The 288,358-nt window shown below is 41.3% G+C and overlaps 5 protein-coding genes and 2 long non-coding RNA genes across 12 annotated transcripts; 5 read left to right on the plus strand and 2 right to left on the minus strand.

Moving 5' to 3' along the window:
* Positions 1–785: 785 nt before the first annotated feature.
* Positions 786–39,505, minus strand: NAA15 (N-alpha-acetyltransferase 15, NatA auxiliary subunit). Of its 2 annotated transcripts, XM_061442286.1 has the most exons (20): positions 39,087–39,505; positions 25,744–25,828; positions 24,727–24,831; positions 23,853–24,010; positions 21,583–21,717; positions 21,263–21,416; positions 18,822–18,941; positions 18,078–18,173; positions 17,840–17,946; positions 17,354–17,426; positions 15,420–15,589; positions 14,644–14,796; positions 13,175–13,303; positions 10,526–10,739; positions 9,192–9,385; positions 6,976–7,084; positions 6,274–6,372; positions 5,383–5,526; positions 4,264–4,361; positions 786–2,240 (listed from the first exon to the last, which is right to left on the minus strand). In XM_061442286.1, the coding sequence occupies exons 1-20, from the start codon at positions 39,486–39,488 to the stop codon at positions 2,040–2,042; spliced, it is 2,946 nt and encodes a 981-aa protein (XP_061298270.1). In that variant the 5' UTR covers positions 39,489–39,505; the 3' UTR covers positions 786–2,039. The 2 variants fall into 2 exon arrangements, with proteins under 2 accessions (XP_061298270.1, XP_061298278.1); XM_061442294.1 differs by lacking the exons at positions 786–2,240; positions 4,264–4,361; positions 5,383–5,526; ... (1 more) ...; positions 6,976–7,084; positions 10,526–10,739 and having other exon boundaries at positions 9,220–9,385.
* A 296-nt stretch (positions 39,506–39,801) lies between these two features.
* Positions 39,802–42,513, plus strand: NDUFC1 (NADH:ubiquinone oxidoreductase subunit C1). Of its 2 annotated transcripts, XM_061442302.1 has the most exons (4): positions 39,802–39,948; positions 40,670–40,773; positions 41,540–41,622; positions 42,362–42,513. In XM_061442302.1, coding segments are annotated over exons 1-4 (249 nt in total). In that variant the 5' UTR covers positions 39,802–39,887; the 3' UTR covers positions 42,363–42,513. The 2 variants fall into 2 exon arrangements, with proteins under 2 accessions (XP_061298286.1, XP_061298291.1); XM_061442307.1 differs by lacking the exon at positions 42,362–42,513 and having other exon boundaries at positions 41,540–41,623.
* Positions 42,514–44,207: 1,694 nt separating this feature from the next.
* On the plus strand, positions 44,208–69,676 carry MGARP (mitochondria localized glutamic acid rich protein). The gene is made up of 7 exons (XM_061442377.1): positions 44,208–44,391; positions 45,989–46,092; positions 47,145–47,232; positions 51,745–51,978; positions 65,232–65,390; positions 66,093–66,141; positions 68,438–69,676. Exons 1-6 carry the CDS (start codon positions 44,307–44,309, stop codon positions 66,137–66,139), a joined length of 717 nt encoding a protein of 238 aa, XP_061298361.1. The 5' UTR covers positions 44,208–44,306; the 3' UTR covers positions 66,140–66,141; positions 68,438–69,676.
* A 7,638-nt stretch (positions 69,677–77,314) lies between these two features.
* On the plus strand, positions 77,315–113,439 carry ELF2 (E74 like ETS transcription factor 2). 3 transcript variants are annotated; one of them, XM_061442347.1, is made up of 9 exons: positions 77,315–77,469; positions 84,375–84,570; positions 85,568–85,733; positions 104,381–104,494; positions 105,555–105,692; positions 107,696–107,776; positions 110,346–110,538; positions 110,929–111,282; positions 111,698–113,439. In XM_061442347.1, the coding sequence occupies exons 2-9, from the start codon at positions 84,499–84,501 to the stop codon at positions 112,323–112,325; spliced, it is 1,746 nt and encodes a 581-aa protein (XP_061298331.1). In that variant the 5' UTR covers positions 77,315–77,469; positions 84,375–84,498; the 3' UTR covers positions 112,326–113,439. The 3 variants fall into 3 exon arrangements, with proteins under 3 accessions (XP_061298331.1, XP_061298348.1, XP_061298341.1); XM_061442364.1 differs by lacking the exons at positions 77,315–77,469; positions 84,375–84,570; positions 85,568–85,733 and adding an exon at positions 96,917–97,052; XM_061442357.1 differs by lacking the exons at positions 77,315–77,469; positions 84,375–84,570; positions 85,568–85,733 and adding an exon at positions 103,374–103,566.
* Positions 113,440–120,201: 6,762 nt separating this feature from the next.
* NOCT (nocturnin) lies at positions 120,202–128,259 on the minus strand. The gene is made up of 3 exons (XM_061442315.1): positions 128,008–128,259; positions 122,518–122,784; positions 120,202–121,464 (listed from the first exon to the last, which is right to left on the minus strand). Exons 1-3 carry the CDS (start codon positions 128,204–128,206, stop codon positions 120,629–120,631), a joined length of 1,302 nt encoding a protein of 433 aa, XP_061298299.1. The 5' UTR covers positions 128,207–128,259; the 3' UTR covers positions 120,202–120,628.
* A 10,843-nt stretch (positions 128,260–139,102) lies between these two features.
* LOC133275700 (uncharacterized) lies at positions 139,103–143,274 on the plus strand. Its single transcript, XR_009745660.1, has 3 exons — positions 139,103–139,515; positions 142,214–142,736; positions 142,840–143,274. It is a non-coding gene; the product is annotated as an uncharacterized LOC133275700 (long non-coding RNA).
* Positions 143,275–186,719: 43,445 nt separating this feature from the next.
* On the plus strand, positions 186,720–231,442 carry LOC133262884 (uncharacterized). Of its 2 annotated transcripts, none has more exons than XR_009741412.1 (3): positions 186,720–186,999; positions 200,312–200,423; positions 231,221–231,442. It is a non-coding gene; the product is annotated as an uncharacterized LOC133262884 (long non-coding RNA). The 2 variants fall into 2 exon arrangements; XR_009741413.1 differs by lacking the exon at positions 231,221–231,442 and adding an exon at positions 200,640–200,735.
* The last annotated feature ends 56,916 nt before the right edge of the window (positions 231,443–288,358 follow it).

The raw sequence follows: 288,358 nt of genomic DNA on the forward strand, positions 1-288,358 counted from the left end.
ACCATCTTCAGTAGTTGCAGAAGACATGCAGTCCAGGTATCTCATCAGGCTGCAGAAAAGACTGAGATCTAGAAATAAATACCAGAGTCAATTAAAGGCTCTATAGGTATTCTAGTCCCTAAAAGCCCAGCAGATTAAATACACAAATATAGCAACACAACTTACATTTCCAACATGAACTACACTGCAAAACATATACAAGGATAGTCTAACCGTGAAAAGATAGTGGTGCTGAATATACAAGAAACAAAAACCTGTTCTTCTGCCAGTCAGAAAACTACAAACCCCAGTAAGTCTTCCTGGATTTCTTAACTGTTCATGTCAACCACTGAATTTCAGTCATGTGGAAGAGGAAGGCTGTGTATTCACACTACGCATACTCTGTAACTGAACTCCTGCGGCAAAGAAGGCACTCACTTTATAAGCTGTAGTTTGTTTTCTGCTCTGTTTTATATGTTGAGCCTATAAAAAGACAACAATATTTGAGCACTTATCTATATTATTAACACAGTAGACTTAATAGACTGAAGCTTGACTTGGAAAATAAAATTCAACGTAACAGTGGTGGAACTTAAAAGCCAAGTAGTAAAGCATTCTATGTTATTAGAACTTCCCAGACATTCAGTATTTACATATAATGCATTTGCACTTAGGCTCAACAACCACCCATCAGCAGTGACATTATTAGCATAACTGGACAGCACAGTAAGCCAACCCTGAGCTGCACTCTAGTGAACCCATTCATTTTCAAAGTACAACAGAGATCGGTTTAAATATTCACACAATTGTTTTTCAAAACGTTTTATTGCATTATATTTGGTACCTTATGTTTGACAAAGGAAATTACATCTGTAACTGCAGGAATAAGAAGCTGGTCTGTTATTGAAAAAAAATCTTGGGCCCCTTAAAAGTTACAAAGTCTTGGGCTTGCCTGAAACAACTGAGCAAGAAATATATTCTTAGAAATGTAGGGCTTCAAGTATTACAAACCTGTGACACTGTGGAAAAGTTCCAGAGGTATCTAAACTGCAGCACTTTTTATTTGTTTTCTGCATAACGTGAACAAGGCCTGCTGAGGTTTTAAACTATTAGTCTCTTGATCTGTCAAAACGGTAGTCAGGAGTTCTCCTCTTTGCAACTTCAAGCCATAGTATGTTCTCATTTCGTTTTCACTCTAAGTGAAAAAATGCATGCGATCTTTCTAATTAGTTGGTGCCACATCACAGTGCATAATTTTATTTGGTTCTTGCATTACAGTTTTAAAAAGTTTGGCCAACCTAAGCCGCCACGTTCATCTCACAAACAGCAATGTTGATTCTGCCCACCCCAACCCCTCCCAGTTTAACTTAAAGAGAGAGAGTGTTTTAACTGGTTCCTTCCATTAAAAACTGTGGTGCAAGAACACCGAACTGATCGTGTACAGTGAATTTCAGAGACACAACAAGCTTATTGAACACACTATGTTTCTTAATTCTGCTTGATATCCGTATGTCCCAGCATCCGCAACATAACGTGTATGTTGAGGGTTTCTCTATATTCTGATTCACATTGCATACTTCCTATGGACAGAATCATCCCCGTATCAAAATCAGTCAGATGCTAAAGCCCCATCAACTCTTTGTGCTCAGTGAAAGAATCCAGTGCTAAAACAGCATTTTTGCTGTCTGAGATAACAGTAATCTCACAAGACAAATTTAAAGTAATATTTCTGCCACACACCTGCTCAGAGGGCTATGTGCTGCCACATTTCACTCATATAAATTAGTTTAAAAACATGGGTAGGTAAGGAGAAGGGTTTTTTTTCTTCAATTTTAGCAGCTCTTAATTTTTAAGAAACCAAACAACCTATATCCAGTAATATGTTAGATATCTCATATATAATACTTTGTCAGCAGGATAAAAAAAAAAGTAAAACTATTTGAAGGCAACCTTTTTTTTTCCTTCTGTTCTCTGTGTAAGTTAGAACAATTCAGCAGGTGCGTGACAAAAATATTATACACCAGATATGGTCCAATGTCATTTTTTTCCAATAAAGTTGTTCATATTTCATTGGCCAGTTCTTCAGGTTCTGCAGAACTATCTCCATTAACTGTGATCTTCATATCCTCTTCATATCCAGGGGGCATGAAAGCCAAAGCATAAGGGAAAAGCTTATGACAATTTGCTCTGTAAGTTTCAGATGCTTCTTTACAGTCTCCAAGGCTACCGTCACATAAAGCTTCTAATACCTCCATACAAGTCTAATTAAAGAGAAAAATAAGGAAGTGTTATGGTTTCTTGAACATTAATCTGAATGCTCACAAACCACAAATGCAAATACTGCAAAGAAAACAAACTTCAATTCAGTTACAGGTTTCTATCAATAACCAATTACTTTAAGTAGATACAGCATGAAATACCAGTGCAGTCCAATTCAAAATAAAGCCTCCCAGTAAGAAAAGCGTAGTCTGCCTGAGCATTAGCTGTAATACAGGCTAAAGAGATTGACATTTTTGTTTTACTATTTTCATAAGTTTCTTATAAAGAATTAATAAACATTCCCCCCCCCCCTCCGCCCCATGACTGCACAATGGCAGAACATTACCTGAGAAAGCAGAGAAGGAATAAAATTGCCTTTCTCTTTTTTCTAGTCTTTTCTAAATTATTTCTGTATCCCAGTCAAACAGTTTCCTTTGGCATCGCTGTGTCCAGCACATTTAATTAAGTATTAGAGAGATTCCTTGGCAGGCTTGAGCAAACTCTGGGATGTTTTGTTTCTCTTCGTTCCCCTGGCACTTCATTTCTTTATTGTGTTTTTTATGTCTGGCGACTCAAGAATTTTTTTAGCTCTATTGCAAGTAAAATTGCTGGACTTTGTTGCAGTATTTTTGGGGAAAACCACAGCATTTTCCAAAAAAAATCCCTTTGGAAATATGCTGTCTTCAACAGAACTTTAATTGTGAGGGATTTTAAGTTCACAATAGGATTTTTGGACAAAACAGAGTGGGAAAAGAGAAAAGGAAATAATTTGTCATAATTTATGAACTTGCTAGTATGTTAAAGAGTCAAATCCTTTCTCTAGCTGGTTTCTTTTCTCTGCTATTTATTTATTTTATCTGGTTATAGGACACAAATTCATGTCTTATAATCTGAGTACATATTCAGTACTCTTTTCTCATTTGTGGGGTATTTTTGTGTAACTGTTTAAGCAGTCTCAAAAAGCTTCAGACAGATTATTAACAGATTAAGAAAACAAATTAAATTGCCTTAAGCAGCCTTTTTTTTTTGCCTCACAGTTGTGTTGTTTGCCTGAAACTCAGATTCTGGGACTTGGACTGGGGAAACATGAAAATGTAATAAAAAACGCTTGGTTGTTTTACAGGTGTTACCTTAGAAGGACTAAAGCAAGCAGTGTATAAGGATTATATATGCAACATTAAAAAGTTCAGTTAAAGCATTCTTGGTGCCAACATGGAGTAAGAGTTGGAGGTCTACTGAACTTTTACGTGAGGAAACTCAAAATGCCCTGAAAACCAGAAACTCTGAAGGAGTCCAGGCAGCTGCTGAAAGGCATTCTTGTGTGCAAAGAGATCAAATTTATCATGTTTCATTTTAGCAAAGACCAGCTGTCTCGGGGCATATCACAGGCATAAATCTAGATATAGTTGACCTTCTGTGGATGCCAGCATTTTGCAAAGAGCAAATGTGAGCAAAAGTTGCTGTTGAAGAGAACTTCATATAACCCCATAGTAGGGGGACAGAACAGTTAATACACAGAACAAATAAAAGCTATAGTAAATGTCAGAGGATTGGAAAAAGACTGGCTTACTATGCTAATGCTAGCATACACGACATGGATGGATGCTAAATGCTGCCAGGCTTTAGTGAAGCTCAGTAGGTTGGTTTCTCATGTCTGGAATGCAAGTTGAAAAAAACCCAGGAAATCTCCTTTTTCTCTTCTAAATCATGAACAAAAATGGGTATGAGTCAGATATGAATTCACATCTTTCCAAGTGAATCATCTTGTGTTTAATAAGCTTTCCCATTACTTTTGGCAATAACACGGTTTCTGCTGCTACCTATCTATTTTCATATTATGACAAAACTAAATTAAGACATTACACGTTTCAGTTTGGATGAACTTGATACCCTTTTCTCTCATGCCAACCCAACCTCCTTACCATAATGCACAGCCATCATCCCAGCTTCCTCTTACCTCTGTAATTTGCATAAAGCTTCCACAGATATACCAGATTTTTTTTATGATTTATGAATATCCATTACCTGAAGATTTCTGTTAATGAGGGATTCATCCAGGGTCATTGCCAGCTCCACTGCCCTTTTCTGACTGGAAGGATCTAAATAGTACATCATTTTGGCAGCTACAAGAGGAAAAATAAGCTTCATCACCCAGGGGATGACCAAAAACTTAAGTACAAACATCACCAGAGATACTATGACCAAGAGGAGATACTGAACTCCACAGCAGTACTTCAAACTGGAACCACATTGGAGTGTATTAAATGTTGACACCTGAGCAAGCAGGAGGATACCTTTAAGTCTACTATTCAATGCTAGACAAAGCGTTAAAACAGTCATTGTCTACACTGCATGGTAGAAGCATTTTGCAGTGTACTGTGGAGTCTCACGCAGTGAAGACATCAGACCTTCCGCAACACATCACAGCTCCCTCCCAGCACCATTGCTCATATCTCCTTCACAAAGATGCGCGCACAGAGCTCTTTCTAATATGGTATCGGGACACAACCAAGACACAGTTCCACGGCACAGATGTAGTTGAAGGGATTTAATGCCAGACGATGCAAGAGTAAACTTGCTGCTTTTCACAACCAGGTCTGAGCCACAACAGTAATGCTGCTCGGCTCCCCTGGGTGGTTTACATTCTGTTTCTCCTATGGTACCCACTGTAATATGTGGTCACTATTGACAGACAGTCTTTCATAACAGGCAACCAGCACTATCTAAGCTCCTCTTGTTAGGCACACCAACAGGTCTGGGCATTACCTGGCTTGCTGATCACTCAGCACATTTCTCTTGCAGTCAGCCTATACAAATATATCAAAACTTCGCAACTCGCAAAATACTACTTCACATAGCTCCAACAATTCCACAGATGCATTAAATACAGTTACAGTCTTATACACTCAGCATTATTCAGAAATGAAAACAGGACAGAGGTCCAAAAATCTGTATTTTAACAGCATACAGAAAAAAAAAATGAAAGAAAACCACAGACAACGCGAAGGTCATGTCACAAAAATGCAAACTAAGAGAAGAAAGGTGTTCCTGATGGAAAGAGTAATTTTTACATCACTGGTGCTGAGATTCCACTGCTAGATAAGCACAGAAAATACACAATCAGGACAGAAAAAGACAAAATACCTGATAACCTATGTGGTAGTGAGTCATAGTTCTTTTTAAGGAAAGCTTCATTGAAGTTCTTTGGATTAGTTGCTCCAAAAAGCCGATTCATTTCTTGGTTTAACACCGTTCTAACTGCATCAGGAAGGTCCTTACTTTCAGATACTATTGAATTGGAAAAAAGCAGTTAACTAAGGTGAGCACAGGTAATCACACTAAAATTGACTTTATGCATTATGCATTATTTCAATATTTGTCACGCTTACATTATCAATAGAAAAAAAAAGTCAAAGGAAGATGCATGAAACTTGAAAAGGTAAATAGCTGGATCTGGTTGGAAAAAGCTTAATTGTGACAGTTTTCTGATACTAAGAAAAAGCCACAGCCTTTTTATTCCAATACACCTTCCCCCTTACTGATTAAAATCTATAGGCTCAAAGACTGAGGTCACAGAATCCTGTTCTTAAATGTACCTAGTCTGTAGCCACCAACTGGAAGGGTGACCTTTGGGGCAAGGGAAGGGAAGGGGTAGGAAAGAATCCTTCCAGCTTTCTAACACATAGGAGAGAATACTAGGCCTTATCCTTGCACGCTGACACAGGCTGCCAGCAGAAAAGCCAGATTCCTCACTCTGCAGTTTCGTTTCTTCAGTCCCTCTTTCAGGTTCACCATACTACTCACAGTCTCAAAAACACTTACTAATACTTGTTGGAATAACTAAATCCAGCTACAATCATAATAAACAAACTTAATTTTAGCATGAATCAGTTATTAAAAAACTTTCCACTATGTATATTAAATATTTTTAATTAATTGCGCTAACAGTCTATAAGCTAAGTAACAATGTCTGTACGCAGGTTAGGTATCATTTGGAAATGTGTACAGATGAAGTTGTATCAAACAGATACATACCACTGCTGAAGAGATGAATCATACACTCATGAAGCCAAGGATGACTAGAATCAATAGCAAAGGCTCTTTTCACAGACTGAAGCATCAGAAGGAACTTCTCTGGAAAAGAAAGTGTTGGCAAATGTTCAAACACCTGTGGCTGGAACTCGCTGCATTATGCTGCAGGAGCATTTAGTGTTTGAAATTTGAATGATCAGAATAAATTAAAAGCCAAGTGTCCTGCAACAGCTATTATTAATAAACTCATTAACCAGTGAGTTAGGCCTCTTAAACTAGTAAGTAAATTTGAACATACTAAGTTCTTATAGCATAATACAAGAATTCAGAAGTCCAGTGTTTCAAAAGACCAGTACTCATAAGGAGGACAACTGGACAACTGTACACCGCTTCTTTACAGCATGTAGTTCTAACTACAGATACAGAGCAAATAACCAGGGCAAATGCAAGAGGGGAGAACTAACTACAATCTTGTTGCTTATACATTTAAACACAGCAAAGAAAGTGGCTAATCACCAAATGTTCAAACTTTGCTGTTTGGTTTTTTTTTCCCCTCAGACTGCTCATGGCTGGGTGCTGGTCCAATGAAAAGCTGTGTGTGTTCCGACAGGCGCTGACTGCTCATGCCTCATCAGTAATTTTTGCTTGAATTCTATTATACATCTTCATGAACATCAACCTGCTTTCTTTCGTTTTCTCACCTACCTTTTCGAAAATAAATCTCGAAGGCAAAAAGATGTGTCTCTATTTTGTTCTTCACTAAATTCTTCAGGGGTGTTAAAAATTTAATGGCTTCTTCCAAAGGTGCTTCAACCTACAGATTCCAAGAAGTGACACACAACTAAGTCACAAAGTTTAAATCTAGTAACTGCAACAAGAGAATTGGCTATTTCTGAGTCGCATCAGAAAGTTACTCTCATAAGGCAATGCATAAGGTGCTTAGAACCTCCTGTGTTCCAGATTTTGCATCTTTCACTCAGTTTTAGCGTCTAAATACAGACTGTCAAGTCCATAAAGTTTCTTTGTGATGGTTACAAAACACATTTTCCTACAGAGATGCAAGTCTTTGCCTTTTATCATACATCAGTAGTAACCAAAGCTACAGTTGAACCTGTGCTGTAATGGGCAGTCTGGCTCCCCATGTAAATCTACACGCATGGGTCTGAGATGTTGGTATATGACTATTTTATAGTCATGACAATGTTCATGAGTTCAGAGAGGTTCCCAAAAGCTGTCAGGTCATGGCAACATTCCCAGCTAAGATACTAACAGCAAGCTTGAAGTAACTAGATATTGATCATGGTCTTCTGGTCTTAGCTACTGTAATCCAGTAAATGGACAGCTTTAACACAAATTCATTCTGTGCAAAGATTCTTTCAGACAGGTCTATTGCATCTAGAGGTTAGGGATAATTTGAACGAGAACTGTCCATTGATCTTCATTTTAACATTTTTATGAACATAGGCTACTCTCAGAAATGGATATAAAATTGAATGTTGTCTGTCAACAACGTAGTAATGCTGAAGCAATACACTTCACTGCAAGCAACTGAGTTGAAGACAATGATGAACACCTTATGGAGATCCTGCTAAGCACATACTACAGCAATTTCAATTAAACATGTATCATTTACATGTGCTGTTATGAGTTTGCATGCATCAGTCACAACTGCACTTAGACTATTTGGAACCTATAATAACACAGATTTCAAACGTGTGCCTTTAATGCCAAAGAAGTCTAGGGGCAACTGGTTCAGGTGCAAGTGACCAGTGATACCAGAAACAGTCTTCTGGCACTGGGAAACAACTGAATTTTGAAGTGTCTATATCATGATTCTGGTATTATTTTTGGAATATCATTAAGGAAGACTTCCCAAAGGAATGCATTACAGAGCTGCAACCATTCCCTATAATCTTGGAAATTGCCTAGTTTTCCCTGGGAAACCCAGGAAAATTCAATTTTCATACGTGACATTGAGACCATTTCAGTCTTAACTGGCACTGCCATTAGAACGCTGCTTCTTACAACCACCGAGCTAAACAATGGAAATATTGACGATATTCTGAAATGACTAGTCAAGTTGTTTTAAGTCATTTGCTTCCTGGCTACAGAATGAAGTTCACTGTCTCAGCTTTCAAATATCATACCCTCAAGAGTCAATAATATTCATTATATGTATGAAGTGAAAATACTGCACCTATCAGTACTTGGATACTATACTACTATTACTGTAAATTAATTTCTATACTACTATTACAATAAATTATTTTTTTGAGTCTATACGTAATTTTTTCATTAGCTTCCCCCACATTTTCAAGGTGTTTTCCTGCTCCTTACAGGTAAAACTTTAAGCACAGGAATAGCCTTCTGGGTCATCTCCCCTTTATGTATCTCTAGAGGTCTTAATCCAGATCTCAACATCCATCTCAGTCTAGCCTACTGGTATTTCCAAACAGCTTCTATAATGCTTTTTTAAATGCAAACAAATACTCCTAAAGCATTCAGTCTTTCGAGGACTTCTTTTTCACAGGTTGTCTATGATTAATAAAAAATATTATGGGACATAAAGAGTGAATGATAATCACCTTACATTCAGAATAGAAAGACTTCCATCCGATCAACTAGAAATAGGGCATAATCAACAAGTTAGTGCAATACACACATGAAGTTAATTCCACCTGCAGCAAACGTCTACATATTCAACTGCTGCCTTTGAGAACCACGCACAAAAGCAGTGATTTCATCACATAACTGATAGTATATCCAACAAACTATTCCTAGAAAAGAATTCTGTCTAAAATGCCACCTGTGAAGAGAAGCCATACAAAAAGGAAGTTATCTGAATGGCTTTCAAATTGTACGTGTGGTCACTGGAACTTTTCTAGACATTCCTATGACTTGACTATCACATTAGTAAGTACCTTTGCCAATTTCTCAGGGATAAGTTCTTCTTTCGGTCCTCCAATTTCTTCATCGTCATCATCTTTCTTCTTTTTCTGATTCCTCTGTTGCTTCTCTTTCTCAGCATTCTTCTTCTCTTCCTCCAGCTGTGCTTTCTTTTGCGCTCTTCTCTGCTTATTTCGTAGCTTCTTTAGCTCCTTGTCTGACATATTTGCTGTATACATGCAAAGGGCAAAACCAGACACCGTTGATGTCTAATATTAAACAGTAACAATCAGTTGCAAGAAACTATCATCATCTTTAAACCATATGTACAAATTAGTAATGCTGACATTTGTAAAAGCATATTTACTATTGATACATTATATTGCAGTCTATGCTCCTGCTTCATAATGCACAAATTCCTTTGTGAAATCAGGGCAGTAGGAATTAGAACCATAATCTAACAAGCTAAAGGTGGGGCAAACTAATTATTGCATGACTTCAACAAATCCAGGGCGAGGAGTAAAAGTGCACACCAATACACACTGATTTTTTTCCTTGGGCATTACACAACTTATGTTTAATACATTAATTGAATGGTCAGACAAAATAGTTGTATTTTGTTATAGACAGTTCCAGTTTTGCTTTTAATGCCCTACAGATATCTTACATTTGATTCATATTTAGATTTTCTCCTTCCTCCAATTAAAACCATGGAGAATTGATTTAAAACACATAAAAAAAAAAAGTGGCTACAAGAAATTCTGTTACACATCTACTTGCTTTAATTTGAACCTTAAACCACACAAATGAACTCAGATGAGAAATACTAAAACCTGTCAAATTCCTCTTGAAGGATTCAACAGCCTCTATTCATACCCCTCGAGGTGCCCCAAAGCATAATCATGTAAGTTGCTCTCCAGAGATAGATTTAAACATTTTTACATCAGAAACAAGAGATGATAAAATTTAAGTTCCTACTCAAATTTTTGCGTTCTGATAAAATGCAATACTCAACACTTAGTATTGAGAAAGAGCTACCACTAAAGCACACCTGCTTTAATCTGTTATTTCACAGACCAACAACCCCAAGAATTCCATGTTTTCTTGGCCATTTCATAACAGAAACATGTTTTTCCTTAAGAATTACAACTGCCGCTACAAACCCCATCACTGTTTTATAAGAACCAAAATAAAACCATGTACAACTTTCAATACAATATATCCTTTTATATGCAGGCCAAGTTACAGTCTGCCTACTTAACAGTTGTTTTTGGCTACTGCAGTTGACAATTATACGAATGCTGGATCTTAGTAAAGTATCTACTAATTAGTGAAACTGCATATTTAATAAATCCTGAGGGTTGAATACCTGTATCAGCCTCGTGTTCTTTATTTTCATCTGTTAAGGGATTATCATGGAGTTTCAAATATATCTCTATGGCAATTCGTGCTGCTCTGAAGTAGAACGGATGTTGCCGAAGTATATCTTCTAGTTTTAACAAGTCCACATAAGACCTAAGAGTAATCTTCCTCATACAGTAAGTGTGAAAGTCAAACTGGTCATCCGTGATTTCTACAAAATGCTAACACAACGTAACATAATATTATTTAGCAAGTATTACCAATTAAATACTAACTTTGACTTTTTTAATACACTCTCCCCAAAGGAATAATGTAGTAAAGGTCTGCTGTTTGACAAATACACCCTAACTTTCAGAAATGTGAGTGAAAAAAACATCCCAAATTAAAGTCATGGGAAAAAGAACAGAAGGCATCATAGGTCAGAAACAAAATTCACCCATTTCACAATCTCTCAACAGTAAGCACCCTCTGACAATATGTGGTTCAAAGAACAAAAGTTCTACATTTGTTGTATTTAAACAGCACTTGAAGGATTTTTCTTCTATGAACTCCTCTAATTTTTTCAGTCAGAAGTATAATTTTGACTTCCATTAAAGGCTGTGGCAGTGATCTGTGGCACTTAGATCACATGTGGTGCGAGCAAGTACTTCCTTTTCTAAGATCTGCTTTCCTCATTGTCACCTGATGTCTCCTTGTTTTGATTTAAGCAGCAGTGAAAAGTCATTCCCCTCTCCAATTTCTCCATGTACTTATGATCTCACACAACTTCATCCTAAACTCAGCTGATGCTTGTCAGAGCTGAGGCTAAAATAGTAAGCATGACAAGCTAACTGCAATCTCTTCATGTTGATGTTACTCCATAGCACGTATTTTACTGGCACGTTTTTAAGGAGGTGTGATATTCAGATGTAAACAGTATGACAGATATATATAATGGAAGGAAAGTACTACTACTCCACTCAGTTAACCCCCAACACTGTTGTTTGACTGCTCCTCCATACCAATACAGACCTTTTTGCAACACTGTCTATAATAGTTCCAGGATTTCTTTCCTGAGCAGCAATAATTAATATAAAATCTTTTACTACTTACACATAGGCAAAGAATTCTTTCTGTCCCTCCCGCCAATTACACTGTTGAACATTGTTTCTTGCACCATTTTGTCACTTAGTATTGAGACAGTGCAAGTGTTGCCCTTGCACTACTTACTTTCTGTGATCATTCACTGATCTATCAAACAATGGAGACCCTAGAGAGATGTCTTAGTCATCTCTATGATAAACTCCCTTTCTTGTAAAAGCTGATGATTTGCTCCTACTCTATTTCCCAGTCACAAACCAGCTATTAAACCCATGAAATCAACATCCTTTCTTTTTCTGAGGTAGTTTACATCCTTCAAGACGCAAAGGATGACATCAAAAGTGTTTCTGAAATCCAGAACACATTTTATCACCTAGACTGCCTTAAGCATAACTGGCACCTTTAAAAGATTTAAGAGACACTGCTTTTCCTTACAAAAGCATTGTTGATGTGTTGTGAATACAACATATCTTACTTCTGATCTTTACTACATCCCCAATCAATTAATCCAATAAATAAATTAAATATGGTGACTTAATTCCTTAGAAATGTTTTTTAGGGTGACTATGTTAGCTCTTCATTTGCTGAGCTCTTCTGGTACCTAAGACAATTTACAAGACCAGCGGTTTTCTTATACTATTTCTTTTAACGGAATTTTACACAAATTTATTTAAGACTTAAAGATTTAAAGAACATGATTCTGGCAAATCATTTTGTTGACTTGTTCTAATCTGTGAATATTCCACAGACTAGCTTCCCCTGCAGAAAAGCAGTAGTGCTGAAATCTCCTTAAGCCTATTTGCAAATGGGTGTAGCTTCCTACTAAGATCTCAACTTAGAGCATTTCATTTACAACCTCAACTGTCTGCTCTTTTTTCTAGACCATACTGTCCTTAATATGAAACAAAACACCCCCCCCGCCAAAAAAACAAAACAACCAACAAAACACACCCCACCCCCAACCAAAACCCCAAACCCGTACTTTAGAAGATGCGCATTAAAATTCTTTTGTTTTCCTTAGTATGGATCTGTATTTAATGTGCAAGCAGACCCCCATTTTGAATACATTTTCTGCTCCAAAAAGTCTTATTTCTAGTAGCTTCTTCTAAACTATAGCCTAGTACTTTTTACTGGTGAAGATACCTAATATTTCCTATAGCTTTTTACATTTACTCTCTCCCTCTAAAATACAGGGGCTTAACAATAACCAAGGCGATATCCTTTCTTTAAGGCTGGGCTTGTGAGCTCAGCCATGTTCCTTTTGGACTTAAAGTACACATGCGCTCTGTACCCCAAATACACACTTTTGTGTACCCTGGCAAAAGTAAGATTATTTCTGAGAGTTTTCTCTTCTTTCCTGGATCTTTATGTGACTTCATAGAATCTCTTTATAATACACAGTTTACAATGGCATTTTAGGAGGAAATGTAATTTAATCAACTCACCAGTGGCCAACATGAAATGAAATCTCTCCTTAAGCTACCTAAAGTACACTCTTACTGCTCAGAAAGGAAACATATTAGCACAGTCAACTTAAGCTAGTGTTTCAACCCAGACAGTTCAACCAGATACATACTCTCTCAATTTCATGGCATTTTTTAAGTGCTTCTCCAAATTTGTTCATTGCTTTGTAAGCTTGCGCACATTCTGTCTGAAACCACATGCACTGCATCTCATTCAAGTTCTCTACTGCTGAGGTTCCTTCCTAAAAGCAAAAACAGCATTATGAAGAAAAGTCTCATTCAATATGTTAACGGTCATTTCTTTTATCTTGCTCTAATTAAAAGCACAAATAAAGAAGCTATTAAAAGAATGCTAGACTTCAAAACTGGAATCCCAAAAGTCAAGAAATGCCACAGTTAACATGGACTTGTTTTGTTCATTAAAAAAAGGAAAAACATTTCATCTATGTTCCGCTTATTAGAATACACATTGAATAACCATTTAACTGCGACAGTTCCTCACTTTTACGACAGAAGACATTAATTTAGTGATTTTAACATTGTGTACACAAATAACACATTGCGGCATGAAGAAAAATGGCAGAGAAGTTCTCGTATGTTGCATGACACTGACACCTGCAGAGATTTTTTTTTTCCTAAAACTACCATCTGTGTCTTCTAGAGACCTGCTGACTGAGCTAAGCGTAGCGACAGAGTAGTTAATAGGTTATTTCTTATGCCATCAGGACTAGAGAGCAGTGGCAAAGCAAATGGCATACTGGTAGCTCTGATACATACCGACGCTAAAAAAAAACCAGGAGATTACAGTTGTCTTTCAAATCTGGTATTTATATATACTTGCAGAGATCTGTAGAACTTATCCTATGCCTTTCAAACTTAATGTCAAAGGCAGCTACTTGGGATGGATGCAGCCATTCTGACTTCACTTTGATCTTGCAAAAAACATCCAATTCAAGAATCAGCCAAGAGCTAAAGCTGGGAAATGCCAGATAATATTCAAAAGATGCCCCAAATGAAACAGAAAGGCAGGCTTCAAACCAGTCTCATTTAGGCAGCTAAAAATCAGAGGAAATAATTAGTTTAATTTTCATTATGCTTAATTTAGGTTTTCTATAATTATTGCTTTTTAATTAGGAAGCTTGTATTTCAGCGCTACACCTAAGATCAAAAGAAGATAAAAAAGATTACATTGAGCAACACCATCAAATTTTGTCCCAAGTCTGAATTCTCAAGCTTACTAGGAAAAATAAAAAGAAATAGAAAAAAGAAAAAGTCAGAGACATGGGCAACTGAATCAGATCTTCCATGTTTCTTATAGGATCAACATTATATCCAAAGACTACTTTGAAAAAATCATCAGGTTGAAGTTTCAGCGATTTCACTAAATAGTATGGAATCATGCTTATGCAAGATCCTAATAATGACTTAATACTGACCACCACTAGTGAAGCAAGTAAACACAGTTGCTCTGAAACTACTTAAAATATTATACTAAAGGTGAGTGGAAAGTTAACACACAAAGTTATTCCACAATGGGTTAGGTCCATGTTATTCAAAAGAGCTATAGTTAAATGCAACAAACCCTTGTAAACTTAGAACACATTTCCTCTGCTTCTTTAATGGAGTTTGCTTTCAACATATATTTTGCACATTTGGAGTTGATAAATCTGTCTGCTGTGTCCAAAGCCTGAGCCTCATCCATCCACCTTGCGGCTTCTTTAATATTTCCAGCATGCTTAAAGAGACAGAAGTTCAAGTCAGATTCAGTAATTCTAAAACATTTATGTTTTACCATTCACTGTTTAATATAGTTATTTTTTTTTCACACTTTTAAATAAGCGGCTTTCTTCAGGAAAGCAGCAGGTCTTTAAGGAAAAAAGTAAAAAGGCAGAAAAACTACTTTCCCTCATTATGATAATATAGGTCTTTCCTGAAAATGCTTAAAGAACACTTTGGATAATCCCATTCTGATACAATACCATAGTGTAGTTAAGAACTCTTTTTAAGTAGTTAGAAAAACAGGCAGTAAGAATAGGTGGAAGACACTTAAGCCATCAACTAAATTTATTAGTGGGATTTTTAACATGAAACAATTTTAAACTGAGAATTCATGTTTTGCAGTATATTTGTCCTTTAATGACTTAAAAACCTTCCTAGGGACTTATGCAGTAAAAAACCTAAGTAGCCAAACAATACCTCTTATCTAGAAACTCACTACAACTCATGAAGTTATTTTCCACGGATTTCTCCATGCATCTTGCTTAATATGCTTCAATGTTCACATGAAAAACATTATGTAAAAGTCTTCCATCCTAAGAAACTAATAACCTCTGGTCACTAAGAGTAAGACAAACTTACCTTATAGATCTTTGCCTTCACAAGGAAGAGTTCTATCAAAGTGGGAGTACTTTCTATAGCAGCATTTATATATTCTAGAGCCAGGGATGGCTGTCCAATTTTATCATAATGTTGAGCCAAATAATACTGGACCCAGAGTAAAGTGGTTGGAGGTTCTTCTTTACCATCATCTGGAGGAGAAAAACAGAGGGAGGTTATGTCCAGTTTATTAAAACAACATGCCAAAAGCAGAATGGTAAATATGTAACACCTCTGAAGTTAATTCTATCTCTATAGCAGGCTGTCATACCACACCTGGATCTGCATCCAAATACCTGGGTCCAGGTAAGTTCATTAACTTCTAAGGCTATGGTGTGACAAGACCTGAGCATATACTGCTCTCTTCTCATACTACGGTGTCAAGGGAATGGAAAAGCAAGTTAGTGGGTCAGAAGAGAGCTCCACTTTGTTCCAACTAGTCCGGTAATCAGGGCAGCCATATGTGCAAGTCTGCAGTTCATGCAGAAATCTTATTTAAAACTGATTAAGTGTACAGCAGCATCCTGCTAAACACAGGTGTTGCACAGTAGCAATGTAAAGGATTTCAGTAAATTCAGTGTTTGCATATTTTCAGCCCACATACTTGAATATTTTTAAACAAAACAGGCTGTCTGTTGCAAAACCTAGCTCTAAAAAGATGTACTGTCTCCACCTTTGACAAACTTACCATCACTGTTTGCCTGAATGTATCCTAGAAAACTTTCCTATACACAAACCAGGCTTGAAAGCTGGGGAGCTCTGCTGGAAATCAAAAAATACTATGGAAGTCTCAGAAGTTCACGACTCAATTTTCACTAGGAGGTATAGCACCTTGCAGGGCGTGTGGGCTCTATTCCTGCCAGAAGGTTCTGGTTCTTCCGTTTGTAACATAACCACGCACTTGTTCATTTTAAGGGACCAGAAAACTGTTTATTTGAATGAATTTTAATATGAATGAAATTTAATATCAAAGCAACTACTGAACTGAAATAACAGTAAACCATTTCCTTAAACCAGAAAAGCACAAATGTGCTTGAAAGGGTTGGACAAATTTCAACAGGTATTAAGTAGCTGCATTGTAGCCTATAGCATTGAATTCAAGGGAAAAGTATAACAGGCAACTTAGGTGAGAATTTCGTAAGAAAGTATTGCAGGAAATTAACTAGTTTTAACTTCAATAAAGATTGTCTCGTAAACTTTTCACATATATTGTCATTCATGCTATCTTGATTATCACACCACTATAATCCATCTACCAAAATCTCAAGACCATCAACTATGTTGATATTCTACGCAGAAAAGCTTTTTCTTAGAGATTTTCTGTTACAAAGCAGTTGGGGAAAAGACTACACATCACAAAGCTATCGGAGAGGAAAATATGAAACCTGGATTCAATACACGTAGAACCGTATCTCACAAGAAAGCAGCTGCCAGTCAAAACCTGGAAAACATTTTTTAACTCACAAACAAAACACCCAAGAATACAAACCCCAGCCCTCATGAAAAGCTCCAAAACTCCCTCCCCTGAGGACTGTGCTATCACAATATCTGTTCCTTTTTGTTTGATGGTTTTGGAATTAAAGATTTAATAGAGCTTTCAAATTTCCATTTCCTGGACAATGATAAAGTCTTGAAAAGAGAATACCTGAACTCAAAACTGCAAAGAGATGACCAAACTTGTGGATCCAGGAGAAACTTTTAGAACGAGTGACTAGATTTTAAATACAGACTATATCTGACAGCTCAAATCCATTCTAAGGGTAACTATGATTCAGTTCTATGCTAGGGGAAAAAAAATGGGAAAAAACCCCATCATCTCAAATTCTTTATTCCCCACTGATTCCCCCACCTCTGGATGGTTACATATGCTTATACCAGGCACTACTTCCATTAAATATGACAGTCTTAGCACTCACCATTTGGGTTAAATAACCTGCAACTTCTTAAAGAGGTTTCATAACCTATCACGAGCTCTTCTATGATTGCCACCTACACACACAAGGGAAAAAAATAAACAAAAATCTGTGGGCAAGATGGTATTTTATTTCAACTTGACCTACTTGGTGTTATCCGAACCAGTTATTTTTTTGTAAGAAAATTCTATAATAACCTGAATTACAACACATACGGGAACGCACTCAATCTCAGCAATCTGTAACAAATTACAACCAACCCCTCCTTGGGTAACACTTATGCAGCTTCTAATTAGTAAACCTTAGCTTTCTATATTTACCAACTTGGCATAAGGTTATCTATGCTTGTAAGTTATTTTTTTTTCAAGCCATAAAGTACAAAAGTGCTGATGGAGCGAGAACTACACAAACAAAAAAGTTTCTTTCATCTTTTTAATGCATCACAGCTATTAGGAAGAACATGTTAAAACTGGGGGGAAAAAAACCTACCTTCTCCTTGTCTTTATACAACGACCTCAATGTATTGAAGACTGGTGGGCAACCTTTGCTGAAATTCATCCTTAGAAACTTGTCCAGACATTCCTTAAACTTTTCACCTTGAGAGGAAAAAGACCTGTTGATTTTGTTTTACCAAACATTACTCATCAATTGCAGACTGTTTATGCTGTTAAAACATTAGTATCTAAGAAACACAAGTGTTGACCACTACCTGCAAAAACGCACTTACCCGACAAAAAATTTAATGGTAATCTTCTTGGAACTAGTCCCTTTGGGTATTTAGTCCAGGCCTCTTCATAGATCTTTAGTCTCTCCATCATATTAGCTGGAACAAAATTTTAAAGTTTACTTTTTCCTTCCTTCTTGGCAAGAAGGGAGCGGGGGAGGAAGGGTGATTTATATCCAGTTAAAAAAGAATCAGAATATACAGCAACTAATGGCTCTATACTTCCTAAAGAACATTAATTTCCATTTTACTCTTTTTTGAACTGCTGTACTAAATGATTTCAGGTATGCAGTATCTGTAAATTCCTCTTCCAGTAGTGGAAGACTAATTGCATCTCTCTATCTTAAAAAAAAAAGTTCCTGTCTTATCACTGTGCTAAAATCTTCAATAAATAAACCATTCAGGAGAAACGTGCCTGTTTTTCCAAAATGCGTATTAACTACAATAGAAGATTAATAACAGACAGCAAAAGAAAAATTCTAAATTAAAACTATAACCTAAGAAATAACTCTATTCTTTCAACCATGCACAAAGACTACTGCATTTTTGTTGTTCTTGCTTTGGTGATAAGCCAGGGTAACAATACAATACTTCCATCCTTTCTTACAAAACCCCCCCAAAACATTATGACTATACACTACGACTAAAGACTAAAACTTAAAATAGGGATGTTTTTAAATAATAGATTTATTTATTTCTACTAAATTCCACATTCCAAATGTGCAGAAACACTTATCAAATAATTACCTGGTTTAAGTGCCTTTTCTAGGCCTTTGTAGTAGGCCCAGTTTTCAGGATTTCTTTCTTGAAGCCCTTTGTAGACTTCAACTGCTTCATCAAGTCTACCAAGCTGAAGCAGGAGTTCTCCTGTGTGAAATCCCAGAAGTTTTAAATTAAGGTAACAAGGCACTGAAGCAGTGCAATATTAACCATTCTACAGTAAAAGATCAGACAATCCTTAACTCCATGCAGATTCTAATTTCTTAGAAAAAATTATCACAGTTCCGTCATAAACTAGCTGACAGATATGCTTTTACTTTGACATTAGCTGTAATTACAGTAAGATTCTACAATTAGCCAGTAACTACTGAAATTTACTTGAAAATTTACTGTTAAAAGCAAGATGCACAAGATTTTTTTCTCACTTACTGAAGTGACTGGTTATTTTAAGTGCAGTTTTTACTACAGAAGGCAATTAAAAGCAGCACATGGCACTTGAAAAACAACCTGAAATTGCAGAGCTGCAAATAAAAGAATGGTTCTTCAGTGTCGAATTTCATAAAACTAAATTCCATATCTTAAATCAAACCAGTGATCTGATTAATGAATTTTCAAGATTCTGCAAACAAGTTTCCTTTTAATGATACTCCATTTCAAGATATGACTGTTAAAAGTCCCCATCTAACAACTGTATGGAGCATCTTTGTTGATGCTGGAGTTGCAATAGAAGCCAATTCCCCATTTCACAATGAAAAATCATGTTTTAAGAGAGCTTTGCTATTGGCAAATGTTAGGATTACACACCAGAGGTGATAAGAGTGTTTTTCTAGATTAAGGTAAGATTTTATCATGCAGTTTCATGAGGAAAATGTGAGTCAGCACTACCTCTTCCCTATGTCACACAACTGACACTATTTTAGATGTGATTTAGATTTACATTAGATGCTGCTTCCCACAGAGAGGATAACTTGCAGACTACATGCAGCATCTAATGCTGGGGAAAAACATCAATATGTTCACTGAGAATAAGAGAATCTGGCAAATAGACCTGAATACCTTCTCCGAGGTAAAAGTTATATATTTTTTATCCAACAGTGGCAAATGCTAATACTATTTTCAGTGTTTCTCAATTGTATTTCATCCACAATGGCTTTTGTGCACATATTTAGAATTCACAGACAACACTCATTTATTAGGAGGCTTTTCTGTAGTATGCACAGCAGTTAAGTTACAACTAATCAGGCAACAGGAGCTGTGCCCCCCCCAAATTAGTCAGTTTACCCAACTGAAAGCTCATTCACTGCAAAGATTATTGCCATCTTTTTTTTTATGGTAACTTGCTAGCAAGCTTTGTGTGTGTTTGGGCTTTTTGTTTCTTTGGGTTGGGTTGCTTTGTATGAAGTCATATTTGAAAATCCTATTTCAGTTTCAGCCTTGGACTTCTATCAAAAAGTTAGGAACACATAGTATGTCAGATAAAAGGTAAGTCATAAACCAACATCCCTGCCCAAACCAGGACTTCCACTACTATGTCTGAAATATAATCTAGTGATAGCATAATGTCTGCATCCATTTCCATTTATATGCAACCCAAATAACATATCTGGCAACTGCAGAGAGTCACCTGCAATCATTTTCCTTAAGGAGGTACCACACACCTTCCATAATACTCGGTTCCTAGGGTTTTTTTGCGAGACAGTGAGATTAACCGTTAGCAGGAACAGGCAGCTAGTCACAAGATCTACATGAATAATATTATAAAGTAAAAGGATTTCTTCTCTTTGCTTCAAACAATCATTCAAACAGATTCCAATGTGGGCCATGAACAAACAGTACCTTCAACAGATTGGAAGTTTCACAGAAGGACTGTACGAACATCAGGCAGAAGAGGAACAAAGCATGCTTTGATAAAGTGCACATGATAACAGAGCTGTAAGAATGAACTTCTATCATACTGCAATTCCAGCTATGGAATATAAGATACAGTCTTACATTGCTCTGTTATAATAGTATACACTAGGACTATAATAGTACAGTAACAGAAGCCTATGTTGGGTTCCAGCTAAAGAGCCTGTTTCCATATACTGCAAGATTGAAAGAGTATGATTAAAAGCCTTCTACTTTGCTAAAGACTGTCTCCCTGTCAGGATAACTATCAAAGCTGTAATGCGATGGGTACACTACCCAAACAGAATTTCAGGACATCGATTCGGGGTCATCTGCCTGAAATGCTTGGCAGCTCAGTAAGTTTCAGAACAGTATCTCTACTCTATTGATGTCTTACGAACCTGGGAGGAGAGTATGGTAAGGACTGAGCAGCTGCAAGACAGAGTCCTTTATCACAGCAGAATTAAATAAATTAGTCTAAACCCAAATCACAGATGACATTCCAAAAGATGGGAAAAGCTGACAGTACAGGCATTCCATTGTATACTAAGCATTTAAATATATCTTTAAAAAGTAATTACCTTTAGTTTCTTCAACAGCCAGTTTATCACAGATCTGCTTTTCATAGGTACAAAGATGCTCCAGGGCTTCTTTATGTAGTCCTGCCTCCCGGAGCACTTGATTTTGATACAGCAGCAGTTCACTGTACTCATAGTCCACTTTATCAGGTGATGTCTACATAAGAAAGGAAGACACATGAAAAAGTTCAGTCTTCTAGAACACATTTGGATTTAATTCATTTCACTACAGAAACTGCATAAAGTTTTCACATCATTGAAAAAACAGTTTTATTTTTGGCTTAAGCAGCAATCCATATAGAAATTTCATGTTTTCCTCTTACCTGCTGTGTCTTCCTGAATTCCTCTAGAATTTTTGCTGCCATTTCATAGTCTTCCAGCAGATGGTAAGCAATAGCATAACCAATCCATGATGCTCGCTGTGCAGGTCGGAGCTGAAGCAACTGGTACCTTGTTTCCTGCAAAAAAGGAGCTACTAATATTCCTGACTTTATTCTGATGCTCTGTAGAATCCATTAGGCCATACTCTGTCTTCGGTATTCTAATATTTAAGGAATGACACTAAAAATTAGTTTTCTATCTGAAAATATATTTTTTTTTAACCAAAAGAAAGGATAAGCTTTAAAACACTATGATGGTCTTGACTGAGTAAAAACCCTCCCTCACACACAACACATCACATCCAATTGAGTACTGTTGAGTCAGACTAACTTTGTCAATGTATGACACACGTGCTTTTCCTGTCTCATCGCCTATATACAGAACGCAACTAAGTATACTTTGAGTTGCAGAAAGATTTACTAAATACTGGTGTTCCAACTTCACCCTGGAACTACATGTGTATTAACAATTTCAAGTGTTATTAGGCAAAATAGGTCACGCAAGTGTATGCCTACTCTTTGGCAAGAAGATAATTACAGCTGGCAGATGCAACAGATAGATTTGCTTGGTATTGTGCTGTTTTAATCTGAGGAAGAAGTTATTACTTATTTTGTTGCAGACTCCTGAAAGACATCTTTAAGTAATTTAAAACAAAGGAAAAAAGTTACTAACTAGTAAAAAGCCCAGTCAGAAGTAGGGCTTAATAAAGAAATAAAACCAGTTACAGCAGTTTGACTAGAATGATGATCACTCAAAACAGCATAATGCAGGACAAGGTGAAAGTTAAAGTGAAGGAAAACAAACAAATAAAACCTACTCACAACCTTACTTTCAGTTTTGAGAGCAAATTCACACTCTTCAGGAACTAGCATATGATCTGTCAAGAATCAAGGCTTCAAAGCATGTTAACATTTAATCCTTAATGCATTCTAGAATCACGTGTTCCTTGTTTGTTTAGCACTTATGCATTTGTATTCACTTTTATCTAGAGGCTAAGACAACACACATTTGTAAATGTATTCTGGCACCTATGCTAAGTGTTGGCTATCTTCTCTCAGCAAGAAGGGTGGCGAATTTCTAAATTACTCATGCGAAAAAACCATCCTAACTCAGGAATACATTCACTGAGAACCTGTTTTAGCTGACGGTACCACACAGCTCTGAGAACAAAACTTGCTCTTTCCATATTAACATTACCCTAACTTGAACAGGAAATAATCTATGAAGAGACCAACTTACGTGTTTTTAACAACCACAACTTTAAGTGTACAAGGAAAAACTGGAAAGATGAAAACCTGACAAAACAAAACATCTCTGCTGTATGCATGCTAAACAGAAGCTGTTACTTTTTAAGAAATAAAAGGTATTTGCAAGCTAGACATCAGCTCACAATTCAGGAAGACAGAAAAACAAAGACCTAACTCCAGTAGAAATAGCATTTATAGAGAAGACAATAGAAAGTTTACTTCTTTACAGAAGCATCACAGCCATTACGAGGTTGTAGTGTCATGGCTGTGATGCTTCTGTAAAGAAGTAAACATGAAAGAACATCTCACATGGCAAATACAAACAACTGAGGCAAGGCAGCAAATAGCTCGGTGCTGCAGTAACAGGAAGAAAGAGGGTTCTAAACTAAGTTAGCCAAACTGCGTTCAGCTTTACTATAAAATAAGCATTAAACAATACAGTAATCTAAACATTTTGGGTATTAGTAAAGAAGAGGAATATTCAAGAGTTCTGATCCACAGTCTTACAGCTCACAGAAAACGTAAGGAAGTACCTGGACCCAAAGGAGCCGTCACTAATGTCTAGCATGGGCATGTTTCATGCAGCATCCTTGCTTTGTTATTTTTACCTACTGTCAAAAGCAAATCAGTGGCAACTGGCTTTAATGGGGGGATATACGGTAGTATGTTATTAAAAAACAGAAACTCCTTTGCCTGAGTAACAGTCATCATCTGAATACATTGGCTTCTACCTGCAGGAATCCTTCCAAGAAAAGACCAGGAATGTCTACAGCTGGATTATACAGCATTAAAAAGAGCAAACAATTCTGCACTGAGCTGAAAAGACTCATTTAACATGCCACTAAATCTGCATACTTTAGAGAAACCGCCCAGTAGCACATCTGCTTTTACTTTCACAAAGTATTGAGGAGCACATAGTTTTAACAATCTGGATCCAACAGTTTATATGCAGTATGTATACTTACCCTGTAACCTTCAAGATCCCTCATTTGAATCTGTAGCAGAGAAAGATCTCTCAAGATCTGAAGATTGTCTTTGTCCCATTTCAGTGCATTCCTATAGCATTTGATAGCTTCATCGTACTTCTTGTCTGACCTTTGAAGAAGGCCATAGACGTGCCAACCTGGAAAACTCTTGTTAAGGATTCTACTGAATTTGAGCAGGGAGAACACAGATCCAACATGCCAGTGACAGAACAGTTGGTAAAAAGCTGTAAGCTTTTTATAAACAGACACTAGTGTAATCACAATCATTACAATTCTTTTCTTTAGCTGTATGAAGAAAACTGCTTGCTACTTGAAGACAAAGAACTGTTTGCCAATAATATGTACAGGGTGCACATAATACGCTAGAAACTGTACTTTTTGCATGAGGGGGGAGGAAATAAAGCCACAGGATCTCTGAAAAGATTATCAGGCTTACTCAAACACATTTTTGAGTGAGGGCTTACATTAGAGCACTGAAGTGCTTGCACTTCTCGCACTTGAAGTATATGACAAGTCCTTATCAATGTAATGGCGACTGCTAATGTTTTTAAAGCAAATCACATGCTTAAATGCATGGTTCAGCCCACCGTAAATTTAGACTTGCAGCTTAACGATTAAAAACCCCCAAACAAACTACATAATGCAAGCCAGAATAATATTTCAGCTAGCTGCAAAGCATCTGCCCTTTTGATAGCTTAGACAAAACACTGCATGTTGGAAGCAAACCTTAAATCCTTAACTTCCCGTTAGAAGCCTAATAGTACTGGTGTTTGTTGCCACTCTATAAATCAAGTAGCTGTAGAAATTAACCCCGTTCCATTCATAAGTGAATGCCCTGTTTCAAAAAGGATGCAGACATGACTCTTCAAGTCATTCCTTAGGCCTCTACGCACAAGTTCATAAGCTTCCTCCTTCTTCCCTAGACAGTTTAATGTTAGACCTTTCATCGCCAAAGTTTCTAAAAAAAACCCAAAACAACAGAAATAATTAAATAGGTATAAGTTATTCATTTTCATAGGTTTTAAAGCCTAATACAGCAACTCTAAACATAGCATGAACGCAAATTTAAACTCAGTTATCAGCATCAAGGTTTTGCATTCTTTTTTCTCATGGAAAACTACACTGGCAGTTATCCACTAAAGTGTATCAGACATGACAATAAACTGCATGCACTACTTCCACCAAAAGTGAAGCAGCATTTTATTTCAAGGCACTAAAAACTGTTCTACAGACATTTTGGAGAAAGATGAGATTTTTTTTTTTTTTACTGTAAAGTAGCATTATAACTACTCAGTATTTATCAGCAACATAGACTTCTACACATCCACCAATGCCAAGCTAGTCAGCAAAGAAAAAAAAACCCACCACATTTCTAGACAGTGAGAAGAAGCTCTTCACTCAGTCTTAAGAGCTGACTGAAAATACAGCAAGGGACAAACACCTTTTCCTTCTTTTTACAATAAAAATATTCCTTCAGAAAAAGCAGCAAACCGCAGACAGTGTTGAACATTCAATCTCTTGCTTCTGTCTTTCACTTCTACATGAGTGACTAACAATTTCCCCTGTAAAGTGACTTAAGCAATACATACTTGTATTAAGAAACTTGCACCATGCTAAAATGAATATTAAACTTGCAGAATAATGACAAAGAATAGTAAAGCTATGAATACTGACTGCTGGCAAGACCAGAGTTCAAAATTACAAATCTTACCAACAGTAAGTGCTTACCATGGTGAAGGTTTCTGGACACTCTTTCTGCTTTATGGGCAAAAGGTTAATAATAAAACTGCCATAAACACAAAGCTTACAAATTACCACTCTATCTTAAAGTACGGGGAAAAGAGACAGCACATGCCATTCGAAAACTTACCTCCATGTTCTGCAAACTTTGGGTTAGAAAGTATCTGTTTACAGAACTTCAGCCCATTTCTATACTGCTTATGTTCATAACACCTCTGTTGAAGAAGAGCAGAGAACATTTATTAAAAACAGAGCTAACGTACTTCCATACTCCCAACATAAAGCATCAATGCAGTTAGGGCTTTTAGAAAATGTACTGATATTTTAATGGATCCTGTTTAATGACCTTCCTGTGATTATTTTTTTCTGGTGATGGAAAGAATTTCTAGTATATTTTAGTAAGAACACAAGATTAAATATATAACTGAAGATCACATAATTATACAGCAGTTTCTCAGATAAGATACCAGAGGAAACAGAAGTACCTACAGAGATTCAACTTCCTTTTAACATAAAAGCAAACTTTATGTCATAAGGTATCTTTGTAAGCATTCAACTCACTTTGGCTTAATTATCTTTCACAGAAACACACGACACAACCTCCAACAAGCATACAGGCAGGAAAGAAAATTAAGTCATTGGAATCTGGATTAAACTGTCTCTGAAAGCAACCTCTTACCATCAGTGTGAATACCACATATATTTCACATACACCCAAACTTTTCAAACTGGTATATACTAATGTTATCTTGCCATCCTGGAAATTAAAACATTCTTCTGCAGTTTTTTTAAATCCATCTCCAGCAATTTGCTTGTGTTTGAGTTTCATTTCATTATGCAAGGCAACTGCAATGTAAAATGGCATACAGCATGAATGTTTAAAACCAGTTTTAGGTATTTCACTTCAATTAAACCACTCCCTGTGCTAATCTTTTAAATAGAAGCCAAAGGAGGAAGAAACAATGCTGCAAACAACAATTCATACACTAAATCACTTAAGTAAATGATAGGAATTACTGTAACACCAATGTTCCGACTTGAATGTAAGAGTACAGAAACATGGTGCCTGAGCAGACCCAAATCCTTTAATAACTAGGAAATCATTCATAACAGGATCTCACTGACTCCAGCTGACCAGTTCTGGTGACAGGATGGCTGAAAGGAGTGTAAAATTGTTTACAGCCAGCAGTTTTCAAGTCCTCCTAAACAAGTTTTGTTCAGGATTCTCCATTTCCTTGTGCTGCTCCAAATCAACTATGCAAGACCATTCGTAAGCACGTATGGACACCATCTGTCTTCTAAGCACTCCCATAAAAAAAAAAAACAAACAACTCTGAGAAGGCAGACCCAACAGGTCTTCCCATCAAGCAGAAAGTTCTAAAAATAAAACTTTGAAAAGTTACAAGAATGGTACGGAAATGCTTACAAAGAAAATGGTGTATCTACCTCAACATCCCTGCTTTGCATTGCTTTTGCATCACAGAAAGTGCTGTTTAGTGTCCAGCTTTCTCTTTCAAAACACAGATGGAAACACTACCAATAAATTCAGAGGTGTAAAAAGCTGGTATACTCCTAAGCGGATGTATTATTTTCCAGGTAAATACAGCTGAAACATCAAGGCTGAAGACCAAAAGGCATCACAAACTAAGGATCTTTCTCCCCTTACCCTGTTGCCACCCTTTACAGAAAGGGAATCATGGAGAAAAAGAGGAGGAAGATGCTCAGAGAGAGCCTTCAAAGCAAAATGGACTGAAAGAGGAGTGTATCAACAAAAGAATGACAGAATGGTTTGGACTGGAATGGACCTTCAAAGATCACCTAGTCCAATGTCTCTGCCATGGGCAGAGGCATCTTTCAATACCTCAAGTTGCTCAAAGCCCTGTCCAACCCTGACTTTGAACACTTCCGAAAGACAACTCCCTGTATCACCAAGGACAGGAAAAGTAAGCACGGCACCCGCCTAGCAAAGGAAGATTAAGGGTTAGGTAAGAGGAAATCATAAGAGGCCTTTTTTTTTTTTAATTATGCATGCCTGGTTGTTATTATTCACACCTTTCAGTCATTACCTGCCTTCAAGTAGCTGGTTGAGTAATCAGCCACTGGTCAGAGCTGAAAGCGAGCTTACAGGTGACAACACAAGATCAAGCCTCTTTTGTGTGTGTGTGTGTAGACCGAAATCACCAGTCACAGAGGTTACCACCCAGGCCTCCTCCCTTAAAGCAGAAGGGCCATTTGCTCCCACCTAGGTAGTTGTGGAAGCAGCAAAACCTGCCACAAAAGTTGTGCAGCCACAAGAACTTAAGAACACATCTCCAGTGTAACTAAGCCACTGTCACAAGCAGAAGGGGTACTTTGGGGTTTTGCAATTTGCTTTTAAGTACAGCTTCTCAGATGCTGGCTATGAACATGAAGTCTTATCTTTAAAGAGTTCCATTTTACATACTCTAACAACCAGTCTTTCACCTTGAAGTTTTAAGGAAAGTCAACCACGATGGTATACATGCTAGAGACAGGAAACATTTGCACATAAATTTTTCCCAGTGTAATCAGAACTTATGATGCAGGATACTTTATAACAGAGTAAATTCACTGAGAATTACAACAAATCCTCCCTTTAGGCTGCAGGAAGGAAAAATTTACCAGTTTATATCCGTTTACATCTATTGAAAGGTTCTCATCAGCCCAGAGAACACTGGACAGGACCAATACACTATCAAGAACTGATCACGTACTTTTATAATCTGAAGTACCACATGAAGAACTGTTTTTTTTTTTCCCCAGTAAAGCATCATAGATCTCAATTTTCAGTTGTTTCTAGATCAAGACAAGTTGAAGTAACTTCCTATATACAATTTCTCCAACCTTTCAAATTAATACTTTGAGCCTATTTCATTCTGTTAATGGAAACATTTCAAATTTTATCACTTTATGAGTTTCCTTATTCTGTGTATGCATTCCATGCACACGTTGTATGTTCTGGCAGTGGAAGAAAGGAAACAAATGAAATCGAGGTCATGTTTCATCCTTCTTCAGATAAGAGGTGACTGTTTCATCAAAGTCAGTCCAACAGCATCACTGAGATTCCACTACTTGAAGCCATACATATACTTACGTACTTCTTAAATTATGGACTAACCAGCTTAAATAAAGGTGTCAATGAGAAAGAAAGCAGTCACAAATTCAGCATATGCCACCATGGCTGGTACAAACCTTGGTGATTCTGGGGCTTCAAGGAACAGAAATATGAAAGAAAAGTCTTTTAAGAAAAAGGAGACGGCAAATATTCCAAAGGGGAAAGGAAGAATAGAAAGACTAACACAAGGAAAGATGAGTATGAGTAAGACATAGCCCGGGAAAGAAAAGAAAATCCTAAGGGACTGAGTAGTTTCTTAGCAAGAGGAGAAAAAAGGTTAGCAATAAAAGAAAAAAAAAAAATAAAATCAGAGAAGCAGGAATGCTGACATCTCAAGTATTCTTGGCACATAAAGATGCAGGCTTGCTGGAAGAAGAAGTGGTTTTCATCTGGGTAGGTTTTTCCCTCCCAGATGAATAGCTTGTAGTAGTCACTCCCAGGCCTCCAACCTTTACTTTGGGACAGCTGTTCTGCAGAAGTAACATATTTCTCTGTCTCAGATTATTATAAGAGTTCCCTCCTCTAAGCTAAACTCCTGCATATATACATTTCCAGTTGGAGCCTGCTTGTGAAGCTTGACAGACAAGTGCTCCAGCTATGGCTTGTGACATCACACAATGAGAAAACATGAAAGCTAGACTTCTAAAAAGTAAGGTTAAGGCTAATGCTTTAAAAGAAACGAATCTGACTCTCAATCAGCCTTGAATCTCTACTATGCATCTGCTGCCCTTCAAAGCTTTTCCTTTAATAAGTCACCAGATCTTTTAAGATATCAAACAAGCTTTTCTATACATGCTGTGGCCAGAACTACAGCCTACTCCAAACACATCAAGATTCTTCATATACCTTTTAACCCATTTTCCGTATTTATGGCAAGGAAATGGCACCTGCTTTAATACAATTCTACAAAGAATTAATAAGATGAGGCAGACAGAGTATGACTTCTTCAAAATCATGCAAGAGCGCAGCAGGTAGAAGAGAATTTGCATTTGCACTGCTCCCCACCCCCAAGTATTTATTCAATGGATCAGAATGCATGGCAATTACTAGACAGAGACTGACAGTCTCTGAAATTATAAGGAACAGAGCTAGCCCATATTCTCAAGAATCCCAAGTCTGAGGTGGAAGGAGAGCTCATGCTATGGTGTCTGCATCCCTAAACTGTTTTTCAGCATCTGTGCAGAATCAGTCTTTGGCCAGCAGATGTCTTACAGATGCTTCAGCATGCCAAGTGTGAATGCTCTGCATCTCTTCTTTGACGTCTGCCATAAGGTGGAAAGACTTCACTATTTACAGCTTACCTACATGTAGACATCTAAATGCTGGATGGAGTTTGGTCCACCCTCGTTCCAGTTTTGAATCTTCCCTCTCTAGTGCATCTACTTTCTAAACCTCATCAGCAAACCTACAGCTAGTGATTAAGACTGACTTGGATTCTTAAGCAACTACCCATATGGTAGTTACTTTAGAAGGGTCATGCTACTGATTACAGTTGCACTCCTAAGGGCTACTGACAACAGCAGAGAGATGACTTCTATGCAGACTTAATTCAGCATTGTTCTTTTTATCTGTTGTATATACAAACACATTTTCTTAGAAATTTTACAGCTGTAGGTTTGAAATGTAGTGAACTAGGTTTTCAAATTGTTTGCTACCTGTAAAAAGCAGCACATTTTACCTTCAACATATTCCCTCCCTCTCAAAATAGAGACTTTAATGGTCAATTACATACGTTTCCAACTAAAAAGCAAGGATAATAAAGTGCAGCATTTTAATATGCAGGTTAAGTATCCCAGCATCAAATACACAGCACATGGCAGACCAGATTCTGCCATTACATATGACATATTTTGCACATATTCACAGATGTGCAAATCCTCTTTATCAAAAAGCAGTCTTTGTGTTCTACAAGTATTTAATAACTAGGCAATTTAATAGCCAATTAAACTCGCTCTTTCTAAGACATTTTGTAATGACTACACCACAGATTAAACTGTCCTGTAGGTTCAGTAACATCAACGATTAACAACAGCTCAGCATATAAGTCAGTATAATGCCAGGATTTACCATGGGTCTCATTTAGAAGCTTCATAGCACAGTAAATTTACACTGGCATGACTCAATCTAAGCAAAGAATTACCTAGATCACAATACAGAAAGTGGAAAGCAGCCTTTCTAGCAGGGGCACTTGAGAAGATCCAACCCAGCTGATTCAAGAGCATTTTAAAACCACTTTACACTAGTTAAAAACAAAAAGAATCCATCCAGGCTGGATTTTGCAGCTGATTAAACAGGTGAGAAGCAGACCAGAAAGTATCTCATGGTGAAGTTGAAGATAGTCATAACATAAAAAAGCTGTCTTCTGTCTTCTCACCTGGAAACATGAAAAACTAGAGGATTTTCCTCAAGAATAAATATCAAAGCAAAGAAGGTATGTACCGTTTAACTCCTCAAACTCACAAATGGGAGCACACTGGGGTGTTATTATTTGCTTTCTTTTTATTCTTACTTGGACCAGCACAGCTGGTTCTAAGAAGCAGCGGGATGAGAGTAAAAAGGATAGCAGACCCAGACATGTGGGATAGGACCACATTCCCAAACATTCTGCCCTTTGAACTAGAATTGTAAGAAAGCAATAGCATGCAATTTCCATTAAAAAGAATTTTGCAAAAAAAGTCATGAAGAACTTTACATCATCTTCTAAGATTATGTATTTTCCAAGGTCACATTTTTAACTCAAACTTAAGGCCAATTTTTTAAACCTGCAAATTAACTGAATTAAAATGAATGCAAACTCAAGTACTTAAACATAAAAAAAACCCACCAAACAACAGCAAAACAAAGCAACCAACCCAAAACCACCACAAACAACCCCACAGGAAACCACTTTGAACTGATGGTAACTCCATTAAAGCAAGCACCCTAATCCAGCCAATGATGGACTAGCCAAAGAATGTCATTTTCTTTACTGAATGAGTACCAAAATTGGATTCAGCCCCAAGAGACAACAGATGAAAACCTAAGTTCTCATTGTTAGCCTACTGTACTCAGCCTCTCTTCCTCAGGAGATCACATAGCCTGTGTCACCATAAGAGGCAATATTGCAGACTATTCCCTATCATATACAAGAGTTAACAAACAGGACAACTGATCTACACTTGAGCAAAGGCAAGTGGTTTTTTACTTCCATCTGGAAGTCCTCAGGAGAAAGTCCAGTGCAGACCGTGCTGTTCTGCCAGAACAATTCAGGGATTCGCACCCTGTTATTCTCTTCCCTGAGGGTTTGTGAGGCTTGAGCAGAATCCAGCTGGACAAATCCTTTCAGATATAGCATGTGCTCTTGAAGGGACTCCGCAGTTTCTCCCAGTAGCAACCATGAATACATATACTTGCAGCATCACATAGCAATGTTGGCAATGACAATGTGGTAAGACCTTCAGCAGCAGGAAGTGTTAGCATACTTGGCCCTAGCTTTTGCTAAGGTGTGCACTTACAATGCATGACATGCATGTCTGCCATTCAGATGCTATCTATTTCTTCCAGCACAGTTCAGATGTAGCACTCAGAAGATAGTAAGTCCAGGCGCTGTGTGGCTCAAAGCTGTTTTCCAGTACAGTTAGTCTCCCCCTACAGCTAGATCAGCTCAAGTCACTAAGGTGCACTAATTCAAGCTAAACGTAGTAAAGAAGATTCTGAAAGCTCGAAGCATTAGGAGCAACTACTCACCATGAATTAATGGATCTTTTGAGCACTAACCATATCAAACAGCTCAAGAGCTCCAGGCAAAAGCTTCCACCACACTGACTTTGGTTTCATGACAAATATGAGACATATGAACATGACAACTGAAAAATAAAACCCACACAAACTTTACAGATACATTAATGCTGAAAAACTCTGGGGCAAACTTGCATATTTTCTGTCAAATCGAAAACAATCATCCTCTTCCATTGTTCTGCAGTGTTAACGAATGGAACTGTTCTGTGTAAGAAACAGCTTCAGCAGTTGACTAATTTAAGGAACTAAGAAATCCTCCTCTAGCACTGACCAATACCTTTGTAACTAGCACTACCTGGCAGAATACAACCACAGGAACAGAACAAGTTCAAACCAAAATTAGTTAGGAAGAAGGTAAGAAATATGTGTACATTTTCATTTAATATTAAGGCAGAGAAAAAAAATCTGTATTATGTATATGCTTCTGAATTGGCCTCATTCCAATACTGGACAAAAACCCTCTGGAAACAACTGCTGATGAATAGCTACAGCTCTTCTAGAAGTAAAACCAGAAATCTCCACACACCAGAGCAAGACTCTTGCAGAAAAAATCCATTATTCAACATTAGTTCAGTTGGCCAGTACTTGCTTACTTTAACCTCTCCTTGGGGAGAATTACTGTGAATTTGCCCATGTTAACTAAGATCACTGTCCCTTGGCCTGCTCAGGTTTCACCTGTGAATTTAGTATGAAACTAACTGCACCTCCTAATGACCATCTGAAAAAACTTAATTCAAATTCCAAGATATGATACGAAAGGGGCTAAAAAACTCCACACAATAGGTTCTTTGGGACTTACACAGATACTTTCACTCAGCTGTAACTCACAATACAGCCCAAGACACATGATGAGGATACTGGCACTTTCTACTTTTGTAGTAGTCTTTACCCTTAACTCTGAGGTACGCAAAATGTTGTCCTGTAGCACTGACTGACTGCAAAACAGTTAAACATGGCTAGTAAGATCGGTTGTTCTTCAGCATTACAAGGTTTGCTAACTGTATCACAGTGTGGTATCACAGAAGCAAACATAAATCCTTGTGGCAAGTCTCACTGATTTCAGTTTTAAGAGTGGCAAGGAGTAATTGCTCATTTTCTCTAAATCCCCTATCAGCAAAATCATAAGAGACGCAACTCCTTATCACCACTCTTGCTGCACTGATGCAGTGCAGCTGTGGACAGGAGATTTAAACTTGAGATGCCCGCAAAGTGCAATCAGCAAAAAACTCATTAAGAAAACCTTTGAAGAACAGGAATGAACACAACTTAATCAAATTCTAACCAATATAAAGGGTGGTACCATGTAAGCCAGATTTAAACTACTGCTCCAAATAAGATCAGTTTCAGATTACTACAAAAACCACTTTGGGTTCAGCTAAGAGTATTTGTAGGCATAACAACTTAAAAGAATGGCTATGATCTCACAACTGTGAAGAAATTATGTCTTTCTATTAACAAGTCTTTTATTCTTGTAACTGAAACAAATAAGGAACAAAATTACACTGCTCCTCAAAAATTTATAGCAGGGAATCCTGTTTCTACAATTTCTGACAGCCCCAATGTCAACAAATGGTCTGATTTGGTGAACAGGCTTTAGTAACAGCAGCATTGCTCAAGTGATTCCTTAATGACATCCTAGTCTCAAACAGTAATTAATTTCTTTAGCAAGTTTGAGAAAGATTTCTGAAAAACAAGTAGCAGGTCTGTTCTTTACCTCCATTCCAACGTTTGAAGCAAGACACAATTTCTCCTATTACCTTTGGCAAAGGCAATATTAAGTGATTGGCATCGAAACAGCCAAGATATAGGAAAAACCTTGTTAGCAATTCCATGTTTCAGATGAGACATTATGTGGTGAAACTCCAGGGGTGAGCATACTTGGTTACTGTATAGTAATGCAAATGCAGGAGTGACTGCATACAAAATGTGCTACTTTACTTGGTTACTGATAAAAGTGAAATTCTGGAAATTGGTCTTTAATCTTGAATCAAGATTACTTAAATTGAGATTTCCAAGACTGCCACCTCAGCAACCTTAAAGTCAGCACATGAACTTCTCTGAGACAGAACATTACTTTTAATGGACTGGTGCTGGGCAAAGTATTAGCGAAGAAGAAGCACAGGTCTGTCTAGTTTGAAAGTGGAGGGACAGGGAGCAGGCTCTGGAATGAAGAAACAGGAAGATGTCCCAGCAGGAGGGACTTGGCATATTTACAGCAGAGACACTGAAGAGATGCTGTTCAACAGGCTTTTTTGTTGTTAGGAAGGTCCTGCACCTTTTAGTGGAACACCTGTCAAAGCCAGCATGGAAAGGAAGAAGACAACCAGCTCAAATAGCCTCAAGTACTGCAGTGTTACTGTAGAAATGACCAAATAAAAGTGAAATTCAAACATGCACACACACCCCCACCCCATCCCCCTGCAACAGAAACCTTGGTTATTGTAATGCCCGACTGGAAGAGAGAGGTTCTGGCCACACCTAATCAAGCCTGCTTAGCACATAAGGTAACTGAGATAGAGATAAAAAAATGTATGGCTCTACAGATATCATGAAGACCACAGATAATCACCACTCTTGAATAAACTGAGGAACTCTGATCTGCATACAGCATAATATACACAAGCCCAGAACAGCATGGCACCTTACATCTCCAGTACGCTACTTCTACAGTATGTGAGTTATAAATCAGTAAAACTATTTAAACAAGGCCTGAACACATTTAGTTCTTACTTGTCTGTTTGCATCATAAAACACAAGTGTTTCACTTAAATATTTGGGCATTTTTCTCCCTGCTCAAATCATATTCAACTAGAGGACAGCTATAGTAAGAAGTATTTGCACCATCTTACTCTGCCAGAACTTCATGACTCCAACAACTTTCTTCTCTGCTGCTTTAAGGAACTGAAAATCTCTTCCACATAATACATGGCAACTCTAAAAGCTTTGTATTTAGTATTTCTTCAATGCATTTTTAATATATTTAACTTCCATGTCCAAACAAATGTTAACTGAATATTGCCTTTGGGATATGTGAAATAAAACTGAACATATCTGATGAACTGTACCCAACCAGATACAGTGGACAAATAACGTCACAAAATGCCAGGAACATTCATCAGTTATGTTTAATAAAAGAAAAATAGAAAATTAAAATAAAATAAATCAGCCAACCCTGTTTCCTACAACTAGTTCCATACTTGCTGGCAAGAAGAGTAAAAAATGGAGTAAACTGCTTCTTCCTTTACTTCAGAGTTCATCCAGCCTCCTGGGCACCAAAAGTCAATTTCCCTACTCCTTAGACTCCTCTGTTTGCTAGTCTACCCTTTCCTCTGCCTCCACCTGAACTCTTGAGCTATCTCTGGACTGCCTGGAGAGTATGTGTGTCCAAAAGAATGATACAGGCTCAATTAATTTTAAATATTCAAATGGATCAAAAACAAGAAGGGGAAAAATGTAGAGATCCACTTTTCTTCTAGCACCTTTGAGCAGAACAGGACTATCTACCTGAAGAACAAACAGTTAAAACTATAAAACCAGTATTAGCTAGAAACTTTCTTTTTAATGGAAGTGCGAGTTTAAGCAGAACAGTGAGTGATCAATAACCCTGTGGGTGTCTCTTTTCTTTTAATCCAAATTATTATGCAGACCCCTTTCCCTCTGTACTACAGGAACACTGCAAAATGCTTTCCAAATGGAAAAATGTTTCTGTAAGAACTTCCACATACCTGTGAAGTGACTAGGTTAGTCTAGTTAGTGTTGCAACACACAAAGGCAAAGTGCACACGTTTCTGAACTCAGAATTTGTTAGTTAAGTGGAAATGCTGGCTTGCAAGCACAACTTTATGCAAAAGAAATTTACTCATCTTGTAAGACGTTTACTACAAAACAAACAAACAAAAAACCCCTAAACTCTGAAGGCTAATTAATCCCTTTCACTATGGAAAGCTGGGCAGCTTGGTGTAGACCTTAACATTTGACTGTGCTACAGGTATACTTCTTAAAAATAGCAAAGAAATGAGGCCTCAGGAACTTAAAACACACACAATCAGCTTGTTTTTTCCATTTTATGCTTCACTTACAAAAACAAAAGGCTGTTACCTACTTAATTCCTGTGTTTACTACTACCTACATGAAAATCAAAATGTGAATGGCTTTATATTTCTGTTAACAGTCTATGTAGCAGTAATTATCTGTTTCAAGGGTAATGCATCCTTTCAGCAGCACTTGGCCAGCTTACCAAAGCATATACTGGGAAAAAAAAGTAAATCACACTCAAGCCTGCTCAAACAGAATGACTCCAGGGTCTGACAAAGCCAGGAGACAGCATGGGTTGACCCAGGGCGAGATAATCAGACTCCCCTGTTAGCTGGTCCAGGGCTCAGAGGTCCTACCAGGGAGCCAGCTGCCCGGCAAGACTCAAGCTCCTGTTGCTGCTGTTGCTGTTGTTCAGCTACCAGTGGGTCAGAGGAAGAGGCAGCAGACGATATGGCATAATGACGGGTTACAGTCTCCTGAAAAGAAGGAGTAGACAGAGGAAAGACTGTAGGAAGAGAAAGGTGGAGTGAAGGCACAGGAGTATGGCAACAATGTTTCTCTGGACTTGCACTGATAAATGGGACTTCCTAAAAGATGTCTCAAGTCAAACAGGTAATCAAAACTTCATAAAGTAGGGTCATTATCCATGACAAGGCAGACAAGTAGTTTATTACACAAATTTTCAGTGTGATGAAAACCAGCTTCAAGCTTTTCCTATTCACCACGTGTTACAAAGGTGCCTGATCACAAGGCAGTCTTAATACTAGGCTACATGTCACAGGCTCATCCCTGCAAGATAGGGGAAAAAAAAATGCAGAACGCCAGAATAAAGTTTAGCCTACCCAGTACCTGAAACTTCTGTATTTTTGTTAAAGATTTTCAGCTTAAAAAAAAAAAAAAAAAAGAAAGCCAGCATTAAAATAGCTTTAGTCTACAGAAATCTGCCTGGAGTGGAGTGCACCTTTCTCTTTTCTGACCTGAAACAAATTGAGAAGCTTCATTCAACTCGCATGTGCTGAGCCAGCATTTTCTCCAAACAAACTCTTACTCTTCCTCTTCCCTTTTTCCTGCTCTTCACACAAATAATCAGACAGACGTGCACCAAGCTCATTAAGAAACCCCAAACCAGTCAGTTTTAAACACAGGCAGGCTCCTTGATTCAGTTAGACTTGTAACCACATAAGCCATCCTCACTACAAAGATGGGTGAGCGAGCAACAAGGCTATTACTTCTCCAGCTCATAACACACCAAAAATTACACTTAGTACAAAGCCATATCAACTGCCAAGCAGGACTGGATCTTGCAAAGTAGTAATACGCTTTACAGTTCATTGCACCTACTTTTTAACCCTAATTGAAGCCGCATGTCTCGTGATGAGATGCTTGTACCTAAGGATTTCTACTTTTACAGATTTATTTTATTTTCACAAAAAGATTTTGAAATGAAGAAGCAATAGAAGATTACAGACATCCCCCCAAAAAAGTTTACAGAGCTTTAAGAGTGCTGCTACTCCTAGAAGGCTAAAGTAGTCATGTTACTTCTGATCTCTGGAAGGATCCAAAAGAGTAGCCTAAGCCTCTCTGAAAGAAAACGTGAGATTTTTAGATAAAACTGATTCTTTTTCTGAGAGAAAACAATGCAGCGCTTGACCCAGATAACAGAATCTTATAGATAAATCCACTGAAGTTACTCACATAACTGTCATTTTCAACTCACCCCAAGCTCTCAGAAACACAAGGTCCATGCAACACTGCATCAAAACTGAAACAAGTTCCTTAAGATCTAACTCAATTGTGCATGCTTTGGTGGTGTTTGGACTGTACACTATCTTAATCTCATCTAAAACCGCGATTTATTGCCTAATTTCCACTGCAGCTTCTTTCATCCGTATGCTGGTTGCCGCCCAGAAAAAAACAAATGACAAACTTCTAATAGGAGTTAGCTATAAACTAGACTTCAGAAAGACTTCAAAATCTCCATCCTTCTCCACTTCCTCCTCTGAAAGCCATCTTCCCCACTGACCAACAAATCTGGTTACTGTCTACGGAAAAAAAAAATGAATCGCAAAAACAAAGAAGAAAGAATCGCCGGGGAAAAGGGCTCGGCCGAGCGTCCGTAAACAGCGAGCGCCTGAATGAAGCACCCGCGAGGGTGGTTTTACCTCTCCGCGGACACCGCTGGGGCCCGGGGCAGGCCCTCGGGTTAAGCCCCGCGGCTCTGCGCGGCTACGAGCACAGGCTCGAGGGGGCGAGCGGCGAGGCCCGGCCACCCCCGGTGCTCCTCGGACCCCGCGGGGGCCGCGCCCGGGCGGGACGTGCCGCGGGTGACAGGCGCCCCTCGGCCCAGCCTGCCCCGGCAGGAAGAAGCTATTGGCCTGGGTGCCGCCAGCGCTGGGGCGGCGGCACCGGGGCTCCGCTCCCCACCAGCCCAGGGGAAAAAGCCGGGGCAGGGGCCGCCACCGCTTCCCCTCCATCAGCCCCACGGGGCCCGCCGTGGCCGAGCGCGGGCCTCCCGCCCCACCACTCACCAGGATGCGCTTGAAGAGCGCGTTCTCCTTGGGCGGCAAGCTCACCGACGGCATTCTCCCCGCCGCTGGCTCGGGCGCCGCCGAAGGGCTCCGGGGAGGGGGGGTGGGCGACCGGGCTGCGTCCCGTCCCCGCTGCTCGCTCGCCGCTGCCGGGAGCCTCCCCGCCGAAGTCTGTCTGCTACTACCGCCGCCTCCCCACCCCCCCGCCCTCCCTCCCACAAACCACGGCGCTCTCGCCGGCCGCGGGCCCGGCCTCTCCCGGCCGCCGTCTGCGCGCCGGGCTGCCCCGCGCCGAGCCCCGGGCGGCGGCTCACGTGGTAACTGAACAGGCCGGAGAGAGGCGCCGCCAAAATGGCCACCGCCGAGGGCTTCCCCAGCCGGGTCACGGCAGACCACGCGCATGCGCCGCGACCCCGCGCCGCCGCAGGGCCCGCCCTCGCCCCCGCCAGGTGGGACAGGATGGGACGGGCGGTGACGGGCGTACCCCGGCCCGCCCGCTGAGTCAGTGCCTGCGCGCCGCGCGGTGCTGGTACTTGAAGCCGTCACCGGTTAGCCCCGAGGGGGTCTCGCACGGGGCCGGGCTGGCGGAGCCGGTTTCCCGCGCGGAGCTGACGAGCAGCGTATCCTCGCTGCCGTCAGCAAGTGCGGTTACGGGTGGGGGAAGAGGGCGGGATTGCGCAGCGGGCCTCGTGCGGAGAAGCGCGTCCGCCCGCCGCGCCCGGGAGAGAGGCGAGGCGAGGCGAGGCGAGGCGAGGAAGGGCAGTCCCTCCCCCGTGGGCGGGGCGGAGCCGAGCCGACAAGATGGCGGTGGCACTGAGAGCGGAGAGGGCTTTGAGGTTGGCGGCCAGAACGCCAACTCTCGGTGAGCCGCCCTAGGGCACAAGCGGGGCTATTGTCGCGACTCGGAGTAGTGGGGAACCCGCTTTGGTTTAGGCGGATAGGAGCTTGTTCTGTGTTCCGGGAGCGTGGTGCGTGAGGGGACTGCACCGATGCTCCGCGGCCTGCTCGCTGACCCGGGTGCTGTGGGAGCTTGGTTGCCTGCGGGGTGCCAGCGGCGTGCCCGTTAGCTGGAGCGCTCTTCGTTTTGTACCTGGAGTTACAGCAAGCTGCTGTGTCAGTTTTCCTCGCTGTATTTTTATCTAAACTAACTAGTCGTATATAGGTTGTTTTTTTTTCCAATGTGGAGCTGGAGCTGGTTATGGTCAGGGTTGACCCGCTCTTCTCCGCTGTGGTGCTGGCGGTGCCCTCGTGGAGTGCGGGGAGCGTGGGGTGGGCAGTCATGGAAGCTTTGGGGTCAGCAAGAGGTGACCTAGCAAAAGGGTGGGGTAGGAAAGGGAGGAAGGCACTGCTCTGAACTGTTAGTAGAGCCTCATCTCTTCATAGTTCAGGGAGTACATGCTGCAGTTTATCCACACATGGGTGAGTTGTAATGCTGTTATGGTGACCAACTTTATGTAATAATTGCATTTATTTCAGCTTTTTGTAGTCTGTGTTTTTTTCCCGGATTGCTTGAGTGTCAGTAATTGACTTGGTAGTCTAAGCCTGAGAAATGCTAATGTGTTTGTAATCTTCTGCCATTTTAGCTTTTTTTCGTTCCGCATTTGTTGCAAGAAAACGTAATTATAACCAACCAAACTGGCTTGGAGTTGGCTTGGCTTTTGGCACCAGTGCTGCCTTGTGGGCTTATGTAAGTGGTTTTGTTTGGTTTTATTGAACTTTATGTGGGTTTGAACTATTCCCAAACCGTACAGATCTGAAGGTAATGACTGCAACCTAGTCAGCTGATTGGGGTAATGGGTGTTTATAGCAGGTGTCAAGATTGAAGCATTATTAATTATGTTTTCCCAAACTATGTTGTGCTTTTCTTTATGACAGTGAACATATTATTAAGCTTTTCTCTGTTACAAACTTAAAACATCTGAAGCAGAAGAATTTATTCCTCAGGTCTATTGGTTTAAGGCTTTAACATTATTTTCCCCAATGGATCTTAAAGAAAAACAAGGGAGGAAAAAAACCTAGGGGTGTGCCTAAATGAAGTTGTGTTTCTGAGCAAAAGGTAGATGTAAGATGTTCCCAGTTTCAGAGAACTCATAGGCTCGATGTTGATAAAGCAAGCAGGGCATGGTAGGTTTTGTGAAGAAATGTTCAGGATAAGCAGCACTCCCATGTTGACCATCCTTTTCAGGGCGCGTGTGGGGTCCCTTTGGGTTTTTTTCCCATTTTTGTGGTGGTGGATTGATTGACAATAGGAACCTTCCCCCTACTTTCAGTTGGCCAGCAGAAAATGTTTGAGAAAGCTGCAGAAAAAAATGCCTTGTTGGATAGTTTACAGATCATTTATTCTGTATTGTTCTAGTTACATATTGGTTTGTATTTTGATAATAGCAATTTTATGTGCTGTAGAAATATTTTTCTGTTGTCCCAGATGTTTATCATATACTGCTGTTTTATAGCTTTTCAAGCAACATAATGATGATGTAATGGAATATGAAAGAAGAAAACAAGAGAGACAACATAAGTGTACAGATTGCTCCTAGTAAGTGTATACCTACAGATGCTTTTGACTTAGCTGAATGTAAATTATGCAGACCTTTGACTTGGGTTTGCAATCAGATACTGGACTGGCTTGTCTTCCTCCCTTATTTTCCTTAATATTTTGCATCTTGGCTATTGCTATTCATCTAACTCATTCCCAGTTTTAAAGTGATAAGGTGACTGATCCGTATTTTCATATATCCATTTGTGTGCATATTCACTGCCAGCTGTCTTGGATATGCAGGCTTTGGAAAAATAACATATCTCTTACAGTGTCTATAATAAAGTTAGGTTGCAAGGAGAATACCTTACAAGTGCTTTAGTGGCAAGGTGATCAAGTGCACTAAGAATACCTTATCTTTGTCTCCTTTGTTATTTTAACAGGTCTACAGTGGGAAACATTTTTCTGTTTCACTTCTATATTGTGCATAAGAATGATATAAAGTCAAGGCTGCAGACTTGTGCTACAGTGCAAGTTGTGTGTGGTCACTGCCCTTTTGATATAAAAAAGTTGTATTTCTGCCAGCTAAAATGTCTGTTGGGGATTGTGGCCTCAGGGCAATTAATATGCCACAATGGGATTGCTAATAGTAAGTATAGGAAAACTTGTAGTGGTGTGGTTATTTTTCCCATAATCATTCCTCTCCAGCTAAAAATGCAGTATGCTGTGAGGTGTTTCTGACAATATCCATTGTGTCTATTTTTCTTGTTAAGATTTTTTTTCCCTCCCTCTTTCTTAGGTTGACAGTATGATCAGCAAGAAGCAACATGCTCGCCACTTGTCCTGCAAATAAGTGCAAGCAGCAGAAGTACAAAGTGTCTAAATACTTACATGTTCATACATTTCATGTGCAGAATTATGAAATAAATTATGAAGTATGAAAGAAAATTATGAAGACTTTTCTTGCCATTTATATTTCATTCTGCTGGTCTTGAAATGGTTTTATGTGGCATTTCTCTTCCATAGTTTATCATTGTTCTTTTCAAAACTCTTTGGAAGGTGTTCTGCAACATTAGACATTGGCTCAGAAGGAAGCTCAGCAAGTATTCAAGAAGCTAAGTATACCCTTGTCCTGCAGCATTTTCATTGCTAAATTTATAAAGTAAGAGATAAGCAAATACAAGAATGGCATTTATGGGAAACCTGATAAAATGATCTGTACAAAAGCCAAAATGTGCATTTGTTACTTTGTCCATCAGAGAAGCAGCTTTCAACTCAAATCTTGACCAGGTAGGCTTTCAAAGCTTGACCTAGTGACTTACAGATGCCATAACCAACATTATACATCTGTTTGCAAGCTTGGTCTGGTTCCTTGAGTGCTGCTGCTTTTCAGTCCTTTGTTGTCCGAATTGATTTTAATTATTTTTAATTCTCTTCCCCTAGAGCAGAGATGAAGCTGTGTCAGAGAACAAAAATTGGAGGTGCCCAGCCTTTGAATTCTATGTATCTTCATCCTTTTTAGGAAGTTTGCTTTGTTTTTGCGACTGCTTGCAAAGCTGAAATGTATTTTCAGAAAGTGAGGACAAAAGTGCAGTCTTGAATCTCGGAGGCTGTTTATTTGACTCCTCAGTCTGTCCCTTCCTCAGGGGCTGTTGCACACATTCTCTTGGGCACAGCAGCTTTTCTGTCTTGCTGCTTTCAGGCTTATTGCAGATGGAGCTGTATCCTTCTAGTCTCCAAAGACCTGCTCCTTGGAGATGTGGTAGTCGGAAGTTAAGAGGGTGCTGTTCTGTGCAGTGCCTTATCCAGGGTTCATGCCCTGTGTGGCAGAGGCTGGTGTTTCCTGCTCTTTCTGGAGTTGCTCATGGCCTGAAAGGTGCTCAGAGCCTCTGTGGTGAGACTACAGAGCTGCTGTCGGTTTCCAGTGTGAGTGCTGCCTTCTGAATGCTTGAGCTGTCTCTTCATGCATCAAGGTCAGTCAAGGACAAAGGACAAAAAAGGGGATAATGACAAGCGGCAGGATATGGCATCAGGAAATCATTGAGGGACCATCAAAGTAGTTTGTAGAGGAGAAATGCGTAACGGCACAGCCGTTTAACGATGTGGGGAGGAAGAGGACAGCTGGGTGGCTCTGACCTAGAGGCACCCGTGATTGTAACAGCTGATGTGACTTGTAGCGGGATTTACTTATGCAAGCATTTTTCTAGTGACCTTGAGCCCCTCTGTACTGGCACCGTCCCCGAATGCCTTTTGCCGTCGGTTTAGCTTGAGTTCTTCAGAAATTGTTGGTGGAAGACCGCTCGTGGAGAGCCTTCTATTCTAGTTAAAGCACTAGCCTCGCTCCTCACAACCTCCCCCCTTTCACCTTTCCGCACGCTCTGGGCCTGTGCAGCTCTCGGTGATTCTCGCTGTCGCAGCCCGCTGGCGTGTGGCGCGCCAGTGTCTCTGTTTAGCCCTCCCCTTCCGCGGCGGCGCTCTCTGTCCCGCGTCCCGGCAGCGGCGGTCCGGACGTTGCGGCACCGGCCCGGCTCGGCTCCCACGCGACCCCGGGACAGGCGCCCAGGTGCGGCTGCACGCGGCTCGGGGCGGGGCTGCCGCTGGCCCCGCCCTCCCCCACGGTGGCCCCGCCCCGCAGTGATGGGAGGGGTGGGCGGATCGGTGTCTTCTGCCGCGGCTGTAGACCTGAGCTGTCCGGCAGCTCGAGGTGCCCTCTCCGCCGCACGGTTCCCGCTGCTGCCGCCGCCATGTATCTCTGCAGGGCCGCCTCGCAGGCGCTGGCCTCTCGCCTGAGCAGGGCTCCCTCTGCTGCGAGCCGCCTCAAGCAGCGTGGTACGCGGGGGGCCGCCTCAGATCCCGAGCCGGGGCCCGGTAGAGGTCAACGGGACAGCGGGGGGTGGTGGACGCGCGGGGCGGGGCGGGACGTGACGCGCCCCCGCCGGTCCGCGGTGTGGGGACGCGCCAAGGTCGCGGGCCGGGGGTCGCAGGTGCGGCGGGCGCGCTGCGCGGCCGTTAGCCATCCCCGCCGTGTGAGGGGACGGGCGGGAAGGAGGAAGCCGGGTGCGGCTGCTCCGTTATCGCGCTGCTGGGAACCGGCTGCCTTGGCATCTCCGCAGCGTTTCGGCTGGGCGGCACCGCGCTCCTCGCCCGTGGGAGAACCGGCTAGGCCTTCCCCCCCACCCCGCTTCCCCCCACATCCGTGAAGCAGGCTCGGTGTCGGGCAGGTGTAATCCCCCTCCCTCCGCGGGGCGGGCGCCATTATCCTCACTTCCATCCTCCGCAGAATCCCCTCAGGTGTATGTCCAAAGCGATGGTTTCCTCAGCGCTCTGCAAGCCCCCGGGGGAGCGGGAATCAGCCTGCGGGGCTGCAGCCGTGGCTTTTGGCGTATCAGGAGTTGTGTAACCAGCATATAAAAAAATAAATCGTCCTGCCGGGCTGGGTGATTGCAGGGTGGCTGAGCACTCTCCTACCTATAGCATGCAGCCTTTGGGAAGATGGTATTCCCAGCGCACTGCTACAGATCGTATATAAACGTAAGAAGATCCATTAGACTACCTGACTATCCAAGAGGAGTCTGAAAAGTGTGTCATGAGGCGGATGACGCTAAACATAATCTGGCACGCGATGGCAGTGGTTTGAGATGGAGACTTTTTGCAGCTACTGATTGCAGTGCTCAGAGCTGTTTTATGTTTAACAAGTGCCTTTTCAGTGAGGTGTTTCTCCTCTGGGATAGAGTCACAAAATTTGGCTGAAAGCGTTATTGACAAACAGAATTGTGTTTTTCCTAGGTCTCATTTTTAGATGTACAGAAGAACTCAAGGCTAGAGCAAGCATCAAAGCTGCAGAACTGGTGAATGCAAATAAACAGCTAACGTTGCTGTTACAGTGAATATGTACTCAACTAAGGGTAAAATTGTGTAATGCTGCCTTTCAGCCCTGTTGGCAGATATTTGAGGTTATGGGGTATGGGCATGTCTCTTAATGTCCACAGTCTGTTTGAGGGTGAGGGAATGAGCATTCAAAGGAAAACGCCTTTTCTTAAAGTGCTTTGTTACTAAAGGGAAGAGGGTTTCATCATTGCAGCAAGGCTGAATAAGGACAGATTAATTCTTCTATGTACCTTAGGCAGAAATGTTTTTGCATTTCTCAGGTCATTCTGTAGCCTCTATAGATTGCATCCAGTACTTGGAAGCTGATAGACAACGTAGTTCGTGTAAAATCTGATGAAGAGCTCAGCCCGGTATCGTGTTCAGTTATGCACCATGCCCTGCATTACTCAGTTGTACTAAACACAAAGCTGTACCTCTTTGTTTTGTTACATCATTTTTAAATCATCCTTTCCCATATGGAATTCAGATCCTGGCGTTCTGTTTTGGGGTCATATTTTAGCTGCATGTTTACACTGATTTCAGTAATGTTTTTTTATAGCACCTCTTCGCCAGATGTCATCTGGGAGTGTTCCTGGCTCATCTGGAGAGTCCATGTTTTACTATCTTCTTACTGGTGTTGCTGCTTTTGGTGGTTTATTTTATGTAAGTGTTTGGGAATGGAACTGTTGTGCTTTTTGAGTTGGCATGGTGTAAGGTTAAAAATTGTCTTCAAACCATCAGTAGAGTGTGGATGTCATAGCATATAATTCAAGACAATCTAACTTAAAAACAAGTTCAGGAGAACTGGTGAAACTGAATGCCTACTGCTTGCCTGTTTTACTGTTACCTTTGATATCTAGTGCTGTTGTCATTCTTAGCGAAAAACGTATTTAAAGCCATGTGAAATATACCCAAAGGCATAGTAAGGCATCTGCCTGTAACCCCTTGCTTCTTCTTGTCAACCACAAACATTAAGAGTATCTCAAAGTAGGCAAGATGTATGTGAAATCAGCTGTCTGAAGCTACGGGGGGGAGATTATGAACCTCGTTAATTGGGGCACAGAGGAAGATAAGAATATTAGTTACTTAGAAAAATCATGTTAAAGTTTTGTGAACAACTACTTTTGTCAGGCTTTTCAATAATCATGGTCTTCCCTGCAACTAAATACATCAGACTTTGTGCTTCACATGCCTAAAACCTCCATTTCGTAGCCACCCCCAAGATTTGAGACAATGAGGTAGTGACTAGCACCCAGAGAGGTGCATGTTTCCCTTTCCCACAAAACAATCCTCTTGAATGGTAAGTAGCTTCTACTTCTTTGAAATACAAAACTCGTGTGATTGCATATCTGGAGGAACAGTGAATTCTCTTGCTGTCACCTTTTTACCATAGTTATTTTTTCATTAAATAAATAATCCAATTGTAATTGTCTTTTCAAATACTGTGTTCTATTCCTGAACTGCTGCAGCACTTTGAAAGCTGCGTGGTATATTGTGTTTGTTTTCTAACAACAGAGAAATATGAAATGTATAAATATGTTAGTATAGCAAAATAGATTTTTAATTTATTTTCCTAACGTTGCTCAGCAGAATTTGATATGCCTTCTAATATGGGCAGTAGCACTTGCTTCAAAACCCTTTTCTTCCTCTCCCCTCTTTTTGTTTGGTAATTTTGTAGGGATGTAGCAATAAGTTTAGATATAATTTCCTTTCAGGCTTACAGAATAGTCAGTTCATCCCGCAGCAACTACATTGAACATGTGAATATTCTTCATGAGAGATCTCAGGGGCGGAAAGACAAACGTGAGTTGAGCTCTTCTCTCTTGTTCCCTGGGTGCGCGAGGATCTGGAACAGATTTCTAGATTGTCTCATCAGGCTTTAACCCTGCCCAGGTGCTTTTCCGAGTTCTCTAAGTGGGAGTAAAGACAAAGGTGGTCATGCAGTGATCTGTTACAAAGCTACTTCTGCACAAACTGTGGGAATAGACTTAATGTTTAGGCAGTGAATCTGGCCTGTGATCAACTTTCGGAAGTACCTTTGGAGGGAAAATGTTGAAGTGTGAACCATTAGTTGTACCTTGGGTATTTGCATTGGATTTACTGGAAGCTTAATGAAACCTGACTAAATGCATAATGCTGTCAAAATCAGTTTTATGCTTTTGTTTGCTGAGGGGGAAGGGGATAATATCTGTTCCTCAGCCAACAGTTTGGCTCCAGGCCACATGCCATCAAGGAATACAGTTCAAAGGAAAAAACCTAAGGTTTTGATTTTTTTAAATACTGTAAGTCGGACCCTATTCTTGTCCCACAATTTGCATTTTGTCCTTTTAAATTCAGGATTAAATGAAAAGTAGATACCACCTAAGTGTATGGCAAATTCTAACTTAGCTCTTCATGCTTAAATAATTAGACCATGTTAGTTCAAATACTTGTAATGGAATGTTGTCTCTGTCTACATCAATTAGTGTTATGGCAGCATTAATATAAAGGGAGAACTTTGGCAGGCATGGCCTTGCTAGGAAAAACAGAAAAAAATGGCTTCTTCAGCATCTTTATATTTTCATTTTTAAAATAAATTAATGCTGTATCACTTTCTTCCTTTTTTTTCTGATGCTGTCATCTAGAGAATTGATTTCTGCATGCACACAAAGAATAGATTTGCATAGAGTATGCTGAGGTTAAATTTTGTTTTCAATGTGAGAACGTGCTCTAAATTCTGTGCCGCTAAAATAATTTCTTTTGAAGTTGTTAGTCTTAAAGTTACATGACACATTCTTTAGTTCTGGAACTTTACAGTTACAGATTTTAAGATTTAAAATGGCAAAACACCTTAATTTCTCTTAAGCAGCTGGAAGCACTACAGCTTTTAAACTTAATTCTTTAAATGCTGGAAATTTGGCCACAATTTTAATGCAATCCTTCCTTGTCCCTAAAATTAGAAATTCTAGACAGGACCAAAGTACTAGGTATTTCCTCATAGTGATCTAGTCATCTGCTGTTGAGGGAAGAAATGAGGGTCACACTTACGTTCTGACTAACGTACTCAGATGGACATTGTAGATGTGAGGGCATTAAACATACCTTCCAGGGCATTCAAAATGATGCCAGTATGTTCCCTCTTTTCTCTTAAGGTTCACTTCTGCAAGGTACTGAGTTATAACCCTAGTCTTCCAAAAGATTTGAGTGGGATACCAGAGGTCAGTGGTGCGTGTGACCCACTGAAGGCTATACCTGTGTAGCCCAAGACTAGCGCAGGAGTACTCACTGCTCTGCAACTTAATTCTGACTTTGGGTACTCTCCAGACATCCCATAATTTGATGCCTTGCACTGCTTAGTGATGGCAGATGATTGCTGCCTCCCTTATTATTGGTAGTATTGCCAATAAGAAGTCCAAAGCATTTCTAAGACCATACAGTGAACACAGTTGAAACTTGTTTCCTGTATTATTTTTCATATTGGACTTCTGAATAAACACTCAACTAAGAGTTTTTAATTGGACTTCTGAGTGGCTAATTCCAATTCACAATACAAAGCTACTGTTGAATCAGCTCTTACAAAAATCCTTCTTCATTCCCAACTGTATCCTCCCAAAAGAGGTTTCTTTTGTTACTTTTCCTATGAAATCCTCTGTGTGCTTTCTCAAAGGAATTAGTGTCTCTTCCTTCCCTTTTCCTCCTGTTCCCTGTTTTTGTGTGCATTGTGACACAGATTGTTACCGTAGTATTGCTTTTCCCAGAAGTGCCCCTGCAGCTTCTTTCCCCACTGTTTAGACTCAGTCCTTACACTTTTTCACAGTGAGCATTGCTGATAAGAGCAATTAAAAATTCTGTTCTCAAAGTAATCAAATATTTTTAGGGTCATGTAGAATCAAGCTTAAAATAAGCTGTAAAACAGTTTTGGTAACAGTATGAAGTGGTGGATAGAAAAGCAGCTTGCCAAACACCACTTTCATGGAATATTTGCTGCATGTCCTATCGTAAGTGAAGAGCTTTCTACCTGAAAGAACTTTATACTAGGGAGCAGCTGATCAGAGACTCTCCTGATATGAATTATTTTTGTGTTTTCTCATCCTGAGGAAAATTTTCCACTTGTCCTCAAACCCAAAATGTCTATTCTAAAGGATGTAGTAATGCATGTAGTGAGCAAGGCTATCACTATAAAGGAAATAATCAAATGCTATTCTAGGTTTGTTTGTTTATTAGAGGGTTGAAATGATATTTAATGGTATTTTAATTAAGGATATCAGACATTAAAAAATATTATCTTACTAGCAAATTTTCTAGAGCTGCTCTTAACTGAAAGCTGCTCACAAATTTAGAGAGGGGTTTAAAAAAGCTCCTGGCAGAAGCCTGACTCCAAGTAGCAGTAGGAAATCTGGGACATCATTTGAACTGTAAAATGATGTTTTCCTTGCAGAACATTCTACTTGTTTATTTAGCAAATAACTGATTTTTCTCTTCCATGTGCATGTGTCTCCTTGAAACTTGTTCCTGATTTCCTTCTTTCTTAGCAATGACTTCTTTTTAACTTAATGCAAGCTGATTCAATCTTTCTAATCTATACTCTGCTTTTACACTTTCCAGACTAAAATACAAGGGAAATCTCTTTCCAAACCCGAGGAAGTTAAATACAAACAAAGGACAGTCGTTCACCATTGCGTACCTTGCAGCCTACCTTGGGATGACTTTATACCTTCTATTGTAAAACTCCGTACTTGTGAGACTAAAAGAACTACCTATGTTTGCAAGGCCAAACCATATTGAGCTTATTACTGAATCTGCTTTGCAGAAGGCAGTTCGGAGATTGAGAAGCTGGCTGTTTTGAATGAATGCACTCTATACTTGACTGTCCAATAAAGTGTACTGAATGCTGAGCTTGGCTGTTAGTCTGTTCTTTGTGTAATTGATTTAGGGTGTTTTTGGAATACAGCATTCTCTTAAAGGGACATGATCAGGTTGTATAACACAAAGCTTTGATTTCTTTGCTGAGCAACTAATAGGCTTGTGTTTAAACCCGAGCACAAAAAGATAGGCTTGCACTAGCCTAAAAAAAAAACAGAATTAAAATTGATCTGTTTAGTTTTTAAACAGATAGAAAAGAATAAAATAAATTCTGACTATGTCTCTTTAAGCACTTTCCTGTCTATTCTCACTTAGTTTACACTATATTACAAACTTTATTTCCAGTTCTGTGTTTTCACATGGTGAGTTGGTTCTAGTGGTAAACTTGCAGTGAATACTTGGTACATAACTTTTCTTTTGTTAACTTGATCTTAGTGCATGTTTGCATGGTGGTTGTGCATCTTTGTTGCATTGTGCCATTAGTTTCTAATGACTTGTCTCAGTTGAGTTTGAAGTAATGCATGACTAGGAAACACTGTTTTTTTGTTTCTAGCAATTTTGACCCACAGAAATGTAGTCAAGTCTTTAAAGACAGATAGAAGTTGTAAAAAGAAAATTATTTGTCATAAGCAGTCATATCTCCAGTAAAGTGAATGCTGACCACTTCAAATTAGCCAGTTATTTTCTTACTGATATACACCTAGTTTCAGTAAGGGTCCCCTGTTTTATTCTGCCCCACAGACCTGACCTTTCTTGTTTGAGTGCTATGGCTCTTGCAGGGGTTACACTGCCTTAAATCTAAAGAAAGCAGGGCAAATAAGGATAGTGGAGTACTTGTGGCAGTACAGGGCTAAGAAATGTCACAAAACCGATGGCTGTTGGCCTCAGCATTATTATAGCTATTGCCAGCCAAGTTAGCCACCTTAAAAATAGCCCTGTGAAGACTGAAAGCATATCTCAGCTTGCAGTGGTTCTGAGCCTGATGGATAATGAGCTCCATAACAGCTTCTAATTATGGTAGCAGATGTCTTACTCTTAGTGTGGTAATTCCACTGCTGGGTGCAAACAGGGCAAGAATCCTGCTCCCTCTGACACCCTTGAGTGCATTATCACTGGCCCTTTCAGTACAGGGTGCTGGAGCAACGCTTGGTGAGGTCCTTCTTTATCCTTCCCTGCACTTCCACCTCTTCCAGATACTTGCTTTAAGCCACAATTTCTTTTCTTACTACACTGAAGCAATTATGAAAATCAGTAATTAAGAATATGGTTTCCTCATCTTGTAAACATCTTTTTCAGTGCCACATTAGACAATATGGGGGGATTAATTATTGATTTCTTGACTTTGTAAATGCTGATCCCAAAGCTTAGCTTCCCATTTTAAATTTAAAGGAGAATGGTGGTAAAAAGCAGTGTGTGAATTTGTTGCATGCATGCACTTTACTCTCTTTATTGTATTAAATAAATCCTTAAAAGGTGATGAAGAAGAGACGGCTGAAGTCACTGAAGCAGAGACAGCCATGGAAGAGGCTGATGCAGTAGCTGCTGCTGGACCTGCAGCACAGGATGAGAATGCTGGGGTATCCCCAGAAACTGGAGGGGAGAATGACCTACCAGCTCCAGAACCATCCCCGGCTGTGGAGAAAGCACAGCAGGAAGCTGCTGCTGACTTGGAAGTTGCTGCTAATTCAGAAGCTGCTGCAGTGCAAGGTTAACTTAAGAACAGAGTCTTTGTGCGTGTGTTTTGTGAGTCCTAAAACTCTGCCTCTTACTACAGAACATTAAGAACAAACGTCAGTGTTCCTAATGGAGTTTGTCCTGCAGTAATTGAGGAGTTAATTTGACATATGATGTGCTTAAGGTAATTAAGTTAGTAATTAAATCAGTGTCTCTCAAAGCATGCTGCCTCTGGCACCACAGTCACTGTCTAAAACTAGTGGAATTAGAAAATTTCTCATTTTTCCATTCTATTTCTCTTCTTTAAGAAGGTGAGCATGTAATATGATCAGCTAAGGAGTTGTTTCGGTGACCTGATTGTTAAGGGTTTGTTTAGGAATCTAAATGCCTTATTTCACTGGCCATTCCCAAGATATTCACACTAAATAATAATAGCTGTGCTGTTAATGCAACTTGAACAGAATCTTTCATAGCAACCAAAATATTGTCATGATCTCAGTTTTAAGGTTATAGTGGGTTAAAAATGTCAAAATTCAATAAAACATCAAGTTGGCATTAAACACTTATGTTGATAAGTGGCTACATAGCTAGTATTTTGAACTGTCAGGGCATTTGAAATATTCTGGTTTACTGGGCTTTTCAAAAAATCACAATATAAATGCAAACCTATCCATAAGTTGCACAAAGTACAGGATTATAGTGTAGCTTGAGTTTTTAGCACTTTTTTTTTTTTTTTTTTTTAAATTTAGTTTTATACTACTAACTTCTAAGGACAGAGCACCTCTTGACCTCTTCAGCTGAAGTTGGAAGGGACATGCATAAAAGAATTGCAATTTCTCAGTCTATGGGAAAGCATCAGTCATTTGCATCTGGTGTCTTCAGTTCAAAACCAAACCAACCAAAATCTTGCCAGCCTATTATGAGAGAGAAACTTTGCTCTGCTTCTTGCTTTGGAAGGGAAGACTTCAGTGTGGCTGTAGCAAGTATAAAAAACACTGGCATGGCTTTCAGCTTGCCTTAAGCATGGAATCTTGACTGCACACCCATCTTTGACTGAGTGAGGAAAACGAGCATCTACTTAAAAGGGTATATCTAAAACAAGCCAAACTGAGATGAAAAGTATTCTAAATGCTAGTCTGTGGGATGTTATCATAGTACCTTGAGAGTTATTACCAGATTCTGGAACTGATTTTGCCTTTTTCCTTGATAACTCCAGCAAGGAATGGATGCATCTCAACTGCCTTTTTAACAAATGAACTTGAGAAATGGTGCAGCATGTTGAATAGCTGGCTCTTGTGAAGGGTCTAGGTATGAATGGGGTTTAATTTGTGTGTGAACATCTCCTGTGCTTCTCTGAAAACCAGCCTATAAATAAACCAGCCTATATATAAAACTATAAATGTTTTAAAACAATATTTGGACCAATCTGCTAAAAATAATTTCCATTTCTATGGAATATTTAGACCATTTCATTTATAGAAGAAGTAGTCTAATATATGTTAAGGTTAGTGAATTAGAGCTGTTAAAGAATGTTTTTAAAAGTCTTGCAGCGTTCACCTCTTGTTCTACAGAGCAATTGCAAAATTTCACTTTAAGGAATGGGCACTTGCTTGTATCTAGAGTTGGTTGAATATTCCTTTCACAATGTTTATCGAGGGATATTTGTTTATTCTTGGATAGGGCAGGGTCTTCCATACAGTAAGTATTCCTGCTGCTCTATTGAAGAGGAAGCAGTTAAGATCCCATATAAGCTAAAGCATTTCATATCAAGCAGCAGAAGCTGTACTTCCTCTCAGTAATTACTAGCTTCTAAGTCAAGAGAGCATTCTCCCTGGTGTAGCATTGCTCAACCTCTATGATGTTTCTGGGCTGTTAGAACTTGCTCCTGAGAGCGGTGTTCTCATGCTGCTGGTCACCAGTGCACTGTTGGCAGTGACTGTTGGTAACAGGTGTGCCTGAGTCAGGCGTGAACCCTATGGGTCTCATAAGGAGTTCACCTGAGGTTCCTCACTGGGACTGAGCCCCTGTGGTGGCTGCATAACCCAAGTCCTGCCCTGGGAGGCTGCAGAGGCTCCAGTCAGGTCACCTCAGTGTTCGGCTGCTCCTCTCCTCCTGGCCACGTCTATGGGAGGACAGCGTGACTGCTGAAGAGCTTCTTCCCTTGGATTTCCTGGGAACTGCCAGGGGCCTCTGGCTCCTGACTGTGTGAAGGGCTTAACAAGCAGCATGTGGTCTTACATGCACAGGCTTAAACTGGTATCCCTTTCCTTCAAACTATGTATAAGCTAGTTGCTATTGGCATAACACTTAAAATAGAAGAAGACGGTGTTTTGATTCAAAAAATCTCTGCTCTCTATGTACCACTTTGTTCAGTAGTTACTTGCAGTCATCAGCTATTTCTGTTTCTAAAAAAAAGAACATTTTTATCATTAAAATCAGTCTGGAAATACTGGGGGTTGGAACTAGATGATCTTTAAGTTACAACCCAAACCATTTATGGTTCTATGAAATACCTTTCAGTTTTGTATTAAACTATCTTAATCATTTGTGTTCTCTCCATTTAGGGAAAAAAAAAAGTATATTAATTTTTACTGAGGTAGAGAAGGATTTTTCTTTCAGAACTGCCCAGGGAAATACATTCAAAAATGCAAAGCCTTTGCACTTTGAACAAGAATACTTCTTTAAATAACTTTTAGGTTTTTTGGTAGCTTGGTGTTACTTCTTGAAGGTGCAAGTATTTTTGTCATTAGCAGTAAAATCCTGCTTTTTCAAATGCAGTTTTAATCTCTAAGGCTTTCTGTAATATATTTGGAAGTGAAAGGTGCTAGTGAATGTTTATCTGCCTCACCAGAACACATACATGTGTATGTATACAGATAACATGAACGTGTGATTATGCATAGATGTACCAAAAAAGCCCAAACCAACCAACCAAAAAACAACGTTGGAGGTAGGTACTTAATCGTGGTAATTTCAGTTTTAGACAGATAATTACAATTGTACCTGGGTGGAATTTTCTCCTTGCCTCAATTTAAACAATTTAAAACCTTAAATTTTTTTTTTAAGTAACTGGAATTCTGTGAAGTCCTATGCTGTGTTACTCTGTTCCCAAAGCGTTAGCTTCCTCTAAATTCTAGTTTTTGGTACCTTTTTACTATTTGAGCAGTTGGGCTGTCACTCTTGGTTACTACCTGATGCTGGTAAGTTTCCTGCTGTTCTCCTTCTAGTGTACTTTGTGTGTGGGGTCCATGAAATACGGTTATTTTTTCTCCAGGTAGAACAAATGCTATAAAATGCACAGTTTGGCAAGCTGCTAGGCTGCTATTTGGATTAGGCAGAGTTGTTCCATCTGTGATTTTTAATTCTTATATTGCTGCTATAAACTTTTCTCCAATTCTAGTATTGAGGCTTAATGTTTTGGCATTATCAACTGGCATAGCAAAATCTGTGAGCCCCCAAACATGATTTCTGGGACTTCTGACTTTAATAGCATAGGTTCTTTCCTGATTTTGCAAGTATTGAAGGACATGGTCTCTTCTCTGCTATTTCAAACGCCACTGGAGTGAGCAACTGGGCTTGGGGAGGATTAGCGTGTGAATGTGCCAGTATTTTCCATGTTATGCTTTGAATGGCATTACAGTGCCAGTTGTCTGCTGCCTAGAGAAACAAATACAGGCCACACTGGACAGGAGTTAGTTACTGCTTTCTGGACAGGACTTCTGCTAACTCCACCATACAACAGTGCCAGGCAAATAAAAATGCCCAACGTGATCAGCGTACACTGATTTTGGTTGGGAAGTTCCCAAACCCTGGGTGTGTATTCAAATGCTCTAACACTGGGGGTATTTTGAAAATACCTGAGAAGTCCTCAAAGTAATTTGCAAATGCTCATATTTACTCAGAAGCTTTCAGAATGATGTTGCATGGTAGAACAAACACATCTTTCTAGATGTTTTGTTGTGTGAGATGGAGAAAGGAGGAAAAGCCGTGCAACCTGCAGTTGTTTACAACCTGAGGTACTGGGGTAAGATGCAGCATGGACAAACCTTATCCTTTACTGTTAAACCTCTTGTTCACAGTTAGACCTGGTGAAGATAATTACACTTCCTCTCAGCCTTGCTTGTATAGATCACAAGCATCTCGTAACAGGTCTGTTAGTGGCCATTTTCATATATATAATGTCATGGCATGAAATGGGTCTTTAGGTGTAGATTGGTTTCCCTGATTTCCCAGATGGAATCAGGGAAAGTATCTGTATTATCTGACAAAATCTGTGCTTAATTACCAACTGTAATAAAGGTTTTCTATTCTGAATCTCTTTTTAGAGGATATTTTTCCCTCCTTTTCAGTAACTGTGGTAGACTAAGCTAGCCAAATTAGGCTCACAATTATGTGAATAATATCCTACTGGGGAGGTATATCTATGTGGAAGTTCTGTTTGGTATCTCTGCTTCACATTTATCACTTTTTCTGGCCCTTGGGCTGCTGTATTTATCTTGTATCTCTCTGATTACCACGAACTGGCTGCTATCCTCTTCTCTTTTCCCGTCATAAAACTGAGCTTGTAGATGAGTTGTCACAGCACAAATGGAGAATCTCTGTAGAAAGAATGTGAACAATGTTTAGAAAATACTTCTGTAAAAGTTGTGAGCATCTGAAGACACAGGTTGGTAAATGGAGAGGCTGTTTGGTTTAGATCAGCATAGATGAAAAGAGAATTCTACAGCATGCACTGGGTTGGGGAAGAAGATTTCAATAAAATGGAAAAAAACCCTAGAACTTTACAGCTAACAGTGCAAACAAATAAGTGGGGGAGAACTATGTAAGGTAACTGTCTTCCTGTTCATCTGCTGTAGCACAAGGGGACAAGTAGCTTCTCAAAACCGGGTTAAAACTAGTTAAAGGACATAAAGTGAATAATGCGTAAATGATTGTTACTATTAAGGAGAAAATGGATTTACTGCTTTTCACTAATAAAACACATGCAGCCCATAGTCAAGGCTTAAAAAGAATCCTAAAATAATTTTATTTCTTTAAACTGGAAAGCAAGAACTTGCTTTGTTCAGTGGAAACTGTTAGCATTTACTTGACCTTAAGTAGTAGTACCTGTGCTATTTGAAAATTTTCTGTAAATACAGCGTGTAGAGGAATACTGTTGGTGCCCTACTTTAGAGAAAATGTCAATGGGGACTCCTGTTCTCCAGTGGTTGAGAATGGCTCAAACCAGAATGGTAACAGCAGGGATTTTCATATTGGTTTTGGGGCAGTGTTTCATATTAAAGAGAAACAGCCTTTTCAAAAACCAACATGCTGAACTTCAGTAGCTCCCTTGAAAACAACGTAAATGGGTAAAACTTTGTATGAAGACTGTTAGAGAAAATACCTAACTTCAACTAAATGGGGTTCTTTTTAGAACTTCTGAAGGATTTCATACATCAGATTATTAGCGCATTTTCATATATGCTGTTTATGTTAACTTGCATTAGTTTTCCTCATGCTCCATTCCAATCAGTGGCTAGAGGTTTAAAACAACCAACCACAATGTGAATTGCCTCTCATTGCTACAAATCCTTGTTACAGAATATAAAATCATATACTTGAAATTATACGAGGTATTATAAACTATTCTAGATTAATGTGGTATGCACTGCTACACTTTTATTCTGACCATTCAGGCATCTCTGAATCTTTTTTTTTTTTAGTCATCCACTGTAGAATAAGCTCTCTTGAAGTGACTCTTCTGGTCATTAGTATGAACTAATGAGGCTTTTCATAGGAACTAGTGACCTGCATTAGACACGACCAACCTGTGAAATGTTTGGTTGAATGAAGTTGTTTCTTTTCTTGCTGTATGGAGTGAAGAACATTTTTGTTTTGGTTTGGTTTTTTTGTTCTTAAAAATGTGCTTCGCAACACCATGGGTTAGGCTCTTGGCTGGATCTCATGGATTTTTAACTGGATTGTTTCTGGATGGCATGCAAAAAGAAAGAGGTGTCATTTTTATAGTGGCAGGATTATTAGGAATTCCAGCTTTCCTTTGTTTGTCAGTTTCTCAGAGACCTTGCCCTCTGAGCCACTAGTTCAGGTTTAATTTATGGCGTACCTGAAATGCCAAAGAGAGAGAACTCTTGATGCCAGTGGGCTCTAGCAAGGTATTGCTGAGTAGGGAATGCTGAGGCTGCCTTCATGCTATATCCAAACAACAGGGTGGTTAGGCCAGGGCAGTTCTGCAAACAATCCATTGAGAGCAATGTGGGCTTTGGCAGTTCCCAGCCACTAGTTCCTGTCCTATGCATTCAAGGAACTGATCAGCCTGAAAAAATAATTAGGACTTTTCTAAATTGTTAGTTCCCTGATTCAGTTTACTGCATAGAGCTGAAACGTTTATTTTTTCCTATCTGAAGCTCAAGTACTGAATTCGCAGTGTCAGAGGGAGGCGTTGGTTTGTGGTTAACCATCTGTAGATATTTTCCTTTTTAAGCCCAATGTTTAACTGTTAAGTGTTTGGGGTTTTGTGTTTTTTTTCCTTTCTGAAGAGATGAATAACTTACTGTAGCTGATTATAAGCTTAAGTGGTCACTGAATAAAATGGCAGTGAGCAGAGAGAGAGCATTTCAGGGAGATCCAAGTGACATATGCACGGTTTTGCCTGTTTTGTCCCAAACTGCCTTGGTGATTATTATTGCTAATGTGGCTGATGGTAGTTTGAGCCCTGTAGGCAGAGCGGGGAGGTGCTGAACCCAAGTCACCTGTACCTGGACTGGCAGGTGGCTTCTGATGGAAGAAAGGGAGGAAGGAAGGGGGCCTTAGCTGTCACCATCACCACCTCAGGATTTAGAACAGAAGCCATTGCTGAGCAAACTTGTTTTCCATTTTCCTTAAAGCTGATGATGGAACCAAAAGATGTTAAGGTGGTCTTAAAGAGAATCAGTTTCTTGCTGCTGCTACTGCTGTGGTCTTCCCTGGATTAGAACTGAGGGAACCAGGTACCCCCACCTCTTGTGCTCTATTTTGCTGTCTCTCTCAAATACATTCCTGAATTACCTTTCAAAAATGGCAGAATTCGACTCTTTAAGAGTGAATTCTACTCCACTGTTGGTTTTCCATTATCAGGTCTTTAAACTACAAAAAGGAATGGAGAATGTTTCGCTCTGCCTCTCCTGATGTTTCAGGGGACATCTCAAGGCTCTCAGAGGACCTTACTGAGGAGAGGTTTTAGGTAAACCAAAGCATTACATAATCGTGAGTGGTTCTCTGAAAGGCTGTAAATGTAATATTGAATATTGTGTCTGTTCTCATAAATTTTACTCTGTTTTTTTTTTTTTTTTCCCCTTTGGAATTAGTGTGCGGCATTGGTTATGTTATAGGCAGCTTGACATATCAAAGCCTTGTTTTGTACTCCAGCTTTGGTTTGTGCGCTCCAGGCAGATTCCATTTGTATTATGCTGGCTAACTTGCATTATTTTGGATTTATAAAGCCAAATTCTTCCGCAAAGAGTATTTTTTAAAGTAACTCAACCCGATGGTCTGCATTACAGATACAAGCTTCATCTTGACTGCTTAAAAAGAAAATTCATGACATGAAGGATGCCGCTTTAAGTGAAATGCTTCACTCATAAAAACGTATTTTTAAATATCTCTTAACCAGTGCCTGTTCAGATTTTGTCGTTTTTTCTAACTGGAAATGTCACTTGTAAAATGAATCAAAGGATTTGAATCAAAATGTTACAGTTTTATATATACTAGAAGGGAAATGCAAAACTGGAGGAAAAAAATATAGGCTGTACTGCACAATCTTGTTATGAAACTTCCTCCTGGGGAGGGGGGATCCCCACCTCTCCCTGAGCAAGGAAAAGATTGAATATAGTTTTAATTTTAAAATCTGGAACAGGTCTCTTCACCATATGTATTGTAAAAAGGAAAACAAACTTACAGAGCCACTTACAACCACAGGCTTAAATCCAGAAAGATTTAAAAATACAACGTACGAGTTAGTTTACGCCTACAGGCTATTTGGATCAGTCATCTGTAAACTGGTATCAATAGATATTAAAAATACTAATAATGAAGTTTCAACACAAAAGGACTCTGAACAGGGGGAGCGTTTGCAGCAGTGCTGAGCTGGCTGGCCAAAGCTGGCAAAGGTGTTTTTTTTTCTGTCGGAGGGAAATTCTGAGTTCCAAGAGTGTCCCTCAGCTTTTAAAAAATTTGTACTTTCCCTTCTCTAAATTCTGCTCTATGAGAGGCAGCTTCCTCTGGTTTTACCTGATGACAAAGAGGTATTTCCTTCACAAGGTGAAGTGCTCCACCTGCATGAGAAAAGCAGTTCTTTCCTCTTCGGAAAAATTTATTTCTATATGCAATATAAGGACTTTTTGTTTGTTTGTTTGTTTTCCTAAGAATTAGTTGCTAATGAACTGCTGCTTCAGTGGCAGTGTGCAGACCCAACCCTTGCGTTAACATGGTTGAGTTTTTTGAAGGGCTGTTCTAAGACATTAAGATCTGGGTACTGAAAGTCAGTCCATGTGCATGGGGTTTGTGTTGTTTGGGGTTTTTTATTGACTGGCAGCAGAAAGTCAGTCTATGTTTGGGGGGGAGGTATTTTTTATTGTTAGCTGGAGCAAAGATGCGTCAGTGACGGGTCATGCAGGTCCCTGCTGACTGCGCCTCAGTCCTGCTGGGGGCATGCTGAGGTCGCTGCTGTTCAGTCAGTTGACCATCATGAGGATGCAGAATCAGCCTGGGTTTGGGCTGTTTTCTGTTCTACTGTGAATGCACTGCAATGCAGAGTCCTGCGCTCTCAGTGCTGCAACTGTAGCACTCCTGAGAGTAAAAATGTGTCTTTAAAGACTGCAGGAATAGCGACTTTACAAAGGAAGCAGCTTTGTTGGGGTTTTTTGTTTGGTTTGGGTTGTTTTTTTCCCTGAAATAATAAGGATAGGTTCCTAAAAATTATATTTCTAGGTGGAACAGATGTTGTACATTGTGCTGGTAAGCTACTGGAGCTGCCTAATGCTGCTTACTGGAAAAAAAAAACAAAAACCAACCCCAAACCCAACAAAGTTCTAAACAAAAACCCTAATTTCCTTTTGTCTGTAAAATCAATTTCCTTTTCTGTATTTACTCAACTCAAACCAGATGTGTTTTCATAACATAAATGGTTTGTTATTGTATTTGGTGCACACGTAACGTGCTGCTGGTGCTCGCCCCGTCATGTTCTGTTCCTGCATGTGCAATGTGGAAGGACATCTTCTCAGATTGGTTCTCTCATAAAGCAGAGGAGATGAAGACAACTTGGGAGTGTATATCACTACCATGAGATGGAGCAGGTGATATTTTTGTTAGGGTTCAGTGTTCCATGTAAGGATTGGATATTACAAAGGTGTTGATTTCTGTAGTGATGGTTGTGTCCACCTAGCCTGGGGATGCTTGTCCTCAGAATCTTTGGTATGTTAAAATCCCTTTGAATGCTTTCAGAACAGCTGTGGATGCATATGCAAAGCCTAACCACTTGCCTGCAGTCAGTAAATGTGATTAGTTTGATTTCTCTGAGGCTTGAAGTTCTTTTGTAAGATCTTTTGTTGAAACTACAAAAGTTAAGCTCCTAACACAGATCTGTAAGCTCAGTGGTATAAACAAATGCCTAGCAAAATTGAAGAAACCTGTAGCCACTGATACTGGGATGTATCTGCTTATCTCAGGGGAAAACTTAAAAATTACAAATGTCTGGTGAAGAAGCATAAAAGATTTTTTTTTTCCTTCAGAAAAAATAGCTAATATTATACAAAAAGACTGAGATTTTGCTACCAGTATAATGCCTTGTATGAAACTGTGAAGTGTACGGCTTCTGTAGAGGAATACATCCTACTAAGAAGAGGAGGGACACAACACACCAAACAGTGAAACAGTAAAATTGTGAAACCATTTAGATCCAATGCTATGGATGAATGAAGGGGTAGGGCTGGTTCCTCCTTTACAGAACTAAGAAAAAAACCCAACCAACTATTTTTGTGGCTATAAGAGGAAACTAAAAAATATTAAGAACATTTCCATTTCCGGCAGATTTTAAATTGTGTGGGTCAGGGTGAATCATCATTTGACAGAGACCAGTTTGACTGTAATGTTGCAGGTGGGTGTTGTGTTAAAGATGCTAGGGAGCTGCAGCAGCGCTGTGTGGTAGTGATAATACAGCAGCTGGGCATTCGGTGGAAAACAACACAAACAGCACTTGAATACTGCATGTCTTCACTGCAGAGAAGCAGTTGCACAATGCATATTGTTTTGCTCAGTTAAATCCTGTAGAAGCTGTAAGAAAGCTGGCATAAATAGACAACATGGGTCATAGTCATCGCTGCGCAAGGAAGTACAGGGACTTCAGAACTTCAAACTGGTCATCATTCAGAAAACAACATGGAACCAGTTAAAATGTTGTAACTCCTCTACATCTCTCTTCTGAGAAAAATGAAGAAGCTTAAGTTATTTAATATTTGACAAAAGTTAGAAGTGATTTCAGTTACATCCATTAACTGCTGTAGAGTTTTACAACAGGCTTATGAACAACTTTGCAATAATTGAATAGACAGAGAAGTAAAATCCTTCTTCCAAGGATTATGTAAAATGAGTCATCATTGTACCAGGCATAGATTAAAATCTCTTTACGTAAAAGGGTGTTACTGCAGGACTGTACATGGAACAACTGTGAGAGATTAAGATGGGCTGGTAATTAAAAAATATGAAATGTACGTAGATTAAGGGGAAAAAATCCAACCAACCAAAAAAAAACCCACAAACCACAACCCAAAGCCAAAATGTGTGGGAGAAAATAGCACCTAGATTAAATTTAACATCCAGGGAGACAAAAAGGAGAAGTTCCTAAACTTTGTAATGCTTTGTGCTACCAGCTGAGGATGTGAGGCACTCGGGCAATGTGTCTGATGTTCCTCACAGAGAAGGGGCTATATGACAGACCCAGTTCTAAAAGGGACTTGTTCTCAGCTTGCCAGGTCATCATTCATTACCTGCTATTGCCCTGGGATCACAGCCATTCCCTAAGACTAAAACATGTTGACCTCCTGAGTGGGATACAGAGCATTTGGTCCAAGACTGAGCTGTGTACAAACCACCAGAAAATACACCGAGATTTGTTTTGGTGCATCAGATTAATGCCTAAAATATATGGTCTGGTTCTTATTTTCACGGTGCTCAAAGCACCAAACCCCACTTAAATAGCTTTCTGTCCTTGCAGCAGGCCGAAGAAACTGTGCCAAAATGATCTTGGTGAGCCAGTCTGAGTCTTTGCTGGGAATAACACCCAGTGGAAGCTGCTATGTCTGGTGCTGCTGTGTGCAAGTGTGCTTGGACTGCCAGCTGGTGCCGGCTTTCTCTTCTTGGAAAGAAGCCTTCAGCTGAGGCACCGGGAAGGTGGCTCCCAGGAAACTGTAGCCACGTGTGCTCAAGTAAGGGATGTGAAAGCCATGTGAGTACAAGCACCAGCTGGCGTTTTCTGCAGTGACCGAGGACAGTCACTCACATGTACAGACAGAGGTTTTAAAGAATGCAGTGCTTGTTGCAACAAAGCCCTTTGTATTTAGCTGCTCTTCAGGGACCTGAACGGACACATTAAGAGGCATCCATCTCTTGGTGCAGTAGACTGCCTTTCTGATAGCCTTAAAATAATACTTAAGACCAGACAAAAATCGTTCAGTACAAGTGGTGTAGGTGTTAATGTTTATTTCAAGGCAGGTATTCCTGTAGGTGGTGATAAACACAGTTCCCATTCAAAGGAAATGAGGTTTTATTAAAAAGCAGGAAAGTCCATGTTGTTCCCTCTAGTTGCTTACTGATTTACTCTTACTAATGCAAAAGAAATTAAAACACTGAAACATCACCAGAAATAAAAATTAGGAAGATTAAATAATATAATCCAGAGAGAAAATTTTTGGTAATATAAACTGAATGATGTTACAAACTCAAAACCAGCAACTTGTTACTGCAGCAGATATATTGCATTACATCAAGTGATGCTAGCTATGAAATAACTAACGTTCTGAATTTAAAATGCACTATCTTCATTGCATAGCTCCTCCCTATAAAGACAAAGGTAGAAATTCCTGATTATTTTTTTCTGTTGCTTCTTTAAAATTCAGTCCATATTCTACAAAATAAAGTGAAATAGTTGATGTTCAGAACTAGCTGTATTAAATAGCTGCAAGCTGATACTTGGAAAAAGGCATGGGATGCTAGCTCTACAAAACTCCTATTTATTGCATTTATCGAACTTCTAATGGAGCTGTTCAGCTGACTGTATTTCACATACATGTAGCTTAGCACAGGGGACAGTTTATAACTACAGAGTTCCTTGGTAGAGGAACAGAGAATTTGGTAAGAGAGAATTTACTCGAGTAAAATTTGACATGTAACTGCTGGATGATGTGTTCAGTCTCCCTGTAGTGTATCTGTATATAGACATATTAACTATTACATACTTTTTATACATAGATTGCTTTATCTGTAAGGAGTATTGAAAAATGGATTCTTGGCAGTCATGCTACACTGGAATCACAGCCTGAACTTTCAGGCTGATATTAGGATATTTCTACACTAAAACTACCCTCTGCAAGGTTATGTGGAGTGTTTGTGTGTGTTTGTCCCTATGGCGTGGATCAGACCAGGATAATTTCCATGGAAACATTACCATTAGTATCTTGCACGTCATTAATAGTTTGGCAGAAATTGGAAAATAGAATGAGGATATCTGCAAGAGAGTGTATGTGTCTTTAAGCTGAAAGAGGAGACATTTAGATTCAATATAAGGAAGAAGTTCTTCCCTGTGAGGGTGGCGAGACACTGTCACAGGTTGCCCAGAGAAGCTGTGGCTGCCCCATCCCTGGCAGCGTTCAAGGCCAGGTTGGACGGGACTTGGAGCAACCTGGTCTAGTGGAAGGTGTCCCTGCCCATGACAGGGGGTTGGAACTGAATGAACTTTAAGGTCCCTTCCAACCCAAACCATCCTGTGGTGTTAGAGAATATTTACCTTTGTCTAAAGACAAGAAAACAGTTCATGTTTATAGTTTTCTGCCCCAGGGTTGGGAAGTCAGATTTTCCCTGGAATTCCACTTGCAAACTTTTACTTGCGTGATAAAATTTAATCATCTGATAGATTCTGTTGTCTTCAGTTATTTCAAACATGCGTGTTCACTTCATATTTTGTGAGCCTTGACTGCTCGCCCTCCTTTATGCCGGTGAATGGAAAGAGAAGACAATTATCTCTCTAATTTGATTCATAGAAACTGTGAGTGAAGTCTTGGATGTTTCAGCTTCTTCTGCCCATGAGGAAAACTTAGACAGTGTCAAGGAAGGAGTAGCCTCAGCAGCTCAAGAGATTTCTGACACATCCTCCAAGAGCCAGGATGCTGATGCTGAGGAGTCGGGGCAGACTTCAGAAGGTGCAAGAGTACAGATGGGTCTGAAATATTTTGTCTCTGAAAGCACTAATGGCTGTTTGCACTGAACTAGATGCAAGTGCATGTGTAGCTCAGGAGTGGCTGCTTGTGGTGACTGTGTTCAGCACTGTAGTCATAGCAGAAAGCTGAATTTTGACATTATATGCCATGCAGTAGAAATATATATTGTGTATGTGTATTGCCACAGTGTTTTGAGCTCAGTGTCCTGCTAAGTGGCTAGATGTAAAGTTCAAGAACAAGAAATTCTCCCTTGTGCTGGACGGGATGTAACATACTATTTTGAAGTCTGACTTAATTTGAAAGATGGAACTTTCTTAAATTACATTGCTGTAAAGAAAAATATAGAGCATTCGATATTTATAAACATTGCAGTGTTTCAATGCAGCTGTAAACACTCCTGTATTGCTATTGAAGTTGAACAATGTAACTGAATGCAAAAGAAAATGCGTGTTAAAATCCTCACTGGGGAGATTTTCAAAGGAGTTTAGAAATTTGGCCTCTAAACTCTTTTACGATTAGAATTTAAAAGCTAAAAGGAGAAATATTTGTATACCTAGTATGGCTTTGTAAATTGTATCCTTTTAGGCCAAAGGATAATTTAGACTGCAGGGAAAGAACTTGACTATTTGTCATCAAATAAGTGGATTCCAACATTTCTCATTGGTGTTTTGTCTCCCTTTTCAGTTTCTGTGGAGGAGAAGACACCTGAAGAAGTTGCTAAGGAACCCTAAAGGTACAGAGTACAATTGCAGCATGTGGTTTCCTGCTCCTCACCTTTCTTTTTTTCTCAGATAGTGGCGATTGCAGCATGTGGTAAGTCTGCACATGCACTCTGATGGTGAATTTGAATTTCTATCCCCAACGAGTACACTGCAAAAAAAGAACTGAAGTATTTCTTATTGCCTGGGAACCATTGCTGGCATCTCAGAAGCTAGGGAGCAAAACTTTTCTACATCACACTGGGTGTCTACTTACGGCTTTATCTTAGGCCCTTGCAAACTTGATAAAGACCCAAAAGCTGTACCTTTCCTCCAGGCAAAAAGTATTCTTTAGACATTAGTTTAAATTATGTAGATATTGGACTTCCGGGTAATTGGCCTATACAAGTGAACTCTTGCTATCCTCAGTGTAAACATGGTGAAGTTGTAACCTTCCAGACTCACTTCTTTAAAAACAATTTTTCACAATTAGTCTCTTGGCACTTTTAGTTTGTGCTAATGAAAAATATTGACTATAATATTCTTACTAGTTTACTAGTATCTTGCTCAGTTGGCTTTATTAACTTACAGAATAAGATACTTTCCCCCCAATATTCTTACTATTTTGCTATTCCCTGTGACTCCCGTTTCCAAAAGTGGACTGTAAGATGGTGATAGAAACCTGAGGAAATAAAAAGTTTGGCTGAAATATGAACAGGAATCTTGGTAAAAAAGATATTAACTAAAATAGAAACAACTGAAAGCTGAGCAAATAGACCTCCCAGGCCAGGAATTCTCAAAATTAATTGTGCTGCTGGTTAGCAAGTCATGCAGTAATTCTTGGAGTACAGTGCAGGAGGAGAAGGAAACAGCAAAGAAAGTGATTTTTCACTGCAGTCTCAAAACGTATCCTCTAAATCCACTTATGGAAACGTATCATTATGTTCTGAGTCCTTTGCAAATGCGTGTTTGCTTATTCCATCATCCACTGCAATATAAAACAAGGTAATGCCTTTTATCCGCTTGTGATGAAAGGTAAATATTCTTAAACTTCCTAGTCTTTTTCCATGTTGTTTTAGCATTTAAAACTAAGAAAAAAACCCTGAAATCACAAAGGGGAACAGATATTTAATGAATGTAGGTGAGATGTGCAGAAAAGTTGCAAGTGTGGGTCTCAGAGCTGTTGTTTTTGCTGAAAGTAAAAGCTAAGGGCACCTGAGGATATTGCATCAGAAAAATAAATTACCAAGAAATTTTGTCCACTCTGGGACACATAAATGCAGTGACGCAGGGAAAGCAATAGAGTTAGGAATCTTTTTTTCCTTCTGTAAACATCTTGCAACCCTGTAAATTATTGCATTGTTATTCCAGAATTTGATTTAGACAACAAATACCCAATATAGCTAATTTGACTAATGAAGGCAGAGACGGTAACTGAAAGGGGCAGGAGTGGGAGGGAAGGGAAGCTGTAGGAAGCAATTTTGATAAAACAAATTGAAAATAGTTGAAAAGTAGATAAATCTGCTACCATAATACAGGTCCACTGAATGCTGCTCAAACTGCTTGGGCTCTTTTTGATTAAAAAAAATTATTTTTTAGGACAACAGCATCACAAGGTTACAAAACGAATTTTGTTCTGAGGTCCGCTTTGACCTTGTTGGGAGAAAAACAGTGTATAAAACAGTTTACTACTTAGGGCTAGAAGTAGGCTGACTGACTTTTTCCAGTTAATAGGTTAAGAGCTACAATGCATTCCCAATCAGGAAAAGCATATTTATTCATTTATTTTGTGTATGCAAAAGGATAGAATAGTAGTAATAGGTAAAATCTTCACATAAAGCCTTGAACTGATGCTGTGTAAGAACATACTATTATTCCGCTTTCTTTTCTGAGTACAGCAACTCTACAGTGTGTGGCTCTTGGCCTCAGATTCACACTGGTACGAAGCTACTTATATCAGTAATCTCAGCAAACGCGATTGGTTTACCTTGTCCTTCAAGTTAAGCAAGCAGCTATTTGTAGAAGTAAGGTTTAGTGGAATATATCCAGCATGCAGAGGAATTCAGTTATACCTGAGCAACATGGCTGAAGATGAGGGATTTGTTGAAATTGGCCTTTGCTGGTGGTAGCAGAGCAAGTTTTCACAAGCCATCAGATAAACATGATTTACACAGCAGTGGTGTTTATATGCTGTAATTCACTGATAACCTGCAGCCAAATTCACAATGTGTTTAAATGTTTGCAAAGAAAAAGACCTGCTGAATCAAGTCTGTTGCTAAACATTGGTTATTGTTGCTTCCTCTAAATCAGATTCTTTCTTCTTTTTCTCAGTAAGCAGTGCTGAAGCCTTTGAAAAGATTTAACGGAAATATTTGTGCAATCAACCAGCTGATTCCTGTGTGAAATCCCATACTCTTCCTTGGAGACAAAAGAATTTGTGCAGTTTCTCATACCACGTGCTGCTCATTAGGACCAGTATTCAGTGCTGCAACAGACAACCTAATACGATTTAAGTTGGTTAGAGAGATGCTTCTGTGATTAACATCTCTGCTTTAAAGTAGCATCCAGTAATAACTTCCAAAGCACAGCCCAGCATGTAACAAATACACGTGCTAAGAGAAGCAGTAGAATTAATTGAAACCATGTCAGGTGAACTCATTCTAGGTCTGTGTTGTCTTGTTACGTACATTAATGTCTTACTTTTGGTCCAAACTGTGGTGCATAGTTATACCATTTTAACATTCCATGCTAAAATGTAAGTAAAAGGTTTTAACTAATTTAAAAGCTTATAAAAAATACTTATTTTTTTTTAAATTGGGTCATGGTGAAAATAATAACCTTTCTTTCTCCCAAGTTAGGATTTGCAATTGTAAGCACAGGACATTTGGCTGTATACGGTCTGATTTTCCCCTTATGTAAACATTTTAGATACTACTCTTCCTTGTACAATAGTATCCAGGAGTAAACATTTTTAAGGCTCCTCCTTTGAGAACAAAACCTGTTTACAAGTAGTAGCAACAGGTACTTTATAGCATGAAAATTCAAAATAGCCATGTTTGAAGTTACTGTCATTGGTTGAAGTGGTGGCTCCAACCTTGGGTGAGCTGGGCCTTGTTCCTACCAAACCTTGCTGTAGTCTTTCTGTGTTGTTATGTCTTAACAGTGGCGTAACAACATGGAGGTTTTCAGAGAACACTTGTACAAATCACAAGCAATTCAGGCTATGGTAAAGCTCCTCTCTGAGTGCTGGCAGATGGCCAGCAAAATCCCTGTGGAAGGTTATGTCACATGTGTTCAAATGGACAAGGACTCTTAGGGACTAAGAACAAACAGAATAGATATATAATCTTGTTAGTATTATCTTAATAATGAAAAATTCTGTAACGAATTATGGGTTTGTATGACACTGTTCTTCTCAACCTCCATTGTGCTTTGTGCATGTGCATGAGTGTGCATCTACTACAGAATCTTTACTGAGACCCATTCCAGCCTTCAGAATGGCAATCATTCTAAACTGGGATCAAATTAAGGTATATTAGACACACTTTACGTAGAAAGTGTGAATTACAAGCAGAACTTTGGAAAGATGTTGAAAGGGAAATTGCAGCATTTTGACATTCCTGCCCATGGCACAAAGCAACACATGCTCCTGCCATCATGAAGCAAATTATAATAAAGTTCCAACAAAAATACAGCCTATTGCCACTGTATCTGCTTAGGAATAACTGGAATAACGCAGAGGCAAAATCAGGCTCCTGAGCTTCAAGAAGCCATTCCACAGCCTTCTGCTTAAAGGATAAACCCACTGTGATTAAAAGCAATCTTTGTCAAAGCTACTGGAATAAAAGCCTTGGACTGATATTTTGTTGGATGAGAGTCTATCTTTATTTATCTTGTAGATTAAGCATCCTGTGATGGATGCATACTCTTAAATGTTCTATTTCTTCATTTTACTAATTCCTTGTGAAATAAGCTGTTTCTAATTTCTGCAGCTGGCAGTAGGATTTCTGAAATTGTTGGCTTTGCTGAATGTCACTTTATCTCTGGAACTGCTCTGGTATGTGGCAAAACGTATCAGCCTTGGAAGAGAGGTGTTTGAAGAACTGAAGCACAACCTATGGTGTGTTTTCCAGAGCTTTTCACCCTTTCAAGTTCAAAAATGTAAATCCTAGATTAACAACAGAGAGCTTTTGCAATCTGCAGAGGGCTGCTCTGAAAAATAGCCACTAACCGCATGCAGGATGCCTTGTTGCTTCACCAGAAATTCTTTGTCTGACTGGTTTAGGTGGTCCTTGATCACTTTCAGCAGTTATGCTAGTATGGACTCTAATTACCACACAGAGTAATATTTTTCTGTGCCCCACCTCCAGAAAACTGAATTTTTGACTTGCTACCCAAAGGCTGTGATGAACTGTAGAAAATGGTGCTTTGGCTCACTAAGGAGAACACAACCACAGCAGAGAGCAGACCTAATGCAGGACTACAGGAGATGGGCCAAAAGGTTTGTTCTTGACAAAACATTTCAAAGCTCAGAGTAAAACTTGAGATTCCTGAATTTGTACAAACTGGAAATTGCTCCTTTGTGGTCAGCAAGTATCTATGAGACCCATTAGCAAAGCATTTCACCTCCCTCTAGTGCTAGTTCATGTGAAGGATATCAGCCTGCAAGCTGCTAGCAGCAGTTCATTTTGCTGAAATGCTGAAGACAGATGGAGTCCATCTAGCAATTTCAGTTTTACTCTTTGCCTCGTTGATGTCAATATAGAATTTAATTTTTATTTTAATTTCCTTTTTCAAAAGACAATTGCTTAAAAAGATCATTTCAAACTGCAAGTTGGTACCCAAAATTTGGGGAATCTGAGAAATACTTCAACCAAGATTTCTTGTCCCTGTGCAGCAAGCTTTGATGATGTGATGTTATTTTTTATCTGTATTTCTGAGGAATAAAAAAAAACACAGAACCCCACACAATTCCAATGAACCCAAACCACGCCAAGAACTGAGGCTGTGCTGTTTTCCCACCTGTTGGTCTTTCTCCTTTCCTCTCTCTCCCTCAAAAATTTTGACCCAACTAGCCAACCTCAACTTCTGTTTTAAGAGAGAGATGTGAAGGGGACAAAGTTCCTACCATCTGTGTGATGACTGAGGAGATCAGTGACTTATTTGTTGTTTGCCAGCAGATGAGCAAGTGCATGTATATAGAATCAGAGAATGGTTTGGGTTGGAAGGGATCTTAAAGCTCATTCAGTTCCGTCCCCCTGGCATGGGCAGGGACACCTTCCACTAGACCAGGTTGCTCCAAGCTCCATCCAACCTGGCCTTGAACACTGCCAGGGATGGGACAGCCACAGCTTCTCTGGGCAACCTGTGCCAGTGTCTCGCCACCCTCACAGGGAAGAATTTCTTCCTAATATCTAATCTAAACCTACCCTCTTTCAGTTTAAAGCCATTCCCCCTTGTCCTGTCACATGCGTGGTGCAGCTGAGTAGCACTTTGGTGTCCATAATCAGCTGCTGCCAGGTTAGGGGGTGAAAAACTAAGCCAGCAGAGCATTGCAAGAGGATAGCTCAGAGGGCATGAGGTGTGTATGGGACAGGGGAAGATAAGGAGGGACAGAAAATGTTCTGTGTGAAAAGACACAAAAGCTATTGTAGCTTGATTTGCTGTCCATGGATTAGCTCATTTCTGCAGAGTGCTGTCCCCCTTATCACACAGACAATTCTGCTCTTGAAAAAGGTATTTCTTGGTTGTATGCTTTGCTCTTGCTCTGCTTATCTGCTGCACAAGTTGGAAGATGTGCAGGATGATGTAAATAAAGCTCACTCTAGAGCAACAGGCATTGGACATCATTGTAACTGGATTCTCCTGTATTCTGGTCTTTGCTCCTTTGGGATGCTGCAGGAGAACATCAGCGTCACTAGAATGGGAAGCAGGGCTAAAACTGGAGGTTTCTGTGCTGGAGTTTTTCCTGCCATTTGCTTGAATTACAGGTTGTTGAAACAGCATGATTTGCTTAGTGGTTTAGCTATCTACAAATGTTCTTCACTTCATCTGTGCATTTTACCAAACTCAAGTGATGGCTTTAGTAAGCTCTAAAGGGCTGTTTGCGACTGATATTCAAAAGCTCCTGACAGCAAATGGGAAGCTTCTGTGAAACAGAAGTATCTTCTTCATGTGGTCTGTTAATTATTTGTATCGGCTTCACATGGAGATCCAGTGCCTCTTAACTACATAAAAATCTTGTATGTTCAGTGATAAATAACTTTCCTTATTTTAAACCTTCATGACATAGTGATCTTTCAAGAGATACATGCATGAGCTCTGCTTGTGCCCTAGGAAAATGTTGTACATTGCTATAGTTGCCATGCCTCATCTCGGGAAGTTTTGCTGCCTGTGCTCTTAGTTCAGCATTGACTGCAGTATGTAAGCTAATTAAGTTAAAGGGGAAAACAGAGAATAAGTGGAAGAGGAGAGACAGCAATATGTATCAACATCATATTTCCTCTTTCTCTCTCTGTAATTAAATTACTGATGTGTGTGGAGACTCATGGACTGCCTTCCCATAATGTGATTTTATTTTTCACTCCCCAGCTTATTTCTTCCTGCATAAGGCTATTTTCTTTCTCAGTAGTTATTGGGAGATGTTATTTCCCAGCGAGGGGTAACAGAGACTAATTAACCACTGGTCAACATGCACTCTCATTATCAAGCAGAAGAGGGCGCTAAATCAAAAGCAGCCTGATGACAAAAACCCAGAACAGAAGAAGGATCCCCTATCCTCAAAACAAACCTGGAGCTGAACAATACAGGAAGAAATGAATAATGTATGCTTTTTCTGTGGACAAAATTGACTTGATTTTTTCTTTTTTCTTTTTTTTTTTAAGTTTAATTGTGGTTTGGAGAAAGTCCAAATCATGCAGATCCTTTTAATTCCACTGTTGTAGTAAGTGACTAATTTCCAATGCAAAGTATTTGGTGCTGAGGCTATTATAATATGAGAGGAGCCAGACCTGGAGTAACTGTGCAAGCTTAATGGCTCTTGCAAATGAAAACAGAATAAGGCTGGGTGTGAATGTCTTTGTTTTCATTTAATTGATTAATGAAGTTCCATAAAATCAAAATCACTGCAGCCTTGACCCTTCTAACTTATTACAAGTATCAGCAGTAGAAGGAGGTAACACAAAGTATTCAGTCCTGGTTATGAACAAAGACAGAAGGACTCTGAAGTGTTTGAAGTTGTTAAAATAAACCTTAGTGGTTTGATTTCCACACCCTGTCCATTTGCTTTCAGCACGTACCTTTGCAGAACCTTGTCTTCTATGCCAGTTCTGAGATCCTCACTTGGGCACTGTCCCCATGAGAATGTTTACTGTTGGCAGAGCTTGGATGTTACTAAGTGAAAAGTAGCTTCCAATGCTGAAATATTTTGCTATGAAAAGATAAATCTACCTTTGAGGTAATTCTTTTTTCAATTTTTCTTTAAAGCAAAACAGTTAAAAAGAAACTAGATGGTCTCTGTAAGAAACTTCACGCAAACCATGTTTCTAAAGGGTTTTTCTGTATCAGAAGGGTTCCTTGTGAGCATTCTGTTTTCTGCTGTGTCTAAACTAAGAAAATCAACATGTCATGTATATACCATGTATGTATTTTTTTTTGAGAGAAAATGAGGTAAAGTCCTCTTTCACACTTATCCTAACTTTGATTCTTTCTTCTAAAATATTGCAATTGCTGTATCTTAAAGTATATCTAGCATACAGCAACAAAGTGCTATGGACTTTCCTCCTTTATATCTATGCAATTCCTTCTTTCTTAAAAGCAACACATATTTATTCAAGGGTAAAATCCTGCCTGAAATGGGCTTGTTTCAGCACTGCACTGCTCCCCTGCTTTAATTGCACAACCCCCATGTAATTAGCGGCGTTACAGCCCCTGCAGTGCTGAGGATCAGAAGCTTCTTGTGCTTTCCTACTTGACAAGCAAAGCAGTGTTGTAGTTTTAAGGAAGGGAGGGGGTGTGTTTGTTTTTTTTTGGTGGAGGTTTTTTTTTATTTTATTCTAAATTTTAGGCCATTAAGGGGAAACTATAAAGGAGATAGAATGAATTCAGAGATTAGGATTAGATGTGCAATTTAAAGGATTTTGCTGTATAACATAAGATGTTTTAGTAGCCTAAAGCATGAAGAAAATCAAGGGGTAGATAGGAAGTTTAAGCTTGAGTTAAGCTGACACTAGCCATGTGTCTTTACAGCACAGAAAATTTGCTTTTTTTTTGGGCAATAAGGAGTCTGAAATTTCGTCTTAAAGCTGTCAGATCTGGAATTCTTCACAGATGGAACCTTTATTTATCTGGTATTTATCCTTGGCAATAGAAACATGCAAATCATCAGATCTATAGACCTCAAATTAGGTCCCATATCCCTGCAAAAATAACTCCAAAAGCTGGTGAGCCATGCTTGTGTATGCCAAGTTAACCTGATCACCAGTCTGGGTGAGGTGTGCTCCTCCCTGCTCCACAGGCAGGAATGGCTTCAGGAGATGGAATGCCCGCCCCTGCAAAGTGTGAGTACCAATTTGCTTACTAGGATCAATTGGTAGTTTGATCAGCACCTTGCAGTGACATGGATTTAAAACACGGGTGCTTTAAATACTTTCTTTTCCTATGAATGTGGGGTAGAGTCACAGACAACATCTTATATAAAAGCAAGAACATTCAAATGTTTGAGTTCTGATAGTGAAGTGATTGCTTCTGGGACAAATACATACAAGAAAATATCCATCCCAAACAGTCCACTGGGAATTTCCTTCCTTATTGCCAAGATGGCTTCAGTAGTATGTAAAGCAGCAGCTAGTAATGTCTCGTAGCAGGCTGACAATGAATATCCTAGAATCCTAGCTGGTACACAGCTATATGCCTATCAACACATCAACTGGCTGCTGTGGGTCAGCATAAAAAAATAACTGTTTTCTAGTGGGTACACATATTGGTGTTGGTGTCCTCTGCTCCAATACTTGTATTCTTGAAACTTGTAGGGACTTTGAGATCTGTACCTTTTAATAAAACTGAGCTGTAATTGGCAAATAATGTTGAAGGGAAAGGAATTGCAGAGATGGATGGACACACAGTTAGCTAGGTCTCAATAAAGCTTGTTTCCTTAGGGTAAAATATAGCTTAATTTAGTGATGTTGGAACACTTCACAGCAAAAGTGGCATGCTGCTCTATGATTCTATAAGCACAATATAAAATCTATTAAAATTTCGTTTAAAAAAGAAAAAAAAAGACATTTTTGGTTTAGAAATGTAGCAGAGATGAGCTTTTGCACACTGATGAAGGTGAAGTGTGTTTGTGACTGTACCTGCTGCTCAGTGCCGAGAGGGCTCCTGCTAAAAAGAATGTCAGAGTTTTACAGTGTACAGGCACAAGGGGGCCCAAATCAGTTTGAACAGAAAACCTTCAGTCTTAAGTTTTCCTTCAGAGCAAGTGGCTTTGCAATGTTGAAAGTCTCCTTGGCAATGTGGTGGGTTTGGTTTTTTTTTTCTCGTCTATAATTAACATGAAATGCCTCCTATTCAGCTAAGGCTCTTCTGTATATTTCTGTGAAATGCAAGGAAGGGTAGAATTGTTAAATCCCAGTATTTGTAAAGAAGATCATTTCTGAGAGAGGTTTCTCAGATCGGGTTAGATCAAGACAGCCTCAGCATGTGCTCAGTTCTTGATCGGACTCTGACAATGTATCCCATATTGACAAGGAAGTAATGGATGCTGCATTACGAATTTGGCTAATTTCAAAACTGATGTGCTCCAGCAGAGATGGCTGATTCAAGAAACCTTGACGCTTATGTTCCAGCACTGCTCCTACAAGTCACTGGCTGACTCAGGCTTGTATGCCTGGGGCTCTACAGCTGCTCATATGCACGGACAGCTCATTCACCTACCTACCAAAATCAAGTGCTAGAAACTAATTACACCTCTAGGGCTGGATATAGTCATTGGGAGGGATTTTTGAAAGCAGGCACCTGTTTGCCCCTTACAAAGCCGAGCCGAGGGTTACCAAGACCCTGTCTGCTGTGGGATTTCCCTTATCTTTGCTTTCTACATCCTGTACATCAACGTTTATCAATGACCTGGAAGAAGGGCTGGTGCGTACCCTCAGCAAGCGTGCTGGTAATACAGAGCTGAGGGAAATGACTGATACACATTAAGGCTGAGCTGCCATTCAGCAGGACCTTGATAGGCTGGAGAATTTGGCTGAGAGAAACCTAATGAGGTTCAACAAGCACAAGCATAGGGTCCTGTACCTGGGGAGGAAGAACCCCAAGTACCAGTACAGGCTGGGGCTGACCTGCAAGAGAGCAGCTCAGCTGAGAAGGACTTAAGGGTGTTGGTGGATGATAAATTGGTTATGAGCCAACAGTGTCAGGAGGGGAGACTATCCTGGAGTGCATCGGGGGGAGTGTGGCCAACAGGTTGCCAGAGGTGATCCCCTCCTGCTCAACCCTGGTGAGGCCACATTTGGAGTACTGTGTACTCAGTAGAAGGTAAGAGAAGGAGATACTGGAAAGGGTCCAGCAGAGGGCCACAAGGATGATCAGGGGTCATATGAGGAGAGGCTGCAGGAGCTGGGCCTGTTTCGTCTAAAGAGCAGGCTGGGAAGGGATCTCATTAACACATAAATATCTCAAAGGCGGGTGCCAGGAGGATGGTGCTGAAACTCTCTTCAGTGGTGCCCAGCAATAGGATGAGGAGCAATGACCATCAACTAAAACACCAGAAGTTTCATCTCAACATGAGGAAAAACTTCTTTAAGCTGAGGGTGCCAGAGCATTGGAAGAGGCTGCCTAGGGGGGTCGTGGAGTCTCCCTTTCTGGAGACATTCATAACGTGCCTGGACATGCTCCTGTGTAACCTGCTTCAGGTGGCCCTGCCTGGATGCTCTTCAGAGGTCCCTTCCAACCCTACCGACTGCGGCTCCCGTCAGCTCTGAACACGAAGGCCCGAACCATCCCTGGGGCCAGGCGGCCGTGAGGCACATCCCACCGCCGCGCCAACGGCCTCTCCCTCGCGGCAGCCTCTCGCCCTGACCAGCCAAGCGCCCCTCCGCGGGCCCCTGCGCAGGCGCGCAGAGGCCGCGCATGCCCACAGCGCCCCCGCGCGCCGAGCGGCTTGAGCATGTGCAGAGGCCGTGGCTCGGCTCGGCTCTGCGCGGAGGGGGGGGGGCCGGGGCCGGGCAGGTTGCGCCGCTGCGCCCGCCCCTCCAGCAGCGGGGTGGCCCCGGCCCCGGCTCTGCCCCTGCGCGGCGGTACCCACCGCCGTCTGCTCCCGGACCGGACCGGCTACGGACGCGGCCTCCGGGCGCACGGGCACGGTAAGGGTGCGGCACCGGCTCCTGCCTCAGCGGCGGGCGAGATGGGCGCTGACAGGCGGCCCTGGGAGGGAGAGAGCGAGGGAGGGAGGCAAAGAGGGAGCGAGCGGGCGGCCGCCCCGGGAGGGGGCCGCGGGATCGGCTTGTCCCGTTTCGGGGGCTGTCGCCGAGCTGTGTCGGGCGGGCTCGGCGTGGCGGGGTCGGGGGTTGCTCCGGCCGCAGCTTCCCTCCTCTTCTTCCTCAGCTGCACTTTCGGTTTCGCGTGGGAAGCGGAGCTGGGCGCGGCGGAGCGACCGTGGGGCCGGGGCCGCCCCTCATCACCTCTCCCCCGGCCGGCCCGCGGGTGTCCGCACCCTGCCCCGCCGGCTGAGGGGGCGCTGGGGGCGGCGGGTGGTTCCTGGCGGCTGTCAGCGTAAACAGAGTCCCGAGGCGGCCGCGGCCTGCCGCGCCGGACCACGCTGGGCCACGCTGCCCCTGCCGCGGCGAGAGCGGGAGCGGGGCGGTGGCCGGGGCAGCGCGGCGGGGGCAGCGCCTTGTTTACACAGGGCGTCGGGAGAACATGGCAGCCCGGGAGTGCTGGCCAGCTGCTGTCATGCGTGCTGGCGGCGGGGGAGCCCTGCCGGGCCTGCCGCCTCCCGCCCGGCCACCACACGCCCCGCGGTCACTGCTCCGGCTGCGCCCTGACCAAAGAGCTCAAGTCCGGCGTATTCCTAATTACACCTCGCCGCGCCTGTAAAACGTGGTATCGGTCAGCTCAGCTCAGCTGTTCATGCTTATCTGTTGCCTTTTGGGATGTGTTCTCTCACAGTGGTTGTTTATTTTTTTTCCCCCACTTAAATAATTCAGTTCTTCGTTCTGCGTGTTCCCTCCCTTATGGCTGGTCACTGTCATGGTCCTTGTGAGCTTTTTAACCATTTAACTTCTCCAGCAAAGGCGGCTAAACCTTCCAGGCTGCCAGGTTAAAACTAGTTAGTTTGTGAGGAGGATTCTGGGAGCAGGATAGTTCTTTTCTGTAGTCCCTTCAGTGACATACTCTTTGCATCTTTCAGGTTTCAGTAATACCTGGTTCAGAAGGTCCCTAAGCTTCAGACTCTATGTGCATCTTTGTGTTTATAGTTGTGTAAGCCCTTCAGGAGCTTTGCTTCCATAAAGCTGTCTACCTTAAAACTTACTCCTTTGCCATCTAGAATATCCTATGAAAAGGAATTACATAGCTTGTGTGTGCTGCTTCCTTTTATCTGCATGTGTGTGCTGTGATTTTTTGGTTTTGTTTTTTTATTTAAACCCCCATCCTCACCATTTAATTTCGTCCTCTCTGCTCTTTTATTATGTAAAACGATGCATAATTGCTCCCTACTCTGGCTTGTGGGGGAGTGGAAATGGATGTTAAGGACCTACAACCGAGCCGATGGAAAGAGAAATGCTGGCATAAAGTGAGGGTACAAAGTGTGTGAGTCCTGTCAGAAGGAAGAGAAGGTTTGAAGGATCTTTAAATAGAGAGCAGTGGGAAGAGAGCCTGCTAATAGGATGAAATACAGGAAGGTCCAGGAGAAGCCTGCTGGAGCCACAAAGCTTTGTGCAGAACGTTAATAGTTTTTAAGTGATTATAAGCTTATGTTTTGGGGCTCATCAGCTTTAGCTGTTGAGGTTTCTGAGCAAACTCTGGATGGGCAGATTATCAAATTAAATATGTAAGGAAGGAGTTCCTCAAGGTTCTTACTGGATTTGGTACATCATTCATTTGATCCAATGTAATAATTTATGTGTGTTCAGCAATAAAGTTATTGCCTTGTTGTATGGGAAATTCTGAAGTATAATGTGGTCAGAACTACTTGCTTTGATGATTCTTCATTTTCATCTCCTTTGCTATAACTTCTAGAGATTTATGTAACGTATAAAGTGCTGTAAATTGTATGGATTGTTCCCGTGACCTTGTGAATGCAAAGATATACTTTGTATCATCCTTTTGAGTATAGCCCCCAGTGCTTTAGCTATTTACAAGTTGTTGTTTGTTTTTGTTTTTTTTTATTTTTTTTTTTTTTTTTACTTTCTTAGCTTTTTTGGTAACTTTTTTTTCCCCCATGTTTTGGACTTTTCTGAGTTTCGAAAAAAAAAAGCAGTTAATTCACCATTTCTTCTGCACACCTATGTGAATCAGTTAGCTGGAGACATAAAAATTATCTAGGAAAATACATAAAAAAGACCTTTTGGTTGACACAGTTTTTTATAGTGTGTGCCATGGTTTATGTGTATCAAAGCAATAGCGACATTTACATGTGTATTTGAGGTGCTGCCTATGAAAGACCACCTTTGTACCCATAGGAAGCCTTGTCACAGCTAGTGGGATCCTGTATTTCTGTATAACTAATTTCATTTTCAAGCCAACTTCTTTAACTTTTTTTTTTTGAAGGAAGGCCTTTATGAAAAAAAAAATTGTGTGAGATGCTACTGCTGGCTGCAGTCCTGCCCTTGTGGTTGCTTCTGTGTAGGTATCCGCATAAATCTCTTCTCAGGATTTGGGATGCCAGAGGAATAAAAGGGGGACATTGTTCCAAGTACTCTTACGTTTCTTCTGAGTGCTGCGGGAGCAGCTGCCTCTAGTCACTGCTGCCCAGGCTTCTGCATGTTTGTCTTGTTTTCCTCTGTGTGTACGAGTTGTGTCCATCTTTTTTTCAAGCATTGATTTTGTTTGTTTGTTTGTTTGTTTGCTTGTTTTATAATTTAAAACTGTTTGCAGATTTCTATTTAGAGTTTTGTTATGAAGCCGGTCTTGAATAGCTTCACTCTGAGCCTGGCCTAGTTGAATTGACATTCTGCCATCCTTTCCATGCTGTTTTTTCAATTATTATTATTTTTAATTCTGTTGAGTTGCGTGTTTGCCTTTCTGTTAACTCGACACGTGGTTGTGCACAGGGGGATCGACTTAAGATTCTGGTTTTTGTGGGACTACTATTAATTTGTCACAGTTGTGATTAGTGTTTTAAGCTTCTCTGGTAGCTGCTGAAAACACGAGAACTGCATGGATCTATTGTAGGCAGACGCTTGGATATGTAATGTAGGCTGTGCAAATGTGCTATTAAATATGTGAGTAAACTGTTTGGTATTTTGCAGTCTTTATGGCAAGTGCTCTCTAGCCTCTGAAGATGTACATGCTGTAATCGGTTGTCTTGACCAAGGAAAATGATTAAAATTTTGGGTCTTGTGTTTTTCGTAGTGGTAAACAGTTAGAAACCTCTTGCTGTTGAGGCAAAGAATGTGACTTCAAGACTCAGATCTTTGGTTTTGTTTTTTTCTCTTTCTTGAGGGTGGGAGCACTTGGACTTACTTTTCTTTTCCTATGACATATGTATAAAAATAAAGGATGATGAAACAAAGCTGATGTCCCTGTTGTAAGGGATGTTCCAAATGTTTCAGAACTAGTTTCTCTCTGCTTTTTCTGTGAATGGATGTCAGATCTCTAACAAAATGATTTGGTCATGTCTTTTGGAAATGTCAGATTTGTTTTTTTTCCTCTGATGTCATCCCATATTTTGCTTTGTTGCAAGCACCTGTCCGGGAATTCAGTTTGTGGTGTGTGTGTGGTTTTTTATTTTAAAATCTTTCTGCTGCTGTTTTGTACTTCAGAAGTAGTCACACTTTGAACCAGCTTTTCTGCTGGCTAATTTTATCACTGTTAATAACCTGGTCTTCTTACAAGTCTTAATCATCTCTTTCTTTAAGAATCTAATTATCTTTGGTGGTTTTGTCTCAGTCAGCCTTGGGAAATGTGAATTTTAGAACTGATTTCTGCAAGTGGCTGGGCAGTCTTTTGTTTTTACAGAAGTTGAGTTAGTCATGAGTTGCTGGGCAGAAGATGAGGAGTAGAGTCAGTATCCTACTGGAACTTCAGGGAGAAGTGAAGATTCCACAAGGCCATACTGCTTAGGAAGAAGGAAGAGGGCGAACGCTTAGCTGGTTCGTTTTAAAAGGAGTCTGCAGGAATCTGATGTGCATTTAGGTGTGTGGGGTGTGTTTGGGTGTTTGCTTTAACTTAGAACTTGTAAACCAGACCTGACTGAAACCCTTTTAACATCCCACGTGCTTGCCAGGGGGCTTGCCTTTTTCCCCACCCTGTCAGGTTTTTGAAGAGGTTGCTGAATAGCGTGACTCTTAGTATGAAGTTCAAATCATGTTGTATAACAGCTCTGGGCCAGTAATTTATTCCTTGCCTTGTCTGTTCTGTGCATTCAGTCTAAAGACACTGTCCTTTTAATGAATGCTAAGGTTTAACATCTCTCTGATTCTTCTGTGTATTCTCCCATGTAAGGTTCTTACTATGAATTTCTGCTGGAACTGATAAATGCGGATTATAATTTACGTTCCTGCATTGCTCTGTCTTCACTTCTGTAGGTAATTGGCAATTTATGTAGAGAGAAATCAGTGCAAGGGTCATCTAAACCTCTTGTAACCTAGGAGACAGAAATAGTGGGGTTTTGACATGACCTGATCTAGTACACGGTATTAAGTGTTTTCAGTTGCTACAGTTTGGCAGCTGTTTAGCCACCTGTGTGGGATTATAGTAGATAAAATACGAATATACAGTAGATGTGGTCTTGTTTATGATTGTTTATTTGCGTTAATATACTGTGTGAGAACTAAATTAGCTTTGTGACATGCTTAAGCTATGCAAAGGTACTACATGAAGTGCTGTGTTTTCTTTATACATAGATGCAAGTCTGAATTGCAGGAATAATGCTGATGTTTGAAAATGCTTGGAAGCTATACTTCCAAATTAAAATGTAATTTCCATTCCTTGGACTTCTCTTTTAGGTTATGATTGCTTGGCAGGATTTCTCATGTGGATGTAGGTAGAAAACTGTAGAAAAGGAAAAAAGTCTTTTTACAGTAAAAGTATTTTTTGTTTTGTTTTGTTTTTTTTCCATTTAATTTTGCATAGTTGTGAATGTTAAGACTTCTGAAATAATGTGGTAATTGAAAGGCAGGTAAGGGCTAGCTTTTTGAGTTAAAAACCTGGAGGGGGACATGTGTATGAGGCTCCAGGAATGCTTGCTAAAGGCTTTCTGGCTTGAGACTTGTGTGGGGAGTGAAGGAGGAGTTTGCTTTCTTTTTCATCAAGGAGAATACTGATAATCAAAAAGTGGTGCTGGCTTTACAAATGAAACAATGGAAGATAAAGTATTACGCTGGTGGTGTTGTGGTTTTTTTTTGGTGTGTGCGCTGTTACAAATAAGGTATTTTTAGGTTTGAATCATACTTTCTCATGTCAAGTTGACTGCCTATATAAGCAAAAAATGCCTTATTCTTTTTCTTCTAAATGGTGTATATTCCAAGAGGAACGATAAAATATATCTTGTGATTATTCTGCTGCTAGTATAACAGCTGTTTTGTTTATTTTTGTAGTAACCTGCCATCCACAGTAGCTAGACGGCTACTGGCTTTTTGTGCTAAGTTGATATGGCAACGGAATTGGTGCCTTTCTGAGCATATTTTTATGGTGTGCTGGAGGATCCTCAATACCTTTGATGAACTAAAGCTTTTAAACAGTTTTTGCATAGTTGTGTTTTTGATTTTTATTTTTTTTTTACTTTCTTGCTTAGTTGACATCCAGTTGGGGAGATCAGTAATTATCAGTTCTACTAGTACACCTAAACTATTGTGTCTGGAAAGATTTCCATGCCCATAGGAAACCCAGTTACTGTGCATGAATCTGAGCGAGCTTTTCCCTGTATGTGCAAGGATAATTTAGTTTAAGCTGGCTGTGTGCTATTGGAAGCAGGCTTTTGAGTTTACCCATTGGAGTATTAATTATATTTTTTCTTTCTTCATTATATGGAAGAACCTGTTTTCTTGCAGATCTTGGTGCTTCTGCTAGCTTTAGAAATGGATAAGTTTTACTAAAAGTGAGGGCCTAAATTCTGGCTTCTGTTATACAGCATTGATCTCAGTGGAGTTACTCACAAGGGTAATTGATAACAGACTGGGTTTTTATGTCTCATGTGGAATATGTGCTTTCTGTTGTAAGAAGCCAAACTTCTTAGTTTACATCTTGAAGTAGTAAACTGCTCCTCACGGCCCAAGGTTTATGAAGACACATTATTTGTCTCTTCCAAAGACAGGATATGAGTAATAATACTTATTCAGAATAAATAAATAGCAGTTGTTTAGAAACAAAGCACTGCTGTTAAGCTAGTTTTAAAGAAATTCACAAAGATGGAGGTTATATGTCTTTGTAAGTTCAGTGAGTCCATGGCATACCCAAATTGAAGCATTATGATATGGAACAACTCCTTTTGGATGCGTAAGAATTTTTTCTACAGGGAAAAAAATAAAATACAATACTTCTTATTTTTCAAATAAAACTCTAGATTAGAAATCAGACATGTGTTTGTGAGATGTGTATTATGTATGCATTACTTTAAAAAAGCAGTAGTTTGAAAGCTGCATAAAACTAGTTATGAAACTTAGGAGACTGTAGCTTTATGGAATTACTATGAAACTAGTAAAACAAAAAAAATCCATCTCTGAATTTAAAAGGAAAACAGTAACTTTAGAAAAGCTGCACTAACTCAAAATGTATGTATGTCTCAAAATGAGTTGATATTTGACCTCAGTGAGAAATTAATGATTTTGGCCATGGAGGGCCAAAGTAATACCTATTACTTGTTTTTAAAATTGCATGCAATTTAGCAAATGGCAAAGAACCAAACTGAAATTATCTTATCTTAGTATTAAAAGTCAGTGTGAAACTTGTGTTGTATGGCACTACTCACTCAGCACATTGTCACATCTGTTGTGTTCAGTGATGCCCTCTTTTGATGTTGAGATGTAGCATGCAATAGGTTTCATAAATGTTGGAAGGCTTTTGAATATAACCTGTGCTACTAACTTCAAATCATTTTGTGTTTCAGACACCTCTGCCTCGCTCTTCAACAGAAGTGGATTGTGAATTTAAGCCTTTGATAACTGCAGGCTGTCAGCATTACTGTCTTCGAGATAGATAACAACTCTCAAAGCATCTTCAGGGGATGCACCATGACATCAGCAGTGATTGACACGGGAGACCCGGGTCTGGAGTTTGACAGCAATGAAATAAAAAATCAAGAGGTTAGGAAAACAAATATTATTTATTTACTAGCAAACTTCACAACTTTGATCTTAATGTGAAAGAAAAATTCACCTTAAACTTGCTGTGAAAACAAGTGAAATGGATTACAGATTGTTGTATAAGGAGGAAGACAGCAGCCCATATTTTGTATATCTTTTATTTTCACAGAGAAGTGGGAGCAGTAAGTTTTGAAGTCTGCTATACACCTGTAGAATAGGTTGACAAAATTATCTCTTTAAAGATCTTGAATGTGTCTTGAGGTGTAGAACAGGAGGAGCAGAACAACAGAAGGACCTTTTTCAGAGTTAGCCAATGTGATGTATTTGCTCATATTTTGCATTCTTATAAACAAATAATAAATATGTTCTACTCTCCTGTAGCTTGTAGTAAATTGAATCTGACAGGGCTCCAGTTCTGCAACACTGTAACAGATTAAATATGCTGTTACAGATGTTTTGGTCCTTAAATAAGTAGATATAGGCGTATGGGCTTTGAAGTAGACAGTTCTTTTTTGATAGCTTACGTACTTAATCCAGAACATGAGCGTTCATAAGGTACCGATCAGATGTAGGTATGTTGCAGAACATATGCAAAGGCTTGATTAAATTTCATGGAGCTGAGGGACAAGGAACACTTCCACAGCTGGATGTCTTAATTATAAAACTTGCTTTTTTCCCATATCTTGAAGCCATCTGATGCTTTAAATTTTACGTGTGTTAAGCCAGGCAAATATCTTTGAGATTGAGGAAGATCCCTTTGGAGGATGATAAGCTGTCTTTTTATTGGTTTGATTTTGTTTTCTTTTTTAAATGTCTTGCTGTAGAAGACAATTTCCTTTAAAAATCTTTATTATCAGTATTCCATGAAATATGTAAGAGGATAAGAGGAAAATACTGATGTAGAGTTCAACTCAGCAGTTCAATATCTAGAGCACGGTTTTTTTCCTTGTTTTCTTTTTTTTTTTAATTTTATTTTATTTTTCCCCTCTTTCTATAGGAAAATGAGCCAGTCTCTGAATTCCCAGCAGTGATTGTGGAGCCAGTTCCTAGTGCGAGACTAGAACAGGGATATGCTGCACAGGTCCTGGTTTATGATGACGAGACTTACCTGATGCAAGATGTAGCAGAGGAACAAGAAGTTGAGAGTGAAACTGTGGAAACAGGTAGATTTAATTTTTTTCACCCATGAGATTTTTGTACTTTTAGAGGCTCCTGAGGATTGTGACTTTGTGTTTACCCACAGGATGAGATCCTGACCTGGGTTCACATCTCTTCCCTCTAAGCTTAGTTTTTTCTGTAGCATCAGTGGTGACTGGATTAGGGCTTGGCAGGTAAAAATGTCACCCTAAATTCAGGTGACATTGTAACACCATGTACCCTTATGGGCAGGTTTTTTTTTTTTGTTACTTACTTACACAGGGAACTATCTAGACAACTAAACTTTGAGTTTTTAAAAAAGTCAGCTAAGCCATGAAGCTGATTAGAGTTTAGTTTTACAATGCATCTGAGCCAAATAGCTGCAGGGAAGTTGACGTTATGGATTGTGTGGTTCTACCCTATCTTCCAAATGCTCTCCTTCTCACAAACTCTGTCCTTTGCTATCGTGCCTTTTTGGTCCAAGAGTGACTTTACTGCTGGTTTAGCGGCAGGAGTACATGGCTGGGGAGGATGAAGTTGGACTGTCCTTTTATGGGGAAAAAAAGCCTAATAGATTGAAAATTAACCCATCGATATTGTAAAATAACAAGTTACGAATGGAGAAAGGAGGAGAGCTTTGGCATTAAAGCAGCTGACCTGTGTGATGATAAGCATGGCTCTTTCTGTACACCTCTGTTCAAAGAACATGTTCAGGAGCTTTGAACTTTGAGGGTGACCAAAGTCTGTTTAAACTGTGTGAAGAAACAAAAGTTATGCTCCTATGGGAGCCTAATTATACCTGACTGCCCTGCTGCTGCTGTGCTGTTGTCCCTCCCTGTTGCTTTCTTGTGCTACTTCTTATATTCGTTGAACGTTTTTTAGCCATTTCAGTATGCTACTTTTGCAAGAAAAAATAGCACGGAAACCCTTAACTGTTGTGTATTTTTGCTCGATTATCTTTTTGCTGGTTGAGCATGTTGACATGGCTCAGACAAGGGCCTGATGAGTGCTGGGGTAGGGAATGCATACAACTGCAACCAAAGGAGGAGCAGGTCTTCTTGAGCACTCTGTACTGAACTGATGAGACCACTTGACTAGAAAATGGTTAGCATATGTTTCTATCCTTGAGCTGCTTGATTTAGAGTTGGAATTAGGCAAGTACAACAAAGCTGAGAGACTCTTGGCAGCCCAGTAAATATATGTGCATTCCCATCAGATTAGGTAGGTTTCAGTGCAGATTTCTCTGTAAACAGTGGATGCAGTTTTTCATACATCTTTCTGAATCTGGATGCTCATCTCATGCAGCACTGCATCAAAAAGTCACATGCATCAACTTCAGAAGATGTGTGTGAATGGATGGTTCAGTTTTTTGGAGACTACTTAGTTTACTCAAAGGTATTTTGAATTAAATATGCTAATTACAAGTTCAACAAATTCAAGTAAAGATAAACTAGGAGATTTTTAAAAAATTATTATATGACTATGGTAATAAGACCTTTTAAACTTAAGGTGAGAAGTGAGGGTGATTTTTCCCAAGAAGCTGGGTCTTAAAAATTAAACTTCTATTTAAAAATCTTCGAGTTTTTATAAACTGTTAATGAATAGTATCACTTGCAATTTCAAAAGGTCTTTAGGAAGAGGTAATCTCTCCTTGTGCACCTGTTCCCATACTCTGACTTTTCATTGTTACTTGTATAGTATATAAACCATTAATCCAGTGCAGTTTTCATGGTGTTATTATAATATGACAGCAAGTAATGCTTCTTGCACAGAGCTTGTATCTAATGTTGATGAAAGAAGTGTTTGGTTTAGACTGTTCTAAGGGAGGTAGTCGTGTGGGACATGTGTTTTGACTGATGTTTTGGTACACCCAAGAGTCTTATTGAATTAACTGCTAATATAGAGAGGTAAAATGGGCAATGGAAGAGATACCGGGCTGCCGGTAGGAAGCAGTTTGGTGTTGGAAAGATGATAAAGAGGCACCGTAGTAAATGGTAATGAGAAAGCAGGCTGAGGCAGGAACCGGTGATCAAGGTATAATAATGTTTATCTAAAGAGCATTTTTAAGATGTTGATTTTCTCAAGTACATACCTTTATTATGCTAATGATCCTGATTTAGATAGGTGCAACAGTTTGAATTCAGCGTGTCTTAGAAGAAAAATCCACCGCTGCTAAATTACAAATGTCAATTGGCTGCTACAAAAAAAGTCACGTCATTTGATAAATGAATAGTTGTTGCACCCAGAATGAGTAGACTTAATACCTTTTGTGGCTCTAGATTCTATAGACAGCATCATAAACGCTAAAACCCCATCTTAAAGAAGTCTTGGTAGTATTTGGAGTAATACATGCCCACATAACCTGATACACTCCCTGTTGTCAGTATCTCTGCTGTTGGCCATGGACCAGAGTTGTTTCTTTTCCCTTCTTGTGACATTCCATTGGCAATTCCAGTGACTACTGATATACATGCTTTATAATGTTACAGCATAACGTATTTCAAGAGCCTTGAGCTACTTCGCAGTTAATCTAAAGCTGCATAATTTAGTAAAATGTAGAATTATTCTAGCCTTCAGAGATAGGGATCAATGCTATTGTAAAGGTAGTCTGGTAGCTGATTTGGTAAAATTTATTTATGACACTGATTTGTGCTATGTCCTGAATAGATCTGTTTGTGTTTTGCTATTCTGTGATTGGATTTGAGACTGTGTGGACTGTAAGGACTGTCGGTGCTGATCCAAGGAAAGAACTGGGACTTGTAATGTTATTTTGCATTAAAATTCTCACCTTTTTGAAACTGCAATTCAAATAAAATATGCTATATAATCATTATAAATAGCTATATCTCTAAACACTGATGAATTTTTAGTTAATTCTAGTGGAGTACAGGGTTTCTTTGCCTGTCAGACTCCTTTCAGCATCTTTCCCACTAATGTATTTTGTTTCATTAATCAAGGATGATTATTGATAATTAATCCCTTAGCTAAAAAATGAACCCATTAACTATAAAAGTAAAACCCAAGAGTGTTTTAACAAACAAGAAAGACTTAATGGTTCAAGTTATTTTTTTTTGTCCTGTTCCAGAAAAAAAAGTCTATCTGCTTGTAATAGAAAAAAATGTTGACAAAGGAGTTTTCTAGGAAAAATAAAATGTAGGAATTTTCATCTTTTCAAGTGACCTTATGACTTTCTTAGTGGAAGTATTGAGTGCCTTCTGTAATGTCTGAAAGAGAAAGTATAAGCTTTAGATTGATAGTGTTTCAATTTCTTTCCTGTGCGTACGCTGTCATTTTTACGAGCAATACCTCTAGGCTATAGTGGACAGAGATACATTCTTAAGATTTAGTTTACTGCACCAGTGGAAGTGTTCATATTATAAACACTGCATTCTCCTTAACAATTTTTAATTATATCCAAATTTTGTTGGTTCCCATTTCCTGAGTAGTTTTTTGTCCTTAAAGTAATTAGCCCTTCAATTTTAGGCTTTATTCAGCAAAACCTTTGTAGTTTACATAACAGCAGAAGCTGCTGTCATCAAAGAAGCAGTCAGTCTGAAATTGCCAGTTGCTGTAGTTCTGTTTGTCACGACACAGAACCCATAACGTGGGTGTGTAGGTGTTGTGATGGGGTAATCTAATCTTTGAGCTTTCCATATGTGCAGTGCTGAAGGGTACCATAGTCATGAGCTGCAAATCTTGTACATGGAAGTTGTGTAGCCTTTTAACCAAATAAGGCATTAATTGAATATTTAAGTATGATAATGCTGTTTTGAAAATGCCAAGTTATCTACAACATTGTCATTAAAATTGATTAGTACTTTCTGAAGTCCCTTTGTACTGATTTTATGCCTGCATTAGTATTACTTTTCTTCTGGGTTACCTAATGATGAATTTAAAAAAAAACAGTAGTGGTGTTTGTTGTTTACAGGTTGTATTGAACAGTAGGCAGCTATTGAACAAATGTTATAAGTACAGTAAAGCTTGATCCCTGTGAGAGGTATACCAAAATCATATTGCCAGTATAGACCCTGATTTAATCAATTCACTTAATCTGACTTCTCATATCAGTAGTGTTTTTCCCCTTATTTTTTAGCAATCATCAAAGCAGCAAGTACGGGTTTGGGATTTTTTTTTTTCTCACCACTTTAAAGAGGAAACAAAATTAGTGCTTTGGAGAAGTTGAATTATCATTTGATGTGTGAACTATCACCACATTATTCAATTCAATGTTCCATCAGAAATCCTCCCTGTGGTGCGAGTTGAAAGTCTGTTTTAACTCTGAAAATGTTATTGCCACAGGGGGGTAGAAGATCTGCATGAAAAAATGGGGATCTGAAAATAAGCCCCTCCAGGATTACGATCTGGTGGAAAAATACTGAGCTACAAAGGCAACGATGGTATGTTTGTCTATATATCTTAAATTATTTTTTTTCCCACTGGGAAATTAAGTTGAAACTATCCTGTAAATTGATGGCCATCCTCTAAGGAGGGAGGGGGTTGAATAAACAGTGAGTTTAGGCTTAACTCCTCCCTTAATTTAAACAAATGCATGAATAGAGTACATACTCTAAGGCAAAATCTTCTTTTACAGAGGAAATACCAGGTTACTACTTGCACTGATACCACTGTGGAGAGCCAGCTTTGTATATCTATGTAAAAGTCTGTAGTTACTACCTGTTGTTCTTCCTGCCTCTATATGTTGTCTTTCATTATGATTTAAACTGCTTCCTTCTGACTTCTTTTATGTGAATTTGAGGCTATGAACTCTTGTGTTTATCTGAGATAAGTTTCCATCATTTGTTAAATACCATATACAAAGAAGTCAGTATTAGATCTGGGTAGAATCTCACCTTTGATTGTGGTATGTGCACTGAAGGGATAAACAAACCAACATTTTCATCCATTCTGTCCAGACATTATTTGATTAAACTGCCTCTTACTAAACCTGAGACAACACAAACATCTGGTGTATGTTTTGGTAGTGCTGGCATATCCTATTGATTGAATTTAATTTTCTTACACAGCTTTGATGAGAATTTTGAAAGTGGGGAGCAGTTTGCTTTGGAATACTGAAAGCAAATGAGTTGGGACATTCTAACCGCTTAAGTTGGTACTACCTTCATCAAAGAGCTAAAATGAAGCCCATTAGCTAGATAAAAGCATAAAAGCGAGATAAAACTGCATGCAATACTCGCTCTACTGCTCTGCTGCAAGAGTTGGATGTCTCCAACACATTCATGAATTAAGAATTTATTCTTTGAATGTGAGCTAATGTTATTTCTGACACCATGCTGCTGCCACATTGGTTCTCACTTTGCCAAGAAATTGATTGTATTTTTGCTAGTTAAATGTTGATGACAGTGAAACGAAATGATCCCCCTCCCACTGTATGTGCTATTTTATAGCACTTGGAGCAGTTAGACCAAAGGCGGCGTATACTTCTGTTCTCAGTTACATTCTCAATTCAGAAACAGGATTCAACTGTAATTAAATTTTATGTCATTCTTGCTGGTGTTTCTTTCTCTGAGAAACCAATGAAAGGAGCTGTGCAGCTGCTCTGTGGATGATAATATTATAATGTAACAGCAGCAGCCTGGCTGTGGTGTCCAGTTCTTTGTAGATTTCAGGTTTCTGCCTTGCTGCATTCAGTGCTTCATTCATACTGAAAGAACACTGCAAGACCAAGTGTTTTGTAATAAAGCATAATTTAACTACACATTTCAGGTATAATTTGTATTTTCTGAGGCTGATACGAGGCTAATTGAATGGCTTTGTAGTGTGTTACAGGTTGAACTTCACATGTATGGATGCACTCTCAGCACCCAGCTTCAGTTGCAGCTGGGGGTTGGAAATTGTAGGATGCTCCTATGAAGGCTCAGCCACAGCATTTTCCTAATGTAGGCAGAAAAAAATCTGTGGTTTGTATCTTGAAATTAGAATGCAATGTGGCATGCTTATTGTGGTAGGAGTGTGTAAGTTAATGGTCTTTATTCATCAAAAATAGAGTAACACACTTGAAAGTAATTTTTAAAGATGATCTGCATAATAAAAGGGAGATTGTACTTGACAACAAATTCTAGGATCACATAGCAAAGGCATATGTGTTTGAGCAGGACGTTCAGTCCTTATAAATATTCAGTGGGCTTATAGAATAGACATTTGTTGTTACCAGAGAAGTCTTCAGGAATTGTAAATGCTAGGTCTTGAATAGAGAAATTGCTCAACAGTGGCATAGCTCATATGCCAGCCTATCGCAAATCTCAAATACTGTCAATTTTGTACATTCAGGTGGTGTGCTGTGGGGATACCTTGTTCATAATTGTCTGCTAGACTGGCCTGAAATTGAAGAATTGAAGTTATAAGGAAGTTAAGTGCATATATGATTTCAGGTTGTTTTTGGTTTGTTTTTTTTTGAGACAGCCAAGTTTTTCTTACCCTGTATGCACAAGTAATAATGCTGGAATGTAGACACTTACTGTTTGGAGTAACTCCTTTTCTGTTTGTCAAAGGTGGTATCAAACCCTGAGAATACATTTGCTTTTCTATGAGGAATCACTAATTGCTATAGGAGTGATACCAGGATCCTGAGACCACTTAAAGGTGCAGGTTGTGACAGACTCTTGGCTTTGGTATGATGACATTTCATATGGTGTAGTCAAGCAGATGGGCATGGTTACGGTCACTGACCTCTTTTCCTCAGTCTTTGCCTGGTTCTTCGGGGGACACTGTGGTTATTTTGCAATTACTTTTGCAGTTTTTTTTATTGTGGAATTCACAGTGTATGGTAATGATTGAGCTGATGAGCTGATGGAGATTGCTATATCTTTCTGCACGTTTCTGGAATCTAACTGTTAAAAATGTTTCTCTGTGTCGTTACCCTTGCAATGCTGTCATAACTATGAGTAGTTTGACAGCCCGCTGTTGAGGACAGCAACTAGTTCTGTCTAATCTAATTAGATGTGATTTCTTCAGGATCCTGGGTAAAGCTGACCTTTCTGTAACTATTCAGAATTTGTAGGTTGTTTCAGCACTTGCATCAGAACATGCCTGGACTCCTGAAGTTACGAGAAGCGTTTTAGCTTGGTTGGCATTTCACTATTTTCCCTCTGTTACCATTTGCAATTACTCGCGTACACTGCAAATTAAATACACAGGATTTTTTCTTTCTGGTTCAACATTTGCTGTCAGTGAAGGGAAAAGGTGCCATTGGCAGGTTGTACTTTTAGCATTTCAAGTTATGAAGCTTGTGAAATAGTTTTCCAAGTGAAACTACAGTCTGTTACTGGAGAATGTTTTCAACATAGTTGTCAGAACTGTGGGGAAGGCAGCTTTGCGCAGGAGACCGTGGGAGAGGAGACTGGCAGTTCCTCTGTAGCCGCTGAATGCAGTATTAGCTTTGAGACTGTTCAAGGAATGCTTAAGATAGTTGATGATCACACACCCATCCAATTCTGCAGGTCTGCTGAAACCTTCTGGTTTTTCATATTTTGAATTTGTACATCTGCTGTCTTACTTGCAATTAATCACATCCAGCTCCTTCTCTTGAGTTGTCTTTCACTTTTTTAGAATAACCAGAATGAAGTTTAACTGGTTTATATTGCAGAGAAGTGAATCTTATTTCCTTTAATGTGAACGAAGTTGTCTGTATCCCTTGACAAGAAAGCAGGAGTTGATACGTGTTTCATCCTGTGTCTGGATACTCTGAAGTACACAGGGATGGAGGTGCTGTCAGCTAGAAATGCGAATACTCTTTGTTGTCTTGAAATTACTTAAGGTTTACATTTACTGCACTCTTGTATGACATAAGTATAGTTTTGAATGGCAGTTTTCCTGCGTATTAGAACATGTTGACTTTCCTTTTATTTTTTGTGGCAGTTGGTAGATATATTATGTGAGGAAGCATGTACATCTGCCTGGCTATCTTGACAGCTGAGCTTGTGGTTTAAAAAATTAGAGTAAAGCTTATATATTGTATACTCTTAACAGAAAGAAAAAAAAAAGTAGCTGATAAATATATTTGTCTGACAAAGAGTGATGCTGATTGGGGATTTCTTTGTATGTATTCTGTTTTTTTCCTGCCAGAAAAACAAGTTACTCTATAATTTCATATGGTCCTCTTACATGACAGTAAATATTTCTTGCCTCATTGGGCCACCCACCACTCTTCGAGTAGAGTTTGTAGCCCTCTTTGTTGGCCTTCTGCCTAGAAAGGCAGACTGGACAGGGCTTTGAACAGCCTAGTCTAGTGGAAGGTGTCCCTGCCTGTGGCAGGGGGTTTGGGACTAGATGAGCTTTAAAGGTCCCTTCCAACCCAAACCATTCTATGATTCTATGAAAGGAGGCCTTAGAATAGATTAAAAAGTTACATGCATGTTTTCTTTTTTTCCCTATTGACTGTGGTGCTTTCCCCCCCGAAACAGTAGGATTTTATTAGCATGGCAAATCAGTTAGTGTTCAGCATAAAATACTGGAAGTCATAAAATTTAAACAGATGCAACTGCAGGATTTTCAAGGAAAATCACATTCCTCCTTAAAGATGGTGTTATGCTTTAATACTATGCTTACACAAATAAGTTGGACACAAGTCAAAATGATCACTTCGTAGATTTATTGTAGTTGCTTACAATATAATCTTGACAGTGCATGGGCTTGGAGTATTTTCAGTCGCCTAGAATCCCCTGGGCAGCCTGTGTACCATCAGGGAGAGCAAACGATCAGAATAATGTGGACAGCTGCTCGAGTCCATTTCATGTGAATTGGCACACACTGTGCTAAGTCTGTGATTGAGTAGTAAATAAATGCTGCTTAGAACACTGGTATTAAACCAAGAGCTTGATGTTTATACTCTGTTTTAAAAGAAATTCATTTCGGACACAGGTGTTTGTGAAAAATTATACACGCAGATTACTTGAATGCACTTACTCAAGGAGTGCGCATATCTTAGGCAAAACTTCCTTCTGCCCATAACAGAGAGAGGGAACAACCTGGCTGTGAGTCAAACACTTCAGTTTGTGGCTGGAAGTTGCAATTAGTGAACAATCCTCACTGAACTGTATAGTGAACAGTAAGGCAACAAACTACAAAGGCATCTTTTCTAACATGTGTGAGGTCCTGTTGACACAGGTCTGGATCTTCAGAGGTATTTAGTGTCTCAGTTTTGATTTGGATCTAAACTGACAAGCAAATTTTTAACCGTATTTTAGCGCTGTGGAGGTAACAGCTTGAAGAGAAGTGTGGGTAAATTATGGTTTTTAACAATAGTATGTCAGACTAAGTGACTGGAGTATACAGTTATTTCAGCACTCAGTATGTAAGCTGAATCCGTGGTGTTGCTAAACAACAGTGCATGAGGCTTCCATTTCAATTTGAGAACGTTTTAATGACGTTTCATTGCGCATTTAAGCATGTGCCTACTTTAAATGCCTTCACTTGTCCTTGGGCTCGCCTCTGCTAGAAACATTTTCTGCTGGAGAATACAGCAGAGTCCCCTAGTGGAAATACGCTAATGGAAGGAATTGTTAACACTGCTGTTCCACCTCTCTGAATAACATAAGCTGACAGGAGCACTCTGCAGTTGGCAAAGCTGTATCTGCATAGGAGCTTTTTGCCGTCACAGCAGGCTGGCGAGTTGCCTTTTTTGTCCATGCTCCTGCCTAGTTAAAGCTCAGCTAGCAAAGCTTGAGCATGGACCTACCCTTAGGTATTGTGGCTTGAATGTGAGAATGAATGAGCTTGCTTTTGTAGGTCTTGTTTGTTATATGACAAGGTGATGAATACATTTTATTCCTTACAGCCAGGAGTAGATAAGTGAGATGTATAAAATGCATGTATTTTCATTTGTGTATGTAAATATGTTCATTAAGTTATCCCTAAAAGGCCTTGAGAGTTGTAGTAGGAGTATGTGCTGTCAGAAGTTTGAGGTACTGGATTTACCAGGTGACTTACATTGGATATTATTTTGTGATTCCGGTGCCAGGGGAAAATGCTGCTAAACCCTTGCTTGTGGTCTAGATCCCAGGAGTACTAACACTTGAGAGGAAAAGATAGATTCTTTATTGTCAGCTGGGATGCATCTGGTGCCCTTGTCCTGTTTTTAATGGAGCGCTGAAGCTGTGATGTACAGGGAAGTCTCTGTGCAGTAAGTGGTTGCTTGACCCTTTCAATGCCTTAAAGGCCTCCTCAAGCTTGTGTGGCATTAATAAGGGAGTTTCTATGCGGGATCTCCTTGTGTAGCTCCCTGTAGGACATAAGTTGCTTTCCTTGGCGTAGCTGCTCTTTGCATGCCGGTCTCAAGTTTTACCCTCAGAGTTAGGCAGCACAGGGACTCAGCCAGGAACTCGGAGAACATCTTGTGGCTGTTGCTGTGTGCCAGGAGCCTGGCAGGAAAGTCTGTGGTGTTACTGAGGCATGTTGTTCTTCATATGGGATAGGGCACAATCCTAAAAAGTGGTGGGGGTGGCTTTTTTCTAATTAAGAAAGAAATGTATTCTCACCCCCCCCCCCCCAGTCTGCTCAGAAGCGGCCAGATCTGAAGAAAGATCGAGCTGGAAAAAGCATCTGAGGTTTTTTGGAGTCAGCCCTACTCCTGTCAGGGAGAGAAGGTGGACTGCAGTCTGGAAAGACTGAGGTTTTCTGGCGAAACATTATTAGAGTAAGTAGCTTAGGAGTTTGCCGAGATTTCCTGGTGTTAGGGGTTGCCTCGATGAGGGCCATCAGATGTGTCCCGAGAGAAACGCTCCCCCAAAAAGTTTTGGTTATGAACGGGCTGTCGCAGGTGCAGCCGTCAAGGAGTGTCGTGGGTGCAAGTGGCTGGGGACAGCGAGCAGACGGAGCGACCGGCTGCGGGCCGGGACTGCGCTCTCATCTGTGCCAGTCCTTGCCAGTGTCCGCGCCACCTCTGCTGCGAGAAGCCTGTGTTGCGGGGCGGGGAGGCGAGGCGCTGCCCGCGCCCGCCGCTCCCCGAACCACCTGCGCCGCGGGGCGCGGGCGGCCGGCTGGGCCCCGGCGGTGTTTCCCCCGCCCGCGGGCGGCCCCGCGCTGCGGCGGCGGCGAGTGCCGGCGCGGCACTTCCTGTCTGAGCCGGCGGCGGAAGGATCGCGTGCGCCGCGCCGCCCCGCAGGAAGCGCTGCCGCCGCCGCCGCGCCGTGGCGGTACCCGCGCCGCCCGCTCCTCCCGCCGCGCCGTCCCGCGGGAGCGCGCCCCGCCGCTCCTGCCGCCGGTACCCCTCGCGCGTGCCCAGCGCGCGCCCGCACGCCGGTCAATGTGAAGCCGCTCCGGCAGCGTAAACATGGCGACGTCCCTGCATGAGGGGCCCACGAACCAGCTCGACCTCCTTATCCGGGCCGGTAAGCTGCACTGTGCCTGCGCTGGCGGGAGCGCGGTGGAAGCGGGGGAGCAGAAGCGAGGAAGCAGCGGAGCACGCCGCGCTCCGGCGGCGGGCGGCGAAGCAATGGAGGGCAGTCAGGAAGTGATCACCTTGGTAGCGGCCGGCCCGGCGTGCGGCCGCCGGCAGTGGCGGCCCGCGGCACCTGCCCGCGGCGCGGCGGCGCCGGTACCCCCGCCACCGCGGCGGAAGTTGTGGCGGGGCGGGCGGGGGAGTTTTGCGGGGTTTGCGCGGCCGGGACGAGAACCAGGAAGTGTGCGAGATTGTTGTCCTCCCGCCTCCCCCGGCCCGGCCCTCCGCTCCGAGCGCCTCCGCCACGCCGTCTGAGCAGGCAGGCCGAGCACCGCAGAGCTGCGGGCCGTGCGCTGCTCACCCGTGTGTGTGCTCGCCACCCCCCCTCCACCTGTGTCCTTTTAAACTTTGCGGTGGCGGCGGGGCGGGAGGAGGCGCGGCCCACGTGTGCGGTGCGGAAGCGGGGCGCGCACACACACACACACACACACACACACACACGCACAGGGAACACGACGGGCGCTTGAGCTGGGCGGGGGGGGGGTGGTGGCGCCCCCTCCCCCACGCGCGCTGCGTAGCGGAAGCTGCGCGTTCCCCCGGGGCCCCCTAAGCGCGAGGGGCGTGGCGGCGCCACGCGCCAATGGGGGCCGCCGCCGTTGGCGGCCGGAGGGCGGTGGGGCGGGGCGGGGCGCGGCGGCCGCCAATGGGAGCGCGACGTGAGCCGGAGTGGCGGCTCCCCGCGGCGCTGACGGGGTGCGCACGGAATTGGAGGGAAGCGGAGTGTAAACACGGAAGTGGGGGGCGCCGCCGCCGGGGAGTACGTGGCCGCCCCTCATTTACCTACCCCTCTTCAGCTCCCCTCGCCGACGGGGCTAAGGGCGGCGGGCGCGCCAGCCCGCCCCGACACCGCAAGGGGGGTCGGGCAGGTGCCCCCACGGTGAGGAGACTCTGCCGGAGCAGGGCCTTCAGGCAGCCCCGCGGCGGGAGGAGGTGCGAGGCCGCGGGAGTACGGCTCGCTGCCACCGGTCCCAGCAGGTGCCCACACCTCCTGGCTGCTCTGGGACGCACAGTCAGATAGGGAATATCCCTGCCCACTGGACAGTCGTGGCAAGGGGTACTTACCTGAGCTCTGTTACCCTGTTGGACACACACACTTTGAGAACCAGGCAGTTGGGTTTTGTTGCGTCCGCCACTTCTGATGGTAGCGTACTAAGGTGGTGCTGGGTTTTGTCATTAAGTGTGGTGCAGCCCTGGAGAAAACATGAGTGAGGTTGCACTGCTCACAAACACAAATACGATGTCAGACCTCCAGTTCTCCTTGGAAGTTGGACCAGCTCTGATTTTATTGTCTTTACATCATGGAGCTCCACTTTTTAAATTAGTCCTTGGAAGTTGTGCACTGCAGTACAGAGAATAGTAGTATATGTAATGTGTTGAGCAGTTAGAGCCTAGGCACAAGCTGGTCAGCAGTATACCTTCATACTGGCTTGCCATTGACATGGCAGTACGAGCATAAACATGTGCTAAAGGTCAGGCTCTGCCATTTAACTGTGTGTTATGGTACCCTTTTAAAAAAGGGGGGCGAGTTGCCTGATCTTCAGAATGGCTTATTTTATTTAGTACGGAAAATCAGGGCTTGTTGGAGGGGAAGAAAAAACCCCAGAAATGCCCAAAAGACCCCCATGACAAAGCAGTTCTGGTGCAGAGCAGAAACAGCAGAGCCACGCTGCAAGTGTTTGGGCCTTCTCTTGTGTGCGGTGGAGGAAATAGCTTCTCTTTGCCAGCAGAACAGCCTCTACAGGGCTTGCTACTTCAGGAAATTCCACTTATTTGTCTTTTACTTTTGAGTGTTGATTAATAAAGAATGTTTAAAGTAGTTGATTATTGTGTCAGCGGCTTCTTAAGTCACAGTAACTAGATTGCTTATAAGCCAACCCTTAGGTAAATAACCAGTGACCTTTGTATTGCTCTTTCTGCTGTCCTTAGCCCAGCCAACTTAATTCTCTTTTTTTCTTCGTATTTGCATTGCAGTGGGGGACACAGATACCTGCGCACATCTAGTATTCCCATCGTCATACTGTTAGGATACCGTGTCTGTTTACTTATTTATGTATGTAGATGGTATCACGTGGATTTAAGAGAGGAATCCTATACCCTAAGGGATTATAGTAATTATGCCTTGCATTTTTCTGTGGCTGCTGGCCTTGGTGTTGACAAAACTTCAGAGCATTTGTTAACTGTGGGAAGAAAGCTGGACCAAAATTATTACTGCTTAAGGTTATCTTAATTGCTGGTTGTAAGAGCAGCTCTGAGATGACTTTGCAAAGATGTGTTTTGGCTTTGTAGCTAATATTTCTGTCACCGTGCTAACACACTGTTCACAGTGAAACAAGTGTTCTGAGATGCTTGCCCTCGTCTTCATTATTGCTTGCCAGTGTGCAGTGGATCACATCATCCTTATCATCCTTAAATTGTGAACAGCTGGAAGTCTTCTGAAGGAACAGAGTCAGCTTTAGGGAAATGCCGGAAAACCCAAGGAGTTGTTCTTCAGTTTCTGAACAAATGCCTGCCATAAAACAAGCAGTAAACTGAAAACGCTTTCTTTTCCAGTCAAGTATTGCATACAGAAAGATTTCTGGGTGTTACCTGTACAGGCAATTCAACTGTTTTTAATTAAAATGTGGCTTCGGCGCCGTTACTACCTTACACTGCTATTTACTGTGGTCTTTTAAATGCTGAGATAAAACAAGCATGTGAACACCAATAAACTTTAATGAGGTCTGTTAGAGTGTGTGTGTAGTCACTCTTGACTGAGTTCCATGCTTGGAATTCTGAATTCTTCATTAAAGTGTTCCTCTAGTTGCCTGATAGTATTAAAGGATAAGCTATTGTTAATCAGGTGCTGCAGTTAAGTGTTGACCTTGTAACTGCAGACATTGATAACTCTTCAGATAAAGAGCTGTATCACAGTTTCAGAAAGTACAATTTTGAAAATTTCAGTCCCATTTTTTTCCCTCCCATCACTTGCTTTAATTCACTTTGTTGCTCTTGTTTTATGTTAAAACTTGGGGCTTTGTTACAAAATGGGTATGTTGCCAGTATTCTCTTCTGTAAAGCTTAAAGTACAGCCCTGTCAGACTTAATTACCAAGTTTGGTATTTTGTAACAGCTGTTGAGAGCCTTGAATTATCTACTGTACAAGCTAGTGGTTTAGAGAGTGGAGCTAGAAGACATTAGGTCAACAGTGAAGATAGACATCAAATAGCCTAGTTAACTGTTTTAAAAATCAAAATAACTTTCTCTTCTAAGAGGATTTTTTTTTCCCCTCTTGAAAACAGGCCAGAAACTTTTTTAAGGAATTATTTTAAAATAAAGTGCCAAGGAGTCGGATTTCTTCATAAAAGCAGTAGGATGAGATTTGATTTAAAAGAACGAAAGAGAAATTTGTAGTGGTAGCTGTAATGCATTCTGGTTCGGTAAACGTCAGTTCTCATGTTATTCATTTACTGAAGTTTGGAAAATGTACTTCCACCCATGTATTTTACTTCATTTGGGCAAGCGATATCCCTCTTGAAATGAGTATATAAGGTGACAGAGTTACATATGAAGTTGGATACTCAAGCAATGCAGGCTATTGTAGCTTTGGGAGTCTTGTATATGTACACAGTGGTACCGTAGTTAACAGTATAAATATAATGGAAAATTTATGAATCTGGCATTTTTAAAGAAATGGATGATACACATCATTCTTTGGTTAGAGATTTTTCTGCCTGCTGCCATACTGCTCTTGTGCATCACAAGCTTGAAGGTACTCAGAGAAGATTAAGGTTGCTGTGATGAGGTATGTTTGCATGGCACAAGCTGTACGAGCCTGGAAGGTTCTGCTTAGTAAATAACTGCCAGTGATTTTCTGTTGTGAGGGCTTCCGACTGAAGTTGGCGGGTTTTTTTTCACTGCAGAATCCTAGTCTTTGGTTTGCTTTCCCCCTCCTCTTTGTTGTGAGAAGTGATACCAAATGTGATACAAGTGGCATTTAGTTGGTGACACTGGATATAGCTACCTCTCCGAGGGAGCCTGTTCCCCCGTGTCATCTTTTGGGGTATCTTGTCTAGCTGTATTTTTCATCAGTATCATCTCTCCTGCCTGAGCACTATGACACTTTTATAGTCTAACAGAGGACGTCTTCCATTAGGATTATTTAGCCTGGCAAAAAGACATTTCAAGTACAAATTTGTGCTGAGATGCAGATTTACATTTTTCCAGATGTATTGGTGCAGTAACATTGCCCAAGCACAACTGAAAACTAATGCACACTGGGTAGAAGAACACTTCTGAGGCTAAAACTGTGGAGAATGTAGCTAGCTGATAAGACGTCAAACTTGGTAATAGTGCTCATTTTAGTAAGTATTTTAATAGATGTGGTTTTGGCAATGTTAAGTTAGTTTGTTAATTGTCATGATAGACAGACAGCATATGTTTTGTTACAGTCAGAGCCAGAAGTGTTACTATTTTTTGCCTTATGTTTTTTATATGACAATTTTAGTGGAGTTCTAGGTAAGTCATGTTGGAAAAAAGTTTGTGAAGTGTGTATTTCCAAATGCCAGAAGCTTTTGAGGAGTAGATGGTGCCAGTTTTATTGGAAATGGAGGGGTTACTTAGGGCAGAGGTTGGGTGGCTCCTTTGCCCCTCTGCTTTGCTGATAGGGTTTTGCAGCCTTAGTCTCTAATGCTGGGGTTAGGGGGGTTCATCTCCTTTCCCTGCACTCCAGCCCCTCAGCAGAATGCCAGAGTGCTGTAAAAGTACAGGCATGGCTCTTGGCTATCGTTTTTGCCTTGTTCCTGCCCTCTGTTCAGTACCTCTTGCATGTGGTGCAGCATCTAAACTGTTCCCTAAAGGAAATACTTTGGATACACACAAAAATTTTGTATGCTTTTAAGCATTTAGGGGATGACAACTTCAATATTTGAATTCAGTACTTTCCTGCAACTGAAATTTGGCAACTGCTGTTTGAGTTTCATTATAGAATTGCTTTATAGACTGAACCTGATACCTGCACAGAACCTAGCGAGCTAGTTGGTCCCCAAAACTGTTAACTAGCAGAAACAGAAGTGAGAATGGTACAGCTCTTTGCTGCAGGGGAGGCAGAGGAGTTGGTGAGAAGGCTTTGCTGACCTACTTTAAATCTTTTTTTCTAGAATAATAATACATTAAATGTTGATTTGGACTTTCCGGTTTCTAATTTCAGTATTGGTGTACAGTTGATACATTCCCCATTCCTGGCAATGTCCCTATCTCTGCAAGTGTTGAAGGCCAGGCTGGATGGAGTTTTGAACCACCTGGTCCTAGTGGAAGGTGTCCCTGCCCGTGGCGGGGGGTGGTTGGAACTAGGTGATCCTTAAGGTCCCTTGCAACCCAAACCATTCTATGATTCTGTGCTTTATAATGACTATCTAAATATTGTTCCTGTATTCTGATGATCAGGGAAGGTTTTATCTGGTAGATGCAGGGAAACTTTTAAGTCATCAATTTCTGTGCAGCTGAAGCTTTTCTTTAGAAAGAAGAATGTTTAGGTGGAGAGCTTCCTGCAGGGCCACTCAGTTTCAGTGCAGTCATTCAGCCTCTGGCTTGGGACACCTCCAGACTGCTTGGGAAAGAAACAGCAGCTTCCCCAGGCATGGGGAGCACCTAGGACCTGCAGCTGGGGAAAGGGCTCGGAGTGCAAAACTGCTGTTGATTGCCACTGGTTATCCCAGGGACAGAGTGTGTATAGAGACCCTTTCCTTTAGCCTGAGTTTCCTACACGCTCAGATAGGTTTTCGTTGTTCCCAGCCTGGGGTGAAGCAAGTGGTGGTGGAATGTCAGCTTTATCGGCACCTTCTGTTCCAAAAGATAAAGCCCCCTAAACAGCATTGCTGCAGAGGGCTGCAGTGGGAATCCCCGCAGCCAGCTAGTGGGTGGGCATCCGGCCTGGGTCAGCCAGATGTTTCAGTCCTCCAGAATTTTCCATTTGTGATACTTCCAGATTTCGTTCACTTGCAGCTTCTGGTTTATATGTTTAGTCCTTGTGTTTAGGTCAGCTGCAGTATGCTGGAAGGCTTTCCCCCATGTGTGCTGGCATTAATTTGTTTCTTAGGCCAGAAGCAACACTAGTAGCGTTTTCCCTTCTTTATCTAAATAAACATCAAGTTGGTCCTTAGACTGTCTCAGTAACAGGATAGGTGCCCTGAAGTTCTTGTAGAACATGATTGCAGAATCCTCTTTAGCTCTCTGACGCTGGAGATAGGTGACCCTGCCTGTGCTAAAGATAGATTTCCTGGGCTGCCGGAGCAGTTGGGCTTTGAGCAGATGGCCATACATGGAAAGAGCAACAGGGAGAGTGCTGGCGTTACCTCTGCGAGACAGAGGGTCATGGGCAACAGGTGCTGCCACTGCCACCACCACCGCCTGTAAAAACCTTTGCGAGGGTGAGCAACATAGGCTGGGCCGTGAGCAGGACCCTGGGTTTAATTGATAAATGGGGGGTTTCCTAGTGTCGCTGCTGCAGTCTGTGCTGTATCAAACTTTAAAATGTGATCTTTTCAAGTTACTTTAATTACGTAGTGTTTGTAGACTTTCTGAACTTGGAAAAAAAGAGATCATTTCACCTTCTTCCTTTAGTTGTTGCTTAAAAAAACCTCAGCCCCTGCATACTGTTTATGCTTTGTGTTTTGTTTTTTAGTAACTAAGCCTGCTAAACCCAACTCTCATAGAATTTACATGTCAGAAAATGAAACTGGATATATGTTTTGCAAACCAATCTTGTATTTTTATCTATGTATATATAATGTTTATATAACCTTGTATTTTTTATATATATATGTTTATCTAAACAGAAAATACGAAGAGAGGTGACCTTTAGATTTTAATGGGGTAATAGTTGGAGATGGTACTAGTTCCCTGCTCTGCTGTGTCAGTTTGTAACCATACTCACTACAGTCTGGTTTGTTGTGGTTAGCTTAAAGGCAGAAGACAAATCCTAGAAGTCTGCTTTTGTCAGCTCGTGATCACCTCATAGAAAGGAGGAGCATGGTTGTGAACCAGAAATCTATTTGGGAGAAGTGACAGTGTTGGTTCTGCTTGTCTTGTGTTGTCCCTACACATTTCTGTTGACAGGAAGATACAAAAGGTGTGAAGACACCTGACAGTTTTGGGATTATCATGCTTAAGGCTGAATATTGCAGTCGTACAGCAATAAGCAATTTTCTAACTAATCTGGTCTCAAATTTTATGCTTCTGTAGTGGAGGCATCGGTTCATGGAAGTAATGTGCACTGCAGGGATAAGACAATTGAAGCTGCAGAGGCCTTGCTTCATATGGAGTCTCCTACCTGCCTGAGAGATTCCAGGAGTCCTGGTATGTGAGCTTTAGTTTCTGCTCTGTGAGCCTTTTCTCCTTCCACTAATTAGTAAAATGAGCAAATTGGGAAAGCTGCTTCTGTGGAGGATTGCTGCTTAAAACACTTTTTTCCTTATTTTTCTTTCATATGGTTTTCTTACTGCAAAATTATGGATTTATTTGAGTTCCTACAGGATTTCTCTACCTGTAACAAGCATACTTACAGATAAATCGTTTGTCTGAAAAAGGTTGTTTGGTAGAGATCTATGAGTAGTTACACATTTAAAATGAACTTCTCCGTCTGAACATCGGGAAATACTTTTTCACTGTTCAGGTGACCAAGCACTGGCACAGGCTGCCCAGAGAGGTTGAGGAGTCTTCATCCTTGGAGATACTCAAAAGGTGTCTGGACACTGTCCTGCACAACCATTTCTAGGTGGCCCTGCTTAAGCAGGGGCTGGACCAGGTGCCCTTCAGAGGTCACTTCTAACCTTACCGTTCTGTGGTTCTGTGAATTTGACATTTTAAATTGCTAAAATAAAGAGTTACATTAAGGGAAAGATATTTTTATTTGTGTTCCTATTTTAGAATTAATATCTGAATACACTGTGCTGCAAAGTATTACCAGTTAAAAAACCCAAAACTTAATTTGATGATTTCTTCAACTTGATGTTCTTTTTGAAGTTACTTAGTATATGTTGGGTGAAGTAATGGTTAAACTGAAACCCAAAAGCTACAAAATAAGAAATGGAGATCAGAGTAAGGATCAAAGGTTAAGCTTTAATTTGTTTCATTTGAAGTTGAGTTTCGAAAAATATTGGTGTCATACTTGTTCTATGCCTAACAATACTGGCAGGCGTGCATATTTTAGGGAATTGGTTTGATTTTCTAGGTGACAAGTTGTTGGAGCAGAATTTTGCTATACTACTGCATATTCTTTGATTAAAATAATTTCATAATAATTTCATACTTTCAAGATAGACTAAAATAATAGAAACTTCATCAGGTACTTCCCCTCCACCCTTCCTTCCTTTGCTCATAGTGAAAACTTTTGTCTCTCTTTGTGTGTCAAACCCAGAATTTATCCATGCAGCCATGAGACCTGATGTGATCACAGAAACGGTAGTGGAGGTATCAACGGAGGAATCTGAACCGATGGATGCATCTTCTGTTCCAACTTCTCCTGATATCCATGAACCAATGAAAAAGAAAAAAGGTATGTATAGCTCTTTGCAGGAGCAATCTCAGAGTTTATTTATCATGTGCACTGCTGCAGACTGGGTGATTGACACTGGTGGAGATAGGTTAGATGATCTGATTTCTCTGCTCATATTATCAGACTGACTAGAGGCTGAAATGTGGGTTCCTAGAAAATGGGTCTCCAGCAAGAAAAAAGGCAAGAGAATGGGGTTTGCCAAGCCATAAAGGAAAATATGAGTTCCTTGTTGTCTTCTTTAAGCACAGTTTACAAAGTGGAGGAAGGGTAGAGAAGAATTCAAAGAGAACTTGTGTGGGTAAGCATTGGTGTCTGAAACATGGAAATATTTGGGGAATGGGTAGACTCAGGATTCTTCCAATGAAACAGCAGGGTAAATAGTAAGCTACAAAACCATAAATTAGTTTACAGAATCAGTACAAGATCTTTCTTGTGAGAGAGAGCTATCTTCTTTGTCTGATTGGCATGTCTTGAAGGAGAAACTATTCAGAATAGTGTTGGAGTTCACAGTTACCAGTGAGAGATTGGCACCTGGTGAAGTTTCTCTCTGGTCTAGCAGTTTTCTTACAGGCATCAATACAATTCATATAACTGAAGGAATGTTGTTGTATTAGAGCTTCCAGGCATGCTAAGATGGAATATTTACTTGTAATTTAGAGGAAAATGCAATGTAGTTATAAAGTGATATAAATACAAGATCTGTGAATTTTAGATTTAATAAAAACACACATAACTGTAACTCTACAGTAAATTACATAAGCAAGAAAATGATGATTAAAGGTTTTCTGTAGATTTAATCAGTAGTCATACACTGGATTTAAACTATTTCTTTGTATTCAACTGCGTGTTTGAATAGTCATTACTGGGTACATTGTGTTACAGGGCTGTGCTTAGGAACTTTGGAAATTTTATGAAGGTTATTTTGTAAATATTTTTTTCCTATTAAAATCCCTGCTCTTAATTGTTTAAGGTTATTCAGCCCTAGTTACAGAGCCATTAACTTTGGTCTGCATAATTAATGCCTGTTGAAATTCAGTGTTTAATAAAGAGCATTGTTCATCAGAAAAATTAATGCTGTTGTGCCTGAGGTAGGCGCTTTAATTGTTGCTGCTTGCCTTTAAGTGAAGGTAGAAGCATGGAATGTTTACAGCCTGCTGCTGCCGTGGGGTATGATCCTCTTCCCTGCCTGTTTACCTTGAGTAAAAAGGTCAGCGGAAGTGTGAAATGATGAGGAAGCCTCAGGTCTTGCTGGGAGAGGATTTCTATGGCATGGGCAGGTAGGCAGCTCTAAGCTTGCTTCTGACAGAGTCCTTCCCTCTGGAGCCTGCTTGGAGGTGCAGGCAGAGGGTAGGAGGAGGTGTGTGGGAGCCCTGCCAGCCCACAGTGAGACCGGGCAGGGCACCCCACTTGTGGGCAGCTGAGGTTGTGGCACAGGTAGGCTGCCAGCAGCACCTTGAGCTGTCCTGCATCCCTGAGGCTGTGGGTGCTGCTTGGAGGTGTCTTAATGCCCTGCCTGCCATATGCGAGTCCTGTGCGGCACCACTCAATGTTGAGTGAAAGCTTTTGTCTGTAGCTTTTAATGGACAGGTGCAAGGTGGAAACGAATGTTTACTGTTTCAGTAGTAAAATTTCTTAGGAAGACTGATGCTTTGGTCAACACCCATGCTAGGATGCAAAAAACATAGCAGAAGAAGAAATAAGACATTTCAGAGAAAACTGGACACTACAAAGTTTTACTTCATGCATGTGGTGCTTACCTCACCTGCCATTAACTTGTCTGAAATTGAGTTAAATCTGATTCTGAAACAAGCAATGAAATGATGAGTTAAACTGGATGGGCAGTAGTCGTAATAATTGAAGAATTTTAAGTTTATCCATACCTGTAGCAAGGAAATGGCAGGGGAAAATATGCACAAGCTACTTCTTTCAGCAGAGGCAAACTGTAAAATACTTTTATTCTGTGGATGATTAATACTCTTTTTCCCTCCCATGTTTATGTGCAGCTGGCCGTAAACCGAAGACCCAACAAATACCTGATGGGTCTCCAGATCTGGGTATAAAGAAGAAACCTCGAGAAGGCAAAGGTATGTTTTTCCATTTATTGAGTCTTTAAAATCATGCAGTGTGTATGTATTATATCTGTCCCAGGAAATACACAGATCTTTAAAATTTTGCTGGATGAGTTTGTACTGACTTCATTAATTTTATTTGATATCTTGAGATTTGTCAAGATCTAGCACAAGGATGTGTGGAGCTGCTCTAGAAGTGCCCTGCAATACGCTTTGATTTTTCATTTGCTTTGCTTTGTGTTTATTGACTTGTGCTGTCTTTTGTGTTAACTCACTGCTAGACACGTAATTTGTTAAGCTACTGCTGAAAGGCTTGTTCTCAAGTAGATGCAGTTTATGGGCGTTTGTAATGGTGATGGTTGAAAGTAAGTTTTCTTAGTTCACAAACTTCAGTGGGAATATGTGGCTTGACTAATAAATTTAGTTTGGCTTAAAGAGAAAAACAGTGATACGCTGCTTCACTGGTTGAGTGAGGAATTTGTGCAGGAGAGTCATACTTGGCTAATATTTCTACTGACAAAAACTGGATACTTTCTTGAACTTCAAGCCCCTGCTATTCACCTAGCAGGGAGACAGACTAGAGCATTTGCTCACAGGTCACCTTTGAGTTGGCATACAGTGTGTCACTCTTCCCCTGGTTATAGGTGAAAAATGTGGATCTCTTTCCCATTTGCCTCACTGAAAGTCATTTGGAGATGTTGCTATAGCTAGAAGAAGGAAAGTTCAGTGACTTTCAGTGGTAGCATTCTAGCTGAATGTGCAGTAGTCAGCTCCACTATTATTTTGGGATTTGTTTGAAAGCAAGGTCTCTGTTTACGTAATTGCTTATCTGAGATACAGCTCCTGAGCTGTCAACATTTGTTAGTAGGGCAAGGAAGAAAGAGACTGACATTGTGCAGATGTTAGCTTATGAAAACCAGCACAACAGTAATTAAAGTTCCCTACAGTGGCCACCATTGCTGTCTTTGGATTTGGGTGTAGCAGTCTGCCTCAAGGGAGATCACAGATACTGCATCTGCTTTACTGAAAAATACATCTTGGGTGGGTATTTTTTGTTTTGTGTTTTTCTTTTGTGTTTTTTTTTAGTATTCTAAAAGCTTTCTTAGCTTTTTTAATTTTGATTTTACTATTATGGATTTTCATTATGTGAATAGTACTGTGTCCCGGTTCTTAGTTTACTGCACAAATAACTTGGAGAAAGGAGGCCCATCTTTCTGTACCTTCTAGTTTTTGTCTGTACTGGTGATTTCATTCTATAGCTGTTTGTCTTATTAAGTGGGAGATGGTCCTGCTTTGTATTGTTTTTTTATTTCTGTGGTTCCTCATAGTGATCTACTTCTGTCTATAGTTTTCACAGGGTATTTCTTTCCATATTTTACACTACAAATGGCATAAAATACATGCTTTTTCTTATTGTTGGCAGACTTGATATCTTTTTTGGTGCAAAGTGAGGCAGATGTAAATCTGATTTAATTGTGCCTTCAGTTTATTATACAGGAGGAACTGGAGACTTCTTAGTGTTTTTAATTAAAGCCAGATAGTACTATTTTTTTGTCCTCACATAGTGGATTGGCAGCTCAGGCATGGTTTCTCTTTACATACTATTTTTTTTGCACAAATACTCTTGTAGAAGTTGTATGTGGCTGGGAGGAGCAAAACTGTCTTTGAGCTTCTCCATGTGGATGCTGGTACCAGTGCGACAGTTTGTTGATACACACAGCACTATATACCATTCCTGTAGTTTCTGGCAATTAATCCTTCTATTTTGAGATGGCAGCTAACATTCTCAAGTAGCTGGCAGCTGTAATAACTGGCTGGCCACAGAAAATGCCTTTCATTGTGCAAAACCTACTCTGTGTTAAGATAGGTAGTAATAACCTGTCCTACGAAGGCAGGTTGAGAGAGTTGGGCTTGTTTAGGCTGGAGAAGAGAAGGCTTCGGGGAGACCTTAGAGCAGGTTTGAGTGCCTAAAGGGGCCTACAAGAAATCTGTAGAGGGGCTTTTTACAAGGGCATGTAGTGACAGGACAAAGGAGAATGGCTTTAAGCTGAAACAAGGTAGATTTAGGTAAGATAAAAGGAAGCCTTTCACTGTGAACGTGGTGAGGCACTGGAGGGACAAAGGTTGCCCAGGGAAGTTGTGGCTGCCACACAATTTTGTGTTTGCCACACAACTCTGATGCTATGATTTTCTTCTTCTTTTTGCTTTACGAGGAAATGGAAATGTCAGTGCATTTTCTGATACTGAAGGACAGGAGGATGTAACATCCTGAACTCTTCTTACAGATGAAGGTTGCAGTGACTTGGAACACTCCCACACTTCTTTTCAAGAACTGAGAAGGGGTGCAGGATTAAACAGGCTCCTGCACTGTGTAGCAGATCACTTGGATTGGCTCCTTTCAGAATGTAAATATTTATGGAAGCTTTATGAAACAGAATGAAGGAGTGTGTGCAGGTTGCATTATATAGGATCCTCTCTGTAACATTTGCTTGTAATTCAGGTCATTCAGAGTTACCTACGTATGGAGGACTTTCTGTTATCTTTAAAAGTGGGTTTCTAATATTTAAATGTTTTCTGGTTATAGGAAATACAACGTACTTATGGGAGTTTCTTCTGGACCTTCTCCAGGACAAAAATACTTGTCCTCGATACATTAAATGGACTCAGCGAGAGAAGGGAATCTTTAAACTTGTGGACTCAAAAGCTGTTTCCAAGCTATGGGGAAAACACAAAAACAAACCTGACATGAACTATGAGACTATGGGAAGAGCTCTGAGGTAAAAACTCTTAAGCTTTATGTTTTCTACTGTAATTTTAAATCTGATTCTTAATTTTGCCTATAGAAATGTAGGCAGATAGTTTCAAAATTTTAAATGCTTTGGCCTCTTGCTGACTTGGCTGTTTAAAAAGCCTCAGTGTCTTGCAGTTCCTGTTGCTTTTTATGTTATCAGTTAATGTTCAGTTTAGCTCCTGAAGTATATATTTAAAAGGTCAGATTTTTTTTTTTTTCAGCTAGATGCTTCAGATGCTCTGCCAGTTTCTTTCTGTATTTTCTCACTTTGTAGATTTTACTGTGGCTACTTCAGATTTTCCTCTGAGCACAGAATGGTGTTTTCTTCAAAATCTGTCACTATGTTGGTTACTACTTAATTACACTTTTCTTCCAGATACTACTATCAAAGAGGAATCCTTGCGAAAGTTGAGGGTCAGAGGCTTGTGTATCAGTTTAAGGAGATGCCAAAAAATATAGTTGTCATAGATGATGACAAAAGTGAGTCCTGCAGTGAAGATTTAACAATGCCTACAGATGAAAAGTCATTGGAAAGAGTGTCTTTATCTGCAGAAAACCTTCTAAAAGCAGCAACCTCTGCACGTGGAGGAAAAAATCCCTCTCCATTAAGCTGTACCAGAACAGAAAAAGCAGTCACCAGAGTTGTGAATATTGCCTCACCAACGCGCGATACATCATCATCTCGTCCCTCAACTACCACTACTACTGTCCCAGCAACGACAACTCCAAGGTTTGTATTAATGTGGCTTGGGCTTGTCATTTGGTAATGACAAGCAATTTTTTGGCTAGAAAGCTGTCTTTTAGTTTTTTTGGTTTATGTTTTAAATGTTGGAAATCATTTCTGATGTGTAAGCAGCAGTGTAACTTGACAGAATACTATGAAAGTCTGGTTTATGTGATCAGAGCCATCTCTTAATATGCTTGCCCTTACACGTTTTAATATTATATATTCAGAGGGAAGGAGAGATGAATGCTGCTGAATTTCCAAAGTCCTGTTGTTAGATGTGCAAAAGGTTTGGGTGTTTCTTGTTTGTTTGCTTTTACCATTAAAAATCTGTAAGTACTAGATTTGTCTATCCCTGTTGTCATCTCTAAAAGTGCCCTGTGTTTTGGTGTAGAAACACCCATCTATCTTTATTTTGCAGGACTGTGCGTGTGGCAATGCAAGTGCCTGTTGTAATGACCTCTCTGGGACAGAAAATCTCCACCGTGGCAGTGCAGCCGGTAAATGCAGGGTCACCGTTAATAACCAACACAAGTCCAACAACAGCAACAACTCCAAAGGTAGTAATCCAGACAATCCCTACTGTGATGCCAACCTCTGCTGAGAACGGAGACAAAATCACAATGCAGCCTGCCAAAATCATTACGATCCCTGCCACGCAACTGACGCAGTGTCAGTTACAAACAAAAACGGGCCTCTCTGGGTCAGGAAGTATTAACATCGTGGGAACCCCGTTGGCTGTTAGAGCACTAACCCCAGTGTCTATAGCTCATGGGACACCAGTAATGAGACTATCGGTGCCTGCTCAGCAGGCATCTGGCCAGACTCCTCCCAGGGTGATTAGTGCAGTTATAAAAAGTCCAGAAGTCAAATCAGACACACCGGCTTTAAAACAGGATCGTGAAGTGAAAACACTGCAGCTGGTAAAAGAAGAGAAGCCGGCAGAGGGAAGCAAGACTGTAACCCATGTAGTAGTAGTTAGCACGCCCTCAGCTATTGCTCTTCCTGTAACAATGAAAAGAGAAGGAATCATAACGTGTGAGAAATGAAGAATTGGCTGCTTCCAGCATGGACTTGTAGACTGTTACGGTTTTGAATATACTGACATAATTGGGGGGGGGGGGGGGGGGGGGGCGGGAAGGGAAGTGATGCAATCACCAAGTCGAAAAGGAGAGTTTTGAAATGTCAATAAACATGCATATGTTGAAGACTTACTGCAAAAAAAAATTTATTTTCCCGTGTTTCAGTGGGAATTGAACCACATTTATAATGCTGACAAAAACTTCCTCTTCCAGTTGGGAAACAGCTGAACCTACAGAGAAGGCAAGAGAGAGGAACTGAAAAGGGACCAAACAGTTCACTACGTTACCCGTTACCAAGTTACATTAAGACCTGGAACACTAAAAAGAGAGCTGTGTGAGAGGTTTGCCTTGGCTTTTAGTTTTCAGGGGGAGAGGAAAGTCTCATTGTTACAAAATTTGATGCATGTTCTATGCATACCAGCAATTACTACTGTGTGCCCGCAGTACTCAACTGGTGCTATGTGAAAAACTCTGCTCCTAGGTATTGTAGAATGTGAAATAAAGGAGAAGATTAAAGAGCTTCTAAATGAAGACAGAGACCTAGAGGGATTTTTTTTTTTGTATCATACAGCTTAAGCAGATTCAAAATGAAAGCCTTAGACTGATTTTCAGTTATCTTTCTTGAAATAAGCTAATGGCTTGTTTGTGTAAAGCTTTTTTATTAAAACAAATTTTTTAAAAATCTTGTACCTAGCACAGTATTGTTATAGAATTACATGTAACATATTTTGTATGGTAGTTAAAAGTCTGTCTAAATTTCTTAATTGTGGACAAAATGGCAGCAGGCTTTCCGCCTTCTGCTGGAACATACCTGTGTCTCTCACTTAGCCTTGACATCCGTGCATACATTTCAGTTTCAGCTCTACCCTGTCACTTGAAAGGTCACGCCCAGCATGAGCTTTTGTCAGGTAGTTCTAAACCTGTAAATTTTTTTAGTTGAAGTTAAAGAGGGAAGTACCAGTGTTCAGAATGAACTATAATAGTTTGTATATTCAACATTTGAAGTATATTCTATTTTGTTGTACTCTTGTTTCAAAGTGTATTCAAGTAGGTTTTACTGAAATATAGAAATGAAATTTAATGGTGTTTGGTCTGCTTTTTTTTTTTACTTTATCCTTTCAAACTATTAAACACCTTCTTTGCTTATTTGAAATCTTCCAGGCATTCAGCATAAGATAGCTGATGTAGTGTGGAAGTTTGGAGCTCCTCACTACTCCTGTACTGCGCATGGCTGACCAACTCACACAGTACACTGAAGTATTTTTCAGTGAAATACCTGTGAAGCTTGCAGTAGCTGGTGAGGTAACTTCTGACAGGGGTCTAGTTCTGTAATGCCTGTTTAGGACAGTAGGCATACGCAGTGTTCTTACATTGTGGCTAATCATACGAGTGCTTGTAGAATAACTTGAGTAGCTTAAGAAGTTACTGCCCTCCAGCTAACAACTTTGCATTAAAACACAACTTTGTATGTGCTCCCAAATTGTTTTAATGCAAAGAAGACTGTTTGCTTAAGTGACTGAGACTCAAATTGGTAAGTTCTGGAGCTATGTGAGCTACGTGTTCCTCCAACCACACCTTGATTTCCTAAGGCTGCATTGCAAAGGAAAGGTAGAAATAAGAGGACTAGGCTACTCCAGTGTACAAATCTTTCTTCTCATAGAGGCAAACTGGAAGTATTGGTAGGGAGAAACTGTGAGAAAAGAGAAATACTGAGTTTTACTGGTAGTCCTTTCTATGTAGTTGCCATTGACATTTCCGACTTTTAATATTTTGGCTTCAGCAGAAATACGTGACTTTAGGTAGACTTTTTTTTTTTTTTTCCTGAACAAAGTAAGTATCTAAATAGGTTTTCTGTTTATAGTTGCACTGAAGTCACAGGTATCATGATACATTACTACAGGGTAGACCTCGGGTGAGAACACACAGTACACAAATTGCTCTGTAGCTGCAGTCCATGTACAAGAATTTGGCTTAAAATAGATGTAAGGTAGCTTACCTTGTTTTCATGGGGACCACACTGGCATTGCAAGAGTTACCAGAGAAAGCAGCACATCAGCTTGTGGGTAGCCAGGTGCCCTGTGGCACTCCCAGCTCCTAGTGAGATGCCCTGGAAAGTATTAAGAGCAGAATCTTGGGTAATCTTGAAATAATTTAAATGACCATCTAAATCTTGCCTGGAGGAGCAATTTCAGGCGATCTGGAATGGAAGCCTTCAGTAACTATAAAGGAGACCCCATTAATTAATTACTTATATTGGAGTTTATTTTTTTCCCTTTAACTTCTAATACTGAAGAATGAGTTACCTCTACAGAGTTCTAGCAATAAGCACTGGTAAGAAATGTGGGAGTAGCTCTGTACAGCCAGGCCAGCATGTGGGGAACTTCGAAAGTCTTTTGAAAAAGGAATTCTTCTTCATACTCTAAGCAGGGAAGCAGAGCTTAAGAATGAATGAACAAACTGAAGCAGGTAACAAAGCATGGTGTAGAAGGCAGCAATCTGTCCACCAGCAGTTAACACAAAGAAGCAGAGGTTCTTACAGATAAGCTGTGTTCTTGGCCTGGGACAAAGGACAAAGACTCCTTCACAGGAGGTGATGTAGAAGGAAGAGGATTTATGTTGCCAAGAAAGAGGTAGGACAGAAAGGGAAGTGGATTGACTAATTTGGTAGTCTTGAGAGGCTCTAATGTTCTGGGCAAAGGGAAATGGAGCAGTGAGAAGAGAGGTAGGAAAAATCAGAGAGAAAAGTAATAGCATTTTTAAACCTACATTTTTAAGTCTTTTCTGTAAGAAACCCTTTTCTAAATGGCTGTTATTTGATCTACATGAAAGGTGCTATATCTCAGAGCATGAAATGTCTATCTGAAGTATTTGTAGTTGAGACCTTGCCAACACCCAATTTAGATACACTGGAAGTCAAATGGGGACAAACTCTTCCTGGAAATAGATGAAGATCTCCAGCTGATGTCCTCCTCTTAAGTTAAAGCCAAGACTTCATCGTGTAATGGCAAAAATGACAAGGAATGAAGGCGCATGTCTCTGCTACTGCTGCGGTAAGCAGCTTGCAGCCGTGGTGCTGCATCTTGCCACTGGACTGGCGATGGTCCTGTGGCTCTCTCCACTGGCCACCGGGTGAGTGGCATGCATGCTACCAACTGCCAGGGAACATTTATCAGAGTTAAGTGCTGTGGATCTCAATCTGCATAAGGATGTGCTGTAACTCAAATGGAGAGGGTACTTAACACGGCTTTAAACAGTGAAGATGCTTTTTGTTAACCTTTCCATGTATGTCTTTGTTCTCTTCACCTTTTTAATTTAGCTGCTAGGTAAATTAAAAATCACAGTGTCAGTGATTTCAGTGTATCTGCTTAAGCACAGCTCTTCAGCATTGCTTTGTGTGCATGTGGTTCCTCTTGAGTTGTCCTGAGATCCGGTTGTTCTTTGGAGGTGGTATGTGATCAAGGTATCAAGCCATGCTTCTTACAGGAGGCAGACTCTTCCTGGGCGTTTATACAGCTAAGTGGCAGAGGAGCAAGATTCCCACGTGTAACTTGAGTCTTTGATCTTTATCTGGGTCTGTGCAAGCTTGCTGTTCGACATGCTGCTCTATGCTGACATAATTAATTATGATGTGGACAAAAAATGGTTTTACTAATGGTGTCGGAGGATGTGACCTTTGGAAAAGGGAACTTTAGTCAGGTTTGAAATCTGAAACAGACAAAGGGATACTAAACGATTTAAGTTCGTATCTAGCTATACTCCTAGCCTTATGCAATCCCATTGAAAAACCTCTTATTTTGTCCATGTGTGAAACTGGGATTGGCTTTTACACCTGAAGCTGGTGGCTCACGTAGAAAAGCCCGGACTTAATTCATCCTTGGCAAGTAGTAACTTTTCTAGATGTGAGCTTTTTTTAATTCATCCTTGGCAAGTGTAACTTTTCTAGAGAAGAGGGCACAATTCAGGCAGAAGGCATTCAGACATAATACAGGCATAGTATCACTGACTTTACAGATACAAACATTTTTATGTTTCAAGTAACTACAATAGTAGGTTATAGGATAGGGTAACACTGTAATCCACAAAAAAAATCTTAACTGCGAGTTGCAACTCAGACCTGAATATAAACATTTCTGGGTTGTGGCAAGAAAAGTTGAAAAGGGAATCCCACCCTGGAGACCACTGGTTTTGTTACTCTCTCTTGGACCAAGTCTGTCTTGCTTAGCAAAGGGTTCTGTGCCTTAACACAGCTCAGGTGATCTGGCTAAAGTGTGTTGCTGACAAGGCTGAGCTCCTGGGATCTTTTGCTAATTGATTTTCTCAACTCTAGGACTTTTGGGAATTACATCTGAGCAGATCAAGGATCAGTAAGCCAGGGGCAGTCAGGAGTTAATGGGAAAATGGACAGGTGCCTGAAGCCTCAGTTCTTGCTCACCGTGACACCTACAGCAAGGATCTGTTACGCATGATGGCTGTCACAGCCAGAACAAGCTAACCTCAGTTTCTGCCTTGTAGACACCATTCAAATAGCAGGTGTTAAGCTTATTAAGTGAAGAAGATCCAAGTGATTCTATCTGCTTCTGATCTAATTGTTCTCCAGGAGAGATGGTGCTTTAATAAGCTTGCGACAGCTTCTGCCTTTCAGCAAGTAAGTAAGTGGGTCATTTCTTCCTTCAGCTAGCTGAGGGTAAGGGAAAACTGTCACTGCTAAAGCTCACGCAGCTTTTATTCAAGATTAAGCAAGGGATCTGTTGAGACTTTTTTAGCCTTGGTGTGCTTATAAGGCAGACAGCCACAAGAAGACCTTTGAGAACATTTTTACTGTAAGAGTCATGCTGCCACATAGGAAAAAAAATTAAAAACCCTCCTGCTTCTTCCTATTAAGAATATTTAGTGTACTGATAATTATAGCAGGCAAAAAGCATTAGTGCTGTAAGCCAGCCTTTTCCTGCATGAAACAAAGCAGGAGCAATATTTCACTTCAGTTTTCCACTAGAGACTGTCTCCAAAATGTATTTTATAGCAAGGACTGGAATAAAAGGGTGAAGCTGATGGCAGTTACCAGTTAATTTCTGTGTCTTGTCTACCTCTTATTAAAGTACAGCAGCAAGGATTCAATGTTGGGCTATAGCAGGGATGAGTATGATACCAAGAATTGCCTTGTGATGGGGAGAGACCCCAGACTTTTCAGAGTTATTCCACCCTGCCCTCGCCTTCAAAATTACCCTTTAAGGATATGCAGCAGTGAACATCTGTCACGTGTGCAGGGTGAAATAAGAATCCCAGCCTTTTGCACTTCAGGAGAGCTCTGCAGTGATGGCACTATCACATAGATCATGCTGCTTCTCCACAGCTTGTTTTTTTTTGCTAGGAGAGTTAGCACTGAAAACAAGGGGCTGAGTAAAATGACTTAAGAACCATCCAGATACCAAACACCCTCACCCTGAGAGAGTGATGGTGGCAGTTTGGTAGCTGTGGGAGTTCAGCTCCTGCTGTTATCTGAAGCCTGCCATAATCAGTGCTGCAGTTCTGTGCCCTGGCAGGAGGAAACGGTGCCACATTGATGGGCACCCTAGGCAGGCCTTGGAAAACAGAGCTGCTCCTGCAAAAGTAAAAGGTAAATTCTGGGCTTTTTGGTGGTGTGGGAGTTTTTTGGTTGGTTTGTTGGTTTTTTTGTTTGGCTTTGGGTTGTGGTGTTTGTTGGGCTTTTTTCCCCCCAAATACAGATCTGAGTACAGTATCACCCTTGCTCTTAAGTCACAGCTTTCTACCTCACATGTAGTTGCTTCTAGAAACTGCCAAAAGGATCTGAATGGAAACTCCAGCTTCTGGTGTGACTGTGGTGGATGAGCAAGGATTTGACTTGTTAAAGGTACTATCTTATAGGTCCACATTGGGGTGTTGTTCTTAGATGACTTTAGCTACAGATGGCTAGATACCTTTGTTAATGGGCAATTGTATTTTTTCTCCTCCTTGCAAGACCATTTGAGGGAAGATCCTAAGAGAAGATAACTGCAAGGGAGAAGCAGCACTGCATCTCACCCCCTCAGACTGCAGCTGAGGGCAGCCAGCACTGTGAGAAGGAAGCAGTCTCAGTCTAGCCAGTATGTAATGTCTATGGCAGGGATGCTTAAAAATCTGCATTTGGAGTGTTCCATCTCTGGTTCAGAATCTCCCCCAAAAGAGCCACCCCTTCTGCCTTGTAGTATTCACCAGGCAAGACAGGCTCCTTAGCTATAAAATCCTTTCTGTCCAGGAAATTTTAAACCCACACTCACTCAAGGAGTCCTGCATTCCAGGCTGGTAAGAGAGGCCTCAGATCCTCTGCTTTGAAATGTATAGCCACCATCCTGCAAGAGTCAGGAACACATGCAGTGTTATGGCTGTGCAACACAGCACTTCATTTTTTTGCCTGAAAGGGAATGCATTTGTATGGGAATTTGGGACTTCTAGTTGCCAGATTCTCTATTTGGCTTACCAGCAACACTGATACAGTAGTTCACAGGCTGTGTAAAGCACATACCTGTGTCATTTCTTGCTCTTCAAATGATGTTTTAAAAGAAAGTGACAAATGCAGCTGCCTGTTGTGAAGAGCCAGCTCTGCTAGGCATGCTTATCAGCCCTCAGGGAGGAATACCTGCACCCTGCTTTGCAGTACTGGCCAGGTTGTTTGCTCCACACAACTGTTGGAAAGAGTAGTGTTTACAGTAACAGTCTAGGCTTCATCTTTATCTAGGACAGAGAGCAGCTTAACATGGCTAAAGGTAACTCCTTTCCTACAAGTGCTCTGTGGAACCCGGGAATTTCAAGTCTGAGAAAGAGCACTTGCCATGGAAACAGCAGCTGTACCAACTTGTAAGATTAGGACTGCAGGGCCAGGGGAAAAGGACCATGGGTAAAGGACCATGGGTAGCATGGCCACTAACTTGAAGCTTGAGCAGTCACATGCTTATGACAGGGAAATGAAAATTACAGCAGAGACATGACTTTTTTTGCCAAAGGCTTTTATTAATAAACACCTGGAACATTTAATAGTTACTACAGGCCTTACTTGACATGGAAGTACAGCTTTATTTGTTCTGCCTCATCTTTCTCAACTATCTACATGTCAGTCAGCTCCAACAGTTGTCTCTTTCTCATCCTCTCTCCCTACCTCATTTTCCAGCATAGTGGCATATTTACAACCCATATGTGCAATACCAATGTCATGCTAATAAGCACCACTCCATGCACAAGAGTTATTACACTAACACAGCTCTAATGTAGCCTAGGTGCTTAGCTAGAGTTCCCCTGGGCCACAGAAAGAGGCTCCTGAGCACTGTTGCTGTATGATTTCAAGTCAGATGCAGGATCACACACTTCTCTATAAATAAACTTTATCTTCTAACAGGTTCCAGTGTAGCTTTAGATTCTGAAGATAAATAGAAGAAAGTCTTTCAACACAAAGACTGGCCCTTCACTGAAACAGTAATATTGAACCACTTAGAAAAGTTGTATTTGAAGAAGAGGAGGAAATACTCCCTGGTTAGATGCATCCTCTGGAGGGAAGCACAGAAGGGACAGAGGTCAGGGTCACTGTGTATACATACCTACAGGCTGGATGTGTGCAATGGACACATGCACATTCATAGGATACTACTATGTGACACACTTAGCTGCTTATTTCTTCACCTGCTCTTTCTGGAGGGGGCTTTCCTCACACTGTGCTATTATCCATTCACTTGTAATGAAATCATCATCTCAAGTCATGTAAAAATGAGGACAACACTAGTGTGAGCTTGGATTTGTTCATGTGTAAACCGCATTAATTGGACCAAAAAAAGATTTAAGAGAATCTCACTGAGTAGTCAAGCCTCGTTCCCTTTGGTACTTGCACAAGCTAAACATGAAATAAATAAAATCAGCATGCTGTCAGGGCAAGTTGTTTTACAAACACAAGTGTTTTGATTTAAATACTAAGGCCTCCGCATTCATTAGAGGATTAAAACCTTAAACACAGGGTTAGTGAAAGGGTAAAGCTCATTTGCCTTCTAGTTTTCAAACCCTGACATGGCAAGCATACCACAATGAGAACACAGACTCCTTTCTTCCTCCCTTGGAGGATCCGGATTCACAAGCACTGAAAGGCAGATGTGACTCCAAACAAGTGCCTGAAATAATTTTTTGTCAACAGTATTTCATCATTCTTCAATAGCTTCCAGCTTCAAAAGTCTTCTCTAAAATAAACCAGTGGTGAGTTAAGACACTGCAATACCAGGTGGCATTCCAACACATTACAGCAGTCTGTCGGGGTCTTGATTAAAACTAAAGTCACACACCAGAGATAGGTGATCAGAAGGGTAATTGAATGACGGCAGCCTATTGGGTCCTATTTGCTCTTCAGTCAGCAAGCCCAGGGCTGAGTTCACAATCAAGGCATGCTGGGAATACCAGATATAATCCAGCGTGTGCCGGCACTCCCCCGATGGCCGGATCTTCCAGGTGGTGTAAGGGGGCTCCGACTGCCCATCAGGGCTCAGCAGCTTGTACGCGCTATTTAGGTTGAGGCTAGAGTTGGAAAACTCTTTGTAGACCTCCTCAGTTGGCTCCGCATTGAAGTCTCCACAGATGATCAGAGGGATCTTTGCACCTTGGGTGATGCTCTTCAGGTTCTGGAGAAGATCACAGCCCTGCGCAGACCGAAACCTCTCCCAGCCCGTACGGGCTTTGAGGTGAGTGACGGCAATGCAGAACAGTCTTCCAGTTTCGTTGCACTTCAGTGTCTGAGCTATGGCCACTTGGTTGGTTTTCAGCTTCATGGCTGTTAGCCGGATGTTAGCGCTGTTGATGAGCTCAAAGCGGTCTTTGACAAAGAACAAGGCACAGCCATCCGGCCCGTTGTTCTGCTCCACATCCAGGCATGGGGACCATGGCTTCGGGAAGAAAGTACACTGGTAGCCCAGTCGGCTGAGGAGTGGTTCAAAGGTGTCAAAGTAGTGGTCAACTTCTTGCAGGCACAAGATGTCCGGTTTGTACGCAAGGATTTCCTCCAGGATGAGGCACTTCCTCTCCTCCCATTTCAGAGCTTCCATGGGGCACTGCACAAAGTTGTCTTTGCCTTCACCCAGAGCTGGCATTAGCAGGGAAAGCAAGAGAAAAATAAACAGTTGTCAATAGCTAAAATGGGCTGTGTTACTCCAGGTTTTGCAGAGGTAAGGCTCTGCTCTCAGGAGCCAGCTCCCATCCTGCAGCAGCTGCTTGCAGCCCTATATGAAACCAGTCAGTCTGTCATGGTGTAAGAGGTTATAAAGGGAAGTGACACAAGGCTTTGCTTTCTCTGTAAAAGATGTGTACATCCCTCATGCAGGTGATGGGTTTCTCAGGAGGAGCTGCTGACTTTAAGGGTGCCAGTCGGTTTGAGAACCCCTTCACAAAACACTGAAGTCTGTCCAAAAGAAAGCTAAGTTCCCTTTACAGTTACAAGTTAGACTCCTTCCCTGCCTTCCCAACAGTCCCTACTCTGTGGTGTTTCCACATATGGCTGCCACACCTTAAAACCAAGGACAAAATGCAGTGGGATAGGACTGACTTAACAGCAGAATATTAAGGCAGGCTCTAGATGGGGGATCTCCCACCCCAAAAGATTTTAAGATGAGGCTGTTGTATAAGTCAATTTACAGCTTGGATTTTAGGGGTCCGAGGAAAAAAAAAAACAAAATCAGTTTAATATTATTTTGAAGAATTAAGAATTCCTGTAACAGATCTGAATCTCTGAATAGTTTACAAAAAAAAAAATAATCAATTGGAACACTACAGAGAAGCTCTACAAATAATAAACCTTAGGGAAGGATGAGTCTGTCTTTTCTAGGGGTTACCAGCTACCTAAGAGTGATGGGTCACAGCTTTTTGACTATACTGTGTTAGGTTTAGACAGGCATCCAGGGCTACCTTTGGCATCACAGCTGCAAGGACAGACTTTTTCTCATTTCCTATAGGATGTAAGGCAAGCCACTACTCCAAGTGCTGAAAATGTCCCTCCAACCCTCAGCCTCATGTAGCTCACCTCACCCTTTGCTTTGCCAGTCCCAGTCATGCCTAACCACACAGACACAACTCCATTTAAAGGCTTTCATTGCTGCATTTGGTTTCAAGGTCACACCTTGAGCTTAGAGGCATCTCCTACCTTGCGCAAGGATGTTCCACTGCATGACCCGAATGGGGCGGTGGTTACTGGCAGCGTTCTTCAGGTCCACAAAGTTCCTCTGAAAGCGGGGTGGCCGTTTCTGCAGAACCATCTGACATTCCTGCAGCAGGTCCTTGGGGTCTATAGGATCCAGCCGTGCAGAGTCCGGCTGCTCCAGGCAGTCCTGGTGCTGGGACACGGCGCTGCTGCTTAACGTCTTGGTGAGTGCGCTGTAGAGCTGGCTGGTGCTGTTTCCCATGGAACACACTGGAAGGGAAAAAACGGTGTTAGAGATGTCCACTGCGACTCTTCTCATCACTTAGGTACCCTGTAGATAACCTTGTTACAGTGCCAGCAATGTGTGCTTTCTGCAAAAGAGCCTGAATCTGACATAAAATAAGAAGGATGCAGAGATAACGTTAATTCTGTCCAGAGTTTCATTGGATTTTGCTTATTACCAGGGGCTGCTAACTTCTGCAGCGTGCAAATGATCTGGTTTAAGACATCGTGCAGGCGTCTTCTAAGGGAAGGACTTTTTCATCCAGAACTGTAGGGCTAAGATTCACTTCTGCATGTGGTGTAGGCAGCAGAATAGTGTACTTTTTTCCTCCTCTCAGAGGAGGGAGCCCAGCAGGTAGACAAATACTGCTTGCTCCTTATTTCGTGTGCAGCATGTCTCTAATGGAGACACACCCCAGTACCCTGTGCCTATTTGGGATGCTTCTTGGCTTCCTTCCTGCAGAGCACCAAGCACAGCAACTCACTCCCTCAGGTTAATATTTAATAGCAAACTCAAATCACAGCTTCACTTGCCCCAAAAGCAGCAACGAACATTTCAGTGAGCACAGAGTGGCCAAATGCTTCTGCTGGCTTAGACCTTTGGATGTGGAATGAAGGGGCTCGCTCCAGCTCCCCTTTGCTGCCCTACAACCTCACCCTCCTTTCTCCCTTCAGCTCCTTAGTCCTTCACACTGTACCCCAGCTCAGCAGCTTCCAGCACACCCTGCAGTCCAGCAGCCCTCCCCACATCTCCTTTGGCCATCTTAAGCACACATCCTTGCATTGCAAATAAGCAGCTGTGCCCCAGTTCTCTCTGTTAATGCACCTAGCCTCTGACCCCATGTCTCCTGCAGGGAGGCCCCCCCATCCCACATTCGGTCACAGCTTCCACAGATGCTGTGTCCCACTCTTGTTTTGCCCTTTGGTTTACGCACAGAAGGTGGCTGCAGCCCTCTTCTCTCAGCAGGGGTCAGCAGCAGAGCCACCCCTTTGAGACAGCAGCTCTCATGACTACTGTTCTATGAAATACCTCCTCCCACTTCACAAGAGCACAAGCAGCACAGTGCAGCAGTAAATGCCCTGAGGCTTGCTTACTGCAAGCACGCAGGAGACTATTAGTGTCAAGAGCACAGGGTAGCTGTGGGGCAATTCACAGAGTTCATGACATCCTTAACACATCTCTGCCTGAAGTCCTTGCCATGGCCAAGCACACTCCAAGATCTCTTCCAACCCTTCCTTGGGAGGAGGGCTTAGCTCTGAAGTGCCACCCCTACCACAGCACATGGGGAGCACTTGGAAAGAAGCTGTCTGCTCTTTTCCATGCTCAGTGCTCTGCCCAAGTAACCTGTCTGGACACTTGGTTTCCCTTCAAACACGGGCAGGAAGAGCAGCACTTGCACAAGAGGCACCACTGACAGGGCTTCATCGTTGTCTCAACTTATTTACTGTGAATGTGCTTTGCAAAAGTAATCTTGAGCAAAAGCAGTTCAGTGTTGCACGGCTGTTGCCCCACAGCAGTGTTTTAGCAAGCTTATTTGTAATTTCAGTTACTTGGAAGCAGAAAAGACTTGTCATCTCATGGCAGATGTGGAGTGCTACCCAACACAACTGCATGCTCAACCTTTGCTAGTGTGAACTGCAGCATTATCAATTGTAAGAGCTGGTGACAGACACATGATAGGGACAGACCTGGCTAGAAGGAAGGCAGGAAGATGGAAGCCTTGACAGTTCAATAAACACACTTAGGAGTAAAAGAGAAAAGAAAGACCTGAGCAGAAGCCTCGTGTCCTTGTCTTTAGGAAAACAGGTACTTTTAAAGAAGCTAAAAGTACTTGTTTTCATAAAAGCTTTGTATGTGTAAGCCAGTGGAACAGTGAACAGGTCTAAGAAAGTTGTAGATCGGGAATTTAAACTGCATGTAGGACTTATCTCCCCATCTCCATCTTTTTACAGTACCAGAAGTTCCTCACACCGAGATGTAAGCTTGGGGTGACAAACATGAATGTCCTTCTTGGGGAACTGTGCTTAAAGCATTTCAGTTTCTGCAGCCTTTACAAGTTTACAATTCTTGTCAAGAAGCCAAGTACTGCTGAAGTAGAAGAAATGCCATTTAATAGCGAGGGAATGAGGCCCAAACATGAAATCCCTAAGCAGGGCCCTGATAGGCCGTGAAGGAGGATGGGGAGCAGGAACAAAAGCATGCTCTGTGCTGGTTACAGAAGGGTCCAGATCACACGCTACCAGAGCTGCCAGGCAGCCATGCAGAAACCCAAAGAAATCAATGGAGCTTTTAATGAAAGCTCCAAAGGGAGCTTCTTGCCTATTTTTGGGGTAGGCACAACCCATAGTGAAGTGCTGCAGCTGGAAAGCTGTACTGGTGCTTACTACTGGAAAGCAGTACATGGTGCTTTCCGCTACCTCAGGGGTGCCCTCAGCAGCTCAGTACAGCCAGAAACTTTACACCATGTGCAGCTCTACCCACAAATACGCACGCCTGCCCTTCCCAGTGCCTGGCTAGGACTGTGCCAGGAGGGAAACCCACATGAAGGCAGTGGCTTCTGCACAGCCCCTGCCATGCCACTGATGAAAACAGCTCATGCAGAGCTCTCCAAAGGAATAACAGACTTATTCTGCTGCAAAAAGCCATTAGCAAGAGCTTTGGCTGCTCACTGCTTAGCCTGAATCAGAAGGAGAATATTGAAAGGGAAATCTAGGTGTAATGTACCTGAGCCCAAAGTCCACCCTAAAGCCCTGAGCAGCATACATCTATTACAGCAGGATGAAGTCTAAGTTCAGTCATGCATTTGCCACGCTGCAAACAAAGTGCTGTCTAAATCTCATCATCCCTCTGGTATCCAGCTCTTTGGGGAGAGTCAGGAATAACCTAACCTGCACGGGATGTGCTATGGCCCAGCTGCAGCACAGATTCAACAGCTTTTAAAGTCAGTCATGTCTCTGGAAGGAAAAGGATTTTCTGTCTTCTTTTGAGAGCCCAGGGAATGTTGGGTGAAAGAGGCCCTGGACTGTAAATGGAACACTTTCAGGCCAGTTGGAAGTGGCTTGGAAGTCCTGGAAGTCCTTGGCTGAAGGGGGACTCCAGCTTAAGATGACTGATGAACTGCTCAAATCCTTTGTCCCCAGAGTCCTGGAACCATCACAGCACTGGCTGAACTGTTTTGCAGAACAGGGGCCAGAGCAGCAACCTGAACATTGAAACTCCAAACACAAAATCCATTTGCTGTTTTCGTAATGCTTAACATGTCCACAGCAGCGGGGCAAGTACAAGGTCACCACTGAGATCCTTACAGCTCAAGTTAAATGAGCTGTAACTTGCTGGGACAGTGCTGTCAGCGCTGTGACACCATTGTGCTGGTGTACGCAGAGGAACAAGTGGACTCCTGAGCTTGCACTTTAGCAGTAGGTGCTGCACATGGAGGCAATTCTCTTGGTTCAGTGTTGTAATGGGGAGCACCAGCTCAGCAACTACTATTCAAGGTGCTTAAAATAAAAAGGCCTACCTCTCAGCAAGGGTGGTGCCACATCACAGTAAGGGCAGGGAAAGAATCTAAACCATTCATTAAGCTTTAGAAGAACAGGGTGCAAAGCTCAGTTTGTTCATCCAGCAATAATAGCACAGATGAGATGAACTTCTAGGATCCTGGGCAACAAGCATGGACTTTAAGTACTTTGCCTCAAAGATGAAGACTGCAGTGCACAGGTAGACCAGGGAGTTGCAGAGGGGTATGACAGCCAGTACCCTTACCTGTTGGGTAAGATGAACAGCACTCTGGTATCCCTTCCTTTCATCTCCTACCTCCCAGCACCTCTGCTGGCCAAGAGCCCCCACCTTGCTCACCACAGGCATTTCACTGCCCATTGAATGGCTCCTCCACACCTGCAGCCGGGTCTGTAGTTGCATCAGCCTCCACTACTGAGGCAGCCAGAGATGCCCTCACTGCAACCCCAGTTCCAAGGAGAAACTTGGCAGATGCTGTCCCCATGTGACACATCCTATGTTACAGGGTATCATGCTACATATACAGCCTTGTTTGGGGCAGCTATGGAATAGCCCTGGGCCACCCACATTCAAAGCTGCAGCTGCTGCTGCTTAAAGTCCGAGTCCTGATTTTGGCACCTAGGTCAGTCTTATGCACAGTGGAGCGTGAACCCTCACACAAGGATTCAGAGAGCTCATCACAGCAAGGGAGGTGCTGCCTGATCAACAGGCAACACCAGAAAAAGAAGGGAGCCTCAAATTCTGTCCTGAGTAATACACAGAATCAATACTTGGCACAGGGACATCTTCCCTCTCCTACTGCAAAGCAGCAGATGGAGCAAAGGTGGTCACTGCCCCAGCTTCCACTGGGAGCCTCTGCTCTGGGTGTTTTCAGCCATGTTCAGAAGCAAGCTGCTCATCAAGAGACGCGGCTTAAGGCTGAATGTGAGCAGCCGAAGCCTGGCAGGTGTGTCACTGCTTGCTCTAAGCCGCAGCACAGGTCAGCGGGCACAGAGGAGGGACGGAGGGAGGGAGCACGGTCCGTGCCAAGGTGCTTTCCTCACATGGACTCCAGGCAGAGCATGCACCCAAGGACACACGGGACTTTGAACACTTTCCAGGTCTCATTTTGGGAATGAAAAACGGGACATAATCATTTAACGGTACAGGCAAGCAGGAGCCTGATGGTTTAGCATCACTGCCTTTGCCTGCCTGAGGGTAACCTGGGCTTTTCCCACTGTCTCTAGTAGAAAAAAAAACAAACCACTGTGAGTCAAGTATATCCTACACTACAGAGTGCAACACTGGAGGAGGAGGGAGCAGCTCAGTCAGCCAACAGCACACCTCTGACAGCAGGATAAAGGCCTTGGGACACCAAGCGAGTCCCCCAACGAGTACCTGGGATCATCTCATGCAGCCAGCTGCACTTGGGCACCTGGCCCTGGCTGAACCCCTCGTTTCTGGGCTGTGCAGCAGCGCCTGTCAGCTTGTCACCGATGGCACTCACTCACGCCTATGAGCGTAAGCCACGGCTGCTGCCTTAGCACTGCAGGGCCACTTGAAGCTTCAGCAATGTAGTCCACGCGTTCCCGTCCCCCCCGGGCTCCGGGGCTAGTTACCTGAGCGAGCGCTCCCGCTGTACCCCCCCCCCCTCCGCCCCAGTTCCCGCAGACACGCCCCAGGGCTGCCTCACACCTCTCTCCCCTGGTACCTACCTGTGCGGGGAGGCGCCCCCGGGGCGGACGGGCCTCCCGCCGCTGCTACTGCGGCTGTTGCCCGCGGGGCGGCGGGGCCGAGGGGCGGCGGGGGTGCTCGGGGCCGCGGCGGCAGGAGGGTGACCGAGGCAGCCGCGACGGGTGCGCAGGAAAGGGCGGGCAGCGCCGAGCACAGGCAGCGCGCAGGGCCCTGGTACATGCTCCCGACGGGGTGGGCGGAGCGGAGCGGGACCGGACGGGACGAGTCGAGCAGCAGCTCCGCACCCGCCCCGCGGCGGCGCTTATAGAGGCGGCTGCGGCGGCTCCCCGCGCGGCCGGTACATCCGGGACCTACCATCCGCAAGGGGGGGGAGTAGGGGATGGACCCAGCACGGGTGCCGCCGCCGCCCGCGCTAAACCCACCCGCTGGGACTGCGGGGTGGCACCTCCTGCGGCCGCTCCCCGCCTCCCGCTGCCGCGGGCTTGGCGCGCTGCGCCGGGAAGGCCGAGTACACGGGATGCGCTCCCGACACACACCCCCCGTCCCCGGCGAGGAGTGGTATCGCCCAGCGGCGGTTTTCCGCTGCTGACGTCAGAGAGGGGAGCGTGCGGTTCCCACGGACGTCACGGCGCGGGGGTCGGTGTCCCGTGGGCTCTCCGCCGCCCGCTTCTTCCTCCTCTCCCCTCCCTTCCCCGCCGATGGGGGTTGCTCGGGCTGGCTCGGCCGTGGGCCTGGGAGCGCGGGGCTCCACGCGGGTGGTAGCGCGGGGATCCCGCACGTCGCCGTGTGAGGCGAGAGTGGTGACGTGCGGTGGTGCGTCACGCGGGCTGCCTCGCCATCAGTGCAAGTGCGCACGTGCAGAGCCATGAGGGGAGAGGGAGGAAAGAAAAGGGAGAATGGAGGGAAAGGAGTAAAGAAGGAAAAGAGGGAGGAAAGAAAGAGGAGAGGGGGAAGAGAGGGAGGAAGGGAAGCAGGAAGGATGCTTCCCCCAGCCGCACGGTTGTATTGTGGGTCCTTCAGCGCTAGCTCCCGTGGAAATGTGACTTTGACAATGTTGAGTATTTTATGTGTTTGATGAAATACAGAGATCCCTTGGATGCAGGAGGGAGTTAGGCCAGGCAGGCAGCGTGGTGTCAACCCCAGTCTGCCTGACCCTCTCCTCACCCCTCATTCCTGTTTTCCTCTGACTTCTCCGCTCCTTGCAGATCTCGGTTCTGATTCATACCATCTTTGCTTTAACGCTGCATGGTGGAGACAGAGGCTTGATTGCTATGCAAAGCTGTGAGCCCTGGTTCCTTGCTGACCAGACTTGGTGCCTGACTGGGCTTGTCTGCTCTCAAGTCGGGGCACCCTTAGCAGAAGGGCAAACTCATGACTTCAAAGTTTGTTTCCATGCCTGTTACGCATAGTCATCTGTAATCAGCTTCTTTTCAAACCGCTTTTTAGAAGACCAGAAGCTTCTGGAAGGAGGGAATGGTTGGTGATCCAGGTAATCCATGAGCTAGCCTAACAGCCCTGCCATTTCTAGCAGGATTTGGCAAAGAAACTATGTAACAGCAGTGGCATTAGGGATAGGTAACCCAGTTTTTGGTGTATTATCTGACACAACACAGCTGACAGATGACACACTTGGTGATGGGGAAGCTGCTGGCTGACTTTGTGGTCCTGCTCAGGAGGCGAGGCAGCTGGGCCTTGTTTCTGAGCTCCATGTCCTCAGCTCCTCTCAGGTGACTGCTGACATTCAGGTACGTCTTAGCCTGATGACTCTTCATGCTGCTTCTCCTGCCCCACAGGAGAACTGTTTGCCCCAGACCTTGCTGCTCAGCCTCCTGCTCTAGCAGGAGTTTCATGGGGCTGCTTGCTGGCCAGAGAGCTCAGCGGTTGTTAAGTAACTAATGAGTGGGAGGTATGATATGTGTATTATTCAGTTTATTACTCTGATGAGTAGCTGGGTTTAGGCCAAGCCGCCTCCTCATGTGACCTTCGGGAAGGAGGAGGGAGAGGTTTCCTGCTCGCCACTGTTCTGAACGTGCTTTTCGCTGCTGTTTTGGGTGTTGGCTTTCCTAAACTGTGTGTGAGCAAGCCAGTGTGACAGAAATGAAGGTGTTTTTGAAAGAAACAAGTTACTGATGCTGCATGAAGCTGTTTTCCACACCTAGCACTTTGTCCTTGGGATTTGGGAAGAATGGTAGGAGGTCTGAGGTATGAATCAGTGCTTACTTGGCCTCTCTCAGGATGATTCAAAAGTCCTAATAGCCTGCCATGGAATTAAAATCCTTCTGAAAATAAACAAAAGATGCAGTTAATTTTAGCTACAAGTGACTTAGAAGTTTCTTTGTAAAGCAGTCTCAGCTATCCCATGCACATCTGTCTGTTTCCAGTTAGCTGAGACCAGCATCAAAGGGAGAGAATGGGTTCAGGTTAGAGTCTGCACAGACTGAGAGAAGTATTTTTTTGCTAACTTTGTGACCTGCTCTTACCCTGGAGATGCTGACGTTTCAAACATCCTGATTAGTGGACAGACTCTTAGTCCTTTTTCAGTGCTGTGGAAATCCCAGGCCCAGCGGAACTGTGTTACTAATTAAAAAGTACGTGTATGACTAACATTTTCCCAGCATGTAGTAAACCCAGTGATCTCACAAACTCCACTTCCTTGGAATTAACAATGAGCTGAGAATAATGATCCTTCCACCTCATTGTTCATTCAGCTCCTTCTGACCAATCGTCCCTGTGTCGGGAAAGCGCTTGTGCTGCGTTTGAAACTGCTGCCGTCACACTGCCAGCATTTTCAGCTTGAAAAAGCATCATCTGAAAGAAGACTGTGATCCTGGGGGGGATGGACTGTAATTACTGAAATACCATAGTAGATTAACAGGAAAAGAAAATGGGCAGTTTGCCTCTGTGCAGCACAGAGGTTTATAACTTCACGGTGCACAGGCATTTCAGCACCTTCTTATTCCTCCCATAAGGAAAGCTACTGCCTGGGGTGGTGGCTGCTAGCTGCTTTCCTATGGGATGTATTGCAATCTTGGGATGCCCCTTTGCCATGACATCCCCAGGAGCTCTTTGTTTCCCTACCATCACCCTGCTGTGGGGCATCCCCTATCCCCAAGCAGCAGGGCTGGAGGTGCTCACCCACTCTCCCCTCTGTGCCTCACCTTGGTTTTGGGCATGTGGGAAGAAGCTGGGAGCCAGGATGCTGGCATACATGAGGATCTCTGTGGGTTTGAGGGAAGCTGCCCTGAAACAAGTTCATCTGAGGTGACAGCAGTGCATAGGATGGATATTTAAAATAGGCAGCATTGCCATACATAGCTGAGATAGCTTTCCAAACCACTCCGCTCTGATTTCTCAAGAGTTTCAGTGTGTAAAGTGGCTCAGAAAGTGGAGCTTTGCCACTTTAACCTAGTATCTGTCTCACTGAGAAATGAGTAGCAATAAGTTTGAGCAGCAGATGGTGAAGTCTTCCACACGGCTAAGGAGGAGAGAGAGAACGATATTGACACTTCTGGCATCTCGTTGAATAAGCACGCATGTCACTTCATCTCAGATATGAATATACACTGCAGTGTGGGTGATTAAATAGAGTACTTCGTATTTAGAAGTAGGCATCTGCCTAAGAGATTTCTGCCTGTTGAATCAAATTTTCCAAGAATTCTACCCATGTCAGCCAGCCTTTGACTGGAATTGCTCAGTGACTCTCTGAATCTACTTTGACACTTAATAACTTTCAGAATAATTCTTTATGTTCTGAAGACCTGCTGCACAGCTTCTTGGGGCATAGCCATTTTAATTTCCTTTTATAATGCTAGTGATGTTGAAGGGAGCTGCTGTGTGAATAGCTCCCCTTATAGCCACTGCAGACACTTTTGTTGCCATGTTTGCCTGCGTCTGAGGAAGAGGAGGATAGTTCATTTTCACTTGGCGCATGAGGGAGAATGCTTCCATTCAAACCTTTAGTCTGCCTTCTGACAGAAATGGGCACACTGTCCATTTATGATGTTCATGTGACCACCAGCATTTTGGTGGTAGCTTCTGAACAAGCTGCCAGATAGCAACATGATTTCCAGAGGGCTCTAGAAAGGCCAGGCTCTGCAAGGGCTGGCAGGGCTGCTGGGTCCCTCTGACCTGCTGGCAGGTACTGAAGGCCTTAGTGGGCAGGAATGGTTCATGTGCCTCTACTGAGAGCATAAGGCAAATAGGAGGTAGGTAGAATGAGCACCATGAAGAGCTTGGGGTTTGTATAGCACTGATTGATGCTTTTGCAGAGCCCACATCAGTGGAACTCCTGGTGCTGATTTACTTCCTGGCACGCTGGTACTTAGAGGCAGGAGGAGTGGAACAGGGGTTGCCCATTAGCACCATCGATTGCAGCTGGTGCTGTGTTTCTCCCTGCTGCCCATCCAGAGGTGGCCTGCAAATTCTGCTCTTTGCTACGTGCTCCAAGGGTGGAAGGTTCAGCTTCCTTCACAGGGACTGCTTTGGGGATGAGGGTGTCATAGGCCAAGATGAAGAGAATCTTCTATGTGTGAGTATCATTTTTCCTTCCCCTTCAAGGTGCAAATGGATCTCCTTTGGGAGGAGCATGTCCTCAGACTGGTTTAGTGACTTTCATTGTGTCGGAGGAAGCACACTTTTTGGGGAGAGGTTGTACAGAGAACTTTCTTCCTACTCTCTCCTCCTGTTCCCTGTCTCAGGGAGGTCGGGCTGGGATCCACTCTTCCTCCCCCTTTCAGCAATTGCAAAATGATGTGTTTGATTCCTGCACCAAGAAAACAACCTTCAAATAGGGGCTGAAATTCTATCTTGGGGGGTGATGGGCTTGAGCTGGGAGGAGAGGGGCAGAGTGAGAAGGGCCATTCCAGAGGGCTTTAGCTCTGCTCCTTTTAGCTTTGAATTGTTTTGCTATGGAACCTCATTCTGGCATTGCTAAGGGGTGGTGAAGGAGCTTCCTGTGCTCCTGCTCTGTGCACTGGGCAGCTGTGGTCTGGGGTGGGGAATATCTGCCTGGCTTTAGAGGTGAGCATCTCTACTTCCTGACTGCAGCATGTTCTAAAACAAGCCTAGGCTCCGGGTATCTCAGCATATGTGCTGTTTGCGCAGATTGTGTTGCTCATTAGCAGGCTTGAGACTGAGAAATGAAGTGTAATGGAGACCACTTGGGTCCTGACCATCTCAGCCTCTGGCTGTCTAAGCCCTTGAGGTAATCCAGTTTCCTGTTTCCAGCCTCATTTGAGCAGCCTCAGCTGTTTTCCAGTGGTAAGGGTGCAATACTGCTCTCTGCCTGGCCTAAACGGTTATAAATCAGAGTACCAGATTTCATGTCTGAGTGATGGTGTTTTGGAGGTTATGTTGCCGCTGTCTGGGCTCCTCTTGAAAAGCAAGTGATGGGTAGTGATAGAGAACTGTTCTCTTTGACATGGAGGTGCTGAGGATCCTTGGCTGGGCACTGCACTCCTCAGGTGCATCTGAGTTAACATTCATCTTGGGAAGCAAATACAACTGTTTCTCTGTTTGTCATGCTTTACTGCCCTGGTTTCACGGTACCTTGGTGTCTCGGTAAGTAAATTTGCCACTCGGTTTCCAGCCAATCAATTTGTAATGGAAGAGGGGCTGGAGCAGTGGAGCCAGCAGCTAAGCCTAGAGTGGACTTTCCCCTGAGGGGTCTGCTGGGCCGTGCTGTGGTAGTTGGGCTGCCCTGGAGACAGGGCTGGAGGCAGCTCCCACTGCTGGCACCCATCCAGCCGTGGCTGGCATCCAGCCCTGCCTTCTGTCACGGGCCCTGCTGCTTGTGCAAGACCCTGTGTACTGGCATGACCCCGGATGGCTTTCGTAAGCCAGCCATTGGGGCTCTGGGGGCACTTTGTCCATTGCCCTGCGGGCACCCGGGGTCTCCTCATCACAGGGGCTTTGCTGGAGCAGGGAAGCCTGAAGTCCAGGCACGGAAGCCCTTGGCACTGCTGGACACACCAGAGCAGAGGCTCCCTTTTGGGCATCAGGCAGGGTTTTGGGCTTTGTGCGCTTTCGGCAGCCACCCTAGCACTGCTTTGCATGTGGCTGAGCAGCCCCTGGCCCTGCTGCCCTGTTCTGGGGAGGTGAGCCTGCAAACCTGTAGGTTTTGCTGCTCTCCAGATGTGAAGGCAGGGAAGCATTGGTGGCTGGCTGCTTCCCACGCAGCCAGCTGGGCTGTCTCCTCTCAGCCGGAAGGGATGCTCTGCCCAGGTAATTTGAGCAAGTCGTGGCAAGTGTGCCTGGGCTGTGCCTAGAACTGATTTCTCACCCCTGCAGAAATGTTGAACATATTCAGTAAAATCTCTCTGTGAATTGTCTACTGGTAATGCAGCAGACATAGATTTAATGATGAATAGGTTTTGTCCCTGCAGGGCAGCCTTATGAGATGTAGGAAGGTACTGTCTTTTCTGCAGGTACATGTTTGGATGAGACTGCTGTTTTCCTCAGAGAGTAGTTGGGCTTCTGAGTTCACCATAGAACCATAGAATGGTTTGGGTTGGAAGGGACCTTAAAGCTCATTCAGTTCCACCCCCCTGCCATGGGCAGGGACACCTTCCACTAGACCAGGTTGCTCAAAGCCCCGTCCAGACTGGCCTTGAACACTGCTAGGGATGGGGCAGCCACAGCTTCTCTGGGTAACCTGTGACAGTGTCCCACCACCCTCACAGGGAAGAACTTCTTAATATCTAATCTAAATCTCCCCTCTGTCAGGTTAAAGCCATTCCCCTTGACCTGTCCCTTCAGATTTCTTGTAGCCCCTTTAAGCACTGGAAGCTGCTCTGAGGTCTCCCTGGAGCCTTCTCTTTGGCAGGCTGTGGGGTGAGAGGAAGGAGGTCTGGAGTGGGTAGCACGGACACTAACTAGAAGCTTGAGCAGTCACTAGTTGACACAGATCACCTACTTATGGTAAGGAAATGAAAAGGATGGCAGCAGAGACGTGACTTCTTTTTCCTGAGAGTTACTATGGGCCTTGCTTTTCACAGAAGTACTGCTTTATTGCTCCTGGGGTGAAGCCCGGAGTGGGCAGTGTGTGGCTTATGGAGCTGGCTGAAGCCAGAGAGGTGCTCGGAGGTGGCAAATAGTCTGAAATGATACTGGCTTCATTATCTCTTGACTGCTTACTGGATAGAAGTGTTGGTGAGTTGCCCAGGAGCCTCCTGAGCTCCTGCTGAAGGTGTGTGTGTGACATTGCATCCTTGGCTTCTCAATGTGAGATGGTGATGCACTCGGCAGCTGACAAGGTGAGGGCGTGAAATAGATCCAAGAATGTGACAAACCAAAATCCCCATAGACTTTGGGATGATTTCAGGATTTCTGTCTGTTGGACAGACAAGGGGCACTTTTGAACAACTTATCCTTTGTGTGGGAGCAGAGGCTGCCCTGTGAAAACTCCTTCATCTCGAGAAAACAGGACCTTGTTTGAGGCTAAATCCGTTTCCCCTCCATTGAGCCGTGTCCAGGACAGCAGCAAATCCCCCCTGGGGTGGACAGCAAGCCCTGGGCACTGAAGCTTGTGGGAGGGAGGAGCAGAGGGTGACCTGGTGCTGCAGCGAGGCAGCACAGAGCAAACCTGTGGATGGAAAAAGTGCTTGTGAATGCAGTGAAGCCACGGTGGTTGATCATTAAGTGACTCCAGTGGGGCTTGAACGTGTATTCTGGAGGGGGAAGGCTGCCTGTCCTGCCATCTGTGACCAAACTGAGCATCCCTTTTGCAATGCCATTCAAGATCCAAAGTCTAGCGGTACAAAGGACTGATTTTTCTTTCCAGCTCAGGGCTTGTGGGGCGCTGTTGAAGGGCATCATCCTGGCCTGAGGTCAGGGCTTAGCACTCCTGGCAGCACTTATTCTTTGTACGGTACAGGGCAGACATAAGAAGGACAAAACCCCCACTTCGCTACTGCTGACCAAACCCCTACCTGGCTGCTGGCTCCTGGCACAGCCGATTTCACATTGTCCCCAAACCTTCTGCAATGGCAACACTGACTTTTATGGTAAGAGTAGGAAATTACCATTTGACTGTGCTCATAGAACAGCATGGCTGTACCACTCTAAGCTGCAATGGCCTCTCTCCTCTTGAAGGAAACCTTACCACCTCTGCTATCATCTGAATTTAAATGGGTGGGAGTGAACATGAAGGCCAGCTCTGTTTCTGGTTTCTGAGACAAGCAGGATAAATGAAATGCTGCTGCATCTCCAGGTGAGGTGTTGGGCAAAGGGTAGAGCTGGCCCTCCTTGCTGAAACTCGGTCAGGCTCTGCACACATTTCCTTGCCTGGAAAACACTGAGGTTTCACTGAAAAATAAACATAGCCTGAGGCTGTTTTAAAGGGTGAAAAACAAGCTCATGTGTCTGGCTTCAGGTCATGGGATGAGTTTTCTATGTGGGTTTTATAGCTTTCGGCGTGTGACATGAGCTTTGTGTTGTTTTAATTGTGTGCTGTTGGGGTCTGAGCTGGCTTGGGGAGCTCAGCGCAGCTGGGCTGATTCCACAGCTGCACATGCAGGTGTATGGTAGAACAGGGGCCCTTCCAAAACAGTCTGATTAATAAGCACTATGCCTTTTCCAGCACGTTGTGTCCAAGCCATTCAGTGCCTTCCACTGAGATAGATGGTGAACTCTGCAGCAGCTTATTTTTAATAACACACACATACACACACCCCCCCCCCCCAGCACTATATATTAATCACATATGAGATGATGATTTTTGGTGCTAACACTTCTTTTTTGCAATATCACTAAATTGGTGTTGGCAGCATTAGTGCCGTGTGCTGCGTGTCTTTGCTGCATGCATCTCTGATGATGTGGTAGTGCTCTGCTAAGGCTGCTTGCAGGGAGAGATGACATTGCCTTAGCTGTGGGTGGAGGGTGCTGGGACCCTGGGGGTCTGGGTGATGGGGAGGAGGGTGCTGGGACCTTGGGGCTATTTGTTTTTCAAATAGTGTTTGCTGTAGTTGATGCATTTTCCAATGACTGTTCTGCTGCCAGGTTGCTTTGAGACAAGCACAGGGCTGCCCCCAGGTCAGCCTCTCCTGAGTGTGCTTGGGGCTGCCTTCAACTGGTGCAGGAATCCGAGGCTTACCCTGGAAAGTGGACGGGCTTCTTCTCGAACCAGAGAGAGGTGCCAGCAGCACCTCTCAGCACCGGTGACCTCAGTGGTGCTCACTTGGCTGTTTGCACAAACGTCAGAGATAGCAAGGCACGTCTCATTGATTCCTCTCATGATCGATGTGCTATCTTCTGCTTTATTTGGCACTGCCACAAGAGCGCTGCCATTCCTGCCCCTTAGCTGTTTTCTTTCTCTTTTGACCTGTCTTCTTTTTAGAGTTGAGTCTCCTTGCAGTCACCCCTCCCACCTACCTAGTGTCTTTCTTCCATAGCTGCAAACTCAGCGCCTTTCATTCCCCTGAATGTTAAAGAGATTATAGGATGTGTAAGAGCACCTCCTTGTGTTCGTGACAAACCTGGCATCTGCTACAGCTGAATTCGCCAACTGTTTTATATTTCCCTTTCGGTGGTTGCCACCTTGTCCGCGGTTTGAAAGCAGTGGGCTCCGAGGCAGGCAGTCAGCATGCCATCCGCACCCCAGCCCTCCCTCCAGCGTTGGGAGCTTGCTGTCTCCTCCCCTGGACCTTTACTGCTGTAGAGGGGAACTACGACAGAGATAGGATCTGTTTCTTGTTTCCATCACTAGGTTGTCAGGCCCAGGGGAGACATCCTCACCGAGGAGGTAGGGCAAAGCCGTTCTCAGAGTTTAGGCTAATTGTGGTGCTGAGCACTTGAACTCCTGGTCTGAGTCCCTCCGAGCAGTGTTGCCTGTTACTCAGCTCACAATTGAGCTCTGCTTAGTCCTGAATGTATGCACCTCTGCTCCTGGAGAAATACTTCTTCCAATGTGAGAAGAGACATGGAGCTCATTAAGAGCTCTTTGCTCGCCAGGGCTCAAGGTGAGTGCTCAGGAAGACTGGTGTGCCTGCAGGGTGGAGAGGGACAGAGCTTTTTAATAGCAGCAATGAGGAGCACTCTGGTTCTTGTCACTCCACAACAGCTGATTAAGTTACCCAGGCTTCTTCCCCTGCAAAAATAGCCCCAGTTATTGCAATTACAGGGTTTCATTACATTGTCCAGGGTGCAAAGGCCAGAGTTGCCACCAAGTGTTCTGGCACCACAGCAGCTGCAGAGGTACCTGTTGCAGGTGTAATTATAAGGACTGGGATCTGTCATTGCCTCCTTCTATGCATTAGTGGGCTCCAGCCAGCAGCTGGCAGCCCTTCCAGCAATCAGAAATGTCCTGTGAATTCAGCCTTGCTTTCGATTATAGGTTTTTTTTTTTCTTTTTCCCAGGCAAGTGAAAAGCAGTGCTTCACAAGCACGCAAGTTTTGTTGCTAGGTGAATAAATGAGTTTCTGCTTGGTTGTAATTCAGCCTTGTTTGCAAGTGACCCTTGGTGATCTCCCTTCCAGCATTTCCAAATCCCGGTCTCGGCTCTCACGTTGCAGCCCTGTCTCTGCAGAAGTTCGGTTTTCCTTCACTAGATGTCACTGTCTATACAGGGAATTTCTGAAGCCGGCAGAAAGGATGATTAAATTAAGCGGGGGGGGGGGGGGAAGGCAAGCTATTTGGAGAGGGCGTGTAAGTGACTAAAAACCGTATTTTCAATTATGCTGAAATTAATGTTTTCCTCTTCTTCATCCCCCTACAGTTTGTAAGAGGCTTTCAGTACTGCTTAGGAAAATGAATTCCCTGAGAACCCTTTCCTAGGCAGGCATGGGAAGCTGGTGGCCATCTGGCCCTAGTCTGTCCTTGCCATTGCAAAGTGGAGGTGGTAGGACTGAGCATGCTTTAATCTTCTTTCTCTGGGGGCAGAGACCAAACCCAGTAAACGAGAAAGAGCCCACATTGCATCCACACTGCAAGGAAGGAAAAATATTCATCTAGTTTCTGGAGTTTCCCTTTAGAAAAACAATCTTTCTGGGTTGTGGAGTGTTTTAATTTAGCCTTTAATTAAGCTGACAGGGTGACTAGGCTACAGAGAAATAAGAGTACATGTTACGGGCAGTTTTTGCTGGCCATGTTAGCCTCCGTTAGCTGCAAAGAATAAATATTTTTTGTATGGCGTAACATCATCCCCTCCTTTTCCTCCAGGTTTTTATTAAATTCTAAGGATGCTTCAGCCAGCTAGTTATGGCACTAATAAGTGGTGCTTTAGGAAGGGCTGATAAGAAGGCAAATCTGGCTTTTGCTACTTTTTATTTATTTTCTGGTGTGGAGTTAGCATCACAGATGTCCTCAAAAGTACAGAATTTGCTTCCTTAAAGATTTTAACTTGGAAGAGAACGTTGAAAGCTGGGCTTTGCTACACTGGGAATATTGCTGCTTTTCAGTTTGGCAGGCAATGGAGCATATAAACACTGCTATGACAGACCTGCCTTTATTTTACTGCATGGCCTTTTTTCTCTCACCCCTAAGAGATGACATGCAGGCACCCTTGTGCATCACACTGATATCCTCGTGCACAGGTAAGGTAAAACCTCAAGTGTCCTTGATACCCTGCCCGGTGGGTGAGGGTGCTGTGGTGATGACCTCCTGGGATGCAGGCTGACCTGCCACAGGGTGAGATGCTCATCTTGTCTAAACCATGTTGCTAAGGGCTCAGGGTGAGAGGTGAGAGGGCTACTTGGACCCTCAGGTCTCACGTGGGGTCACATCTCTTCTTGCCTGGCCCTGAGCTGTTTCTACCATCCCCCTGCTGTGCTGTGCGTCAGCCCAGAGCAAAGAGTGTTTGCAGCGTGTTGCTCACTATTCTCTTGTGACCTGAGTAATACACATAGGAAGGGGGTGAGCTGGTCTCATTGAGCTCCCTTTGATCTCCTGGCACTTGAATGCTGTGAAATTTTATAGAATCACAGAATGGTTTGGGTTGGAAGGGACCTTAAAGCTCACCCAGTTCCAACCCCCTGCCATGGGCAGGGACACCTTCCACTAGACCAGGTTGCTCCAAGCCCCATCCAACCTGGGCTTGCACACTGCCAGAGATGGGGCAGCCACAGCTTCTTTGGGCAGCCTGTGCCAGTGCCTCGCCACCCTCACAAGGAAGAACTTCTTCCTTATATCTAAACTAAATTTCCCCTCTGCCAGTTTAAAACTATTCCCCCTCATCCTAGTCCTACCTGCCCCTGTAAAAAGGTCCTCTCCAGATTTCTTGTAGGTCCCTTTAGGCACTCAGAGCTGCTCTAAGGTCTCTCCAGAGTCTTCTCTTCTCCAGGCTGAGCAACCCCAACTCTCTCAGCCTGTCTCCATAGCAGAGGTGCTCCAAATTTGGAAGTAATCACTACCACTACCCAGATGCAAATCTAACAAGTGGTCCTGCCCATCCAGTAAAGCCTTGGATGGGACTTGTGTGCTTGAATTCCATCCCCTTGCATGTCTGAAATAATTGATTTCTTCAGCAGCTCTGCTCCCCTCTTGGTGGAGCAGGAGACAGGCACTGAATCCCTCAGTATGACACTTGCAGATCTGGTGATAAAGTGCAGTGGCTCTCGTAGTTTTATTGTTTATCAGGATGCAGGCAAAATCCTTGATCTAATGTAAACTCTGTGGCTTTTTGAGGTGCATGTAAGGACAGAAACTACTCATATTGTGGTTTTACTGCAATTTGTCTCTGTTCTCATAGTAGCTACTTAGCAAAATTTTCCTATTCCACTTTCATTAGTGTACAAGAGCTGCAGGAGCACTTTCTGCAATAGTGCAATGAGCCATGCAACCTCTGAACTCATCTTCTCCTTCCTATTTAATCTTGGTAAGAGCACAGCAGAGCCCCAGGCTGTGGGCTGGAAGGATGTTCCCCACGTGAAGGGGGAGCTGAAGGGTGCCTGGCAGCACCAGGTTTTATGCCTTGTCTTTTCATAGTGGGGATCTCTTGCAGAGGAAAAAGAGACTGAGGGTATATGAAATAGGGTGATGGCTTGAAATCATCTCACTGTGGTCTGTAGGGTTCTGTTAAACCAAAAGAGAAATGGAAAGAGCAGCTCTGTGTTGGATGACCTCATAGCAGCCTTCCAGTATCTGAAGGGGACCTACAAGGATGCTGAAAAGGGACTCTTCATTAGGGACTGCAGCTATAGGACAAGGTGTAATGGGTTCAAACTTAAACAGGGAAGCTCAGGTTAGATAAAGGAAGAAGCTCTTTACTGTGAGGGCAGTAAGGCATTGGCACAGGTTGCCCAGAGAAGCTGTGGCTGCCCATCCGTGGCAGTGTTCAAGGCCAGGGAGTCTTGGGAGTCCGTGGGAGTCTTGGGATGACATGGTTTAGTGTGAGGTGTCCCTGCCCGTGGGAGGGGTTAGAACTAGATGATCTTAAGGTCCTTTCCAACCCAAATCATTCTCTGATCCTTTGAATATCAGTTACTGCTTTTACAAAATGTGCTTAGAAAGGCCTGGAAAATAATGTGTAGGGAGAAAGCCAGGAGACACGACTGAAAAATGGCAATTGCTTTTTGTAAAAGAGTCAAAGGAAATGGAACAGTATTAATTTTGTTTGGAATTTATAATCAAAGGGAAAGTTACCGTTTTGATTGGAGATGGAAAATTGCCTGATTATCTTCACTTTTTCTGTGCCTGCATAGGGAAGTGTTTCTCTGCTGGTGAGGTGAAGGAAAATATAAAAAAGAGATAATGGAAAGAGGAATAAAAAATGCTGCTTTTGTTTCCACTTTATGTTCTGCTACTGGCATTAGCAAACAATACTGTTGCTATTCAGAGCTGTTCTCCTGTATGTGTGAGGTCTCCCTGCATGTGACAGCAATGCACAGACTTTGGCAACTGCAAATCCGGATTATTTCTTTGCTTTTCTGTGACTTCTTCAGCTCTGCCTGGCTTCAGTCTGTTGGCTGTTTATTTCAGCCTCCTTATCTGTGAAATGGGACAATTCCTGTTTGTTTTCTAGAGGGTGTGGGAAGGTTGAGGATTTTTCTCTTTTTGACGTGTCCAAAACCAAAAGGGTCTCGAAGGTTTTCTCTTACTCAGTTTGGAGAAGGAGGGATGAAAGGCACGAGCATCAGGGGTAATGTGAAATGCTGAATCTTGGTGAGGATCTTTTCTGAGCTGGCTTCTGTAGACCTGTCTGGCAATTCAGTCACTGAAAAGGAAAATGAGGCAGAAACCCTGAGCCCACAGCTTGACCGTTTGTGGTGAATATATTTTATTTATTTCTTGCAGCTTTCTAATGGCAGTATAACCCCGCCTCTGCTGCCAGCATCTTGAGGCCTTCTGGAAGGAGCTGGGAGATGTCATGCAACCGGCTGTGAGTTAGAGGAGAGTGGAGCGGTGCAGAGGGACAAACAGCATCAGCCGGCGAGTGCTGGTGTGCCCTTGCTGTGTGCTCATGCAGGGCTGCCTGCTTTCTGTGCTGAGCAGGGCTGAGAGACCCTGCCAGCCCTGTGCTCCTGCTCCAGCACTCCTCCTGTAGATTTTCATCCGTTTCTTAAAGCCCACCCACAGGCTCAGCTGGGCTTTGGAAGCCAAAATGTGAGCAAACATCAAGCTTCCCGATCCCTTCAAGGCAGAATCAATCCCGTGAAGTGGAAGCTTTTATTTTTTTCAGAGGAGTTGCCCATACCCATCAAACTCCTTGGCACCAGGTCACCTGGAAGGTGAAGGGGTGCAATCACCGTACTTGCATGCAACACCTCCAGTCTTGCCTTGCGAATCACGGAGGTGACGTTTCCCCCAGCCTACATGTGTGTGTAAGGACAGCCCAGCAAGGGTGTCCCTTTCCCCGATGTGTGAAAGACTGATAAAAGCCATTATTGTTGTTTTTGTTTTTGTTTTTTTTCCCCTTCCAGGGGCTGTCACAATCTGTGTGAGGGTGGAAGAGCATTGCTCAAACAAGCCTCAGTTCTTGCAAACCACTGGAAGCTGGCTGAGTAGCACAGAGGAGGAAAGAAAGTATTAAGAAGGTATTTCTTTTTGTAGCAGTACGTGAGCAGAGAACTGCTGAAGACATGGGAGTGCAGGAGCAGCCTTGCTCTGACTCAAGCACAGGCACTGAGAGCAGAGCTGATGGTGGTACTTTTGCTCTCGGCTTAAAATGCTGCCTCCTGGATGCAGAATGCTTGAAACCCCCAGGCTAAATAAGAAAAATGGTCAATAAATAATGCATATATGGCGGAGCATTCCTTTAACCAGTTCTCACCTCACACTCCACTAGGCTGAGCTGGTCCCACCTCATCTCATGAGATGGGCTTTTCCTCTGCCTGAGTCTTCTCCTAAGTTACAAGTGATAGGACAAGAGGTAATGGCCTCAAGCTGTGCTGGGGAGGTTTAGATTGCATATTGGGAACAATTTCTTCACAGATAGGGTGATCAGGCATTGGAACAGCTGCCCAGGGAAGTGGTGGAGTTACTGTTCCTGGAAGTGTCCAAAGAAACGTGTAGATGAGGCCCCCAGGGATATGATTTAGTGATGGACTTGGCAGTGCTGGGGTAATGGTTGGACTTGATGATCTTAAAGGTCTTTCCCAGCCTAGCTGGTTCTATGATTCTTGTGCTTGCCAAGCCTTAGCCGGGTACCTGAGCTTCCACATCTCCCCTGAGCGGTAGCTGTTGGGAGCAGGAGGTGTCTGGGCTGTTCTGGGCATGGGATGCTCCAGTGGCCCCTGGAGATGGTGGCTTAGCAGACAGAGGTGGGGAGGAGATAAAGACAGGCCATGTTTTTCCCAGGCTGTTTACTTTCCAGCATGCAGCCTTTTTAAGCTGCTCTTATGTTTCCAAATGCTGCAGCATGCTTGATTAGAGCCTGGTTAGCATGAACTGCTAGATGTTGGAAACTAAAAGGGTTTGCTTTTGTTTCAGTGATGTCTGGAGAATTTGGGAAGCTGTTCAGGGCTTGCTCCCTTTCAAGAGCAAGGACGAGCCTTCCGTGGTTGCATCCCCCTCCCTTGACTCCCCTCTCACAGAAAGTCACTGAGTTTTTAGCATGTCCTTCATGGAAATAGCTCCTTAATATCAGTTGAGCTTTTTTCAGATCTCTCTGTCTCTTGGTGTTTCTCTGTTCCCTTATCTTGTTTATGAAACTGTATTATGTGAGACAAAACTCATTTGTTGGTGAGGAAGGGACATTGTACTCAGTGGGATATTTACTGTGTACCTGAGGTATAATCTATCCTCTGCAGTGATACGGACTCCAAAATGAATGGGTATTTATTTATAATAATATAGCAGACAGTCCATAGGGAGGTGTCAGCTTGTTTGTAATCAATCTGTGCAATGCTCTCGTTGCAGCACAATAACACTTTGCATTAAGTGATGAATTGGTTTAGTCTTCTTATTCTGACTGTCATTTTTCCTCACTGAAGACGCATTGCCTCCATTATGTGACCCTTGTAGCTGAGTACCATGTATCCATGGGTGCTTAAAAGTGAGTGGTGAGATCATGTGTATTCCCGTGTAGAAAGGGAAGAGAGCAGCCCCCCAACACCCGTGCTGTTGATTATAGGGAATAATGGGTTCCAAATAGGTGGCTGGGTGCAGCGTGAGCCACGCTTGCAGTGAGGTAAGCAATGATTTATTCTGCTGAAGTGGGTCATTATTGAACCAACATTGTATTTCTGGATTGATTTCAACTCAAACCCTGATGACAGAGTGGATGTTATACTGCTGGAGAAATAGACCGTCCATGATAGCAAACAAGCTCGGTATGTTTTTAAAAGAGACATTCTTGGTACGTTGGTGAAAACAGCAATAAAACCTCTATTAAAAGAACTGAATTTGGGTGCTACAGAGATGCAATCAATATGCCTGTGTCAGAAATGTACGGCTGTTACCATCAAAGAGGAAAACCTACCCATTGCTCAGTAGCTCATGAGTGAGTTGCCAGGAAAATAACAACCTGCTTTATGAAAGATATTGTAGAAAATGCAGTCATATAGTCATAGTTGCAGGCTGTCTTGGCTGGGGTCTGGATGCTTCACAAGGTGATGCTGCCTGGAGAAGGAGGGCTGAACTGTGGGTGCCAGCAGGGCTGTGGCATGGGGAAAGTGGGGCCGGTTTTTTTTTGGTCCTGTGTCCATCCCTCCCATGCTTCTCCAAAGCCCAAGACACCCTGTGGGCTGTTGCTGTCAGGTCATTTGCCTGGATCACTTGTCCAACAGGTCTGTACCTCCAAGATGTCCTTTAATGCAGTAGGTTGGGCTGCCCATGTGCACCTAGGGTTGTCCTGCACATGAATAGGCTTGAGGGCTGAGAGGCTCTTAAAAGCAACAGGAGGAGAAAACAGGTCCATGTTTTTAATCTTCCTGTTCCCTTGTGATACATAAAGAAAAGCTTGCAAATGTCCTTCTGTCTTTGTAAAATCAGAAATACCAGGGCTATGAAGTCTGTTCTTCACCATATTTCCCTGGAGGCAGCAGAAATGTCTCTGCTCTTAAAGGAGCAGCTGGGGTGTGCAGAGACAGCTGTTCTTGTCTCTGGGAGTTAGGGAAGGGGTGAAGAAAATACACAAAACACTTGATACATGCTACATGTTCTTAGAAACAACCACTCTGTTTTCAGTAGGAGTAGCTGAAATAGCAGTCCTTCCCCTCTGCCACTTTTCCATAAAGCCTTCTAAGAAAAACAGGGTAGGTAAAAATACACTGAAGCACTGGGGAGAAATTAGCAGGTTTGAAAGAGGCTCAGGAACAATCTTGGCACCCTTTTATGCAGCACAAAGAAACACAACTGGAAAATTGCTTTTCCTTCCTATGCTGCCTTTGAAGAGTGTTAAATTCAGAAGAGCCACTTAAGTCTCACAGGCTGCAGTGCTTTACTGCTGCCCTCCCTCCTGCCACCACTTGTGTGATGTGTAGTCCCCACCATGGGCACCCTAACCAACTGCAGTGGAGCCCCTGTACTGGTGGAGGAGGCAGCCACAGGAACAGCCTGCTTTTCCCATTGTCCCTTTCCCAGCTCTGGAAATGGGTTGCTGAGCTAACATGACAAAAGGCCTCAGAATCAGTTATTCTTCTGAAGAGGGAGCTCCCACAGGGACCTGAGCTCACAGCCAGCAGGGGCTGGGATCAGTGGGCTGACAGTGCCGGTCGGCTGTGGAACTGACAGACCTTAGGCTCAGTTCCCGCTTTGCTGGGTTGGGAAGAAATACAGGCAGGTGGGTATCTGCTGTGTGTGGGTACTGTCTGCTGCAGATTTCCTCTTCGTCCTCAGGTTGCTCCTAGTAGAACTTATCACTTCAGTATGGGAGGAGACTTGTGGCCCCTCCAAGCTCAGCAGCTCCCATACTGGGCAGTGCAGATGCCATGGTGCTGAGCTTGGGGAGGACTTGACACCCTGAGTGCTTACCTGCTCCTTGGGCAAGCCACAGCAATGTGCTCAGCCTGCTCATTGTCTGCTGCCTTTGCCTGTGGCTGAATTGCCTGGTGGGTCCCTGAGGATGAAGAGGGATGGTGGTGGCTGGAGTGGCAGATACCCAGGCAGCTGGGTCAGCTTGAAGCACCATCCAATGACAAAGGCACATTTTCCTCCTGCTCTTGACAAGTCCTGGAAAGAAGACAGAGTCCTTTGCAAGGTATTTGGGCTTTAGACAAGTGGAAAAACACCATGAAACCAATCTGTAGGGAAATTGCAGGTGCTCTGGAGCCAAGTGCTCAACGTAATGTCAAACTACCTGTCATGAGTGTCACCCTCCACTTCTACTGATGCCATTAAAGTCACTTTCCAAACTGTCAGTTCGGAGCATCCTCTAGGTATGGACTGTAACTCATTTAATCACTTCCAGAGAGCATTCAGCTTTAACTGTAGTGCCCTGTTTTGCACAGCCACCTTGTTAAATCTTCGCTCCCAACCACAATATATGAGGCTCCATTACATGTAGCCTTGACATAAAGATCTCGCTTTAGCATGCCAAATTCTTCTCTCTCAATTACCATTTTTGAAATAGATAGACATACAGTTGAAAGCTATCTTGAGTCTTCCCTCTGCTTTTTGGAAAGGGAAAACTAAAGCTCAGTGTGGATTTGAAAGGTTAATTATCTGCTTCAGAGCATCTCCCTTAGTGTCTGGGAGGCAGTGTGGCTCCTGGCTGATGTGCTGCTGGCTGAAATTGCTTGGGGCTGATTTCAGCTTGGTTATTGACCTGGGAGGTGGTACAGGACAAGTCACTCCTTGCCTCAAATTTCCCATTTATGCATTGGAATAAATGCTGTTGCTTCCATTGTCTGGTACTGTGACAGTGCCATCATGAGAGAGACTGTATGAGACAAGCATTATTTATTAATTTTCATTATCAGTCCATTTGGTTTTGAACTGAACTGTTGCCTTCATAACGGTTTTTAATTTAGGTCTGTGGTTATGTGTGAGCTTTTCTCTGGAGCTGTCTTTACTGAGTTAGATGTCTGATGTAAACTTCCATTACAGTCAGTGTGGGAAGCATCCCCTACAAAGACAGGTGATAAATTACAAACCATTTGTGGTGGATCCTGCCCTAACCTTTCTTTGTGTAATAAGAGATCCAAGTTGTGTTGCACAGCTCTGTTCTCTTTTGAATCCTGTGCACTTATATCTGATGATGGCATTTCCAAATGAAGCCTCTTTCTGTGTGTTACCGTGATGCCTTGGGCTCATCCTTACAATGTCTTATACTTGGGTTTGTAATCTATCTTTCTTCTTGCTGTTGGCATTTTTCTCCCACTTCTCCTGGAGTCCTAACTGAGTCCGGACTGGGGGGCTCGACAGCTTCTCACGTAGGTGAGAGAACTTGAGTCACTTGGCTCCCTTCTGTCTCTTTGCTGCTGCCTTTTGATCCTGAAGCAGGTTTCAGTTCTGATCCCTGTTTTTCCTTTGTGTCTAGGTCTCTTGGTTTATTAAAACTTCTTAACATGATCACAAGCTTGTTTTTTTAGTCTTTACTGGCCTCTTTGCTCAATACAGCTGCTTGCAAGCTTTACTTCATTCTAATGTGTTTTTCAGCTGTCACTCAGCTGCCCTGCGTCCTCTACTAGCTATTTTACAGACTCAGCAAAATCACCCTAATTCACAACTTTTAATCAGTCATTCCTGTCTAAATCCAATCTGTGGCTACAGAAACAGTAGTGGGTCACTATTCTTGCTGCTTCTATTTTGAGAAAGGAAAAAGACGTGGAAGAGAAGGACAAAGGAACTGCCACCTGTGTGCAGAACTAGAAGCTAAGGCCCTATCTTTTTCCTGCATGACATAAATTCCTGTTTAAGTAAATGGGATTTATATCCTGCAGTGAAGAAAAAGACCTCAGGAGCTTTTGCTTGTCCTTCTGATTACTGTAGAACTAAGGAGGTCATTCAGGCCTCTGTTTCACTTCCAGCTGAGTACCTTAGGCTTTTCAGAAGTGCTGAGGACTTCTACCTCCTGCTGACCTTATGAAGAATTGGAAGTATCTGGCAGGTCCTGATGTGCAGGTGTAAACATATGAGTGTGTTTACTATCTTTCTTCCCAGGCTCGCTCTCTATTAGCTCATTTGTCTACAAAATTGAGATATCAGTAATGGCTTGCTAGCCAGGGGTGTTGTGAAGGGGTAGTGGTTGTGCCACGAAGTGCTTTGATAGTCGCAAGCACCTGAAGACCTTCCGACTTGGTAGGTCTTCAGATGAGACTGAACTCAGAGCCCTCTTTAAAACTGCTGTGCCTTGGGCTGAGCTCTGGCTGTGCCTCTGTGCTGGGCTGGGAGAGCCTGGGTTTGGTGCAAGGAGAGGGGTTGCATTCACCCTTTTCGTGGGACCTTCCGCATATGTTGAGTTCGTAGTGGTGGGACACAGCCCTGTGGACTCAGAGATCCTCTGACTCCTTATCAGGAAAAATGCTGTTGTGCTGGTATATCTATAAAGGTACATACACAAGGTGGTTTTTTTTACCTAGCATAATTCTTGCTCTATGTGGGTTAATGTGGGGAACAGATGAGGTCCCCTGCTCTTCCCAGGCATCTGCAAGTGGCCACTGTGCATATGCAATTCGACTGTATAGCACGTACATTGTGTTAGATGTGTTTTCCATGCAGCACTCTTGCATGGTACAAAATAATGCATAATTTTGTTTAGGAAACCTGAGACATAGATGTGAAAGTCCTTGCACAGGCTGTAGCCTCATCCATCAGGGGTCAAACCCTTCTACCCTTGCCAAATCACTGTCGCATCAGAAGTTTGTGGTGCGGGTACAGTCATACGTTTTGTCCTTCTGAGGTTGGACTGTCATTGCAGGCTCAAGAAATGTATAGTTAGCAGTGGCAATACAGCTCCTTTCCACATGTTATAGCCGCTCAGGTTGGCTCATAGGCATCCTTTGACGGCTGGGGTATAAGACATTTGTAAGAGCTCTCTAAGACCAAAAGTTTGGGGTGATGCAAGGTGATCAAGGGCAGGTTTTAAAAAGGAATCAGGCACTTGAAGGCCATTGTAATTCAATACCATGAGTGCAGCGACCATGAGCATAGAGTTTTATTTGCAAGCACCAGATCTTCAGAACACCTCAGTATCAATCAGATTGAAAGTAACCTGACCTAAAATTGTGCAAGCAGAATATGTGAGAGGCAAGCATGTAAATAATGGAGGCTGGCACCAGAGAAGCAAGGATGTGATTATGTTTGAAGTGGAAGCCAAATACCCAGCATTAGACCCACACGTAAAAGCAGAGGAAGGCAAGTGAGAGATGGAATAAACAATCTTTAAGGATGTTGTGGACAGTATGTACACAAATATGTTGGCCGCAGGAGTCACTGGTTCTCATTCATAGCTATCAGCACTGGAGAATATGACTACTTGCAGGACTGGGATTTTCCCTTCTGAATGTTTTTTTTTATGGTCTAGAGGCAGCCTTACCTGCAGAGTAGGCAAGTCCTTCTCTACAACACTTTGGGCCATTCTGGGAATTGCTAATGGCCAAGTATTTTGAACAGAGATTTATGATCACCTTCCCAGTCAATTAAAATTCTAGATATTGCTAAGGCGGAATTAAATTAAGGTTAATTGGAGCTTCTGAAAACTGCTTTTCCAAAGGGAAACAATGGTGGGATTGCAGATCCTAGAGGGTTTGTTTCACTTTTAAATAACTTTCAGTTTTGTTGTTGCCTGATGCCGCTCTAATCTTCCCTCGTACCCCATCCGCTCTCTATTATCAAACAATTCAAATGTTGATTTTTTTTCCTGTCATAATTTATCATTTTGACTTATTTGTTCTTTTTACATCTTCTTCTGAAGGCGAGGGAAAAAAAACAAACCCAAACCCTACAGAAGTCTGGAAATGTTTTTGTATCAGTCCCAGTGGCCTGACATGAAAGATATATAGCCACTTCTAAGAATTTGACAACACTTCAGTAACAATTATCCAAACAGGTACGGCAACAACTCCCTCTTCTTTTGCTGTTGTGAGGGATGATAAGGCTTTAATGAATTGTCAATAAAGATTAAGAAAGACTAAAATAAACAAAGAGTAGCGAAAACAGGTGCAAATGAAATGCCATTAAAATGCAACTCAGGTTTCCCATTCTACCCTAAATTTTATTTTCTTGGCATCAAGGACTATTGTGACAGTTCTTCGCACACTTGATTGAACTGGGAAAACACATGGGACTGCATCTTAGTCACAGAATGCAGAGCATGTAGCTCTCAGCTCACAGAGCAGTCTCGCGGAGGGATGAATAATCCTTTCAGCAGTTCATTTTGTCAGAATTTGCAACCCTTTGTTTACTGTGTGGGGACTAATAACAAAATGCCAATATGGAATTAAAAAAAGCGAGAGAAGGAGCGATGGAGAGAGACGGAACAGCGACAGCTTGGGGGTCCTGCTCCTCCTCGCCCCCCTAGCGCATGGTTGTCACTTGCTGACTGGAAGATTGTTTAGTTGAGTTTTACTTTCCGTGGTTTCAGGAGTAGATTAACACTTCTCTCTGCATATGCCCTGTGTTTTGCTGTTTAAAGGAAACCAGAGCAACCCTCGACACAGGTGTTTTTTAGCGTTTCCTTCTCTTCATGGATGATAAAGGCAAGCAAAGCCACCGGCAATTATTGTGTAGAAGTTAAAGGGAAAAGTTTCTTTGATAAGATATGATTGTGTAATTATACAGTCGCCAAAGGAGAGGAATATGTAGGTGGATGCACTCTCTGATGTGTGATTACTAATGAATTTTCTGTATTCCTTGTGGAAAAGAGCCACAACTGTAAAATTAAATAGTCAATGCCTCTTTGATGAAAGGATTTGCAATCACTGATGTCCTTTATGAAAATACAGTGAGCTTTGAAGGAACAGCAAGAATGGCAAGCCTCAGCTTCAAGGAAAGCAGTTGGAGTGGAGAAACTCTACAGAAGTCTTTTTCTCTAGGAAATTTGTTTATAGTGTTTTCTAGTAGCAGAATCCTTTTACCTGGGAAAATGATGTGTAGGCTGTTACCAGGAGGCATGCAGCTGCTGAAGTTATGGCCAGTCCCATTTAGCAGAGGAGCAAAAGATACTAGGTTCAGTGTCACATTTGGGTGTGTGAGTTAGCAAGGACTGACAGATAGAAAGGCTTTAAAAGCATCCTTGCTTAGAAGGGTGAAAAGTGCTGTATGACTACTTACTGAAGCATGCATCCTGCTTGACAGTCTGGGGAGTGCTTGTGTGCGTCTCATTTCCCTTTCCCCTTTTTTCCTTTTCGCCTTTTTTCCCTGTCCCCCCTTTTTTTCCCTTTTTCTCCAGCTCTCCACATAAGCTAATGCATCAACTTTTGAAAGAAAGCTTCTTTTCATGAAGCTTCCTTTTTTACAGTCTTGCAATTTACACTGTAAATTGGGATAAGGATATACTTGTCAAAGCATAGCACTCAGCAGGAAAAAAAAACACATTTGTCTTTGGACTAAAATAAAATCAGCTTTGACCTGGGATTTTGGATGTAGAGCTAGGTGAGATGATGATACGTGGCATCAGATGCTGTCTGCTGCAAATAAGGGAAGGAATACTGTAAACACTGAGTTATTCCATGGAAAACATAAAGAGGAAGACACCATTAAGGCAGTGGGTACCAATCCTTGGGCTGCCCAGTGGCAGAGGATGTTTTGAGTCATAGCTGGAATGAGGGTGGACAGGAATCTGTGCATGTCCTCCATCCCTGATATGGTCAGGTGGGCTTCCTCAGCCAGCATTACTGATGATATTGGCACCAGCAGAGTTATGTTAATGGTTGTTTATAACATCCCTCACACGTTCCTTGGCTGGAACCAGCGTGGAAGACTCTGAGATTCCCTGGAGGAGAAAAGTCATGAGTAGCTGCATATTTTTATTTGCTCAGATACAGCTGAGAAGACCTCTTAATACAGTACTCCAGCCATAAATCAGAAATTATTCTCCCTGCTCTTATCTGCTCAGGAAACAAATTCCACTGCAAAGCTTTTCCTAGGCCGTTTTAAAGCAGCACTGTTAAGTACATTAAAGGCCACTTATTTTGAATTTGTATACAGCTGAGAGACATGTTATAACTCTGTAACTGAATGGAAGACTTGATAAAAATGCAGTTTTGCTCAGACTGAATACAGCCATTGCTGCCTAGGTAGGTTATTCTAAAGAAAGGATCCATCAGTTGAAAATACTCCATTGATGTCCATTGGGTCACTGTAAAGAGGGTTTAAGAGGATCTAGGTAATCCCAGCATCCCTGGAAAAATGATGACAGCAAGGTTATCTGGCTCAAGGCTACCTATAGCAATCTCCTCTAACGTTAAAAGAATACAAAAGGCTATACAACAGCCCTCATAGCTGATGCTGTGAGAGGGAAAAGAATGCTAAAATAATACTTGAATAAACAAATGGACTAGGTGAATGACGAAATGGACACATTCTCCTATAGATACAATATAAGGAATATGCAGAGCTGAAGGAAAATGTTATACTGCAGTCTTTGAATGTTACACTGCAGTCTTTGAAGAAGAAAGAGCACAGGCTGGAGCCTGAGATTAGCTAGTGCAGGAACTGGGATCAGGAATCTTAAACTCCTTCTCTTTCTCTGCTTTTCAGACTGGAAATGCTTTTTTACGAGAGCTTGTATTAGAGAGCCTCAGCAATGCTTCTGTCATTACAGCACATTTGTCTTGGATCACTCAGGGTGTATTCGCTTGTAGCTCAAATTCCTGCTAGGTACTGAAAATGCAGAGAGATTATTTTATTATCCCTTTACTGCATGGTATATTAAAGGTTTTGAGAAAATCCAGCCACTTGATCACAGAGCATACTGTCCTTGAAAGGTACGATAATCTTTCCAGTACATTTATCAAGGAGGCAACTCAAGGCAATTCCATGTTGTCATCAGATTTCACATCTGCAGGTTCGTGAGCAGTGTTTATATCCACACTTGTTTGTGTTCGTCTTGGCTCCTGCTCTGAGAGTTCAGGGTATGTGTGTGTGCATGCATGCGTCTGTGTGTGCAGGTGTTTGCATTCAGAAATGACTGAATCGTTATAGGTGTTAACAGGTTCTCTGTTTGTTAGGCTGACCTGCTCCCTCCAAAAATCAGGGCAACTCTTTCTTGAAACCTGAGAAAGTACCATCAGTATTATCAGTGTGGTTCAGTTTTTGATCTACTATGTGGCATATCATAAAGGTTCCGTATGCTTCCTTATCCTACGTGTATTTGTGTACCTTTGCTCTGATTTTTAGAGGATTTCTGTAGTTGCCTATGGCCATCAGTAAGGGAAGCACCCAGAAGAATCTGTAGGTTTGAAATTTAAACAAATTAACTTTTATTGGTGCAGCTTAACTGTAGGCTTCATTTTCTAATAATTTGGCCTGAAAAATATGGGTGTTTGGTGCCTTATTGGTAGTTGTCTCTATAATAGTACAAGATACCCTAACAAGAGCTGCTGCACCTTTCATCTGATATGCCTTAAGAATCCATCTCATTACTGAACACAAATTGCCCTGAAAGTATTTTAATTGGAAGTGATAAGCACAAAGTGAAGTATCCATGATTCTTTTTTTTCAATACAGCTTTTTTTGCAGGACTCTTTGTGAAAGCTGAGTTGATGAAGAGAAATTTCCCTAAAAGAGGAATTCTCTTAATTTGCCAGCACATTCAGTGATAAAATAGGTCACAGATAACTTCTGGACTGAGAAAATGACCATAAAAAGCTGCAGTGTGAATGGAAATTTGGGTTCTCTCCTGTGCTGGTCAAGGTGCCTGCTTGCATAGCAGAAGGTCTGAAAAATGCTTCGAGATCCTTAAGAGATGCTATGGATGTGCATCTTACAGAAACATCTCAATTACATACTAATGGAGACCACAGTAGCAGACAGGCAAGGGAAGGACAAAGTATTGTTCTCATATCTATCCTAGATATGAGTACAAGCTGAGAGCTGATTTGCAAGTACTTACCATCCATTAGGGATTTTTATTTTCAAAGTAGAATAGTTTAAATTCATCTGTTTCTTTCTTGTTTCTGTTGAGAAGTTTATATGGCTATGTTGTTCTAGGCTGTGTACTTTTCTGCCTTGTATCTGTGAATCTCCAAATTGATGGGATGTTAACCTGAGAAAAAGTATTTAATGCTTCCTGGACATTTCAAGATGATACTAATGAGGCAGTTATGTCATTCATTTTTTTCCTGGGTTTGGTTAGGTCATTCATTTCAGATCTTGAAAATGGAAAGAAAACAGTTGTGAGCACAGCACAGTTTCACATTCTATACACCTTCTTTTTCTTTTCTTTAAGCATTTATTTGCTTATTCATGGCCCTTGGGTTCAGCCGTGCTCCCCACCATCTTGCCAGCATCACAGATCTTTCCTAGTTAATTAATGGGTTTTAATAAGACCTCTTCTCTATAGCTATTTGCATTTTAAGCTTGTAAGCAGCTTACTGGAGAAACTTCTTGTTACCCTGCTTTTTTCCCCTTGGAAACATGTATTTAAAAGATATTTGATTCAAGACTTTCTGTTACAACTGTTTCTCAGTATAGCCACTCTGCAATTACCCTTAGTCCAGGCGAGGTTAAACAAAAAGCAGAGAATGATTATCCAGAAAAATCCAAACCAGGAGCCTGTTGCAGAGTTGTGGGGACAGACGGGCAGGACTGAAGGGGACGTAATTGCCTAGAGCTGGGTTTAGCTCTGAGGGCTTCCCTCCCTGGGTGGATGAGCCACCAAGCTAACACAGGCTGAGCAGCATCCCTGGCTGCAGCCTGCTTCTCATCCCGCTCTGTGCCTTTGGGCAGCACCTGTGGGAGATGGTCCTGACCTGTGTTTCTTCTTAGCTCGGTCCATCTTCATGGCAATATTTTTATTCTCCATCATTTGCTAGATGCTTCGTCAGAGCTGGTCCTTTGCTTCTTGTGCCTACAGGGGTGGGTGCCCCATCCCACTTAGGAGGTACTGCTCCATGCCAGCATTTCCAGTGCTCAGGTAAGCCTCCTGTGAGTTTAGCAAGAGGCACAGCTCTCTGCTGCTTACAGGGGTTTGTTCTCAGGAGAAACCATTTCAGGTATAAATCTGTGGGTTGTGCTTTTTTGTGAACCGTTGCAAAGCCAGGATTAATGCATAGAGTGTATTAAAGAGCAAGTATGAAGGTAGTTAATCACCTTGCAGCAGCTGTGGTTTGAGTAGTGTCCCCGGCTCTCCTGAAGGACACTGGGGCAGTGAGCTCGAAAGGTGCTGTGAATGCCTGATGAGGCTGTGGCACTTTCCAAAGCCTTGCTCCTACCCAGAGCTGTGCTGGCTTTCCCGAAAAATGACATTAGATGGCAGTAAAGGCTTTTGCAAAAGGCATTGCTGGAGGATTTTTTTTTAACTCAAATTGTTTGTCGCTTAGGGATCCTTGTAGGAGACCTTGATCATAAATCCCGCATGCAATAAGGGGTTCATAATGCATCCTACAGAGTACATGTTGTATTGTTCCCTGAGTTACAAAGTTTCATTTTCAATAGAGAAGGCCTTTTTCTTTTCCCTTTTCTTTTTCTTTTCACATCTAGCATATTCCCACTGTTCAATTTTCTTTGAAAGAAATGGACAAGCTAAGCCTTTAATGTGCACTGATCGAGACATCTATGTGATGGTTGCTAGCATGAGGCAGGGAAATTGGCCAAGCCACAGTTTTGGCAGACTGGATATCACAGAACCATAGAAATGTTTGGTTTGGAAGGGACCTTAAAGCTCACCCAGTTCCAGCCCCCTGCCATGGGCAGGGACACCTTCCACTAGACCAGGCTGCTCCAAGCCCCATCCAACCTGGCCTTGAACACTGCCAGGGATGTGGCAGCCACAGCTTCTCTGGGCAACCTGTGACAGTGTCTCACCACCCTCACAGGGAAGAACTTCTTCCTCACGTCTAATCTAAATCTCCCCTCTGTCAGTTTAAGGGCCTTCCTCTGGATTCCCTCCAACAAGTATGCATCCTTCTTATGTTTGGGGGCCCAGAGCTGAATGCAGTTCTCCAGGTGGGACCTCACTGTCCAAGTTGCTGACAAAGATGTTGAACAGTGCTGCTATAGAGGGTTATTCCTTGCCTGAAAATGAGCACTACCCTTCTCAAAAATGTATTCATCCTGACCCGCTGAGACAGTGTCCAGATGCAGGAAAGCTTTTTGCAGAGATCTGCACTGTTATGGGAAAATTGCTAAGGAGGAAACTGAAACTTGATTCTGCCTTGTTTTGTCATCATCAACAGCTATCAGGCAGGAATTTGGATGTAAAAACAGGTGGGAAGAGAATTAGGAATTTTTTTCTGCCACATGGTGACATTATATGCTCCCTTGATAATAATGTGATACGGAAAGAACTACTGATCTTCATGAAGGTGAAGAAAAGTAGACTTACACCTGCCACACACACACCCTTCAGCCTGTTCTTATCACTAGTATTACTTTTAACACACTTTTCTCAGCAACAGTAATGAGAAATAGGGAAAAGCCATTAGCGAGATTTCCCCCTTTCATCTTACAGGGAAATGGTGCTAAAGACAATGTTATATATGATTTGCTTTAAAACAGCCTTTCTGTGAGTGTTGGTTATAATTTGGGATTTGGGAGCTGCAGTGCAGGAGGCTATTTTGGATTCTTTAAGCTGGTACTGTGAGATGCTGTTGATGAAGTTGGTAAGGGAATATATGCAAAGGCAGTAACTTTGAATTATATTAATGGACAAACAGGAGGACAGAAAGCTAGAAAAGCCTTGACTTGCACAGGCACCCAAGAACATTCCTTGTTATCAGCATGTGCTGCCTTGGATCTCCAAAGGTGAGGATGTCACAAGAGCAGTTTCATGGTGTTCCTTGCACCTTTTGCTTTTAATCAGCCGAGAAACGGCAAGTGGCTGGCATTGTGGGGTTTGTTGGTGGCTATGCTCTAGTCCAATGCAAGCCAGCAACGCTTTTCTTGTAGAGTTTAGGTAAGGAGAGAAGATAGGTGGTTATTGGGGAAGATGGATTTGTGATGTGGGAGTGTTGCTCTCCCCTACACTGGGGGCTTGGGAAGTATTCTAGGACGTACTGGCCTGCTGTCTTTTAGCACTGAGCGAGAGTTGAGTGTCTGCAGAAGGCTTCAGGACTGACTATTGCTCCTCTAACACGCTGCTTTTGTGACTTTTCAGGTTCTGCATGAAGTGAGCTTCTGAGAAGCTGTGGTAAGAGCTTCCCAGTTGTCTCTGACCTTCATGGGCGTGCTCAGGCACGACATGCCATGGTGGTGCAAGTGACCCCACGTGCAGCTGCGCAAGGCAACCATTTGACCATGGATCAAGGCCAAAGTTATCTTCCTGATGGCACTGACTTGGTAGAAGTGTTGTCTTTGACTGGAGTAGGGCCATTGCTTTTCACACTGGAAATCGAATGGTGAATTCAACTGTATTAAGATTTTACCCCACCTGGTATTGCCAGTCACACTTATTTCTTTTTGGTCAGCTTTAAACCAAAAATTAAAAAACTCACTACCTGAAGGGTTTGGTTTTTTTTCCCCATGAAGCCTGTAATTGTCTCCTTACTTGTACAGCTCTGAATTAATGGAAACCTCTTGATTTCAGCTGTGCTGAAAGTATAACTGCATTGCTAGGAGGTTTTTTGGGGATGTTTTGAAGGCGGGAGTGTATAGGTAGGAATGTTGAGGCCGGGATAGTTTTAATTTTATTTCATTTTCTCCGCGTTGTGGGAGCAGTAGATTTTTCCTACATTGAGGTTTTGTATGCATCCTGAGTTTCTCCAGGTTTCTGTAACCCATGGTGGTTTCTTTTCTGTGTTGTGTGGATGAGATATGTATGGCCTGAGAGCCCTCCATATTCGTTTTTAACCAAGAATTTACCAGGGCTTGCTCAAAATGCAGACGCTTTAGGATTAAGTATTACTTAGAGAAGGTTCAAGGGAGATTTATGTGTGAGCAATCTTCTTTTATTGATGTACCTTTCCTGAATGTCTTCTCAAGATCCAATGCCATTTTTTAAGCTGACTTTGGCTAATGATAAGCTCTGGGGTAAGAACTGTCTTATGGCCCAGAGAGATTCTCATTATCTGGTTTTGAAATTCTATGTGTATCTTATTAGGGTTTCTGTATTGTAACAGCACATATTCAGAATCTAGTGTGAAGTTATACCCTCAGTTGCTCCCAGATGATGCTGTATCTTGAAGATATGGATATAACTTAATTTGCTTTTAGAATGGTAATCTTGGAAGCCTTAGCCTTGACTTTGTACTGTCATATTCACAGATAGAAAGGGAGGGAAATTAAACTTTCTATTCTCTTTTCTTTTTGCTTCTCCCGTCCTGCCCCTTTTTGGCCTTTCTGTGATACTAAAGGAGGGGCAAAGTGGTCCCTCAAAGCCACCCTTTTTGTTACATTTACCCAATGGCAGATTCCCCTTGGAGACTTCCCCGCAGGAGTTTCTGTAGGTTTCTTTTGTCACCATGGATCGGTCCCTGGGCCAGAGCAGCGTCTCCCTCCTGAGGGACAGCAAGCCATGTGTTTGGGTGCATGGGGATGGTGGTAGTGCTGCTGGGGGTCATCTCGCATTGAAGCCTGGGCTCTGAGCTCCCCAGGAGCCTGGAGCTGGCTCAGCTTTTCCTGCAGCCTCATGTAAGAACATAAGCCTGAAGTAATGTGTTGACTTCGGAGTCTTTTAGATTTCACCTTCTTTCCCCTTTGTTCCTAGCACGTGTTTTACTCCTTTTTTGGAGATACTGCACCCTGTAGAAAACACCCCACTCTGCTTGGAGGCTGGTAGGTATGGTGTTACGTTACTTTCCTGCTACCTGACTTTATGATTGACAAAAGCTTTCGCAAATAGGTTTTTTTTTCTTTTTTTTTTTTTTTTGAGCTTGACACTCATTTTATTCCCAGCCATTTGTGAAGTTCTGGAAAATAATTTCCCTTCTTTTTAGACACTGGAAATCTTTCAGTGTACTGGAATTGAGAGGGAAGCAATGACTGTGGGAATGTTCCTTTCAGAAGACAGCTGTCAGGTCTTTGACCTTGTAGGAGAAGGTGGTTGGGAAGGGATACATCATGGGAAGTTCAGCTGGTAATATTTCAGGGTGCTCTTCACGTGAGCAAAAGCAAGATGGGCAGAGCTAGTGCTCTCCAAGGTATATGCCATAGAGCATTATGGGTTGCCCAAGATTTGCACCATTCTTGCATGTTGGTGAGTCTCTCTTGATCCCTGTTTCACTGATGTCATGCTTGGGTACGCAATTCCACTGCTTTTATTCAGTAAACTGTTCATATAGAGGACACAAAGCACTTCACAGCCCTCTGACTGCCAAGGAAAAACCTTCATGGTTCCCTTTGGCTTGGTTGTGTTTTAGTTTTCACAATACTTTATACTGCTGGTGTTTGGGGTTTTTTGTATCTAGGGAGGCTGATGAATATAGAAAATCTGAGGTTTCACCACAAACACACAGGCGTCCTAATTTTTGTTAGAAGTCAAATATCCGAGATAGATTAGAAATGTATTTTGCCATTTGAAATTTAATTGGATTTGTGCTTATAGGAGGAATCCAAGTGAAAGGGATCTCAGGATGTTCTTTTTCAAGCTAAAAAAATAATTGTTTTGATGAAATGCAAATCCTTGAATATTAGCATTTCTTTTTTTTTCTTGGCGAATATTTACTGTAGCCTTGCTCAGAAGTGAGGGAAATCCTGTCAACCCTTTCAGTCCTTTCAGCATTTACAGTTACCTTTAAACCCACTTAGGAGTCTCACCCTAGTTACTGCTTAGTGAAATTTAGTGAATTTGACTATATTTACTAAATGCATTTGCAACTACTGAGGAATGATGATGTTATCATCAATATACATATTTCTACCTACCTATCCTTGTGCATGGAGCTGGGTTTTCTCAGTGGGGCTAGGTGGTACTAACCTGTCAAAATGAGGATGGAGGAAATAGTTCATTGCATCTGCAGTGCTGTTTTGTCTCTGGTTATGCAGAACAGAAGGAAAATACTGACGTTATCTTGAAATGGGGCTTGGCTTTGTGTTGCATTTTTTTTCCTGCTTCCAGTGGGTAAACTCTTCTCTGGGAGCCTTGTCCTGCAAATTCACACCTAGGCTGCTCGAACAGTAATTTGGGGACAGCATCATCAGACAAAATCCCTGCTTCCGCTTTGCCTCTTCTGTTGAGGGGCAGAGCTGCTTTTGCAGCAGTGAATTGGATACAGGAGGCTGAAAAACTGTTTTTCTCCTCCTCCGTCCCTCAGGTTTTTCAGCTGAGCCTGTATGCAGCTCTGGTTCACCGTGAAGGTGCACCTAATACAGGAGCCACGCTTGGGTCTGTCGTCTAGAGGGTAAGGGCAGACAGGGTACTTGAAGATTTCAGCTGGTTTAAAGATTGCAGCTACTGAGTGTGTAAGGTCAGACAGATGTAGACTTACTTTCATAGTTCCTACCCACTAGAGGCTTTCTCTTGCAAGCCGTCCAATTTTCTGTCCTCTCTTCTGCAAAGTTTGGAGGCATTTGCTTGACATCCCAGTAATCCCAATGATGACAACTCCCAGTGCTGTGTAGAATCAAGTCTTGCACCTCTAGGTATGGGCTTGTAGTGTGTCCTCAGGCAAAGCTAAAGCATACAGCTGTGGCACAGAGATATGCACAAGAAACAACATAATTATTTATACTGTAAATGCTTGGTTCCCTTTGTGTTATTTCCAATATTCCCAACATACTTTGCTGGTTCCCCTTGTAATACAAAAAAATAACATTGCAGTTACAGCAAAATCCTTCCATGAATGGCACATAGTTTCACTGAAGTATTTCCTTTTCTTGCCTTCATCTAAAACCTAAAACCAAGCAAACAATGTTTCTGTGACACAGTAAGAGAGCTGGTATGAGAGAATTTGTCTCCAGAGACCGCAGTGCATTCTCAGCTATCAACCTGAGGCATTTTGTGCTCTGTGAAAGCTGTTTTTGCAATTCATCTCCTGTCCGTTCTTTGGCTTTTATGTTGTTGTAGAGCTCCGTCCTGCAAGCAGTGATGTGGGAGATGGATTAGCTCATGAACAGGCTCGTGATTGAGCTTGGAGTGGAAATTATACACCTAATCAGATGTGCATCTACAGCTGCTGGATCGGGTCTCTCCCCCTTCTCCTCCAAACAAAATAGTCAGTCTTTATTAATTGACACAGTGAGGTAAACCTTCTGACTTGCACATTTGTAACACAGACCTGCAGCAAACCCTGTGTTTTTTCCCCTAAAGGTTTGCACTGGCCCTCACAGCTGAAGCAATCTGTATTTTAAACATTTTTCCTTCATGTGCCTCCCAGTTAAAATGTCGTATAAAGTGCAGCTGGAAAATCTCTTATAGAAAGGATAATTCCTTTTCCTTTCTACTTGCCAGCTATTTCTGTATGTTTTATCTCAGATCCACCTGTCCTCAGGCCCAGACAGTGCTCCTGTAATTTATGGATGCCCTTTGCCTATGTCAACTGCACTGGAGTCTGCAGAGCTATTCTGCCTCCAGAAACATTTGATGACATCCTCATACACAAATGGTGCTGTGCTTCCTGCCCACAGAGGGAAAGGGATGGGAACAGTGATGGGGCTCCATAGACAGGGAGATTAAAAGCAGCGTTGGATGGCAAGAGGGGAACGACAGGGAGATAATGAGAAAGAAGCTTGCAACCTTGGAGTTCTTCATTTTACACTTGATTTCTTCTCTTAATATCTATGTCATATTTTTGCCATAGCCATTTTGCACACATGAAAACAGAGACATGAATAAAATGGTCAGAAAGCTTCTCCATGCTAGGGCTGGACATAGGAACTCCAAGACCTGACTCCTGACCTTTCCTCAAAGTCTGCAGCCCTGGAATGGTAGTTGAATAGCAGAGTTAACATCACTTAATTGTATGGCTCTCTTTCTCCAGGGCTGCATGCCACACTGCCATAACCACCACAGAATCAGCAGGTCAAGTTGGTCAAGGCTTGCAGGCTCTGTTCCTATTTAATTACTTGAATAGGAACTTGCAGACTTTGCTTGGGGCTACTGTTCTGTGCCATTGAATAGCTTCCTTGTGTGTGTGTGATCACAGACGTGCTACGCAGCAAAACCTTGCATCAGGTGACTGCATGTTGGTGGCAGGCTGGCTGCAGACTAGCCAGAAGGCTATTTTCTATGCAAGAAGGTCAGGATGCGAGCTAAGGAGGAGAAGGAGGTGTGATGGGACTCGTGAATTTTACTTCTCCCAGGAGCACATAAAACTATGATTGATCATAGCAGGCACTGCAGGGAATGAAGTAATCAAAAGCATGACTGCAAGGTAGTGTAGACAGACTCTGGGCAGTGTGAATAGTAGCCTGGGTGCTGCTAGCTATGTGCCCATGGCAATGTAGAGGTTAGCTTGCATGGCTGAAATCTTCATTGAGAGTATTTTTGTAGCTGTGCTAAGGTTGGTGGTGCTGCAGTACGACAGGAGGCTATTCAGTCCTAGACAAGTATGTCCCCTCAATGCTCTTACAGACCCAAACGTCACTGTGGCATACCCACCACAGGTAAGCTGTGGGATGCAATGTGCTGTTGATATCTTTAGTATATCTTTGGCATCTCTAATATGAAATTTAAAATTCAAGCATTTTTATTGCTGCCCCATCAGTAAATTGACCTAGGAGGTAGCTAATGCAGAGGCAGGGCACAGGCTGGCATTTGGGACCACCTCTACCAGCTCTCAGAAGAGTTTTGCTGTGTGCTAGCAGAGCAGGAGGTTGGTACTCTGACCGGCAAGGAGGGTCCACTTCCAGTACAATAGGAAGATAATCAATCATGCTACTAGCTTTTGTCTTGGCAGAGGTTTTTAGCTCTCAGCCAGCTGGTTAGCTGCCTCAAGGCCACCTGCTTGACTGAAAAATAGCGAATCAGTTTCTTTCCCTTGCAAAGGGAAGTAGGGAATATTGACTTGTGTGATAATTTTAGGTGGATGATTAAATTTGGCCTCTTAGGCCCCAGCTGAAAATTCAATTCAGATGACTAGTTTTTCTTTTCATACACTGCTGAGCAATTTTGTGTTCTGCCACCACTAATGTTCCTGATGTTGATTGTCCTTTCACTTTAACAAAGCACAGAAATGCTTTCTATTTCCTGTGGCTTTGGGCTATCAAAACATAATGAGAAGACTGCTTTCTTCTTAAGTTAAGGATACAGAATCTACCCTGAGACAGACTGACTGTCTACCCCCATAAAGTCACATATTGATGTTGTAACGGGTGCAATGAATAGTCAAGTCAGAAGGACCACAAGTTTTCTACTGACTTAGATTGTTTTTGAATATTCCAGTTAAAGCTGCCCAGGTCTTGGACATGTATTTCCTGGGGAAAAAAAACCAAAACGAACAGCAACCCCAAAGAAACTGGCATGAATATAGTGCTAGAAGAACCTATATAAATCGTAGGACTGTAAGATAAAACCTTCTGTAAACGTGTGACTGAAGTTAGGAAAGACAAGGGTGAGAAAGGGGAAAAAGAAGAGTGTCTTGTTCAGTGGTTTGCTCCCATGAATGCATACGCTGAGGAGTCCAAATATCAATGTGTGAGCAATGCTCCTGGAATACAGCAAAATTGAATGTTGGTGGAGGCAGCTGGATGCCTTAGAGCTAGTTTTGCCATGTGACACATGCTTTTCTTATTGGTCGAAGCTGCTGCATAGACTAATAACACGTGTTTGATACTCAGAGGAAAATCAAATTGCAACTTTAATGGGTAGTGTTATTACGAGTATTATTTACAGCCTGACCCCATTTTCAATAGGGTCACCAGGCTGCTGCCTTAACTAATGTTAAGTAAATCGTTAGTGGAGAGTGCATAATTTGCTGCACCAGATCTTACCTTTTTAAGAAGTCTGTTCTTTCAGAGAAGCATAAGGATTCACTTAAGAAAGCTCCGCTGTTGCAAGCACAACTTATTTCCCTCAGTTAATGAATGCAGGCACTCAGAAAGTGCTTTCGAGTGACAGATTCAAAGAAGAGTACTTGTATCATAAAGGGATCCTGAACAGTAGCAGAGGCATCTGAAGAAAAGAGTACATAAAAGGCAGTTTAGAGTGCATTACCTAAAAAGTAGCATTAGGAAGTAAGCTTCTGATTGCTGAAGATACACTGCTGGATGGTTTTAATGGAGCTAGGATACAGCTGAGTTTGGGTTTAACAGATAAAGCGGATATAGATAATAGGATTAGGAAATAAGAGAAAGATAAATTCATGCACTGTAAAGCAAAGGCCTTTGCCCTCAGCAATGCTTTCTTGTTCTGAGAGCAAGAAGTGGATGTTGTTTCAAATATTGTCTCAAAAGAAGGCAAGGGCTGCACAATATCTCTAAGTTGAGCAAGGATGGGAACAAGGAAACCTTAATTGCCTTGCAAAATCATATTTATGTGCCTTTAAATAGGCACATTTGAAAGGTATATTTATGCAGCAAGCAAAGGTATGATTACAGTACAGGTAGGTGTAACATAGATTTAATTCTTCCAGCCATAACCTCTCTAATGAAATTGTGCAGAGCAGGTTTTGGTATGCATTGTGCAACTGGAGGATAAGCCCTGCAGCAACCGTGTACACATGCTCCAGTTGCTAGGTGGTGCCACTGCATCTTCATTAGCATTCTTATCTAATGATGGCCAATATCTGTAGCAATCACTTTGCTTCTATCAAACCAATATTTTGCACTGGTGTAAACTATACAAGGCATGGGAATATACAGGCTGCACTGCTGTATCTCTAATGGAAGATGAGAACAATTAATTTCACTCTTCCAGCATTTGAACTTAGCTAAAAATAAATCTATGCCTAATAGACAAAAATGCGCAAGTGAATAAAATTAATTGTGGGTTATAGTGAACAAAACAGATTATTATAATAAATTAGACTAGACGCCTTTTATGTTACTGGTGGTGCCAGAAAGTTGCATTTAGTATTTTGCCTGATGCATCGCATGATGTATCACAATCATCCGACATGCAATATAAGGCTTTAGTCATTAGGAGTGAAAACTAATGGATAACAACATACAAGAGCAGACAGCTGAGTTGTTACCAATTTGTGTAGAAGATTTTGCAGCTGCAATAAATACTCTGATAGAAGTATTTATGGCTACTTGTTACAGAATGTGAGCTTACTGTAAATGTAAGTGCAGTTTGTAAGATTTGTAGGTGGTCAGCCAGCCGCCTTCTCTGTAATGCTGGAGAGCAGTCATCAGGGGGAGGCTGTGATTATTGTGTATTTGTAGTGCACAAGCACCTAATGGAAATGAGCAGAAGTCTGGTCATAGGGTCTGACAGACCAGTCTTATTTCCCAAGGAAATAACTGAGCCATTGTTACAGGAACAAATAATAAAACACAAACAGCCAAAGCAGTACAACGATACAACTGTATAGTGGTGCCGAAAATGCAAGCCTGGCCTGCTCAGTGCTGGCACATAAACTTTAACCACTTCCAGTCTAGTTCCAGTCTACATTATCAGCCACTAGGATGATGAATATACGTGGGATTATCTTTAGGAGTTAGGAATACCTTTCCGACAGCCTTGGTCTGCACCTCCTCTTTGGTGTTACCATACTTTTTCCGCTGTCAGTATGAGGCTGATGAGCAGTCTTGTGTCACAGCAGCTCCTCACATCCCTTCAGAAAAGCACCATATATTTTCCAAAATCTGGGTAAAATGGGGTAATGGATTTGGTAATCATCTTCCCTGGGATTCTCTGTATATATGTAGGATTTTCCACTCTGCCTGAAAGATCCAGCTATCCTAATGAAAATAATGAGATGATAGAGATGGGCATGATGCGTTTAATTTGGGAGATTACTCAGTTAGTTGAGTGTAAGCAGAGAGGCTGTGACAGGAGAGCCTGTTTCTCTAAGCTAAGGGCACAAGAATGTATTTAGAACTGCTGAAGTTGCCAGGTTATGATTTCTAAATGTAGTTTTTCCCTGGCTGCCATTTTACCATTTCTTTCTTAACTCTTCTCAGTTTTTGTATAAGGGCCAGTTGATTTACTCTCCTTTCCCCCCCTCCTTTTCTTTTTTTTCAGATATATAAATAAACTGTGAACATTTTCATTATTTACCTGTGGTGAGTGTTTCCCCCCCAGCTCAGACTGTAACTCAGTCTGGCAAGGAGGCTTACCAGGACTTCCAAGGAAAGCAAAATCAAAGTGTATTGAATCTTTTCATAAGGGCTGGTCCCAACCAGTAACCGTGAGGATGGGCAGTCTCTGGTAGACACCCACTTTCTGGCAGTCGGCATGGGAGAAGACAAGACAGAGCCCTTTCTGCCATGGCTAAGACAGTTGCACATTGTCCTTGGGTACAGCTATGGAGATGGGAGACAACCATTGCTGAAGACACAGCAGAGCTTAGAAACTGAAGATCAGGCAAACTAAAATCTATTTGGGATTCTTACCATTTCTTGATTGAAGCTCCTCTCAAGCAGATAAGCAAGCCAAGAACCTGCTAGACAAGGAAAAATACAGTCATGTGAACTCACTTCACATATGTCATTAACCACTTGAAAGAAAATCTACTGATTTTCCTTACAGCAAAAGGGTGTATGTCTGGAGCTTAGTGAACTGAAGCTACAGTTCATATGACAGGATTGGACAGTAACAAATTTTGGTTAGTAGGGCATCTTTTCTTTCTGAGATAGTTCTTAAAATAAATGGGTTTTGCTTAATATTTTAGGTAAGAAAGTAATATTTTGGGATTTGTAACCAGCAGCCAGTTATATTTTATTTTTACTGTCATATGCGCTGGGAGCACAGTGCAAGCATTTTCTCTGTGCTGCCCAATAGGTGTTGCTGAGGAGAGGATGATAGATGCTGCAGAGCCTGGGTCTGAGGAAGACTGCAATTCCAATCTCGAGATTGTCATGACGAGACAGGATTAATTCCCTGCCTTCTTCTTATTACGGTTTGTGGCATTAGAATGAATCTGTTTTATACCATGAGGTGCTCTGGTTGTAATCTTCATCACAAGCTCCAGAACAAGCAAGGAGAGCAAGAGGAAGGCAAAATAGTGGCAAATGTTGCAGGGAGTCAGCCAGTTCTTATAATTAATATAATAACGTGAGGGAAAAAAGGGGCCTGCTTCCATGTGGGAATTTCATGTTGAGCATGCAAATAACACATTAACCTCTGGTGAGAGACATGTCTAAGGTGGTAGGTTGCAAATGTGAAGACCCCGGTGAGGCTGACTGCAGGGGGAGTATCAGGTGTTTTTAAGATAAGCATCTGAGAGAAATCCAGAATAATGCCATTAGTTTAACAAAGGGCTGAATAAAGACCAGGACCTTGGTGTGTAGAAAAGGAAATTCTGGATACAGGAGAGAATTACGTGTTCTCCATTCTCTGAATATTTTCAGCATGTCTTCTGTCTCAGCTCAGCTCAGTTGCCTGGTTTGGGGGCAACAAGGAGAGTTTAAGTTTATCCAGACAAGGACTCAGGGTGAAACTCTGAGGGCATAAGAGGAGGAAGATAGAATCATAGAATATTTAGGGTTGGAAAGGACCTAAAGATCATCAAGTTCCAACCCCCCTGCCGTGGGCAGGGACACCTTACGCTAAATAATATCACCCAAGGCCTCGTCCAACCTGGCCTTGAACACTGCCAGGGATGGAGCATTCACAGCCTCCCTGGGCAACCCATTCCAGTGCCTCACCACCCTAACAGGAAAGAATTTCCTCCTTATATCCAACCTAAACTTCCCCTGTTTAAGTTTTAACCCGTTACCCCTTGTCCTGTCACTACAGTCCCTAATGAAGAGTCCCTCTCCAGCATCCCTATAGCCCCCTTCAGATACTGGAAGGCTGCTATGAGGTCTCCACGCTGCCTTCTCTTCTCCAGGCTGAACAGCCCCAACTTCCTCAGCCTGTCTTCATACGGGAGGTGCTCCAGTGCCCTGATCATCCTCGTGGCCCTTCTCTGGACTTGTTCCAACAGTTCCATGTCCTTTTTGTGTTGAGGACACCAGAACTGCACACAATACTCCAGGTGAGGTCTCACAAGAGACAAGATGAGAACTATGTGGGTAGAAACTGAAGTAAAAATCTTTGCACAGCATGCTCTGAAGCAGCAGTGCTGCACTTGCACAACTCTGGTGGAAACTTCATTGGATCACTTAGATACCACATTTGGGAAGCAGCTCGTGCCAATCCTAGGTACAGGCTGAGACAGTGAAACAAGGTAAAACAGCTTAGTGTAGGTGGAGGATAATCCTTTTTCCTTTTTCTGTTTATACTGACCTGCAGCTGAGTAATTGTCCATCAATATGGAGTTTGATTGAGTTGGATTTTGAACCCCCTTTGTATGCTTTTTTGCTTCAAGAAATATTAAAGCCTAGATAAAATTGGAATAGCTGCCTGGTAATGAGATCATTATATATACATACTGAATTGCTCACAGGGGGTATAATGATTCCTCAGCCTAGGTATGCTGCACATAGCTATTAACTACTAAGCACAGCCTGCCTTAGAGATATGTTTCCAGTGCTAACTCACATAAACCCCTTCAGGATAAAGTTCAAGTCACAGAATATGAATGACTGGAAATATGTTATTTACAGTGTGTGTTAAGAGGTGGAATGAACTGAGGCTGGTTATTTACTTTTCATGTGGAGTTTTAAAGAATTCTGATTGACTGAAAAGACAAAGAAGCAAGAAAGGAAGATGATAAAGGACACAAACCACATCAACTTGCTCTGTGAAATCAGCTTGCTTTCAGCAGCCATCGCCCTTGCACCGCATCAGGTGTGCTGTAGGAAATTAACAGTTAATAACGGTACCACAGGGGATGGATCTGTGGTGAAATGTGCTGCAAAACCTGAGTCCCTCCTGCCTCCTAGCTGCAGAAATGCTTGGTGCTCAGTGCTTGGTGCTCATGCCTGGCCACAGGCTGGGGCAGAATCTGCCACTCTTGCTATGGGAGTGGAGCATGGGGAGCCAGGGGACACCCTTGCTGGTGTGCTAGGCTGGGAAGTGGGTTTGATTCCCTATCTGCTATAGGTTTCTGAAGCAATTTTGTCTCTAGCTTACAAATGGGGAACTTGAGATAGAGAGAGATGCCTGTGTGCATCCCTTTCTTCGAGTTCTCACCTCTGGGATAAACCCATCAAAACAGCCTCGGAGAGTGTGGAGGGCAGGTGCATTAAATATTACGAGGTGTTGAGGTATCGGGGTGATGGGGATGGTAAGTAACGATGACAGATTCATTGCTGCTTGTGTCTGCACAGGTAGGGTAGGGCCAATAAAAGTAGCAGGCAGCTCTGGACTTGTTACCATGGCTTATATGCTCCATCTCCATTGAAATCACCTGTGTTACAGCTTCTATACAAGTATCAGATAGTCCTGGTGCTGTTCATAATAATGAAATAAAACATACCCTATCAAAAAGACATGTCAACTGCATGCAGAAAAGCTGCAGGAAACGCGTTTTCTGTTGAGCTGCTTCAGCAACCTGAAGTAAGTTCACATGTTGAAGCTGAAATCCAAATTTGCCTTTGAGCTTCAGAGTTCGTGGTTGTCATTTCACTGTGCTAAAAGACAAATTTGGGATGTAGTGTTTGCTCTCAGCTGCATGGGTTCTGTAGGATATTCATGTATGTATTTTCCCTGATGTCTAGGATTTATTTTTTTCCCTGATTTGACAAAACAGACTGTCTTTGTATGTGTTAGAGCAAAACTGGTCCTGGAGAAAGGGGATGAAGTACATATCTAAGCTGCTTGGCTTATGCAAGCCTTGTCATACCGGTAAAATAGACAGCTGTCTGGAATAACAAACTTGGATGACTAAAGGCAGGGAAGGGGAAGACATCTGTCTGACTGTCTTGAGCTGCCAAACTCCTACACCAAGCCCAAGGGACTAAGCTCCTGCTGTCACTGTCAATATAAAACTCTTTACCCTGGCATTTAATGTGCCTTAACCTGGAAAGCTATATTTAAGCTAATAATCCACATTTTTTTTTTGTATGTGTGAACTAAGTGGATTTTAGGATCACTCGCAGCTGCCTGGCATTATAGATGCAGAATGAATTTGTGTCAGCAAACTCAAAAGGTCCGTAGGACTGTGCTCATAGAAGGGAGCTGCTGTCAGTCCACAGAAAGAAATACTGAAAAACTGAACTGTAGTGGCCTGCTTTAGGTGGTGTGTCCCACTACAATGGTGACACAGGTACAGCCACCCTGAGCTGCGTAGAAGGCAGGACTGAAGAACATTAAGGGACGCTTTGTAACTTCAGAGAAAGCAAAAGGGTCATAGCTTTTTCTTAGCAGAATCTTGAAGGGTTTTCTTCTCTTTTAATTTCTTTTTTATTTCTTTTTTTTATGCTATCTCAGACCTTCTCAATGGGCCTGCTTCAAAGTCTGGAAAATGAACTTGACCCCTTCTGGCAGAGGCTGGGCTGGGCCAATAACAAAGCTGCTTCTCAGCTGCAGTCTGCATGCTTAAAGCTCTGTTAAAATATAAACCCACACATCTGTGGGTTAATGGGTCATTAAAGCATTTTCCTTTTCTTCTTCTGTCTCTTCTGGAAAGCTCTTCAGAGTTAATTAGGCTACTGTGAGGATTAGGAAACTACATTTTGCAGCATTTCTTTGGCAAAGTGACACCTGAGGCCACCACACCACATCCTGTACCCTCTCTGCTAAGCCACTACACCCTGTAACTTTTCCTCAGCTGCCTTCCCATTCACCCACATTGGAGGAAGGGAGAACTGTCCTGGTTCTGAAGAGCTAATGCATCCTAGGTAATACATCCAAGCTAATGCTCGGGCACCGGTGCTCATGTGTTGGGTTTACGATGTAAGATACTCTGCATTGTGCACTCTATTACCAGGTTCTCCTTCTGTTTTTGTGGCTTTATGTAAGCTTTATAGGCAATTCACTAAAAAATGAGGGTCACTTTAACACCTTAATATCTCTTCCCTTTTGTTCTTTCTCTTAGAAAGAGTCTTGCAATGCCACGGAACAGCTGCAGAGGCACTTGCTTTGGTTTTGTTTTTGTGTTTATTTGCTTGACATTGTCCCAAAATTAATTGTAAGGGAGATAAATGGCGTGAGGGGAGTTCACTAGGATTAAACTGTAGAGAGGTTTCAGAGTCATGTATTTAGCTTCCCTTGCCTGGTGGCAGAACTGAGGTCTTAACATGCAAACAACTGCATTCCAAGTAAATTAAAAGCCACTATTTGACCTATGCTCATTATAGCGTTAAAACGTGGCCTATCTTCACCACAGCACTTTCTGGTCTTCTCTGCAGCCACAGTGTTTTAATGTGTCTGTTTGGCTATATAATTTATTATCCTTGGGGCTTCACAAAAACAATCCATTTGGCTGAGACAGGGTCATGAGACTTAACAGTTTTGCACTACTGCTCTCCTAGTTGGTCAATAGCTTTTGAACTGTTGACCATCTAGCAACTGGCAAAGAAAGGTCTCCTGACCCTGTGAACTAAATATAGATCAGGCTCTCCAGAAGGTAAATCTAAAGCTTGAAGGACATTTAGAGGAAAAGTGATTGTTAAATTGAGATGTTTAGATATTATTCCCCCTTTTGTATTTTTTAGGGTTTACTTCATTGCTCTCTGCTCTCTTTATGGGATTGCCAGCCAGATTACAGAAAAGAGAAACTGTAAAAAAAAAATACCATCAAATCATCATGGAAATAAGAATAAATAAAAATACTTGCAGATCTTTCCAGGGAAGTCCAGTAGCATTTTCATGGCTGTCTTGACTAAAATGAGATTTAAAAGTTGATATGACTGACAGTAGCTATATAAAAATAGTTGAGGAGAAATGTCACTTGTATTAATCCAATATAGAGGCAGGGGCTCTTTCCATTGGTGTTGCAATTGTACATGACAGGGACAGAGCAGAAAATACTGACATGCAGTATAGAAGTATTTTTTTAAAGTGGCAGATGAAAATGTCTACAGCCTGGACTTTAAATTTCCCAGGGAAAGGTTGTCTCCTTTATCACAGTTGGGATTCTAGTTGCCAGTGCGGATGCCTGCTATTAAAATTGCTCTCCCTTTTCTGAATTTGCTGTCTTCTACTGTCTTTTTTTTCTGGAAGTGAGGCAAAGTTGTCCCCGAGATGTTCCTGTGTGGTTTGTACTTGGGTACAGATAGGACTGTCTATCACAGCTGCCATTTCCCTTTTTCCCACCTTATTTATTCTTTCTTTAGGAGGGATGAGTTCTGGCCGGTAAGAGAAAAGTTTTGTCTTATTGCTGAGTAATTCTGGTTAAAACACTATCACTTCACCTCCTGATGGGAAAGGAGCTTGTGCTGCATGAGCTACCCCTCCTTGACCTGGTGGGGAGAGCAGGAGCTGTGTGGGGCTCATTCCTAGGTAGTCTTCCACCTTCACCAAATTCTGAGTGTGGGTAGCTTCAAAGTAAGAACACATGGTTTTTCTTATTGGCAAGGATGCTGGTGAGGGACTGGGATTCTGCTACAAAAAATACATGCTTGGAGAGTGAGAGTTCCCCATGCTATTTCCAGCGAGACCTTTCTTTTATTTAAGGCTTTGGGAATTGCATTGTTCAACTGTAGTAGTGTTTGGACTGTCAAGCATCTTCTTGGAAGAAAACCCAACAAAGCTTTTGCCACTGGTAGCCTAAAATGCATATATTATTTTTTCTCTGTCTGGTAAGCATGAGTGACCCGTCGCAAAAGCAACCCCCTGAATATTCACTTGTTGCGTTAGTGTGAGACTCATTAGGATGAGTAGAAGCTCTCTTCTCCCCCGTTCCTGAATGAAAACCCTTGCTGTTTCTGTGTGTGGGAAGAAATCAGAGCTGAATTTGACACACACACACACAGCCCCCTCCCCCAGCTGCGCTGGCAGTAACAGCAGTTACCAAGGCCCCTTTTGAACAGGATGGGACCCTCCAAAATGGCCATTTGTATCTGCAGCTTTCTTTGCACTCCCCACAGGCTGCTGTCATATGAATGCTGCAACATAGGGAGCAGGCTGCACACGAGGGTTTCTCTGAATTAATTTTGGTTTTGATTTCCTGCCTTTGAACTGCCTTTTGCTTGAGATGAACTGGGTAGCAATGCTGTAGCGACGAGTAGAGAGGGCTGATCTGTGTGCTTAGTAGTTTCCTTCTCCTCTCCTTTCCAAGACCTGTTTTGTCTGCTTTGTATTAGGATCTGAATGTCCTTGTTTTCTCCCAAAGCATCCTAGCAGAGTCATGGGATGTGTTATGGCAAATGCAAAACCCAATAGTGATTGAGCCTTTGATAATCTCCGTTCTGCAGAAGTAAGCTTTCAGTCATCTGCTTCTCCACGAGGTAAGAAATGAAGCTATTACTTTCTAGGCATAAATCAACATTTGCAACAATGCACTACAAGAGACTGAATGTTAGTGGCACTGATTATAATGTTAACAGGGCACCAAAAGACCCCCCCTTACCATAGCTGATCAGGTAATGAGCTGGGCAGACCATTTATTTCTGTGGTTCACGCACCACTTCTGTCTTTGGTCGCAGATTTCCAAACTCACGTGGTGACTACTTGATGCATTTCTGGCTTGATTATTGTCCAGGTTAACTACCCATCAGCAGCCTCCACGTGAGAGCGTGTCAGGTGGTGTGGTGTGTTTTTCAAGACAGGAGGCAGCCAGGATAGGTGGGGGTGCTGGGTCTTAAATAGCAGGGATAAGCTGGAGCTTGCCTAAGGGGGCTTCCAGCCTGTCTGCTGCATGATGGTGCACAGAACAGGGTTAAGGAAAGGTGAGATTTTCCTCTGAGAAGATGGGGCCTCATGGCAGGGCTGGAGGAGCAGCCTGGATTCGCCTTCCTCCTCTGGCAGGACACAGAGGGGTGCCTCTTTCCGGCAAAGAAAGTGCAAGGCTGGAGTACACTGAAGATGTTTCCAGGTGTTTTTATGTTGAAATCAGTTATCAGACAATGACCTGTCACTAAACTATTCGTAGCTGCAGCCATTCTTGAGCAGGTAAGGTAGCAGTGGGAGCTGGGGAGTTTGGGTGGTGGAAGGCAGCAGGGCTTGTCTCAGTGTTGCAGGCAAATGTACTCACACTTTGCTTGCCTTGGAAACAAGGCATGAAAGGCCACATCTCTATAAGGGACTGAGTACGACCTGCTTATAATTATAAAAATCCGAATACTAGACCTGAGCAACATGAGTTGCCTCTTGCATTTCAAATGCCAGCTTAGCTGTTTGTTTGACCATCTTTAACTGAAAAACGTCCTGTAAGTAATTAATGTTGAATAGCATGAAGTTATTTGTGCCGATTTTTTATCCCCACCACATTTCTCTGCAAGGCTGATTCCTTATCTTGCATTGGGTTTGTACCTTGGTTTCCCATCGGTTTCAAAGGCTGTGCTTTTTTGCTGCAGTTGCTGGGGACAGAAATCACAGGGGGCAAGTCTTGCTGAAAGCAGGCACGTTTAAGCTTACTAAGACATGGAAAAGTCAGACTTATTCCACTGTGAGGACAATGGCTTTCAAATACAACCCGGTGAATGCATGAAAGACCATACAGTCCCTTCCCTGACTGCTTGTGGAAGTAGTAACATGCTGGACTCTGTATTTTAGGGAGGAAAGTATCTACTAATGCTGTTAGATTACCAGTAGGGCAAAGGAATATTAAACAAAGAGGTGTTATAAACCTGGCAATTTTTGAGCCATGAGTATATACAGCAACTAGTAGAAATGCATATGAAATATAATTTACAGGTGGTGTTCTGTTTGTGTTACTCTGTACAGACCAGTACTCACCTGTGCTGTTACTGAGCTGGAAGCAGATGACAGTCCTGAGACACTCCATAAGTGCCTGGATTTCTTCAGGTATTATCTGTGATACCCAGATATGTGTCTTCAAAAAGCAGATAGGTTGTATGATTAATACCTTCCATTAATGTCCTGGGTATCAATGTTTGTAAAGTAGTCTGTGTACTCCTGGTAATGTTCAAAAGTTTAGTGTGTTAAACCAAAGCTACACAGTATTGGTATCTTTTTCCATCTAGTTATCACAGTAAAAAGTATTACTCATTATTCCAAAGTGTGTGTTTTCTGTCACAGAAGGGCAAGAAACAGAGAAACACAGTATTCCCCCACACCCCCAAAATAGACAGAGTTTTAGTTTAGAAATTAAGATCTGCAAGCATGTGAATGAAGATGATTGAGGATACTTGTCTGTTCAAATGTCTTAATTGGCCAAACATCTTTTGTATCTGCAATAGGAGGAACATCTCTGCACAGAGCAATTTGAGTAATAATGAACTATATCAGTTAAATTGAGTGTCACAAACAAGGTGATGAGGCAGTTTAATAATGATGGCATATCATATGTTGTTAAAAGATTTTCTCTAACATACATGCCTACTAGAGCTGTAGGTACACATGTAATATTGAAACACTTGGTACCAGACCATGTCCATCATTCCTTGATGTGGAATATTAAATGTCATGGCTTTTGGGTAGAAAGGGGCCTTTCTATTAAATAAAAGGAAATCTTACCATGCACAATAGCTGGCATCTGTGCTATTTGCATTAAGTGTAACTGACAGCAACAACTAGTGTAAGCAGCACAAAATGCACCATTCCAATTTTACAGCAGTGAGAGGAGGCTGGCTCTTCACACAGCTCTTCAATCAAAGCAGTGAGGACTTGACCCCTCAGCATTAATGGTGCAGCTAGGATGTTTTTCTGCAATGAAAGGTCATTTTCCCTCTCAGGAGAAAGACATGAAAGTGTTTGGTTGTATTTTTTTTTTTCCTTAAAGATATGAACAGGATGGGCATAACCTTTAAAGGATGACATTATGCCTTGGACCACATAGGTGCGGTAGGAATCAGTCGCAATGGGGGGTTGATTCAAATATGTGCCTTTCTTCTCCAGAGCTGATGGGTGGGAAATGTGAGAGGACACTGGGGTAAGGAGAAAGATTCCTTTCCTTACTGGCCACAGAAGGTAGTGTGAGGCAGCAATAAACTACTATCCCTTACTACAAAGTTGAAGTCAAAGAGAAACTGTGCGAGGGCATGTCTGAGGGCAAGGTTACTCCATGCAGTATAAACACATCACACTTGGGTAGCTTAGATGCTGGAAACAGGCACGCTGCAGCAATATGGAGCACTGAGATGACTAATTTACTTGCAGAGCTCTGTGCTGCTGTAACTAGGGGGGCTTTCAGTTGGATCGTTTTTGGCAAGATCTGCCAACTGCACCCACTGATTCAGCTTGCTAGGAGGGCTTCCAAATCCTGGCATTAGGTTGTAGCAGGTACTGCTGTATTTTCCCTGTGTCTTAGTGAGACAGAGGTGGCTGGTTAAAAGATCAGATTAATCATTGCTTATGGTGAGTGTTTTGAGCACTTTCTCACTTTTTTTTTTTTAATTGATAGGTATAAAATTACTTTTTTAACTTTTCTTATGCTTGACATTACAGGATCTTGCAAATATATAGCCAAGTCCTCAAAAATGATTTTTAAACCAAGGGGAATAATAGAGGTTGTCCACATAGCTGTGCATATTCTCTGGAATATAACATGTACACTTAATCATGTGAACTCTTGAGTGAAAAATAATCCTAATGAAAATAAGCCCTACAACCTATTGATTTGTATGAAGAATTACAGATTGTACAAGCATAGAAATCTAGGGACAAAGCTATGGGTTTGTGTAAACCGGTATGGCTACACTGAATTGAGTCTGCATTCACCAGCTGTCACTAGCTGAGGTACTATATTTTTTTGCAGCAGTGGGGTTATGAAAACTTTGGCACATAAATTTAGGATATGTGACTACTGTGGCTGAAGTCTTTTCAATGTCTGATCTTGAACATGGTTTAGTGTGAGGTGTCCCTGCCCATGGCAGAGGGGTTGGAACTAGATGATCTTGAGTCCTTTCCAACCCGAACTATTCTATGATTCTATGAAGCTCATCACTGATTTCTTGTTTTGCAAGATGAGCCCTTTTGTTTCTTCAGCTTCTCTTAATTACAGCTGCTTTTCTGGGATTGCCATACATTCTAAAAAAAAAATAATATTATTTTCTCCTCTAAATTCTTTTTAATAGTTTTCAGTCTTTGTTTTGGTTCTTAATTTCCTAAAAACCACAACAGTACCTACAAAGAACAATGGGTGTGAATGCAAAGAAAGGTACTAAACCAGGAGCAAGATATTTGTGGTGCAGTACATCAAATATCATGCGAGAGGTTTCCCACAGTGTGTGATCCTGCAGCTGCCCTGTGCAGGCAGAGCTTGTTTTCAGTAACAGGCATGCACAGAGCAGTATATTTTAAAGAATAAAACCAACAAACCGACAATGAAACTGTAATTAAAATCCTATGCATCAGTTTCTTTTTGGAATGAAAATGAGATGACTTTGTTGCATCATTTAATATGCCTTCCTTGTGGAAGGCAGGAGATACTTAGAGTGATGAGGGCATTATTAAAAATAGGAGAGAATAGAGTATTGACTCTGAGGTTTCCAGTGACAGTAGGATTGGACCTGACTTCTAAGCCAGATGCAAGCTGGTAATAGTGCAGGTGTAACAGTTATGTTTGTCTGTAAAAAACTTTACTATGGCAAGTAGCAATTGGGGCACTATAACGTTGCTTTTGGTACAGGACCAAACAGGCCTGAAATGTACCTCTTGAGGCCAAAGAATGGAAAATAAGTGTGCTGGTGCAAGCGTTTGTAATCACAGGCTCTTATCTACCTTTTTTGCTTAGCCCAGATGGGCGAGGTGCAAGGTGAAGAAAAGGGCCTCTGGTGCCTCCTGCTCTTTGAGAGCTGTATTCCTTTTGCAAAGCAGAATGCAGCAGTTCAGTCTTTGCATTCCTGGGATTAGTTTTTCTGTGATGAATGGGTATTATTTACACTGAAACAAGAATGAGTGCCTCTGTGTGTGTGTGTGTGTGTGTGTGTGTGTGTGTGTGTGTGTGTGTGTGTGTGTGTGAGTGCACCCAGCTGCATTAAGCCCCATGCTTATCTCTTTACCTTTAGCTTCCAGGGAGGCGGTGTAGTGTGTGGACCCTGCTAGCTGGTGGAAAAGCTTCTGGCTTCTTCTTAAACCTGTGTGTGCTCTCAGCCTTTGAATTTCTGTTTGACACAAGTCTCTGGCAGGATTGATGGAGTGCATGAAGCTTTTTCCAGTATGTCAGAGGGGTCTCTGACAGAGCTGATCTTCCTAATTCTCTAGTGACACCAGGGATGACAGATGATACTCAGAGGAACCCCTTCTTCAGTGCAGTCCTGCAGTGCAGAGTCACAAGGCATGGCAGAGCCAGCCATACTCCTCGTGTGGCCCTAGGTGCCCAGCAGTCCTGTGGATGGCACAAGGGGCAGAGCTGAAGCTGCCCTGCTTCTTGAGGAGCTACTCAGAGCGACTGGGTTTTATAAACAATGCTCCACAAATACACTGCATCTCACGCTTGACATCTGTTCTGTTTGGCCTCAAGTATTGGTTACAGTAATACAGAGATTTATTAAATGTTTGCAAGTTTCATATTTTTTTTTTTTTTCTTTTTGGAAAGCTGAGCCATTTCTGTTTCAAGCGTTGTGCTAGAAGCAGAGCAAGTTGGCTGGCAGGCAGATTAAAAGACACTAAAGAAGAAAAAAGCAGTGAGGCTAAAAGAGCAAGTGGCTGCAGAGTTGTCACTTGTATCATAGAATCATAGAATAGTTAGGGTTGGAAAGGACCTTAAGATCATTTAGTTCCAACCCCCCTGCCATGAGCAGGGACACCTCACACTAAACCATGCCACCCATGTAGTACTAAACCATGCCATGTAGTACCTCTAGATCCAAAACCCCACTTACAGTCACTGTGTTCTGAGACTATCTACTTGGAGGCTACCACAGCTTCTGGCAGCTGCTCTTTCTGGTTACAGCTCCCCAGCCTGTGTGGATACTGGAGTTTTCTAGGCAGACAGAAAGGACAGCAGGGCTCTGCTCTTCTGCACCAGCTCTGCTGTTAATGCCTGGGTAAATATAGTAATGCGGTGCTACACCGTGCAAGTGAGTGACATTTAAATCCTTTCAGATTTAATTTCTTGTCTATAAGCTTAAGCCTGTGAGTATGATTGTGCTAGCGACAGCAAGTCAAACCCTGGTGCCAGCAGCTCAGCAGAACTGCTCAGGTGCTGGAGAAGCCGTAGTTACCCTAGTCCATGCCTGTGCTCTTGCACAGTCGGTTGCAAAGGTCTGGGTGAGATGCCTTGTTCATTTCCTGTTCCTGTGTTGCCAAGATAGCTCTTTCTGCTCCCCTAAGTGACACTCCCCTTGATATGGATGGCACAAAACCAGAGCTGAGGTGCTGCCAGTGCACCAGTGTACCTCTATCTGCATCTCCTCCTCGTCCTGGCATGTTCCCAGTTCCTGCTCTTAACTGGCACCAACTCTCAGGCTTCTTGCCAGGAGATCTCCTTTCAAAGCCTCAAACCCAGACCTTTCAGATATTTTGCAGTCATTTAGTATTGGCGAAGCTAAATCATCGCCAGAGCATTCGAGAGAATGACCCGTCCTTCGTTGCTCCCTCTGCTGGCTCAGCAGGTCGTTGCATGCCAGCTCTCCCGCAGCATTAATTTTGGAGAGAGAAAATTGGGAGTGTTGTGGCCTGTCCAACATTGAAATAATTAAATAATCCTGTTGTGTTCAATGGATTGCTGAGTATCGGCAGAAAGACAAGGAGAAATTTTTGCAGTTATGTTTTGTACCTTAATGAATGAGAGAGGATACTTTTAATAATATAGCTGATATAATCCTGATGGCAAGGGAGCAGTGTTTGAGCAGTATTACTTCAACCCACCACCCACTACCCAAGTTTTCTCACAGTTTTTGCTGTCACGGTTTGTTTTCTGTAGGTCTGTTTTCTCCCAGCATACTTCAAACTTGCTGTAGTTGCACATCTGTCAATGACTGGAACATGAGTTTCTAATTTTCAGTTGTCGAGTTTTCCTTCCTTGAGATGGGCAGTTTATTTCCTTCACTGCAGCCCTTTGAGACTGAGGCTGTTCTCAAAGATTTTTAGGAAGTTGTTGCCACTAGCTATTCCTTCTACCAGATCCTTAAAAACACTGGGATCCTTCTAACACCTGCTTTCTGTTTTTATATGTTTGGTTTGTTTTATCCTCTCAATCATAGTATCAGTTCCTTGTTTTATGGAAATAATTTTTAGCCTTTAATTTGTGATGTTGTCATGCTCCTTTTTGTATGTGTCAGTACATATACATGTAAGACTGAAGATATTAGGTTTTCACCCTCCCTTTTACTTTACTTCCCAGTGTGACTATTTGGGTGCTGGAAATGTCTTGAGAGATGCTATGCACTGTCAGATCCCATGTGCCCAACTGCAGCTGAACCCCATTAACAACAGTTGATGCACAGCACTTCCCTGGAGACACAGAGTGCCCCAAGTAAGAGCTGCTCAGGCTTTATTGCTCTACCAGACCATGTTTTGTTAGTAAGCCTTCTTCCCCACCTCCCTTTTGCCTTTTAGCAATGCCTGCTTTATTCTGCTTCAGTATTTTCCCCTGCTGGATTTTAATGTGAGGAATATAGTACTACAAGCAAGGAGCAACGGGAGGAATGCCTTTCTCTGCTCATCTGCTACGGCGTGCTAACTGCCTTCAAATTCCTGATTATCTTCCTCCATTAGTCAATATATGGGCAAAATTGGCTCACCTCTACCTGTTCTTTCTACTCAAAGATGAGAGAGTGCTCTCAGTTGGACCCCAAATGTATTTATTTTCTGTTTTGCTCTGGGAATATTCCAGGAAATTTTAGAAACCAGAATTACCCCAACAATCTTAGTGGTCTGCTGTCTTCATTTGTCACCGCAGGGTTATTTCCTAATGCCTTGGTCATGGTTTGGTAGTTAAATGCCTCCACCATACAGCTGTGCTCTCTAGAGCCTTCCCTGCAAATGGGAAGGTCTGATGTACAAAATGTGAAGGAGGCTGATGAAAACAAAGGCTAAATGCAATAATAGGAATATCAGAAAGTTGCATGTATTTCAAGGACAACCAGATTAAGGTTTTCCACAGAAATTTCCAGTTATTGCCGAATTTATATTTTCAGACTTTAGTATTGATGATACATTTGTAAAAAAAATGAATAATGGAAGTATTTTCCTTGAGTGGCTGAATAAGCTTTGCCCAAATGTAAAAGCCAGAAATATCATATTTAGGTACATGATAGCCCCAGAAAAATCCATAATCTGAAACTTTAGTAGTGCTAAAAGCAGAAGCATGAATGTGGACATGAAAACTGGTACTTAAAGGGGAAAAGTATTTCCAATCTTGGTTATATTGCTAAGATAATCTCACTCCCTCAAAATGTGTTTACCCATTGGTATAATTGCAACTGGTGTATAAAAGTGTTACCAAGAATAATGTATAAAGATGTCATTCTTTCAGTAAAATGGAGCTTCAGGAAACTTGATTAATGAATAATACAGCTCATTAAGTAAAAACTCCAGCTGAGACAGATTATTGGTGAAAAATGTTTAATAGCAAACTAATCCTCAAAAAACCCACAACTTGATTTCTAAGAAGCCAGCAGCTTCACAAAGAAGTAAAAGGTCTTAAACATTGACTTTTGTCCTACGATTATGTGTTTTGCCATGAAGCCTTCAACTCATGGATCGTGGAGAAGACATGGCTGGAAACCCGCAGGAAAAGTGACAGTGTCATTGTAAAGCATCAGATATTTTTGAACTACATTTTCAGAAATAAAAATGAGCCTTTTTTTTTTTGGATGGGGGATCCCTAATTAATCAGAAAGCCCCACTTTGCAGTTTCACTGCTGTGAGGAGTTTTTGTGTCTAGGTCATGGAAGAGTAAAATTCAAGGTGAAATTTCCCTTAAGACTCTTCCTCTGTGGGTAACCTCCTTTTTTTCTGGTCCTTTCCTGCTGTGCCCTGCTGTCTTTTCCTTTAGTACTGCCCTTCTCTCTCTGATTCCCTTCTGCCTCTGATTTTGTGCAAGTTACCCGAAAGTGCTTATTTCCTGAAAACCTATGTTCAAGTATGCTTTTAAAGAGATATTGCTGAGTTCTGGGTTAGATTTACAAACGCAGTAGTTGAAACAGCCAGATAGTTCTGTGTTTTGGAATGGAAAATATTTTTGCTCTTCAATAATGATACTGCATGAGAACTATTATTTTTTTTTCATTTGTTTTCCATTAGCGTGAACACTTAGGGATTTACTTAGGGTTTCATTGTTTATGGTAAAGCACATTTTCAGGAGGATTGGAGCAGACAAGAGGAAATGTGAAGATGGAAAAGAAATGCTACAGAATGCATGAGGAAAATACTGAAAAAAATAGAAACAGCTGTCTGCAAGACTTTTTAAATGCTTGAGTAAATATGCACAGCTGTTAAATATCAACTGGATAGGACAAGGGGCAGTGGCTTTAAACTGAAAGAAGGTAGATTTAGATTAGATACTAGGAAAAAGTTCTTTACTGTGAGACTGGTGAGGCACTTTCACAGGTTGCCCAGAGAAGCTGTGGCTGCCTCATCCCTGGCAGTGTTCAAGGCCAGGCTGGATGGGGCTTTGAGCAACCTGGTCTAGTGGAAGGTGTCTCTGCCCATGGCAGGGGGTTGGAACTGGATGAGCTTTAAGGTCCCTTCTGTGGTTCCATGATATAAAAGCAGAAATAAATTGAAAGGAAAAAAAAATTAATATTAACCAAAAAAAAGACAACCACATGCATGCTTTAAAAATTACATTGAATCAATATCCTGGGAAAAAGGTAGTGAATTTTCAAGAAGTCAGTTTTTTCACTGAATGTTGGTGGCTAGAATGCATCTTGGCTTCTTGGAATTGCTTTAGTGAAAGCCTATAGCAGGAAAGGATTTTGTCTTTCCTTTCTTCATTTAGAGTGTATTTAATAGATTATGTATAGGTTCAACATTTGCGAAGGACTGATTAGTAAATTCATATGCAGTCAGTATTTTCTTCTGCTAGAGGACAGTGTTATTTAGCTGGTAAGTTCTCACTCTGGGCTTCATCTCCAGACACTGAGTTCATTCAGGCAAAGGGACCTCTGTATGCCTGCTAACCATAACAGAGACAGGAGTGTACAATCTGCTTTTGTGCTGGCTTTGGTACTGATTTCTTCTGTGATTTTAGTTAAGCCACTAAGGTTGGGTGTCAGATATGAATGGTGATACTTAATTCAGAAGTCTGAATATTTTATGTAGGGGTCCATCTAGGATGCTAGAAAGCAAAGAGCTTCATTCACAAATGTGGACCAAATAAAATTAGACAGAAACGGAGGTATCTTTCATAGCCCAGCACCCCTGATCCTTGCAGCAATTATAACTCAGCTGACTGGGGCAGCTGCTGATGTACCCTATGGAAATTGGATACAATTGCTGATTTCCTTAATATTTGTCAGTGTGCATATAATATCCTGATCCATTCCAGCGGCAGGGGTGAGGACCCACGAGCCAGGAAGCAGCAAACACAGGAATCCCTGGAGAAACCCCAGGGCAGGATGAGTCCAGGTTCTTCTATTCAGGCACTGAATTTGGAAAAAAACTGGCCTGCTTATCGTGTATCTTAGTGCACTTACCCGTGAAAAAAGGAGAATAATCTCTGTAATGTGTGAAGTGCTTTGAAGTCTTTTCTGAGCTGGAGGGTCAGACCATTTAGAGCCTTTTCCTGTGATGGCTTTCTGATACTTAAACAAGCAGCAGTCAGTCAGAAGAATCAATTTGTTGCTTCTATGAGGGCCATAATTCATCCTCCCTGATTGAAATGATCAGGGATGCAGAGGCGGCTCTTTGCTTCTGAGTAAACACTCCTTTTATGTTCCTTTAGCACAAATACCTGACACTAAGCAGGGATGCATAAAAGGAAGTCAGGCTGCAGGCTTTTACTTGAAGTAGGTGTTTTGTGATGGATTAATGGCAAATCATGATACATTATTTATTAGATAATAAGTGTGATAATTGTTCTTATTTATCATGAGTCTAGCTCAGCTCGTTCTCCTGTCATTCCTTCAGTCAAGCTGCCCCTGGGGATTCGCCAGATAAAAAATAGTCCAAAGGTCATTCCAACAATTTTTACTCATAATAGCATGCTGATTACCTCCTAATTGAAAAGTGTAAACTACAGACACTGTAAGTAATGCAAGTGACCCCTGTCTTCATGGCATAATATGGAGAGTCCCTGTGTGTCTCACAGCCAGCCACAGAGAACAGCATCCCCTTCCTGTACTACTCAAGTCTCCAAAATGAATTAGGAAGAAAGTTCTGTTACCATTACAGGGGAAAAAGCAAAAACTTTCTCCATAGCAAGAACATGATGTTGATGTGTAGATAACATGTTACGGAAGCAATGCAGATGTGATTTGGGCTCAATTCTGGGGTGCAAAGTAGCACAGCCTTTTGGGTATCTGTCAAAACCCATCTGTTCTTGTTCAGAAGGTGTGAAGAAAGTGTTTCAATTTTTGCTACCTCTGTTTATACTTCTTGTTGCGAGGTACTGCAAAGAGTCCACATGCCGAATATGTTCGTAATTGTAGGAGTAGAAGAAAAAAGTGGCATCTATGTCAAATATCTTCAAAAACTAATTTGCCAAAAAGCACAGATGTCATGATGCAGGAAACTCACTGGTTTATTCTCTTATCTCCCTAAGGTGTTCTGGAGGTATTGTCTTGATGGAAAACCTTAAGATACTGTGGATGACCAAATGCAGTATGAACAGTACTTGGCTCCACAATTTCTCTTTAAAGCCCATACCAACTCTGCACCATCATTTTCTACTAAATCATGCTTTTTCCCGAATTATTATCATGCATTCTACTTCTCACACTTCCCTCTGATTGTCAGTCCCACAGTTCTTGGGATTCTTCTGGCTAGAGTCTGAAACATCAAGTTTTTACGTTGCAGCTGCATAATGTTTGGCATATAGCCTCTCTCAACCTCCCAGATAAAATTCATATAAAAAAGAGTGTAAAAGACTTGTCTAGGTCTGTAGTTTCTATCAGCACAAAAGGAATGCCGAAGTGCAGAAAGCTTTTCTGAGCAGCAGATAGAGCAGCACATCTGTGATTCGCCTTCTACGGTGTTCCCTTTGGAAATACTTTCCAGCTGCTGGCTGGCAGTGACTTCACTGAGCTAATAATTTCACATTCTCACACCAAAATGGTTTCCTCTGGGTTTATTCTTGGAAATCTGGGAGATGTTCTGAGCCTACTGAGACTCAGGAGTATCAGAAGCCACCCAGTGCCAGAGCATGGCCATCCACAGGGCACTAACCACATGCTGTTTTTCTTGAAACAAGGCTCCTGAGATCCACTATTAGGACACTGTATGCCTATTGTATTCTCCTTGGGTTATTCATCTTCCCCCTTCTAAAATATAAGAAGAACTTCAAGTTACCCAGAGTAGAGAGAATAATGCATAAAGCAACGACTCTTGTTTCTATTTAAAATAGGCCTGAATAACTGTTGTGGATAAACGGCACAGAAAAGCTGTTCCACATGGTGGGCTTTTTTATTACAGTTTGTAAGCAATGCTTTGTACACCACAGATCATATCTGGGTGGAAAAAATTTTATTAGCTTTATGCATGTACAAGACAACTGTTTACATTTGAGTTAGTCAGCTTGCTTTTCCCAAGAGAAATACATGTTCTTCACCTTATTTCCTTCAGATGCCTGAATGAGGTTAATTGTGCCCTAGAAGTGCCACTTTTATTTTCATTGATTATTAAAGGAGCCTTGACAATCAAGTCAGATAGAGATGTTTAAATCTGATCAGATGAATTCCAATTTCTAGTCCAGAGTAAGCACATCCCACAAGGAAATGAGAATGAAATTTAGTCCACTATAAAATTCATACTTTCCTACTAAAAAACCCCTAACAATATTCTTTGAATACAAGGAACTCTTATTTGCAGCTGTGTAGGTTGTTCAAGCTACACTTCCACATTAGTAATGCAGTTTAGTCCTTTAAACCAACAGTTTCTTTTTTTTTTCAGAACCTTATATAGATGTTAAAAAATCAACAACAAAAAAGAAAAAAAAAGGAAGGAAAAGAAAAAAGGAGTACAAGATAAAAAAAAATTGTTGATGGAACCCAGTCTGGGTAATAGCTTCCAGGTGTGGTCACAACCATAAATGGTCAGGTCAAGATTAGCAGCCATTTTCTTCTGAGAAGCAGTATGTGATCTTGTGTGCTCATAGTTCATTGCAAAGTGAAAATAGGTAAGCCTAAAGACAGAGATTCCTGACATCATTAAAAAGCATTATCTTGGAATGTATTTTAACATGATTCTCTGTATGTGGTCATGTTGGAAACATGCCTGTTATAAATTGCTGCCTTTTAGCTGAGATTTGTAGCTCCCAGGGAAAGTATGGTAATTTCCATGGAATGTGTTGGTGTAAATCTTTGCAGTGGTGTGCTTTATCCTCAGGTTCCTCAGAGTGGGATACTTTCTGATAGGGGGGGCACAAAGTTGCACTGCTTTGAATTTAAATAGAAACTGTGTCTTAGTTGTTTGTTTTTTTTTTTAATGAACCAAAAAGTTACAGGGATTTTATCAACAGATAGGCTGTGAAGCAGAAAAGAGGACTTTTGACAAAGTGAGTGCAAGTTCATATCTTAGCATCTTTCTGGCCTAGTAAAGAGATCCTGCAGGTACTTTAGCTGATGTCAAATCTGTTTTAGCAATGAAGCTCCTGTTTACAACTAATCCTTCTAGGAATGTGGGTCTGTCTTGTTGACTTTTAGTTTATATTAGGATGAGAGAGCATAACACTTGTTAACCTTAATGCTCTTTTTCCTGATCGGTGGCCGTGAAACTACTCAAGAATCTTGCAGGCTTACATCAGCAGAAATCAGGCTCCAAGATCAATACTTTTTACTTCAGAAAATCAAAGCATCTATTTATATTGTTTATCTTGCAATGAATAGCTGAAGCAGGTATCTAGAAACTTTGTATTTGATGTGTCTTAAAACTTAATCTATTTCACTTTTTTTTAAAGGATTTTTTAAGTATGCTTATCAGTATATACAGAAATAATTTGCTGCATATGTGACTGTAATTTAAATCAGCACTTATTATCTGCATATATGTTATTACTTTAATGTTTTTATGTTAATACAACACACCCTTGTTCTTCATTACCAAGCAGTAATGGGCCTTTAATGAAAAAGGAAAAGGTCTGGGACATAACCCTGCAAGAAGCCCCTGGCCTGTGGGCAGAGCTCTGTAAATTGTTACAGCTCCATTGCCTTCAATGGCTAGAGGTTAATGCCTCCCACAGCTAAAGGCGATCTGCATGCTGTGAGATACACCATGAGCTTTTTTCCAGTGGCTTATCCTCTGCAATGAATGTAATAGCAGCCTGAAGGACCACATCCAGCTGGCCTAAATTTGTTTGTGCCTGCTCAGTCATTGCCTGTCTGAGCTTGGATGACCCATCAGCCCCTTATGGTGAAGGTATGTTAGTGGTTTGTACCAGAAAGCAGGGAATTGTAGCTGCCTGCTGCTGGATTCACTGGAAGCAGCCAGTGGTGTGAATCCAGGGCCTGACTTGGAATCATGCTTCAGGAGTTCTTGTGAGGTGCTTTTGCTAGTCTATGTTTATGTTTTCCTTGGTAGGTATTACTGCAGTGGTATTGACTGGTGTAATCGCAATCTATCTATAACTGGAAAAGTACAATTTCTAAAAGGAATGTGACTCGGTGAAAAAATTATGCAGAATATGAAAAGGGCATGCAACGATTTGTTAAGGTGTAAATATTGCCTGGTGCTCTCTGCTGAGCAGTGGCATGTAATAGCACTGGTAGGATCCCTTGAGGCTTCAGAAAAAATGGATTATTACTGGATAATGCCTTATATTGCTGAGCTGATCCAAGTTCAAAGGCATGCGCTTCTACTTTGTGGCTCTTGAAAAGCTAATGATATCTCTCTGAAAGAATTATGTGAACAGAGAGATGTATTAATGCAAGCTGGAAATATAAGGAACAATGCCTTCTCAAAGGCAGATGTGTTGCTAATTCATTTGTTACCGGGCTGCACTTACATGTGATAGCTCATCTCTGGTCTCATAGTGAGAGTGAGCACAAATGTTATGTGTTACAGACCCAGACAGCTGTAGGCACTCGGAACATCTGGAACCTTTATTTTTCCTTTGTCTTGGAAGTATTAAAGGTAATGTAAATGTGACCTGCAAACCTGTGTCTAATGGTTTTAAAATTGTCTCTCAGACCGATTTGCCCTTTCTATTGTTTGTCTTTGAATTGTGTGGCTGTGCAGAAAACTCTCCAGATCCCGTGTCCTGTGAAGAGGGTTGGCTTCTGCTTTTTATGGGTAGTCTCAGAGAAGAAGGCAAGAGGGAGCTGGAAAAAGGACTTGAGCTAATGCAGGTATGGGCACAGCTGTACAGAGAGTGTAAAGGGATGCACAGTAATGCTACTGAGAATCGACTGCTTTGTTTATAGAAAGATATTTTCTTCTATTTTTTTTTTTTAAGGGGCAACCTCTGATCCCATTTACTTGCTTTTTATGTGTGTTTTCAGAAACACATTCTCAGAGTATAATTTAGTGTATTTACAATACACCATTCAAACTAGAGCAGCATAAATGCATGATGTGACTGCAAGTTACCACACTGTTTATCTTGATATGTCTGCAACTTTTAGAAAACCCAGGGACCGGTGAGCATCAGGCAGATCATTTGGCATTGTGAGCTCTTGTTTTGCATGACAGAGATTTTTCTGAGGATCAGGAGGAATTTCTAAGCAAAGTTTGTTGTTTGAGCACATACAGTTCTGGGTCTTCAGAGTGTCCTTTTAAGCTTCTCTTGCTCTCAACTCCAAATCCTGCTTGAAGTCCTTGGAGGCTACCGCCAAAGGGTGGTTGGGATTTCGAGCCAACCTGTTTCATCCTAATGCTAATCAGTCTTGCCTCTTCACAGTGAGTTAGGTGTACGTATCTTTGTGAAAATGAGCGTTGTTTGATAACTGTGACTTGAAACAAAAATGAGTCTCTCTAAGGCACAGTTTTTAGTTTACAAATAAGTATCTGTGGTCAAATTTTGGTGTCTTTCTGCATAATATTGGGAGGGCTGGATTGTTCTGCAGCCATTCTCTTGGGTAGGATCATTGCTAGACACAGGTTCTTATACTGGAGAGGTTGTTGCTTTATACCTGTTAGAGGGAGAGGGCTGTCCCTTCCCTAGTGCAGTTTGCACTATTTTTTTTTTTCTTTCCTGTTCTCCTAATAGCAACAAAAGTCCAATTCCATCAAAGCTGGTGTGAAAGGATCTGACTAGACGTCTGATAACGAATTCAGTGGTCCCAGGATTACATTCCTGGTTGGCACTTACTTTAAGGTGGTGTTGCATCATGTTTGACATTGTTGTAGATGTATCAGAGAAATTGCTAGGAAGTTTCTCAAGTTGGTTTTAGTAGTGCAGAAAGGCAGAAGAAAACGTAAATTTTCTGTATTTAATGAGAAATCTGGCAGTGAGGGAGAACCTTCTGAGATTGCATCTTAGTGCTGTATAGTCTGCTGGTAAAATGGGACTATAGTTGTTAGACATAGCATGATGAAAACACTGATAGGAAGCAACAGAGGGAAGGTGTCCTGATTTGACAGTAGAGAAACATTGTCAAATAGAAAGAAGCTAAACCAAACTTCCTATTAGCACTTTTCTGCCAGTCTTGGTGAGGAAGGGTTTCTTTCTTTTTCAAAGCAAAATCACATGCATACAGGCCGAATAATGAAGACGATGAGCAGTCCTCAGCTGTACAAGGAAAAATTATCTTATGCTGTGTTGTATGCAAGTGGATTTGTGCTTTTTGATGATGCACTCTACCAATCTAACTATTAAAGTAGTAGCACTTAAGTCTGGGTGAAGTCCGTTCCCCTGCAGCCATCCTTATGGAAGCTGGGACTCCTTGCTTTGTCATAAGGATCAGTCACTGCACTTGCTTTTTTGTTGGCTTGATTTCTCAGTGGTATCTGTGTCTCTGCGTATAACTGGTTTGTAGAAACAGGTTCCTGTGCTTATCCCAAAATGATATGGCTTCAACCTATGCTCTCTTTTGCAGTGTATGTATGTTGGAAAAAATCTCTGCAGATCTAGTGAGAAATTCAGTGGAGTAGGGAGTGTGGGAACTTAAGTTATTCTTTTTGTATAAGCTTAGTAATGATCAGTAGTGCCACGAAGGGATTGAATTACCTTCAAGTACCAGACAGCTTCAAATTTTGATAGTGGTGTAGATCGTGATAGTGGTATTTTTCTAGATTCTACAGTGTTCAATTTCAGATGCTTGCTTGCTATCTCAGGAACTTGATGCGTGTGGCAGAAGAGTCTCAAAGTTTCTGGAAGCCAATGCCACAGATTATTGTGGGTTTTGGCACAAACCTCCAACAATTACTAGAATAAAGGGGAGAGAATTTGAGCAAAGAAGTGTACCTGCCTCTCATGAAGAGTACAGTGATCTGCATTGAGAAATATAAGAAACACTAAATTCTTCATGCTTCTGCATGAAATGTGCATAAAAAAAGACAAAGTCTTGGCGGATATATGTATTAAATACACAAATGCAGACACATATGGCTTACAGTATCAAAGTTCCATTATTACTTTCATAACCAATGGGGCATGTTTCTCTGCACTTCTTAAAGTTTTAAAAACTTTTAGTATTTTGGCCTTTGATCTTAAAGCCTTAAACTGCCTATGTTGGAGGATATTTTCTTTTCCTGATATTTTCTTTTCCTGTAAAACCAAAAGGGACTAATTTACCAAAGATAACACTGAAGGCTTACATTTACATAGTGTGCCCTTTCTTCCACAAGATGCTGGTCCCTGGGATTGGATTATGACTATCTGCTGGCTGTAATGGGAACTTCTGGCACATAGCAGCTGGTCAGCCATGCTCACTGGCAGACGTTTCTAGTCAGAACTTAATTCTGTATCTTCTAGTTCAGAATGAAAAAGGTTCTTACTATACCCAAACCTGGAAAAAAACCCCAACTGTATTGAGATCATAAAAGGAATATAGGGATAGGTAGCATGCAACTACTTAGCTGGTATTGGGCTGAGTTTTGGCTCTGTAAGTACCAGTAGCCTATTGACATCATAAGCTTTTATTGTGAGCTATGTCTGTGTATATGTCTGTGTACATGCTTCCCATATAAGCCAAGTCTCTTGTGCTGTGGTCTCCCGTCCCGTCCCCCCCCTCCAGTCCTTTCATACATAAACTGCCTTGGGCTTTGACACTAACCGCAGCACAAGTTAATCAAATTCCAAGAAGTTTTGCCTTCTGTGTGCTGTTTCACTTCAGAGCAAGATTTGGGATGTGGAGACTCATGGCACGTACGCTGTTTCAGGAAAAGAATGGGGAAAACCAGGACAGACTGATAAGTGACCCAGCTAACCTCTCTCCCTGTACACACACTAGCTTTTTTCTTCAATAAAGTCTCTTTCAAAGCAATCTCACTTTTTCATCAAAGAGCTTTCCAGTGCACTCCCAATGGGTTTACATAAATCTCACTGTTCTGGCTCTTTTTTTTTTTTCTATTGCAACCCCCCCCCCCCAAGTCCTTGTGTTTCCATTTCTTTAAATCTTTTATCCTCAGGTTGGTACCGATGGCAGTAAGGATTACCTATCAGCACCTCCAAATATTCCACAAAGTCCCTGCTTGTTCTCACCCTGCAGTGCTTACAGTCACAGATGTGATGAAAGAAATTTGAAAGGCACAGCTAGGCAATCCTGAACCAGGCTCACTGCATTCCCCTTTTTACAGCTTATTGCTTTCTGGATGTTTCTTTTGACCGGTCATCAATCATTGTGGTGGTAACTCTGAAGTGATTCCTGAAATATCTGTTCCTCTGATAAAAGTTAACAATAGCATATATAGTATAAGCAAAGAAAGGCACTTTGGGCTTCAAGTTAAACAAGTGCTTTGTTCTGACACTGGTTTTCTTTTCTTTGTGTTTTTTGTTTTTTTTTTTTTACTTTTAAGGTAAAAGATTTTTCCCAGCAGGACCCCACTAGTTAGCCTGAGAGAGACCTCTGTGTGCATAAGTGACAATCAGAAGCAGTAGAGCAAGACTATTGAAGGCAAATGGAGACGCGTACAGTCTCTGACATGAGAGTTCCAGGGAATGAGAGAGGAGAGAAAAAGCAGAACACCAGCTTAGAGTTTCCTTTCAATCCCTAAATCTTAACCCTTCTGAGAAGTTTTCTTAAAGAACACTCAACTTTGAAAGCCGGGCGAGCTCAACAGCAAAGGCAGATCATTGCCTAGCTGATGAAACAAGCCCTAAGTCCCCCTGTGTAATCTTTATAAATTCAAGTGTAAGGAGCTCCAATGCAGCCCAGGCAGCCTGGCTGTGCTTTACAGGAGCCTCTGCGATACTGCCTGCCCTTGCACCAAGGGATGGTGGGAAGGCTGGTAAGTAATTTGAGGATGCTGCAGTAATTTGTAAATGCAGGATGCTGCAGTAATTTGAGTTACTGTATATTTCTGTCAGGAGGTGCTACAGGCCTGGGTCTTTGCTTAAACACTTCTCCCACTGTTTGTGTTGCATTCAGTTTTTATGGGATGGGAGTTAGAAGTGAGTAAAAATAACTCTTGTCTTTACCCTGCTTCTGCACTTGTAGAGCTTTTCCAAGAGCTTTGATTTTCTCCTCTCCTTTGCTTGGGTTATTTCCATTTTAAGGCCTTGTACCCTTAGAAGTGAATCACCCTTGTAACTGAGTGGCAAGCTTTGAATCTTCCTCTGTTCTTTGATTAATCTGGTCCATTGATCAGAATCATTTTTGGGAAGCTCTCGAAACTTCTGAGTCAGGCTTTTGGAGATTAAGATGTTACCATGCTTTTGATTAACTCAAATAAAAGAGTTCTAGCAGGACTGATGGATTCTTTTGCTCCAGTAGTGAGACTGACAGTTCATTTTTGTCCATCAGCTCTGTGCTTTACAGAGAACTTGTAAATGAAGAAATTTATTTGTCACTAGTGGATAGAAAGGCAATGGAAATGGGTCCAGTTTAGTCAGACTTGAGTGGCTATTTTCAGCAAAGGGCAGTAAGTTCAACCTCTAAGCTGTGAAGTTAGGTCTAGAGAAGACTGAGGGCACATAGTGTGATAGCTTCCAAGTTGGCAGAGAGGAAGAAAATTATTTGCTCATCAAACCCAATGATAGGACAAAAATAGGCTTACATTGTGATGGGGCAAATTTGGATAAAATATTCAGAAAGCTTCTCTGAAGGATGTGATGGTAAACCACTGGAAAATATCGTTTGGCTGGCATGGACTCTTCCCTGCTGGAGGCCTCCAGAAAGAGTTTTTGAGACACATCTGTGGAAAATAACACAGGTACAGCAGAGCCCTCCTTGGGGCAGGGGCTGGAATTGGTTATTCTCTATGGTCCCTTCAAGCCCTATGACTGCATGACTAAGAGAAACCCCTGTAGCATGAAAACAGTAAGCCTGGCATTAACTTCCTTTGCTGAAGTGAGATAAGGGAGAAAAGATGCTGGGGCTTGATTTGTGTTCCTTCTAGAATGTCTCAAGGTGCTGACAGTATGTATTTCCTGCATTATGTAGGATGAAGAGGAGGGACAAATACAAGGGTGTCCTAATACAAAGTTCTTCATTTTAGTTACCTACAAAAAAGAAAAAAGGTAATCTGTGCTTAATGCACGTGCACTACACACTACCTTTTAGTACCTTTAGCTAAATATAATTCTCTAGGCTGTGTTATGAAAAGGTCATTTAGGGAAAAAAGTTAGCGATGTGTATGTTTGGATTTTTTTGCAATATCTGAGATGCCAACAATTAGACAGGTGTGATTTCTTGCTCAAAAATGATAAGCTGGGGAAGACAGCTGTAGGAATTTCTTGGAACTCTTGAATGGCAGTGCCTTATGCTGTGCTTATATTGGAACAGAAAAGAAATAAGTTTCCTTGCCACATCTTGCAGGTTATTTTTGGTGATAAACCATGGGAGGCCAGTAAATGACTGGTTAACTCTATCAAGAGTAGTACAGAAACTATGCTCGCTGCCCTGGGCAGGGAGTGCACCAGATGCCCTTTCTGGTCCTGTTTTCTGTGCTTATATGGTGGTACTAGATTGTGGTGCAGGTCCAGGCTTACCACTATGTCCACCCAGTGGAGGTGTATTTATAAAGGAGGGTTGGATAGGCTTATGGGCAGGGCAAAGGCTTTAATGTCTTTCTCCGCTTCTCTGTGCCACCAATCTGAGACATGTAATTTTGCATCTCTGATGCAATTGCAGGTCTCCTCACCTGTACATCCATCAGCATCTGCTAATATGATAGGTTTTTGTTTAGGATTTGGGCAGAAGAGACTGAGATGTATGCATTTGGCTCCATGAGGAGACCTCCAGAAAACCATTGCTCATTTTCAGGATGCCCATTGTCAGGACTGGGTATGATTTCTGAGGTTACTAGCACTTAACATGTATATATGGTTCTGGCATTTTAAAAAAACTCTGTATTAGTTTTCTCCTGTGTTCCTCCATTTCTGCTGTTTGCTTATTGCTGACTGGGCAACAGCTAGCAGCATGCTTCCTTCGGTAGTTAAAGACCTAGTTGTTTTAAGGATGACTATTTTTATAGTGTTCTTTTTCTTCCGTAATGCATCCAGGTAATACGAATATAAATATCAATTGACTGATTGCATCTTTAAGGCTGAGAGAACAGAATTACACTGGATTAATGTGACTCACTAAATTGTACCGTGGATCTCATACAGTATTTCATCAACAGGCAAAGCCATTTGTCCTGTGTCTTCCAACTCAAGATAAGGCTCAGGCTTTCTCCTATATACACTCCTTTCTCTTATAGTCTGAGCACCAAATTTACCACTGCTGTAAAATGTGGCTTACTTAGTGTCCTCAGCGGAGCAATGTCTACCAGAGGTTAATCCTGTGGCAAACATCCTCTGTACTATGTACTTAGCAGCACAGATCTTGTGGATTTCTGCTTTCTTTCTTGTCATATGCCTTAAATAAGAGAGGATTTTAAATCTGTGCAGGAAATGGAGTCCTTGCTGTGGGCACAACATTGGATCCTATAATTCATAGGACAAATCTGTCCCAGGCTTGTACAGCTTGGGGGCTGCCTGCTACGAAGACAGCCCTTCCTTATGAGGTGTTGCAGCAGTTGTGTCAGCAGGGAGGGCTGAACCTGTATGTCTCCAGGATGTATGAAACCTTGTTTTATCATAAATGTTTAAGCACCAGTCTATCTGAATAAAAGTTGAGTTTTGTATTAGATTAGATTAGGTTTTACCAAGGTTATCAGGTTTTACCAAGTGGTTTGCGTAAGCTCAGCAGAGGGAGGTATTGAGATGTACATGAATAACCACTAATTTATAGTCTTAGCTTTTTGTGGGTGTTCTATCTGTGAGATGATTACAGCCGAAGTATGTGTTGGTGGACTAAATAAAAAAATAATTAAAAGAAATAAAATTAAAACTGTCAGTGTACAGATTATCTTGCCACTCGATCTTTTGCATTGTCTCTGCAAAAATTTCTCTGTACTTTCTGTATTGTATTTCTTCCACAACATTTGCCTGAAGGGCTGTCCTGCAACAACAGGAGAAGCAGAGCAGTTACTTTCTATGCAGGAAATATTCTGCTTTTAAACAGAATTTTCAAGAACTGTCATAACTTTTGTAAATGAAGAAGCAGTTGCTTTCTGAAATAAAGCATTGTTTTTATTAGCTGGCTCATAGTTTTAGTACCTAGATGCGAGACAAGAAAGGAAAGGTGTCTGCAGTATGTTACTCATTACTTTGACATCTCACTATTAAAAAACTTAGGCATCTAGTCTACAATAGATAATATCGCTCCCTCAATAGTAGATGACGACAGAAGAACCTGAAGGGATTGGTCTATCTAAAGATCGGTTTCTAAGGTAAAATGGCTTCTAAGATGCAATTTGCTTTTAGAGATTTTTCTTTCCCATGACTATAGGCAGAGCTCAGGTACCTGATTAAAAGTAAATGCCTTCATTTAAATGGTTAGTATCAGTTGGGTAAATCCAACATTATGAAGGTTCTCCCTTCTGGGAAAATAAGCAAAATAATTTAATTTAAACTTCATATCAGAATTGTGAGCTCTGAGCAAAATCAGAGTAAAGCATTTGTTTGAAATGATATTTGCTCTGGAATTACTTTGCAGTGCCTCCTTTTCCAGTGTAATATAAGTTTTCTGTGGTACAGTATGTGAGAGAGAGCCTGGCAGATCTGAGTCATAATGAGGACAGGAAATAACCCAGGTTGTTCTTTTTTTAAATAAAACATTCTAAGTTTTGGGTTTTATGTGTGTTAGTGGTGGCAAATGAAAAGATGCCACAGAAGAAAATTTTTGGTTTAAAAGCAAAAAACCCCGAACTTCTAGCTGTCTTTCATAAGTGGTTTAGAGAGAACTTTTTTTTTTTTTTTAGCCTGTTTTACACGTAAGACTCTTGTGTCTCTGGAATGTGAGTGCTGTGATGTGCATTTTGTTTTAAGTTATAAATTTTAGGCATGTGTGACTGAATTTGAATTTGAGGAGTATGCAAGGGAAGAGTGAGGTGAGGCAGCATCTATGTGTGTTGTAGGTCTGAACATTTTGTGTCTCTTGGTCTGTAGTTTCAGAAGAGCATGATGGCTCTAGAAGGCAATATACATCGCCTTGCCAGCTTCCATTAATGAAGAAACTTGTGAGCGCATATGGGTCAGGCTGATACAAGCCAGCAAGCAGGGCACCGAGTTCTTCGGGCAAGCTGCTGGAGGCAAAATGAGAGAGAATACCCATGGGATCAATTCACATGTAGGAACCTTTCCTCCCAAGTTAAGATTATGGAGAAAACAAGGCAGCTCTGTAATCTGCCCTAATTGCAACAGATTAGGCTTGCAGTTCTTCTCTGCTTTCATCCGTTTGCAAGATACTTCTTTGGTTAGCAGAAACACCGTGTCAGTGATACATGAAAGTGTCATCAGACTGCTCTGTGGCCATTGTGCAGCCTCATCAGAATGCATGTCTGCAATAAATGTGAACTGCAGATAATTAAAGGAATAAAAGAAAAAGAAATGCCAGAATCTGAGTGGTTTGCTCAGCCTTAGTGGATGGAACTGGGGGACATTGGATCTCCTGCTCCACATAACTGTATAAACAGACTTCATCATATCCTTCCCAAGCAAGTCCTCTGAAGGAAATGTAGATGAGTGGAGCATTGAAGGCTGGCAAACAAACCTCTTTCCATCTATCTTTTTTTTTTTTATTATTTTCTTTCTTTCTTTTTTTTTTTTTTTGGTAATGAATAGGGGTGTTGTCAGCTGCCTGCATTGTGTTCATCACTGTCAGGGCTGGCAGCGTAACAGATAACTGTATGGATTCAAGGCCACCCAGGGAATGGCGCCTGACAGGACCTCATTCATCACTTCCATTTCAGAGGTCTCTATGGAAGAGCTGGCATCAAAGAAGTAATCAAGGCTCACAGGGCCATGTGGGGGTTTGGGAGGAGTGCTCTGCATTGCAAACAAACTGAGCTGTCAAATCTGTTTTGTAAATGAAGTGTTTTTGTGGAGACAGTGTGTTTATAACTGTCACCTTCAGCATACTCCCCATAATATACATCTACTGTGGCTACCTAGGTCTTTCCCCAACTTCCAGATAAAAAATTGCAATTGAACTGAAAAGTTAAAAAGGTGCGTGTGGGGGGCATTTTAAAGTATGGCTCATCCTTAATGGTTTGTTTAATCAGATAGCCTGTCTGTCTTCAGCTCTGGTCTGGGCATTCAAGCTCCATTCATCTCATGTAATTGGCCCCGTAAGCATGATGCCTTGCTTTTGCGGTCTACACACATGGTGCAATTTGCCACAGGCTGCGTGGACTTCATGACAGTAAATGAGTCTGCCCTCAAGATAAAAATATTCTGTTAATATGGGACCAAGAGCACAAAGGAGGAGGCATTTGTCAGCCGTGAGAGGCTCATATTCATAGCCCTTGTATATGAAATCGTTCTGAGCGCTTTAGGTTCTTAGAATAAGAATAGGTGAGCAGTCTGCTCAGATGGATGCCTTCTCGCCTGTCAGTCTCTTGCGACAGGGAAGTTGTCTAGCTATCTATACATAAATTCAGTAAAGAAGGAGTTCATAAGAGGAAGTCAGTCTGCACTAAATTTTTAAGGTAACATTTGCCTTGGTAGTTCTTTCATGATTATTTTCTTCAGTACTCCTCTTAAAGCCTCGTGTGCAATGCCTAGCTGGGTATGCTTTGTTTTCTGGCAGCTGAGGTTGTGAAGGGGCACTGTCATTCTGTAACCTGTGTGTGTCCTACCACTACATCCGTGTGGCTGTTCACTGGAGATGACCCAGTGATGATAACCACTTTGTTCAAGAGAACAAATGTACTTAGGCATGACAATCTGAACATGCCCCTGTTTATGTGATTTCTGCACACAAGTTCTACGCTTGTCCTTGATCCCCGAGAACATCAGATTCCTACTGAGAAACGTGCACAGTTTGACATGAACTTATGTGCCTTAGACTGGCAGGGTAAAAACTTACTATTAGATTACCAGTTTTCTTATGTACTTTAAAACACAGTGATTTATGCTTCTTAGAAATTACATGTGTGTGCTAAGAATAGCTTTACATAATACACGGAATGTTTTCTTCTAAGTTGCCAAGTTTTCTCCTGAGTTGTAAGCTCTCTTGAGGCAGCAAAATCTTAGTAAATCCTGGAAATAACACTGATTAAATGCAGCTTTGGGTGAGAGAATAAAACAGTGAGAAACAGTTCAAGGCCTTTCCCTATTTTGGTAGGATGGGTTACAATCAGTGTTAGCTGCCCAAACAGTTTTTAAAGGCTGTCCCATGGCAAAATATTTGCCACAGCTTGAGAAGAGTTCCCTAAGATGACCATGATCTTTATTTATACAAGACCATGCCACAGAAACCACCACCAGAGGACAGTCCACTCCAGAGTGAACCACAAGCTGCTTAACAGCAGCACTATTGCGTGTATAAAATAATAAAGCTATTTGAAGAGGAGATAATGGCTGCCATTGAGAGGGTCACTGATCAACAGGCTGTTGTAGGTTTTGCTGAAGGTGATGTGACTCCTGAACCCCTTTGCTTCCAGGAAAGTAGAGGAAGCAAAGGAAGGAATACACATTCCTATGTGCAGTGAGCACTGGAGGGAGCTGCAAGGTCTCCATTGGAAATGGACCAGGGAGCGTGGGGTTCATCAGATGCTGAGGATGCAGGTTGATGGCTATGTTAAAGAAAGGGGATAAAAACAAAGAGACGGGTGAATGGTCCTGTCCCCTGCTGCTTTTCACTTTTATGCGCCTGTGCAGCCCAGAGGTGAGTTGGCATGGCTGAGAGCTGGTAGTCTAGGGGGAAGGTTTCACTTTCAGATGGGAAATTGATTGGGCCACCTCAAAGACCAGGGGAATAAGGGTATGCTTTCTAGTAGCAGTGAGGTTTGAAAACCTCACCATAATGTATGCTAGATGAGGGGTTTCTCTGGAACTTACTACAAACTCAGAGCAGGAGTGGTGAGAAGGAACTGGTTGCTCTTTAGTTGTGCCTTCATGCCCCAGGCTCATCCACCTTGGAGCTCTGTCATTGATATCTACTGTGTAGGATTGTGTTTACACTCTTTGTAAACAAACGATGTTGTAGCAAAGGGTACTTGTGTGCATACAGTTCCACCTAGCAGGCTAAGAAACAAGCTGAGAAGTCTTGAAACATGAGCTAGGTTCTCAGGCTAAAGGGTTTACAATGATCTAGCCCAGTAAAGAGGCACAAAACCCATTGCAGCTGTGGAGTCTGAGCAGGGTAAATTAATTTGAGAAATGTTATGTGGTTGTACTGTCACAGCTACCTGCAAATTCTCCTTCACATTTCTTTTAGGAGTGGCATCTCTGGGGACAAGTCACTACCTCAGTGGTAGAAGGATGCTTTTATTCAGGGAAGGGCATGTTGATGACGAGACTTCCTCCAGAACCTCACCTGTTTTTTAGAGGTATAATCATTCACCTTCATTTAACTTTGCTAACTGATCATACATAAACTTCAGTAGTCAGCTGGTGAGAACGTAAGAAGGTTTAACAACATGTAGGATGGGAATGTTGATTAATAGAAGAACCATTTGTAAAATTCAGACACGTTTGGGCTTGGCTCTAAAACTAGAGAGTATTCAGACCTGCTGTTGTAATTTAGGACCATCTTTTGTTTACAGATGTGTTTATTACTGGCATGATAACTTCTTCAGGAATTTTCTATGCTATGGCATAGTGGAAGTCTGTCAATAAGAATCACTGTGTAAAAGTCATGATTTTGGAAAAATTAATGTCCGAAATTTGGGGACAAACGGGTCTGAGAGGAAGAAAAAAAAACACCCCATGAGTATATTGAGAAAGAATGTTTGAGAACAGTGTTGGGTCTCTCAGTGAAGGACTCAGACTACAGACTAGAAGCTAGTAGCTTCTGAGATCATTTTGTTAAATGAACAGTTCTGTCTGGACCAGCTGCTATACAGTGATGGAGCTTTAGACAAGGGCATTGAAACTGTTAAGACAAATGATATAGTCGTAATAGAGTGTTATAATGGATACCCCATCCAATTAGCTGACCAGAAGCAGCAGAAAAAAAAAATCTAATTTGCAGTTATGATGCTATAAAAATCTTGTAATCTGTGGGTGCAACATCCTAACTGCAATATTCACCCTTGTTTCCTTTTGCCACATGAACATGTATTTTTGGTATGAGTAATTGGATTCATTGCTACAGACCTAGTAAGAAATACATGTATTTCATTTTATTCAACATGCTTGGCCGTGTGATGTTCACAGGATGTGTGAAGCCATGCAAATCCAGTCACAATGTATATAGTAGAATCAGATGTCAGAATTTAGCTGTTTTTAAAAAAATAAAGTTCTCACAGGGACATATCTGGATGTTCATGTGAATCTTGTCTTATGGTTTGAAGATGAGTCTGGCTTTGGCTGTATCCCATTGCCTGGGAGCAAGGTCTGAGATTGGAAGGGTGCTTCTTGGAAAACAGCTATGTATAGAAGCATCATGCTCAGTGTATAGCAAGAGCTAATTTTTGAAAGGCACGAAAGCCCCACAGTTGATAAATGCCTTAGCCTTAGAGAGTTCAAAACCATTTTGATATTATGGGTCAGCTAGTATACTTGTCCCTCAAGTTATGTACAGAGAAAAGAAAAATTTCCATTGCTTTCCCAGCAATTGGAAACTTTAGAAAGAGCTTGTACTCCCTCATTTCCTCAAACATACTGTAATACTGAGATCAACTATGCTTAGATAGAATTTGAACCAAGAGGCTGGGAATTGTGAATTGGGGATGAACTGCTCTGAGGTTACAAAGAAGAGGAGGGAAACCGGAATCTTTGCTGCTCTTTATTGCAATAGAGCCTAGAGCCAGAAACAGAGGCACAAAACAGAAGCAGCAAGGTGTCAGTTGTCAGCGACTTGTTACTGATCTGGATTTGATGTTTATGGTATGTGGACTGGCTGTGGGAAAAGGAGTCTGTTTTTCCTACTGCAGAAGGTGGAGCTGATGAAGGTCATGCAACTTTATAGTCTCCTAATGAGGTAATAAGGAAGCAAGAAAAAAAAAAACCTATCTTATTACAAAAAGTGCAAGCTAATTGGCATACCCTGGTTTTAATTAGTAGGTAAGATTTGCTATGCTGGTGAAAGGGAAGTGGGAAGCCTGGGTAAAAGTTTACTGGGGTCCACCTATGAAAAAATAATTATGCTACAGCAGCACCTAAAACATAAATAACTAGAAGCAATTTGCTTTGATAACAGTGTACTAAATACCTACAAAATAGGAGATGCTGTGCTGTTGCAGCAAACTGAAGAGAGGACTGCCCGGAAGGGTATGGATAGGTTCTGCACTCTGCAGGGCTCAGAGGGAAGTTTAGGACAGAAGAGAAGAATAAACAGAGGCCTCAGCCATGCTGGCCTAGGCATTTTCTCATTTGTGTACTCCAGGGCTAACTATAAAGGGTTTCATATGCTGTCAACAAGACCTTGTATCATTATGCATTGTATTGTTGTATTGACAATCCTTTCTGGATAATGCAAAAGTTGAGGTATGCAGTTTATAAGTGCTAGGAGAGAGACCTCTATTTCTCTGCTAAATAAAACTGTTTTTCCATTAAAATTTGTGGTTGCCACTATGTATTATAAAAACATAAATATGGGAACATATTGAACTGGGCTATCAATACATTTCATGGCAAAGGTGACATCATATCCCACATATGTTTTGTGGTTTATTATGATAGTCCCAGAACCCTGGGAAGAATTTATGGCCTTCACAACTCGCCAATTATGTTTATAATCACTTGGAAGACTCGTTTGTATTTGGTAAGAATACTTTTTTTTATATTTGTTTTAGATTTATTGTTTTTATTTATCTATACTACACTTTTTGAGTTTAAAGCTGACATTCAGCAATTACTTTACAACAGTTTTTCTATCATGCACCCAAATAGGATTCACCTTCCATAGCATTGAGCTATTTGTTAGTATCCCGTACAGATTTGAGTTCTCTGGCTGCAGTGTGTGGAGGGGGAGTGTTGGTTGGCTTGTTTGATGCAATCAGCAGTGTGTGAAAGAAATATTGCATGCTCAAGGTCACACTTGCGTCTCTACAGCACGTAGCATGAGCAGTATCATTTGAAATCTTACGTGACAGTTGAAGTTGCCAGAGCTAAAAGAAGAGGCTTCAGAATAGCATTGATTCAATTTTATTCCTCAGTTGTAAAAGATTTCTGTGCTTATGAAACCCTTCAGGCTTCCTTTTCCATGGCTGGCTTTGTGTTGGTCCCCCAGCAGGCATGCTGGGAAGGTGATAAGGCACTTGCGTTGGAAGTGCTCACTGAGGCATCTTCAAATGTAACTTCAAATAATTACCAAAGTGCTCCTTTTTCTATGCAGCCATTTAGAGATGGAGCCCAGGGCCAAATGGGTCTGTAGGACATTATCCCTCTACTTCAGTGGGTTCTGCATGAAACCCTCACCTGTACAGGTCCGCTTTTCTCTATTTGAATGTATTTCTTCACTCAGAGTACATCCAACGAATTTACCCTTTGTCTTTCTGGTGGGTCACTGTCAAATTTGGCCAATACAGAGCCAAATGTGATAATTTGTTACTGTGGTACTTAATACAGGAGGAAGTGTAGTAAATGAAGGGAAACGTGTTTGTTCTTGGATTCTTCTCAGTTGATGCTAGAGTAGCCACTGCTCTGCTTTACATTCAGTGTGACTCCTGGGAAAGAAATTGAGCCCTTCAAAGAGACTTCCCCCGTGAAGTCAGCAATAAGGAGCTCCTGCATTTAAAGAATAGGCAACAGAAAAGGAGCATAAATCTAACATAAATGGGATGTGGGCTCAACTCTTTAGTTTGAAAACCAGTTTAGCAGGCAGTTCTTCACCAGAGAAGAGATTCCTGGTGATGTATGGGTGGAATCTCCATTTAAAAAAAATCTAGCAGATAATTTTTCTTAATATGTATTTTGCCATGTCATGTTTTCCGGTTGCCCTAGTGTGCACTGTCTCTGAGAGGACATGCTTTTCAGTTCCTCAGGTATCCAGGGAGAGGGGTTATGGAATTATAGAATTATTTAGATTGGAAAAGGCCTGTAAAACTGAGTCTAGCCATTAACTCAGTACTGCCAAGTCCCCCACTAAGTGATGCTGTTAAGCACCACATCTACGCGTCTTTTAAGTACCTCCAAGGATGGCTGCTCAAACCCTTCCCTGGGCAGCCTGATGATCCTTTTGGTGAAGAAATGTTTTCTAATATCCAATCTAAAGCTCCCTTCGTGCAATGTGAGGCTGATTCCTCTCATCACTTGTTACTTGGGAGAAGAGACTGACGCCAACCTTTCTTTTTGTTCTGATGCAGACTTTGTTCTTTCTCATGCTTTGAGCTTCATGACTGAGTTGGTTGTACTTTTGATTAAAAAATATATTTGTGTGGGTAGAAAAGGTCTTGGCATTGATGAGATGTGTGAGAAAAAAAGTATCAGATGTTTCTTTTTCCTCCTTTTTCAAACTAATCTGTTCCTTTGAGCTGGTGGGTAAGAAGGAAGGCTGCGCATCGGAAGCCTGCTCTTCCGAAGTAGTAATTAAAAATGATTTTGCTGCACTGTATTTGGCTAGTTATTTCACCTTTCTTAATTCTGAGAGCAAACCGTCTGCTGGCATTAGTGATCCTCAACATAAGAAGGATTTGGATCAAAATCCCACTTCTTAATCTTGTGCAGTCTGAAGTGTTTAACAGTTGATGAGGTTTGTTTTCTGAAGTTTGATATTTGTGCCTCTGGGAGTTTAAGCAGTGGTGTAGTCCCTGCAAAATCAAGAATTCAGAGAATTAGGTCAAAATGCAGTCGGCAAATTTTGCACAACTCTTTTCTTCACCTTGCACTGTCCTATTTAAATCTCTCTAAAGCGGCCAGGAAAAGTCTTGTCTTCACTGTTGAAGGAAGGATTGTGTTTTTTGCATTGCAATATTAAATGTGTGTGAAGAGTCCCAAACCGAAAACACAGGGAAGAAATAGCTTGTTTTATCACACACTAAAATAAAATTGACTTGTGGCTGGAAGAATGATGCTGATCTCTTATGCTTTCAACTTCCTTCTGAGGTAAAACCAATTTACTTTTGTTCTGGTTTTCTGTATGTGTAGTTATCCAGAAATGTCACTTTCATAATAATGAAGAGAAAGTCTTCCATATGGTTATGACCTCAGTTCCCAAAAGACAAAGTTTGTCAGTGAAAGTTTTTGTAATAAAGATAACTAATGAAATATAAACCTTTCTAACATTGGGAACCTGAACTATTACTGACAAAAGGTGCTGGGAAAGGGTTTCCAGGAGGTAATGTAACAGGTAGATTAATATTCCACTGAAGGGATTCAACTTTTTTTGTCAGTCCTCTATGGGAAGTGTAATTAGTGAAGCCTAACCCAACAAATTGACTTTAGTGAGTGCATAGTTCTCTGTTAAACCACTGTTAAAATAGCATTACAGGGGCATCTTTGCAGAGAACTTTTTTAAACTTGGGCCTGACTTTCCTTTGCCCCTTTCATTCTGCATAATAATCAGAAGGAATGTCGTACAAAGATTGCTGGTGTCACGCTGATTGCTGTTCTGCATGTGTCCCAGGAGAGCAGAGAATGGGTTCCTTTATATCTTCTTGCCTATTAAAGTCTCATTCACTAATTAGCCTAAGAATTCCCCTCACCTTTTTGCACTTACACTGTTGATGACTCTTTTGCAGCTCTCTAACCTGAGCCTAGGCATTTCTGCAGAATGTTTTTCCTCATAGCTCAGGCTAACCGCTGTTCTGGGCTGACAGGGCTATTTAGTATGTGAGCACTTGGGGTTGCCTAAAAGGCATCGCATTTAGGATCAGAAAATGCCTCGGAGGTGTATAATTAAACTTTAAGACGGATGGAGTTTCCCTTCAGACACAGAAGAATTTTTTTTTGTCAGGAAGAGATCTGAGATGTTACTTGAAGGATATGGGACTACAGCTGATGATCTGGGAGGAGGCATCTGGTTTTTCTGCTTGTGTCTTTCAGAGTTACCACAACTTCAACATATCTAGGTTGCTGCTATTGTGGCTCCAACTGAGGATTTTGGTTTAGCAAATACTGCCAGGTTAAAAGCCCAATAGCTCTTTTGTTTTTGTGCAGTTCTGCCTTCTTCAAAAGGTGTTAACCCATGGCTACCTTGAGCTATGATATTAACTCTGTTAGTATGTCCGTACGCTGCACACAGTGTTGTGACTGCTCCTCAGACTTGACTTTCCTGGTCTTTAGGTGATACAATCATTGCAGTTCTGTTTGGATGGTGAAGTATGGAGATTGTGAAGAGGTATTTAAAATTTCTTGAGTGTATTATTGAAAAAAAAGTAAAATAGTTTTCTGTAGAACCACAAAGTACCAGCCAGATCTTGTTTCTGTGATGTCTGCTGAGAGACAAGGTAGCAGTTGCCTGGATGTCTTGATGTGTCTTGGGGAAGAAAAAAAGAAAGCATTGCCATTTAAGTGAAAACTGTAAAACCAAACCCAGTAATGGTCAGTACATGGACTAGAAAGGTGCTAGTTTTAAGTATGAATATTCCTGCAACTGAACTGTGAACTTTTTTATCTTACCCTACTTATTTAAAATGTTTCTCCATGGAGTAAATAGTGTTAAGAATAAGGGCATTCTGTCACATGTTGTGCTAACTCCAGTGGATACAAGGGGCTGATCTTACCCAAGCTGTATGAAATCAGAGAGTTGGTTACTCTATAAAAGTTACTCGGTTCTAAGACCAGTTGTAAGTATTAATAAATGAAGTAATACCAAGCATCTTAAATTTTCATTGCATTTTTCAGTTCATCATATGGATTTATTCAAATTTCCAGGAAGAAGTAGCATAGGCTTTATGGTGTTTATCAGGAGAAGCTGCTGTCTTAAACTGTGCAAGGGTAATGTTTTAATATCTGACTGAATGTAATTCTTTTCATAATGAGTATGATTACTTGCCTCTGCTCAAGCCAACTTCATTTTGCTGGCGATGATGAAAGAACAGTGCTGAATTCCAAAGCAGCTCCTTCCCAGCTCAGGTTTGTGGTTCTTTGTTCTCTCTCTGAGTGTGGTAGTTAGTGGTTTGCATGCAGAAAGACCAGGAAAAGTGGTGATGAGGTGAGGGATGTGTCCGTTTGCTTGCTCAGTCTAGAAAAAAATATTTGGATTTTGTTTTTTCCCCTTCTGGATATTTAACTGAGAAGGAAGCTATACCTTTGTTAGGGTTTAACAACGTTGAAAATGTGCTTCTCTGATCTTTTCTTCCTTGAGCATCTTCGTGCATTTGTTTTGTTAGCTGTCTGTTCTCATAAAATAGAAAAAAATATTTGTAAATTGGTCTTCAAGAGATTAAGCCACCTTTAAATGTCTAAGGAGTAAATGAAAATTTTCATGTTTAAATGGAAAAAACCAAGCTAGAGGTAATAAAGAACTTCTACAGGTAATTAGTGTAAATTACGTTCTTCGATATTGGAAGAAGAAAACATTTCCAAAATGATTATAGAAGAATTTTTTTGTGAAAATTTTATGGGGAATTAAATAAAGCTTTACTATGAAAAGCGGTGTCATTTAGCTTAATATTTGAGTATCAACTGTGGTGAAGTATGGATTTCAACCCAAGCACCTCCTTGAAGCACTCAGAGCACAACACAATATATTTTAAAACACTAAAGGGCTTTTCTAAAATGTCTTATTAAATTTGTTTTTCAGAAATAAAATTCTGTTTATACCAAACTTATTCCAAAATGATCTCTCAACATGCCCTGGTTGTGCATATGATGATTTTGTTTTCCCTCTGTGTTTTGTCCAAAACAGATTTCTTAGAAACTTTATTTGTTGTTTGCAGTAAGAGACATTAATGTGAAACAGACTTTAAACATAAAAGTTAGCATCATCTTTCTGAATAATAGGTAATATAAAACTCTAACATAAACCAGGAGTTCTTATCTCTCTTAAGAGTCTCTACACTGTTTGTTATGGCTGCTGAGTCTCACCCTCTGATGGGTGAGGTGATCTTTAAGAGATAAAGGAGAAATCTCCAGGAGTGCCCTTAATTTGCCTCAGCATTTTGTTAAACAAAATATATAACCACAAGCATCAGCAGAAGATTGCTCCATCTCTCTCACCATCTGTGTATAATGGTAGATAACCTATTAAGAGTGCAGTGGTGGTGATTACAGGTGGGACTGGAAGCTTCACTTTTTGCTAGGGTTGCCTGACATTTCCCATTATAAGACTATTTTCTGTTCCATTTGATAACTTTCCAGGATTTGAGCTCATTTTCCATGCTGGGTGACTGCCTCCAGCTCTTCTGTTTTTATCATCTGTTTAGAGGAAATTTCAGTGTTGTAGGTTTTTTTGTTTGTTGTTTTTGAGGAGAAAAAAAACAGAGAAAATGTCTTTTCTTAAGAAAATAATCCTAGTGACCTTTATCTTTAGAGGTCTGGCTTCTCCTTTTCCCCCAGCTCTTCAGGGCAGATTCATATAGCTTTCTGCAGCAGGTCTGCCCTTGTATATCTGCATGCAGTTTAATTGTGTTTGTGGCGGGGGTGTGTTGTGGATTAGTTCTTTATTTGTTTGTTTTTCTTTTGGTCTTTAACCCCAAATCCTGCTTGTTTGGACCATGTTGCAAGCCTTAAAAACCTGGAGAGCTCTCTATGGCTTTACAGTCCAAACCTCGGCGCATTTGGGTGGCTGTTGGCTGGCAATGGCTGCCAGACCCCAAGTGAGTGTGATGTTGTTGTACATAGGAGTGTACCTTCCTCATGAGGATGGTTTGAGGATGATCTCAAGGTTCCTGAGTGCAGGAATGGGGTCCCATGTTTGCTACATGCTGCATGTCCATGTCTGCATGTCTAGGCTATGTGCTGCAGCTGCCCATGGGAGACTTTTTTCTGGGGTACTTGGCACAGGCTTAGGGAGGTGAGTGATGTAAGGGGTTGTCAAGGTGGTTGCCTATCCCTTGGCTGCTGGAATGCATGGTATCTCCATCCCTGTTGTGAGATATTTCCTCCTCTGAAGGTGCTGGGAAGTGGGGAAGAAGCTGCTGGGTTGGGTACAAAAGGCGCGAGTGACAGGGTGGCAGTGGTACCAGAGTAGCTATGTAATGCCAGGATGAAGGATCCCCCTCTCATCACTCATGACAAGGAAGAGATGTTTTTTTTCCTGAAATCTTCTCTGTCATTCACAACATGCTTGCCACCCCCTCAGCAAATGCAGCAGGGATTTGACAAATGACGGTCTCTTTGACAGTGGCTGAACTAGTTTTGCCAGCAATACTCCTTTTGTGTTTCTGAATTTGGCACTGATTTTTTTTTTTTTTTTTTATTTCCCAGCCCATTACAGGGGCATGTTTGGTTTACACCAGTTGCTAGCCTTGCCCCTATAGATTATGAAGGGATGCTCAGCTGCAAGGATGAGAAAAGGAAGAATGAGGAGCACTATAAGGTTACTTACTGTCTCACTACAAGTCTTCCAATGAAGAAAGGAGTGTACTTAAATTGTTTTCTTTGTTCTTTGTACATGCTAACTGCAAAATGTCTGTCAAGTTGTGAACCACTCATCTGACTGTGTAACTCCATAGTGTTGCCTATAGCTGTTAACTGTTTAGGCTTGAAGTAATGGCACTTAGAAAATGCATTAGTTTATTTAATACTCTTAACCTGTACCCATGACTTATATATTCTTCTGTATGAAACAAAACATGCACTTACTAAAGCCTACAATTTAATGTTGCTTACTTGCGTTGGTAATAGGGAAAACAAATAGTTTAAGTGCAGTTACAGAATTGAGTATGCAGCATGTATTATTCATGCCTTGCCAGCCCTCTTCTCTCCTTCCCTGCTGCGCTAATGCGGATGGTCCATAAGGTGTGGTATTTGGCAAACAATCTGTGTGAAGTCTGCTTGGAGTTTGATCATCTGTATTATACAACATCTAGCATTTGTAACGCAGCCAGAAAAAAAACCCTCAAAACACAAAAGTTTATCTGTATTTAAAGGAGAATTATAGAAACGACTTGTTTCTCACAGTGTTTGCTGTACCTCAGAAACATATCCAGCTCAGTTTCTGAGGGGGAAGCCTGGATATGGTGCTGTACCCAGCTCAGCATCCAGCTTCACCCGCTGCTCTATGTACCTGGAGGCACCTCTGGTGGGTGTCTCTTCCTTGAGTAGCTTAGCAGGAGCCACAGCAGCTGAACACCCCACAGGATCTGCAAGAGCAGCAAGAGCCGTTCTACCCAGATTTACGTTTACTTCTTGCAGCTCATGTTTTTCTGAGGCTGAGAAGGGATTACTGAGGAAAGCACTCAACAGGGGAGTAAATAAGAAAGGCAACGACTCACAGGCCTTGAGTACCGAAGTATACAATTTACCTTGTGTACTGAACATGTGTCAATTTAACTAGATTCTTGATGAAAGTGATTTAGATAGCTGGTAGCTTGAGTGTGGACACTCTAAGAGATTAAAGCACAGTTAATGCTTTAAATGAATCAAGTTTGATGAGAGCAAGGGCCACAAGATTAGACCTAAATAAGGATCTCTTTTAGGATACCAGTCTAAGGAAAATACAGGGAAGCTTGTTCCTTATTAGTACACCTTAAACTAAGGCTTTCATGCTGCTTGAGCAAATAGTACACAAGGTCTTGAAGTAAACAAGTAACAACTGGTAGAGTTGATTAGTAGGTTTTCATTATCTATTTATGGTTATATTATCTAAGTCTAGTCCCTGATGGTTTGATAAGGGGTAGGACTTTGTAAACATTTATTCATCATATGTCTGATATCTAGAGATAAGTCAATTCAGCAGAAGGGGAGAATTTCCTCATCTGTTTCAGGCTATGCTATGGTGTTGTGATGTCCCTGATTGTTTTGTACAGCTCAGAGTCAGTGAGACTGCACAAGCAATATGTATGGGGGTTATTCTGAATGAGAATAGACTGGACATTGGCTGTGAGATGTAGTAATTTAGATACCAGAATAGGCATATATTTAAATTGTCAGGAATGTTATGGTTTGACAGTTATTTTCTTACCTATGAAAGGCAAAACCTGAAATGCTGGTGTACTGTAGCCAGGTGGTATGGCATCTTTCGTACCTAGCACTGAGTTTTGCTAACTGGGCAGAAGAGATGACCAGAGATGAGACCTTCTTGTGGAGCAGCAGCATGGGGTGGCCTTGCCTGCCTCCATCTGTCCTTCTTCCCAGGCCCCTGTGCTAGCTCTGGCTTTCTACAGGAGCTTGGCCTCCTACTCAGTGCTCTAGAGAGCGCTGCCTCTGCCTGCACCAGCACAGCTGGAAGTGCAGCTTCTTTTTCACACTGCAGCCTCTGTAGACTGGATTTCAACTCTTAGCTGCCTGTATTCAATTTACAGGAAAATGCTACGATTTCTGCTTTGCCACTTAATTTGCCCATAAGTGAAATAAACTGTGCTTTGTCTGCAGGCAGTTTGCCTGTGCATCCTGTGTTTAATTCTTTCATAAACCTTTTAGCCTGGTGAACTTGCTTGATTATATTTTAAAATGCACTGAATCACAGCTGCTTATTCCTAGCCTCTATAGCAGTCAGACACAGCAGTGTTAGAGGAAATCATAGAAGTGTTACTGCAAGTACTGGGAGGCAGGGGCAATCGCAGCCCTGTGTGCCCTTTTGGTTACTTGGAGCACTGAGTTTCTTCCTCTCTGGCTTTCTTCCCTAACATTAGCAAAGAGTAATCTCTGTAAACCTCTGTTAACCCTGCTAACTGCAATCCTAGATACATATTAAACTTGGATTGCCCAATTCCCTTAAAGTGCTATTAAGGTAACAACAGTGAGTATGTAAATAGACTCCTTGCTCAGTACTGCTGTTTCCTCACAGGGTCATAGCTGCTTACTTGAGGGATAAACCCCAAGTTTATTTACATTTGTATATTTTAAGTATTTTGATACTCTGTGAAGCCAGCACAGCTAAGAATGTATGAGGTTGCCTTTTCTGGTTTTCTGAAACCACAGCTGAATTGCTAACACGCTTCCACTAAGATAACTTTTATTCCTGCAAAGGTCTCAAACAGAAAGAAGTGAATTTGACTTGTGATACCTGGTCTTGGTGAAAAGATAAGCTCACACTTCAGATTTGTCTGTTCCACTTCTATCTGTCTCTTCCATTTGTTTTAACTCAGTTGTTGTGTCTTACCTTGTATATAAAACTCATTTGGGGGGATGCTATTGGCACAAAGGGCTCGGACTTGACTGAACTATAGTCAAGGAAAAGTGTTAAAGAAGCAACAATGAATTTAATGCTACATAATGACTTCAGGACTGTCGTATTTTGTTTTTGAAATCGCCTTCTGCCATTACTTGCTTTGGTGACCTCAGAAGTTTGCTCCTAACAAAATTTCTACTCATCAAAAATGTGTTTTTGAAAGTATTTTGGGAGTCACTGAAGGACCATGAAGGAAGGGTTAACTTTTTAGATGTCTTTGAAAGCAATTTTTCAGATGGTAGACACATTAAAATCAAAATGCATTCATCTTTGTGCATCACAACCATTGCTTCTGAAAAAAAAATGATTAAGTCACCAAAATTAATCACCGCTAGACTGACTTGCCTGGTAATTTAACTAGAGCACAGCCATTGAGGTATGGGTTAAGTAAGTGGGTTTCCAGAATAATATTTTTTATTATGTCTTTGTCAGTCAGGGCAATTTATTCTGGAATTGTTGTCAGAGGAGACAGCATGAATAGGGTCACCCTAGAGTATGAAGCAGTCACTCATATCTATCAATCATGGATCTAAGCACATTTAAACTTGCTTGAGAAGTTCATTCTCCTGTTCAGGATTTATCTGATTCTTAATGCAAAAGCACTTTAAATACCAAATTGTATATAGAGCTCCATCCTGCACCTGATCAATCTTTCATGCTCTCCAATAGCTGCTGTGCTGCTATTTCCAAGAGATTGCTCTGAAGACGGCTTGGGCTGTGCAGAAGAGCCCAGGAAGGGGGTCTGTGTTTCCCTAGAAGGAAATGGGAGTAGTTTGCCATTACTGGTATCTGGTAAAAAAAGGAGAAGGAGGGATTTGGGTGCATGGGGAAAACAGGAGGAAGCATAGCAGAGAAACAAATGCTTCTCTTGTATCCTGTCCCAAAACCTAAATGAGAAAACCTGGGGAGTTATGGTGTCAGAGATGAGTTGTTGCTGCTCCCCCTCGCAGCTGACTTAACTTTGTCCAGCCTCCTTTGCTTCAGTTTATGAGGCTGCTGGTGCTGAAAAATAGTTTTAATCATGCTGACTGGGATGTCACCTTGGGCTTCAGCAGCTAGGCACAGTAGGCATGGCCAACACTTGTGATGGTGGTAACAGTCTTCCTACAGGTATACAAGGGGGTTTAAATCCCCTTAGGAGCTTCTGCAGTGGACAAAGCTAATTGTGTCACTGCTTTTTTTATGGTTGCAGTTGTGTCCTGCAATGATTCCTATCCCCAGAAAGACTGAGCCACAGTGTTTTCTGCTACTGATAGTTTTCTTCCCTTCTGCTCCACCGTTGAGCATCATTTGAGCTGTTGGGTGGAGGGGACATGCCATCCTTACACAGGGTACAGGGTACACACTGAGTGCAGGGGACTGGAGATGGAGCCATCTATCTTTGAACATTTAAGGTCCATTCCTCTAATGGAAAACTGTCTTTCGCTGCTGCCTTCTCCTAATAGCCTCTTGTTGCTGCTTCAAGGCTGTGGCAGAGATGTATAACCGATGTGGCATGGTGGTGTGGCGTGATGCCTGTGATGCCGTTGTAGGCTATAGATTGCCACACAGAGGGATCGAACTGCAATGGCCCTTATGTCAGGACAGAGCGTGACATTTTCCATTTGTGAGCCAACACTCCCTTCTGAAGTGACTGCTTGTTCAAGTGCAAGACAAAGTGTAATAACTTTGGAGCTACATGTAACTACGGCTGGCTGCACAATTACCAATATTTTATTTAGTGGGAGGGGAGGACGCAAGCAGGGGTCTAAATGAAGTAACAGCTTGCTTTTAATATATTTGGACTATTTGGGTATCTTTGTGCCATTAATATTTTATCATTTACTAGGTAGATTATTTCAAAGGGCATTTGTTTCTGTCTTATCCCACTGGCCCCAGCAGTGTGTGGTCCCTGTTTCCAAGGTGAGGAAGGTCAGTAGCACTGCTGAGTGATGTGGTAATAAATGAGAGGGGAAGAAGATGAACTGCCTGGTCCTGCCCAATCAGCTCCATCCTTTAGCTGCAGATTGACTCTAGGACATGCAAGGGCTGCCAAGTAGTTAACCTGCTGAAACAAAGAGTGCAGCTGCAATGAATAAACTGTCCTTTGGTGAAAACATCTTAATGCTTCCTTAATTACACCCCTGTAGGGTATACACATCTTAATAGCCAGCAGTGTCCACATGGAGACAGCAATTCAGACTTAACTCTTGCAAAGTTGCAGAGAGAATGGGTAAATAACCCTTTTACTGTAGTTCTTGAAAAGTCATAAGGGAGAAGAAACTGAAGTGGATTGGAGAACTGGGGTCTAAAGTGTTTGATGTTATTCTATTGCATTTCCTTTCTGCCCCCATTGAAATAGTGATGCGGGGGATAAAATTATCTCCTTACTGAACACATTCTCACAGATTGTCTATTTGAATAGGAAAATTTTACAATTCCAGCATAGCAACACTAGAAAATTGCCTTTCGTGAACAATACTATTCCAGTGTAATCACATGAAGAGGCAAATACAGCTAGATTTATTAAAATCACTGATTCTTGGCTATGCTAGTGTCTGTTTCCTCTTCAGGTAACAATGAATGTAGCTAACCAAATTGTCAGCTGAAATGGACATTGTAAAGAGAGGGTGATCACTGAGGTATGTATACTGATTTTTTTCCTTTCATATCTTGTTATAGTTAATAACAATCCTTTCACATATTCAAATATGGAAAATGGAATAATTTTTATCTGTTTTTAAAACTTGAAAGTGTTTCAGGTTGTAAATTATTAAAAAAAATGCTATTGCATTAATCTGTCAAGATTTTGCCTTCAAGTCTGTGGGATGCCTTCTGACAGCTGGCTAAGTGGCTTTTGAACAGAGAACCACCTGTTTTCTTGAATGTCTGGCAGTTGCACATTAAGCCTAATATTTAGGGGTATCTGAGCCTATAATTAGGTAGCATGTTGAGGATATCTGCTTTTGTAATGCTTTTATGAAAGTAGAAGTGATTTAACCTGGAAGCAAGAGGATGTGAAGTTACTGGAACCTAACAGCAAAGCAGATTTTCTGCTTGGACTCTCTTCAGGCTGTTTATTTCTGTCCTCTGCCTTGGGACCTGCGTACTCTTTAGTTTCTCTTGCTTGAGGTGCTGAAATACTGGCTGCCTCTTTATTTGGTCTTTTGAATGCTGCCTTCAATGACATGGGACCTAGAAGCCTGGATGCCTTGGGGCTTGAGGGTTTGTCATTATCTCACCTCTCATTTTTTCTAATTCTCTCTTGGATTCCCAGGTGGAACAGTGAAAAATTGACTTTTTGTTGAAGAAGCCAAAGGGCTGGAGATGTTTTTGGATCAAATGTTGTCTTTGGGAACTCTTGCATTTCAGAAAAGTTTTTGTTTCCAACTATTTACGCTTCGGTGCATTTTGAAATGAAGTGTTTCCAAGCATTTGGATGATGTGAAAATGAAAAGCTTTTTAAATGCAAACTGCATTTTCAGCTGTAATGACTCACCAAATTTGGTGTTAAAATAATTAATAGTCTCAGTTGCCTTAAGGCTGCACTTGTCAGGAGCACAATAAACATGGTTCAGACATTGCCCACAGTGTGCCCTAGTGTCTTCTGCACAGCCTTATTCAAGGGTCTGGCCAGGGACAATACGTGGCCTTCCAGCAGCCTTGTTGGAAAAGTAAATCTTTAGTCTGACCAGCTTCAGGCAACATCCTTTTGCTCTGTGCAACTTTCTTCGTTATAGGTAGATGCCAGATTTTTTTAACCAAACCTTTTTTAAACCAAATCATTAGTTCCCCTCCTTTGTTAAAAACAATATAGGCATGCCTCCTGCCCGAGTTAGCAGAGTTTTGACCTCAAAAGACAAAAAAAAAAGCTCGGAACTATGTGAGTATTTCTAGGGACTTTGCTGGAAGATATGAGCTTACTGGGGGGGAATATAAGATCTGAACAGAAGCAGTGTATGTGATGCAGCAGTCAGTATCTCTGCTGATATTCCCTGAGAATGAAGAAAAGAAACTCTTCAGGAAGAAGTAATAAAGATCAGTTGAGACAAGAGCAATGAAATATATAATACAGACTCTCCTGGATTTCCGAGGTTAGGAATGTGGTTTGAGATTTGGCTCATTTCTGGAAAAAAACAGTGAGAATAGATAGGAACAAAGTTTCCATCGGGCTGCAAGGGGCATGCCAGGCTACCTGCTGGTAACATCTCGAGCATTTCCCAGAGGAAAGCTGTTGGTGTCAAAAGCTTAATATTTTTTTTCTGATCTTCAAATGAAAACTTCAGGCAAATGCAGTCGGCAAATGGTAATCACTGCTGAACTGCAAATGAGATTGGGGTGACTCTGAGTGGGCTTTGTAAATTATATTGCTAAAACTAAGAGCTGCAGTAAACCCTTTGAATTTAATCTGAACGTTGGCTGTCATCAGTGGGTGAAAGATTTTAGGACATCTGAGCTTTAATTCTTTTAGTTTTAGTGGTAGAGTTTTTTTGGGAAATGAGAGAGAGAATAAAATGCTTTCATCACAACAACATAAACCATCAGCCTTTGGCAGGCTATTCAGAAGAGTTGACACATTAAAATGAATGTAATATCAATATGATAATCAAGGCATACAAACCTCAAAACGGTGCAAGCTCACTTTTTCCTTTTGACTCATTATTTATACAAATCTGCACTGCCATTCTGCAGTGCTTACTACAGAAATACTGGTTTCCCCTGTAGCGCTGGCTTGCATCATTTTGCATGCTAATGCAATATTCTATTTCTAACTTGACGGTAATAGATTAGCGAATACATAAGGCTATGGTTCCTCTGCTAATGTGATTGCAGCCATGCAGAAAATGTGAGGTTTGTCTTAAACAGGCCAGCTTCTGAGTGTTCTCCTCATATAAAATTCGATGTAAATAATTTCTAATTTAAGTGTCTACTTTATTTTCTTCCTTTCAGCTTTGAAGCACTTTTTTACTTTTCAGAAAAACTCGATGTTTACTGTTAGTGGAGGAGGGTGGAAGTTAGTGCTGTTTGCCTTTGTCAGCTAATTATTTCAACCTTTGTCATTCTCCCCTTGAAGGGGAGGTGTATTTTAATTATTGCATGAAAGATTTATCTTGATTAGAACAGAAGAGCTTCAGTGTCTTTTCCAGAGAGGGAATGGAAACTTTTACATTTGGCCTTGGCTCCTCGTCTTTCTGGCACATCTGTACAGATGATGGTGAGTTATACTGTAACTCCCCTTGTTTCCAAACACCAAGTCATAGGTGGCATTGTAAAACTCATGTATAGTCTGCTGGGCTCTGAGTGTGACAGGGAAATTGAAGTGATTTTATTTTTTTGTTTAAAAGTAAAAAAAAGGCGGAAGAAGGCCCTTGTAAGGTCTTCTAAGAGATAAAGTAAGCTGTTTTAATGATGTAATCAAACCAAGCCTACACAGCATGGGATGTACATAGTACGTTAACAGTGTCTCTCTCTGGGCCGTAAGCCCTGGATGTGAAAAGCTGTGTGCCTGACTTTCCTTGCCTGGTGACCAGTACCAAAGTATTCGCATGAGCAAGTCCTGCCTGGTGCTTACCTCAAGAAAAAGACAGGAACAAAGGGAGGGTTTGGAGATGCCAGAAGCTGGGATATGGCTACAACACAGTGGGTGCCCCACTGATGAGTTGGGGTGGCTTTGAACTGTGTTGGGTGTGCAGGACATCGCTAGCACTGTGTGCTGCTGGACAAGTGACCCCTGATGTCCTGTTTCCTCCCATGGTTGGTGATCTGGTTGATCAAGTGGCCCCATGACAGTGCAGTGCTGTCAGGGAGGTGGTCCTACCTCAGGAGCTACATCTACCATGGTTGTTAATTGTTTCTACACTGCCTAGTCCAGAGATACTATGTCACAAGCTCTAATGTCTTTGGGTTGTTTTCTCAGAATAAGAAGGAAATAGATTGGGCACTGTTGAAATTTCGGATAGGCTGCAGAGATGTCAAGGGGAGAATAGCCCTTCTGAAGAATCTAAATTTTTTAAGCAGAGACCGGGCAACGCATTTAAGTAAGTCATTTAGGGTCCAGCCCTCTCCCCACTAAAACCTCATAGTTTTTAGACTTTGCATTTTTATGGTTATTTTTTTTCCATCAAGGATTGCTCATGTTGAGGGGAAAAAAATTATGTGTATATCAGTTTGCTTTGGGCTAATCTCAGGATGAGATACAATAGCTTAGGATCTGAGAAATAAGACTACTCAATTCTATCTTTCAGTTCTTTTATGTATTATAAGCAGATTCACTTCACTCATAAAATATCCTCGTACACTTTTTAAAGACGATTCTCTGTCTATTTCTATTATTCACAGGGCTTTGATATCTATGTGTCAAAGAAATCCAGACAAAAAATCACCTTACAGCTGAGAGCAAGTGTGGAACATTTTAGCTGAAAAAGAGATATTTATTTTTTTTTATTAAGATATAAATAAGAATATGGATTATATTTGAAGCTAGTTCTTATTTATTCAGCACCTGCAGCCATGGTTGTGTTTTACAGAATAATGTAAAACTTATCCCTTTATTTTATAGAGCAGTTTCTCTTTGCCTCTGTAGACATCAGTGATTGGAGTGAATAACATTAATTTAATCCTGTCCCTTTCCACATTCATGACAGCTTCTCTACTGACTATGGTGAAGCCAGAATCTGTCTAATATGTTTTAACTTGGGTGTCAGACAGAACTTAAACCTGGGTAAAGCTGTTTCTTGCCAGTGTTCTCATTTTATTTTTACTTATCTGTGGTTCTCCAGCATGTAATAGGATGTTTATCCAGACTTCCGGGTGCCAGCAGGAGTGTTGCATGAAACAAGAGCTGTTTGATCTTACCTTTCCTCTCTTAAGAGGTATCCTGCCCTATACAAAACATGGTGAGGAAGTTGTCCTTGTGTATGTCAAACTCTAGTTCTGGTGGGACTCAATAAAACCGTGGGGACAAAGCCCTGCTGAGGATCTGCTCCCCAGCCACTGACCCTGGGCTCCTGGGAAAGCAGCCTGTGGTTTCTCTCATTCCCATCTGGTCTGAGCTGATGGTATCTGGCTCAAGCCAGACGAAACCTGCCCTAAGACCATGGTCTAGGGTACAGTTGGAATAATCAACTCATAAAAGGAAGACACAGCTAGATGATTTATAGCTATATCCTCTTCTTAATGAGTTAGGTAGAATCATAGAATTGACGAGGGTAAGGAAAAACCTTTGAGATCGTCAAGTCCAACTTTTACCCCAGAGCCAAGGCCACCACTAAACCATGTCACTGAGGACCTCATCTACACATTTTTTGAATGCTTCCAGGGATGGTGATTCCACCACTTCCCTGGGCAGCTTTTCCAGTTCCTGAGTATCTTTTCAGTGGAGAAATTTTTCCTAATATCATCTAAACATCCCCTGGCACAGCAGGGAATGGTATTTCCTTTCCAAGAACTATGTTAAGTAATGTTTTATTTTCTCATTAGCTCCTTCAATAGGTTTTTTTTAATAGTATGGATTTTTAACATTAGACTTTTAACTTGGGACTTAATTTCCTATACTGACCAACTGTGATTGTAAAATAGCATTTGAATGCTGAATGCTGTAGTTTTAAAGTGGTGTAATAATATTAATAATTGTAATTTGAATTTCAGTACTAGAATTTTTCAGAATGAGTTTTTTATGCAGTTTCTTTTCCAGGTTACCCATTTTTTCTGAAGCTGCCCCCCAAAAAGAGGCAAAAAGAAGTTACCAGTCCTGAGGCTTATATCCACAGGCTTGACCCATGGCCAGTTGACATGCAGCCTAATCAGTCTATGGAGGAATATGCTTTGCTGCGTGAGCTTGCAGGCAGCCTTAAGTGTGATGTGGACAAAGTGGATTTTTGTTGGTCAGTTTTGGTACAGAACCATGTACCATGTGAATGTGCTTGCATGCTTACTAGGGTGTGCCCAAAAGCTAGCAGGGCTTCAGCATCCTACCAAAAAGAGAACAGTCATGTTGATTAGAAATCTCAACAGTGTATTCCTGTGGTCTAGGAAAGGAATGTAAATGTGAGGCATCTTTGTTACTAAAAGATTTCCAATCTCTAAAACACTAGAGATTTTGAGAATCAAAACGAAGTTCCCCAGAGTGCTTACAGGCATAAGGTTTCATATCTTGTCTCTCAGATGGAGAAGTGGATTAAGTTTGGCTTGAAATGTTAATATCACAACTGAGAAAGCTGCTACATCATTCAGCCTGACTCCAGAGGGAAAAGACCAATCACTTTAGAGTTAAGATGCATGAGTGAAAAAGTGCACATGGGCCAAGAATGATTGACGTTGAGAGGTATTTTATTTTTGCTCCATTGGATGATACCTGAGAAGCTCCCTGGGTTTAGAATAAATAAGGGTCACTGAAGAACACTTCTCCAGGCTGCTGCTGCCACATAATCTATGGGTGTGATAACAAATTTCCATACTCTGGAGAATGGGATGCTGTATTTAAACTGTTTAAACCGTGAACTGGATTATGCAACAACAGCTTCCTTTTAGCTAGCAGCAGTGTGTAAAATGTGTTTAGTGAGACTCGCTGGAAAGAGTAGGCTAAACATTTGGTTTTAAGGAAACTAAACCCAGCAGTCCCCTAGTTTCCACAAGCAGCTACCACATAATTTAGGCAATTGAATCTGTCATTCCAGATCCTAATCTGATAATGCAGTGGGAATCCTACACCCATAAAAGTTATGCATTCAGGCTATGGTTTGGAGAGTCTGGGTTTATTGTTATATTCAATAAAACATGTCAGAATGGATTTCTTTTCAGGAGATGATATATAAGCACTAAGTCTGGGTTTTGTAGCTATTTCATGAAATATATTTGTTCAAAAGTATCTTAAAAAGTTAATGCAGTTAAGACTTTGCTCAGCCAGGTTGTGCGACCTCCAAATATAAATGCAGTTTCAATAGAGTGACATCTCTCATAAAAGCTGAATCTGTCTTTCTTGAAATTCAGTTTTTGAAATGAGAGCTGACAATTGCTTGGACTGTCAAAAGTATCTTGGCCAGTTTAGTCTGAAGACAGTCACTGTGTGACTTTTCCTTTTTAGGTTGCAGAAGGCAAAAGGTCACGGGGAGGAAAGTATTTCTCTCCTATATCAGCACTTGCATTAGCTCTCATTAGGAAATTCTCTTTGTATTCACATCTCAGCTCTGGCAATGCCAGCTGTAGGCTGTGTAATGAATCTGTACAGGGGCTACAGGGAAAGGAAATGAAAGATAATAGTGTTGAAGCCCAGAAAAGTCACCCAGTGCAAGAGTATTATCTGTCTGAATCTGGTAATTCTATACCTGAATAGTATTTTGGGCTTCAGTTGTACTGATAACTGTACAGCAGGTTCCTATTCGGACATCAAATGAAAATCAGAACTTTTAGCTGGCTTTGTTTGGTTGACTTGAATCACCACCTTAGGTGAATGCTTATTACTTTTCCACCATGTTTTTTTTTCTAAGAATTTCTCTCCCTCCCCTCCCCCCTTTTTTTCTTAATTGGAAATAGTCCCATTTAGAGGTGTTAATCATCACATTAAAGACACTTTAGCGGTTGCACTAAAGTGTGTTTTTGAAAAATCTGTGCTCCCAAAGCCTAATTTTCCCCATGTGTTAGTACAGTCACTTGAACCTCAAAATTCTGCAACTCTGGGAAAACTTCCTGCTTGTAAGAAGATGACAGTATCAAAAGTTGTATGAGTGGTTGTTTCTCAGCTTGTTCAGTGGTAGTTCCAGAAGAATCCCGTATGGCTTGATTTTGATGGTTTTGATATTAACCTCTACAAAGTATGCTACTTACAGAATGCTGTATTCAGTTTCTATCATAATTTGATTTCTATATTGATATTTAAGAATTCATTTTCAAAATTATGTGCCTGTAAAGGACTGAATAAGGCTGCAAAACCAGGAGAAAATTTCTCACTTTTTTAGCATATATAAAAGTACAAATTAAGGGATTCCCTTAGTATTCATGGTGTTCGCTTCTTCACTGCCAACACACAAGTATCAAAATGCATAGATTCTCTTTCATGCCTGGATTTCTGATCCTGCTGAGAAACTATTGTACTGCTTGTGCATCAGACAAACATACACATGTGCATCCCAGGAGACTAGGAAGAAATGGTTTCTGGGTTTTCTTAGCACTCCTAAAGCTGTTAAAACCCCTCAAAGAACTATCTTGTAGATACCATCAGCAGAGGAGGTGGCCAGATTTTTAGCAGCTCTTAACTTCATGGCTTGAAATAACCCCAAATTGCATTTGAATGATTTGAAATAGTATTTCTTAGTGTTATTTTATATATTGAGCTCTTCAGAAAGAATCTCGTTGAGCAAGTTTGCAAAAGCATTTCTAAGATGAGCACTGTTGGTCCTCATCTTACTAGGGCAAAACCCACAGCACATTGAGCTACAGAAGGCACCTGAAGTGCTATCACAGTGTTGTGATAAATATTAGCATTGCTTATAAATTTTAATTTTTCTACATTTCTGAAAAGCAATTATATTTAGGAGTAGGAGGTGTAATTCCATGCCTAAAGTCTGTAGTAAATCTCTATACTTTTTTTAGTTTTGGCACATTAGAGATTTTTTACATATACAAAGAATGGTTTGGTTTTTTTTCTTTTCTTTTCCAAATGCTGGGTTGGAAGTAATTTATGCCAGTTGGAAATCAAGCATAAACAATGTGTAGAGTTAGATCTACAGTTCTGCAAGTGGAGAGTGTACAGGCTACGAATAGCCATATCGAGACCAATTGCTTTTGTGTAACATCCTTTGTTTGCTGGGCATTGTGTGACAGTGATATATTCAATGTGCTCTTTGCCTGGTATTTGAAGCATGGAACTCCCTGGAAATGGTTTTTCTTTTCTGAGATGACAACCGATTTATAGTAATTAATGTGATAAGTACAGCAGCTATAGCAGTCTCTAATTCCTTACTCTTAGAGCTAGAAATGATTAGAGATAGATATATCTTAAACCACTGTATCTCCTGAGGAAAAGCCCTTTAAAATGTTTCATTCTTGTAGCAGGACTGGCAAAGACAGTGATCAAAGGAATTTTCCTTTGCTGGAGGGAATTATTCATGCTGGACGGAATGGAAAGAGTAAATGTAGGCTTATTTTAAAGATACGAATGCCATTTTGACTCTAGGCAGTGAAAAAAGTTTTGTGGGTTGATCCAAGACTGCCTTGGCCCAGGAAGAAGGGTGTCTACAGGCTCTGTCTAGTGTGGATGAGCTTACTGCAAATGTCAACCGAGGATTAGGAAAATGGAGAAGTAGTTTGGGAAGTGATACTGTTAGTAGTGCTTCTGCTGGGGAGGGTTTATTATTTTTCATTATGAGATATAAGACTGGAACAGGAAGCATTTAAGTGTGCAATGAAATATGTTTTTAACTAAATGTATAATTTGGGAATATATGTGCTATGGTTATTTAAGTGCTTTCAAAATTGCAAACAATTTTTTTCTCTATTAAATAGATCATCACTGAATTAATAATTGAAATTAATTTCTAGAACCTTTGTTTGATTTAAATTAACTTATTTTTAAAGAAAAGTCCTAAACTGAACACAACTGAGGTACTTTGTTGGATACACTTAACCATCTACAACCAAAGTTTATTTATACGTCTAATCTGGATGACAAGCTAATAGTGCTGTTTACGTTTTACAGCCTTTTCTGAGACAGCCATGAAAGCTGTTGGATGGCAGTTTGACTGTTTCACCGGTATGGATGTTTTTCCTTGAGATTAGCCTGCGGTCGTTACCTGACAGATGAGATTAGCAGATTAGTCCTTCATCTAGCAATCAAAAATTAAAGTGGATCTAAACCAAATATTCAGCAATTTTGGGTGGTTTAAAAAGAGGCCATGATTTTACTTGTTGAAAAGAGATTAGATCTTGAAAAGTACTGTGAAGCCAACCTGTTTTATTATCCTTCCCAGTAAGCACAACATTTACTCTGTCACATAATCACTAATAATTTAGTGTGTATAGACTTGCAGATGGTAAAGCTTTGTGTTGTTCTGGGTTGACTCTTCTGCCTGATTTAAAGACCATTGTGAAAGAGCTCTGAGGAGAATCCCAACATCTTTCACCACAAAGGTGAAAGCTTTGATGTGGGCACTGAAGTTAAAGCCTGCTGCAAGGACAGAATTAGGTAGCTAATTTCTTGTGAGTTTGACTTGGAATAAAGTAAAGATTATATTGAACATGACTCTGACAAGTGTTTATGGATGTTATATATCTCTCTTCCTCTTCTTTCTTTCTTTAAATAAATGGTATTTGCAAAATCTGAAAGTGCTTCTGAGGAAAATCAACAAGATGTGTGGTGCTTCCTGCATGTTTTAAACTCGGTTTCCTGTCAACTGTGTGGGGAGCTTTTCTGTGCCCCAGATATGTGCTAGATCTTTGAGGAATTCTATTCCAAATACTAAGATAAATCTCCCATCAGATCCACTTGCAAGATTGGTGTTCTAGCATTTAGCAAGTACCGTATCTCCTGTATTCTCCCTGCTTTCAGGCAGGCTGGCTTTTTTCATTGTGGAGCCAGAGTGGAGATCAGCCTTTGGCTACTGAAAAGCTGTGTGGCTGCTGTCCTGTGCCCACAGTGATGTGTTTGTGGCTCCCTGATGACTCTGGGAGAGGAGAAGTGGATGATACTCCAAAAGAGTGGCTTCCCTCACCACCTGAATTTCAGGTGATTGTAGTATAGGTTGCAGCGAGCACTTGTGAAACTCTGTTCTGCCTCAGATCTCGTGTTTGCAGGTATATTCCCATGCATTTCCTGGCTGTGTTGTGCCTTTTCTTGCTTAGCTTTAGCCAATATTTTGGAATGAGATATATCATCATTTTATATCTTGGAAGCAAATACATTTTTTATTTTTTTTTAAATCTGCCTAATTCCTATTTAATTACATTTTTTTAAAAACACTTAGGATAGAGTGGTATATGCTCCTCATTGCTCCTGGGTGCAAGGAGCCCAGCTATTTCTAGCATGATGATGTTTACATGAAAAGTTATGAAGCTGCTGTTTTCACTCATGTGGAGTAATAGTTTTGCAGAAATCAGCTAGACTATTATTGAAGCAAAATACCACTCAGCATGAGGAAGGCTGGTAGGAGAAGGCAATGCACAGCTCGAAGCTTTAGCAAGTTCTTGTAATAACCACACTGTTTGTCTCCTTGTCCTAAATGGAGGCATCTGCACTGTGGCAGAACACAGGAGCATCCGTGATTGAAAAATGATGCCATGTGCTGATGTGTGTGCCGGCAAGCTCTGAGGACACATTTGACATGGTGTGCCTATTCTGTGAAGCAGCAATGAAGCAGTTAAGATAGATGGGAATCATGCAGCTAAAAATCCTTCATGTAGTTTGAAAACTCATCCAAGGTACTTACAGACCATTTTTATTGCTGTCCCTCAGGATTTGTGCACAGCTTCTGGAAAACACAGTGTATGCTGCTGATAGAGATACGTCTCCTTTTTCTGCCATCCAAATGCCAAACAAAGAGGAATGGAAACTAAATGGAAGCAGAGTGCTTTTGTTCATGAACTGAGACATTTGTGGCTATTTGTAAAATGCTGAGGAACTTGGTCTGCTGCTGAGAAGCAAAGATAACAAGTAAAACCTGTCACTGGCAGGGTATTTTGGGGTCAGCTTCAGTAGCAGGGTGCGTCATTCCCTGGATGCCCAATGCAGTGAGCAGGTCTTTGCCTAAACAACAGGACTGAGTTGCTCTTAAAAACAGTTTGACTTAAAGGAGCTGAGCATTACTTTGGCTGTTGAAATGACTCTCTGCTGAGTGATAAATAATGAGTCCAGTTTCACTGTGACAGAGCATCTGGCCTTGTGGTTTGTAAAACAAGGGCTGTGTATTTTTTGAATTGGTTAATTGTGAATAGCTATGCATAAACTGGGAGTTACTTCACTGCAGAAAGACTTTGGTATATTTGAAAAATATTATCAGCTTCTAAATCCAGATTTTATTTATTTTTAATTCAACCAAACAAAAACTTTTCAGACTTGGTTTGTTCTGAACAGGAGACTATGTTTTCTTTCTTTGAATACTGTCCTCAGAAGACCTTTTCAAAGACTCCAGCCATTACCTTTGTATCTAAGATGGGGAGTTCAGGTGGCATTCCGTGCTGACACTTTTCTCTGCACAGGGGTCTACCTCATACTAGCCATTGGTATAAGCACATTTGGGATTTTCTTTTGTGTTCTGTCAGAACAGTCACAGTCATTATTTGCAGGATATATCAGAGAATGGTCTTTTGTTGTGCTTCATTATTTGTAAGTAACTAATTGTAATAAAGGGTGGTCCTAGAGCTTATCTGGCATTACCTGTAGTTACAAGAAGAGACCAACATGGACGTGTGGATTTTCTTTGCCTTTTGGTTTGTTTGTTTTGGTTTTTGTTTTTTTGTTGTTGGTTTCTTTTTGTGTGTGTGTTCATATGGGCATATGGGATATACTTGACTGAATCCATCTAGTTACACTGTAACCAGCGCTGCACCCATAGTATTGCAGTACATTGTAATTCTAAGACTAATGAATTACTATTGAATGCCTTTTAAATCTGTGTAGTGCCTTTTATAATCAAGTACACATCATGTTCTTGTACCTCTGGTTTTCTGATATGAATAAAGGTTTGTAGAAAGAAGTTTGGCTTTTTACTAGCTGGAAAAACCAAAGAAGCTCCAGATACTTATGTCAGATAATTCTTTTTTTCTTCCTTCTGTTTCAGCAAGAAAGTCAAAGTAATCAAAGTATCTATAAACACATTGCCATAATGTCTTAAATGCTAGCATAAGTCTAACTGTGGGCTCCAAAAGCAATCATTTTGTATAGAGCAATACTTGCTGCATTGCTAGATACATACTCCTTGGCTATCTGCTATACTTCAAAAATGTAAGATCATCTTTAAGTCTCATTGAGACAGGCCAAGGGAGGCTGGCTAGAGGGACATGAATTTAACATTTATAGAGGCACTTCTAATGTTAACATCCCTTTTAAAACATCAGCAATAAATGTTGGAGTAAGGTTTTCCTGGGAGGTTTATAATGGTAAATTAAACGTGTGTCATTTTCTGCTGCTGTTGTGGTCTGGTCTCACTAACTGGGCAGGACTGTTTTAACACTCCACATAGTGTCTGAGTTACAGGTACAGCACTCTGGACTGCCTGGGAATCTTTCATTGCTACCTTTCTCCACATCCATTTGCAGTTTCACCATTGCAACGAAAGAGACCAATGAACAGAGAGAAAATGAAAGAGACTGTTGTATTAGAACACATTACTGTTCCCAAAATATATTGGACAATAAAATTGGTTCCTTGTTTTCATTACGAAGACACTATGGCTTATATTATATTATACAAATGAGACCATTCTTTTAACAATGACTGTAATGAGGATGATGTACTGAAAACCTTAGGTTGTTCATCTGACAGCATCAATATTGAAATTTTATATATTTTTTCTAATAGCATTTTATTAAATGAAAGTTTGCATTTAAAGCACAAAGATTTCTTTAATTTCAATCTGCTAATCAAAAATAACACATCAGTAGGAGTTTTACAGATGTTATATTGCTGGGCAGAAGAGGGCTACTTGCAGTGTAGCTTGAATTACCTTAGTAATGTGGCATTTCTACATTATGGTGGATATAAAAATAATTTTCCTAAATTAAGGGATGAAATTTTGAGGATAGAACTTAATTATTCTCTTTTAAAGATGTTTAACTGTTTAAGATGATGCTTATTTTTCCACAGATGGCCAATAGGATTTGTGAAGAAAATTAGGTTACCAAGTGGGAAGTGCTGGGAAACAAAGAAAAATGTCAGGATGGTTTGCGGTGTGCGTAGGATTCAAGTGGCTGTAGTCATTGAGAGCATGATGTTAGACTAATGTTTGGAGGTTATTGTTTTGGGCATATCATCCTTTGCTTTATTTTTGTGATGTGATGGAGTAGAATTTATGTGGAAAAAGGTATTCAAGGTTCTCAAAATGTTTGCATTGCTGCTTTCCGTATGGATAGACTGGGTAGGATTTTGTTATTTTAACTGATTTTCACCAGTAAAATATTTACTGTTTGGTGACTGATGTGTCTACCACAGTGTTGATGTCTGAACAATTTTAACCTCTCTTTTCACTGCACTTGGCCCAAGTAATGAAAGGGGTATTATTGCATGTCAGAATTTTTTATACCAATGGGTACACACTTAAAATCAAATAGGGGTATGCATAGGTTTCTGATAAGGAAAATATGCATTCTGTTGTAAAGTTAAATGCATAAGACCTTGTTTTCTTTTAAGAAAAATAACATGATGGCTTAATTCTCCATTCCAGAAGAGCCTTCAGATCTGTCCTCTCTGCTCCAGTTACTCAGGATGCAGACCATACGCAGTTATTATGGGGAGCTCTAACAACCAACAAAACCTTTATCTAAACCTCCATATGGCACATCACTGAAGAATCTAGAAATGTGCACTTTTGTCTTTGGTCATTTCATACAGAAAATACAATTAGACTTGGCTGTCAAACAGATGAAATCTGTCATACTTCTCCTGTAGGAGCTGAACTTGGTCCAGCCCAATAAATACAAAAAAATGCCCATAAAATTGCAGGCAGAGCCTGTGGTTTCAGTGCATGCGGGCTAAGAATCTGTGGAGTCTGGCAGGTGTCACTTTTTGGCTGAACAGCCTGTTTTGTGATCAGTACTGTTTCCCTACTCCCCTACACTAAAAGCCACTGCAATAAAGCAGCAGATGGCTTTGCCACACCTTCCCTCAAAGGGCAGTTTCCTGCAGAAAATGGAGCTCTGTCGCTTTCTTAGGAATAACCTGAAAGTCAACATTTGTCCAAATTGTCTTACTAAAATAACCTTACAAAGTGATTTCTTTTTATTGTTCCTTCTTGTATTTTCATACTTTTAATGTGGCCAACCTGTTTTAGACATGTCAAGAGGAGCAAAAAGCCACAACTCAATCAGAAGTTTTGTAATGTCTTGTTTTCTTGTTCCTGAGATATCGGGAATAGCCCATGTCTCACAGACCTGTTTGTTATTTGTAATCCTTTAGCTGATGCTAGACAGGCTTAATGCCCTCAAGCGAGGAGTCATGGTTAATTATGTGCCAGCAGCTTTGTCTTAGGTTATGTGGAGGGTTTGGGCAGTGTGCAGTTGTGCAGGTTCCTGGTTGTTGAATCCCATCTTTCAAGGATGAGGGCAACAGATGCCCTTTACAGACAGAAAAGGTGAAGAATAAAGCAATTTTGCAGACTAATGATCACCAGTGGTGTGACAGACAGTATATTATTCTTTTCTTTCAGATGATTTCTGACAAAATGCCTTTACACGTGGGGGTGATGATTTTATTTTCAAAAGGGTGCAGCCCTTTCGTTACTGAATTTCTCGGTGCAGAAGTTCCTGCATTATAGTGTCTGCCAAGGGGTTTTGAGGGATTGCCTGTATTTTTCTTGACACATCATTGTATTATGTACTGTAAACCTAACAAGTAGGTGGAATTAACCGATCTTCACTGGTGTAATGACTATGTGTCATGACTTTGTGTCATGACAATATGTCATCTCGATCATGATTTGTGAGGATGAAATCCATTTGGTAAATTGATCCTTTAGGATGACATGTGTCAACATAGCATTATATGCCCTTTTTATTTTTTATTTTTTATGTCCTGTTCTACAAAAATGCTATATGACAGTTAACAACTACTTGAGTTTGTTGGTCTGACTTCTGCTTTCATCTCTCCAGTCATTCTGCTATTGCAGACAGTTCAGGAATTGTGCTGGCTGGTCCCCACGCGTTCATAACTGTGTGTCGTTCGTTAATTGTGTAGAGCCCTGACTCTACCTGAAGGAACAGCACTAGCTGGTAAGTCACTTAAAGATCACATAAAGATGTATTTGCTCTACATCTGCCAAATACACTTGACACTGTTTCTTATCTTACATTATGGCTGCCAGAGCCTGTCTATGTTACACCACTGTGGTGACACATGGGCCCTCTTGGTCATTGTAAGAAGGAGTGTGTTAACAGCCTGTGCTTAACAGGCTTGGGACCATGTTATTTGCAGCCTGCTGGTGATCACAAGGTTGTGCTTGTGCCTTTGTGCATTAGAAGTGTCTTCAGGAGGTGGAGAGCCTTGGACCTTTGTGTGGTGCTGGGAGAACTTTTTCATAGTGCTGCCTCAGGTTTAGCTTACTTTTTGCATTTTGGTCACTTGAATGGACAGCTGCCCATATTTTTAACTCTAGGGCTCAATCTGGTAAAATTTGTTTTTAAAGAACTGGTTTTTAGAGGCTTTCTCAAGCATCAGCTTCACAGCTTATTTTTGAGTAGGCGAGTGTCTGGACTACAGGAAATAGCTGCTACCATTAGGGTCAAAGGGGGAACACTGGCAGTGGAGTGGATGGAGGGACATGAAGTTGCTATTGCTGTCTTAATTCCAAGTATCAAGAGCAGAAGTTTCCTGGGAAAGTAGGAGGTGAAGCATGACTTCTGTCTATAGGTGGTGTGTATACTCAGTGGAAATAAAACTTAAATTTCCAGGTGCTGTTAAGGTTTTCCTAAAACCGTATTCAACAATATGATGAGGGGGGAGAGGGTGTGAATCACATTTTAGAGAGCTTCTTGCATCTCAGTTTCCTTTCCTAGCATTGTGGTTTTGTTCATGGTTATGACAGCACAGTCTTGACTTGTCATCATCTTCACTTGCAACGCTTCTATTCAGTATGAGATGTGTCACTTTGACAGGAGTCCATTCAGGACATTAATAGTGCACCAAGGAGTCTAGGATTAATCTAGAAAGACATATAGAATCCATTTAAGTGCAGTGCATCTCAGATACTAGCATGGTAAAAGTCAAACAATAGCAGAATGCTCTAAGGGGGTTATACATGCAGGTGTAGCTAATTCATGGGCTTTGTCTTCTCCTTTTTTCAGCTTCCAATAGTTTGTGCTGAAACTGAAAGGCAGCTCCTGGCAATTATTTGAAATTCTTGCTACTGTATGAAAAAACTTCAGCAAAACTGAGGGCGTGGAGAACAGTTCAACAGCAGATTGAATACAGGGTAAATGTAACTGTACGACTGTCATCAGCAACCTAGGGCACTGAGTCCTGTACCAAGAATTTTAAGCAGCAATGGAATAAACAATAAAATGTCCCTAGAAGTCTTTCTTTGATAAGCTGATAAGTGTGCTTTGCATTCTGCCTTGAAGACTGGTTTCTGTGAGGTTTGTTTGTTTGGGGTTTTTCCCTTCCCACTCCACCCCGCCTTTTTTTATTTTCTTTTTTTCTTTTCCTTTTCCCATTTTTCTCCTCCTTTTTTATTTTTTGTTTTGTTTTAAGGCTATGATTTTAATTTTTTTTTTTTTTTTTACTTGCAGTGAAACTGAGCTGATGGCTTCTTCCCCATCACAAAGACACTGCAAACGATTGCTTTCCTGTGCCTTTATTGCTGCTGGAAACTTTTTTAAAGATTAGTAGTCTGTAGTGCCATTTCAAGATTCAGACATTCATTCCATGCACCATTACCCATGGAAGAAGGAAAAATAGACCATTATAACTGTAAGTGCAATACTCTAAGCTAATGGACAGTATAAGAGATGTGTACTTTGCACATGCACACTATTCGTTTAGAGAGAGTGCATGACTTTGACATGCCTTCCTGTAATGGAAAAGCAGTTAAGAACATAGAGCATTCTTCTACAGAAGAGACAAAATTGCCACCCACCTATCTTATGTGGAAAGAACAAATTGAATAAGGTTTGCAAGAGAGGAATACCTCTAGGCTCAATTAACAGACATTTTGACACTAGAGTTCTAGTGTAAAGTACAGTAGAACCTATTTACTTCTTATTGATGGACAATTAGGATGGAAAGTGTGTGAATAAAATGGAATGTCCTTGCAAAACAGGAGCAAGAAAGCATCTCCTGTGTGATAATTCTAAGTGGTGAAGTGGTGCTCTTGTGGTCTTTCTGCTATAGTCTCCTTTGCTTTTACATGGTGGTTTTTAAGGCAGTAGCGTGAACTTCATACACACATGCATGTGCACACATACAAATTTTTAATATATATATATAAACTTTGTAGTACTGTATATTCACAGATATTTCTTGCTTGAAATGGACTAAAAAGCGGGTCAGTTGATGAATGACTTGGTTTTGGCCACATTCATATCAGCATTCTGTAAGATTTGCTTTCACATCATTAGTCTTTCTTCCCAAAGCTATTTTTATGTATTTTCTTGATTCACATGAAAGCCACCACTTCCATATGTTGATATACCACATTTAGTTTACAAATATTCAGTCCCATATGGACTTTTCCCCTCTATCTCATGGTACAAACAAAGCTAATCTTCCCAAGCAGTGCTTAGAAGTGACATCTTTCAGCTTGCACTGACTGCTTTCAAATACCACAGTATGTGCCAGGGCAGTAAAATTACCAGTTTCAGGCTTTAAATGACTGGGACCTGTCTGCAAAGTCTTTCAGTCTCCAACTATAACGTTTCATTTCCTTGCTGATCTGCTTATTGATAACCACAGATTACACATATCCTGTCTCTTTCTAAAGATGTTGAAACTGAATTCAGTTGTCCCATTATACCATATAGAAGGATATTCCTGTAGGCATTCAGTCTTTTTTTGTGTTGGGTCCAAGAGGTGTAAATAACTATATCCTCCTTGCAGGAGGGAGATAGAAAGGAAACCAGTTGCACAGCTTTCATGTGAAATTCTTAATCCACAGATTCTTAGTAGTTCCTTTCCTAGGCAACCTGTAGCTATAATCATATAGCCTTAATTTCCAAACTTTGACCTGACTAACGACTGAAAAACTTAAAAAGTTTTTGGGTCACAATAACCCTTCTGAAATTAGTGACATTTTGAAATGGCCTAGGTGATTTAGGTGTTTGAGTTTTCATTTTCTTTTAGAAGGCACTTTATGCACTACTTGGAAAATGCTTCTTGATCTGCTTACCAGTTTTTCCTTTTAACATTCACAGGCTGTCCAAATCTGTGTCTTTCTCCCAGTCATCTTAATCTACTTCATTCCCTTTCTCAGTCTTTTAAGGCACCTCGGTCCTTAGTTCATTTCCTCACCAATTTTAAACTCCCTGGTTCCTCAGTGTCATTTCCTTCCTAAAAAACTTTAGTTCTTAGGTTCTTCTCCTTGTCCTCACCAGGTAAGTCTGGATGCCTCAATTATTTTTCCAACATATCATTGACTGCCTTGTGATGTTGCTTCTGTAACATAAGGATGCCTGAGCATTTCTCTAGCTTTCTCTGCTAGGTTTTCTTTGACTACTAAAGATTTTGCATGGTCTTATCTTTGAGTCAGTGTGCTGTTAGATCTGTGGCTTTCTTAATGCTAGGCACATTTCAGATCTCTGTTAGTATGAAAAGAGCAGTTGACTCAACTGAGATTGCCACACCATGCTGAGATCTTAATAGTTTTAGCAAAAGCAATGTGATGATGGGGACTGACTTGTGTAAGAGAGAGTTAGTTTTAGTTCAGTGCACATATAGGAGAAGGACCTAGCTTGTCTCTCAGTTGGTTGCAGGCAGTGGTTCAATAAATATGATTAATAATGATACTTTATTGTATGAAATCTAATACCTTTTCTTTTCCAACACATTATATGAAAAACTGACTTGTGAATTTTATCACTGTATTTAATTGATAAGCATGGCAGGAATACTGATCATAAAACAGCAGGCTATAGCCTCTGAGGTCCCTGTGAATTATATTAATGAATTATGAGACATATGAATTATGTTCTCTTTTAAAATTTGTTATACATTATAACTCTAATTATATTTGGAATTGAAAAACAAACATACACACACACACAAAAAAAAAACAACCACCCAAACCAACCTCAAACAAAAATACATATAAAATAAGATTTCTTTTTTTAAGTGCACAATATTTATTTTCATTTTCTTGTCCTGAAATCAATTGGAAAATTCCTATTGACTGGAATAGAAGTGGAGATTTTTGTAGCACTGAATGCATTTGAAAACTCTATTACTCATGTCTCTCTTTTGAGTGTTAAGGAAAAAGTCTAGGAATGCTAAGAGCTGAGGATGTGGTTGTGTCATCTTCATCTGATGTGGAAGGGGTTTCTTTTAAGTGGATGGAAGATTAAGTGTATCTTTGTGGCACTGGATTTACTGCAAATTGTAAGGTTATTAATTAAATGGCCAAGGCTTCTTAATGATGTGTGCACAGAGAATTATAGCTTCATCAGGTTGTTCTATTCTGGGTCTGAACTGTAATGCATCCTCACTTTGAGATGGGTAATTGCCAGCCTAAGTTTGGTTATGCTAGAAAACTTGAAACTTTCATGATTTCTATAGGCCTAACTGTTCTCATAGGGTTATTTTGCTGTAGCTGAATAGCGGAAGCAAGGACAGATTGTATTAAATTAAGAGGGCTTTCGTAGAAGGTGAGAAGAGGGAAGCTTTGTGGCATTGCTAATTTGATTGTTGATCTTTCTTTTCTTAAGGAATCAGGACTAGAACACAGGGAAGGGTCCAGCTATGATAAAACTAGTTCAAAAAGTTCTCAGCTTATGGCATGCATTTGTGAACAAACAGTGGAGTTAACATACCTTCAAATTCACTCCCAAATTTTAAAACGTGGACATTCCATTCTTCCTGTGGCTGCTCTAATCCTTGTTTCTGGTTATTGGTCATTTCCTCTGACTGCAACAGGTGCCCCTCCTCATTCTTGTTGAGCCAGAAGGTTTGTGCAATTACTGTCACACATAAGGTTCTCTTTGATCTAAATTATCCCTCTTTACATTTACCTCACACCTGCCTCTGCCCTGGGGACATACCAAGCACTAAACCTCAGAGATGCATCTTTTCCCATATACCCCAGTGTATGATGCATCCCTCTTCCATCCCACCTGGTTCACCCATAAAGGTGTTAGCAGATGATGTCTGCTGTAGTGCATTGCCTACAGCTGTTCGAGGGAGTTCTAGGGTCAGATGATCTGGTCTAAGTCCTGTATCTAGGGCTACTGAATGGTGGCCTGCTCCTAGGCAAATGCAATGCTTACTACATTTAATAAGAAAACAAGACTCTCAATAGCTAAAATAAGTACATGAATGAAAACAAAAAGAAAAAATGGCAGTCTCTGCCAGTTGCTTTATCTTCCATAGGATCAGTCGAGTCCCCAGCACTTTGTAGTGCTCCCTGGCACAGTTTTGGTAAGAAATGCTTTTATCTTTCTACTTTCTCAATCCCTGGCAAATTACTTGGTGGGGGGAAGTGGGGGAGGGAAGCTACATTCTTGCTTTAGACCAGGCAATTGCCGGTGCAAGTTGGAATTCAGCTTGTTAAGCAATAATACATGAGAAATAATTTCAGTAAGAGAAGCGAAAGAATGAATACTACTCAAATTCATTTGTGAAATATATCTAAAAAATACCATTAGGTACAATTCCCTTTGCTTAATATAAATACAACTCTGCCTAAGCCTTCAGCAGGTCTGTAGCCATGGCATTTAATTGCCAGCTGTCTTTAAACCTTGAGCAGGTCAGCAGAGACACAACGCTATCAGAGAGATTTTGTCATTTATGTATTATCATGGAGTGATATATAATGTCTTGCTGAGAAGGGTCCTTGTGGGTGTCAAATACTGCTGCTGCCTGTAATGGAAACAAAGGAAAAAAATAAAAGGCTGGCGAATAGATGTTTCTGTAAATGTAACTTTTAGTTTGCAAGCAACCTTGAGGCTAAAAGATAATTCCACCTCTGCTGGGGGGCAGTAATGGGGTGGCAGGTGAACAGTTCAAGCTCTGTGTTATTTATTGATTGAAAGCAACTCCCAGCATGTGTGCTGCTTCTGAAATTTATTGAAGCCAATTGAACATATAGTGTGTGATATACACAGACTTGCTCTCTTCTTCCCTTTCCTCATTTCAATTTTTAAGTGCTTCCTAGAGACAGATATAGAACCAGTCATCATGTCTGGCATGTGGTGTGCATTCAGGGCTGAAGCCAAAACCTATTGAAATCATTGGTTGTCTTTCAATTGACTTCAACTGGCTTTGGCTCAAGACTTCAAGATGAAAGAAAAAAAAAAAGGTGTATGTGTTTCTAAAAGAGCTGACATAAACCAAAACCTTGCTTAAACTCTAAAAATAAGTGGAGATAGGATAGGTGGAGGGAAGAAACAAAGGGGAATAAAGATGTGGATAACTTTGGTACCACATAACACAATTTCTTTGTGTGAATGCTTGAATTGCTAGCCTCACCTCCACAGAATTGGAGCATTGTGGACAGAGACATGGTTCTCTTGCCTCTACGGGCCCAAGCTGGAGGGTTGTAGGGGTCCAGGGGTTGTGCTTATCCCCACACTCCTCCTAGGTGAGGCAGACATGTGCCAGATGTATGGAGTTAGAGATGTTCAACCCATGTGGGTACATCAGGGAGGGCTTCTTCTCGAATGCTATTTATCATGTGTGTATTGATTCTGCCAATACTCCTAGCTGCCACAAGCTGTGTGCCACATGTAATGGAAACCTCTCACGTCTGAGCCAATTACTTTGGTCATAGGCAATTTGTTCTACAGAGGAGGGTGCTTTTACGGGATTTAGATAAATAATCATCTTTCTGTTCCAAGGAACTTCTGCCTGTAATGAAATGACACTTGTTAATTGAAACTCCTAATGACTTTCGCTTGGATGATAAGGGTGAAAATATTTATTTATTTTTTAATTTTTTTTTCCATTAGTCTGAAATTTTTCTTCAGATAAGGGGAAGGATTTTGAAAAAAAAAAATGGGCTCTTTTCTCTTTAAATTAAAAAAAAAAAAAAAAGAGATTTTTGGAGTGCTGCTCCAAACACCTGGCTTTTAAACTGGATTTTATTCAGGCTGCACTTGCCCCAAGAGGCCTGATTAGATCTCCTCTCTCTTCCCATTTCCACCCACAGACTTGCAGGCTCTGGTGGTGTCAGGGCAATGTTTGTTTCTGCTGAGGAGGGATGATGTGTTCCCCACTGAAATGTCACCACTGGTTGCCTGAAAGGACTGACTGAGATTGAGCACTGGTTCCCAGCACGGATCTGGGCAGCTGTGGGTGTGCTTAAATGCCTTTGAAGGGGAAAAGGTGGAAAGACAGAGGAGTTTAGCACTCTGCAGTGGTGCCAGCTGCCCCAGCAGGGAGTGTAGGGCTGCAGTGAGCATCCAGAAATGGGGATACAATTTCATTTTAGATGAGATACTTAGGCTGTGCCTCCCCCCCCCCCCACCGTGGTATAGAATATTCCTTTTATGCTCTCAGGGGACAAACAAGCTCATGTAGTGCAGGGTGGTTTTTCTTCTAATCTGTTTTTGTTGCTGTAAACTTCTCACTTCTCTGTGCTGGCCTTGTCTGCCTCGGAATTAGTGCTTCTCTTCTTCCACAGAGACAGCCTCTGCTGTTTGTCTCAAACCCTGGAGTTACACACTCAGCTCAAGCCAGGACAAGGGTCTGCTAAACCATTTTTATTCCAAAGCCAGCAGATTTGGGCTGGCCTCAGACTGCTAATGATCAACAGGCCTCCAGTGTAAGAAACATTTTTTTTTTCCTTTTCTATTGCGTTCATGAAGAATGCACTTTATTCTTTAGAAGAAAAAAAATATTCCTCCCCCACCCCCCCTCCATTTGGCTTTGGCAGCTTGTGAGAGATGACTCTGAATGATTTCTTTCACTTATTCCTAATGGGATTGACACTACGTCATCTACTTATTGTTCAGATAGATTCAAGAAATTTATCTCTTTCTGCATCTCAGTGACAGAGAGGATGTGCTGTGCTGATTTTGTACTTGGCAGGTTGTACAGGACATAAGGCTTTTGCATTGCATTATTGCTGCTGGCAGAGCAGAGACAAAAAGATGGATGATTTGTTTATAATATTGCTTCCTATTCATTTCACTCTCTCTCACCCAGCCCCATTTTCTTCTCTGTGCCCATCCTTACAGACCTTCTTCAGCTTATGCATCTCACTGGTAAGATAAAACTAAAGTGTGTTGCAAATAAAAGTTCTCTTAGATGAGAAAGTTTCTGAATAGACTGCATTAATTCTCATGAACGTTTTGCAGATTTCAGATCAAAAGACTGTGCTTGAGCATTGGTAGGATTTTATCAGGAACAGGATGAGGTGGTGTCTTCCTAAGACAAGGTGTTTTGTTTTGTTTCTCCAGCAGGAAATGCCTGGGTGAAAGGGATCCCCTTCGCTGCACTGTCACATTGCTCCAGCTGGGGCCATGCTTTGTTTTGCCACTTGCAACCCTGCTTGGCTTCTGTGTGCATTGCTGTCATTTATGGATGCTAGAAACGCTGAATCTTGAAAGCCTGGCAATAAAAATCTTTATGCTTTATAAACACAGCGATCCCACATCATTTCAGGCTGACACCTCGGTTCTTTTATGTTGTTTTTCTCATTCTGTGTTTGTCATGCCTTGCAAAAGCAGACTCCCACCTGCCCCTGCCGCTGCTGGTTTACCAAGACTTTGAGAAAGAAGGAGAAACTTGTTAATGGTTAACTCCACTTGATCACTTCATACCACATTCATCACTTTTAGTCATTGTGAAGGTGTCTAATTATCCTTTCACTGTGCTATTTTAATCCTTGGTAATTTCTCCTCCATGGTGGTCCTTCAGATATGGTCACCAACATTATTTCTGGAGGTGATACTGCTCCAGAATAGTTGTCTGCCATTGTTGCTCTGCTATAAGAGGTGAATATCAAAACTCCAAATAAACATGTACCAGCAGTGCAAAACTGTTGCCATGGTCTATCCTGCCTCTCTGTTTTTTTCTGGCTGCAGTATGTGCTTACAGCTCACACAGTATGTGAGCTGGGATGAGCCATGGACCCAGTACTGCTGCCAAGCTATGGGACCCAACTGTGCTTGGCTCAAAGCCCTAAGGTGATCTCACTGTACTCCTACAATACCTGGCATGGTTTATAGACAAGAGGGGTCAGGCTCTCTCTCCAGGCGTGGAGTGGATGGACAAGAGGCAGTGGTCATGTGCTGCAGACAGGGAGATTGTGACAGGACGTGAGGAAGAAATCTCCACCTCTGTTAAGGTGGCTTAGTGGTGGCATGGGTTGGTCCAGGAGCCCGGGTAACCTCCATCCTTTCAGATTGCCAGAGCATGGCTGGTCACTGTGCTGAATGACCAGACCTGCTCATGACAGGGCTGTGACTGAGGATACCTGGCCAAACCTTCAACCCCCCATGGTACTGGGATCTTCTGCTCCTGTTAGCTATTTGTCATAGATCTACTGTTTCATCTGATTTGGTCCCTGTAAATACCCTCTGAAAGAGTATCCTTTTGTCTTCCTAGTTATGTATGGCATTGGTGCCTGTATTCTCTTGAAATTTCCAGAAGTGTCCAGAAAATTGGTACAACCATTGATTCTGGAGCTTCAGGCATTTGGGGTTTTAAAGAGCTATGGGTGGTAATCATTTACCTAAGAATCATTAAGAGTCACCTGTAACATGCTGCTAAGGAAGAGGAAACTGTACTGATAGATGTCTTGCTAATTCAGTTGTTGTATCATCCTCCAGACAATTTTGATTTTCTAACTATAGATTCTCCAGCTCTTCACAGATTTCTGCTTGGATTATATTCTGGTGAACTCACCAGAATAATCTGAGGGACTACAAGTTGCAACTTGATGTGTTATTGGAAAGCTAGATGTGTCTCATAGAAGAGTTGTTTTTAAAGAGTAGCCACAGCTTCATTTTTGAAATGTGTTCTTTTCATAAAGATATTAGTTTTCTGGATGGCTTTAGGGTACTATTGCAATTTTGTGTGAAAAAGTGGCATTTATTTTATTAAATAATTTTAAAAAAAGTCCTTGTATAAAAAAAGGCCAGCAAAATCACTGCTAATATTACATTTTATGTGAAATGAAGAGCCAAAAAGAGAGCTGGATGAGGCCCAAGCACTGCTAGCAACATTTCAGAATCCATTAAAGCAGAGAGGGTTACAAGATTGGACCATAATTATCTAACATAATCCCAATTTAAACACATAAGCATTTCTTTTGACTGGATTATTCCTATTGGAAGCAGTTTATAATTTTACAAATACTAGAGCTTTCTGAAGAAAACCACTGCAAAACTCTCAGTGAAGGGAAGAGGTAAATTGGCTTTAAAATTCCACCATCTGGAGACAATCTGGAAAATTGGTCTTTAAAACAGATAATAATAATTAAAAAAGCTGTCATCCATTTTTCAGCTCCAACTGTTGTTCTCTGTAGAGTCTAGGTTGGAATATGGCAAATACTTTAATTGAATCCTTGTCCCTTTGCACCAAGTATGGTGCATGTTCATGATTTGTGGTTTTACAGAAAGCAAATTTGGACACACAGCATTTCTGCATAAGGTTTTATAGCTATCAGAAATGCCTGAAATGGGGCAAGAGAGATGTAAAAAATCATGCTAAGCAAAAAAATCTAAATTAGGTAAAAATGGAAAAAAGTACGATGAGAAAAAAATGTTGCTGTGCAAGCTTCAGTACTGCAGTTACAAAAAAAGATATTCACAGATGTATCAGTTTTGTCACATTGCCAAAAGTTGTAGATAAAATATATTCCTATAACATTAATTGAAATCTCTGTATTAAAATTGATTGTGTGTTTCTAGATCGTAATTGGCTATAGCACCTGAAAAATATGCAGATACATGGGATGAAATATCTAGTCTATGATGCGAGGCGTAAGTGATTGAATGGTATGAGGGAGGTAAATGGTAGTTTAGCAAACCCTTAGAGCTTGGCAATTTGGTATCTGAATTAAAATTTAGCAGAAACTTTGTGTTCTTCAATAGATAATCAACAATCAAGACACATCCTGCTGTTCTTTCTGTTTGTCTTCCAGTTCCGCTTATTTAATGGTTTTCTTTCAGGCATCATCTCAGCACATAGCAGAGCCTGTGTAAGTTATAATAAACATTTTTCTCAGTTTTCAAAGCCTGGAAAATGGAGCTGCAAAGAGTAGAGCAATTAACCCTGGGTCACCAGGTAGTGCAGCAATTGGAAAGGGGCTGCTCCCAGTGCCATACTCAGCTTGCTGGCATGCTGCTGGGTGGAGGAAGGTCTCCTCTTCCTGTGGCCGGTGAACTGGGGCACTTGCTGGGCTTCTCACTTGCCCTGCTTAGCATTTAAATTTAGCAGTAAAAGTGTCAATCATAAAATGCTTATGCTGGACTCAACCTGTAAATCTGACCTTGGGTTTGTTTCTAAGGCAGCTGCTTCAGGGAAGATCAAATAATCCCTTAGGATCCATAGCATCCAGGTGTCATGATGTTTGACCTCTGAGGCATCCCGCCTTGCCTCTTTGGTCCTTATATTTGAAGAGTTGCATGTTTGAAAGGGTTGAATACTCTCGCTGGGAGTGGCAAAAATGGCCTAGATGCACTTAGTTCAAAACACGAAGGAGCTGTGCTTGCTCGGCACTGCAGATTTCTTTGGCAAAATAAAAGGGGGCTGTATTCTCATCTGTCATAAAACTCTGTTGTGTTTCTGTTGAAGAGAGCTGGTCTATACCAGAGAGGATCTGACCCATCTCAGCTTGAGTGTGAAGGAGTTAAGAATGTCTGAACATTGATGAGAGAACTAAACAATGAGCTCTGGAGTTGGTGGTGTCACAATGATGAAGGCAGCTATTTTATCATATTCAGTCAGAATGAAGAATAAATATGAACCAGCTTTATGAAATTTTTAGAGTTTGTTTTCTGTTTTCTTTCCCTATGTGGTAGTCCTGAAGCAGCCTTCCCCTTGCTTTCTTCTTGTCTTCCTGCACTGGAATAATCCTGAGCTTTGTAAGAGTTCAGATAAATCACAACAATAAATTTTGATGTAGCCGCCTAAGATGTAACGGCTGCATACCATCACGCTCAGACTTTTCTGTGGGGGGTTGAAATCCATGTCTGTATATTAACATTTAAGCTCCTCTCTAGACTTGTTTTTTTCCATCAGACTTCAGAAGTGAGAGAAAACTGTTTGAAAATCGTGTTATTTGTTGTTGCTGTTACCTTTTACTTCCTAGAAGCTATTAGGAAGCTATATTAATAAAAAGAGGGAGGTCTGCTTTTTGTGGTGATGCATTTTTTAAGTTAGTGAAAATTGCTGACTGGGAACCTGGTGTTACAGAAATTGAAAGCTCTTCTCAAGTTGTACATTATGGTTTTGCAGGTGATAAACAAGGCAGCTAGGCAGCTCTTCCAGGCAGAACTTTAACAATATTGTTCCAGTTGTGCTTTTTTTTTTTTTTTTTTCCCCATTATAAATCATTGGAGTAATTTTATTCTCCAATTATAGCTAAAATTTTATCTTCTGTAGAAAACAGATGCCCGATATGCTGTGATACAACACCAACACCATCATTTCTACGGGTGTTGGTAGAAGCATTTATGCCCAGGGCTAAGATTAAAGAACAAACTAAAATCAAATACTTTTTTTTTGGTACCTGAATTCCTGTCAGACCCAAACACTCATTCTTCTGGAGCTTGGCTTCTCAGTAAATATCTTCTGAATAAATGCTCCAATCAGGATTTTAAAGGTTTCAGATCATTCCTTATTTTGAGGGACTTTAAGAAGCGATGACTTAATTTATTAGTTGGAATTTTTCCAGTCTTACACAGGAGAAAAGTCCCTTGTTTGTTTTGCAGTCAGTGCAGAGATTGTATATGTGGATGAGCTGGAAAAATGATTGTCAGTGAACCAGGCTAAGCCAAATAACGTGTCCGTACAGACTGGTTTTCAATCCAGAGAATAAATATGAGACTAGATTCAGCAATCTCATCTGAACGACTGCACTTTATTCTGAGATGGCTTCATGCTTCCTGAAGTAATTTTCTTCCTGACAGCTCTGGAGGGCAGCATTGCACTTTGAATGAGAGGAGACTTGCTCTCCACTCCATTAATGTGAAAAGTGAAAAAGTGAGTAAACGAAAATAAAAAGGTATGTGAAGGGGGCAGGGGTACAGGGAAAATAATAAAAAAAAACAAACAAAAATCAAACTATGAGAGAAAAACAAAGAAAAAAGGCAAACATTAACACAAAATACTTGGGGTTTGGAGGGGAAGGGAAAGGGAGGAGGAAAAAAAAAGGTGTGGTGTTTTTTACGTTGTGTATTTGTCACAGTGGGTAAAGTACAGTTCTAAAGCATTGAGATATTCCAGGATATGCTGTACTGGATAACTAATAAACTCCTGAAATGGAAAACTACTATTTTTTTTTTCCTCCTCTTTCCCATGATCTCATGTTATTCGTTGCTTAGCTATCTCTTCCTCACCTTTTCTGATTCTAAATAGCCACCTGGAGTATTCATTTAAAACAACTGCTAAAAGATTAAATTGGAAGCACACTTTGCCTGCAAGTTGCCTCTTAAAGCAGCCTAAGAACCCTGTAAGTCCAGCTGTGCTTAATGAGAGCTGTGTAAGCAATGATTCAAGGCTGCAGGGAGGATGAGGCTGAAAGCCCTTCTTTTCTTCTCTTTGCTTCCCCCCATCTTTTATGTTGATGCCATTCATAGTTGACCTCATTCAAATCTGAATTGTACCTTCAGCCAGGGAAAGTAAACATGCAGCCTCAGTGCTGGGTTAGATAGGTGAGAGCATGGTAGCTTGTAGCTGCTGGGCGGTGTAATATGTGTGCCACCTTTTCCTACAGGTTCTTTCTTATTTGCTTTCTATTAGGGCCACCTATGATCCAAAAAATGTTCTCAGACTTTTTGCAAGTGGACTTATGCCACACAAAGCTGTGGCACTTTGCAAAGAGGTGATCAAGGTGTTTGTATTTGAGAGTCGGGTGTAAATACTGATACTGATGCTCAAACCTACTTTTGCACAGTTTGCCTTGGTATATTGCAACTTAGGTTCAGTACAGTTCCATTCCCATGTGATACCCTTCCATTAGTAAGTGATTTTGAACTGATAGTTTGCCTCATGCCGTTTCATGTCCGTATCTTGTTTGCCTTATGCATGAGTGTTTGAGCTTAATGCAGGGCTTGCTGGCACTGTGGGAATGGCAGCAGTACAAACCAGACTTGAAGTTTAGAAAACCAAAGCTTTTTTCAGAATGCCTTACACTGAGACAAATTTCTCAGGCTGGAAATGACACATGAGAAGAAAATATCTTGACTGAGACCACGGTTGGAGGCCATGGTCGGAGTCCATGGTCTTCCCAATTCAGCAAGGGGACTTGGATCTGGTATCCCACATGACAGGTGAGATCGTGAGCTCTGGACTGTTGATAGTCTCCTGTTTTTGTTTATGGAGGAAAAAAATAAAAATCCAGAGGTTAAGACTTGTCCTGATGTACAGGAATTCATTTGAAATTTTCAGTGCTTTTTCAGGAAGAGCAAACTATTTCTCATCCTGCATTAAGCTCCACAAATGTACGTGAAAACTCTCACGAGGACAAAACTTTATGTTTGAATAGCAGCCTTGTAAATGACATTGATTTAATTTAAATGAGAAATTATTCTTTTCTCATATATTTATACCTTTCGGAAAGGAAGAGGCAACATGAGGAAATGTTTTACTCTGGCTGAAAGTACAGATAGGGCAGGATACAAAAGACCACATGAAGATTAATTGCTCCTGTTGAAATTTAGCTTGACTGCACAAGGTGAGATGGTTTAATTATTTAATCATAGTGCTGCCTTTAGCTTTCGAGGCCAGAAATGTAGTGATTTTGTTCCCTTCCACACACTCCCATGTTTAATTTATGTGACTTCTTGTACCTAACCTTCCTGCCCCTGTTTGAATAGGAAAAGGGATTAAAATTTATTTTTTGGAGTGACGGTTTATCCTTGTGCCTTTTGTATGTCTCATGTCAGTTTTAACTGATGGACTACACTTGTTATGATTGATGGAGTGCTGTGATATATTGAAGGCTTTGGCAGTTGTTGTAATTGTTCATTCACTCATATTCCAGAAGAGTCTAGAAGCTTTCAAGGTCTGCTTTATAAGAGCTGTATAAAAACCTTGTGTGGCTTTCAGTGTCTCTTCCTTCGATAGACATTTTCCTCTTAGGACAAGAAGTTTTCTTGTATTTTGACTCAAGTATTAAATAAGACCTGTTTCCTTCTACTCCAAGTCTATGCCAAGGTTGCATTGAAAGGGCTACAAGCATTCTTTTAAACCCAGAACGAATTACGGTCAGAAGGTACTGAAGTCACAGAGAACTTCCCATTGGCTTTGATCAGCCTGCAGGGTATCTATCAGGCAGATGTTTAGTAGCGGGCAGCATTTTCAGATGTGTAATTCATTGCAAGGGATGTTGCTTTGCTTTAGTGGACTGCCTGGTGACAAGCCTAGTTTACTTTCTTGTTTTCCTAAGGAAAGGATGCTGTGTATTCTCTTGCCTCTTGGCTGTACAACCACTTGGTCTGGTACTAGTGCTGCCATCACAAATCCTAAGGGCTACTGAGATTCATTTGATGATATATGATGGCACCGTACAACTCTCATTTTCACGTAATAATAACAGATAATGTACTAACTTTTGTGCAGCTTTGCAGCTCACATTTCAAAATGTTGGTTTATGTACCTGTAAATAATTATCTGGTGTTAGAGTGGTTTCAAGCCAAGTTCTTAATATGTGACTCTACTATGGAAAATGCTCAACTGTTGATTACCAGAACTATGCTGGCTTAGCTCACTGAGCACTATTCAAGCAGTAGAGGAAAAGCATTCTGCTGTAGTTGCTGTTGTGTCAATGCATAGCAGATGGTTTGAAATACTTTGTGTGGTTACACCTCTGTTAGGCACACCTTGCTCCTCTTTGGTGACAAGAGCTGATTTCTGTTTTGTTTTTCTGATTAGTCTGCCTGCATGTCATTCTGTGGTTGTGCCTCCTAGCTGATCATACCTAACTCAAACTGGTTCTTCTTTTCCTGACTGCTTTTATGGTGCAGGGTTTGAACTTTGGGTGCTATCTCCCACCATCTCATGAAATAATAGTAGTGCTGTATGCAGAGTTTTATTGGTTCCTTAGCTGCCTTCATAACTTAGACAGAAGCAATCTAGAGATTTGCTGGCTGTTTGTGAGTCAGGAACAAGAGGGGAGTGAAGCAATCCAATTTCTGTGACAGCGTATTAGTAATATTTATTGCATCTTGACTTACATGGCAATGTTCATTCATCAAGCTTGCACTGTATGTTGATGGCTGCAGGGTTATATCAGTCGAACAAGGCAAAATTTGGTTTCTCTGCTTAATAATTGGGTTTCTATTTACAACTTACCTTTAAAATAAACTTTCTCATTTCATCAGCACAAGGGATATTGTTGCCGCAGATCTTATTGATCGTGTTTTATCCAACTTCCAGGGAAATGGCATCTTTGGTTAAGTGGCAATGCCTATTGATAGTATGTGACCTAAGGTTTCGAAAAATGCACTTCATTACGAGGACTTAGTGTATTGCTTCAACATTGCAGTTTTTCTCAGGATTCTAGTCCAGTATGCAAGGCAGAATTATTTTACAAATGAATACAGCATTTCCTCAAGTGAGATATTGACCAGCTATTGGCAACTGGTACCTAAAATTATCCTTTTACAGTGGACACAAGTGAAAATATGAAGCACACATTCAAGTATAATAACTATTATTGTCAATAGAAATTCAGGTTGCTGGGACAATAAGCAGTCTGTCATGCTTGTAAAATTCCCACCAGATGGTGTTGGAAGCAATAGTAATGTTCAGGTACCTCCAGGGTTCCTCTCAAAGCAAACTGGTTGGTGTCTGCCCGGAGACCTTGTTCATCCCGTCAGTCCCCTAAAGCTCTAAACAAATATTCTTTTCTCATGAGTACTGATGCTGTGGGAAGGCAAACAAAATGTTCTTCCAGAGGGAAAGCCACAGGGAGTTAACAGCAATAAAGTAGCACTATATATTGGCTGCAGTAAGTAACACCTTCTCCTTCTCCCTGTAATTTCAGGGTTACTCTGGGTCAGATGTCTAGTGGCCCACATGTGCTTTGGGCATGCTGACATGGCATTTACCAGGCAGATGGGATTTCACTCCTAGGCTAGGAATGGATACAGATCATTAATTTTGTCGCAGCATGAGGCTTGTGATATCCCATGCTGAAAAGGCCGTGTTGTGTCTTTTGGCATAGCACTTTCCCACCTTCCTGGTTAGCTTCACTTGCTGCTTATTACCAGTTGATAGTGAAACCCCAGATGCATCTGGCAAGTCCAACTCCAGATGCCAAGGGTAACTTTTGCTTGGCTACTGTGAAGGTTGCTTCAGTGCTTGGTTGTGTTGTGTTGGTGCCTCCAATGGTGAGATAGCCTCTGTGTCCTTACCCTACTGCCTGCAAGCCCAGGAGTGTAGTCTGTGATGCTGTATTTTGATGACAGTGCTCTTCCAGCTTTTTCCTTTCAGCTACCGGGGCAGTAGAAAAGGGAGATCATCACATGAACACTCTCAGCTCCATTGCCATCTTCTGCAGCTCCTGAACTCAACCTTAACCCATCTCTGGCCAAGGTGTCAGATTCCCTGCTTCCCTTCCACTGTTGGAATGGGGGGATTGGGCAGGTGGTGGATAGCTGGGGCCATCAAGATTCTTGTCTCTGCAAAACAGCAGCACTCTTTCCTCATGTGAGATATGTGCTGTTGCAAAACTGTTGGGAATAGGTTTTCCTCAGAAGGTGTCTCACCTCAGGGAAATAAAGTACAGTTCTGTTCCACTATGTAGCAAGGAGCAGGAGCTTAAACATGTTTTTAATGAAGAGACGCATCTCGAAAGGTAGATAGCAAACACACAGGACAAGCTCTGCTCACTTCCTGAGGGGGGAACTTTGCTCTTTTTACTGCAGATGCCAGCTGGTGGAGAGCTGCTTCCCTGCAGTTTTTATGCCGGGGGGCAAACTACACTGGAAGATACACTGGTGTTTTTGGGCTGCAGGCTTTTAGAGATTCCCTCTATTATAATGCATTACTTTCTGCTTCCACAAGCCCTTGAGTGAAACATTCTACAATGGTTTGCTCCACTTCGAAGAGCTAAATGTTTTGTGCCTTTGCGTCCACAGAGCAAGGTTATATTCAGGTGTACAGCTCTGCTCACATAAAACACAACTGAATTGAAAACTGAATTCTTGTTTGTGTAGATAATGAACAGGTTTGTTTGCCTGGAGTAGCATGTGTTTCTTTTTGCCAGGTCAAAGTGTAGTCTGAAACTGAATACAAGGTTTTTTTGAACCAGAAGTTGGGGAAACTAGGTTAGACGTTGGTAGATTTACAGTCCTGGAAAGCAATAAAGGCAAGAAAGAAACTGTTCTCTGCTGCAGCAGTGCTTCCCTCCTGTCACTTAAACCCATCAAGGTTAAAAAGATTGCCCCATCTGAAAGAACATGGAGCCATTTCTGCCATCCACATATATAGAGAAGGTAGGCAGCTGGGATGAGAATAAGAGGACTAGAGGCAATTCCTCTGCTCCAAATAAATGGATAATAAATCAGAAACTGGTAACCAGAGCCTGTAGCAGACCATGAAGGTTTATTTTAATCTTCTCCAGAGAGTGTCTAGCAGCTGAGAAGATATTCTTCTGAAAACTTTAACCAGAAACCAGCTTATTATTTGAGTGGCATGCCCTTTTTTAAATGTGATGCTTCTTTAAAACCTAAGTCTTTTTTGATTTCTGAATCTGTTTTGCTATGTTATACTTTGAGCTCAGATGGTACAGAGATTTTTCTGAAAGGAAACTCCCTAGTTCCCGGGGATTTCTGACTTTCTGCAGCTTAAATTCGACACCAGTCTTTTCTCCATGTCAGCTTGCTCAACAGCAAACAAGATGGTAGGTGGCACATAAACCAGAGATAAGGAATTCTGTATGACTGGTAGGGGGTATATCCTCAGGGAACAACAGATGTGTGTAATATATCTGTTACCAAATTTGTTGAACCTTTTAATGTATGTACTTGAAATATTTGTCAGTAATGCAAAAGGAATAAACAGAGCATGTTATTAATTAAAAATTCAGACAAGTATATATTTTAATTATTATTCCTTTGCTTCCTGTGGGGTTTTGGCACAGGAAATGGAAGCATTCACCAGAGTGGCAAGATGTATTTAAAAAATGTGTTTTGAAGATTGGATGGGAAAGGAACTTGGGGAATACAAAGTGACCAAATTACTTTAATTTGTAATCAGAACAATTGCTCCTGGAGAGCTGTGAACAGAATTTTGTTCATCGAATCCATTAGTTCACTGTGAATAAACTCCATTAAAAAATTGCTTAAAAGATTGCAGGATTTTTTTTGTAATAATTAGTAAGCGCAGGGCACGTGTATATTTGCAGTAGTTTTGCAGGTGCTTTTATGAATAAGAGCAAAAGCATGGGGAAATCTGCACAAAGAACAACTGCAGATTCACTGCCTAGTAATTTTGAAAATGACTGCAATGTTTTCCAAATCCCATCTCCAGTTTGTTTTGTGAAATGATATGCAGGTATCTCTTAGAAGGTGCTTGATATTAACACTTATATCGGAGCTCAGCTCCAAGCTTTAGCCCCTTACAGTGTCTCTGTGATGGGTCTGTGGGAGATGGTGCTCTGATGCCTGGTCAGCGGGGAGGCTACCTGAGGTATACCTCTTGCTGCAGTGTTTTTTGCTTGTTACAAAAGCAGTGTGCCTCCTGACTGAGCTTTTACCATCTCAAGATGCTCTGTTTCTTCTGCTGTTCAAATGGTGGGTGGAGAGGGAGACTTTGCTGATCCTAGTGGTCTGAAATCCTGAGAAGCAACTTTTTCTGATTAATTAAGGTCAGAAGTTTAAAACTTGAACTCTTCAAACTGTGAATGCAGAAAAAAAGGTAGCATGAGTACCTATCATGTCTCACCCCTGGTAAAACAGCCTGGATGGCATCAGCTCTTGGGATGGGTATGTGATTATGTATCCACTGTGTGTGGCAAGGCTGAGGATCCTGAGGAAACCATGCTCACCAGAGTGAGTGTTCACCTGCATGTGTTTGTGGATATGGGTAGGGACTTGCTAAGACCTGCTTGTAGAAAGGTAGCTAGAAACTTGCTCATACTTACTAAGATTTTGATGTAGTCCAGTGCTGTGGTTTGTCCTTTGTGTTGCTGATACTGATCATGAATGTATAGTTCACTGATTGCTGGTTAATTATGTGTCATTAATAAATCAATAAACCACTTCAATCCTGATTTGATTTAAACCATGCGAGATGAGCAGTTTTTCCCTGTTACTAGAAGCACTACATCTTGTAGATTATACATGACCAGGGCACCCAGTAGTATCATATCTTGCAGGTGATGGCAGAAAACCAAACCACTGCCATCTCCATGGTTGCATAAACCCTATATAAACATCTTGTAAGCAACAAGGCTGTTCTTGGGCAGAGGGCATGGCTTTCTCTAACCTGTTTCTGCTGGTTCTTGAAAGACTCGATACCACAATGACTTGTAAGTCAGAATAAAAAAAAAAAGAAGTCTGTTAAGATACGTAGTTCCCAATATGTCTGCTGAACTTGCGCAAATAGATGTAAAACCCATAGAACCCATAATCTGAACAAATCATAAGAGATTAAAATAGTTATCGAGTGTTGCTGATACATCTCTTTGCTTTACCTACTATGTAGCTGGGAATGCTTAGATCACACTAAAGTATCTTTTTCTTATGTTTACATGTAGCTATGATCCTTATATGTTTTTGCACTGGGTAGCTGAAAGGGTACTTGTAGTCTTCACAAACACTGAAGCCAGAATGCTGTATAGCTTGTAGATTTCCATGCAACATGTGCAAAGGTATGTACAATTCTACATTGAAGTAAGAGTCCTCCTGATAGGAGCAGGCTTCAAATGCATTGTCTCTGTTGTGCTGTCATCTAATGAAATCACCTGTAAACTTCAGCATAGTGGTTTTGCTTATCTACAGGTTTTGGCATTTCAGTAAATCAAATCAACTTTCTACTTGAAGCATTCTGAGCCATCTCCTCTTTTTGCTCAGCTTCTCTGGTGGGGAAGATAAACTACAATCCCACTATTCAGCCTATGATATTGTGGTGGCAGTTCCCTTTGAGCCTGTTGGCAATTGGAGTATTTGCTTTAGAGCTCTACATCATATTGGAATCTATGGAGAGCCAATCTTTGCCTGACAGGAGATTTATAAAAGGCAGCATTAGCTGCAGCTTCCAGTCAATATGTTTCCTTCTCATTGACACAAAAAAACCAATAGTTTTGAAATATTTAAATGCAAAACTCCCTTTAAAAAATCATTAATATTTCTATCGCTGCTGGAAGTGATAATCTAATGAAAATAGGTTTGAACAGAACAGCAGGACCTGGCTGAAATTACTGCTTAATTCTCTCCATTAAATTAGAAGTAGCAGAACAGAATGAAAAAGGGGAATGTGTGTGTATGTTACTTGGAGAAAGATAAATGCCCTCAGTTCAACTTCAAAATACCTATCTTTCTTGAAGTCAGGACCCCTAATCCCAGCGGAGTCATTGTTTTGTTTCTTGAAGGACTCCATAAGCTTTTAGGTTTCTCAAAGGAGTCTTTACACACAGATGATGATGAAGAAAAGATAGCGCTTTTCTGAAAGGGCTGAAACTTCCTTTTTTTTCCTCTTCCAAAGCAGATGGAGCAAATATTTCCTTTGCTTTCCATGGGGTCCTATCAGTGGGTACTCTTAAGCCGAGTTGTAACAGACAAAGAAAACATGGTCTCATAAACTGGAAAGACAGCAGAAAGAAAGGAAACCAACAAGATCTGTTAATCTCATGCATTGCTATCTCTGCTTGGGGAATAGCATTTTTCTCATACAACAGGAAGTTAATGGATTCACAGAGTTTTAGTCTGACTTCTTTGGTTAAGTTTTGGTTTGGATTGTTCTAGAAACTCACAGATTTTACAAACAATTGGCAGTCCTGCCTATTTCTTACAAAATTTAAGATTTTAACAAGATTATTTTTTGCTTATTTGTCTCAGTTTCACTCAGTGTTGCTTACTTCACCAATCTAGTGTTTTTTGGTCTGAATTTGTGTTATAATGGGCACTTGAGCACACTGCTGGTACACATGGTCGAACCAAAGCTGAAGTGGTGCAGCAAGGTACAGTCTGGAGTGCTCTGCTTGCCATGTGGCTGCTAGGTCCCCCTGCACATATGTGGCTTGCATCTGGCTGGCAACTGGTGCAAATTTTACTCATAGTAAAGATATATGTTCTGTGATGGTGCAATCCTAGTTTTATGCTATGTGTCTAAGCTGATCTTAGTGGGCAGGGAAAGTGCACTAGATTCCTGCTGTAAAAACGCATGCATAGTAGTTACACAACTAAAGGCAGAGTCTCATATTTAAGGATTAACATGAAAGACAAAGACTTTTAATATCTTCCAGAGGAGCATAAGGCATGAGATAAGTCACGAGGCATGAACCCTGCTTTAATGGCTGTACTTAGCTTTATTCAGGTAAGTAGTCCTCTTAAATTACCACTTTCACAAATGTAAAGTTAAGTCCATACATGTGACCCTAAATTATAAGCAAAACATGATACCAAAAGTAATTTTAAGTCTCAGACATATTTTTTTATTTAAGGTAGGACAGGAAAAAAGAGGACTCTGCAAATTATTTCTTTGGGTGGATTCTTGAATTAAGCTTAATTTGTTTTCTGAAAAAACACAAAGGTTTTTTTTTTATTTTGTTGTTTTATGTTTTGGTTTTGTTTATCTTTTTCTCAATGGATTATCAAGATATTTCAAGGCTTTTACTTGTTTTGATGATTTTCAGGTTAAACTCTACATCTTACAGGCCCCTGACTTGTTTTGATGAGTTTCATATTAAACTCTACATCTTACAGGCCACTGTGAACTGATCTGAAAGGTCAGACTGATCAGTGTTTAAAACCTCAGTACAAAAGTTACCAATGACCTTCTTGCTATCCTACCACTAAGATTTGAACTTACCTATGCTGCTCATTGTTCATGAACCAGATCCTGAGTTGTGGTGTCAAAGAAATCCAACAGATTTCTGTTAACTCTAACATACGGTCTGATGTTACTTGTTTGATGAAGTTTTTCAAGTCTACTTTAAAAGCAGAAGATGAGATAAAGCTGAGAGACAGCAGCCAGTGTCCGCACTGGTATGCGAATCTGTTACATGTAAGTATTTTTAAGCAAGTTTCCCTGGGAAATAAGACTTTATATGATGGTGCAGTTTGTCTGTAAGTTTCCTCCATTCCCCTCATAAATTTTGAATGGGGGCCAATTGCAACTTAATTAGAAATTAGTAAGAATCTTATTTTTTTAGTTTAATTTCCAAATCTGCAATAGATGTACTTACATGGAGAGATGTATGTGAGTGCTTCTGCTGAGGAAGAGATAATTTGCTGGCTGGCCCGTCCCATGGGCAACTTCAGACTGGTCTCAGTCTGATGGAAGTGTCAGGAGAAAGCTGAAATGTATGGAAATGGTAGAAAACAGAGGGGTGCCAGGAGCCAGAGGATACAGATGAATCAAGAGCCAGACCTCATTAGTTCTGTTTCTTGGGGAGTGGAATGGTGGTGGTTGATTATTTTTAAAATAGAAATAGAGTGGATTGCTGCATAAAATAGCTGGGCAGAAGGAAAAGAGCAAATTCTCTTGTTTGCATGAAGTAGAGCCTTGTTTCTAATTTTTTTCTGCACTTGGAAAAAAGTCAGATTCTTCACTGTATTACAACCCCTGAAGCTGCCCTAAACTGTGCTGAGGATGGAGCCAGTATAACATGTAGGCAGCCACAAGCAATTTCTTTTTCTCTTCTTGCCCATCTGTTCTCCTGCTTGCTAATGCACAGTGTTTTCCAAGTCCACCCCCCAGATCAAGAGCAGTAATGAACATCACCTCTTTGTGAGAGAGAGCCAACATGCTGTCGTTAACACCACTTAGGGTCCTCCTGTTGTTTAGGCTTTCATTAACTCAAGTACTGGCTGTAGTGCCGACAGGATGACAATTTATACCTTATTACCAATGTTGCTGTAAATGGCTGCTGAGGCTGAGAGCAGTGTGGTTCTTCTGAGGATGACAAGAAAGTATCTCATCTTCTTTTTCATGCTGCCTCAGCTGGCCCAAGTTGCCTGTTACAGGCTTCACCGTTAACATTTGCCTCAGAGTGCATCAAAAATTCATCATTACATGACCAAACCAAACTTTTTTCTTTCCCTTCCTACAAGAGAGCCTTGTGTTCTATTTGTCTTCCGCCTTATCTTAATTTGTTTCTATTCTTCCCACTTGAGTTACCTCTGAATCATGTGGTTTCTGGCCATCCCACTGTTTATGTGTTTGTACAGAGGCTGCTTTTTCTGTTGATACTGCTCATCTTATGACTGCTGAACAGCAACAGCACTGCTAATTAAAGAGGATGGTGTGGAAAAGCAGTTTACACTTTGCTGTGCTGCATGGCAGGTCTTGTGCACTGCCATTAAGCACAACTATTTACAGTGTGTCAGGTACCACTGTCCAAATGATGCATAAAGAGAAGCATACGATGAAAATGAATAATTTGGAAAAGGCAACTTTAAAAATTATATATATATATATTCAGTATCTTTAAAGAAATAATGTCACTTACTGCTCCAAGAGTGACCCTGATGCACCTTCAGGTTGCCAGGACTTCAGGGATCTGTCCATGTTGGATGCTCAAATCTGCAGCAAGAGTCAGGTGTGATGGCCTTATCAACGCATCTTCTGCAGTATCTGTTCCTAGTCACATTTATTACCTACTTGTAGTTCAGCTCTTCAAAGCACCAAGAGCAGTCAGTGCTGATGCACCTCCCAAGCTGTTGCCCTAGGAGGCATTCAGCACAATACACAACTTGAACTGTATTTTCTGAAGAAAATAGAACACAAACTGGGAACAGGTTGGAGATGGTGTTTTTTGGTTGTTTTTTTCTTCTTTTGTTAAGGCTTTAAAGCAGTATGAAATGTAAGATTTCAGAATGCTTTATTCTGTAAGGTAAACACTGTAAGATTAAACCAGTGGAAAATTAGAAGTCGGAAGATAAATTTGTATGAAATTGAGAATGTAATTTAAGGTTCTTTATGTGATTGTTAGAAAAACCTTTATCATTGAATTGATCTAAACAGTTCTGTGTAAGAGCAGACAAATCTGCTAGGGACTAATGCAATATAAATTGTAAGTAATAATTAATAACTACATCAAAAAAATAAAGGAAAATTTAAAATCCTGTTTGAGAAAGAACAGCCTGATTATTTTTACATGTAGCTCAGTGCAAAAGTCTGTCCTTGGTTTCTGAGTGGTACCTGCATTTATTTTAAAGAGTCCAAGCAAAATTTTATGTTTGTTACTCACCCTCTCTCTGAATGGTTCCTCTGTTTTCTTTTTAAAATCATTTTATTTTTTGTACACATGCAAATAACTATAGAGTGATCAGTTACTGCTAGGTTTGAAATGGTCTGAGTAGTTTGCAAGAACCTTTGTGGAAAGGACCTGGAGGAATCATCAACCTAACTGGAAAAAATAATAGGCAAGTTTAAGTTTCAAGAATAATCTTTAGAATGCTTTCCTGATGTGGCATACATGGAAAATCAACCAGAGCTCTGAGCTCATTCTACTGTCTCTTCCCTTACTTTTAATTGAAGCTTCATGTCTAGTTCAAGAGGTTACAGTCATATTTGTTATTTATATTCATTGGAAAAGAATTTTGATCAGGCAAGTAATTTTTCTTTAGTAAATGTGACAAATTCATTTGGGCTTATAAATCTTTTCCTAATTAATCTCCGACAGATGGTCCAACTGCTTTTGACAAAGCTAACCTATAAGATCATTCATCTTCCTGCATAATTAACAGGGGTCTTTAAGTTTAGACTTTGAATATTGAATCAGTCACGTAGGAAATTAATTAATAATCAATCATCATGCAATCTCTATAGATATACTAACAGCTCGTTTAGAAACCTGTATGCTGTTACAATTGTGCTGCATTTTTTGTAAATGGAAAGATTTTGGGCAAACAATTCCAGCTTCAGTTAAAGCGAGCCTTTCTGTGTTTTTCATTTTAAGTAGCAATTGATACGCTAGTAATTGCTATAAAGATGTGTCTTATATAACTTGGTTTGTGCTATGCAGTAAGCGAAGTCCCTGTTGTGGTTTGTAGAATCTTCTCTAACAGAAAAATAAAACACCCCCCTGCTATCTTTGAAATTCTTATTCAATTTACAATATCTGTCATCAGGCATTAGAACGAAGGCATTTATACAAGCTACCAATAACCAGTTATGCTTGTGATGTACCAGGAATCTCTAGAGAAATCTGCTTGCCTATTATCACAAATTTGCATCTTTGAAAGACTGAATTTCACCGTCACACAAAGCAGTGTAAGGATCTTGTATATTTATATCTACTGTTGACATTCCACGTTTATTCTGAGTATGCATTGATTCTCAGTGTATTTTCATCAGTGCCATCTCGGAGTGCTTTGAACCCATGTAAATAGATCAGTGTCTCTCTCTTTTGGCTGGTCTTGTCCTTTGTGTTGAATGAAACTGCTCCAAATATGAAACTGTACAAGTTTTATCCAGATTCAAGGCTTTTTCTGGAGAAAGGTCTGGAAGCCAGCATCTAAAAGTGGCCCACTTTGATGTCCTCATCTTAAGCTGTGGGAATACTGAACTCACTTATACTGGAGATACAGGCTTGAAAGCCTGATGCTGGCAGGGATGGGGATTCCCTGGGTTGCTGACAAATCAGGAGGGAGTACAGCAGCACTGGAGAAATGAGAGAAGATGTGTAGGAATTTGTCCCTTTGCAGGGTGTCAGCAGGACATACCTTTACTATTTCCATGCTTGTTGTGAATGAGGTAGAGAATTCAGAAAAATGGATGGCTAAACCACTTCTTGTTTCCAGTAATATTCCCAGGGGAAAGTCTACTAAATGAGCATGCACTAAGTTATTTGGACCGCATGTTTGTTTGGTTTTTTAAATTATGTTTTGATGCTTTAGATGCTTTAAATGATGAGAAGCATGTTTTTCTGTCATCTGTGGTGTGTATTGGTCTACATGTGCTTTTTACAGTGCTAGTAATACCCCGTGTTGCTGTGTGTATGGTCCTGCCTAGGTTAATTATAGCAAAGGCTTGGGTGAAGCTACAGGAGTGGTCGTATTTGGAAGAAAAAAAAAATCTATGTAATTTACTTCTTCCTGGCATTGTCTACCGTGGGAGACATCCAAAATGCAACTTCTTTGGAGCAGCCATGTCTAAAGCAATGCCACAGTGAACTTGTGGCTGAAAGTTCTTATTTTTGAGGCACAGGTCTGCAGCGGGCACAATGCCTGAGCATGTAGAAGTTGCAGTGTGCAGGAGTGCTGAAGTTGTGCTGGTCCATTAGTTAGTGTGCTGCCATGTTCTTTCTGAGGCAAGTTAGACTCTTTTGAAATGTCCTCAGGCCTTTTGTGTGGTGTTCAACAAGTGATTATAGTATCTTGTGCAAGTACGTCAGAGGTTAGCTGGTGACACTTATCTTCTGCTATTAGTAGCATCATCAAAACCAAGCTACCCATTTTCTAGTTGCATTTACAGCCTATAAATCAAGAGTGCACTTTTTACCCAGCTGAGGTGTATTTTGGAAACCAGCCTAGAGCCTGCAGTAACATCTAATGACAAGGTGCTGCTGTCCAGACAATAACCACAATGCAAAATTCCTGTGTTAGAAGGAAACTGAAATAAACCCTCAGCCATTAAATAATCCTTGTTTTGTTTGTATTTTTTGCTCGAGGGCATGGATTCTGTCTGTTCTCCCTGAAATGTTGTAATGGCGTGTTTCAACCATAAGCATGTAAAGCTGCTTCCCTCCCTCTTTTAATTACAGATACTTCTAAAGAGTATCCATGGGAGAATCAAGTGTGAGTTTCTTGTACATCCAAAATTTTCATTAAGGTTGAGGAATCAGTCTGAATATGAAGAATGATTTTGCAGCATGTTTATTTTTAGATCTGCTTGTGCACCCTACAAGCTAGCAGAATTAAAACCCTAAAAGATAAGAACTAGTTAAGCTACTTATAAAGGTTTTACTTTTGCTCTTCTGTTCCAGTGAATTTTTTAATGAAACACGAGAGCAGATAATTAACAGTAAAAGAACAATAAATCTGAGAATAATGAAAAAATAATTCACTATAATTCTATTGCAGTTAGTCCAGACTCTTACTTTTGTTGTTCAACTGATTATATTAAAGGCAAACAATAACTGCCTCCTATAGATTGTTTGTGGGAAGAGCTCTAGACTCTTCTTTTTTATTTTTTTTCTTTTTATTTTCAGAACTATATTTAATCTAGTTTCAGGGAAAGGGCTCCAAGTCCCCTCAGGCTGTTCAGAAAGTCCTTGATTCTTCTTATTTCATTACTCTAGTACATAAGGAATCAGTCATGCTATGAGGCTGCGTGGAGACCTCATAGCAGCCTTCCAGTATCTGAAGGGGTCCTATAAGGATTCTGGGGAGTGACTATTCATAGAATAGAATATAATAGAATAATTAGGGTTGGAAAGGACCTTAAGATCATCAAGTTCCAACCCCCCTGCCGTGGGCAGGGACACCTTACGCTAAACCATATCACCCAGGGCCTTGTCCAGCCTGGTCTTGAACAGTGCCAGGGATGGAGCATTCCCAACCTCCCTGGGCAGCCCATTCCAGTGCCTCACCACCCTAACAGGAAAGAATTTCCTTCTTATATCCAACCTAAACTTCCCCTGTTTAAGTTTTAACCTGTTACCCCTTGTCCTGTCACTACAGTCCCTAATGAAGAGTCCCTCTCCAGCATCCCTATAGGCCTCCTTCAGATACTGGAAGGCTGCTATGTGGTCTCCATGCAGCCTTCTCTTCTCCAGCCTGAACAGCCCCAACTTCCTCAGCCTGTCTTCATACGGGAGCTGCTCCAGTCCCCTGATCATCCTTGTGGCCCTTCCCTGGACTTGTTCCAACAGTTGCATGTCCTTTTTATGTTGAGGACACCAGAACTGCACACAATACTCCAGGTGAGGTCTCACAAGAGCAGAGTAGAGGGGCAGGATCACCTACTTTGACCTGCTGGTCACGCTCCTTTTGATGCAGCCCAGGATACGGTTGGCTTTCTGGGCTGCAAGCGCACACTGAAGCCGGCTCATGTTCATTTTCTCATCAACCAACACCCCCAAGTCCTTCTCCGCAGGGCTGCTCTGAATCTCTTCTCTGCCCAACCTGTAGCTGTGCCTGGGATTGCTCCTACCCAGGTGTAGGACCTTGCACTTGGCATGGTTCAACTTCATGAGGTTGGCATCAGCCCACCTCACAAGTGTGTCAAGGTCCCTCTGGATGGCATTCCTTCCCTCCAGGGTATCAACCGAACCACACAGCTTGGTGTCATCAGCAAACTTGCTGAGGGCACACTCAATTCCACTGTCCATGTCACCGACAAAGATGTTGAACAAGACCGGTCCCAACACCGATCCCTGAGGGATGCCAGTCGTTACTGGTCTCCAGCTGGACATTGATCCATTGACAACAACTCTTTGCGTGCGGCCATCCAGCCAGTTCTTTATCCACCGAGTGGTCCTCCTATCAAATTGATGTCTCCCCAGTTTAGAGACAAGGATGTCATGGGGGACAGTGTTGAACACTTTGCACAGGTCCAGGTAGATGACATCAACTGCTCTACCCCTGTCCCTCAGTTCTGTAGCCCCATCATAAAGGCCACCAAATTGGTCAGGCAGGATTTCCCCTTAGTGAAGCCATGCTGGCTGTCACCAAGCACCTTGTTGTTTTTCATGTGCCTTAGCATGCCATCCAGGAGAATCTGCTCCAAGATTTTGCCAGGCACAGAGGTGAGACTGACTAGTCTGTGATTCCCTGGGTCATCCATTTTCCCCTTCTTGAAAATGGGGGTTATATTTCCTTTTTTTCCAGTCATCAGGAACTTCACCTGACTGCCATGATTTCTCAAATATGATGGCCAGTGGCTTCGCAACTTCATTTGCCAGCTCCTTCAGGACCTGCAGATGGATCTCATCAGGACCCATGGACTTGTGCACATTCAGATTTTTAAGATGGTCTCGAACCAGTTCCTCTCCTACAGTGGGTGCAAGGTCTTCATTCTCAACACAGGAATTGTCCATAGCTTCTTTTGAGAAATCCTGGGCAAAAACTTGGGATCATGTGCAATGAAATCACTGTGTCAGTAGGCCAAATGCACTGTGTATGCGTTGCACTTGTGGAAGATGCTGAAGTGATAAGTCTGTGGGAACTACAGTGGCCATGTAGCCAGACCCTGTAGTGCAGGCAGTGAAAGTCCAGGATGTGTCACACTCACTGCACAGATGACAGTGGCCATTTGTCTGGGTGTGGACTGAGATGTTACACATCAAAAATCTTGAAAAATGCACTGAACTAATAGTAAATAGTAAATCAGCATATGCAGAGTATCCAGGACTGACCCCTGCAGACTTTATTACCAGTGTTCCGAGTTTTCCCAGTGTTTTTTTCAGAGCCATTTGAATGTGGGACAAATTCATGTTGAGAGACTGAAACTAACATCTGTGTGAAAACTTTCTTCTAACCAGTTTTATTTGATATGCTCAGGTTTGGAAGAGCAGGAAACTGCTCTAATTAGCTGAACCCTAGCGACCTAACGAAGTGCACTTGCCTTGGGAAGCAAAAGGTCTTTCCAGTCATCTGGTGGAATTAATTTCTCATGAATTTCTTCACTTCTCTGCTCGGGTCACATCTGTAACAGAGTTCAGTTTATAATGGCCCGTCTTATACATTGCAAGCGTATGGTTAAACTGTGTTTCTCTCAACCTTACTCCTTTTCTTTAAAGTAAATAAACTTTGGTGAAGTTTTCCTGTAGCTTGTATCCTCTCGACAGCTTTTCCTGATACTGATCTTTTGGCTCCAGATCTGGCTGACATAGATACACTGTCAAAAGTGGGGGGAGAAGGCTTGGCCTGGAAAATTGTGCTGGAAAACTGTGTGCACAGCAATGTGGCTCATTTGGTTGAACAGCTCAGGTTTAAGAGTGGATTTCAGTTTCAGCCTGAGAATTACACTTGCTCCCCTATGCCCTTGTATTTTAGCATGTACATGAAAACTGTGCTGGGGAAGGTGAAGGTGAAAGGCTGCAGGGTCAGCACTGCACTGGGTAACTGTCACTACAGGGGGATTATGCCAGCTTGCTTGTGGTAGGAAAGCTAAGGGGGTTAAATTTCTTTGAATTGTAATCCTTTTGCATTTTAATTAAATTTATGTGCCAAATTGCTTTAAAACATATACTGGCTAAGAAATACATACATATAGATATATGCAAAATATATAGGCTTAGGCTGTTTGACTGTATCACTGAGGCTTTGAAAACCCAGTATCTTTTAGGCAGAGAGTATACATGCATTTTAATGGATATTGTAGGGATAGAATGACCTGAACTAATTTTAACATTCGTGTAGTTGTATTCTAGTCCTAGCAGTGTGGAGCTGGCAGAAATGAGATTTTCACCAGCTGCATCACTGGTTATCAGGACCAAAACCCAGGCTCCTTCCCTCCCTCCCTGGAGCAAGTGCGTACGGGGTGCACAGACTGTTTTTGTCCCTGATAGCCTCTTTTCTCCTTAGGGCATAACAGTGCCAAAGGAGGAAATCTTTACTGGGATTGTGCTGTTTGTACCAGTTCTTTTTCCTCATAACATAGTGTGTAGCAGTTCTTCAAGTGCTCCTTTATGGTTGATGTTGAAATGGGCCAGATGTTTTTTTCTCCAATATGTTTGTCCTAAATATGAATGTGATAGTGTTTATTTTTTTTATCAGGACATAAAGAGAAGATTGAAAAAGGAACAGTGGAAATGTTGTTTCTCTATCTTTTTATATCTATGTATAGTGAAGTGGATGATGTTGAATGCTCAGCGTGATACCATGTCATCAATGACATGTAGCATGTGCTGAGCTAAAGAACTCAATTCAGCGTTGCTGGGTTCTTGATACTCTGGTGGGAGCAAAACCAACAGGAGACACAAGGAATAAATAGGGCGTAGTAGGGAAAGACATCTACCTCTTCTTCCTCTGCCCAAGTACACACGTGGTGAAAATAAGTCCTTAGAAGTAGCAAACCCTCAATATTTTGGGACTGCAGTTCCTGTGAAGGGAAGCATTGGGTGCATTTTTCAGTACTACTTCAATAATGGTTCTGAACAGTTCTCTGTTCCTAGAACTTTCAGACAGAATGACATCCACAACAATAAGTGTTGTCGCAATAAATGATCTTTACTTTTTCCGCAGACTTCGCCACCTCTCAGCAGCATGTCAGTAGCTGCTATGCAAAATATTTGCAATCAACCCTTTGATCTTCTTTTTTCCTTTTTCCTGTTTCTTAACACTTTGTTTGTAAAAGCTGGATTTTCATGAATACCAGCACTGATGGAACTGAGCTTGAAGCAGCAAACTTTCATAAGGTAGACTGTATTTGTGGAAGCCTTGTCTTGCATTTCCTGAGTCAGTTTAGTGGGCTTTTAACTGGACTAGTAGTGACGACCATAACAGTCATTAAAAAGGATTCTGGCAGTGACTTTTTTATGGCTTCTCTTGTCAGTATTGCTGGAAATAATTAATCCACAGTGCTTAGGTATGAATTAAGGACTTATTACTTATATAGTGATTTTTATCATCCACCCTTGCCGACATTACTTTGTACTAGACAGCTGTAAGTTTCAAATTGTGCTACTCCCTCTTTGGTCAACAAATCATTCATATTAATGCACTTTCAGCCTCCTGAAGAGGGATACATTGTTTAGAATTATCATTAGGAGATATTACCCTGTCATCTGCAGAACAGTGTTTACATTTGGTATCCTGTGGCTGCTGGAAATGACCTGTCTGCATAATGCTGGGAGAGTGTTTAGAAGTAAGTACTGAAAAGCTGCGTTCTTTAATAAATGCAGACTGTGCCCAGACAAAGATTAGTTAAGCATGTATTAGGGAATTATCCTGTAGGATGGACGAGAAAACTCATTCTTGCGTTCCAGCTCATGCACCACCCTTGGGGATCACTTCCTTGCTTGTGAGAAATGCTTTTGCAGGATGGATTTGGCTTTGAAATGACCAGATGGCAGCAGTGTTTTTGTATCTACTTTTTGTGGTTTGTGAATGAACCTCATACAAGGTGATTCCTGCTGTGCTACAAACAGGAGCCATGAGAATCATCTCCAAGCTGATTTTTGGAGCCTTTGCCAAATGCAATTGGGCTGAGAACTGAGTTACTCCAGTGCATGAGAGCATACCCCCTGAATTTTAGGCACAAACTCAGCCTGCTGGTGTTATCAGTCACTGGTGAAAAATTGTGATTGTTCTGTTCAGTTTTTTTGCTGCTTTAGACCTATATAAATGCAGCCCAGCTTGCCAGATAGGGTATATTGCTTTCTTCATTTTTTTTTTTTTTTTTTATCCAACCTGGTCTACTGATTATTTTTTTTTCCTTGTTTATAAAAATGTCACAATAAGTAAAACAACTTTCCCATATCCCCTTAGAGTTTAGATACAACTTAAAAGAATAGAAACAGAACTATAGGTCACCAGTCACTGATATGATCAAGCTTAATTAATTTGATGTCTTATTGTGGAGTTGTCCCCATGTGAGATTATTCTGAGCATGTTCCCCAGCTATGTGTTGGATGTTTTTTTGTTGTTGCTGCTTGTGAGATCGTATCTTTTGAGAGACTATTTAGATGGCAGAGTTTCTGCCTGGTGGGAAAAGGTTTTCAGTGCTTGTCTATTGATCTTATAGTTCTGTTGCAGTGGGAAATGAAACATTGAGTGTGTTTATATCCTTAGAAGCAAAGAGCAGCCTCCTTCCCCCTGCTTTCTGAAGATGTCATATCTTGAAGGAAAGTAGAACAGAAAAAGAACAAACTTATTCTCAGAGCTTGGAAGACGATGAATTATTTATCCTTTGAAAGCTTCCACTATCTTTGCATGAAAGGAAGTTCTATTATTAAAAGCAAGAGTTTCTTTTTCTGCATGTCAATAAGAGGGAGATCAGAGTTGACTGATTATTGAGATGTCTTTTTCCTCAGAGAACTGGACAGCTCTAGCTGGTTGGCACCAAGAAGCTGTTTTTAAAACAACAAAGTTGTTAGATTCTCTGTTAATGTGGGATTGGAGCCCTGCTAAAAGACGTATGAGGACCAAAAGATGAAACGGGGCCTTGGAGAGGTTTATGTGTGACCACATAACTTAAATGTTTATCTATCTGTTAAATATATTTTTCTCATGTATCCAAAGCTTTTGGTTTAGTTTTTCAGCCAGACTGGGATTATTCTGACTTTCTTTGATTCCTTAGTGTCTACATGTACCAGAGAACTTGAAAATAAGCTCATTCCACTCAAAGACAATTAGCATCCCACCCTGGTACTGTTTCTTCTTCTGTCTTGGCTCTACAAACTGAAATTTTGAACTCTGTGTTTGTGAAAGCGAAGCCCCACAGACTGAATAGGCATCTTTTGTCCCTTGGGGCACTGTACCTCAGCATTTGTCCGTGTTTCTGAGGGGGCTTTGAGCAGTGAGGTATGAGATGTGCATCTCTTGTTACATTTGGACATTCCCTGTGTTTTGTGTGCAGTAAAGCACTAATTTCTGCTCAGCTCTGTCAGAAAAGTGCATACACACTCATCGTTTTCCACAATCTTGTCTCTCTCACTATAAGCTGTCATGAGTAATGACATGGAATCAAAACACTGGGCCAACTAAATATTTTTTTGGCATGTGCTGTAGTTTTGGAGCCAGTGTCTTTTCTCAGTGCATTTGCAGAGGGTAAGAGTTCTTGAGTTGGAAATACCATCTGACAGATAAACTTGTGGAAACTGATCTACACCTGACTTCACTAAGGTTGTTATCCAGGTAATGAAGTCACATAATTTGATTTCAGTGGCATAGTAATTTTGGGTTCATTACTGGATCACACTGTGGAAGGCACGCAGCATACACAGAAACCTCCAGCAGACCTGGTGTCTTTATCTCGGCCTTGGGTCCTCCTTTCCCCTCCGGTTTTAATATGATCCTGGTTCCAATTTGCTGCCTTTTCAGTTGCAGCATGGTGACTCCCAACACAGGATTCTGCGTGGATCTCTTCATATTCAATTAGGATGAGATTCCATTATTCCTAGAAGGAACTAGAAGTTAAACTTTCCTTCTCATTGGAAGGCTAGTAAAGTGTTTGCTGCATGCCTTTCTTATGTCTCTCTCCAAGCTGATCAAGAGATGGGGATAGAGGGCCCTTTTCCCTCAAAAGCTTTCCCTTCACAGCCTTACCTTAACATGCACTTCCACCGTTTTTCCACCTCTAGTGACCCCTCTTCCTGGGTAGCTGGACAAACCTGGAATAATTTTGGTAATGGAAACTGCTTTGAATAGAAGCAGTATTGCCTGCATGTGTATAAGATGCGGATAGACGTTTCCAGTGTACAGTGTAAAACAGAAGGTGCAAGCATGCTTTCATGGCAATTGCTTGCAGTGAAGGTGGCAAACTCAGTGTCATTGTGTGGTCCCAGTTATGTACCCTGTGTCACAGCCCTGACCCAGCTGCTGGTGCTGCCCCTGGAAGGTAATCGTGGGGCAATGGCAAAGTGGGGTCTTGTTTGGCAGAAGGTGTTTCCCAAGGCCTTGAAGGGGTTCAGAAGGTGTCTGCCCTTCAGGGACACAAACAGGCACCTGCTGTGAATCTGGAGGAAGCTCTTTAAAAGCGACAGAACACTGACCATGGTTATGCCATGTTCGGCGTGGCTAGCTACTGTAACAGAGGTGGTGTGGCCTGGGTGCCGGCAACTTCTGGGGACATACTCTTTGTAATGTTGTGCCCAGGTCCTTTGCTTCCTATCTGCCTAGTTCCTGCCTTGGCTTGGAAGGTTGAGTGGAGGGCAGGTATTCCTATGGGTGCTGCAGTCCCTTTCCCAGCTGCAGTGTATATATACAGCCACAGCAAATCTCATCTTCCCCCTCACATGATGGTGTGGCAGGTATTGCTCTTGCTCTTTAAGAAAAAGCAGTCAACATTTACTTAATTGAAATATTTACAAATTAGTTTCTGATGTGTGGGAACCAGTGTCTGTCCAGTCAAATCCCCCTCATTCAGGGAAGCAGGAGCCCATACTACTTGTCCTATCTAGGCTACTCTTCCAGGGCATCTGTAAGTAGCACTTGAAGTCAAACTTGCAAGAACCTTTAAAGGACAAATCCCTTCGGTTATAGGTAGCTAAGTAAGGAAGTGAAAGTTGTGTCAGTTTTAGTACTGGTTAGCATCCAGCTGTTTAGCAAGGTGACTCTCCTGCTGTAGTGAGCTACTCTGGTCACCACCAGGACTATATGTTGTTTTGTTAAGCAGGCACCATAAAATTGTCTCCTTTACTGCTTGGATTTCTGTTGTTGCCAGACTCAGGTGGTCTTAAATGTCACTAATGTGGGCTGCCTCATTTTTTGTTGAGTGACTGTGGATTATAACAGGTCTGTCAAGTCTCCCGCAGTTTTCACAAAAATCCAATGAAAATAGCCACAGATCATTAATTATAAGCATATGTGGAGCTATTAAAAGCTGCACCCTGGCAAAACATTTTCGCATATGCTCAGTTTGTAAGCATATGAGAGGCTTCAACCTCTTAAATTGCTTTGCTGGATTAAGATCGGAATTCCCCAAAGAGTCCAACACACATTTAACTACTCTTTAAGGCAAAAAAAACCTCCTCCAGATACTATTAATAATGCTTGCACATTAAACCACTTTTCACGCAGTCACCCTCAAACACTGTATGTAGTAGAATCCAGTGTATAATCAAATAATACAAGAGTTCAGATAAAGCTGACAGAAATAGGGTTCTGAAGCGATAATCTTGCATCACTGTATGTGCCACACAGAAGATAATGCAGTTCAATCTTACTTTGCTTGTTTCTCTTTACTAAAGCAGAAAGCAGGCTCTGGATGTCTAAAGATTCAGGCTGCTTATACCCAGTTTTTATATCTTTGTGGCAGCATAATGTTCTCTGGGGCTGGAACATGCAACTGCCCTTGTTTTCTAACAAATGAAAAAGTGAAGAAGAGATGCAATCGATGAGGAACGTATTTGCTACTGATCGTTTACCTCACAAAATGGAGGATGCAATTCAACTTGTGCAACATGTATATATCACATTGATTTCCATCAGAAGACAGGCAGAAAAGAGGTGCCCTGAAGGCCCATTCTTAATGTGGCTCAATATCTGCACCATTGTATTACCAATGTGCAAATTGTCACTTGTTGGAAAAAATATTAAGTCTTATGACCTTAATTTTTTCTAGAGACAGATTTATGCTTCTCCTTTTTCTCCTGTTTTCAGGTGCCCATTACTTGTTATCTTTGACAGCAAATCCCAGGACACTCTTGAGCTCAGGAAGAGCACTGAACCCCAGCTCTAATCTTTCTTGGGAGAGTCAGGCACAACCTTTGACATAGTTGATTGACAGTCTGTACAGTTGTGTCATGCAGTCGGTGTGTGATAGGTACGCTCCGGTTTCCCTACAGGACATGAATTTTGTAATACTTAATCTCTGAATCTCAATTTGTTTCATGAAGGAGACAGTAATGGGGAATTTCACCTCTAGGCAATGCAAATAATTCTGCAGTTTTGGTTGTTTGTAGATTACTAACAAGATTACTTCTGTGATTCTGAGGTAGGGTGTCTAAAGTATATTTGCATGCAGAAAAAATTGTGCTCATAGTTTTTGAGCATTGCTGATGGTAGCGACAGGTAGTAAGCACTATTGCACTACACAGCTGTCAGGGGAAAAGAACAGAAGTAAAAGCAGGCCCACTCTGTTTACTCCACAGCGTAGAGGTGGATTCTATGAGACTTTTTCCCCAAGGTATTCTTTTCAAGAAGATCAAATTAAAGCTGGATGGGTTCTGGTGATGATCAAAGAAAATAAAAGAAAGGAGCAATATGCTTCACTTTTATTATCAATTAACTACCTATAGAAAAGTGGTCAAATATTTGTTCTCAATGCAGATGTGAATCAGAGCTGTTTAGAAAATTGTCTGGGGGGAAAAAGGAGAATAGCAGAAGTTGAGGTCCCTGGATATTTTGGGAGTAAATTTTTGACTGATCTGGATCTTCTTTAGTTATTTGGGTAAATTACTGAAAATATGTAAAGTTGTCAACATGACATTAACTCAAGGAATCACCCATTTCTTGCAGTCTTAAAAGTGTTAGAATACCAAAATAAACATCATGTTTTATATTTTTGGGATCCTGACCCTGAAAATAGGCATACATTTAAGACTTCAGATAGTATAGTTGTCTGGAATTATATGGTCACAAGAAGGGCTGGGATCTTGGTTTTTTTTTAGAATTATACGGAAAATATAATTTGTCCTTGGTTTTTTTAGGAAGTTTGGATGGAAAGAAAAGTGTCCTTGTCTAATAACATTTGTTTTGTTTCCTCCTTTGACTATAAAAAAAACCAAAAATGTGAGTGTTAGTTTTCGGGCACAGAAGTTGCTGCTGACTCTGAAGATTCAAAGTAAGTGGTAATGGGAACTTGGAAACTCCAGAACTCCTACTGTACACCACGGACATTTTCTTCACTTTATAGCCTAACTGTGGCAATTCATCAAATTGCAAATTAAGTCCTGATAACAGTCCAGTGCAAGACCTACAAAATTCTCCTTATTTACTTTGTTTTCTTTTTAAGCAAAACAAAAGGGATTTTTTTGAAGCATCACTTCAGCTCCAGGAAAGGAAAGAGAGGGTACAGCTTTTGTTTCAAAGTGCATTTGTGACAAGTATGAATTTGGAGGTCCTAAAAAGTGATAAGCTAATAATTAATTATTAAAAAGTGATAAGCTAATAATTGTAAATGCCTGTGAAAGGTTTACCTCTAGAATTCTGATCTCTTTAAACTATGACACTTTAAAGATGTGAAAAAGTCTGTTGCATTAAATCACCTAGCTGTAGAACCTCAATTTATTTCCAGAATGAAATGCAAAAAAAAAGAAAAAAGTAACCTGTATAATTTTACATTGTGACATAAATATGGCTTTTATGATACAGTTTAGATGAAATGGTAATTACAACATATTTAACATGACGAATTTGATAATTACGTATAGAAATTACCTTAATGACTAAAGTACAAAGGGTTTGACATAATATGGATGCGCTCATGCTAGTTTGTGCACAGAATACATGGCCATTCATGTCCTCAGCTGATGTATTTAATTTTTGCTCAATTAATATTTTATAAGGTTTTGGAATTGCATAGAGTGTCTGTTTCTACAAGAAACTCGCACAAAGTTCAAAGCAGAATGCAATGTGTTCAGTTTTTTTCTGTTTATTGTCTCATCTGTTCGTGGAATGCCTTTACATAAAGAGAGATATAATTTTATTGGCTGTAAAATATTTTTTGGCATTTGCTATAATGCTAGGGGTTTACACTAGTGCTGTTCATGCAGATGTCCTTTTCTTCTCTATGTGGTTTGTTTTGAGTCCTTTGTTGCTCTTGATGTGAGAAGTGCTGGTGTGAACTTTGGGGGAGTGTGCTTTGGAAACCCATGGTCAAAGGTGTCCAAGGGTTGATTTCATTACTGAAGATGTGATGCCAAATGCAAGTCTGAGCAACAAAGAAGCGAATAACAGCTGCAATTGTATTGAGGATTAGGAAGCAAACATACGGGTAACAGGGCAATTTACAGTGGCAAACATAATTATCATGTGAGTTGAGTGTATCTAACATATATTTCCTAAGGATGAGAAAGATGATGTCCTTGCAATGGTATGTCTCACTGTTGCATAGGGTTTTGCTCAACAAAATCTTCACAAATAAGTAATCTCTATTTCTTGTCTTGCTTGTTTCTTTAAAGAAAAAAAGAAAAAAAAGCTAATGGCTTACTAACCTTCCTCAGTCTTCCTTGTCTACCTGTTTCGCTACTTTTAATTCTCTGCTTGCTGATGCCAGAGCATATTTTTAATACATGGCATTATATGAGATGGCCTTTTTAGAAGCACAGATAGGAGATCTCAATTTTAATGAATTAGGCTCTACACTAAAATCCTTCAAAGCAGCATAATCTTGAACATGGTGCCCTTTGAGAATATCCTTGTTAGTTAGGTAAGGAGCTGAAAAGAAGCTGCTAATCTAAAATAGGTAAGCCTACAACCTAATTTTCTGTCATGGAAAAAATCACCTAAAATGGGTACGTATATAGTCTACTGTAGCTGTACCCAAAAAGTCCAGTTGTTCTTGGGGCTCTTCTGGTGTTGCATAGGTGGACACAAAAAATGGTTTCTATTGCTGTGTGCTGGAACTTTATCTTCAAATTGTCCATGTCCCTGTACAAAAGATAGATTGAATTCAAAAATTAATCCAGTAGGAAAATAATGGTTATTGTAACTGCCATTTATGCTGCTAAATCCTTGACTGAGTAATTTTCAAGGTATGACGTACTGAGGTTATAAAGTATATACATGTTAATGCTCACATTATCATGCTCACATGTGCTTTTAGCCTGTAGTAATTTTTCTCCTTATTTTCCCCTTTCTGTTTAATTCTGCATTGTCCACATCCGTTCTCCTGAAGTACTTCCTAGTGCATGAAAAGATGAGCGTGTTATGCTCCAGTGGGGCTGATACTCATGAGAAAGGGGGAAGTATATGTTGTTGTTTTTTTAAGTTATTCAGTAAGAATTAAATCAGCAGGTAAGTTGCCATAGCTCTTAATATACTTGTAGCTGGTCCTGCATAGGAGAGATCTTCAGTACACACAAGAACTTAGTTTCTGTCAGTAGAAATGAGGACAGGCGGACCTGTGCAGGGCTCTGTGCTGGACAGGCAACATTGCCAGTAGCAGTTACTATTTCTTCTTTACTTGTAGAAGAGGCCATCTGCTAAAGGGGAATATGATTCATTCCATGGTTATTACCTGGTCATAATTTTGTAAATCTAGATGAGAGATAATGAAACTTTATCTTGACTTCTTTTCATCTTTTCAGTCAGGCTCCTTTGTGGTAGACTCTAGGGCAAATGGCATACTTTCATTAGCTACTAGCTGTATTCCTGTATTAGTGTGGGTTGTAAAGTGCGAATTGTTTTTTTGGGAGTGTTCATAGGGGTTTAGTTTGGGTTTTGTTAATGTTCAGCTGTATGTAACTACCTGCAACTCAAAGACCTGTCTCTGAATGTGCTGAGATCTCTTTGTCTCATTGATTTTGTTTACCGAGGCTTATAAAGCATCTTCTTTAATAAGATAATAGTTCTTTAATGTCCCAACTGCAAATATCACCTATGCTTATACCTTGCCTTTACTTGGAAAATATCATATAAATATATAGTAGCTCCAAGTTATCCAGTCCATGCGGGTTAGTACTGGCATGTTTTGGAGTCACAATCCAGGGTAGCTGAAGCAACAGCTGAAGCTGTTCTAGGAAACGATGTGGCTCTTTGTTGATGTGCTGGAGCCATGAGCTGGCCCTGGTTGCACATGTACATCTTCCACTTGTGCTCCTCAACTTGTACCTGCCCCCTCAGAGCCTCTGGCATGCAGACATCCCTGTGAAGCTCCTTCTATTAAACAGAGCCCCTCATTCGCAGGGGACATGGACTACTGAACAGAGAGGTGAAATTTCAGCATGTACCAAAGCATGGGGTTTTGTTAGTGTTAAGAGTTTCACACAGAATAGCAGAGAGTTTTAATATTGCAATCGTGCAGCTAGTCTGTATTTTAGATGCATTTCTAACAAAGCTTCTGTGAAACTTCTTTAAAGCTCCTCAGCTATAATTACTATGGTTATGTTCATCTTTAAGCAAAGCTTGAAGCATTGTAAATGCAATGTTATTTGTATGCTATTCCTAAATATAACAGTGAGCATTACCATGTTTGTACTGTGAACGCTTTTAAGGGATTGAGCTATTTACTGCAACTTTTAATTGATTTGCTGCTACTGTTTAGAAAAGCCATCTCCTGCCACAGCATGAGGACCTTGTGATACAGTCTATCACTGGAGTTAAATTTGGTAGTGAAGCTTTAAAGAAGTTTTTACAGCATTACATCTTAGCCTTGCGGTGAACTGTCTGCAATTTATTGCTGTGTTTGCAGCAAGAAACTGGAAAAAGAAATTGATGTTGGAATCATTTTATCTCCTAATGTCTGCGTAGACACAGTTAACCAGTGGCATTGGCTTTGCTGTGGTTTTACAGCACTTTTAAAAATGATCCCTGGGAAATGAATAAATCAGTCAAACTTACCCATTCCTTTTCTGGGGATGGATGAGGAGCTTTTTCATGCAAAAACAATTAGGCTACTTCTATGCTTTGTAATGAATCTAGGTTAATTTCCCAATGTTATTTGTTTTTAACATTTAATTTCTGCAGATATTCTCTTATCAGGAAATGACTGAAGCTGTCCTGTTGCTGGCCTTTAGCAGCTGATACTGTGCATGGCTGTGTTCATCTTGCAAATATTATTCCCTAACACAACCAAGTTCAAAGGCTTTGTTGTTGTGGAACTTTGTTTAACCTGTCTTGCTGATCATTGGTGTGTTTTCCTACTCCCTGTAGGGAATGGGCCCTCGATTTTATACATGTATATGTACAGCATTTGTAAGTGGTGCAAGACCACTTGGACCACATCGCACTCGGCAGCAATGCTGTCAAAGCAGCTGAAAGTCTTCCTCTGTGTTGAGCAGCTCATGGGACAAGCGGGTACTCTGCCAAATGGGCAGTTAATTTAACTTGCTGCCAGTTACTATTACTATATTAAATTGTATTATACTGTATTACATTATGTTGTATTTGGAAAGACTTTCCAATTAGGTGGTCTGGTAGGTGTAACGTGCTGTAGGGAATCAGCCTGGATCAAAAGGAGAGTGGAAGACAAGCAGCTCTTTACAACTCCTCATCCTTGTAACTATCAAGTCATTCCCAGAAGTTGCTTGACAGGAGATTAGCAACTACCCTAGATATTAATGATACTTTGAGCATAAGAAACCTGTGCAAAGTGGAGAAAGGGAAAAGAGAGAATGGTATGGGAATTCTTGCTACCATATAGTTGATCCAAATGTAGGTAGCAGCTGAACAGTTTGTGCTCCAGCACATGCAGTGTAAAGAGTTGAGGAAATAGCAGAAAGTAGTGGAAAGGAACCCACAGGCTCTGTGTATTTTTGCCATCATATTTGAGAAATTCTGGAAGTTATATAGTAGGAACTTGTTTTTGTAAATGAAACCTGTCTTTTATTTATTGAAAGGCTTTTTCTGGGTTGAATGAAATATTTTAATTTCCTGAAATGTTTTTAGAACTTCCTCATGGCAGAAGTGGTGTTTCCTGTTGTTCATTGATATTGCTGTGATTTAGATAATAATGCATGCCTGTGCTTGTAGAAGTATTATTCTGGGGGTAGTAAAAACTCCAAGGATTAGAGACTGATGCCACAAAAACATACATTGATAAGAACTTTTAAACCCTGCAGCACCTTTCTGATGTTGTGAACTGCATGCAACATCAATAGCATATTGTGTTAAGAGAGGAAGAGCATACCTCTGAGATGGTAAGAGTTAGTAATAAATGGAAAAAAATATCCTTTTTTTATCACATTATACAGCAGAAAAAGTATTTTTCTTATCTTTCAGTATTAAGTAGCACAAAAAAGAAGAAATGATGTTTTTTGATGTAGCTAACTGAAAAACAAAATGACAGAGATTAGGCAACTATTTGATAAAAATAAGATGGGGGTTATTAGGACATTGGCATTTATATTTCTACTAAATGAGTATATAATGTCCCTTTTTATAGAAACGGGCCTCAGTGTACGTGTTTCTATATATCTTGACAAAGAAACAACCATCTCTAGCTACTACAAGTTTGCTCCTACAATATTTTGTCCTTAATGATCATTATCTTAAAAGGCTAATGATAAGGTTCATAAAGAACCCAGGGTGGAAGGAGAGAACCACAGGACTTTTTTACCTCTCTTATTTTGTTTAACATGTCATGTTTAGCTCAAAATGCCTTGAACAACTACCTCTTCCCCTCCCTTTATTTTCTCATAACAATTTGCTTAGCTGGAGTGTCCTTGTCACTGAGGCATCCATGTGATGCCCCTGAAGAACCTGCCTGGTCCACCTGAGCAGGTGCTTGACTCCTCCTGAGCATCTGTGCCCAAATTCTCCAGCCTTTGCTTTCCTTGTTGTTCCTTAATATATAAGGCAGATGTCTGTTTCTATCTGTAAGGCCAAAATATTTAAGAACTTGTTTCTGGTTCCCAGCCTCAGGAGTTCTTATGTGTTTTTAAAGTTTCACAAGCTTATTTTCAAGGTTAGTGATTAGGTTTTTTTTTCATTTCCACATTCTGGAAGGAGGTACATGGGTTGCAGGAGGTAGTTCAAATGAAAACACAAAATTGACTGCAAAATGCTGCATGTTAGCATTTTCTGAACACTTTTTGCTGACACGACTCAGCAGTCCTGGAAAGAATATGACAAAATCTGATTAGAGGACTTCTAATAGCGCAGCAGTGACTGGCTCAGGGAAGGAGAGACCGCTACGTTTTCCATCTGCAAACTTGTTTCGCAGGCTATGATAGCAGAAGTAGAGAGGGTTTTTTTTTGTCATTTGTGCACTAAACATGCCTTTATGCTTCATGTGACAGCCATTTGCACTAAACTGGTGGCTTCCTTGGTGTCTCACTGGACACGTGATGAAATAACTGGTGATAGTTTACATATAATGACGTAGAAACTATTTTTTGTTGTTGTTGCTTTGTTGGGGTTTTGGTGCTTGTTTTTGCTGCTTTATCCAGATGAGTTCCGACCCAAGGCTGTGAGACAAAAATGGGTTGTTGCAATAAGGAGAGAAGTTGTGGTGAATTCACTAGGGAGTCCATAGCTTGGAGTCTCAAGTCCAACAGAAGTAGAACTTGTACTCAGAAGTGCGGTTGCTAATACAAATGTTTGAGTTTGCATAAGTTGCCTTTCATTTTAGAAATAGTTGGCCGCAGATTTCAACTGTACTTGAACTACAGCCAGTGCTACTATAGCCTGTACTGCTGTGAAATAAGTGTACTGCCTTACAGTATAGGTGGCCACAGATGTCAAGAGAACAATTTCCCTGATGGGGTGGACCTCCACACCTGCGTTCTATGTCTTGATCCTGCCTCCCAGAGTAGGTAGGTAGGTTAGTGGCATGGCAGACCCTGCAGGCTGCATGCTAGTACTGCATACAATAAATAAGGCTAACAAGCCTTTATTAAGCACAGACCAGCAGCAGGTTTTAATAGCTTTTTTGGAAGAACTTTGTGCCTGCAGCTGGTTTTGGAAGTCCGTTTATTGAATATGGAACTCTGTATAGCTTAGAAATAAATGTGAAAATGAAAAAGGTTTTGTATCTGAAAGAATGTATGTATATAGTATCTTCTCATGAGTTTGCTACAGTATTTTCCTGTGAAACATACCATATATTTACAAAGAGTGCTTATATTTATTCTGTTACAAAGTCTTTAATGATAATTTGTTTGTGCGGATAGGTTTGTATCCTAAGTGGGTGTGGTAGACATGGCATATTGGAGTTCAGCTCAGTTCCATCATGCACTTCTATTTCTATACTATTTCTGGAATAAATCATGTACCTTGGTGAACACTGCAATGGTGTGGTGTTGCTGCTTCTAATGGGTTTTTAAGTACAAACCTAAGTTAGGAAACATTTGAGGTTCCTGAAGAATTCTCAAGTAGATTTTATGACAGGCTTTAATATTACCATTTATCAGAGGGGAAAAAAAAAAGCTTTTTGAAAATGAAAAATTATAATTTTAAGTAAGTTTTCCTTAGGTTTCTCAAGTGGTTTTTATTAACAGACTAAAACATAAGTCATATTGATGCATTATGTTTCATTGATATGAAAAGAAAAAACAAGATATGGTTCCCTTTTTATTATTTTTCCTATGTGGCTGTGTATAAAGATCAAAAATAATTTATCTGCTTATAGAATAAGCATGTGTGTGGAGACTTAATAACATCAGTCATTGTTTAAAATACTGAGGTTCAAGTAAAGAGGTGCTTGCTGTCAAATTCTCCTCTTTTTTGCCTTCTCTGCTCAATATGCTATGTTCAGAAAAAAAAACCATCAGCTATGCAGGTGGTCTCTGAGCTAGAGACAGTTAAGGACTAACCCCAAGACCCCTGGAGGAACCAGTAATGCCTAGCTCTATCTCTCTTCCCTTTAGCTAGGATGGAAAGGTAAGCTTACATCAAAGTAGGATGCCAATCACTAAAGACTGTATTGATGAAGGCTGGTTAAAGACAAAAATCTCTGTAAGCTGTGAGCATTCTAGGCATTTGTGAAGTTAACGCAGTAGCCATAGGACTCACCTGTGTAATGAAGAGATGGATAAAAAGGTGTTACTCTATTTAAAATGTCATTTCATATTGCTGGAGGCATTAAAGGACTGTGCTAGTCTGCCTTTTATTGTACAGCTCAAAGAAGTGAGGAGATATTTGGAGTGCCCAGACATTGGCATTTATGTTTTTTGTTCATGGACTCATTTGTCAAACTCTGTTTGGGAACTTAGAATGGTCCAAGATTTTAAATCATACTTGGATAGTTATTTGTTGCCTGTAGTTGTGCCGGAATTTATGCTAAGGTGTTTATAGACAATTACAATCCACATTATTATTCTTCTAAGTTCTGTAGTCTATGAAGAAAATGTTATTTTAGCTGGAAATTAAGATATAGAATAGAATAGTTCCAGTTGGAAAGAACCTACAATGATCATCTAATCCAACTGCATGGGTGTCTGGTGAGGTGAGGAAAATTTTTTCTCAATTCTTTTTGAGTGTCAGATCCCTGCCTGGAATTAGCAGTGAGGGGACTGGTTGAGCTGGGAAAGGAAAGCTGTTGGCTGTGGAGGCTTGTTTTTTAATGTGTTTGCAAATCTAACCTTAGAAGCTTGGGAATCTAGTTTGAAAAATGGAAAGGATTCATTTAAACAGTGTAGGGGGTTGGTTTTTTTCCCTTCAGTTTTGCTCCCATTTCATTAGTCAAGTCCTTAGTCAATAGATTCATTTGTCCCCAAGATGTTGTTTCAGTTGCCGAGCAAAATATAGTTCTTTGATACACAGAATAGCTGATCTTACTGCAGTCCAGGTGGCCAAACACACGTCCCAGCCCTCAGAAGGGTTCAGTGCTGTTGGTTGTTTTGGCACAGGGAAAATTGGTATGCAGGAATAGAAGTGTCTACTTGAGCATGTTATCTTTATCAGGGATACAGCACTTGGATTGTTTTGCTGTCTAGCTTTTGCAGGCAAATAGAGTGACAGGTGCATTTTCACAACTATTAAGATAAGTTACATAAAGACATAAACCCACAAAAATTCAGAGCCAGATTTCCATGAATTTAATAAAGACAAAATGAATATTATTTATATAGAAATATACTGTTATTCCATAACCCCAGGTATAAAATCTAAAGGAAACAACAACCTGCACTGTCTTAACTGACAGCAGTTCTACAGATTTCTTTGTAAAAGGAATACAATTTTCAGTTAAATTCTACTGTGTTGCATAAGAAGATCAACAGTTTATTTTCTGTAGGATTTTTCCATAAAGAGAAGTAGGGGAGAAGAAACTGTCTGGGGTGCAGAATGTAAGAAATATCTATCAAGTAATATTGTTGATTTGTGTAAGGCTTAACATAACTGCAAGAAAATAAGGCTACAACTGGATTATACCTATTAAGAGCTGTGATGTCTGGAACTAGCTAATTCTCCTCAGAATTTAAATATGAAACATCCCTCTGTGTGTCCAGATGTTGTTGAAGCCTGTATTGAGAGTGGAATTTAAACAAGGACCTTGTTAGAGAAGTTTAGGTCTGCATAATGGTTATTGCTCCCCACAAAAGCACCACCACCTTCTTGCAATTACTTGAAGCTCACAAACCCAAAAAGGGATTAAGTGGAAAAGGAGCAGGTAATATGCAGGAGCTTGTAATTTATATTCTCCATGCTTGATTTGTCTGAGAGAGAGAGCAGACTGAATATACCTCAAAAATGCAGAAATAGCACAGCCCATTGGGGATATACATCACATTTCTCTGATCAGTGGTATCTGGGGGATTCCAGGGTAGTTTTATCTGTTGCTTTGGTTCCCAGGTCTAAACAAAGCAGTGGCGAATTACAGACAATTGTTTCCCTGCCTTTTATAAGGGCATATACAAGTATATGTACAGCATTTGTAAACCCATATACAAAATACATCCATCTAGCACTGTGTTTTTAATAGGGACTTCAAGTTACACTTTTTGGAAGGGTAGAGATGGAATATGAAAAGAAGGGAACATGTTCATATTATATAATGTAAATGTTTCTAATGTCTGAACCTCCCTATTCAGGAGCTGTTTCTATTCAATGGTAACACAGTAAGGAAAGCTGTTGAGCTTGGAAGCAGAAATTAGGTATTCAAGGTTTGGCGTTGTGAATACTGCCCTAGCTCCTATTTAAAGATGTAATTTTCAGAAGCGCTGACAACCTGGCTGTCCACCCTTCCTGAAGCCAAGAGCCCTGTTTGTCCTACTCTTGCTTTAATGCATGCCAGTGACAGGTCAGGTCCATGCCCTTGTTCTCTATATGCTCCCATAGCATAAAATGCAGCATAATTGCAAGTGTTAATTATCCATATAGCCACCAATGTTGCATACATATATTTGTGCAGCTGTTTAGAGTACATGCCAGTGCACATCAGCTGTAGAAGTGTGTGAATAGAGAACTAAGTTTTATCAGGCATAGGACTCAAGCAAGAAACCTGTATGAAAAGAAATTGGTATGTGGTGTTAAATGCAGAGGACACAAAGTTCTCAGTGAAGCAATGAAAACCACCCTCTTAGGTAAGGCATTGAACTCAGAGGTTCAATTTTGATTCTGAGATGGTTATATAGATACATCAAAACACAGGTGCAGACAAATTAGAGCCCGTGGAAATTATCTCCCATCTTCCTGTACAAAATATCTTCATCCAATGTTTGGATGCCTCCAGAGACTAGGATAAACCTTTCTTCTCACAGTGACCAGGAGCAGATTATATGATAGCTGTCCACTGTATGCTCTGAGCAGTGGTAACATGCTATGGAAGCCTTCTTTCTAGGTGCCCAACACCTACCTCCTCCAGCCTTCCTTAGACACGCAGAAAGTCTCACTCCTAGGTTTACCAAAGCTTTGTGTTATCTCCCTGCAAGTCATCATGGTCATCCCAAAACAAATTCTTATCTGGGACACACACCGAGCTGACCAACAAGGATGGGATTCGAACCCACGCGTGCAGAGCAAAACGGATTAGCAATCCATCACCTTCACCCCTTGGCCACCTCGTCAGCATTCTGACTCTGTTCTCTCCCGGCTTCCCCTTCTTCCTGGCAGAGCAGGAGACTCAGAAAGTCCTTGGTCAGATGAGATCGGGCGTTTTCAGGGCGGTGTGGCACGTCCTGCATGCAGGAGCTGTCCGCTCCATCTGCTGGTGAAATTAGCAGGTTTTACCCTAGGGTGTTTGCTCTATGTATGCTATTTAACACGCATCTGTATTCATGGTTGGGCAGTTGCCAGAAAGGTACTAAGTACAGTCAGTGAGAGAGAAGTTTTGGGGTGCCTTGATTTCCCCTTCCTCCCTAGGAGCAAGGTGAAGAAGGGGATGAAAACCATATTGGGTATTTTCATGGAAGAAAGAGTACATGGGGAGAGCAGAAAACTTTTGTGATAACTGCATCATTAAACTGAAGTAAAATTCCTTTTAGGATGGCAGACCAACATGAACAAACACTGTGTTTCTTGTCCAGGCACCAGCAGATTTTGGTAGGATGTAGTTGTGCAAGAGCTATTGAAGAGACACTCACATCACTGCTTGGAAAGTGAGTCAGATGGGCAAAGGTGCTGAAAGAAGGACAGGAGGACTTTACACTGTCAGCAGAACTTTCCTTTTATTAGTGGGTGGTTGTTTTTTTTTTTTGTGGGATCTGTTTGGTTTGTTTGTTTTTGTTTCATTCTGTTTGGTTTTGGTTTTCCTTAAAATAGACCTATATGAGGCTTTGGCATACATCTGAACAAGGAATCCCTTCTGTACACTGCATGCATAGAAAGGGCATTTTATTTTCCAGGTTTGTGGAACTGATTTGTACAAGAGGGCTCCTAAGTGTAGGGAACCTGTATTTTGACTGGCCTCCTGACAACTTCCGGTTCAGTGATCGTATGGTCCCAGTTTGGGGTATAGACCAGATTTTGCTATGAATATTCATATTCCTTAGTGCTTTTGATGATTAGTTTGATATCCTGTTATCTGGGATAACCTTGTGAAAGTAGCTTTGAAATAATAATGACAATATGGTGTTTTGAGCAAAGAAAGTGTGCTGGTTTGCAGGTGATAAATATCAATATACTATAAACCAAGTATAAAATTATGGTTGAAATAGTTTGTGTTTTCACTGAAGCCGGAAAAGCTACACTTATTTTCTAACCCATAGAATCACAGAATTGTTTTGGTTGAAAGGGACTTTACGGATCATCCAGTTCCAATCCCCTGCCATGGGCAGGGACACTTTCCACTAGACCAGGGTGCTCCAAGACCCATCCAACCTGGCCTTAAACACTGCCAGGGATGGGGCAGCCACAGATGCTCTGGGAAACCTGTGCCAGTGTCTCGCCACCCTCATAGTGAAGAATGTCTTCCTAATGCCTAATCTGAATCTCCCCTCTGTCAGGTAAAGCCATTCCCTCTTGTCCTGTCACTACATGCCCTTGTAAAAAGTGCCTTTCCAGTGCTGTGTAGACCATGTCACTTGTGCCTACTTGAATGCTTTGCTGTAGTGGAGGCAGTGTTGGTGACAGACAGTTCAGGAACTTATGAAAAAACTCCAAATGTCACTCAGAAAGCGAGCTTTACCTAAAAATTTGTGTTGTTTCATTGTTAAAAAAAGAGTGGTATCAGGGTAGGCTGATGAACATTGTCTTGCTTTGAACACTTATCTTAAACCTCTGCAGACTTCTCTCTGAAACTCACTGAATACTGTTGTTTTTCCTGGGAGCTTCCCCTGTACTGGGCATCAATGTCAATATTTTCTGCTTTGCCAAGCTAGGCCCTGCAAATGTTTTTGGGGTGGTTTTTTTTTCCCCCAAAAAGGTAGGTTATTTGAGGAATTATTCTCAATTTGTGAAAACCGGAAAGACACCAGAAGAGACAGAAGTTTGTAACAGGTAATGCTAACAAAGACTTTCCTGGGGACACCTGAGAAACTTACTGGATTTGGGCTCTTGGGGCAGAGTACTCCTCAGATGGCAACTTCTGTCTGCCAAGCTGGCATATGTGGACACAACTGAGATTGCATAGATGGGTATAAAGCACTACAAGTTTAAACCCCCCTTTGCACCCATTTTTTTTTTGTCCTGTTTGTAGAGTATTGCACTGTGCATTTCTCGACTCTCCTCAACATTTTAGTTAATGGTCATTTGCTGTTTTTTTTTAGTAATGAGAACACTTGGGACCTTACATGGCCCAGCTCAGTCCTATGCCTGTGTCCCAGGTTGCATGGGGTTGTGCTACATGTAACTATGGATGTCAAAAGTTTCTTATTTTCATTGAATGTCTTCTGTCTTATTGTGCTTATAGAGAATAAAACATCCTGTACTGAAGACAGGACATGGGACTGGAGAGCGTGGTGTGCCATGCAAACATGCAAAAGCAGGTTTCTCAGTGCTGATTCACACCGTTGCAGCACCTCAGTTTGCATGGAAATGAGGATGAACTCAAACTTAGGGTCTGCTGGTAAACAAATAAACAAGGACAGCTTCAGATTTCAGACACTGTGGTAACCTGCTTCACACAAAAGCAGCTCTGTATTCCCTCTGTGTGAGTCAGAGGCCATTACCTCAGCTAGTGTTTGTTAGTCTTTTATTTCTGCCTGCACAAAGGCAGGGTTTCATATACAAATGCTTGTAAATGCATATACAACCTACAGACTTGAGTCACTTGTGATCAGGAACCTTAAGCAGGTTGCCTGCTTCTCCAGGTCTATTAAACAGCTTGTTTAGAGATTGCGTGACTCTGGCAGGGCCTTGCCTCTTGCTGCCACTCTCTCTGTTGCATGGCTGCACATGGGGAGCCTGTAGAGCTGTAGGTACTCTCTATCTGCAGGTAAACATGATGCTCTTCCCAAGTTAAACAGCCATACGCTCCAAGGACAGTGCATAGTGTCAGTGTTTCACAGGACTTCTGTTTTTTTTTTTTTATGTGAGATGTTTTTCATTTGTCAGTGGAAGAGAAAGGATGACTTTTAAGGCAGTGAAGGAAAACTGAAACCTGCAACTGCTGAATGTAGTGCATGGTTTCAGACCTGTGTCCCATCCGGCAGTGCTGTTTTCCTTTCTCTACCAAAAGGGTTGCCACATTGACTTCCTTGCTATTCTGCTGCCAGTTTTGCTCCTACTTCCTCATTGTCCTTAGACGGGTGTATTTCTAACAGTCTCCTCTGTTTTTTTTCATATTTCATCTTCTTTCTTACTTTTCGTCTTTGTGTTTTATTTTTGAAGTGAAACAAAGTGAAAAGTTATTCCCATTGCAAATGAACTTGAAGGAAGTGAAGAATATATTTGCTAACAGGGAGGCTGTGGAATTAAAGGCTGAGGAAGCAGAAAGAGAGATTTGGTTAGAAAAGGGAACAGAAGATACCCCGAAATGGTTGGAAACTGGATTTCAGTGTGGAGTGAATAACAGCTAGATGGGGAAGAAGTATTTCCTCTCCACTATGGTGAAATAGACTACAAGCTAGATAAGAAGTTGCCATCCCAGGGAGGCAGACATTTTGAACATTTTAAATTTGGGGATTTTTCTTGGTGTTTGTAGATGTACTGGCAAAAATGCAAATAACATCTTAGCAACTCTGTGTATTTAAGACTCACCTTATCCTTTCAATAGATAGTAGAAAGCAAGTTCCTGGTGAGTCTCTAAGCACATTCTTAGTCCACAATGTGTGAAGAACAGAAGGGTTTTTCATGCTTGTGTTCTTTTATTCAATGGCCTCTCTGCAGTTAGGAAAACAGACACAACAGGCAAAAGTACAGCTGGCACACGGCACAATAAATGACTAATTTTCGCTCAGCAAAGTTCTCTAAATGCCGCTACGTGCTAGACTCTGTGGAGCCATTTCTAAGATCTCAAAAGAAAAATTAAAAACATCTCAAATACACAGAATTGACAGGAAAGTAAACTTTTGTATGGAAGGGACACAGGAAGCCAGATGGTGACTGTTGCACAAAGCCAAACAAATCCAGTCTCTGAATTCCTAAGGCGTATAAACCTCTGCAGAGAAATTAAATTTCTCTGAAGGAAAGTGAACTTTATGCAAATTCACACTCTGTCATAATTCTGTCATGCAGAACAAAGATCTTGTAATTTCCCAAAGTTGTCCTTTCCTTACCCTTCTGAATACATGTTCAGAAGCATAAAATAAGTAGATTTTTCACCAAAGAAAGCTGGTAAGGAGAGGGAATAATTATACGTAACAGAGGGGAATCAACAGTAGTTAATTGTGCTCCTTTTGTTGTTGTTTGAAATAGTTCTGTATCCACGCAAACGTTTGTCTTTTGTTGCTGCATTGCACAGTTGTATGATGATGCAGCCAGCTCTTGAAAGGATAATGTGACGGTTCATCTGTGGCTTGAATTCACAGATTTTCAAATATGTTCATACATGCCTAAAAAAAATTGATCGAGGTGCATTAATACACATGTTATTGAAATTCCTTGACCAGTGAGCAGCAGTAATAAAGTTTAATAAGATGTTGTCTTGCATAAAGTGGGCTGTAAGTCTAGGAGTGTTACGCTGTCACTTTTTAAAACTCATTTTGTCTTCATCTGACATTTATTGCCCAACTTAGTTCACTCTATTTTGAAGAAAGATGTAATAAAATTGTAGAGCATGTGTCCTAGAGCATCTACATGACAAACAGAGTGGAAGGATTTATGTACGAGAAAAGGGATTATGGAAGTTTAGAGGGCTGTGAAGAAAGCATCTGTAGGGACCTAACATAAAGGTAAGGGATTATAAAATTCAGATGTTATATTTAAATATCTGTTATTACATTCTGATTTAGTTTAGTATCTAGGACCCCATGATGGGGTCTTTTCTATGCACACTGAGAGGATTAGTGAAACAGAATGGAAGTCAAGAGAATAAATTACCTGTCAACAAATTGAATTGTTCTAATCACGCACAACTAAAAAAGGTGATTATCTGCTTCCCAAGCTAGATATTGAAGTTCATTTTTTACAAATTCAGAATTGACTCAAACAGAAAAAATAGCATTTTTCTGGACAGAATTGAACCAGCTGGTAGGTGTAAGAGTGAATATAGCTGGGGATAGAAGCAAGTAAGACTTCTTCACTTTGAGGACATGGTCCTAAATAATTATTGAAAGTAATCAAACTAGTTTAGTTTGCCTTTTCTTCTTGGAGATGGAAGTCTGGGGTACTTTTTTCCCTTAAAAAACATTAAGTAGAAATTACAGAAGAATAAAGGAAACATGTTTGATGAAGTAGCGTTTCATGTTTTTATTAAAGTTTGCCTGAACTTAGATATATGCCAAAGTATTTTCCAATGTGTGTAGTTTTTCTTTGTGATCAGTTAAATAAAGCTTAGCAAAGTCATTCAGAGTGTTCAATTTAGCATAAATGAATGTGCTAGAAAAACTGCAGAGGATTGAGTGAAAGGGTTTGAGAAAAAGATGACAGTTACAATGCTTTCTCTTTTTCTTGGTTCAGGGAAACAAAGATTTTTGCTGCTTTGGTATCCTGTGCTGGTAGCCCAGAAGCATGTGCTTATCATCCAGGATGGATGATTAAATTTTCAGTGAAGCTGGCACCTAATGATGAGTGATGAGAAGTGATTAGAAGGTCAGCCCAAAATACTTACAGTTCATTGGTGCTGCTGCATAGTGATTGGTAGGTAGTTAATGCTCATGAAATAAAACTGCAATTAGTCTGTAGCAATTGACCTCCAGCTGAAAACAGCCTTGTGCAGAAGACAAGCTTTTTCAGGCCTCTTTAGATGTACCTGGGCCTAGTTTTCTCTTTTTCTCTTCTATTTTGACTGTTCTTGATTTATAGCTGTCAGGTAGTGAATCAAAGACTGGGTGCTGGAGCCCTGGGGCTCTCACCAGCAGCTTTGGTTTTCTCCATCAGCTAGAGAAACTAAAGGAACATGGTTTACTGGCTGAGTAGTCAGGTGTGGAGAGCCAGTAGCTTTTTTTGCTTAGCTTGTTACTTAGCTTTCGGGAAAGGTCATCTGTGAACCCACTGGTAGATGCATTCCTGCCAATTTTCACAGGTTCGTTAACAACTAACTTCAAACTTCCCTGAAATATTGCCTTACTTCCTTTCTTGCTTATTTGTCACTCATGAAAGGGCAGGTGAATGTTGATGAGGTTGAGAAATAGGTGTTGCCTAAGAGTAAACATGTGGAAAGAAAACAAATTTCACTAGTGTGGCAGGAGGTGATACTGGTGTGCATGGAAGAAAATCAATTATTCCTTTATAATCCACAGACTTCTCAAAAAACGCTGCTTCTGTAGGAGGAGTAATGGGAATGGGAACAAATCTCACCCAATGGAAAAATATTCAGCTCTTATAATGAGATTTACCCATTCTGTATGCATGATCTGTCCCCGGTGTGGGAGCTTCTCACACATTAGATGTGCTGGACTTCTGATCTGGTTTTGTAAGAATTGACAGTATAGTGATAATGCAGGAAGAGGCTGTTTTCCTGCTGTTTCTTGCTACAAAGTACTTTTTCTACTCCTCTGCATAAATCTGAAATTAAAAGAACTTGAAAAGATTAATTGAGATTATTGAGGAGAATTTAGTGACATATCTTCTGTGATTCAGAAGGCTAAAATGGATTAACAAAGTGGCTTCGTTCAGTGCCTGCTGCAGTGATTCTGTAACGCAGCAAAAATGTAAACCACAAAACAACAATAGAATAGAAGACCAAAAACTAAATCGTTGAATCTTTGTGAAGCAAAATTGTAGCATAAAATAAGTTTATAGTGGTAGCAGCACCAATAAAATATTGTAATCTTTAGAAATGACAATAAAAAAAGTAGCTGCAATAAAATAATTGCATTTGATTGATTTCAGAGACGCTTATTACTTGCTCTGTTGGTGTTTTGTCACTTGTAGTATAAGATGGCCATCCACAGAGAAATCTCCTGGTGGGAACAAATTGTTCAGCCTTAGAGACCTGTTAAAACTTTTCAGTTGTTTTGTTACTCAAGTCCTTTTAAGTGCCATCTCTGTGGATTTGCTGACTGCTTCCTTTGGGAGTTCTTGTTAATGCTCAAAGCAACTTTTAACACAGGGAAAAATGATCATTTTGAGCAGCTTTTTTTTCTTTTTTTTTTTTTTCTTTTTTTTCCTCCATGTCTTTTTGTAGAAAAATCTTTTTGATAACCTGGATTTCAGTATCCTCACTATACACATTTTATTGTCGGTCGTTAGGAGACCCAGGCTGTGTATATACTTTTCCCCCTTGCGTGCTACATGGCTTTGATTGCGTCTGAGTTCAGTATGCTGCAGAATCAAAAAAAAAGGATGAATTTAGTCTACTTAGGAAATAAGAAAGCTTAACAAGTCAGTACTGATCCTGAGTGCATTTCAGAAAATACTTGGTGCGTTATATAATGGAAAAGTAAACTCACCTACAATTTAAAGGCAAGAGGTTCAGAGCCACGAACTGCAACACATGTCACAGCAGTACAGGTTTAATGCCTGCAGTTATATCATACAGAAGAATCAATGAGCATTTATCACAAGTTAACCCAGTAAAGTAAGATAGAAAAACATATGACTGGGTGACCTTTGTAGCTTGCATGATGTCTTTCATCTGGGAGTCTCGGAGGACTGTAAGTATTGATGAGCAATGAGAAAATGCTTTCGCTTGGAACTCATAGAATTTAACACAACTTGCCCAGTCAGATGAGAAATGAAACCCATAATTCAAGTCTCTGGATTTCCAGTCATATTTTCATTACTAGGCCATGTTTTCTTTCATTCAAACTTTATACAAGGCTCACCCTCGCTAGTCTTGGGTGAACTTTTTCCTTAAATTGCTTTGTACCTACTCAGAATAAAAACATAAATGAAACACAGGGCCTCTGAAAGCCAGACCTCTTTACTGTGAACTGTTAAAACCTGTACATACCCTCCATCAGAATGAAATTGTCTTCACTTGATTGATGGAGATATGTACCATATCCATGAAACCATCAGATTAAAAGTCTAAAATTCCTGAGAAAAGTGAGTGGAGTGGGAATTTGTGCTTTGGGGTATGAAACACAATTAAATGGGAAAAACTCGGGGAGCTTTACCTTGTAATATGGGGGCAACTCTGAGTGGTGAACTCTGATCCCTGTCCTAGGGAAAGGATGTCTTATGCCAGTTTTATGATCAGAGAAATCATGAAATAGGAGAGGATAGTGTGGAAATATTTCTGAAGGTACAGACAAAAGGAAGATGTCAGGAAAGGTTCAAGAATCGCTAAGAGCTTTTTGCAGGGTGACTTTTTTCCTACTTTCCTGCCACTAAACTTAGCAGGTTTAAGCCATGACCAGTACACAAGGGGATAGCCTGGAAAGACTTCCCCTATGTTTTCTGTTTTTTAAAAAAGAGAGAGAGAGATGATAAAAGAGTTTTCATTCTAGAAAGAATGGTCATTTGAACTTTTTCCACACACCAGTTTGCAAGGGAAGTATTGGAACTAGACATGAGTTCTGGCACACTTAAAAGTCTCACATAACACTTTGGGGATATTGGTTATAGCAGCTGACAAATCAGTACACCACCTCTCTGCCACACTCTCTGAAATAGCTGAGACTCTCCTGAATTAAAAGTTCACTTACATTAATTCCTTCCTGGTCCAAACAGTGGCTTTAATTTATTGTGCATTGCAGGCTCTGGACAGCTGTCACTGGCATCAGACTCATAGGAGTGGCATGGATTGAGGTTTCCCTCTCCCAGCAACTTCAGCTTAATGCCCCCTTCACCAGCAGG

This window comes from Pezoporus flaviventris, unplaced genomic scaffold, assembly GCF_033815535.1.
Source record: "Pezoporus flaviventris isolate CSIRO_AGI_PZ_B2104156 unplaced genomic scaffold, CSIRO_AGI_Pfla_v1 ptg000002l, whole genome shotgun sequence".
NCBI lineage: Eukaryota > Metazoa > Chordata > Aves > Psittaciformes > Psittacidae > Pezoporus > Pezoporus flaviventris.

Bases quoted from the DNA above. Each gene is read 5' to 3' on its own strand.
- NAA15 (XM_061442286.1), bottom strand. From the start codon at position 39,488: ATGCGCGTGGTCTGCCGTGACCCGGCTGGGGAAGCCCTCGGCGGTGGC. The intron at 25,829-39,086 runs GTGAGTGGTGGG...CTTCTTCAACAG, and splicing joins CGCTCTTCAAGCGCATCCTG to AGGTGTTATGAACATAAGCA. The intron at 13,304-14,643 runs GTTTGTTGCATT...TTTTGCTTTTAG, and splicing joins TGTGTTCTAAGTTTACAAGG to GAAGGAACCTCAGCAGTAGA.
- NDUFC1 (XM_061442302.1), top strand. From the start codon at position 39,888: ATGGCGGTGGCACTGAGAGCGGAGAGGGCTTTGAGGTTGGCGGCCAGA. The intron at 39,949-40,669 runs GTGAGCCGCCCT...CTGCCATTTTAG, and splicing joins GGCCAGAACGCCAACTCTCG to CTTTTTTTCGTTCCGCATTT. The intron at 40,774-41,539 runs GTAAGTGGTTTT...GCTGTTTTATAG, and splicing joins GTGCTGCCTTGTGGGCTTAT to CTTTTCAAGCAACATAATGA.
- MGARP (XM_061442377.1), top strand. From the start codon at position 44,307: ATGTATCTCTGCAGGGCCGCCTCGCAGGCGCTGGCCTCTCGCCTGAGC. The intron at 44,392-45,988 runs GTACGCGGGGGG...GTTTTTTTATAG, and splicing joins GAGCCGCCTCAAGCAGCGTG to CACCTCTTCGCCAGATGTCA. The intron at 65,391-66,092 runs GTGCAAGAGTAC...CTCCCTTTTCAG, and splicing joins GTCGGGGCAGACTTCAGAAG to TTTCTGTGGAGGAGAAGACA.
- ELF2 (XM_061442347.1), top strand. From the start codon at position 84,499: ATGACATCAGCAGTGATTGACACGGGAGACCCGGGTCTGGAGTTTGAC. The intron at 105,693-107,695 runs GTATGTATAGCT...GTTTATGTGCAG, and splicing joins ACCAATGAAAAAGAAAAAAG to CTGGCCGTAAACCGAAGACC. The intron at 107,777-110,345 runs GTATGTTTTTCC...TTCTGGTTATAG, and splicing joins GAAACCTCGAGAAGGCAAAG to GAAATACAACGTACTTATGG.
- NOCT (XM_061442315.1), bottom strand. From the start codon at position 128,206: ATGTACCAGGGCCCTGCGCGCTGCCTGTGCTCGGCGCTGCCCGCCCTT. The intron at 122,785-128,007 runs GTAGGTACCAGG...TTTCCCTTCCAG, and splicing joins GGGGGCGCCTCCCCGCACAG to TGTGTTCCATGGGAAACAGC. The intron at 121,465-122,517 runs GTAGGAGATGCC...TGCTAATGCCAG, and splicing joins GTGGAACATCCTTGCGCAAG to CTCTGGGTGAAGGCAAAGAC.